At 42.9% G+C, this 243,793-nt stretch overlaps 1 protein-coding gene and 1 long non-coding RNA gene across 5 annotated transcripts; one reads left to right on the forward strand and one right to left on the reverse strand.

Annotated features, from left to right (window-relative positions):
* Positions 1 to 11,935: 11,935 nt before the first annotated feature.
* Positions 11,936 to 242,386, forward strand: TMEM132B (transmembrane protein 132B). Of its 4 annotated transcripts, none has more exons than XM_032705898.1 (9): positions 11,936 to 12,133; positions 75,752 to 76,631; positions 113,367 to 113,507; positions 173,928 to 174,114; positions 205,845 to 205,988; positions 227,448 to 227,653; positions 233,695 to 233,968; positions 235,260 to 235,451; positions 236,664 to 242,386. In XM_032705898.1, exons 1-9 carry the CDS (start codon positions 12,049 to 12,051, stop codon positions 237,816 to 237,818), a joined length of 3,264 nt encoding a protein of 1,087 aa, XP_032561789.1. In that variant the 5' UTR covers positions 11,936 to 12,048; the 3' UTR covers positions 237,819 to 242,386. The 4 variants fall into 4 exon arrangements, with proteins under 4 accessions (XP_032561789.1, XP_032561793.1, XP_032561792.1 ...); XM_032705902.1 differs by lacking the exon at positions 11,936 to 12,133 and adding an exon at positions 17,115 to 17,179; XM_032705901.1 differs by lacking the exon at positions 11,936 to 12,133 and adding an exon at positions 17,116 to 17,186.
* Positions 204,405 to 205,943, reverse strand: LOC116795840. The gene is made up of 3 exons (XR_004360172.1): positions 205,753 to 205,943; positions 205,529 to 205,613; positions 204,405 to 204,777 (listed from the first exon to the last, which is right to left on the reverse strand). It is a non-coding gene; the product is annotated as an uncharacterized LOC116795840 (long non-coding RNA).
* Positions 242,387 to 243,793: the final 1,407 nt, after the last annotated feature.

The raw sequence follows: 243,793 nt of genomic DNA on the forward strand, positions 1-243,793 counted from the left end.
CCTGACCTGCTCTGGTAACCCTTGCTCAGAGACACTGGCTGTGTTGTGCCAGGTGTCAGTGCAGTGCTGGGCCCCCTCCCAGGCCCCTGGGTGCCATGTAAGGGAGAGATGGAAGTTCACAGGTGATGCAGCAGCAATGAACTCTGCATCTCTGCAGGAGAGGTGGCTGGCCATAACACTCTGCATCATCCTTGCCAAAACTCTCTCCTGCCTATGCTGAAGAAGGATCAGACCCTGCCCTGAGCAGCACAAGCCAAAGGCAGCCCTGACCCCGCAGCATGGCTGTGCCAGCAGTTCCAGATGACATGAAAAGACACCTGCAGAAAAAACACCAAACCAAGGCTGATGGAAAGGTGAGGGAACATGGAGAGCATCAAAGACAGCTACAAACCTCCACTGATACTGAGATATGATCACTCCCCATGTGAAACCTGTAATTAGACTGAGAAGAGGACAGCTGCTTCTGACGACATAAAAATATTGAGACATGACTGCAAAAGCAGAGATTTTTCTTCTAATGCAGCTCAAATTAAAATGGGGGAGGGGGAATAGATTTTGATAGCTCATAAAAATATTTCTTTTTTTTTTCCCCCTGAATCAGTTTATCTTAATCTTTGAGAAGTAAAGCAGCTCTGGGAATGGGAAGAAAATTGGGACTACAGTGGTTACAGACAGCAAGTGTGATCAATGCTAAGCTGTTTGATATCTCCAGTGATGATTCTCCTCCTCTCCCACCCTTTGCTCTACTCAGACCACATGTACTTCATCCCTGCCCTGTGCATAGGGCACTTGGCACCACGGGCTCCTGCTGAAAACCAGAACTTGCTTTCAAACTGCAAGGAGCTCTGGAAACCTCCAGACATACAAGAGAAAAGGTTGAGTGCATTACCTCCCTAGTTTAAATTTCTGTCTTTATTCCCTGATGCAAAACCTCAGTTCCCACTGAGTTCTAGATGAAATAATTACTTTCATGTACAAACAGGAGCAAAAGAAGTTTTTAAGCAGTGTGGAGTCTGATGTGAGAATTCTATTAGGTTTCAGTGGGTACCTGCTTGACCTTGTAAATTGAAACTCCAAAAGGTCACTCTGTGTCTTCTCATGGTATTTAATTTTCTGTGCTTCAGCAGCAGGGGGTGAAAGGGAGCTGGAATAGGTTTATTCAAATCTGTGTAGGAACTGAATGAGACAAAAATAACTATTTTTTAAAAATGGCCCTAATCAGGTGCAGAGCATTGCTCTTTCTGTTCTTCCCCACCTCTGTCTTTCTGGCTCCTGAAACAGGTTTGAGTATTGACAGGACAGATCAGCTTGTTGGGGTTTATGAAATCCTCTGTCTCCCCCACATGTTGTTTTTCACTTTTAGGATTATAATGCTGTTTTTAATGGAGACCTTGATTTGTATCATAATGATGAAGTTGGGAATATTATATAATGGCCACTCTGAGCTGCCTCACTAACAGGCTAATTCCTGAATTTAGGATCACTATAAATGCCATGTATGTACATTAAAGGCATTAATGTAATTAATAATAAAGAAAATGCCAGGTTGACATAATTTGGCTTATTACCTATTCCCAAGAACATCAGCTCCTGGAAAGAAGCATTTTGGTGGCAGGGAGTGGCATGATTTACTGCCACCTCCCATTGCCCCCCTCCCAAACCTCCAGTACATTCATTATGCCTCAAATATTCTCACATTGAGGTTTTTTTTCCATTGGTCTAATTATAAACTTCATTATAATTGTTCATTAGTTTTATTTTGTTCAATTAGCTTAACAAGTTGCCAGATGAAATACAAGACTGGCAATTAACTTGATCTAATCGTAATGAGCCACTCAAACTGGGTCACCAAATATGTTCGTTTATGGCACTTCCCCCCCCCCCCCCAGTTGGTGAAAAATAACAAATATTCGGAGCATCTCCTGATCTAAGGAGTGGAAACTTCTCACTAATTTATTAGAGTAGAAAAAGAAAATCAATTGTTCTGCTCCTGGTAGCTCAGCAAGGTGCAGCCCAGGTACCTGGGTTGACCCTGGCTTACCCAGACATGGTCAGCAGCTGACTGGGGCCACTGGTACCTCTTTGAGCCCTTGTCCTGCTGAATAAAATGAGGTGCTTGAGCTTCCAGGAGGGAGGTCAGCTCTGACCTAATGTCTGTTTATCTCCTCAGATCCCAGAGAATTCCATGTTATAGTGGTTTGTGGCGGAAGGGACCTTGAAAGATCATCTAAATCGCACCTGGCTGGTGCTCCAAGGGACAGTGACAACAGTGCTGTGCCCTGGTGGAAGCTGAAAGGTGAAACTGTGCTGCCTAGAGAGGGGAAAAGCCCAGTGTGAGCTGAGCTGCTCCTTTTGGTGAAGGGTCTTGGGACGCTTTGGGCAGCCCAAGAACTTGGTTTGAGCCACTCTGGTAGGATGGTTTTGGCCACGTTCAGCCCTGTACAGCAGTTGGTTTTGCTGTGAGCTTTGGATAACCCTAGCTTTCTTTTTTTTTTTTTTTTTTTTTTTTTTTTTTTTTTTTTTTTTTTTGCCAGACTTCCCTTTTGCCACGCAGTGCTCGGATCTGCTCCTGTTAAGTAGCTGCTTAGCAGCAGCTCCTGGCTTGTATGGTCCAGTGGATTTACAGCAACCTCTCTTGGAAGATAATCTGGGCAGGAGCGATTATTTGGTATGAATAATTCCTCCAGCATGCTAGGCACATGACATCTAAATCACAACTAAATTGCAGGGATGAGCAGCATAGTGGTGGCTCCTTAGCAAACTTAGGTGGTGGCATTTAGAGGACTCAGCCTCGGACTTGGATTTCTCTGGGATCTTGTCCTGCAGCTGACCGACAAAAACACGATGAAATATTTAAACCAGCACAGAGAATACAACTACCTCTAAGTAATTCATAAAACACTGCTGTGATGGGAAGAGCAAGGGCTGATGAAGCCGTGTGCCAGTCCGAATCCATACCTCTTCCCTGGAAAACGTTGTCTACCAAGCCCATCCCTGACAGACAGATGAGTTCGGCAGTCTATTAGTGCAATCTCTTAAAATTTCAGGCAGGGACTTTGTTCCATGCAAGAAGGGGGAGAGGAGGGACTCGTCCTCGCGGAAAGACAAATCCCCCACCTCAGCGCACCGACAGCCGCTCTTTGCTCCGCAAATCCCCTTTGATGCGGCGCTGTCTCTTGGCTCTGTCTCTAATTATCCGCGCTGCCAGCTGGGACGCGGCGGTGTCAGCGCTCCGCTCGCTCAGCGGGCTCAGATTAAAGACGCCGACGGCGCAGAACGGGAGAAAATTCACACCTCTGCCTTTCACGCCACAGACAGCTCCATCAGCTCTTCAAACGCCATCCAAAGGCATTGTTTGGCTTAATGAACGCACCCGGAGGTAGCGGCTGCATCTGGGGCTGCTGCACAAACGCGCGCTCCCTTCCAGAGCATCCTCAGGGAGTTTTTCGCTCCAGCCTCCATGCCCCGACCTGACCCTGTGCTGCACCGGGAAAGCCTGAGGGCTTTAATGAGCGGAGGGACGCAGGAGCATCCGCTATGCCATGGGATGTCCCCTGCCTGCATGGAACAGGTGACAGCAGGCACAAGGGAACAATTCCAGAAGCTGGGATGTGTCCGTGTGCCTCCCCCCGGTACTTGTGGGCTGTGATCCAACAAGCGCCAGCAGGACCCGTCTGCCCAGTGCCAGGAGAGGGCTGCACTTGAATAAGTCCTGTTAAGAACATCTCTATTCTTAATTCACTTTGCTCACTTTATATTAGTTTTATTCCTGCTGGGTTTAAATCAGGCAGGGGCAGATGTAAACAGGCTTTTAATAAGCTGCTGAAATCGCGAAAGGGCTGCGTGACACGTGGCTTTGCATTTGATTCAAGTAGTTACAGTCATAATATCCATTAATTTTTGTAGTGCTCCTGGGGGCAAAAGTCTCTCCTGTTCATTAGAGACACCTGAATTTCTAAGGATCCCGGTGTTCGACACAGCCTGCTTGGCACTCATGCTGTGAAAAAATCCCCTTGTTTACACAGCTGATGGCCTGGGGTGGGGACGGTCCTGGCACCGGGGCCACCTCCCCTGCGTTTTATTTAAGGCTCTGAAATGCTCCTGCTTCGAGATCCCAGAGCTCTGCTGAGAGGCGAAGGGTGGGCGGAATGCTTAAAAAAAAAAAAAAAAAGCCACATATATTCCAGGCAAAAATTTTCTCAGTATAAATGTTGAGGCAAAGCAGCGTCACAGATGACAGGTCTTCAAAGCCGAAGCACGAGCTGCGCTCGGGGAGGGAGGAAACCAGGCAGATCCCTCTGCCTTGATTAGCGAGGCTTTCCAGGCGGCGGCTCGCTCCCTTTCTGTCTCCGGGCTGCCTTTGAAACAACCTCTTTGACGGCTTCAGGCATTTCTTAGTTTAGCTGAGAATGAGCGAACATAAGAGAAGAAATCTGTAAGAATGACAGGGCCTGCGTGTGTCTTTTATATGCATTTCTGGAGCACAAAGACTGTTTTAATGAGCCGGCACATGGCTTTGTGTGACTCCTGTTTTTAGCAACTCCGCGGTGATGGAGCTACCTGAGAAGCTTCCCGGCTGTGGCCTTCATGGAAAATGCTCGATTTTTTGGGGTTGGTTTTGTTTTCTATGGAAAACCAGGTCTTGACTGATTGAGGAGTGCAGGGGCAGGAGCATCTGCTGGTCCCAATGGCACGAGGTGTTGAGGGCTGATCTTTCCTTACCCTTCTCCAGAGCAGCTCCTCCAGGCACTGCTGTGTCCCTCCTGTGCCCACAGAGTTTGCCCTATGCCCTGCAGTGGGTGCAATATCCCTCTGCTTTTAAGCATCACTCCTTTGCTTTGCAGGGAGAACTGGAAGCAGGTATGGGTGCCCAGGCTGAGGCCAGAGGAGGACTGCATGGTACCAGCATCTCCATTCGGGTCCATGTGGCCTTTGTGGGTGTGGACAGACCCAAAAATATTAATTAAAAGCTCCTCTCTGTAACGTTCCAGGCAGCACGGCTCTGAGCAGGAGAGCTGAGACATCCCTGCAATCTGCACTTTGGCAGCTGCTGGGAGAAAGAGCAGAGGGTTTCTCAGAAAGAGCAGAATCAGTGCTTGTCTTTGCAACCCGGCCATGGCTCCAAGTGCTAAATGAAGGACATATGATGGAGCAGCCACAGGCCCCAGGTTCACCAGAGGTACTGGGTATTTTATTCATTCAAAGGCATCAGAAAATGATGCAACCAAAACATGGTATGAGATCATTTCTCTTTATTTTGACAAAGCTGAGAGAGTAACTTGGGTTCCTTGTAATTATGCAAATAACAGCATCTACATGGCATGTGACTGATTTTCTTCGTACACAATTATTTCCTTAAAGAATACTTTTTACGACTGGATATTAGGAAAAATAAAGAATAATCAAAGAATGCTTTATGATATCAATTTCTGAAGGGCCTTGGGCTCCCGTTGTTTTCCTGAAGATATTAAATGGGCTTGTGAGAAGTAAGATCACACGTTTAGAAATGTGTGCTGGCTGGAGAAGTGAGTTGCAGAGTTCTGCAGCACGTGCTGTGCTACTGACTGCATGTTCCACGATGGAGCCATGGCCAGTACCCATGTGCCAGGCCAGTATATGCAGCACTTCTTAAAAAACTGGTCCCTGGCACAGGTTCAGCCACGCTGGAAGCCCTCCTGCACTCCCTCCCAGCTTCTGAGCTTGCAGAGTCACAGGAGCAAACTCCATTCCCTGCCACAAATATATAAGCCATTTCTTTGGGTCTGCTTCTGCCTTCTCCCTCTCTGGTGCTTCACAACCAGAGGAAGAGAGGAGACATTGAGAGTGGGCTGTGGACCAGGTGCACAAGCCCCCTCTCCTTTGCAGGTGGCTCATGGTGGTGTCAGGGGTCACTGCCTCGGGCAGGGGGCTCGGCTGGATGCTCACAGCAGCGAGTAGTTGGCAGACACTGTGCATTTCCAGCTGGCATGAGGACATGGGTTCTGCCAAGCATCCCCCACCTACTGCATACAGGTGTTTGAAATTACACAGGCAGAAATCAGTCAGTCTCCTCCTCAGGCCTATCTTAAACCAATTTAATTAAACACAGGTAAAGGAGGGAGCAGAAATTATGGCAATTCATCACCTTTTAGTCTCTGCAGGTGCTTGGCTGCAGCGGGGCACCACAATTCTAGCTGCTCTGCACTTTTCCTCCTGGGAGCGATTAACCTGCTCCCTTCTGGCGAGCGTAGCCCTCTACTCCTCTGGGAAGAGGCTTTAAGGATAATGAGTGAGAAGATGATTAAAAGCAGAAAAAAAAAAAAAAAGAAAAAGCCAAACCATTCTGATTCAGTTCCTGCCTTGCTCACAGGTTTCCTGCCTGACGCTGAGTGAATCACTTACCTCGGTGATTCACGCCGGCCCCTCGCTGCCAGGGGAACAGCGGCTCCTCCTCGATGGGTCCCTTTGGTTTCTCCCTCTGTGGATGATGCCGGGGACCAGAGAGGGGCAGATCCCCCGCGGACCCCACTTTGTGCATCGGGGGTGCCACACCACAAGCTGTAGTGTGGTTCCTACAGAGGGGCAAGGGCAGCTCGTGGGGCTCGGGCAGCCCTAAATAGTGGTGCTGATGTGCTGCCCCATTTGTAAAGCAGGAATTGCCATGATTTCTCTGCTCAGATGCTCGGGGTAGAGTGTAACAACCCACAGAGCAGGTACAGGGCACAACATCCCAAGGCTGGGCTGCCGGTGGTAACTTCCATCCCGGCCACTACCAGCGACACATCAGCCTCCATCCGAGAGCCTGAGGATTCATTACCCCAGTGTTTTCCAACACTGCAAAATGGATGCAATTAAATTTTTGCAAAATCTGGGCTTCCTCTGACCTGGAGCTAACACTCTTTCTTGCAGCTTGCAAGCAAGCAGTCGGCAGACATGGTCTGACGGGACAGCATCTCTTAATGATGCTCTAGATGGAACGGGCTTCCTGAGGGGCCAGATGGACTCACTGGCAGAGTTTCTGGCTACTCACTCTCCACACACAGCAGAGTTAAATCTCAAGCTCCACACGAGTTATAGGTCAAGGTGCCATCGTTTGTACACAAGCTCTGACGATTTAAAGGAGGGAATGCTAAAATAGGAACAACTCCATCTTGGTCCTGTCAAAGCCTCTTCCCACCCATTGTGCAGAGATTTTCAGTAGTGGCAAATCCATCAGCTAAAGTAGCTGTTTCTTCACATTTCTGCCCTGCCCATTAGGGCACTCCCACAGGCACAGCCACAGAGCCAGGCTCATCATCTTCCAAGGACTGTACCACAGGTTGTGACACCAGAGCTCCCTGTGCCACAGATGGGACCTGGGTTTACTGCCTTTTCCCAGACCTGCTCACGTGTGTCCTGGTCTTACAGGTACCTGATACCCTGAGGAATGCAGCCTCTCTGATTGCACAGTGCACTAGGGGTCAGGACTTGTCCAGCTGGGAAGTGTTTTGCTTTCCTATAATCTCCTTCTTTGTACTTAAAACTAAATAACTAACTCAGGTCGATTTCCAAAACATACAAAAGCAAAATATTTCCATTCAAAAGCACCAAAAATATTTAGATTTTACCATTTTCTTCCCCCAGCCAAAGCTGTTTGCGGAGTTTGACCTGGTTTTGTGAGTTGCTTTAGTGAGCCCCAAAACTGCAGTTTTAGGACAAATCAGGGTTGGTTTTTCTGGAATCACTGAACTGTTTTTAGGTCTGGCAGCTTTTATTATAAAAGCTGATCTGACAAGCTTGGCCACAGTACGAAGTGATAAAGGTACGAAGTGATAAAAGCTTTCAAATACTGTAAGACACCTCAAAGGGTAATTAAAGTAATTATTTCCCATCATTATTAAACACTGGTGGAGGGAAAACCAGGTTAAGAAAATATTCAGCTCCTGCTCTCCATTATCAGATACTGCTCTGATTCTGATGGTAATTTTGCAGACCCTTTGCTGCAGTTCCTCCTTCCCCTGCTCCCAAGTCCAGGTGTGGACAGGAGTGAAAACCCATGGGCTGGTTCTCCAGCCTGGAGTAGGTGTCCCCTGAGGGTTTCACCCCAGAAGGGTGGCAGAACTCCTGTGCTGGCTGTTTGGATGAGACAGAGCGGGATGGGGAGGTCCTGCTGCCCAGCAGTGGGAGGGAGGCAAAGGAAGGATGGATCCCCAGCATTTCAGGAAGGAGTTTGTTTTTCACCCTATTTTGAGTATATGATGACCCTTAGAGTCAAATTTAGCCCAAGTAATAACATTTCTGCTGTCCTGTGTGCTGTACAGAGCCTTGGGGTTACTCAGGCTCCTTATTCCCTCCAGGAAATCCAGCTCAGGATCTGGCCTCCATCCTTACCTCCCCTTAACTCCCAGCTGGGTTTTTGCCTCCTAATGCCTAAAGACATCTTTAAAATTCCCATCCTTACTGTTTCTCTAGGAGCATTCTTGAAACCTTCTATCTCCTGACATTTGAGTGATCTAAAACCCAACAGCTTTCCATAATGCTGCAGAAGACTTTCAAGTCTTTCATAACACAGGTTGCCTCTGTGTGCAAAGTCACGCCGGCACAAAGAAAGTGCAGCAACATCCCACCGGAATAACTTAAAAGAAAATCTCCTTTGGGAAAAGAATTATTTTGAGGATCACATATGGGAGACACAGATTATGGCACCACGGGCGGCTCGGCTGTCTCGGTGGCATCTCCTCACGTCCCTTTTGATGCTCTCACACCAGAAGGAAGACAGGGAGAGACAAGGCATGCTGTAAACCAGCTAAGGAGCTTGGAAATGGCTCAGCAGTGATATGGAAACCAGAAGCTCCAATGAACTGTGCAAACTCAGTCGAGGAGCACTTATTGTCCTGTCGCTTTGATGAGGAAGCTGTGCTTCATCAGCTGTAGCTGTTTATTATTTTGTTGATTAATCTGCAATTCTTCCTCACGCTTTTTGCATCTCCCAATAATCCCCTTCTGTTTTTTCACGCCTCCTCTTTTAACCTCAGTGAGGGAAATTAATCCTGGTTGCCCCTGTAGTTTGTGATCAGCTGGCTCTCCAACAAGTTTGCTCCCCCCACTCCCCAGAACACCTGTCATAGAGCAGCTTCTCCACTGTGGGCTCACCCTGCAAGGCATTTTCTGAGCTGGAAAATCCCTAATTCTGATGCTCTTTCCCTGTGACAACTTGTGTTTCACCTGTTAATTTGTACACAGTCCCTGGTGTGCAGCCCCAAAGCCTCAGAAGTGTTTATTACTGTTTGTATTTGGTTTTGTTATGGTTTGTTTCTTGCAACACAAAGAAAGCTGTTGGAAGGAGAAAGGGCAATGCCAGAGCAACTATCTTAGAGTCTGTAGGCACCACCCAACACTTGTTTCCACTCCATTTTTACCGGAATATTACCTTTCATTAAAAGGCAGTAAAAGCATTAAAGCATTTTGCAGGGGAGGCAGAAGAGTTTATTGCTTTATTAGGCTGAGAGGCACATAATGGATCACTACAGCCTTACTATCCATCTTAAGCACAAGTTTGGGAGGGTGTTAACCAGACTAGTCCTGCATGGAAAGAATGGGATTGGGGATGAGCACCTCTCAGCCAATGCACCTGGATCTCTGAAAGTGGGATCACTTCCCTGTCAGCAGTTTGGCAGTCTGGAAAATTTCTCACTTTGGATTTTCTTTCACATGTTGGATAAAAAATCCTACTTAAAAAATGTGCAGCAATGACGGAATAAAGTCTAAATGCTTCCTAAAGCTTCCACAAAGGTGAGGTGTGTGCAGGATTTGGGCTGATGAGGGGGACAGGACAAGGTGCTGGTCCGGGGTACCCCAACAGGGGGTCAGTGCTGGGTTTGAGCTGCACAAGGGAGTTGCCTTCTATCACACTGTGCCCCTGTAAACCCCCTGAGCTGCTGCCCCCAGGGAGCACAGCTGAGCCACAGGGCAGAGCTCATGGACACCTTTGGGATGCTCTGGGTGCACACCCCTTTGCACATTTCTTTCATAGTGGCACAAGACCCACAGTGACCCATCCCAGTCAGGGGCGGCCCATGGCAAACCCAACATCCCCCCACACTCCCCAAGAAAGAAATGGGATGTCTAAAGCAGCTAATTCCCTTATTTTGGATCACCAGATTTCCACTAGCAACTAAATATTCTGGTGGTATTTTATTAGATCAGGTACCAAGAGCAGACAGTAAAATGCTTCTCATTACTGCTTTTTGGGCATTTTACATACTTGTTTATTAGTTTTACCTTCTTAGAGGAAACCAAATCTTTGGGTCCTCTTGGATTTTGTTTTTTCTCCGCCTGTGGGGGTCCAGTTCCTCCAGCCTGAGGTTGATTCCTGTGTGCTTTCATGCTGATGTACATTTCCCTACATGGGAGATAAGCATTTATTCACGTTCGTGTTTGTGTGGAGTGGTAAAATATTAGAGTTAAATTTTTTATGACATTCCTAGGAGTGGTTATGGAGCAAACAAGATTACAGCAAGTACTACAGAAGCACTTGTTTATGCAGGGAGGGAAAAAAATCAAACTCGGAGACTTGTTTGCAGAACTGCTGGAGAGCCCAGGGGATGGGTTTAGTTTTCCCTCTCTTTTTGTTTCTCTACCTCACTGGTTTTACTGCAATCACTGTAACAACTCCCAGCAATTAGGGATGAGTGGATTTTGAGTGGATTTCTGGTTCTAACAGTGGGATGTGTTTACATTCCAGGGAAGGGAACACGGGCAGCGCTTGTCTCTATTGGCAAAGTGCCACCCAGGGTGATCCCGCTGGGAAGGGGTGTGTGAGAGGCTCCCCTGGGTGTGCTGCTGGTGCTGCCCGCACTGCCCTGGCCACCCTCCTCACTCCCACTGCACACTTCTTGGGATGTCCTTTGCATAGCCCTTGGGACACCCTTCACACATCCCCCGGGGTGCCCTCACATCCCTTGGGACTTCTTTTGCACAGCCCTTGGAACACCCTTTGCACACCCCCACGCCCCTTGGGATGCTATTTGCACACCCCTTGGGACAACCTCACATCCTCCGGGATGTCTTTTGCACAGTCCTCAGGACTCCCTTTTCACACCCCTTGGATGCCATTTGTACACACCTTGGGATGCCCTCACGCCCCTTGGGACACCCTCACGCCCCCTGGGATACCCTTTGCACGCTCCTTGGGACTCCCTTTGCACAGCTCCTGGGATGCCCTCACATTCCTCGAGGTGCCCTTTGCACACCCCTCGGGACACTCTCACACCCCCTGAGACGCTCTCACACCCCTCGGGACACTCCCACACCCCCTGAGATGCTCTCACGCCCCCAGGACAGCTTTCGCACACCCCTGGGATGCCCCGCGCTCCCCCCGCTCCCGTTCCCGCACCGCGCCCGCAGCGGCCCCGCGCAGTGACGGCGGCGGCCGCCAGGGGGGGCCCGCGCTCTTCCCGACGCCCGCGGCTGCCGAGAGACTCCCCCCGACCCCAACCCCAACTCCGACCCCAATCCCGACCCCAACCCCGACCCCGCACCTCCCCCGCCGCCGCCCCGGGCTGCGGGACCGGCCCCGAGGCGCTCCCAGCCCACCTCGGGAGAAACTCCCGCGGGCCGCCGGCATCGGGCGGGGGGAGTGGGGGTGGCGAGAAAAGGGCTATACGGGGCTCCCCTTTTTGCTGCTCCCGCGAGGCGCTGCGGGGCACCTGCGGGGCTGTCCCCTCATCCCGCCCTGACCCTGCTCAGGTGAGCCCGGCGGCACCGCCCCCGCCCGCCCGCCCGCGCCGCCGCAGCCCCCGGCACCGCGCCCGCTGCCCCGGGGGAGCCGCCGCTGCTGCTGCCGCTGCTGCTGCCGCGGGCGGGGGCGGCGCCGGTGCCCCCCCGGGGCGGGGATGCGGCGGGGGCGGCCGTGAGCGCGGGGCCGGCGGGGAGAGGGGACACCCCCCTCCCCACGCTCGGCGGGCGCCGGCCCCGCCGCCGGACGGAGCAGGAGCGGGCGGGAGCGGGGGGAGTGGTTACGGGCTCCGGCGCGACACCCCCGGCCCCCCCCGCCCCGCTCAGCCGCCCCTCTCCAAATAAATCAGCACCATGACTACTTCTGGGCATGGAACAAAGAGGATGCTCTCCCGGGGCCCCGCGCTGCTCCTGGCGCCGCTGCTGCTCCTGTGCCGAGGTAACCCCTGGTCCCGCCGCCGCGACCCCGGCACCGTGGTTATGTTTGTGGTTTGTTCTTTTTTACCCCCCTTGTTTATTTTTTGTTTATTTTTAAACACTTATTTTATTCCCCCCCTCCTCCTCCGTTTTTATTTACGGTTGTTTTCCCCATCCCTCCCTCCGCAGGGTCCGTCCGCAGCGCTGCGGGTGGGACGCACTCCGAGCCCCATCTCTGGGGCGCACAAAGTTTTCCCCATCCAGCTCCGCCGCCGCAGCCCCCCCGCTGCCTCCCCGTGTGTCCCCCCGCCCCTCCCCACGCGTGTCGCGGGTTCCCGGCCTCCTGCGCAGGGGCTGCCCCGCGGCTTCAGCGGCTGCCAGCGGGTCGCTGCCGACTTGGGGGGGGGCGGGGGGGAGAAAGGAAAAGTTTGGGCTTGCCGCAGCGCTTGAGGGACGGAGAAGGGTCGCGGGGTTTGGGGTTTTCCACAGCGCGGCCGACCCCCCCTCCTCGTCCTTTCTGACTATCCACGGGCGCTGGTGGGGGGAAGGATGTGCAGGAGTTAAATCCCTTCGGTAACAAAATACTTGTGCCACCTTTCTTCCGCCTTATTCCGAGGGGAACGGGTTTCCGTGGGCTGGCAGGAGAGGGGTCAGGCCCTTGGGTGGGCTCAGGTGGGATTCCCTTATCGCAGCCAGCTGCGAGGCAGGGAGCGCGGCTGGGAGCTGCTCTCCCTCTGTTCTTTTCTTTTTTTTATCCCCCCCTAGCTGTACTCGGGAGCAGCCTTTCGGGTCCCACTTGTGGGTGTTTGCCGGGGAAGGGCTCACCCCCAGGCTGGCAGAGCCAGACCGGTGCCCCTGGGAAAGTCTTTAGCAGGACTTTTCTCTGGGGACGTTCTTCTCTGCTTGCTCCCGTGAGCTCCCTGGCAGATGTTGTTCCTAATAAATAGGGGTTGTTAAAAGCTAATTAATTAAGGTGCATCCGTGCTGAAGTTGCTCGGGGATTCGTTTGCTTTTACTGCTGCTCGGGACGGTGCACACGTTCGGCCGTAGCGTGGAGCCTGGACTGCTGGGGAAACTTCACGGGGGTTTTAAGAGTGTGCCTAAATGCAAGGATTTTAGGTGAAGAGGGAGTGATCCATGGGAGGGGTAATAGCAGCAACTGTAGTTCCTGGGGAGGGCACAAGAATGCATTGAGGTAGGAACGGTGTTTTAGGAAAGGTCTCTACAGGGGCAGTAGGAATAATTTGCTAGGAAGGAAACATCAGCCTTGATGATGTCCATCAGAGATGATGGACAGAAGGGGGTCCTTGCTCTGCTCACCCTAAAATGTGCTGCTTGCCCCTGCCCTCCAGCTCCCTCCTCTGCTGGGGAGTGCACAGCCACGGGGGCACTTGGAAATCCTGTTCAGCACAACATGGCAACTGGGGTGCCGAGTATGGGGTGCAAGACTTTGGGGGGCAGGGCATGGAAAGTGAGGTGCAGGTTTTGGGGAGTGCGGCACTGAGCACAGGACACAGGGCATAAGCACTGCCCTGCAGAATGATGGCTTTCTGTTGCCAGTGTGATGCCCTGTACTCGTGCACCTCTCTTTTTATTTGATGAGAGAGTTAGGAACAGCGAAGGAACAAGTTTTCCTTCTTTTTTTTTTTTTCCTTTTTTTTTCTTTTTTTTTTTTCTTTTTTATTTATTGCTTAGCCACACTAATGATAATCTTTCCCCTGATATTCTCTCCTCCTGTGTGGGTAGCTACCATGGTGAGGTTGGGCTGTGGGTGTAATTCTTCCAGCGCTCTGAGTGCTTAAACATATGGAAACCCACTTTGAAACAGTTTGTGGCTGCAAACCTACCGACGTACCCATCCCTCTCCGCCGCTCTGAATCCTCCCTGCACAATGTGCGCTTTAGGAACTCGCAGTGCGCTCTCAGCTCAAGCTGCGAATAACGAATCCGCTCCCCGCCTGCGCCTCTCTCGGCTGCAGCATCCCTCTGCTTTCGTAGCGGAGCTCTGCCCCTGCCCTGTCCCACCCCTGGCGTGGACCGCAGCAACGTCTGTGTGTGGAGAGGGGGTTTGGAATGTGGGGAAACCTCTTCCGAAAGAGGCGAGCGGTGGCAGAGCCCGGGAACGCCTCCCTCCGGGGCTGTGCTGGGCTTCCTGCGGCTCGCTGCGATCCAGCTCCGCTTTCTCCTCTGGATTACAGGGGTTAACGAACCGCATCTTGGTTTGGGTTGTTGCAGACGGGAGAGACACCTGCATGAGTCATGCCGCGGTGCTGCCATCCCTGCAAAGCTCCTGGCTCACACAGACGGTCGCGTTGGGCTCTTGCCATTTTTCTCTATTTATTTGCCTTTGCTCCCTCCCTTCCCCCCTCGCCGGGGCCGGCTCTGGGCAGGCTGCGTTTCGGGGACCGGAGATGCACCAGGCTAAGTTTCTCCAGCCGCTTCAAAGCGGGTGGCATTTGTTCGCCTGTCAGGCAGGTCCCCTAAATAGCTTTGCGAAGGTCCAATTAAGAGATCACTCTCCTGCCCCTGGTCTCTGGCGGCCCGGCTGCTGGCGCGCACGGCTGCGAGCAGAGGGTGTGCGTGTGTGCTTGGCAGCCGAAGGCCGCTCACGCTGAGCCCGAGGATGTCTCTCGCTGGCAGCAGGCCCCCGTTTGTTGCTGGCATCTAGGCAGGGTTTTGGCCGCCTTCCTCGCTGGCGGCGGCGGCGGAGCTGTCTCCGAGGTTGTATGAATAGGTATCCTGTGAGTGGCATTGGATGAGTTACCTGAATATTTTGTTTTCGTGCCTGGTGCTGTTCTCCCCCGGCTCGCTCCCCCTGCCTTGCACCCCGGAGCAGGTGTGGGAATGCGGGGATGGGGCGTGCAGAGCTTATTGAACAGGCTCCTTCAGCCCCTGTAGGATGCGCCTGGGCTGCTGTCATCTGAGCGTGAGGAAGGATCTGCGAATTGCTTTTAGACTCTGGCTCCAGGGAGGTGTGGGTGGAGAGACATTATGCTTATTTTATTATGTGTCCCTGTATCACTCTACATAATATGGAGGCACTTTTTATTCAGAGGCTCTTTAGGAAGAGAAATGAAAGACCTGTATTATCTACCGTACAATAGATTTGCAGAACTGTTGAAATGTGGGTTATTGTCCTCAGATTAGTGCAGATCTCAACATTCTATGCAGTGGCTGTTCAAAATGATGTGATTTGGGGGCCAGTGGGGTACGGGAAGAAGTCTGAAATATACTGCATCTTGCTCCAGCATCCATTAGAGCAATATATTTCAGATACTCTGATTTTACTTCCCATCAGTGTAAATCTAGAGCAGCTCCTCTGAAGTCAGTGAAGGTACTCTGGATTTATGCATTGTTGCTGTGATCAGCATTGGGCTCTCTGGGAATGCAGGAGGCAACTGTGTGACTTGCCCTGCACAGCATTTTTCACTTCAACATCTCCTGTCACCAATGCTGCAGCCTCTTTTTCGTATTTGAAATGGGGAAGTCCACATCACTGACTGGTTTTGGGTTTTGACTATTTTCTTGGATTTGTGAGGCTTGGTCACAGAACTCCATTCACTGACACCTGACTCTTTGGCTGATCAATGGAGTCTCCTGAGGTTTGAATGTCAAAATAGTTACATTAAAAAAAAAATCAATGAAGTGCAATTAATTTGGTGTATTTTATTGCTGGGAATGATAGGCACTCCCAGCCCTATTATCTCCACGTTTAAAGCAGCTTAGCGTGGCGAGGAAGGTACGAGCCCCGGAGCAGCTGTACGAGGTCAGAGCAGAGGCTGGCTGAGGCTGGGACAGGGTTTGTGCCTCGGGAAGGATTTTTGGATCAAGGATGCATTCCTGAGCCAGAGATAGCTCCACTTATTTAACTGCTGTGATGGGTTTGCAGTCATGGATTTGGTCGCTCTTTGAGCCCGGGCAGATGTTTGGTGTGCACAGTCTCTGGGCAAGGACTCCCTTGTTTCAAAGCACCTGGGGAGAAGAGTCTGTGCACCAGGACCATGGCAGAGGGATCTGAGTTACCTGGGGCCTTAGGGTATGTAGGGTTTTTCCATTTCCCATTGATGGGATGGAGATTCCACCCTGCTGACCCCACGCTGAATGGGAGTCCTCCTTCTCTTCTCTGTAGCTCCTCAGAAATGTGCTTTGCAGCCAGGCTGCTCAGGAGATCCGTGCTGGCTGTGTCCCAGCAGGGTCCCTCTGCTGAAGGATGGGGGAAGCAAAGGGTGTCGTTACTCAGAGCACTGGGTTATGGCAACTCAAGTGCTGCTTGTCCTGACCTCGGTGGTTGATGCTGGTGTGAAGCAGTTTTGCTGTGATGGAGAGGTGGCTTCACCAAGCCATGTCTCTCGCTCGTGCAGGTGCCTGCAAACCTGTGCTCTCTCCCAGAGGTGTGACTTGGTAACAAAGGGGAGGTGACAGCCTCCTACATCCTGCATGAAGCAAGCAAAACTAAGGTCTTCTGGCCTTAATAAACCTCCCAGTGAATGAGAAGCCATCCCACTGAAGTAAATACTGTCAGCTCAACAAATTTAATTCACAGAGCTGGGTTTCCCCTTCCCTCCCCACCTAAATATAACTAATGTTTGTTAATGGCAAGCGGTGACTTGGTTTGCTGGCACAGCATTAGCTCTTACCCCTGTCAGTGGCTCAGCTGATGTGCTGGCACGTGGTGCTTTCCCGACTACGGCTGTCAGATCCTCTCGCACTGACGTGCCACGGAGGCTGGGGAGTGTGAGTTACCGTGTGCTGCTCTAGATGTCGTGGAAGATGCTTCGATTTCGTGCTGTCGGGAGTTTCCCAGCTGGCATTTCAGGGGAAGCTGTTCCCACGTGAGGACGGGCAGGCAGAAGTTACAAGCAAAGAGGTCCCTGGAGATAACTTAGGGGAGGGGATGGGGATTGCCCAGTGTCTGGCTTTCCCTGGGTGTTCCCATTCCCCTCTGTGATGTAGAGTGCTGCAATGGGGATATAAAGCAAGGGCTGCTTGGAGTGTGTGGGGTGGGTAAATTCAGTGTGGAAGGACTTCACTGTTTGTGCAGTAGCCTGCATGATGGACTTGAGTCTCAGGTGCAATGTAAATACTAATGTTTCTTCCACACTATCCAAAAATTCTCTTGCAGCACACTCTGAGCTTTTCTTTGTTTACATAAATGTGTTTGTTTCTGACAGCATTTAGAAAGCTTCATGAATTTATGATGTGCTCCAGATTCAAGCACACTTTCTTTTTTCCTTTTCTCTTTTTTTCCCTTTTTTGTTTCCCACCCACCACCAAAACCACTCTTTCTTTCCAAATTTTGGTGATGAAATGGCAAGAGGCATGCACCTCTCAGCAGGCTAAAGTAACCACTCTGGGCAGCTTATGGCTTAAATCTGGAGAGTAACATCATTGAGAGGCAATGTAAACATTCCATCTTTCATGGAAGTGAGTTTGTTCAAGTTCAAAAGCAGCTCAGCCTCCTCACTTGATCAATTTGCCTGTCACAGGAGATGATTTTGAAAGTGACGATTACATCCTGTCTTGTCTCTTGCAACTTCAGGCAAAGGAGTGAAAATGAAGTGCAGCATTTGATTTTTAACTCCGTTTATTCTGATTTCTTTGGTGGTGGTGGTAGTCAGGGGCGAAGCAAAAGGGTGCCCTGAGGGGTGAGGGATAGCCAGGAACAGAGGGGTTTCCACGGGGCTGCCGTCTGCTGAGTAAACTAATTGGAATCTGCATGTAAACCAGCTCTGCTCATCTCACCGTGCCTGCACCAGCTGGCCCTCAGGAGCTGCTCTGCCCCATCGCTCCCCTGCAGTGGAGGAGGAGACCTGCAGGGGCAGGAGGATGGGCTTTTGGTGATAAAGGTGGTAAATCTCTGGAGAGGGTTCTCAGGGCTCTGTGGTTGTGTGTCCTCCTGCCCCGGGGAATGGTGCTGCCATCCAGTGAAAGGCTCTGCAGGAGCCAGAGCGCTGGTTGTGAGGAAAGGGGTGGTGTGAAACCACCCCTTTTAGGCAGTTCTAGCTTGACATCAGTGACAGTGCAACAGAGCTGCCCCGGGTGGGAAGAAATGATGGAAAAATCCCACTGATGCAATTCAGACTGGGGCTAAATGGAGAAGCAGGGACGAAATTCCTTATTCTGGCCAGGCCAAGGGGTTCAGGGGGCTTGAGAGATGGTGTTTCCACTGTGACCAGCCCACTGGATGGCGTGGGAAGTGATGCCTCTGGCCAAGCAAGTGTCCCCATCCCAAGCCAGTTATCCACACGGGGGTAACAGGTGCCCTAAATACACAGTGCTGGCAGAGTTTGGTAAATCAGCCTGGGGAAGAAAAAGATTTCTGCTAGAGAAGGGGAAAATGTCATCCTCATTGCCCCAGAAATAAAATCCTTTAGAAGGTTAAATGAGAGGTGAAGTTATCTTTGTTTTTTGTTTTTTTTTTTTTTTTTTGTTTTGCTTGTATAGAAACATTTCAAAAACAGATGGCATAGCAGAGATTTATTTCCCGTTAAGTGCAGAGGGCTGGTGCACAGGACCTTATCTGCTTGTGGGCCCTGTAATAAACCTGCCAGCAGGTGATTTAAATCCAGTTTTTCTGATTGGGAGAGTAGTGGAAGGAACAGGGTTTATGTTACTTAGGAATTTTATGGGCAATGTTAGATTTTTAAGATGCAGAAATGATCAGGGCATGGCTCTGTAGCACCAGAGATGTTCATTTCTTTCATAAATGATCTTCACCTAGTCAGAAAACTGAACCATTTTCCATTATTTAGCAGCTGAGCTGCCAGAGCCAGCTGTTTGCATGAGTGACAGACGCAGCTACTTTATATCTCAGTTTAGGAGCTGTTGTCAATTAGCCACAGCTTTTGCTTAGCAGCAAGACCTTTGCCACAACGGGGAGGGAGGGCTGTTTAATGGATGCTGCAGCTCTGGAAACAAAACATTTATGCTGCAGCTCAAAAAAAAGGATGAAACTCACAAGGAAAAAAGACAGAGGCCGTGCACCCTAAAAGGGAACCCTGGAGCAGATGGAGCAGGTTTCTATGCAACGAGCAGTAATTAGAAACTCGGCAAATAGTCAGTAGCTGCTGGCTGGTTTTTGGTACCTGGATTTTTGATTGAAAGAGTAGCAAATCAGAGATGAGTTTTGGAAGGAGCTGGTCTGGATGTCTGCATGGGGCAAGTCCCTGGCCAGTGTGAGCACCTGGTCTGGTGAGAGACAACAGCTGCCCACCCACGGTGCCTCTGCCCCTGATTCCATGGGGCTACAGCAGTCTGGAGTGTCACTGGTGGTTTTGAAAAGCACTTAAGAGAGCTGGGGGTAGAGGGGACCAATAACACAAAGTCTAACTATCTTTCACTGAGAGCAAAAAGGATACAGCACACGCCTGCACCGTGAATCAGGCGTTGAAAAGGTTGCAGCAGAGGTGCCCAGAGAGGAAGGTAAGCTCTCTGGAAGCAGCAGAGCTCTGTCAGGGCAACTCAAAGGCCAGTGTGCCTCAGCCATCCCCAAATCATGGGAATTAGAGCTGGAAAAATTGGTGAATGAGCTGCCTTTCCCATCTCCGATGGCTGTTGGGTACAGTCTGTTCCTGAGCGTGGCTGGTTTTCAGGGATGCAGCAGGACTTCTGCTGCTTCCTTTGGCAGAGCTCTTCACAGCCCATTAGACCTCTCCTCTATCTGCCTACTTTCTTCTCTGCTTCATCCCATCATTTATTGGATAACCTGAATCCCCAATTTTCCATCCCTATCATCCATCCAAAACCACAGCCAGGCAAATCTATTAAACAGGGACAAATGGTTAAGCAGAGAGCGGTAAATGCTCTGAAGAAGGAGCTGGGCTTGGCATGTAAATACATTTACAGCTGGAGGTTATTTGGAGAAGAAAGGGCAAGGACTTGAAATGCACGTGGTGATGAGCCATAGATTATGCTCTGAAAACACTTGGAAAGCAGTTACAGTCCCACTATCTCATTCATCTCCCACTAAGACATTCTGCTCCAAGGTGTTTGGAAATAATGGAGTAGCTTAGTTACTAACAAGATTAAATCCTCATCTCTGACAGCTATGAGAATTAATATACAAAGGTTTCCTTTTTTTTTCTTTCTTTTAATGCAGCTCAGTTATTCATTTCCTCTCTTTCACTTAGGAGTAGTCCACTGAAAGTTATTAGTATTGGTGCAAAAAAGGCTTAACTCCATTAAAGGTGAGAAACAAAGAAGAGAAAAACACAAGCTAGCATGAATTTTATTAGAGTTGAGCCATTTCTTTTTTCCTTTTCAAATATGAATAATTCATCATTCTTTCACCTGTAGATCTCAAAGGGCTTTAGAGAAGAGGGTGGGCACCATCAAAGACATGGTCTGTCCTCTCCATCATTGCCATGAGGGGCCCTGGGGCAGCAGGAAGGAGAACAGAGGTGTTGGGTGAAGCTGAGCTCTGGGGTTATTTTTTGATGACAGCTGACTTTTTATGTTGCTGCTCTTTGAGGAGTGAGGCTCTCTTTGGGTGGGAGCCTGCTGAGGTGGTGTGGCCAGTTGGTTGGCCCTGGGGTGCTGAACCCTGCTTTGGCACCATGTCTCAGCCCTGGCTTGTTTTGGTGTTTGAGCTGCTTGACATCTCCAAGCCCCATCCTGAGTTGTGCTGAGCCCTGCGGATGAGTGTCAGGGCTCTCTTGGGTGCCCCAGAGTTGGTATCATGAGGCTGAGTGCCATGGGTTATGTGAGGGAAGGGCTGAATTAACACTTGGTTCTTCTGCTGTGTTTGATTTGCACCAGCCTGTTAAAACTGTTATGGGAAGTCATAAGTAGAAATGGGGAGATGGAGTTTATGTTCTCTATTGCTAAATCAAAGACAACTCTACAAAGCAGAGCCCAGGTGACAGTGCTCAGCCCTCACCTCCCTGGCATGACAGAGCTGGGCAGCCCATGGGCACTGGGGACATCTTTTCAGGGACTGCACTGAGGAGCTGTTCTTCAGATATATCCCTTTACAACCCAAATATCCATCTTCTGCACCTTATTTCACTTATTATAGTGTCATAATGAGATTGCTGGTGTCTACTGTAAGCCCTGGGGGATGCAGAGCTTTGACAAGTATCAGCTCCTGGATACAGCTTCAGCTATGTCTTATCAAAGCATCCTGCTCATCCAGAGTTAGTGTCTTCTCCCCTTTCTCTTGAAAGCATATGGCAGCCCAACAAATTGAGTGCATTAGAAGGCTTTATTGCATTTAGCCAATTAAAAAAAAGGGAAGGTCAAAGAGAAGTCATTGCTTTGGTTCCAGCAGCAACCAGCAAACTTTTAGACGTTTTCCCAAACTGCCCTAGGCCCTCTTTCCTCACAGCTCACCTGCAATGACAGTCCCACCTTGCCTTCCTGTGCCAGTGGTGCCAATAAAGACAAGTCCAAGTGTGTGTCAGCAGCCTGGCTCCCCATGTCCCCTGGGCAAATGCCCCAGCTGTGGTTTCCAGCACTGAGCCCATCCAAGACGAGCAGTTTCCTTTTGTCACGGCTGCAAAACCCTCATCCCTCCCCTGTGCCTGTGGTCTATTGTGTTAAAAGAGCCGCTGATAAATTCCAGCTCTCGTGGCTGATGCTCAGCCCCAGCTGAAGGCTGGGTGGGGAGGGGAGAGGGTTTGCAGCTGGACAGGCTGAATCAATCCTGTATTGCTGCAGTTTCAGCTGCTACATGGACTTGTGTCCGAGGTGATGATCGTGGTGGGACAGTGGCCAGCAAAGGGCTGAGAGCAGGAGCAGCTCCAGCTCTAATGTGTATCCATCAAAATGCTTCCCTGTTAGGTGTGGAGAGTCTGGGAATTGCTGTTTCAGGCTTCAGTCTGTGGGACTTCATCATCTGAGTTATTATCTCCAAAACACAGTTATCTTCCCTGAATGGCAGTCTCCTATTGAAAATGATGTCTTTCAGCAGGGCACTTGCATTTATTTACCGCGCAGCTTCTCCCATTAGTGTAATCATTACTCCTTGGACTGGGTTTGAATTCAGAGCATCCCACTGTGGTACTTAAAGAATTAATTAAAGCGATGAAAGAATTCCTCTAAAGACTTCTATGAATTGGTCTGGTTGAAGTGTTTTAGCTTTGCTTCAATTGGTGCAGCGCTTGTCAAAGGATTGTGAGAAAATGCATGGGTCAGTGATTTAGATGAGGCAAATTACGTTAGAAAAATTGATTTGATTTAGAAAGTGAGCTTTCAGATCACAGGGAATTGCCTGCTTCTTTCTCTGCCGTGCTGATTCTCCCTGAAGATGAGCAGAGGCAGATAATTCAGGGTTAAAGTAAGTGGTTGTTGTAAAAGGTTTGTCAGAGAGCGGAGGAGAGATGGGCTGACACATATCTTTAGATAAACGATTATTGACCCATATATTGCTATCTGTGCATCAGCAGGAGTTACAGACGGATGAGGACGCTTATACACACTCACAGGCAGTTCACAGGCTTGCTAAAGAACTGAATCCTTGTTTTTAGGTTTAGGTTTGGTTTTTTTCCCCCCTCAGAAATGGCTTTTCCACACAGCACATCTTCAGAGCTGGCACGGATCTGGGAACGGGTGCTGTGTGGCTGCTTTAGCCAGCCCCGTGCCTGCCTTGCCTGGCTCTGTGCTTAGTCATTCCTGGGGCTGGCAGTTTGCTTTTCCTGGGGTTTTTCACTTCCTCGGATCAAACTGAGTGTTTCCTCCTTCTGTCCCTTGTCCTTGTCTTAAAGGGGCTGCGGCCCCTGGGCTGCAGTAGGATGATGCCCAACAGTGGGCACGTCAGGCACTGTCCCCTCAGAGGACTGATTACTAAAAAGCGCCTTCTGAATGAGCAGTTCCCTTCCCTGAATGCTGAGACGTTTCTTTTGAGTTCTTCTCCCGACCAGCTGTGTTTTGCCTGTGAGAATGATGGGTTGCAAGTGCAGTGACTGCTGTCCAGGGACCCAAATTGTTCACAACTGTTCGTGAGCCGCTTTGAATGGGCTCGATGTATTTGTCAGGGAAGAAGGGATGAAGCTTGGCAGTGTTTCAGTTTTCACTTTGTAAAATTTCTCCTTTAAAGAATAGTTAAGGAGATGACTTTTGCCTAGCAGTGCTTTTTGTTTCTTTCTCACCTCGCAGAAGCTTTTAAATTCCAGATTGGTTGCTGGAATGCTGGAGAGACCTCATTTTTGGTGTGGCTTGTGCTGGTGGCATTTCTCTCCATATCATCACCACCAGCTCCCTTGGCATGAAAATCCAGGTGTGGGGCTCTGGTGTGCCTCTGCTATTCTCTCTCCCCCAGGGTGGGCACGAGAGAGGTGCAGGGCTCGTGTGGTACCGACATGGTGGGGTCCAACCTTTGGCTCAGAGAGTGTGTGCACATTCCTGTGCCGTGCAGAGAGCCCCTTCCATACTCCAGCCTCAGGCTGGGAAGCGAGATGACAAGTGCAGGGAGAGAAATGATGCTGGAGAGTGCTGGAACGGAGCCTCCCGCCAGCAACTGAATTCAACGCTGCAAAAAGAAGTTGCAAAAGTAGCAATCCATCTGTCCACTTAGTGGGAGAAGCCTAAGATCATTTCACAGTAATCAGCCCCCTGGTGTTCAAAAAAAAACCCAACCAAAAATACTGCAGGTTTTTGCTTTAATATGGGTAACATTGTGGCAAAATCTGAAGCACATTAATGTGCTCAGAGGCTGTGTTGGTTTTTTTCACCCCTCTTTTTGACAAGTAGGAGCTCTATCAAGTTAAAAAATAATATAAGGCAACAATAGGTTGCTTTTCCTTTTTTAGATACCATGTTTCTGCTGTACATTTCAGAGGACTTCTGTCCTCCCTGAAACTCTCTGGGTAATTACCAGCAGAGTTATTGGCAGGTGGATGTTTTTCTGCAGGGACAGTCGGACAGTGAGCAATGTCATCATCACGTACCTCATGGTAACACATTGTCAAGCTGATGCATTAGGCAGGTGCATTGCCCTGCTATGGCTGCTTGGCCGTATCAGTGTCTCCCTTAAAAGCCACAACATCCAGGGATTTTAATTTGGTTGTAAAAACTTGCTCTAGACACTACGAAGTTCAGGAGTGTTTGTGGGTTTTTTTAAAGTTTTGTTTGTTTGTTTGTTTTTGGTTTTTCTTTGTAATCTCATTTTATTTTTCCTTTCCCCTTAACTGAAAGGACCGAGAGGAAACAGGCTCCAAAGGCACCACTTGATTCTTGCTTATGTAAATTGACAAGCACTGAGTTGGAGGAAGATTGTAGAGGTTTCTGCCCCCGCGTATGGAAATGTTCATTCAGATTAAAAGAGGGGTTACAAACGGTGGGGTTTGAGCATGCCAAGCTCAGTGCCATGGGCTTGGCCTGGTGTTTGGGGGTGGTTGGGGCTGCAGTGAGCAGAGCTGGATGCTGAGCACACAAGTGAGACGCGGTGGGACTTTGCTGTGGGACCAGAGTCGCTGAATTGCAGCAGACGCTTTGCTGCCGCACAACAATTTGTAATTAAAACACAACTTGACATCCTGATTAGATTAAGCGGTTAAATTCATTCGCGATTTTTTTTTCCCCCTGCATTGTGTAATTAACAACATATGACGCTTATATTAGCTCAGTTAAAAGTCATAATGTTTAATTTGCACATCAAAGCCTCGCCATGAATCAACTGGTTCAGCGCACCGGAGCGAGCTCAGTTGTGATGTGGTTGTGGGAAGTGCCCACATGAACATGTCTGTGCCTGCTCCCAGGGCACGATGGTAGTGGCATGATGGATGCTCCAGTGCAGTGGTTCCTGGTGTTTCAGTCCTTCTGTGAGTCAGCAGTGTCCATGTGCCTTGAGTTGCTCAATAAATGATAGTGTGACACTTGCCAGGACGTGGCCGTTCCTTTCTTGCTTCTCAGTCGGGGTGATGCATCCCAAAGCACCCCTCTGACCAGGCACCTGCAGCACTAGAGGTCATGATGTCAAGGTTACTGGTGGTTCTTGTTGTTGCCTGTGTCTAAAGTTGGCCAAATTCTAATTGTTTTTACCCAGGTTAATCTTTGATTGTCATGAGTTTGGCCTGAAGGCTTTGTAAGTCAGACTGGGGTTCTGACTAGTAAAGAACGTTGTTCCAGCAAGCCAAAACCAACAAGAAAACTACTATAAGCTAATTATAACAAATGTCTTCTTTCTTTCTTATCTAGTCATAATATTGTCTTTCTTTCCACCTTCTGCTGAGCTGTGAAAATATTCTGCAAAATGATATTTTTGAGTTGATGGAAAAGTACACCCCTGTCAACAATATTTTTCTACTGTTCATCAGAGACAGGCTTCATAACAGAAGTGATCTGTGCTGGAAAAGTACATCAGCTGCAAACACTTTATTCAAAGTCTTCTCAAATAGCAGGGAGGGTTTTTGAGTTCCTGCTCTAGCTGAAGATGAAATGCAGAATGTGGCTTCTTATATTTCAGAGACATGAACGGGGCAGGTCGTAATAATGTATTGCCATTTTCACAAAAGATGGATTTTATATTAAAGGTTCTGGTGGAAAAAGGTCTGAGAGTGTTAAAATATTTATATATTGTTTGGGTTAGTCTATGAGGGTGCCATCTCCTTCCCTGGAGCACTGTGGGGGTCACGGACATGTGAGTGGAAAATGAGCTCCCACCTTTTGTGGTCCATGTCCATGTCTGTGTGTACATGTACACACGTGCACTGATGTTAAATTGGTGGGGTGTTAAATGTTTCACTTTTCCAACCATCAATTTCAATTGAATTTCATAAGCCATTAAAGTTCTCCTCTGCTTTCTTTGCTGTTCCAGTTATGTGAGCTCCAGCCATTTAGCTGTGGGTCCTGAGGCATGATTGCTCTGTGGAGCAGCAAAAGTAAATTGGTTCCTGATGTAAAATCTTTTTTATATATATATATATATATATAATTTTTTTTGATCTCTCAAACTCACTCTGAGTGATGTTACAGTGTTGGGCTGATGATGTGAATCTTCAAGCTTGGCTTTTTCTAGTCCAGTTCTGGATCCCCCCCCGACAGCATCTCTTTTAAAAAGCTTTTGTACCTGGCTTGAATGGCAAAGTCTTATGTGTAGAAGAAGATTTCTTTTGTTGCTCATATATTTATCTTTAGAATCATGGTGGAAAGATTGGACTGGGGTTTTGGGTTTTCTCCCTGTAGAAATGTTTATGAGAATGATAGTTATTTGGATCAAAGGAGATCTTCTGGCAGTCCTCTGACTTTGATTCAGTACTGGCAGTGCGACAAATAATGAAAAAGCAATCATTTCCCCTTCTCCCACTTTTATTCTCAGGATAAATGAATGGTTAAGATCTTTGTGCTCCAAAATAATTGCTCATGGCTCTTACAGAAAAAATAAAAATCCATAACATTCACCCTTTAAATAGATGATTTGATCTTCTCTGTTGGTTTGTGTTTTGCACAATTGAGTGTCTTTTGCTGCCAGTCTGGGGCTAAACTGGACAAAGTTGATAATGGAGGCTTTTGTAGGTTGGAAAACTGGATAAGTAATTCTACTGCTTTGGAAAGCAGTTCCTGTGGTGGGAGCTGAGTAGCAGGGATGCAGCAGGGCCACGCTGCCATGGTCCACTGGTAGAACTGTTCTGCACAGCATAAAGCTAAAGCATTTGCCAAAATATCAAATGACTGGAAAAAAAGAGTAATTTTAATTTTCTATGTGATTTTAAAGTAGCTCAAGCATCTTCTACAGTGGGTGTGAGTGACTGCTGAGACCTGCTGGGCAGTTCACGGCTGCTGGTTCCTCCTCCAGCTGCCTGGGGGCTGATGAACAGAGGGAGGTGCCCACCAGTGCTTTGCCAGGACTTTTCTTTTTCCTTTGTTTCCTTGCTTTTATGGCAGTGGATGTAGGGATGACCTGCCATATTTTACATCTTTCCTCCCCCAGCAGCCAAATGGTGCTGTGCAAACAGCCTTGGGGCTGCTCAGGGGGACTGTGCACTCCACCTTCTTGGAGCATTAACCCACCATCGTTTCCAGCAAAGCCAGGCATAAAATATTAGGCTGGGCCTGTACTCCTTATTTGGGGATAACTGCAGCGGTTTCATTACTTTTTTTTTATCTTTTTTAAATCCTGCTAATTGGTGCTCTCAGCCTCAGCTCCAGTTTAATGAAAGCTGCTGCCTGAGAATCATTGCAAACAGTTATGGAAATGCATTTAAATGCTTAAATCTGTTGTATTTTTTTTTTTTTCTTTATGGGCTTATTACTTCAAAAAGGATAAATATGCCCTGCATCCCTGCCTACCCAGGACTGCTCTCTCAGCTGGGCTCTGGGCACCTCTGCAGCAGAGATGGGGGGACAGGAGGTCAGTACAAATGTGATGAGGAAGGCCAGTGCTGCTGCAGCCGTTGTGCTGAGGGAGCACCATTTTCGGTCTGTTTGCTCTGTGCTCCAGATGGGGCCTTTGGATGCTGGGGATGAGGACTGATAGAGCATCCAGCTTCCCTCCTGCCCAGGGGAGGAGAGCATCCCTCCTCCTTTGACCTGCCCAGCACAAGCATCTCAAGCCACTGGCCCCATTCATCTGGACAGACCTGCTATAACTGGGTGCCAGTGCCACGGCTGCACCACTCACATCTGTCTGTCCATCAGTCAGTGAATGTCCCTCTGTTCCTCATGGTGAGGACTCTGCCTTTGCCCAGAGACAGAAAATGTTTAAGCTGTGTCTGTGCTAAAAAGTAAAGGAAAACAGTCACATAGTGGGTTTTCCCATCATGGCTCTTGGCTGTGGCCATATGTTCTCCAGGTTTGGAGATGCATGAGCCATTCCTGGTGGGTCCTGGGCTGGATTTGGACGTGGGCTTGTGGTTTTTCTTGAGGCAGAGAAACACCATTCAGTTGGATGTACACTCTCACAAGCCAGGCCAATTAATTGTGCTCTGGGCATTGAGCCAGTGATGGTAGGAAGCAGTGAGGAATAGGCCAGGCTGTTACTTACTTCTCTAAATAGAGAATTTTGGGAGGTCAGGAGCTGCCACAGTGGGTGTGCCTCTCGAATGGTTTGCAGCTTGTTTCTGTTGGTGAGACACGGCAAAGGTGCTGCTTCCACGAAGCATTCCCTGAGGATAATGTGTGAAGTTGGTTGAAATGCCTCTTTAACAGCTGGAGTTCCACCAAATTTATTCTGCTGTTATTAAGTTGTGAGACCTCAGGGTGGTGACTCTGTGCCCTTGAGACAGCGTGGTTTGGGATTTCTTTTTTTGTTTGCTTTGTTTTTGTTTTTTGGAAAGCCCAATCTGGTGCCCCGTGCCAGCCAGTGGTGCCCAGAGGTTGTCACCCTGTGGTGGCCTTGCCTCAGCTCATCCAAAATGAGCTACAGGTCCTTGAACAGGTGTGTGGATCTCTGTTAGTTGTTGGCAGCTTTAATCAGAAAAGCCGGATCAAGCATCAGCTTATCCTTTTATCCCAGGAGGTGGTTGCTTTGGGCTGATGATGAGGGAGATGACCTATGTTGTCCCTCACCATTTGTCTGCAACCTTTCACTGGTAGTAAATGCAAAATCCTTCCTATGGTGTTGGGAGGACCTTTGGGGATCACGGATTCCCACCACACCCACACCCCCCTGCTACTTTTTTTTAAGGCTGGACTATATCCTTCTTTGTGAGAGAGCCCATTCATCCAGAAGCCTTCCAGGCAGGGATTTTCATGGTTCTGTGGGGATGTTTTTCTGCATTTTTGTCTGCAGGAAAAAAAAAAGTGATTCTGAGCACTGCTGGTGAGAGGGGGCATCCAAGTAGAAATGCAAACCTCTCTAAAAAAAAGAATTAAAACCCCTGCTTTGTTTGTGTGGAGGTTTAATTGTCCAAGCTGCGTCAGTCGTTTCACATGACTCCAAGTACATGGTACTTCAAGACCAAGAGGGTGCCCAGGGCCTCCCAGAAATGGCTGTGAGAGTAAAATAAGTGCTTGTGTTTAAAGAACAACATGGGGTATTGTTTATTTGTGCTCCTAATTAGAGGGAGATGCAAGTGCTCTGATTCCCATATTTTAAGAGCAACATTGAGCCAGTGTGATGGACAGGGAAGATGAGAAGAGACTGCTACAAGCCAAAAGCAGCAAACTCATGAAGCAGAGCTGGAGACAGCTTTAAAACTATGAACATAATTGCCTGAGGAGTCTGCCAAGGAACCAGATGCTGTAAAAGAATAACTTCCATGTCTTGGCATCTGTCTGTGATCCAGGGAGAGGAGGAGGAGCAGGGGAACTACATGGAGGAATGGGGAACGGTTGCTCCAGCTGCAAAAAGGGGACCTTTGAAGAAATTTGTTTCATGCTGACATTTTTCTATGGAGGAGAGTGAACTTGTTGTAAAGAGGAGAGGTGAGGGTCAATGTGCTTGTCTTGTGGGCTGTTTGACCTTATCCTGTGTGTTTGATGTCAGTGTTAGAAGGTTGTTTGGCTGCTTGGGTGCTGTAGCAGCTTAAGCAGGTGGTGATAAATGAAGATGTGACTGGGCTGAATTTTGAACCTTTTGGGACCCATTTGTGCCCAGAACCCTACAGAGTGCTCAGTTTTCTGTGCATGGACAAGCTCAGTTAATTTTTAAAATAAGTGGCTACATGTGACTTGTCTGAGGTCAAGTCACTCTTGGCAGTGCTCTAGTTTAGAAAGCCATACTGGAAAGTTTCTATTATTTTTCTCCCCAATTTAGTTTTTCAATGGCTATTAAAGTAATTGCAGTCCTAGAAAAGGTGAACAGCTGGGTTTGACATAAGCACTATGTGAACAATATCCATCATTTACATGGTATAAAACCTCTGCCACACAACGTATTCCTGAGGCTGCATCGTAAGGGAAAAATAAAAAGCCTTTATGGGAAGGGGAGCAGAAAATCAGCTAGGGTCCTCATGCATTGAGTACATGGGGATAACAGCAGCAGTCATGCAGTCTCCTTTCTGCTTGTGCTTGAACCAAACACCCCAGAAAAGTGATGATAATAATAGTACTGCTCATGGGGCATCTTCAGAGCCATACAAGTGGTGCTGCCCAGTGTGCATAAACATAAGGTGCTTCTCCCAGCTGGGAAATAAAGGCAGGGAGCAGTGATTAGAGGGTTTAGGGGAAGTTCATGTGATTTCAGGCAAGGGTAGTGCTGTTTTTAAACCAGGGAGAGGAAGGAGGTCTTTGTTCATGAGTTAGACTTTTTTTTGCCATTTTAACAGCCTTATGTTTTCTACTCTTATTTGGCTTTAGTCAGTGGAGAAGACATTTAACATGCTTCTTGGGTGCACAGGGATGAGATGGAGGTGGGAGTGGGATGAAGGGCTTGGGACTGGGGGGGGGCATCACTGGCATCCCAGGGAGCCTGGCAGGGAGCAGGGTGGAAACTGGAAGTGACTGGGAGTGAATTCAGCCCCTGCCTCTGCGTGCTTCTGCCAGCCTCCTGCACGTGTGTCCTTGTTTGTAAGCAGCTGTGGTTATTTTGCCTCAAAATAACAAAGCTTTTTTTTTTTTTTTTTTTTTTTTTTTGCAAGCAGGGGTTGGGGGAGAGGCCTCTGTGTTGCTGCAGCTTGGGGACACAGCCATGTGCAAGTCAGAGAGCCACATCATGTTGAGTTCTGAATGACTCTGCTTATTAATATAATAAACCAGAGGAACACACTGTCATGACAGTCTCTGCAGTGAGAATCCAGGGGGTTATTTCAAGCAAAGCACATTAAATCTTTCTGTCTCCTGAAAATTGCACCCTGGAGGTATGGGCTGGAGGGTAGGAACATTTAACAAGGGCTTGCAGGAGGTTTTATGCATATTGTGGTCTCCAGAGCAGTGCTTTGCTGTCTGAGGTTTTATATCTTTCCATCACTATAGTTAAGTTCCTCAGACATGATAAGAAGGAAAGCATTCTCTCTCTCTTTTATTTTTTTCCCCCTTCATTCCTGAGTTTCAAAATGAAGTTTTCTCTGCTATAGCCCTGATACAAGACCTTTTCTTCAGATGCACTATATGAAAACACGCTGTCATCCTCTTTGAAAGCTGTGAAATGTGTGCATGTATATGTATATTCTATATATACACACACACTATAGAGAGATACATGTGTGTATGTATAGATATTTTTTTCTCCCTCTCAGATGAAATAGACTTTTCTCCTGTCTTTAAACTAAAACTGAGTGTTTGTTAGGTGATGGAAGATAAAATTCTCACCAGGGACCCTTATGGGCTCACAGATCTATCTACTGTGATTGCAAGGGCAATAACACTCCTCTCTCTCGCCCCTGATGCCAGGGTTTTGGTCACTGAGTGCCTGGATAGGTTCACCAAGCCCTTGGAGAAGACCTGACATGGGGTTAGTTAATGGCAACAGCCCATCTGCCTCCCTGAGAGCACAGGAACTCTCTGATCCCACAGAGACACCTCTGTGGCTCCAAATGGCCCCACCCTTGGTGCTGCCCGCTGTGGACAGGGCTTTCCAGGAGGCTCCAGTCCCTGCCAGGGAGGGAGATGAAAACAAAAAAGGCGAGTTTCTTGGAGACAGCAAGTTGAGGGGAGTCCCTGCAGGTTCCTCTGAAGTATTTTGCATCATCCCTGTGCCAAACACTGAGCGTGTCGGGCTGGTCCAGGTTCCTTTGCCCTGAAGTGGAGGTGGAGCAGCCCAGAGCAGGGGATGTGATGGTCCCCCCTTTGCCAGCCTCTGGTAAAAAAAGGGGCCCACATCTTCCTGTATTTCCTAGGTGTTGGCTTGATGCACAGGTAGCCTTCTCTTTTCTTTTTCTAATCATGGAGAGGGTTCAACACATTGTCTGAAATACCTCTTTTGCCTCGACAGGGGGGTTCCTTGAGGCAGTAATTGACTCTTTCTTTCAGCAGTGGCGTTTTACCTGGGAAAGCAGCCAGTCAGTATTTTCAGCACAGTAGAATTCTGCCTTGCATTAAAAAGAGGTGGTTCCAGATCCTCCTTTTTTTCCCCCCCCACCCCTTATGATGATGTAATTTTACTTTGTGCCCTCTCTACCGTTCCGTCCATGGTCACTCCAGCTCCTTCTTGGAAAAACTTCCATTGGGCGGGCACTTATTTAGTTTCATAGAAACAGCACCTGCAGGACCAACAGGTGAATAATCTGGAGTCCTCAGCTGTACCATGTCAGGCAGCTGAAATCTCCTTTAAGTGACCTCAAAATGAAGGCTGAATTACTGCTGAGGTTTTTTTTCTTTTCAGTGAGGAATCACAGAATAAATGTGTGATAACACTGAAGGTAAATTGAAAGTGGAGGAGATGCTGGATACTGGCAAGAAATCTAAATAGACCAGGAGAGAAGGATTTCCAAAGCAGAAACAAACTGTTCTTTGTTCTTAGTTTTTCATGCCAATTTAACGTATTCATGAAAATTGCCTCAATTTAACTTCAGGGGAGAAAAGAAGCTACAGGGATGGTGTAGCTGAAAAGCCGCATCCTGTTTTAGTAAGTTTGCTGTACTTTAGATTTTCACCTAGAGGGTGGCTTTTTTTTCTTTTTAATGATACTTTCCACCAGCAGTTCTCCACACCTGCTTCTTTTTAAAAAGCACTCTGCAAGCTGCAGGAAAAAGATGCTAAGAACAGTTATCCTTGTTCCATGGGTAGAAGGAACTGGCAGGGATGTGCAGTAACTTTGGACCCTGCCAGGAACAGAGGTGAGCCTTTAGCTCCTGCATCCTGTACAGCACTGCACACCCCTACCTGGGAATCATCCTGCAGCATCCGACTGGAGCAGGAGGTGTGGGGCTGAGCTGATCATCCTGCTTGACTCAACCTCATTTTATGTTCCTGCCCTTGGGTACAGGCAATGAAAACAGTGGTGAATATTTTGGATTATATACACTTTGTATAGCTAAAGGCATGAAACCTTGATAAACTTGGCTACTTGTCTGGCCTCTCTTGCCAGTTAAGCAATCTGGGTTGAATATCTCCCCCTGCTCTGGGCATTGGTTTTCCCCTCTAGCATTTTCTCTTTCCTCTTCTTTTCTCCATTGTTAATGTGCCCACATCCAGGTGGGATTTAAGAAGCACTCACTTGGCTTTACGTGAACTGGCAAGTTCCGCTCAGATCATCGAGGTACATAAAAATGCACTAGGAGAAACCACTGCTTCCTTTGCAAGGTCATGCAACCACCCAGCAAACCAGTGTGAGTCCCTGCCCTCTCTCCAGGACAGGCTTTCTTGGGCCCACAGGGATGGGAGATCTCTTAGCACCTGGAGTGAGATACCTTGTTAATATAGCAGCAGCACCTCTGCCTATCTACCTCCAGCAGCTACACAAAGTGACCACATAGGCACAAGCCTGACTTTTTTTTTTTCCAGGAGGTTTTGATGCTTGAAATGCAGTGACAGTGTTTCCCTCCTGGTACCTGGAAGAACATGATCCTCTGCAATAAATTATCAACGCTACCTTGCCTTCTGCTTAGGAAAGGGCTTCAAGGTATTTTATTGTGCAATTTGTGCTGTGCCTCTTTCGTGTACAAGGGGGAGACAGTAGTTTCTGGGTCTACTATATCCTCCTCTACATTTAAAAAATAAAAGGCCTTAGGAAAAAGAATAATACGCTGTCAAATTTTCATAGTTTCCTTTGCACAGTGTGGCCTTGTTGGGGTGATCATGATACCAACAGGCAGAGATCCTGCAGCGTGCTTAGGCAGAGGCATCAAAGTTTTCAGGGTATGGGTTGTAGATTTTAAGGACTTGCAGCCCAAAGGCATTTCTTTTCCATCTTTGCAAATGTTTCTGATGCTGTATAAATACTGTCTCCGAGGTTTACCAGCAGCTAACACTATCACATGCTTTCATCTAAAGCAAAATCAGAGCGCCTCTTTTATATCTCTAAGAGAATTATGGAAGTCTTTGCAGCATTGCAAACAAATGGAGATTGACAGTTATTAGCTGATGATCTAAATGCTCTGACAGGGTTTGGTGCAGAGGGATTTTCAGTGATTGACTCAGAGACATCCCTTGTGTGTGCTCCACAGGGATGCTGCATCCACCCTGCCATTGCTGACCGTTTACTTGATCCCCACTGGGGATTTCTGTGTACTGGGCAGTGAAGGTGCTGATACTGAGCAAAGTGGGCAAGTTGCCCACCAGAAACCTGCTGCTTGCACAGGTGCTCAAAAGGGCCCTGAGATGCCCTTTTTTTTGCCCCCACAGCCTTTTTTGGGGTTATTTGGGAGCAATATAGAAACTGCAGGATTATGTTGTGCACATTGCAGGTCACTTTCAGCAATTATCAGAAGGAATTTAGCACCTAATGTATGTCTAACAAATCTGAATTAAGTCTTTAATTGAAGGACTTAATGTGTAGAGTAACCAAAAAATTAAACCCCCTGTTCTCTTGCTATTGCTCAGGTGTGCAGTATCTCTCCTGTGTGAGGCAGATTATATAGCTTATTTTATCTAAGTATAAGCAGCATCTGCTGGATAAGGCTTCAGGCAGCTTCTGTCCCATCTGCACATCCCAGAGCACTGCTCCAGAGCCCTGCCTGCCATGTCCAGTTATGGCATTGCAGCCCTTAAATACGATGGTTTTCATTTGTCACAGCTGTCAGTGATTCAAATCAATCTCTGGTGTCGTTAATCCATCCTGACTGGAGATCCCAGCAAAATGGTTTAGTAGTTGGGAAAAGTTTACGCTCTGGTGATACTTTGCAACAGAAGGAGGGGCAAACCCATTGTCGTGACTGTGCCCAAGCTCTCCAATTCCCAGGGCAGCTTTCTTTTTGCGTTTCTTTCTGGGCACAGTAAGCTTTGCACTGAAGTCACTGGGATGCCAGCAGGGGAAGCAAGACATTGCCTGGATCAACCAGCACCCCCCTGCTTCCTGTAATGCTACGGAGAGCTGGGAGTTAAATTTTCTTAAATCACACAGAAAAGGCAGAGCACTTATTTTGCATGCGGTTATTCCTCCTGCTTCTCCTCGCCGGTATTTGGGTTGCTGTTGAAATCTCTCTCCTCCCTGTGTGTAGGAGCAGCGGCGGGATGGGCAGGCACGGGTTACATTGCTAAGCAACCCCACCGGAGCGCCGCGCACCCTGCGCCGTCCCTGCCACACACCCATTCCCACTGCCTGCTGCCTCGGCGCTGTGCTTGCTGGATTTTGATCTTGCAGACCCGTCGATATCATTGATTAGGGGAGATTGCAGTGACGGTGAAGTTAAGCAGGAAACGGCACTGCCTGTTGCTGGTGGGAGGCTGTGGCACAGGAATGTTGTTTGCGGGGAAATGATGCTCGTGGCTATTGATTGGCAAACACTTTGCATTGCATTGGATGTCAGTCTAGTTAGGTCATAAATTTATGGATGTCATTCTGCATTTGCCACAACTTTCCTGCTCTCTGTGTCGTTTTTTTTGGGAGAGTTTGACTAAAATGGCAACGTGATCTGCTATGAACAAAATGGAGATATGGGAATAAAATCCTACTTTTATCATTTGCATTTATTCTACATCTCGAAGAGGAGTGTTTAGCATACCTCTGCTTTCTAATTTTACTTCTTAACATGGTTTGAAGCCCAGGGACACTCATTATATGTCAATATAATGATATCGGTAAAATGTTGGTATTTGGGAATGGTTGTCAGACAACTTTCATTTTCCATGCACAAGCGCACAGTAAACACACACATTTATTTAATACTTTGGAGACAATTTTAGTCTTTCAAATATATGCTGGGTAATTGAAAACAAATGTTAGCTTCTCTTTAATAGTGCTTCACAGTAGTCACAGTGCGGTGTGACCGAGTTTTCATTTTAGTATCCTTCAGAGACATTTGAAGTATGTGGCTTCTTAAATCTGAGCTGACTTAGAGCATGGGAATTTCTCTCTGTAAAGTGCATTATTGCAGTGGTTTGAGGAGAGTCTGCTGTGTTTGTCCCTCCAGGTCGTGCCTGACCTGTTCAAACTGGATGCCCTCTTTGCAGCTGACCGACTTTCTGGGCTGAAATTTGGTAAAAACTTTTGTAGTGTGGGGGCTCTTGTGTGGCACCTTGCAGCTGGGAGGCAGTTGCTTCACGTGGCCTTGGGGTGTTGTGACCTGTGGCACCGCGGGGTCTGGTCATTCAGGGCTTTTCATGGTCCAGATCCAACCCGGTGGGTGCTGCATCCGTGTTTGTGTTGTGCGAGCAGCGAGGGCGGCAGGGAGGAGCTGACCTGCATTTGGAGCAGGGCTGGAGCTGCTGTGTCAGCAGTGATCCTGTACACCGTGTCCCCAGGGGCCACCAGGCTCCAGGTGGATGCTCAGCAGTTTTGCTGTGGGGACAGGACTCCAGAGGCAGCTTGGCTTGGCTCTGCAGGAAGATCCATCCCTGGGTCACTGCTGTGTGGCTTTTCAGAGGTAACCAAAAGAGAGCAATGAATGCTTTTGCCCCCCTCTGCATGTTGAGTTTGGGCTGGTGATGCTGAGGAGGAGCGGGCCACATGTGGGATGTGTCTTGTCTAACAATTAGTCATCCTAAAAAGGGTGTTTTGGTTCTCTGTTTAATTGCTGCAGAGGAGTGGGCTGCCTCAGAGGTAATTTGTCCTGCCTTCACCCGGGTGTCTGCACGCAGGGGAGCGGGATCCCTGGTCCTGCCGGGTGGAGAGGGGCAGGTGTGGGCACAGCTGTGGGTTGATCTGGATGGGGTTTTCCAGACTTCAACTGGATGGGGTTTTCCACCCCAAACGTGCCGACAGCCCTTGAATCAGTAAGTATCCTCTTTCCCAGCCATGTCTCTGTGGGGACGTGTCTGAGGTGGGAAGGGACCCTCAATCTCCCAGTGCCCTGTAACCACTGTGGGAAGAGGGGCCACCACACTCGTCTCTGAAGTACAGAGAGTTTGCTTTCAGCAGAATAAACCACTGCTGAAGAATGGAGCTAATGAAGAGATTTGAAGTGCATTTATCCTTTGAAAAGTGAGCCTAAATATAGTTCTGTGGAGTTTCAATATCTCTCCAAGACATTTAGATCAAATGTACCCATTTTGAGACTTCTGTATTTTTTCCTTTTTTTGTCTGTAAACCCTCCCCTGGGAATTTAAATTCTATTTGAGCTCCTTTGGACCCGTGAATCACTTCCAGACAGAAAGGCACTGCGGTGCAACTGGAACATGTGTAATTATGTTCATGTTCAGCAAAGCAGAGCCCACGTCACCCCCCTCCTATTGTATCACTTCTGGTGTTGTTTTGGGAATAGTAATGACAGTAGTAGTAGTAGTAGTAATAATAATAATAATACAACAGCTACCATGAAAGCTGGGGGACCTGACTCAATGCATGCAGGTAAGAGAGGCTGGGGAAGCAGCAGTCCTTCCCAAGTGCTCCCCTGGCCAGTCTTTACGGTCCTCAGCTTTTTTTTTGGATGAACTGGAAGCATGATCAAGCAGTGACTTCTTTTGTGAGACAGCTGTATCCAGAAAGGCCATTCTCGTACACTGAATGAAAATGGAAATTCTTCTCTAAACATCCACATTCATTTGAAAAACAGTTAAGAAATGAAAACTGTCAAGACCTGAGACTGAGAGTCCATCTGGGACCCTGAAAGAGCTCAATTTTCCCTTTGCTGATCTGGGCCAGGTATATAAATGTGATTGGCAAAACAGCAGCAGAGGTGCCTGGGCTCATTTCTGTTTGCATCCATCCACTAGAGACTTCTTTCTAAGGATTTGCTAGGCTCCTGAATTGTCATCTTATCATAAAAAGATGATAAAATTGCCCTGTGCTGCCAATTCTCCCTAAATCTGCACCAGAATCAGAAAATTCTTTTGCCTGCCACGGTGAAGTCCGAAAACCAGTTTAACTTATGCCTTGCCATGCACACTTTTGAAGAGAAGTGCTGAAGATTTGTTCTGTTTGTTCATTAAGTAAAACTAGCAGAGAAAAGGTCTCATTCAAATGCGTTATTTTCTGAGAGTGACATATGCTGTTGACTCACACAAATATGTCTCCTCTGGAGAGTCCCTTGTGTGAGAAATCTCAGAGCACTTTGTCTTCAGTCCTTAATGAGATTTTTTTTTTTTCCTTCAGCAGAGCTATTAAAAACTCTGATCTTAATTCTCAAAAAATGCAAAAGATGTCAAATTATACAAATCCAATATTTGATATGTTAATAACCAAAGAGGCTGTAAGAGGGGGAGCGAAAACATAACCTGAGGTAATGCATTGTCTTCCTGGTGGTGTTTTTCCCCTGGTTGCTGTTTATTACTATCCTTGTTACCTTGGTAGCAGTTTCTGATGTATCCCTAGATAATAACATGCACACAGTAATATGACAAATGTATGGTATATTGGAGCACGTAGAGTATGTGCAGGTGAAATGAGGTGTATTTCTTTTTTTTTCTTTTTCCTTCTGGTCTTCTTGAGGCCATAAAGTCCTCAGAAATAATTTGCTGACTTTCCTTATGCCGTCACAAGGGTGGTGTTTCTGTAACACCCCCAGGGATTACCTTTGAGGGCTGTGTCCTGCTTCAGGGTGCAACACTTGTTGGTCCTGGTTTTAGGAGCAGAATTGGCATTTTCCTTTTTATTTCAGCTGACAAGTAGCAGGTGTTGTGGCATGTGGCAATTATGTTTTTCTTCCTTTATCCTCTAGATCAGGAAAAAAATATCTCTAAGGTGGTATGTGCTCGAGTCTTTACCTTGCAGGATGTGTATGAAATGGATGACTCGGAAATCTCAAGTTTTGTCCTGCTTTTGGTCAGTCTTTTGAAAGATACTCTTAGTTGCCAGCTCTGATGGTTTTAATACTTTATTTCAGCAAAAAGTAAGTGTTTTCTCCTTGGATGAATGTGTGGTGCCAGGCCCTGGATGGAGGGATGGAATGGGTCTTGCTCAGCTGGATTTATCTTGGTGGGGTCTAAATGAAGCTGAAGGGTTTCAAATGCTGACCCGCATCAGTTGTTCTTCCCATGGAGATAGTGGCCTTCTCTTAGCAGAGGGAATTGCCCTGTCAGCCAGGCAGTTCAGAGCTATCTTAGGCAGTGGTGTCAGGCCTGTTCCACACCGGGTCAGTTCGGTGTCACAGTGATGGTTTTGAAGGTTCCAGTTGTATTTATGGTGCTCTCCTAAATTGAGCAGAAAGTACTTAGAGCACGTAAATGGCAAAGGGCATAACAAAAGCCAAAATCCATGGACAGGGTTAAGTAATGAAGTTGGTGCTTTTTCCACAGGCAGGATTTTCCACATTGTGCCTCCACCCTGACTTGGATTCCTCTGGTTGCACGTCTCTGTTCTGCCACCTGTATATTTCTCATGTTACCCAACTTATTCCCATGACAGTGAGCAGGAGTTTGAGTCAAGGAAAAATGCATTGAGAAGATTGCCTTCTGGGATTGGTTAGGAATTAGTGGCTCTTTTGGGAGCTTTAAGAGTTAGCTTCCTTTAAAAAAATTTTGTATAAAAAATTGGGGTTTGCGGTGCAAAGTTTTATGGGAAGCAGAGAAAATAATAAATCTGACAGGGTCTGCCCAGGGATGTCTTCTTTCTCTGCACCCAGATGTGGCAAAGTTTAGCTGCTGGCATCTCTTGGAATGAGTGCATAAGGACTAGATCTTCAAAAGCTTGTCTAACTCTTTAGGAGTCAAGCTCAGTCCTGCAGGATGCTGCTTTTCTTTACTTTACTGCCAGAGGATCCATGCAATGACTTCGTGAATGCTCAAATGCTCAATGCCTGACTTTAACCAGAGTTTTTCAGCCTGATATTTTCCCCTATTGAAGTCTGCTCCCGTCGTAGCTGAGAGGGAAAAGCAAAGTGTTCCCAGCTTCTGGCTTTTTTTCTGAGCTCGAGGGCATGGCCGTGCTGGGGTGGATGTTTAAGCGAAAACCAGCTGTTTTCTGCGAGTTGCAGTGGATGGGAAGTCTTTGGGCACTTGATTTCAAGACATTTTAGTTTGCTGCTCTTCTGGAGTTATGAAATACTGTAGAGATGCTGACAAATTAATGACTTGGAAAACAAGCTTTCATAATGAAAATATCAGAGTTTGGAGACCTGCTTGGTGGCTCTTGGGAGTCCAGTGTTCTTTTCCATTGATTATGGAGGTGCTGGAATGGCTAATTTTGAGCTTTCCTCTGCAGTATTTTGTGACATGTTATATACTTGGCAGAACAAATCAAGTCACTGCCTTTACTATCTGCTTGTGCAACGTGTAACTTTTGGAACCGGAGGGCAGCGTTTGAAATTTGCACAGAAATTGGAATTTAGCTGTGAGGATTTGAGACACTTATTTTGCTTGGATTATGTTCCTGTTTATCAGCATCAGGAGGTATTTGAGAGACCTAAAAATTGAATTCTAGGTTTTGCATTAAAAATAAAAAAAAAAAAGTTAGAATGAGTTTCTCTTTGTGGAAGTTGGATATTGAGTATAGATCTGACTCTCCTGTGTCTGCAGAAAGAGGATAAAGGATAAACCAAGCTTATTCTTAAAAGGCACATAATAAAAAAAGAAATAAGACTTAAAAAAGTCTATTGGACTGCTTTGAATCAACAATACTGAAGTGGGAACTTCAGAAACTTTTTAGAACAGATTGTGCTTGCTTTCTTTTATCTCTGTAAAAGCTAAAACTTAAAAAAAAAAGGAAAAAGTAGCCACTAATGAAAACACTGAGGCAACTGTTAACTATCATTTTTGATTAAACCATCTAGTGAGGAGCCTGTGGGAGTTGGCTTGAAAAAGGATATTATTATTACATTGCTTTATAGCAATACCAATTTTTAACCACAGAATCTGTTCTTTAGGCATTAAGTACTGGGAAGAGCAAAGGAAGTGAAGATTCTGAATTACATAAAGCTGATGAAAATACATTTATAGGATGATCTTTCTCTGCTGGTGAGAGAGTAAATGCTAATTTACTCTTGCTGTCTAAACTGAGCTGGAGTAACAGGCACACCTATGGTGAATGTTATGACCTTTGTCTAGTGCTGCTGTGCTCCCTCCCAGAGCTGGTAGCATTTTGTGGATCAACAAAGTACTTTCCATTTTCATGAAGACTTTTAAACTCCTCTCTTGAATATATGATTCACTTTGGAGATGTGTAGTTGTCTAACAGAGCAATGGCTGCTGCAGTTAGTAATGTATTTTGAGATCTTTGAGATTGGACGATGCTATCAAACTCTATGATGTCTGTTATTTTAATTTTATGTTCTGCTCTATACAGTCCTGAAGCCAAATATATCTTCTATTCTGCTAGAGGGAACTGGCTTCTTTTTAAGATTTTACAGGCTGTTTCTGTTGTGCAGTGGAATTCAAATTAGGAATTATTCTGTTCTGTTCAGAAAAGAAAATCTGATGTTGAGGTGGAAAGCCAAGCAAGGTTCAGTGGCAATAAAACCGTGAGGGAACTGAGTCCATGGCAGTTAGACAGCTGCTGGAAGGTCCTTTGCATACGGATCATAGCTGGGATTTTCATTCTGGGTCTTAAAGAACACAGCCCCCTTTCATGTAATGTAGTGTTCCTTCTAAACAGAAAGGTTCCTCTTTAGTCCTCCTTCCATGTCATTCTTGGGGAACAAAACAGTTTAGTCTCAGCTTTGCAAAGAAAAATAAGGGGGGCTCCTGTTCTGTGCTCAGAGAACTGGTGTTCGATCACAACCTTCAGGGATGATTGATATGTGCCTGACCATGATGCATTGATCCATACTGATCTTGGAAAACTGATGAGGGGCCCAGGCTCGAGTGGTCCATCTACATGGAATCAGATGCAGCCTTATCTCAGTTTAATTGATTATTGAAGGCTGTTCTGGCTTGCAAGCCAGAATGAGCTCTTATTAGATTTGGCCTTTAATGGCAGCCCAGTTACCTGAGGATGGAACTGCAATGTTACAGCTCCTGAATGTTTACTGGCTCCTCCTTTCCCTCCTTAATGCTGCTCAAGGTGACTGCCAAATCCACAGGCTTTCCTAATGAAATGTAGAAACTGCATAAATCTTTTTTTTTTTTTTTTCTCCTATCTGTTCTTTTTATCTCCTATAATTGTTCCCCTTAGGATTGGCTGCATGATATCAAAGAAGATTTTCTTGTGCAGTTAGTTTCCAAATGGCATATTCTGCCTGTGCATCAGTCTTGTGCTGTGGAGGCAGGTGGCTGTGGGCCAGGAAAGACCTTGGCACTGCTCCTGGAGGGCTCTTTTGGAGGCCTTGGTGGTGAGGACATGTGCCATGTGCCAGGTCTGCCTCCCTTCCCCATGACTACATGTGCTTGGGCATTTACGGGTGACTGTTCACCTCCCCATCTTCCCTTGGAAGTGCTGATGCATTCCCATAATAAAGTTCAATAAGACATTTAAGCACCTAAGTCCCATTACAGCCTGCAGGCCTTCAGCAAACCTGGTTGGGTGAAGCCAAGCTTAAAATATTGGACCACCCCAACGCTGGTTCCTCGGTGTTGCATCACTGCTCGTGCAGCAAGGTGGGTTCTGGGTGTGAGGTTTGCTGGTCGTTTTGCTGCTTAAAAATTGAAGTAGGTCTGTGCAACTCGGACAAGCCTTTCTGGGCTTCTGACTTGTGTAGGTTTAGTTGCAAATTCAGTGTGGATGAACCAAACACAGAAACAGCTGAACGAATTTAGCTGGATCAAATTTTCGAGGAGGCTGACAGAAAGAGGCATCTGCTTGAGTAAGGATAACGGAGCTGTTCTGCTGTTTTGAATAGGTTTCATATGCCTGCAAGCTCTGGACTTTTTTGGTTTTGTTGAATATATCCTACCTGGTGTAAAGCAATCTGGCCTTGTTTTAATAAATGCTGCAGAGCTCTGTACTGTAGCTCCACAGCAACATACGAAAACTGGGAAAAAACATTCTTGGCTTTCAGCAAGCCTGCAGAGAGGCTGAGTTGCTATGGGTTGTGTTCTTGCATGCGCCACTACAAAATTAAAATACCAAGGAGTAAAAAAACTAACCAACAACAGCTATTCCAACCTTATTCCTGTCTTGTTCTGCTAAGTTACAGTAGTGATAACTAGAAAAGTTCTTTTCAACTGTCTTCCTGTGTTCCATTCAGAAAAGAAAAGCTAATAGTGTTGCTTTTTAAAGAGTTTTTTACACCGTGGATGTTCTCCTGCGCTGATCTTAAGTTTGGACTGCCAACCATGGGAAATAATATTTATTTAATAAGCCACCACCATCATGAAATCCCTTTGGACTTAAGGAAAAGATGTGTAGAATAGAAATTAAATGTAGCAGAGGTAAACAGAAATTTAATAAGGTTCTATAGGAATTCCTGTACAAACCTAAGGAGTTTAATAGAAAAGGGGTTATTTTAAGAGATTATTTTTAATCATCCTCTGGAACTCAAGAGCACGTTTTTAATTAAATTATATAGGATGGGTAGGAAAAAAAAATAAGGAAAGATGACTAATTTTCTATTAACCTTTATTCAACTTTTTCATAAAATGAATTAAGTTAATGACTCATTTCTGCTTGTGTTGTCTTGGTGAAAGCTCATATTTACAAAGTTTAAACTGTCTCTAGTAGTTCCGGTCAGTTCTGTCCTTCCACCCCTCACTGAATAGGAAGATGAACCTATAGAAAACATGATGCTAAGCCCTGCTGACCCTTTGATTTATTGTGGGACCGTGAGGGTTTTTACCATTTATTTATTTATTTTTTTTAATTCTGATTTGTGTGATTGTCCTGAGAAAGAGGAGAGTCCTGAATTCCAGGTTCCTCCAGACTGGTTCGAAATGGGTAACTAAAAGAACCACCTCGGTTCTGGCCATCACCATGTGGAGCCATATGGACCCTCTGGCTTTTTTTTTTTTTTTTTTTTCCTCCTTTTATAACCTTGTTGGATTTGATTCTCTGTACTGCTTTAATAACTGTAAAATGCAATAATTAAAGAAAACTTGAGAAAGTCATCAACCTTCTGGACACTGGTAATTTTTTGCTAGGCTTGGTAACGATTGCACTCACATGGGCCATTGGTCTCTTAAATGAAATTTCATCCCGTGCTTTGAAAAACACTTGACGTTTCCTTTAATACGAGAGAAACCAACCCACAGATACCCCCTTGAAAATGGCTTCATTAATTAATCCCATGAGGCTCATCAATGTTGCTGGTGTCTCCATTAGTTACATGCAGAAATAAAGACAAATGGCTCTTGTTAACAGTCCCAGGAATGCATAAATCTTGCTTGTTTATGGAAGAAGGCAGCACAAGGAGACATTGTGTTACGAGGCTTTTTGTTTGATTTACGGCGTGTTGCCTTCCTCTGCGGTCACGGATTTAGGGCAGAAGTGTGTGGATGGGTGCAGTGCCCTACCAAATGCACCTCATCTGATCTCACACAGGTGACACTGTGGAAATGTTGGTTGGAAGGATCTTCTGGAGGTTTCCAGCCTCCTGCTTGGAGGACAGTTGCCTACATGAGCAGTGGTTTTGCTCATGTGAGATGAGCCCCAAAGCCCCTTCCCCTGGAATGGGGGTTCATCCTCTCCCTGGCACCTGTTCCTGTGCTGTCTCTGAGGAAATACCTTCCTGACCATCAGACTAAGTCTTCCAAACTTGTAGCTGTTGCTGCAGTTTCCCTGACAGATCCCCTTTTGGGAATCACTTCATCTGATCTTTATTGCATTCAAATTGAACTGGTTCTGCTCCCTCTGGTCCTTGCTGACCCGTTATCACCTTCCCTTCTGCCTGCTGAGGCTCCCCCAGTCCAACAGGGTGAACAGTACATCATTTCCTGAAAATATCTTGGTTTTCAGCTGTCACAGCTCTCTTTGCCCTTCCATTACAGCCCTGCTCATCTTTTATTGCTTGTCTTATGTGAGAGCACCATTCTCCTCGTTGGGGAGGAGCTGCCTGGGGGTGCTCACGATGTCTGTGTTCATCATCTTACCAGAAGGCTGGACTTTTCTAAAAGGGTACAGAAGGATACCTTTGAAAATCAGTTTGCAGCTCTGTCTCAGAAAATTTTGGCTTAATTTTTCTCTGTGACTGAGCAGTGCTTCATGGAATCAGAACTCCTGGAAATCAGCGGTGCAGTGGGAGGGAACTGTGGCTGCTCCAATTGTCGCTCGTTCCTCAGACAGTGCAGGAAGGAATTTCCTCTTAATTTTGAAGTAGAGGAACAACCACTCTGTGTAGCTTGTTTTAACAGTTCATGTAATTAATTCTGCTCTTTTAGCTGGGGTTGCTATTTTTGTCAACCCTGGACTTGCGTACTGCTGTAGTTACAGCTCTGGGGCAGACCTCCTGTTCCTCCCAGTCCCGAGTGTGAGGTAGAGCTCTAATTATATTTACAGTTAATTCACAGTTCAACGAGCGGAGCTTGGGGCCAGTTTCACAAGTGCTTCGCTTTGTTACCAAACTGCTAATAAATATGGGGAGCCTTTGATAGTGAACACAGGCAGCAAAATCTTAACAAGGGTGGGAACTTGTGCGTTATAAACTCCATGCTACAGCAGCCGATGAAAAGCAGAGCCCTGCAGAAGGAGCACACAGGATATCGCAGCACATCCATCACAAAGATGTTGTTTTTACTGAATCACGGTTTAATTGGCGTGTAGGCTTCGCTGCTCCCTTTTGAATGTTTAATGGTTACTGAGGTGTTTAGATGAAGGAGAGCAGGAGATAGTCTTGTGTTTTAAGTTATTAGGCTGTGATCAGGAGATGTGTGTTAAGTCCTGCACAGTGGCTGGGCTCTGAATTTCAGCGGATGCTTCATCTGTGCGTGTCTCAATTCTGCAGTCACAAAGCAGAGATAATGTTTGCAAGATTAGGCTGCCATCCTAAGTCCTGCCTGGCTGCCTCCAAGTCAGACAGAGGGGACTCCTGCAGCTGACAGCTCCAGCTGCCTTCTCTCCCCCTGCCTGGCCCAGGGCAGCCCAGCTGGCTGGGCCACCACGAAGCTTCTGCCTTCCCGTGCCAGGCAGGCACCACACGGGCAGTGCTGGCAATAGCTGGGGTGGGCAGCAGGGCTGGGGGTGCCACCAACCCTCCCTCCAAGTTGTTCTGTTGGAACATGTTAAGCCAGCTCCACAGCTGAAACCTTCCTGGTAAGGTAAGCCCTGTGCTCTATTTGCCTCAGGATCTATGTTAGTTCCATCCCTGAGCTGTCCCTGAGCTTCTCTGCTGTGAGACAGTGGCTCTGGGGGGAGGAATACCCCATAGTCTCTCCCTTCCTTCCCTCTTGCCATCCATTCATGAAAGCTCCCCAGTTGGAATCTGATTCTATGCAACCTTTTTCAGAGCAAACTGTAGGAACAAGGAATAACAGGAGAAGAGGTGGTTTGGATGATGGAAGACTTCTGTGCACATTTGTCTTACCTACTGACTTAGCTTTTACTCCAGCACCCCCATCTCTGAGGACTGAGGCTTCTTGCTTCTCATGTCTCCCCAAAGGTCTTGGTACATTTCTCTGTTAGTTTTCTCTTTTTGAAGCTCAGCAGTTGGAGCTGATGGGATTTCAGACCAAGCAATGCCAGCCTTGCCCATCAGTGGGAGCATTCTCAGGGTGCTGAAGCTGGGGTTAACTGTGAGATTTTGTAGCAAACACCACAGCTGAGGTCAGGTCACCAGACCAGTTCATTTTGTTATAGAAATATGCACCAGTGAGGAGGAGGAAGGGTATGGTGTAGCCTGGCATTTAGAAAAATCGTGAATCATTGATTTGTCCCACTGGGATAGTGGATATATAACGTGGCATTGTTATGCCTTGCTTTCCTCCCAAGGATAGGCTGTGCATCGATTGGAAACTCATCTGTATTTTCAAATGTCTTAGCCAGGCTGTAGGTGTTGAAGAGTTTTTCAGTGAGTACAACAAAATGTCAAAGTTATTTTCTGCATTAAGCCCTCTCCCTCTACTAAAAATTCCCTCCTGCCTTGACTCTGTGGTATGGATATCGATGTTTATATTTTGACTTTGTTTATAGGATACTGGGCCAGATCAAAGGGAGAAATTGGACATAGGCAGTAGGCAAAAGCTGCCCATTAAGAGATATGGAAGTCGTGCAGCTTTTCTGCAGCAGAGTTATGCAGAAGGCTAAAGCCCTGTAGGAACTTATTGCTCCCCAATCCTCTCCTGACTGCTTAGAGTGAGCACGAAATTTAGGTCAAATTGTGCAAAAAGTGAAGAAGAGCACCCTCTGTCCCTGCTTTTTGCCTTCTCTGCTGAGTTTCATTCTCATACACGTCCCATGGCTGTTTGGCATTTCCTGGGAATCTGAAAGTAGTGTGTCCATGTGCAGGAGGTCTGTGTGTCCCTGCTCACCTGCCCTGTGGTGATGGGGCTGGTGTTATCCACTGTGCAGAACTGAACACCATGCAGTTTTCCTGCATTTCGGGGTTATTTGTGTCCCTCACTAAAATACCAGCTTACTTTGCTTGATCAAATGCCAGGATTGAGTGGCAGGGAGGCACAAAAAATGAACTCACCTTACACAAAATTGTTACTCTGTGTTTACATTTCCATGCTGCTTGCCAGCCATAGTTTCCCTACTAGGCTTTATCCAGGTATTATCTATTGTATTTATTTAGGGTTTGGATTTGAAGCAGGGTTTGAATGCCATTGCCCTGTATGTGCTGACAGAGGAAGAGCAAATGCCTCAGGTGCACTGATGTCCCATTTCTGAAAGCACTGGCCATGGATGTGTCCACCTGTGAGTTACTGCAGTGGAGGAGAGGGCAGAGCCGAAGCTGGAGCAGCTGCTGGTGAAGCTCTCCATCTGCAGACAGCTGGTGGGGCTGGTTGACATGTGTTACGTCCCCATGGACCAGCTCTAAGCAGCTGTCATGGGAAAGAGTGACCTTTTTTTCCTCTCTTTCCTTTTTTATTTTTACTTTTCCCTTACTTTTCTTCCTCTGTCCTGCTCTAGAAACAGATCATTGTAAGTCACTAAAAGGATGGGACTGGTATCAAGCTGTACCTGCCATATCACTAATTATAATTAGCCATTACAGAGGGAATTATATTGGGAAGGCAAGCTCTGAGCCATTGAGTCCTCACTATTATTTAAACTCTTCTGGTGTCTATTTTGCTCTTGAGAGTCAGAGTTGAGCTCTTAAATCACTTTGAATCCTTTTGGACAGAACAGTTGCTGAAGCCGGGGGCTTTTTTACAAACCTTGTATTTGTGAGGTTTCCCTGTGATGCACAGAGGCATTTGTAGGGTTGTAGCTTATATGTTTTAATGGAAGAGACATGGCAGTGATTAATAACTTGGTCAGCCCACGCTGGCCCTTCCACTTCTAAGGCAGCAGAAGATGGAAAATGCTGTGCAGAGAAACGTATCTCCTCTTGGGATGCCAGGCTGGGAATGCCTGGTGAGGCTGGACAGAATACCATGTAAATAGTACAATAATGCTGCTTAACTGAGGGGTTTATGTAACTACAAACAAAAGTTTTGGAGTTGCATAAGAGCCTTTATAAAACCTGAGACTGTGAGTTCTTCCCAGACTTGAAAGGTTTAAGCACACAGTGGAGCTCTTTAATAAGCTCAGGTCCTTAATTGTGGAGCGCCAGGACCGTCCTCATGTTGTGAGTGTGGAGCTGTGAGTTGTTGCAGGTTGTGTACAGTGACAGTGACCACGTGTTGAGAGTGCTGGAGGTGCTCGAGGTCATGTGCTCCTCAGCAAGGATTCAGTTTAACATCCCCTGGTCTGAAAAGGTGCTGGACCAGACCTGCCCCTGTGCAAATTCACATCGGTATTGTCGCGGGGGAGAGTTTTGCGTCAGAACTCCTGAGAACGTGGATAATATGAGGGATTATGGCCTCTATCAGTGGGTAGCAATTAAGGGGTGTCAAGATCATTAATGCATAATTATTCTTAATCTTTCTACTGCTGTATGTACTTAACAAACTAATACAGAGGCAGGGATCCGTGCCCTCGCTTTGACACTTCAGATAATAAGAGGCCAGCAATAAACTTGTTCACTGCATACTTCTGTTTTTTCCTTGTAAGTAAATTCTGAGCTCAAACAATTAAAAATTACCTTGAAATTTATTCCTGTTAGAAATCACACCGAGACTGATGAGACTACAAAAGGAAATGCAGGGCTGGCTCTTGGGCTCTGGTCTGCAATAATTGTTTGCCTCTGAGTTGCTGATTGAAGTGCAAGGTGGGTATTTGAAAGGAAATACAGAACTTTTAAATTTTTTGCTCATGTTTGTGAGCATTCCTGACTTAGCAAATCACCAGGAAACTGGCTAAAAAGAAGCGATTTCTTAGCAAATGAATTGTTAATTATTGAGCTCCTATGTATTCCTGTAATTTTAAAATCATGTTGGCAATGGATCAAAAGAACATGTGGTGCCACAGTGTTAGAGTATTTTTATTTATATCTGATTCACAATTGTCTCCATGGCAATGTGAGAGATGAAGGCAGAGGAAAGAAATGAGTTATCACATTATTAAATGACCCAGTGGAAAAAAAATTAAGGCATGTTAAGGATTAATTTTACATTATAGAGCTGCCTAGCAAGCCATTATCATTATAGTTAAGGATTTGTTAGCATTTCTATTATAAACATGTTTTTGAAGTGTTTATTACTGTTTCAATTTGCATTAGGCTGCAACTTTGCATACAGGTTCTCTGAAAAATGAAATCTAATTTTAAAATGCTCCAAGTAGACCAGTTTATTAATTTTAGAATATTTCAGTGCTCTGTGTCTTGTAGAGAGAGCTATTTCTCCATTCTAATGACTAAATAATGGCTTTTTTCCCTTCCAAAAAGGAACCCCATCCCCTCAGTTGGAGAAGCAGCCTTTACTAGTGTTTTTTTAGTGGAATTTGGGGCAAATCAGTGGATTTTTTTGGAGGTGAACACAGCCCAGCTTTTTGCAAATTGAGCTGTTTTCTGCTCTGCTTTTGTCAGAAGTATTGTCAGTAGATGTATGACTGAAACGGAACAAACAGCTGGTAAAATTCTCTTAGAGAGCAGAGGTTTTGTTTGTTTTGTGTGGGTTGGGAGTTGTTTGTTTTTTTTTTTTTTTTTTGCCCCTTGGCAGAAGGGGGGGAAATGCTTTTCATTACAGCACACAGTTTATGCAAAGTCCCCCTGCTCTCGGTGGATTATTGCATAATGCACGATAGCATTTTCAAGCTTGGCTAGCTGTGATTAGGAAGCTAAATGGGGGGGAAAAAAGCAACAATTTTTGTTCTAAAGCCAAAGCATATTTGTGTCTTCCACCAACCAGGGTGCTGGTCCTGAGTGCTGGCAGGGAAAGGCCAGAGGTGCTGGGGGCCGCAGGGAAAGGCCAGAGGTGCTGGGGGCCAGGCTCTCTGAGGACACTGTGAGTGACCCCACGTGTGCCTCTGATGGAGGCGACACCTCCCTGTCAGCTGCAATTTGAGGTGTTTTCAGCAGGATCTTGGGGGCTTCAGGTGCCCCAGAGATCTGTCTGCAGCATCACAGTGAGAGCATCAGGTGTGCAAGCAAGGTGGGAGTTTAATGGTAGAAACAGAATAGTAAAACTGGTACCAGTGTGTAAAACAGAGGGAAAAGAGGAATCAGGGCTTTATGGACCAGCCTGTTTATCCTGAATTCCCAGAAAAATCTATGAGGCTCTGCAGGGCTGGCTCCTGTCCATCTGAGTTCAATATTTTCATTATCAATCTGGATAATGGAATGGAGAATATGTTTGTTAAGCTGACAGGTGATATAAAGTCGGGAGAGGCTACACATTCTTGGGGAAGAAAAACCAGAGCGCTTTCTTAAAATAATCTGGACAGATTGAAATGGTGATCTGGAAAAAGGGATGAAAGGGTCAAGTGATAGCCTGGGGCAAGAATTGCAGCATTTGGCAAATAGCAGGCTGGGCAGCACTTGAGGCAAAGGATTGGGGGTTACAGTAGAGTATCAGCAGCACAAAAATCAGCATGACATGGAATGATAAAAAAGCTCTCTGCAGGACTGTGTGCAGGGGAGGCACATGATGTGATGCTACTGCTCCAGCAGCCCTGAGGAGGGTTTGGTGGATGTGGGGCCCAGTGTGACCACTGGTGACCTGTCTGGAAGAGAGGGAACATCTTCCCATCGTATTTGAAATCTGAAAGCAATTCAGGTGGGTTAGAGGCCTTGGTGTGAGAAGACCCTGGGAGGAGTGTTTCTTCTCCTAGGAGATGCACTGTGTAGTCTGGGAACACAGAACCACTAAACCTGGCTTTATAGTTCCTCCAGAAGCTGTGGTGTCCAGCTGGGTTGTTTATGCAGAAGAAAGGATCAGTAATACACAGGTTTTCTGCAGCTCACCCGTTTTCTTGCACATGTCTCTCTTCTGAGCACTGACCTAACTTGACTCTTCTTAGCTTTCATTCAACTTTAATTTTAGAAGAAGTTATTAACAGGGTAGCAGCACTGAGCAGGTTGGAGCTAGCTGAATTCCCTCTCTGAAATGCTACTTTACTTGATTAAGTCCAATGACATCTTTGCATTCAGCTAACTAGCTCTCTGCAGGTGATAGAATAACTAATCAGAGTAAAAACATCAAATGACATGAAATATAGACTGTAAACACCATTCTAATTAGCAGCTTTATGGGACTATGTCAGTGAATGATCGTGGAAGAGATTTCTTGTTTTCCATCTTGAGAATATTTGGGGTATTAGTTATGGCTGAATGCTTGCTTGTGTCTTCCTAGCTGGGATTTAGGGTATTTTAATCCTGGTTCTCTGTGCAGTCCCTGCCTATTAGGAAGAGCTGAAAGCTGTCCTTGGCTTCACATTGACCTCTGTTTTTGCCTTTGTCAAATAAAGTTGAAGAAGGTGGCCTGGTTTGGGGCCCTGCAGCCCCCAGCACCTGGGTACAGGTGCCCAGTGTAGCAGTTTAATGGGTTATATTTTGAGCACAGTTGTTTCTTCCTCTCTCTTTGGAGCCAGCTCAGCCCTGCTCTGCTTCTGGAGCCAGCAGCCTTTGTCTTGGAAGTTCATCAAAGGTGATATTCAGTAATTAACTTTCCAGCCTGGAAAAACAAACAGAGTTTCTTGACTGCAGAATTACTGACTGTTATGTAAGCAAAAACATTTTTATACAAAATACCCAAACACTTTACATTTATATCTCTCTCTCTCTCTGTATTCATGTAGACAGAGAACAGGTGGCTGTGGCTGCACCCTGCCTTTGATAGCTGATGGCTCCTGAGCTGTTGAGGGTGTGGCACCTCTGAGAAAGTGGTGTGTCAAACCTGGCAATCACCTATGTGGTGTCCAAAAATGATTCCTCGTGTTGGTGCCCAGATATTTGGGTCGAGTCAGCCCACGTGGGGCAGTGGGAGGAGGGCACTGGGGGGCTTTCACGTTGCTGTCAGGGCTGTGGAGTGCTCAGGGAGGAGCTGTGGTGTGGCTGATTGCTGGAGAGGTGGTAGAGCAGGGGGCTGGTTTTTTTAAAAGCCTTTCAGTAAGATGGAGAGGAGGAATGATTTCCATGACAACAATTCAATTAGGGAGAGAAATGATGGCTCTTGGAGAGGGAATCTGAAGGGAAGGTGTCGCTGCTGTGAACCTGGAGGGGGACTTGGGGGAGAGCAGGGAGCTAAGTACAATCAAAACATTAAAACACAAAAGCGTGATTATTGTTTGAGAATCAGCACTTTCAAAAGGAAATAAATGATGGGAAGAGTGATGTGAAGTAAGCCCTTGGTGAGGAGGTGGAGCACTGGCAGGGAAGGAGGAGGTCAGACTCCTGCCAACTGGTACCTGAGTGTGGGAGGGGAGCAGGTATGGGAGGTGACCACACATCCTGAGGAGCCTCTTGGCTTCATTCCAGTGCTTTGGTGTTTTCTCCATATGTGTAAGTGAAACCATCTTCTCTGTTTCAATGGACATGACAGGGCTGGAGTCCATGTCTGAGTGTGGGCTTCTCCTGTTGCCTTGAAATCCTGTAGCTGTGTGTGTGCCTTGCAGGTCCCAGCAGTCTGGGTGCCCCTGCAAGCTGCTCCAAAGTCAGTCTCCAACTACTTTCTTTTCTTTTGTCAATCTTCATGAGCTGATTTTCTTCCTAAATCCTTGAAACCCAGCTCCCTTTCATGCTAACTAGAAAAGACTTAGCATCTTGAAATTGCTTGGACCTTGATTATGGTTATTCTTTCTTTTCAGACACTATAATTTTGGGCAATAGGTGGACCAGTCGATTTGGTTCTGGCACTAACACTGTTGAGTGTGAAAAGTTTGCTTGGCCTTGAGGAGCCCATCCTAAGACAATAATGATAAACAAAAAACCCCAAAGCAAAATGTGAATAATATCTAAACTAAACTTTGCAAAAATGACGTTCATTGAGCAATTTGAATTCCATGCAGTGAGAGCAAGCTTGAAAGACACTTGGATGCATTTTCCAGCCGTAAACCAAACAGGTTGTCAACTTGAAAGGTACTTGGTTATTGCTGATAAAAGACGTGGCCAGTAAAAGGCAGGAAGATACGCTGGGAATAAATAACCGAGTCTATAAACAGTCGGTTTTTGTTATATGTCTCTGTAATGCAGTGTTTTTGCAGACAGGTGTACTGAAATTTCAACTTATCAGATTAAAACAAACAAACAAAAAAGGTAAATAAATTCTGCTTGGGATGGGCGAGGTGGTGTTGTGCAGGGTAATTGCTCTCCTCCAAGAGCACTGTGGGTGTATGTGAGCATGAAGTATTGCCATGCTCAGAGCAGCCCCAAGCTGCAGAGGGGCTGTGCTGGATCTGACCAGGTGCCTGCAGTGCCTGTGGGGTTGAGACTCTCCCCAGAGACTCTCTGCCACTGGGGACACCACTACCAGCACTGGGACCAGGGCAGCAGTGATGGGTCTGAGGTGGTGCTGGTGGGGTGTAGGTGTACACAGACCCTCCTTTGCAGGGGTGCTGTGGCCGTGTGGCTGTGCCTGTGTGACCTGGTGATGGACAGTGTATCTCAGGCAGCACTAATGGAGGAGCAGAGTCCCCTTGTGCTTCAGATAAGCCCAGACATCAGCACTGCTTATAATTAGCACTGCTACCCCCACGCTCCGCCTCAGGAGCCGGCTGTCAGCAGCTTTTATCTCTGACGGTCATTAATTGTTTGGGCTGGAACAATCCATGGGCGTAGAGACTGCCACTGAATTATGGATTATGAATCCTTCACCACAGATTTTATCTGTGGTGCCAAGGAAATAGGTGCAGCCCACGCTGCCTCGGTGATCTCTGCTTGCCTTTCCTTGTTCTCTGGGGTCCCACCTTGGCACTCCTGATTTGCAGGAGAGACAGAGGCACCGTTGGAAGTGAAATGCAGAACAGCTGTGATTTGAGCTCATGCTGTTGTGTAGTGGATGTAAACAGAGGAGCTTGAGACACCCCAAATCATGGCTTTGGGTTGGTGGATGAAATTTTAGGCTTTTGCCTTGTCCCAGCTGTGGAGTTGACCCCTGGTGCTCCCATCCCCAGAGTGGTTGTACAGGGAACTCCAATTCTTGAATTTTTTGATTGCTGACTTATGTAACCATAAAGCTGTGGGGGGGTTTTGGAACGTCTTTGGTTTTTAAATGTCACCTTGTGCAAAATAACTATGCTGCCTTAACTGAGGAGGAAACACTGCCCTGTGATAGAGTGAAAGCCCTGGACTGATGTAGGTTTTTCAGTGCAGTGACTGCACACGATGGTGTCTGCCATCCATTTGCACTTTGGCATGATCCAGCAGTGTCTGAAATGAATGCCAGAAGGAGAAGTCAGCACATGGTTCTCCTCTTTTATTTTTAACTGATATTTACATACAAGGAGGATTTCACAGTCCCCTCTGTCGCAGCCTTGCAGAAATAATCTGCTCTGTAGTGTGTTGTTTTTGGAGGGCTGCAGAGGAACCATGAAGCCACATATCCCTGTGGAGGAGTTGGTAACCAGAAAAGCTGTGCAGGTTCTTGCATGTGGGACATGAAACAAGTGTCTTCCTGATTCGTAGTTCAAACATTTTGGGGTAGAGCAGGAAGGGAGGAGAGGAGAACTAGATGATTAATGTTCAAAATCATCTTAAATATTGACAGGAAAAGCAAGATCATGAGATGGTGCATGAGGCATTGGGAATGACTGATGAAGCACTTGGGCCAATATATCCTGCTTTTCTTTTTTCAAGAAATGATTTAGCTTCTGTTTTCTGACCTCTTTGGATATTAACAACCATCCATCTCACTGACTCCCGCTCTGTTGCTGTTCTGATTTTAGTCCCAGGTCAAAAAGTCCCAATAACCCTGACAAGAGTGAAGGCAGAAGGTCAGAATTCACTCATGCACTCTCACATTTCCAACATACAGCTTAGCTGTGTTTTTCCAGGTGGGTTTGTTAAAAGGTGGATATGCTTTAAAAACACGCAAAATACTGAAGCCCCAGTTTAATTGCTGGTTACAGATGCTGCTTTTGATCCAAGCTAAACTTCTGAGCCAAGCTGAAGTTCTTACAGAGAAGAGTTTGTGAAATTCTAAAGAGGAGGAAATCAGCATTAAAATAGCATTTGTAGAGAATCTTAAGCAAAATTTGCACTTTTCAGTAAAGGCCTTTGCATCATAAATTACCAACATCTGTCCTCCTATTCTATATGTTATTTCCTCTCCAAATCCCCTCCAGAATCTGCCATTTTTCAGAAGTATTCTTGGATACATTGAACTGTGGCTGAAGATGCTTCATAAAATATGCATAAGCACTTGTCACTCGGATAATGCTTCTCAATACTTGCCACTTTGCTGTATTTTAACAAATTAACCCTCCAAACATGACTGATTCCCATGGTGAATATGGGCCAGTATCAGGATGAGACTATATTGGACCCAGGAAATCCTGTTGTAAAGTGTGTTCAGTTGTGAGAAGCTGCTGCTTTTTTTGTACAATACACTGTGGTGATTGGTAAGATCTGAGAAATTCAGAGTATGGCTTACAGATAAGCTCCAATATAGCCAGATTTTAGAGGGATGACATAAAGTAGGATAACCTGTCATCTTCCCCACTGCTGAGATGCTGCTGATGTCTCAGAGGGCAGGTTAACTCTCTTGCTTGTTTCAGATGCAGAGTTTGCTTGACTGTTCGTAGAGAAATAGGACTGGGAGGGCACATGAAGGGTCATCTACTCCATGCCCACGTCCCAAGGAAAGCTCACATTTACCTGTGAAATTCCTTGCAGATAGGCTGTTCTTATGGACTCCCAGTGATTAATACCTTCTCATGATCCCATGTTTCACTGTTCAGTGGATAATATTGAAGAATAAAGTCCAATCCTGGAAAGCTTCTAAGTGTGAATGAAAACATTTAAAAATCAATATTGTGCTTTACAAGGAGAAAATAGATGTGTGATAACACTGGAGAGAGATACCAGGCAGATTTAATGCCTGATCCAGAAGTCCTTACTCAAGCAGAAGTTTTATTTTACTCCCAAATTCTTTTATTTCTGCTTTACTGACTTAATGGCCACATGCATGTGTCAGTGGCACATCCCATGCTTTGGGGCCATGCTGAGGCTGCCTTTGGGATGGACTGACTGGCATTTGGGCTATTTGTTATGAAACCACCAGCGAGTGTCCCCTGCTGTGAGTATTTGAGCAGGATGGAAGTTGGCATCATCCTGGGGGTGAGCAGGACAGAGACTGTGCATCCTCAGTCCCTGCAGGGATGGTTTTCTCGGTGACCACTGAATCCCTGCGTTTCCTTATACCCTCAGGTGTGGCCAGGCTTTGCTTGCATCTGTTCTCCAGGTGGAAATAGCTTAGAGGTGTCTTTGTGCTTCCCTGATTGTTTGACCATGCTGGACTAAACAGACATGATCAGGAATTACCAGGCAGGAGGGAGAAGCCGGCTCTGAGCTTTTGGAAAACGTGTTGCAACTCCTGTGAATCTCAGAAAACGTGAAGTGTGTAACGTATGCGACACCAGTCACTGAAAGGTCAGCTGGCTTCATGCACATTAGTAACGTGCATAAAAAATTAATGAGGCTCACTAATTAGTTTGTTGTGGTGGAATTTTTTTTTTTAACAAGACACAATTGATTTTCAGTTTATGCTAAAAACATAATGAAGTGCGCTGAAGGCTGGTCTTCGCAAATTTCTGGTTCTCATTGATAAAATGACAAGATTTGAAGCTGTTGTGGGATGAGCTGTTGGAGGCAGCACAGGCACCGGCCCAGCCCTGGGAATTGCATGGATTCAACCTTCCCTGCCCCCCCTTCCCCACTGCTGCTCCCATTGCCCGAGCTCCCCCATGCCTGCGCTGTACCCCGGTACTGCCAGGAGCCCAGACTTCCTGGGACTTAATTTCCTGCTATCGTGGGATATCTTTATATTTAGAAGGTGAAGATCGGCTTATTTGCTTTACAGGTTTCGTAAGGCTTCTTGCTTTAGGAAAATTAACTAGTTTGGGTCTTTGTTGCAAGCTGTGTATATGCTGGAAACATTGTGATTAAACACTGTGGAAAGAGTAAGATAAGGCTGTTGATTAGTTCAAATTGTATTTTTTTTTCTTTTTTTTTACCCCTGCACTTAGAAGAAACAGTAGACATTTTTGTTTTTATTGCAATCATGTAATTAACTGCATGAATAAATATACTGCATTTCTGAAAACTAATATTCTGGAAAAAAAACCCACATGGCAAACATGTTCTGTTTAAAATATTATAATCTGTGATGAATCCTGCAGTTGATGATGTCCAGACAACAGGCCTCTAAGGCAGGAGGGTTACATGGAAAACAGGATGAGCTCTAGATCTGTACTGGTGCAGATAAGCTGGTTGAGATAAAACCTACTTGCAGTCCATGTCAGGGGTCCAGCTAAACACCTACACTGCTCCTGGTGTGGAGACACAAACCCCAATAAATTCAGACATGAACCAAGAAGAAGAGGAAGAATGTTGCCTTTTCTGGGCTATCCTCCATTTCACTGCAGATACCCTCAGTTTCTCTACACGCTCCCTGGGGAGCTCCCTGGCATGTGGACCTTGCATTCCCATCTGTTCTTTCCAGGTGTGTTCAACAGCCCGGTGTCCTTGGAGCTTGGGGTGAGGGGGACACACAGGATCTTTCCATGTGCAACCTCGTGCCACAGTCAAATGTGGTTATGTAAAAAGTGCTCTAATTTTTCTGAGAAATGATGTGCCAGGAGAGCGTTGTGGAGCCTCTATCTCTATTAATCCTTTATACTGCAGTTTTTCTTCTCCATAACTGACTTGAAACATGTTGAGAATTCCTTTGGTTGCAGACTTTGGGAAGCCTCGAGGGCTGCCCAGCAGACAGATGCATTTTTCTTGCTGAGTTCCAGGAAGACTCGTGCAGCATCCTTGCTCTTCAAAGCAGGTTGCTGACAAGCAGTCAAAGTGCCACACTATGACGGGTGGTCACTGCTGAGGTTAAACCTGAGTTTTGTTGTGATCTTGCATTAGCAACTTTGATTGACAAGTTCCCCCTCTTGAACTAATTCACTCTCCATCTTCATGTTTCTGTCTGCCCAGCCTTGAACTGAAGGCTATGAGGGTGATATCAAAAGGGAGGTTCATTTATAGTCTGGTGCCTAAAAATATCTGGCTCTAAGTTTCATCTAAAATTCAGTAGAGATGATGAGTTCAAAGGGTGTGTTTGAAAGGTAAGGGCTAGGATTTTTGCTTTTTATTAAGTCTTTATTTCTCCTCTCTTTGTTTGGTTTTCTGAAGCTTGCAGTAGATTTTTATACTTTTTATAAAGTAGTGTCTCTCGGAAGGGACTCTTGGCATATGGGGTCTGGTGACAGAATTTTTCATATCAGGTGGCAAAGGATGCTGGTCTGAACCCCACTGCACAGAGCAGTATTTTCTTGTGTTTGCAGTGCTTACACATTTTCTGTATGAGTAAGAGTAGCAGAGCATTCCTTGAAGATTAGCCAGGAATAGATCAGGAATAGGCTGCCTTTGGGAGGCTGTGCTTCCTGTTGATTAATTTAGCATCCCACCGTGGTGATCCGAAGGTACTTGGTGTGTGTGAGATCATGGGTGAGTAAAGATGGCAAAATAAGCTCTTTTGCCAACAAATGAATTTGCAGTAAGGGATGCATCCGGGGCTGTTGTTCCATATCCAGCATTCGTATGTGGAGGCAGAAGTGCCTGTGGCTTGGTTCGTCAGCCTTGTTCCCAAACCCTCACAACAGGGCAACTGAGGCATCCAACTCCTTACCCTGAATCAGGCAGTGCTTGTGCCTGAGGACTGAACACAGCATGGTCCCTGTGTCCTGATGGGACAGGGTGCCCTCTCCTCTTGTTGTCCCCATGCCTCATTTCTCACTCTGGATGAGTCCTGTGCTTGTTCCTCAAGTAGGAAGCAGGTGATGCAGTCAGGCTTCTTGCCATGAGATCCAAGTCTACCAGAACAAGGCTGGTGAGGTTGGCAGAGGACAGTCTCCACCCAACTGGTATGACATTTGTCATCAGTCAGATGTTGATTTTTATGCTCAGGCAGATGTTGAGGCCAGCAGATAAATATGCTGCCTGAGAAGTTATCTAAATAAATTTTCCAGATCAAGGCACTGTGCAGGAGAGGAATCAAGAATAATTAATCTCAGAGTGCCTGGGAGAAGCAGCTGTTCTACCAAAGCAGAGGGAGAAGCAAAGGTAGAAAGGGAGGCGAGGACGGCCCCGGGTAAACTGGTATGAATTGTGCAGCCTCTGGGGGAGAATGCTGTGCTGATGGGACCTTCAAAGCAGGAAGGTCTGACTCCAGTGTGTTAAGGGCAAGACATCCTCATCCCAGGGAGGACAGAAAGGTTTCAAAGGGGCTTTTAGCTTTTGGGACCAATGATTGATGGCTTGGATTTTTTTAATGGAAATAGTGAGTTGTCAGCCTTTATATAGTCAAGCTTCTTTCCTGCTCCTGCCACCTCCTCTTTGCTCACTGCTTTTCCTGTCTTACTCTCCTGGACAGTTGCCTCCTGCTTTTCCTTGGGACTGTTTTTCCTGTCTGCTGCTGTCTCTTTTCTCTCTGTGCTGATTCACAAGGCCAAACCTGTCAGCCTTGAAGAGTATATGCGTTCAGGCTCTGTGTTGTGCCTCTCCTGCTCCTGACACATTCCCCCATGACAAACTTCCCGCTCATCTGGGCACTGTGGACTTGGTCTTCACCTTTGGGTGCCTAAAAGGAGTGGACCCCTTCCTTGGCATCCAAGTCAAACCCAACTCAATTAGCAGAAGTGGGAATCATCTGCATTTCCTTTAGTCTCAGTGGGAGCTGCAGGTGTTCAGGCCCTTTTGAATGCAAACAGCTTTTAAATGTGTGCAGAAGTGTTGCATTTAATTTGGTTTTTAAGTACTGGCATTTGAAATTTCTGATCTGGCTGCTGTGTTTGTCAGTAGAAATAAATATAACTGGGAACCTGGATGGGACCAATTTTCCAATGAGCTTGAAGGGTATCTGGCTTTATGGATCCCAGCCTCCTGGCATGGCCTGTGTCAGTCACTGAAGGCTTGTTAATTCTGAGAACCAATCTTGAGCAAAATCCTAGACTAATATTTGTCTGCTTCTCTTTAAAGATTCAACATCCAGTGTTGCGTTAGTAGATTCCTGGCATTTGCTTCTGATATATATTTGAAATGCTGGTGTTACAAATGAGCTCTGATCCAGAGTGCTCATCCTGCAGGTGAAAGTTTTACCTCATAAATTCATTATTTTTCAGATCATTATAAAAATCAGGTTTTTTACCATTTTTTTTGGAATATTTATTTAACAGCTGATCCAGATTTTCATTTCTGATCCCTTGTGGGTGTTGTCCATATTTTAGTTCACATACTACAATGTGGTCCCTATCCAGCTCTGAAGGAAAATATAGGACCAATTTCAATGACAATCTACAGTTGTACCAACATGTCCCAAAGCCTGGGGAAACCTGTCCATTAAAAAATAATGGAGTAGGAAGTCCTGGCATAAAGTAAAGCCTTGAGTGAAATTCCACAGCTTCATGGACTGTTAATTCTTTATTAGGTTTTCCTAAGACTGAGATAAAAGGCATTTTATCTTTTTTAGAGTTTGCATTAACATGTCATTGAGTTTTATAGATACATTGATCTTCATTTGGCTAATCGAGAAAGGGTAATAGAAATGTGTGTTAAATGCTAGAGCAAAGATAACTTCATAACACTTCAATTTTTTTGTTATTTTTATTTATTAAGTTTTCTTCAGATACAGAACTGTGGTCAGTGTCAAGTTGTGAAATTCAGCTCCTTGTATATTTTTATTGGTTGTCTTGTCTAGTGTTTTTTTCTAATTTTTTTTTCGCTGCTGTTGCTTTCTAGCTAATTTGACAGTAAAGTTGATGTGTCTTCACTAAAAACTAGCGAAGAGAATTGACAGGATTTTTAAAAAACACTGTCTGATGGATTCTTGCCTCTCTTGGCTACCCAAGAGGCTTCTTTTTACAGTGTATTCCAGTCTGAGATGGAGCAATGAAGTGTGTCTTTGGATTCAGAGAAAAGACCTGAATCTGACTGATGTCAGTAGGTTTTTTTGCTGCTATTGCCCATGAACAAAGATTAAGGTCTGCAGATTTCCAGAAAAATGTACCATGCTTAGGACATGGTGGTGCCACAACGGAGGTGGCACATGGAGCATCTGGGAAGACAAAGACAATTCTTTATCCTCTTACCCTAACAGTGAAATCTCAACTTGGTGGAAGTTGGAGGGGTTTTGGCAAGTCAGGGATTTGTCTCTGCTCTTTGGGTCAGCAGCCCTTGCTCATTATCACTGCCTCATGTGGCTCAGGAGGCTGCATCTTCCACCGAGGGTTTAATTGTGCCTGTCTTGAGAGAAATGAATCCCCCTCACCAGACTCACTATGTGCATTTACTGAGGAAGTCTCTATGGATAAAACCTTATTAACAGCTGTTGTTATTAATGAAGATTGTGCAGTGGTTGGTGTATTAGCCCTGTGTGTGGAGGCATGTGAAAGGAAAACAAAACAAGAAATTAATTTTTGGATTCTCTGTGTTGAAACTATACATCCTTCACCAGTCCTGCGTGTGCATAACGTAGGGCCAAGGGAAAGAAGAGGTTGACTGTGTTTCTATGCTGCTGGAGAGAGCCCAGGCCCAGGCTGGGTGCTTGTTCCCAGCCTCATCAGATCTCAAGGCATCCTGAGTGCTTGTTCCCAGCCTCATCAGATCTCAAGGCATCCTGACAAATAGGGAACGAATGAAGCACTGGATTAAGTCCCCTGTGCAGCGCTGTGTGACGATGACCTTCCCTGCTCGTTAGCTCTGAGCTGAGAAATCTTCTTCTCCTGCTGCTGAAAGGACTGCAAGGACTTCACTCACACTGAAAGGGCACAGGTTGGTTGGTTTCAGAGATGGTCCCCTTCATACCAAGGATTTATTCCATCCTTTCCTTGCCAACCAGTGTTGCCAAGCCAAAGCGTCAGAGCAGTTTAGATCTTACTCACACATCTCATCTTCAGCTCCCACTCTTGCAGCCTCTAGCAAATGCTTATTTTAGCACCAGCTGGCTCTGATCCCTTTGAACTCTCTGATATGAGATTAAATGTTAATTTATTACATATCATTATAGGATTATATGTTATCTCTCGGATAATGGAATCCAAATGTTAGAATAGCATGTTTGAGATTTAGTGCTTGCACACATTTTCCTCCACTCAGGAAACAAGAACAGATGAAGGTGGAAGACTGAACAAGAGGTGAATTAATCTGTCTGATCACAGCTAGCCAAGAGCTCAAGCCCTAAAAGAGTACAGCCAGAGATTCATACTCTTTTTATAGAGTTCAGAAGAAGAGGAGAAGAAATTGACTGCATTTTCTAAAAAATAAAAAAAAGTATGAAGAAATTGTTATCTGCTTTGGGTGTTCTATGGGCTAAATCCCATGGATAAATTATGCAGTGTGAATTATGTGCTTGGCTCTGGATATAAATGCCAGACAAAGCAGAGTGCTGAAGTGGCCTGGATGCTGAGTTTCTGCAGAATTTTATTCTCTAGGCTGTGGATAGGTGAGCAGTACTGGATGTAATAAGATATGACTTGAACTTGAATTGACTCAAACTTGAACTGCACTTGTGATGTTTCTGTGAAAAGGTTTATAGGAGATGCCACTAAGCAGAAGGTAAACATGGCTCTTGTGCTGCTCCCTGTCACTGCCCAAGACAGCAGCTTTGAATGGGCAGATGCTGACGCTGGTGGAGCTGCATCCTCAGCATTCCCAGATGCTGTGCCGTGCCCATGCTCACTGGGCTGAGAGAGCGATGCCCTGTGACTCTCAGTTTTATAATTGCCCTGTCATTGCAAAAAGAATTAGATGCAACTTTTTGCCTTCTCAGGGAATCTCAAATGTGATCTAATTTACTCTTCTTGACTCTTTGAGAGTTTGAAAATGCTGTCAGCTAATGCTCATTATCTTTTACTGTGTTAATACGTTAACACAAGTGAACCACACAGCAAGTGTGACCTCATCCAAATTTGGTTTTTGCTCAAGAGTTTTTGGTCTTTGCCTGTAAGTTAATAATTGTCTGTGAGCAAGGTAACTGTGTTTGGTGCCTCACAGCATGAAAACCATAATAAGGTTTCACTTTCTTTACACACAAATATTTTGACAAGATCTCCTTGAACTGCCTCCTCCAGAGCTACTGGGAATTTTCATTGTTCTTAGAAAATCAAACTCTCTGTTGACAATTAGCAATTCAGAGAAACAAACACCCAGGAAGTCCTGGGTGAGGCTGCAGGCTCCTTCCCCTCTCCCCAAGAGGAGCTGTTCTCCACGTGTGAATGACAAGCTGTGGCCTTTGATCGCTGTAGTAAGAGAAAAGCAGCACCGAGGGATGGTTATTTCGTCCATTCTGACAGCACCCGCCGTAAATTTGTAAAATATGTCAAATGTGTATTCATAAAGTAAAATAATGCATTCAAGTGTGGAAAAATTATGCTTTGTTCTGATACCGGGATGTGCTTGAGCAGGACTGTTTCAATAAGCAAGGGAGCAGGGGAGGAGGTCAGCAGTCACCCTAGGAATGCAAAGCTCTCTCACTCTGTAACAAATTAATGGAGTTGCTCGAGGCTGTTGTCATTCCAAAAATAAAATGTTGAATTAAGTAAAGGAATCTGAGAGAAAACAGAAACTTTTGTTCTGGGTATTTTGGGTGGGGGGGAAAAAATGGGAGCTGTCATTAGTAGAAAGGAAGGATTTGTGTTTTCATGTGCTGTTCCTTGAGAGGCAGATATGAATTGATGACTTAATGATGTCTGACCTGCAGAATAAGGCCTGTGTGGTTGCTCCTGTGGGAGCCAGAGAACATGTATTGTTCTGGGAGTCTGGTTAGTGTAATGTAATATTGGTTGCTGGTGAGAGCAATGCAAAGTGCAGATTGAAGACTGGGTTCAGAGAAAAAAGGCACAAATATCTCTGAACTAATAGTGGTGAATCTGTAAAGCCATGGAGCTTTTTCTGAAGCAGCTAAAAGGCTGCATGACCCCACAGATCTCTGTCTTGGAACTTTGTGGCTTGTGCTTAAATTTCCCAGTGGGAAAACTCCCTGATTTAGTGAGGCTGCGCACACTTGAGATGATATCTGTGTGTGCGTGTTTGCAGGATGGGGACACAAATCTTGCTGGAGGCAACAGCCTGCACCTCTAGAGTTCTGAGGGGAGACCTAAGTGAAAGTCGACTGGTTTCCACAGACCTAAACACTGCAAAGATTTAACTCTTTAACTATCTACATTGCTAACAGTGCCCAAAATCAGCATGGCTAGTCAGAGTCACTGCCCAGGTGAGAGATCCAGCAATAATGGGGTGTGAAAGGTGAATTTCTCCCAGTGCTCAGGCAGAGCTGTGGGGCTGGTGCCCCACCCAGATTTTGCTCTGCTCACCTCCCCATCCTGTTTTGGTTTATCGTGGTCCCCAGCAGGGCCACGCGTGGCATATACTCTTCCTGGGATTACAGTCACAGTGGGATATGGATGTGTGCTGGTGAGAGAGAGGATTTTCTCTGCATTCAAGACATATCTGTGTTCTTAATAACTTTACAGGGGTTTTATTGTAAGCTGCTTTTGTGGTTTCACGGGGCTGTTCGGGCCCATCAGTTTGGAGCTCGTTTCCTCCGAGAGCTTCGAAACAACAGGATGGGCAATCCAGTGAAAGCCCATTGCTCTGGAGAAAGGCTTTGGATCAACCATCCTGATGTTTGGCGAAGCCTTTGGAGAACCTCCTGCCAGCATTTTAACGTCGTGTAATTTTTGGCTCAGGCAAGGAATTTTTCAGTATCTCCAAAGACAGATGCTTCCATGGGGAGAACCAGAAGTGCTATAAAATGATCTACCTGTATAACCTGTGCGTGCAGGAATGTAGAAAGTCTACAGTATGTAGAACTTCTAGTTCCTTTGCTTTGTTTTGTGCTTAATTGTAATACTCGAGGCCACTGACTGCAGTCACAAGCTGGGGTTTGTAAAGAGAAACACAGCCAAGATCTCAGTCCTCCAGGAGCTGAGGGAGGGATCAACCCACACTGGGGCAGAAATTATTGCTTAGAGTAAAAATGGACAATGCTGAAGCAGATTTAGGGAAGGATGAAATGGCTCCTTATTTTTTTGGATGAAATTTGCTCCTTAAAATGGGAGCGCAAGCAATGCAGTCAGCACTGTGTTTCTCTGTATTGTTTTAATGGTGAACTCAGTCTGGGAGTGATGGCAACCTGCATTAGTGATTTGTGGAGCAAAATGGTAATTTGGGAAGTGCAGTTGAGAGAGATTTTCTGGTTTCTGGAAGGCAGCTGTGCTCTGGTGTCACGGGATGCCATTTATACCAGTGCCCCTTGTTCCATGCCTGCTTCCTTTTGAGGTGCCATTTGCTGGGGTGTGAGGGCATTTACCCCACTCCTTTACTGCTGTGCCACTGAGGAACTTTGTGAGAGATGGGGATGCACTTTGCTGTTCAACCTTAGCTGCTTAGATCAATATCTGCAGCAGGAGAGTGATTTTAATAAAAGGACTCTCTCTCAGCTTTCCTATCTCCATGACAGATAGACCCCAGCTAACATAAATCCTGGCCTTTCTCCTGTCAGTCTCTTGGCTTTGTGTGACTTGTAGGTGTTTTGACACTGAATACAAATATTTCAGAGTTGGCTAATGGTTTAGAGCATATATTTAAAAGATTTACTTTTGCAATCACCTGGTGCCTTTAGTGAATGTGTTTGCCTTGTAAAGCTTCCCTGTTGTTTGGAGAATATATCCACACACTCCCATACATGTATTCATTTTCTGTTGTTTATGAAATATCACTGAAGGAAAATGACTTTTGCTTTGGATAACAGCTTAGGGAGCCCTCTCCTAACTGCTTTTTTTGCAATGAGAATCTACAGTGGCCATGACAAACCTTATTTATCAGGTTCCAGGAGGGATGCACAGGGGTTTGCAGTGCTGGCAGCTGGAAGTGCCAACTCTGCACCGGGGTAAGGAACAATGCCAGGACCAGTGCCATGTGATGGGGAGCTGGGTGAGAGGTCCAGCAGCTCTGCTGGGGCCCCTGGGACTGTTCCCCTGCTTAGCTTCACCTGGGTTGGCTGTGCCTCTTGACTACTCCTATAGCAAAGTTGTGCTGCCTGGGAGTGTGAATCAGCCTTCCTGAGTCGGTGCTGCCTTGTTTTTCGGGGTTGATTTTGGCATCTCTACCTCCAGCCAAGAGGTGTCTGGAGGGCAGAAAAAGGATTTAGGGAACCTTAATGCTGATCATGCTGGGGGGAAGCACCTTGGGGTGGGCTGTGGTTTTCATGGTTTGTGTTCATGGGTTGTGCAAAACCCGTGTGTGAGCATTGCTTTAGCAACTGTTTCTCCCCTCCAGGTAACCAGAACAGAAACTCTCCATGGTTAATCAAGTGTTTTTAAACTTCAGTTTAGCTTGCAATAGTAGCTGTGTCATTTAGTTCTTCCAACTGATGAATTTGTGACCTTTAGCCACTGTACTAATGCCTCTAATTGTAAGTGGCAGGACAATTTCCCTGCTGCTGTTGTATAAGAGATGCAGAGAAACTTGCCAAGAGCAGCCTGTGACTTTTAACCGTGTTATCAACACCCCTGATTGAAACTAAAATTGCAAGGTAGGCCAGTGATCAGCCCAGTGGAGCAACCTGAGCAACTGCAACAGCCACATTAAATGAGAAACTCTTTGGGGACTTCCTTTCCTGGGCACCCTCCCTGCTCTGCAGCCTGGGCTTTGTCAGTGTCTGCACCAAGGTGGCCTTGGCTGTGCCGAGTGTGATCTGCAGGAAATCCCCCTTCTAGCACTCTGGGAATTAGTCTGGGCAGGAAAACCTTAGTTCTGCAAATACCTATATTAGTTCTGTCAGAGGAAGCAGGAGCTCGAGACTCCAAGGAGAAACCCTGTGAGTGTCTCATCCCATTTCTGCTCGGCCCTTGGAGAGGGAATGTTCAGTGTCCCTGTGCTCTCTTTGTGCTCATGCTTTTCCTCTGTAGATTCACCCTCAGTCTTTGTTCTGTGTCCTTCATCCATTGAAAAGATCCTCTTCTCCTTAATGGAAAGAATATTTTACACCCAGGAGATTTGGGCAAGAACTCCCTGGCCCTGTGAGCCTGTGGACATCTGCCTTGGGAACACCATTGTCCTGTGGTTTGTACAGTCCATGGATGGGACCATGTGGTGCCTCTGTGTGACATTCAGGTAGTACTACAGGGATATATATATATATTATCTAACTTCTAGCTTTTCCTGTCAGACACGTTTGAATAAATGGTTTTAACAACAAAGATTTTGGCCAGAAACACACGTGTGAGAGTGAGGAGGAGATGAGTAAATAGAATCCGTGATGACATAAAGATTTTACGGGGTGTGGGGATGGGCACATTACTCACAGCTGGTGAAACCATCCCACTATGTTTCAAGAAAAGCTATTGTAGGGATGTTTAGAGAGTTTTAAAATTTGTTTTATTGTGACTGTTTTTTCTATTACTTCAGCCCATAAAATCAGGTGCCTTAGTTATCATGTTTACCACTGTACAGGGTTCAGAGGGAGCAATAAAAGCCTCTAAAACTTACCTGAAATAGCCTTCCTACACTTACAGATGCCACAGGTTTAATGTCCTGTATCTCAGATCCTTCCAGGCTTTGACGTGATGGCAGCTTTTGGAGGAAAAGGGATCTTCTCCCTGGTGGAATAAAATTTCCACTGTGTAACCTATTTAGGTGCTGGATCTTTGGATTAGAAGCTATGACAAGTTTGACTGTAACAGCCAGTGTTAATGTTTCAGGGGGATTTGCATTCCTCAGGTTTGAACAGCATAATTTTGAGTAATTTCATATTTGGGCAGAAATTGTTCTCAAAAAGAAATGGCAGTGCTGGAGCAGCAGAAGGGTGTTTTGTCCAGGAAGTTGAACCCTCTTGAGAGGTGAATTTAAGTTGTTATAGTGATGTGGCATTATAGACATACTTATATTTCATCCTAAAAATTTTTGTTTGTTTCAGGCTGTGTCACCTTTAAGGTGACTTCAGTCTTTGGAAATAAAAATACAACTTGGAGAACCATTCAGCTGTAATGATAATGGTTCAGCTGCAGCTTTGTACTTGATAAAATCTTCTATACAGGCAAATCCAATGTCTGCATGGGCTCTCACGAAATTCAGAGGAGGAGGCGGCTCAGTAGCTTTACTGCTTGGCTTGCATGCTGTTCCCTGGTTAGGATAAATATATGGTCTATTTTGATAAACAAGCTGGAACTCCTCTTTCCCAGTAATAACATTGTTAACAATCATCTTCCCAGAGAACAGCAAATAATGAGGTAGTGGCTTAGCCACACAATTCCTCATCCTTTTATAAAAGGATGAAAAAGGATAAATCTCTAATCTGCTGGTTACAGTGCTGCTATAAGGGTTTTAATTTTCAACTAAGTAAAACATGAGGGTAAACTTTGTGTATTTGTTTGATGGGTTTACTTTACCCCATCTTGTTTGCTTGCATGTCCTTGTGTAATGTTGCGCCATCCTGTTTTGCAGTTGCTTTAGGAGTCACCTCTGATGCGTTGTCAGCGAGGGAGAGCAAATTAAGAATGACCATACCAGGTCAGAGCACAGATCCTCCTGGCCCAGCAGCCCGTTTCTGATAGCAGCCAAAAGCACATATTCTGTAGGAAAGAGTAAGATCAGGCAATCACAGACAGTGCTTCCCCTAAACATGCTCTCAGCAGCCCGTGGCAGAGGTCCTGTCTCTGATTCAGGAAGCTGATGCTGATTCAGGGAGCACAGTGAGGAGCGTTCTCTCTGGAATCCAGCACTTCTCCTGCTTTCCTTGCCAGGCTAATGGCAATTTTGAGCCTTTTTGTTTTACTCCAGTTTTCCAAACTTTTGCTGATAGAGAACCCTGAATTAATCTTCAGGCCTTTTGGGTATTGGATTACACTCTGCCTCAGTCCTTTCTGTGACAGCAGTGCTGGAACTGGCATGGGATGCTAATCCTGCTGTACCTATTCACTCAGTCGTAGAGGAAAATGTATGAAAACAAATTGCTAGTCCAAGCTAAATTTAGATTTATTCAGTTGGAGTTAATTATAATCTTTATTTAGTCCCAAGCGATGCCTTCTTATCATACACTTATTATAGCTGAGAAAATTAATTTTTATTCTACCATAAAGGTGAATGTAATAATCTGGGTTCAGGGAAGGGATTACTTTAATAAGATTTATAGACAGCCTTTCAGACAGTACGGTTTTATTACTATCTGTAGGTGGCCTTGCTGCACATATGTCTTTCAGTATGGGTGACTCTGCAAAATGCATGCAAGCTAAAAACTGTGGTAAGCACCAGCTCAGAAACTTCCCCATCCAACTTAATCTTCTGGCAATGGTAAGCAGGCATAGCACTTGACTTGCCTTGGAACACAAAAATACAATTTATTACTGAACTTGTGGCCTGATCGGGGGGTTCATTCATATGCATGGTTTAATTTTGCACTTAAAAATGCATTTTAGTAGACAAAAGATTTATGAGGCCAGAGATGTTGCTTGCTTTAAAGCTTTTTGAAAGCAGCGTGATGGGCAAACATAGGCATGTGGTGTGGGAGGAGAAGCTTTAGTGAAGAGTGAGCCAACAGATCTGATGGGGCAGGACTGCTCTGGCCATGGTCACCTAAACCTGCCACATGCAGGTCTCCACTGGCCACCTTTAGCGGTCGAGTTATTGGACAGAAGGAGGCTCCTCTCGAGGGTGACTTATCATCCTACAGATGTAGATGTCTAGGAGAGGATGAATGAATTCTGGAGGGACCTTGATTTGGTGAAAGAAGAGGCTGGAGGGTGGCTGGGCTTTGATACCCATCTGAAATGAGATGGGCCGACTCCCACGGAGGGTGGCAAAAACGTGCAGCTGCAGTGAAGCCTAAGTAACAGCAGCTTGACTCAGATATTTGGAGATAAGTATGTGAGACATTGTCCCAAGCCTGCAAAAGTTAATTAACCACTCTTCAGTTTGAGATGTTCGGATTAAGTGGACTTCTCTTTTTTTTTTTTTTTAATTGCATCCTTTTTCTTGTCTTTCAAAACAAGCTGCTGGACCAGCAGTGTTTTGCAAAGTGAATCTCTTGTCTCCACAAGTGTGTAATCAAGATTGAATGTAAGGACTGTAAACTGGTTGCAAATCCTTACATCAAATTGGAATAAGAGGAAGAGAGAATGAGAAAAGCTTGAAAGGATCCTATCATCTTTTCTCACTCTACAGTTTTTTTTTATATGTTGACAGCTTCTGGGCTGACTTTAATGTTAAAAAAGTATTGTGAACTCTTCTTAACTCTTTCTTGCAGTATCATTTATATCTTCAAATTATTCTGTTACAGTTGAAAACATTTTTTTGTTGTTATGGTTCTTTTTCTGTGTCGGTGTGGTTCACTGGGTAACTGCCTCAAGTACTAAAGGAGTAAGGCTTGGTTTTGAATGGCAGGTGATGGAATTTTTCTTAGTTTAGTTAGATGATGGAAGTTTACCCCTCAAGGGCACTATGGAGGCTTTTTCTCCTCCTTTTCCTCATGAATGTAAAACTGAGGAGATGAGTCACAGGATGGACTCTGAATGTGGGAAGTAAACAGTGACATCCTCCTTTCATGGTTATTTCATTAAATTTTGAATGAGTCAGGGAGAGCACGAGGCGGGTGTTCATCTAGGCTCCTTAAATCCTCACACAACCCAAACTTAGCCTACTCACAGTGCTCAAATGATGTCTAAACTCGTGGTAGACTTCCACACTGTAATCATCCTCCTCATTTTCCTGCTGCCGGGATTAGGAGTCAGAGTTTCCCCAGCTGTAGCCAGGTTTTTCACCTGGAAAAACATCTCATGGCTGGGGCCCCTGCACAGCATCAGGTCTTACCCATTGCCTGTATGAGAGAAAGTGACCTACACAGCTGGCCCGTAATTAATTATTCTCCTATGGTTTATAAGTTCCAGAATAGCTTTCCTTGTGTAGACACCCTATTCTGGGATACAGTGTGTTTTTATTCCAGGCTAATGCCTGCAATTCCAGAACAAAATAATTATTATGAATAGAACCATTTTTATAGTGGAATAATGTACATGTGTAGTTTGATCTTTATGGTCTTCAGTAAAGGCTGGTGGGAAGGGCTGGTGATTTTTCTCCTATACAGACAAGCCATTGATTGCCTCTATGAGTCATGGATAACATCATAGTACTTACTGGCACCACATTACTTGAAATTATTCCTCTTTTACAAAGAGGAGTGTCTGTATGATCTCGCTCTGCAATTCTGATGATGCTGCAGGAAAGATGAATTTTAACATTTTCACAGTTTTTCCACAGGTGCAGGATTGGCTTCTTGTTTGTTTTCAGAGAAAAAGGATATTGAAAAACTGGCAATTTTAAACACTTGTTGTTCCTTGCACCTCCAGCTTCAGAATTACTGAGGGCTTATGGAGGACTTGGCTCTTGTTAAGTAGTTTGCTAAGTAGAGAGAAAATTTAAATGTGAAATTTGGATTTATGCTCTAACAGGAGCTACTATCCTTTTTAATAACAAAATGATGATTTTAGAAGACTTTCCTCTTACCACAGCTTAACATATATATTGTTTTTAATGCTGACCTGCCGCTGCCACCACTGTCTTCTAGCAGGATACTTGTTTTGCTTCCTATTAAAAAGTATGAAATCTAAGAAATGTAGCTTCAGTGAAATCTTGAGTTACATGAATGGCAGGTTTTTACTGCACAGTGTGCCCTGCAGCTGTGGCTTTGTGTCTGCCTCAGTCCTGTGCTGCTTTTTGTGGCAGAAGTCCAGGGTCAAGTGAGATTAAAACCAAAAGCAATTAATAATTTTATGATTAAATAAAAAAAAATAAATCAAGACATCAGAAAAACAGCCTTGGTTGAGGTCTGAACTGGTTAGGGTAAGGACCAGGAAAGGGCCTCTCTTATGCACAGCATCATATGCTTGGTTTTGTGTGTGGTGTCTTCCTCTCTCTCTGCTCCTGAGAAACATCAGAAGGGTGTTTTCTTTCTGTCTCTACTCTCAAACCTAGCAGGATGAGCTGGGCTCTAAGCATATTGCCCAACTCTGGAGAGAAGAATTTTTGGCATAAAATTGCAGTGATGAGATTTTCAAAGCTGACCTGTTGCTCTAGGGGTCTGGGTATTTGGCTAATCTGAATGAATATCTTAACAGGGGCAAAGCACCTGCAGAAAGACTGTTACAAGTTAAAAGTTGGTTCAGAAATTCAAGGTAAATATCTCAAGTCACATCCAACACTGTGTTATTGCCACACATCTCTCCTCAGTGTCCCCAATGTCCCAGTAGGCTGAGCAAAACAGACTGTTCTGCCTCTGAGATAGCACTGGGCTCTGGGGATCCTCATTTGATTGCCATTTACCTTTTCTTCAACTCTTGCTCTCTTTGTACATAATCAAGACTAACCCACATTCTGGTTTAATGTTCTGCCCTCTTTGATCTTGCTGAAGTTCTCATTGAAGGAGCAGGTGATTGATTCATTGCATTGTTGCGCACCAGAAAGCTGCAAATGTGTCCTGTTTCTGATCGTTGCTCTAAGGAGATTGATGCTGTGGTGCTGATGTGCTGAATTAAAAAGGTGGGGTGTTGGCCTGCCATCATATGAAGAATTTCTTTTTAGATGTTCTTACAGCGTCATAAAATGCTGCTAAATTCAGATATCATATTTTGTTGCAGGCTGGTTCTAGGACAAAGCCCAGCCCTGTCTACTGCTGTTTATGGCTTCCCATATAAGTTTTTGGACAAAATTTGTATCTCATTTTGCTTGAGTTACAGCAGGATGATATCCTAGTCCTCACACCAGTTCTGAGAAGAGGCACTGACTGCTACCTCTATAATGACATGGAGGAAAGGGAAAAACATACCTTTTAAACTTCCTGTGAATCATTTCTTGAGAGAGATAAAATATCTGCATAAAGTGTGTGTGGGAGTCCTATAATGTAAACACAAATGTATTTAAGCCTTGTCTTGTTTTTGGCTCCTCTTTAGGTGCAGGAACTATGTCATTATTTAAGTCTTCTCTGCAACCTGGTGTGTCTTGAGAGAGGGCAGGTTTTAGCTCTTCCCCCAGAAATCAGTGTGCTCTTGCTGCTCTCTGTCCTTTGCTCATCTGTACGACTGCACAATTTTTACAACAAATGCAACTTCTCAAAAGTGTTACTTTGAAATCTAGTTCAATTTATTTACAATTAATCCAGGAAGGGGCTTGTCTGCATCTGACTTTTTAGCAAAAAAACAATGCCCTCCCTTCCCTTGCTGCCTCAGCTTTCCCGAGTTGTGCAATTGCACAACAAACCACACTGTGTCAAGGTGCTCTATAAACCTGGAGACTTCTGTTCTAGAACTAGTGTGCATCTTCTCTTTTCTCCTGCTATGAGCAGGATGAGGTTTGACCCACACTGTGTTTCCAAGTACGTTTGTTACTCAGTGCTGAGGTAAAAGCATTGGGGGTCCCACAGAGCAGCACAGCAAGTGGTAGTGGGGCATTTCCTGATCCCTGCTGAACAGTGGTCACCAGGTTCTGCTTTTTGCCTCTATCCCTGTTGCAGGTTGCTGTGGGTTCCTTGCCTTGTGCAGAGGAAGGTGTGGGCTGGCCTGGTGTGTTGGGAGAGATGGGCTGATGTTTATGCATCAGTGCAAGGCAGAGGACAGCCAGGTGGGACGACTGCTTGGCAGCTGCTCTGCATCTGCATTTGCCAGTGGAGCTGAGAGGAAACCCTGATCTGATCCCCATGTGCAGTAGTGAGAGAGGAGACTGTTTGATATTGTTTCCTGCCGAGAATTTTTTTTTTGATACTTTTGTATATTTTTGCATATTTACTCACTCCTGCAAAGAATATTCCAATGGTTGAAGACAAATCTTGGCACAAGGAAATATACAGCAAAAGTAAAGGCAAAAGTGTAGCAATGAAATGAGAAGCATTTAAACAAGTGTAGATAATATCAAACCGTTGAAAAATAAATGACCAGAATTTCAGCTGAGAACAAGAGTGGGGCGAAGTCAAATGGATGGGATTTACCCTGGAATCCGTCTTTGATAAATGGGTAGGCTTTAAAAATACACAACCCGAAAAAAAGAGCTTAAATATTAGAGCTTTTATCTCTGCTAAATTGTGGCTGCGAGTATCTGAGTCATCTGGCTGGAACAGGTGTAATTGTTTGTGCGGTTGTCGCGTTGTGTATCTGCTCTGCCCAGTGCTGACAAACAGTGGAATCACAGCTAAGCTTCAGCGAGAGACAACGAGAGTTTTGACCTTAGGATCTGTCATTGTGCCTCTGTTATCTCTCTGCATTATGGAACTGCTTCATTTCAATTCATTGGGTTTCTGTTTATTTCCTCTGTGGCAGTCCCAGGAGCTTGGATTCACCGGCTTTTTGTTGGAGCATATGAATTGTTAGTTTGAAAGACCCACTGTTTCTCGTAGAATTGCAGCCCAGGTTGAATATATCTCACTATTAATTAGAGATTGGCCCGAACCAAAGACGTCTATTTGATCCCTCCCTCCCTCTGGAATCTTTTCTTTCCTGAGAAAAATTGCTCAGCGCTGGCTGGAGGATTGACCATTGTGTTGTAGAGAAAACTTTTGTGGTTTCCAAATGTGTTTCATTCTCCTCAGGAATTAAACAAAAAAATCCTTCTAAGCATCTGCAAACCTGCTGTATGTAAAGGATTTCTCCTTCTCTCAAGTTCACTCTTGTCTATAAATCCATCCCACGGAGACCCCTGTGAAACCCTATATATTTTAATGTGAAAAATTTTGGTTTCAAGAACACAAAGCTTTTATCAGTTTTCCACCAACCTCCAAACTGCTGACCTGGCAGAATGAATTGGGAGCGATGCAGATTTGCTACCCCCCATTGCATGGTGTGTTAGTGACATTAGGCTAAAGAAAACGTTCAGTTTTACTGCTTAAAATGTTGTTTTACTCCCTACTGATATTTAATATGCCAGTTTTTAAGGCATATTGAAACATGGGTGAGAAAAAGCTGAAAGTTTAATCTGACAATAAAAGAAAAAAACACGAAGAAGTAAAAAGTTTTGGAACTTAGATTGGGATCTGGCCAATCAATCCCCTCCTTGTTGTATCCAGAACTTGATTAATGGCTTTCAAGTATGTATCAGACTGGGGCAGGTGGAAGAGGAGCTGTACAGCTGATGCAGTGGGATGTTTTCAGTGTATGAGCTTTGAACCAAAAGTGTTATTCCGTGGTACCTGTGTCGGATTGTTTTGTAATTGTAGTGAGCAGTATTGATCTCTGGTAATACATTGCTTTTGAGAAAAACTGAGGGGCACGCTAAGCAAACATTTGAGCTGTCTTTCTGTTTCCTTTTATCTTTGGCCTGCAGTGGTGGAGAGCCGAGGAGGGATCATGGACAGCATACAGAGATTCTCAAACCTGCCAACGTATCTCCCCGCGAGCTCCCACATCTGCAATGCTGATGTTTTCTTCTTCCTCAAAGAAGCCAACCAGGATATCATGAGGAACTCCAGTTTGCAGTCTAGGGTGGATTCATTCTTTATATACAAAGCCAAACAGCCACCTGTCCTAAATGCCACGTATGGACCCTTTTCTGTTGAACAGCCTGTTCCCTTGGACCTCATGCTGACTTCTGCATCTTTTGGTTTCACAAATAAATTCACTTTTAATTGGAAATTAAAATCTCACATAATCAACAGCTCAATCTATTCCAATAAACCCAAAATACAAACCTTGTTCTATATCGCGGGGAAGGACTGGGATGACTACAATTCTGAGGAGATGTTGCCTTGTGTGAAGATGTTTGCTTTCCTGGAGTCTAGAGAAGTTGTGGCCAGCTGCAGATTGACAGGCCTTCTAGGATTATGTGTTGCAGAGCTGGAATTGTCTCCTAGCTGGTTCAGCTCTCCTCCACCCATGGTTTCAGAGGAAACAGCCTCTCTGGAAGGGATTACTGTGGAGCTCTTCTATAAGATTTATACAGTGGATGGGGAATGTTCTCCAGAGGATGAAAAGTGGGAAAACAATATCCATGCAGGTGAAGATAACGAACACCAAGCTTTGTCAGCTATGGAGAGGATTGGTAGCATCGTTGTTTACCCAAATCAAGACCAATTAAAACAGTCTTCACTAAGGCTTGATGAAAATATCGTTATTCGCTTACCACTGAACCCGGTCAGAGAAGGTGACATTGTGACCTTTCATGTTTGCCTGGCTGATGACTCACTAGCAGACCAGTTTGTATTAAGGTAAGAGAATTTTTAAAGTGCTTTATGCTAAGCAGTCTACAAACAGAGGCAAATCACTGTTGGGTGTAATTTCTTTGGTTATATTCAGTGTTTTCCTGAGAGAACTTTGGCATTTCCTCTCCAGCGGGGGAAAACTATAAATTCTCTGTGTGGACGATACGTTTTGGAACATGGACATTGATTTTAAAGTATGAGCTATAAATGCTTGTTTGATTATTTCTTATTTTAATTCTATTTGCTTCTAGTGGTAATTTTGCCTCTTGAATTATCCCTCTGTAAGTCAGTCAGGGGAACTGCTGTAATCTGTTTTGCTAAACAGTTTGCAGGAGGGTTTTCAATTTCTGTGGTGAAACTTACTCTGCTTTTATCAATTTTATTACCATCTTTCCAAAGTACATTGGATACATCTTGCACAGGTCATATCTGGTGAGGAACTATTTTGTTGCACTGTACAGAGGGGAGCTGAGAGGTGAGAAAATGAGATGTGCCTCAGCTTGTGTAGGAATCCTTTGGCAGAGCCAGGATTTGGGGCCAAACTGTACAAGTAGTCTTCAGTTATCCTGTCAGACCAGCCTACCCTACTTCCTCAAGCTTTTGACTGCTTGTTTTGTGGCCCATTTTTGTTTTAACTTTGGGGACTTTCTGTTGACCTTTACTTGTGAATCTGCCTGTAATAGGAAAATTCAGGCATTTCTAACCACCCTGAGGGTTAGTGCTGAATATTTGCTATGTCCTTAGCTGTCAGACTGTGGGTTCAGAGCTCCACAGAGACCAAATTCAGAGAGAAATGTGAGCCAAACTGGGGGAATAAGAGGGCCAAAAGGCAATTGAGAAGTGTCATCTGCTGTGAGAATGTGAGACTTCCCTTGGGAAAGAAGGAGTTGCAGCCCATGCAAAGAAACCTCAGAGCAGATTTGTGCCTTGCTTCTGAGTTTCTGATCCGAGAACGATGGGAGCAGAACATGACAGAAGTGCACTTTGGGGACAGATGTTGAGAAAACAGACAGCAAACCTTATGCAGCACTTTCACATCATTCAACATCTGTGAAATAGCACATGAATATTAATAAACTTACAGATTGCTGCGTGAATTGGGACAAGTGGTTCATAGTGCAGTGCTACTGATGGGGGGAGGAATGTGTGAGAAATATAATGGGGTTTAACCAGACTTTAAAAGGTTTGGATCAGATTTAAACACAACTTAGTCTTGCTTTTACCTGGATTTACTGGTTTTTCTTCGTTAAATATGGATTTGGCCAGCATCCACTGTCAGAAGATGGACCAACCTCATGGAGCAGTTGGTTTTCAGCAGTTGTGTATTGATTGTCTGTGCTATAGCAGAGAGATTATAGAATTTGCCTAAGGCTCTGCAAGGATTTAACATCAGCTCTTAATTCTCAGTTTTTTGTTCCCTTTGCCACACCACAGATAAAATTCCCAAGGTATTAGAGACAACCTAAGATGAGGATGTTTTCTTTCCATTGGAATTTCTAAAATAGCATTTGCCTTGTACTAAATGGTACAAGGGTAGAGTTTTGATATTTCTGCTGGCCAGGAAATAATCAAAGACTTCTTGCAGAGACAGTTTTGAAATGTTGTCTTCCAAAAGCAAAATAGGTCCTGGAAGCTCTGAGCACAGTGCCTAACCTGGGGTTTCAGGGAAGCAGAAAATGAGGGAGTGGAGAACTTCCAAACTGGGGAGCCCCAGGATGAGACACAAAGCCTGGCTACTGCCAAGACCCTCATCTCCTCCCACAGCCCCCTGTGGCTTGCATGGCTCCAGCTGTCAGGTGTTCTCCCAACACACAACGTGCATCCTGGTGCTCCCGAGCTGCTGGGAAAGCAGTCAGGTTTCCATGGGGATTTCCTTCTTTGAAAGTACAGAATCGGTTTATCTCCAGGAAGTGTTTCTGTTACAATAAATCAGCATGTTTTACATGCCTAGAAATATTTCCTTGGAAAAGTCCAGCCTGTCTGGGCTTTGATTTGGCTCTGCTTGCATTGTGCTTTTCATCAGAGAAACTGCAAAGTATTTTTATTTAACCTTCAGTTGAATGCTGAAAGTAAGAGGCAAAAGGCAATTCTGCTGATGGTTGGCCTGTCCTTCAGGATGGAAGGAGCACTGGCAACTGTTGCTGTGATTGTTTCAAATGACATACGTGGGGCCCATGGGGAGATTATCCAGCTGAAGTTTACATAGTGGGCAGGGAATTATGCTGAGGGAAATACAAGCATTATACTTCCTGCATCTAATTTATGTAGTTTCCCCTCACCAGCTTTCCCTGGTTTTCAGCTCAGTGTCCATAAAAACCCAGAAGGTTTTTATATACGTAGAATTTCTGCATGTTTATAGCCAGAGAAAAATACATTGAAGTGAATGTTTGCCTTGGGAAATATATTTTTGCCTAATATAACTGATTGTTTTTAATCATATCTGTTATAAGTGTAGCTGGGTGAATTGCAGTCTGGCTCATATGAGATGATAGATCAAAATCAAGTCATTCTCAGCACAGCGTTTGATGCCAGCCTTGAGCTCTGACAGTATGCAAAGGAACAGATATGCTCAATTTTATGCACTTCTTTACTATTTCATGCTGTGTTGTGTAGTATTTTATTTCATGTTGGATTTTGTTCTAGTAAAACTGACTTCAGTTCTCATACGAGAGCTGATTCTTCATTGTTTTGGTAAAATTTGGGATTCTTAGCCAAGCTTGGAAACCAAAAAACAATTGGAAACAGTTCCTTGATTCAGCAGGGTGCTGTGTTGAAAGATGCTCACTTGTTAGACCCCCTTCCTCCCAGCAGTGTTACTTATGGGGTGATGCTGCAGCTCGTTTGTGAAGCTCCAGCTATCACTTCCAGTCGCTTCCATCAGTCCAAACTGGTTTTGCTGGGCTCTTGGCTGTTTGTTTTCATTTAATAACTAGAATTTCAGATGGAATGGAGGTTTGGTGGTGCTCTGGTCTGGGGAATTTGTTTCTCTTCATACTGCAACCCAGCTGGCGTGGCTTGGTGTAAGTGTCAAGGGGCAGAATTTGGAGACTAAGTGTGCATTTAGTGCTTTTGCTGTGCCTGACAGTCATGCTGCTCACTTTTTTGACAGATGATCTATACATGTCTGCAATGAAATTCTTATGGCGCTGGAGATTATTTTGTGGCCTTGCTGGTCTGATCTGTACTGTAAAATGTACCATCTGTGAAGATAAATTTTGCCCATTATGTTTGGTGGGTTGTCACTAAGCAGAGTTTAGCTGTAAAGGTAGGTGAAATGGGTTATGTTGCCATGATTAAACTCTTTTATGGGCTACCTACTTAAAACAAAAATAATAAAAAAATATGAAGGACAGCTTTGAGATTCCAGCAGGACTCCTACATGCTTCAGTGTCACAACGTGCTCCAGCGTCAAAAATATTCAGGCACTTTTTGTCCTTTGAGGCACTGGAGTATTTCTGTTACCTTCCTCACTGACAAACTTAGATGAAATGCAGTAAATGAGGGAAGATGGAAGTCATGACTGCAGAAGGGGTAACACCAATTTCTGTGCTAATTGCTAAATGGAAGAAGTCTCCTGATACACATGGAGGAGTTACAAAAGAGACAGGAGAAAACAATTCCTGCTCAACTGGAAGAACAGAAATCTCATCTAATAGCATTGGGAATGGCTTCTATTTCTTCTGTGGTGTTTGTTATTATTTAACTCCATCTTGAGACTCAAAGGGTGTATTTAAAAGAAAAATGGGAGTCAATTTGTACAGCAGAAAAATGTTTAAAGGAATAAATGGACAATTGCCCTTTGGTTATAGGGAAGAAATGAGGACAGTCTTTAGAAATAAACCATGGATTTTTGTCCTGTTTTCCAAGTCTCCCCATTTAAAGTGTCGGCGAGGATGTGCTGGTAATGAAGGCTGAGCACTAACAGCAAATAGTCGAGTGACAGACAAAAAGTGGGTTTGTTGGCATTCCTTACACATCCCTAACACGAATGACCCATCCTTCTTTTCTGCTGGATCAGAATAGAAGTAGAGATTAGAGATAATCCAGGAATATCAGTAAGGGGCTGAAACCAGGTAATGAATCCCCCCGGTAGGGAAATGAAAGCGGCTGTGGTCAGGATGTGGTCCTGTGTCTGCAGGGCCCTGCAAAGAAACCTTGCTGTCACTCGGTGCCTAGGCAACCTCAGGGAGAAGGATTATCTGCTCCTCCCTGCCATGGCTCCACACAGTGCAGGGCAAAGATTGCTTTTTGATTTTTGGGATGAACCAGTACAAGGTGTAATGCCTGCCGGTTGACTTCTCCTGATTATTCTCATTGGGAAAAATGATATTAAGGATTTATATTAATAAACATATATCCATATGGAGGGGGTTATGTCTCCTGCTAAGGAGTAAAAATTGCACAGGCCATTAAAACTGACTTACGAGGCTTCTGCGTTAATAATGAAAGATCTGTAGAAGTCTGAGCAGTCGTCTAGAAGGCCAGAAAAAGATCATTAAGAGGATGTCTCCTGCCAATAGCTGCCAAGAGCAAACAAGGGGAAGAAAACAGAAGGTTTTGGATCTGGAAATGCATAGAAAATGAGAGCATACAGACTGTGGGGAATGCAGCCTGGCTGCCTGTGAGAAGGAGGCTCCGTGAGACCTTCTTTGCTTCTAAACCAAGCTGGTAGGAATGGGGAAGAACTATTACTGGAGATTATTACTGGGGATTATTACTGGCAAGAGAAATAAATGATTAACTGAATCGTCATTTTAGGGTGAAAATTCAGCAGAAGTCAAAGTGTTGAGAAAGGAAAAAAATTTACTTCTGAAATCAGAAATGCTGGTTCAGATTTAGAAATAATCACAGAGTTAAAGCATTATTGGTGGCTTGGGCATATTTGGTTTTTACCCAAAGATTTTAATAAACCCAAGATGACTGTTGAAATTTGTTATTTCTCTTTTTTCTCTCAATATATATTGAACTAAATGTAGGTATTAAATAATGATATGCAATATTAAGAAAAAAAACCAAGCACTGCAAAGTCTGGAAATGCCAAAGAGGTCTGTGCAGCCTTAGTTCAGTCCCCAAATATATCTGCATTATAACGTATTCCTCAAAGACAAATTCACACTATTTTTTTCCAGATCTACTGCTTCATTTGATGCATACATTGTCTTCCTCCCACTATTTTCTTTTCTTTTTGTCACTCAATGGGAAAGGGAGTAACATCCTTTCAGGACACTCCCACGAAGCCTGGGGGAGCTGTCACCAGAATTTTTTTTAGCTTGAGTAAACCATTTCTATAAATTCCCTTTCAGAAAGGGCTGAACCATTCTCTTATTTTCCTTATTTCTGTTCGAGGCAGGCGCGTGGCCCAGAAAAATTGGCTTTAGCTGACGAAAGCCTGGCATGATGGTATGGAGTCACACATTTCACAAGGATGCTGTATGAAGGAGTTAGACCTGGATGTCTGTTGGCTGAAGGGAAGAAGGCATCCTCCCTGGGAGCTGCTGGCAGTGCATGAATCTGCTGCACCCACGTGCACAAGCCAACCTGCCCTGGCAGTAGCTGTGCCATGCTGGCAGGTTTTCTCTCCTTTTCATGTGCCTTAAGATAACCTCCTCTGCCCTAGCCACACTGGAGAGGGAGCAGAAAAGAAACCACCCCCTTGTACAGCCTCAAAGCCATTTAAAAATTACAAAAAACCAGCTCCTTCCTGGAGCTTGAGCACTCCTAAAAGCTTAAAAACCAATGGATCTCCGACAGTGAATAAATGACCCAGTGAATCCTGAAAGACCCTGAAAGACTGCAGTCAATAAAACTTTTTAATGGAATTTGAGATAAAGGTCAACTATCTGCCACAATAATCAGCCGTCCATGATCACTCTTCACAGGAATAAACCAGGCAGAGCAGCAGCCCCACATGACAGTGAGAAGCCCTGCTAGTTGTTGGATATTGGCTTTGAAGCACTTCCAGATGGGGTTGCAGTGTCGTGGTGATAAATCACTGATTTTTTTTTTTTATTTTTAATTGGGATGTTTCCTGATGGGAACTTCTGCTGCCCTGCAGAAGGGCTCCTGAACACGATGCTTTGTCCAGAAACAGAGTTCCTGTGGTGTTACAAAGCTGGTGATAAGGTGAAGGAGGATGAGGCTGTGGTGCTGAGTCTGGGTGAGTGTGGCAAGTGTCCCTGCTGTTTACTCCTTCCCTTGTCCTCCACAGCCTTGGCTTAGGATTCTCTTCTCTCACAGGAGTGGGGAAATGTTCCTAAGAGTTGGACCTCTCCAACTCTTAAAAATAAAAATACAGAATTAGATTAACTAACAATATTTAGTCTTCATTTCACCAGTGTTTTTCACTGAGAAGGTGAAACCTTAGTTATTTTTAATTTTGATAGTTTGGAAATGTTTCATATGTATGGTGGGGGAACACTTAGTACAGCTGGAATGAAACAAGGATCCACTTCTGATTGGAAAAGATGTTTGGTTTGCCTTGAAACTTTAGTTTTTCTTCTATTCAAGTCCTGCCAGCACCTCAACTTTCTCATTCATCTGCCCATCTGCATCTATGAGCACTAAGGATGTGGCAGTGTTACGTAAATTAATTTGCTGTATCTCATATTCAGAACCCTGAAGTGGAAAAAGGAGTTAGTTGTGTTGATTTTGGCCTGGTTGGTGCATGAGCAGGTGTCTTGTCTTCGCACTACAAGTGGGTACACGGTGCTGTGTGCAACTGGTGGCATCTTGACACATTGGATTGTTTTGCATGTGTGTGACAAATAAGGTTTGTAATAGGAGGCCTGACAACCTCTTGCCGTGTTAGCAGACATTGCTGTGCTCTGCAAACAGAGATGATGTGAAAAGCGCTTCCCATGGATCTGGAAGGTGCCAATACGCCGTGTGGCTTGACACAAACTCAGCCTTGTTGATGGTAATGGAAAGAGATTTTACATTTTTAAATGGTTCGGGTTCTACAAGCTTGTTCCCAGGCTGATCCCCATCTCTGAAAGCACTGACATGACAGCTCCTGCTAATTAACTCCAGGCAGCTCCTGCAGAACTCAGCGCTTGCTCCGGGGCCGGGTGTGGATCTGCAGAGCACTGTCAGCAGATGTGGCAGGGCTGCACTGAGAGCAGGGACTTCAAATACTTGTGATGCTGAGCGGGCCTGGGATGGGGATTTTGGAGGAAACCATCACTAAAAGGGCACCCTTGGTTCGTTGTGATGTGGAGGTGTGCTGGGTGTGATCCCTCCTGGGAGAGGAGCTGCCTCAAAGGGGCTGCCGAAGGTTCAGCCTCTACTCTTCTCCAGAACTTTCTTTTGCTGGGGGCTATCCTGTCTTATCCCTGCTGTGATTAACGTTGGTGCAGATAAGAAAGGGGAAGGGAAAGGCACTGAAGATGGAATTAGGAGTTTTTTTGCCTGTGAGCACCCGGCTCTGAGTTCAGTTACCTCTGTTAATGAACACGAAACTGCCTTGAGCTGACAAAACTGCTTAAATACACAGTATCACAAAGGGCAATTTAAAGAAGACAACTGCGAGATAAACACTTTCTTCATCCGTTTCTTTTATTTTTTACCTTGTACTCAGGTTGGAAGCACAGGTCAGAAAAGGTTCCTGATTTTGAGTGATCATTTCAAGTTTGGGGGCATGCTGTGGCTCTTTGCAAACTGTGTCGCCTCGTAAGCAAGTCCCTGGCAGGGAGCTTGGGGGGGAGTCTTTGTTTTGGACAATATGCTGAGTAGTTCCTGCTTTGTACTGCCAGACAATGATGGCATTGATCAGTTCTTGTACAGCTCTTCATTAGCTGGCAGTGCAGTAAATCACAGTCTTGTTTAAACAAGTCAGACACAACAGTGATTCGGTCGTTTATGCAGTTAGTTCTCCTTCTATTCATTACGTTCAGTGTAATGAATAGTATTAAAAGTAGAAAAATGTGTCTACTTTGAAATTCCCTTTTTTCCCAAGATGTTTGGGGCTGTGCATTGCTGTAATTTTATCCTGGTAAAAACCAGATTACTATCTCATGAAGCTGTTGAAGTATTGCTTTGAGCGAGCACATTGATCTCAATTTCTTCATATTCCTGCTGATGCAACAGAGAGTTGCTTTTGTCCTTGTGTTTACCCACGAGTTTTTGCATGGTCTGATAGAAGAAGGCCAGTGTGATGGTTTGCTGACAGCTTTGGGGAGGAAGGACTTTCAGAAAGAGCAGGAGACAGAATATTGCAAAAAAATTGTCAACATATCTTCTTGTTTTGGGTGCTCCTCCTGCTCCCCACGTGATTTATGTCAATAAAGGACCTGTAAGGAATGGTTTTGGACAAGGCAGAGCAGGGAGCTGTGCTGTGTGTGAGGTATTTAATGCCTCCAATGGCTGCCACGTCTGCCTTGGACTCTTCACTCAGCCAGGGTATAAAAGAAATCATATTAACAAAGTTATTGGATCCCAGATGAATCAAAAGAGCTACAGGAGAAGAAAACAGTGACAAATGAGTCTGCCATCCTGAGGCACAGCAAATGGTGCTTACAGCTAAAGCTATTTCACTTCTTGCACCGCTCGCTGCCAGCCCTCCGGCGCTGCGTGGGCAGCGGGGAGCGAGGCGGTGCCAGGACGGGGATGCCTCGTGCTGGCAGAGCTGCCAAAAGCCCCCGTGTGGTGGGACCAGTCTTGATTCAACTCTCTGTATGAGCTTTCCTGAGACCGGGGAGCAGATCCCGAGTGGTGGGGTTCACTTCTCATCTCCCCCCAGCTCTCAGTCTGCCACCCAAAAGCCCCCTGCCCTAAGCAGCGCTGGGTGTCAGTGCCCTGCATGCAGCAGCGTTTCATCCTGTGTTGGGAGTTACACACAACTCAGTAACAGGAGAACGACTCTAAAATATATTCTCCTTAGGATCCCTGCAGAGATGCTGTGGGTATTCCCAGCAGAGGAGGAATTGGTCTGAGCAGCAGTATTTCCAGGGGTGTCCCAATGAGGAGGGTGCTCCTGGGAGGGCCATATTCAAGCAGCCCCATGTTTGCGGGACAAAGCTGTCACCTTTGTCACTCTGAGCCATCAGGCATGGCTCCAGCAGATCTCCCTCTGCTCCTGTCATGCTTTCCTTTAAATTGCTTGCTAAGACCAAAATATGCCTTCCTCTCTCCACAACATCCTTTTGAAAATTTTCCTGCCAAGGGAACTTTCTCAGTTGCTTTTATTCTCGCTGTGTGGCCCAAGCTTTTGTGGCATTAATGAAGGAGTCCTCAAATGCATTTTCACTAAATCCCCATCTCTAATTGTGCTGGTCCTAGAAGACAGCAAGTGGGAAAGGCAGAGAGCAGAAGTGTGGGATAGGCAATGCCTTGTTCATGGGCTTTCTAAGCATCTGCTCAAGTTAATGAGGGTCTGCTCAAGAAATGTGCCAAGTGGCCACAGGAAGCACATGGATGAACTCTTTGATGCAGATCCCTTGTGGAAGATAGTGATAAAATGCACCAAGTGATGCTTGAGGACAGTCTGAAAAGTTAGTCCCATCCTGGGAGGTGGCAGAGGAGGAGGGAGAAGTGGTAGCAGACTGTGAGAATCTGGATCAGGATCCAAATGCATTGTGAGTATTGGATCTGGGAGTTTGGCTTTGGCCCATCTCTAATTCAATTTGCCTGGCCAGAGTCTTCTCTCTCTTACACAGAAAAGAGGGGTGATTTAATTGACTTCCATAGAGTTGCTTAGGATTTGTGCCAGTAAAACTATTTGAATTTGGTTGTGTGCAAGACACGTGTGGGGCCAGTGTTCTGGCTTCCTATTTCTCTGGGAAATTTGTTAGGGGCTGTAGTAACCCTGAGTGGGTGGGTGGACAGGACCCAGATGGATAGGGAATGGTCATGTTTTGAGTACTGTTTTTAATGACACACAGTAACACTATTAGTACATTCTTAATTATTGCATTTCCTGCTGTTATCTCCGTAATGTGGCATAAGTACCTATGCTCTTCAGCTAAGATGACTTTTGACTCACTTGCCAAAGCTAATAACCCTTTAAAAATAATTTAAACGCTTTCAGAAGTATTTCCCTGATGCTCTTGGGACCAGTAGTCCTCGATTTGCCATAGAGCAGATACAGAATGAATAGCAGTGCTGTGGACTCCCTCTAACAGCGACCTTATGTGAGATGTAGTGATTACAGCAATTAAATCCTCTTTGCCAAGGCAACCAGGGCTTTATTTTGAACTGAAGTTAGATTTTTTTTTTTCCCCCGAATGAATCTCTTCTGCATGCATTATTCATTTTTCTTTGGAACATTTAGCCTGTACGAGTTCCACGAGCTCAAATTCGGTATTATTATTTATTAATTATTGCATTGAGGTAAGGTCTAGGACAATCTGCCTCTAGGGGTCAGAGAGCACAGGGTTCCCCTGTGCAGCCACAAGCAGAGCAAGGCCATAACCTTTCTCTCAAGGTGAAGGCTGAAGACTTTACTGCATTTGTAGAAGAACTTGTGAAGAGTTTGCATTCACTTTTTACTTGACCCTAAAACCCCTTTCAAGGAAGTTTGTGGCATTTTGGTCCACTGAATGCTCAGGCCAGTATAGTTTTGACCATACTATTAAAATTATTTACTTAAGTGTTTGAAAAAAGTTGGTTGTGTCAGCTCAGGCTTTTTAAGTCCAACTACGTTTGGGTGAGTTGAACGTGGAATTTCTTGTCACTGAGGCTCTTTCTTGGAGAAGGGAAGGTCAGTGATCAGCAGTTATGGTTAAGATGCAACATTTTCTATAACCGCTCTGGAAATTCTGGCTTAGGGTGGTTTTTGGAATCTTTTTTTTTTTTTAAAGAAGAAAAAGTGTTAAAGAAGTGTCAGTAACCCTTCCTTTGAATGTGTTACACTCTTATTTTAAGATTGAGTTCATTGTCTCTTTCTGCTGTTATATAAATAGCCTCTTGATTGACAAGAAAACTAAAATGATTCTGTTTAAATCTGTACTGCTCTCCTAAGAAATCTACATTCATTATTCCTGGGATGACTGAAAGATTTACAATAGTTTATAATCTGGTATCATTTCATTCTTCTTCTTGGTGTTATTAATCACCTTGTCATAAAACGTCAGGAGAACTTTGTTCAACTTGCATGATTTGGGCTGAGAAAGCCATACTTTAATATTAATGTTTTGTAGGAAATTGGGTAGATATCTTTGCATTCTGGGAACCATAAAATGGATGAATGATGTCCTTTGACTAGATATTAGATGCTTACAGGCTGCTGAAGCATGGTTGAAAGAAACCTGCAGCTGTACCACCCTGGGAAGAAAAATGACTGTGCAGGGCAGATCTGGTTCAGGTCAATATTTGGTTGTAGGCATCTGCAGTCACAGGTACCAGGGAGGCTGGTGTTTGTGGTTGATCCTTCTCTGTGTTAGTGCTGGACTTCCATCCTGGTGTGTCTCATTGGGCGACATGAAACCCAGGTCCCAATTATTTGATCATTTGAAGATTCTGGGTTGCATTTCATAAGCCTGGAGGCAGTCAACCAAGATCCTGGCTGGGTTTCAGCTTCAGTAATTACAACTTGCCAGCTCAGATTTTCTCTGCCTCTTAAATCACATCCGCTATTTTTCACTTCCTTTACTAAACTGCTGTGTCCCCTGTGCTGTTGTTGATGATAATAGTTCTAATGCTTCTCCTATTTCTGTAACGTTATTTTATCTGTAATGTCTCACAGTGTTGGTACAAGAAACGTCTGTCATTGCTTTCGTTTTACAAATTACTATTTTTATTGCTCACGTTCCAGTGATATACCTCAAAGAGTAGGTGCTTTTCAAAAGGAGGAAGGCAATGCCCCTTCTACCCCCAGTCTGTTATTTTTCAGTGAGGACTGGGGGGCTGATGGGATGCTCCTGCCTTGTTCTTTGAGTCTGTTACCAGGGCAGACGTATTTGGGATGGCCCAAAGGGTACCCTACACAAGGGTGGTGAGTTGGTGGGCAGGGAGCTGCCACCCTGTGGGTGCCCCCTGTGCTGCCCCCCAAGTGGTGATGCTCAGTCCACTTTCCCAGGGGCTTTGCCCCTCCACCTGTCCCTTAGAGGCCCCGGCTTTTCCCAGCTCACCTGTATCCCCTCCATCCCAGCATCCCCACAGGAGTGCAGGGCAATGCACAGGCTCGGATCTGTGTTCAGGCCAGGAGAGGGCAGAGTGGACTTGTGTCTGAGGCAGAAAACCCCGACAAAAGTCAACAGCCCGTCGGGAGGGGAATAATTTTGAGCAAGAATGTGGCTTGGTGCTAGTTCTGGTGCCCCAGCTGGAATGGGAAGCTGCCTGAGGGCTGTGATCCTCTGTAATGGACCCAATGCATCACCTCACCTCAAAAATGCCTCTGTGGGGGGATATTTAGCAACTTGTTACCCCCAGTGTGCAACTCCCCTGCAAAGGGCAGAGACATGGCAGCCTGCAGGGCTTCTGCAGGTATTATTTCTTACTGAGGAAGAGCAGGTCTCTTCTGGGGTGTCCTCCACACATCCCTGGGATGCACCCAGGCTGTGGGCTCACATAGGCAATTTGCCACCTGAAATTGAAATGCATGTAACATGGGTTTATAGGTTTTTCTTCACCCCCACCCCGCCCCTTTCTGAAAGCTGTTACATTTTTTCTCTTTATGAATGCACTGTGCCCCTTGTATGTGCTGGATGTTGCAAATGAGCTTCATAAAGCAAATTTCCCCGCTGGTCTGAAGGTTAAGAAGCTGTAAGTGAGCTTGTCTCTTTGCAGAACAACTTTCTTTTTGGGCTTGAAAAACAATGGAAATGTAGTTAATGTTCAGCCTGACAGAGTCTTAGCAAACGTATTAAGGGCTTCATTTAATAAAATCATATTTCACTTTCATAGACAAGAAGCAGAATAGAGTTGAGTCTTTTTTAATGAATAAAGTCCGTAGTAAGGCACTTACAGTCTTACTTTATGTGAGACTCATTCTCGATTTTTTTTTTATTATTATTATTTTAGGAGCCAGGAAGATTTAGTGCAGCATTTTCTACATTTTGTCGTGCTTCCTTTAGAACAGAATGGAAAGGGAAATGTATCTTAATGTTAAACAGACATGAAACAAAAATGTGGTTTTTCCCCAAAGAAAAGTTGAACATTTACAAGAAAAATGTTCTTCACGACAATTTCAATTCTGTTAAAAACACATTTACTGTCAGAAAATAATGGTGCTGGATGAGCTCTAATAATAAACCAATTTGTGTACCACGGGAGTGGACTTTTTCAGCCTTTTGTTGTAAGTCATGCTGGAAGGGCTGCCACTGGGCTACAAGAGCACAGATATTTTCACACTGGGATTTGTGTCTGCTTGATTTATGTGAGTAACTCCATTGAAGTACCACTGGGAAAAAATTCATCATGTGACTTCTTATTAAAACATTGCTTTTTTTTACTCCCCTCGGTGATGTTTGAGCAGCTCCGTGTTATTTTTCTCTCAGATTTCTCTTTTTTATTTCTCTTTTCTTAAGTGCTCTCTCTGCACAGTGCCTCGATTGTACCACACACAGAGCAAGCGACAGCAAACTCCTCATTTCTGGGTAACTGGCCTGCTGCAGCTCACAAATGCCATTAATGGGCTGGGTGGGAGATGCATTCCTGGAGCTCTGGGGTTGCACAGCGCTCCCCTTTCCTTCAGTGATCTGATTTGTCGAGATCAGCAGGTGCACCAAAGCATGCAAATCTAAAATTTGCTTTGAGGAAAATTGAGCGGCGTTTTTTTCCCCTGAAACGAGCTGTTCCTCTGAACATCGCTGCCAGCTCGCTTGCTTGTGAGAGTATTTGCAGAAATGGGATGCAAAAGTGGTACAAATGCAGCCAAATTGAATACATTTACAGATGTAAAAGGCTGGGCTTTTTTTAGGCTTGTGAATCTCTTTGGGGCGAGGACTGTCACTTTGTGTAGATTTATAGTGTCTTGTGTAATAGGTCCCTAAACACATTGGCCTTCAGGTGCCACTGCAGCCTGGTGGGTTCAGTGCTGGTGACAGTGACAATGCTGGTCCCACCCAGCTTCCAGACCTGCAGGTTTCTATGATCGTGCAGGTACCTTTTATCCTCTCTGGGCCACAGTCAGTCATGCTTGATAGCGGTGTGAAAATTGGATTTGTCAACTAGTAATCCCTCAGTGATCGATAATTAGTTGTAATTATGCGCTGTTTAAGTGCTGTGGAGAGAAAATTGAAGTTTGTGGCCGGAGCAGGAAATGAAGAATGGCAGGTACACCAAGCTGTTTGGCATAAAGGAAGTTCAGTTTAAGAACTGAACTCACATGAAGAATGGTGAGTCAAACTGCCTTCTACAGCCAGACCAGGTCACACAGCTGGAGGGGCAATAGTGTTTAGGCTAAGCAGGCTAAAATAGTCCTTAGTGAGCATGCTGCCCATAAAACATCATGACTTGGACAACAAGGAGGTTTGCTTTTTATTTGTGTCTCCCACAGATGTGCCCAGTGTGAAATGCCATGAATAAGCTGTTATTTGTGTGAAAGTATCCTTTGAAACGTCTTTGTTTATAATCAGAGCTCATTCCCCCACCCTGTTTTGAATTTTTGCCCAGTATATGTGCTGAGAGAGGCTGGAGTCCCTGCTTGAGTGTTCACTCATGGGACTGTGCCATCCTTTGCACGCTCTCTGAAAAGGTGCAGCTTAGACATATGGTTTGGTTTCAGATGGAAGAGGAAAGGTCTTCCTTCTTTTTGCTTTCTTCTCTGTTCCAAAGAGCACAACAGACCAGGTTTCCAGATGGGCGGGAATGTTATTCCACCTGTTTCCGAAAATCTGGTTGCGTCTGGCCTGGGATTTCTGTACCAACTTTGCAGATAAATCTGTCACTGGTAATTCTTCTCAGTCAAAGAACCAGAGAGGCTCTGTGTTTCTTTATAGTATACCCATGGGTGATTTCTACTGCCTCGTATGCCTGATTGTCATTCTCTAAATAGACATGCAAAATGAAACTGTTTAACTGCAGGAGGTGGGAGTGAACTAGCTGGAGTAGACCTATTACCCAGTGGTATGTGAGAAAGAGCCAGCAAAATTTATGGTTTCTGAAGGAGCAGTATATTTTTAAGCTTCTTGTATTCCTACACTTCACAGCTCAGATTAGCAGATTGTTGACAGCTCCATGATATATTTGCTGTCACCTGGCTGGAGTCCGAAGCAAGTGATAAATTTTTAGTTTGAATGAGCCTGTGTGACATGCAATGACAGATATATTTTTTGTTACTACAAGTATGTAGCGTGTCCTATGGTTGGGGATTTTGGTGCTATTCTTGGTGTGGCCGTGAGTGATTTGCTTGCTTTCCTTGTGCTTCTGTTTCACCATCCAAGAAAAGGTGGAGAAAATGACACTTTTCTCACTTGCTGTGATGGCTCATTCTTTTTTTTTTTTTTTTGCGATGTTAGAGCCTGACAGAGGCTCGTATCATCATCTTTGGGTTCAGTAAAGCCCATCTGCTGGCAGGAGGGAGGAAGAAAAAGAAAAGAATCCAACATTTCCAGTTGCTGTTGCTGAATTTCATGTATCTTGGGTATATGTCACATGGATTTACATTCAAAAACTTGGAGTGTTTTCAGAGTGATAATACTATATTCTGGGAAGATTCACCTCCCAAAATACACATTCAGGGTGGGAGAAGGGACAGTGTGAATCAGTTTTGTCTTCACATGACTGAACACCTAGAGGAACTGAATTTACAGATTTTGATTGCAGGTAAAACCACAGTGCTGTATATTGGTGAGCTCTATTCAAACAAAGAAGAAAGATAAATGCTAGTTTATTGGATTCTCTCATCTTTATAGTTTCTGGTGACTAAATTTATCTCAACAAATTCAAATCTCTCTTCCCCAGGCCTTTTAAAAGGTCTCACATATATCAACATTAATAGGATGTAGCTGTGTTGAAGCTGGTATTCTGCTGCTTGAGAAACATCTGAGGTGAACTAGCTTTGCTTGCAGTGAGAGAAGGAAGAGAGGTACAGTGTTACACCTCAAGTTTTCTGCCTGCTGGGGGAGCTGGAGTTGGCGATGGACTGTGACGGAGACTTTGTCATCTGTGATCAGTGAGGTGTCACACACAATGTTCAAAACCACTGCCAAGTGTAGCTGAGCACTGGGAGATCTGTTTAGGCTAGAAATTGTCTTTCTTTTGTAAAATCAGCTTTTACTAGCTTCAACAACAGGAAGTTTGAAAAGAAAGTAATTATTATATTCCCTGGAATAGGAACATTGAATCTTCTCGCTGAAGACTTTTCAGAAATACATGCCCACTAATTGCTCTTCACTTGAAGGATAAAAGCAGTGGTTTCCAGGCCAGGTAATGCATGTCTGATGTGACTTCTGGAAAGAAGCAAACAGGGAAAAGAAATTCTCTGAGAAGGCTGCTTGGTCTGCTGGGGAAGAGAATGGACAGAGTGCAACACTGCAGTGCAAGGGCATTTGCCAGGAATTCTACTCAGGCATGGAGCACGGGGCTGTGGGGCACTGGGAAGTTGTCCCTTCCCTCCAGCTCCAGGTGGAGCAGGGACCTGCTCCTCAGGGCACACAGAGCATATGTGCGCAGATGGACTCGTGCAGGGCCCCATTAGCTTGTGCTGTGTGCCCTGAGTGGCTGGCGTGGCACGGGGAGCTTGGCAAAGGGTCATGTCAGTGGAAAGCAGTGCCCTGTCAGGGAATTTCACAGTACATGCACATGCAGCCTCCATGGGTCAGGCCTGATTAATGGATTTGGCCAGAAAACCAAAGGGAGCAGCCAGTTTGGGAAGCGGCACTGCTGTCTGTGTGCCCTCCAAACTGCCAGGGAGGGAGCAGCAGCAAACTTACCAAGTGGGTAAAATAAGCTTTGCATGTACAGGAGGCATATGTGTAAAGAAGCAAAGCCCCACCTCTGCTGTGCTGTGTGTTTGTACTGTTCTGGAGAAAGGCTCAAACTGTACCTAGAAATAGGTCTTTCTGAACTTGAGAGCAGTTTCATGATAGAACATGGCAAACAAAACCCCATGAATATACATCATTCAAATACCTGCTTTAAACTTCATGTTGTATGGATTTATATTTCCTAGACATTCTTCTTGAGGTTTTAAACCCTGGATGCTTCCAGAGAGCAAGAGATTTGGTGCCAGCAGTCCATCATGTTATAGGACCTGTATCTTTCTACGTACCTTGGAGTGAAGGGTAGCACAATTCATGGATTACAGGAATTAATATGGTTTCTTTTATGTGTAATTATGGAAGACAAATGTATTTAAAACAAAAGAACTATCCAGGTCCATAAACCCATTTTACTTTGAAACAGATGGTAGAGGCAGAGGCATCAAGAGACACGGAAGCAGGCTTTTTCCATTTCAAGGAAACATTTGTTTTTGTCCAGGCAGAGCAAGGGATTAAGCCTGGGCAAAAAAGGTTGAAGGTTTTGTCTACTCAGCAATACTTTGAGAGGGGCCACATATGGAGCTGGCATCTTCTGCTTTTAGTGTAGCTGTATTTCCTGGGCAGACAAGGGTAGATGTCCAGCCCTGATGCACCTCTGCCCCCATGACACTTCTCTGCTGCCTGCTTCTTGTTCAGCTGCCCACATGTCCTCCTCCAACAAGGGCAGAGACACTGTTCAAAGCACCTCCAAAACTCTGATGTGCTTAGACATCAAAAATGGGAGGTGCACCTCTCTTGCTATGGAGTCCTGGTGATCGCTCGCCTTAGGGGGGAGAGCATATGTACAGCAAATGGACACTTACATAACCCTATTAGCTTATACTGTGTGATTTCAACTGTTGGTTTGCCACAGGGAGCTGGAGGAGAGGAATTAGGTAATATAAATAGAAAGATGACATCCTCAAAAAGAGTGCCATTCAGCACATATTGCTGGCCGGCCTCGTGGTTCGGAGCCGATAAGCAAATTTGGCCTGAATCCTGTTGCAGCATTTTGTGATGGCACCAGCGTAGCAGAATTGGCAATATCAGCAGAGGTGGACGCTGTGGATGTGATCCCTGCCATCCACTGCCCGCAGCGCTGACTGCAGGAGTCTGCCTCTCAGTGGCAGAAACCTGGGGCCAAATTAATTGTGATTAATTTTGATTACAGACCATTCCCTTTGAAGTGACTCTCAAGATGAATTTGTCCCATGAGTGCTTTAAAGGGCAAGTTGCTCAGAAGTGCTTCTGCTAATGCATCCTCCAGGTTTATTTCAAATATCCTGCTTTTTTCTTTTCGTTCAGCAATTGGTTCCTGGTACAAATACAGACACTATACATTAATTCCCTATAGGGCTTCTATGCCATATTTTTAGGCTTTTGAGTGGCATTGTGGAAAACATGAAAGCATTATGGTAATGATCAAGGCCAATTCTTGTCTTCTTTATTCAGATATCAATTAAGGAAAAGAAAAATCTGTGATGCTTAATCATGCAGAAATCCTGCTAAGAGCTCATTTAAGGGAGGGTTTGAGTGGGGACCTCAAGATTTGGCCCCTAGTGCATGATGAATTTTAACAACGGCGAGGTAGTGATTAGGTGGAAGAATGTGAGTGTAAGTGGTTGAAGTGCTGGAATGAAAAAAGAGTTAACAGCATTGTCTACTCAACACCACAAGGAGCTGTTGCATATTATTACATTTAAAGAAAAGGAAAGTACAATGAATGCACTTTTAAGCCAATTCCTCCCACCGTTCTTTTCATTTGTTTGGGAATATTCTGTGGGACTGACCGAAGGCTTTGTCTGGTGTAGCAGTAGCCTCTCAGCTCCCTAATAGCAGTGAAGGAAGTATCGAACAGCACCTTTTCTTACTTATTTACTCATAAAAAGGAGTGTTTACAGAAAGCTGTGCTGTGACCCATGTTTTAAGGAAAACCACCCGTGCTTCACTCCTTTCAGTCTTCTGAAAGCTCACGTGATGAGAAGCACTTCTCACCATGAGCAAACTGCCAAATGCATTTGAAATGGAAAATTTCTGATTGAAATGGGCATCTTGGAGCTTCCAGCTGCTGGCGACTGTATGGCAAAACAATGGCGACGTTTGCAATTGCTCTGCAAAAGCTGCTTATCCAACAATCAGGACAGCTTTAAATATTTATTTGAGACTGGTTGGTTTTAAGTATTGAAGAACACTGCTTTTTGTCACACACACTCTTTGTCTAATTAAAACAGGGTGATGACAGGCGGGGATCCTGTTTACCCACATCAGGAGTGCTGAAGGTAGGTCATTTCCCTGCAGAGAGGAAGAGGAATTTGGAAATGCTTGGGTTCACTTGGAAACAGAATTTTGAAGACTTTTCTAAATAAACGTGAAAATTTCAGATGAGGGATCAAGAGCAGAGGAAAACTTCCCAGGTTTTTTTCCATTCATAGGTAGAGATTGAGAGCAGCAGGAAGCTCTGAGGCTGGGGCACTGGCCAAGGACTCAAACTTGAATTGGGTTGGTTTTCTGTGTCATTTTTCCCCATTTTCAGCTAAGATAGATGCTGACTTCCAGCTATGCTGCCTCCTGTGTTCTCTGTTCACCTTTGAGGTCTGTGGTTGGATAGTTTGTGCTCGGGGGATCTTTTGGTGTGTGGAAGGGATGAGGGAGAGCTTTGCTCTTCACGTGGTCTCCTGCTCCTCTTCCACAGCTTGTTCATGAGTCTACAGCAAAACCTTTTCTGACTCTATAGCTGTGTGACTCAAGTGCAGGACACTGGTGTGGCTGCAGCCAGCTGCCGTGTCATGGGCTGATGGCAACTGGGAAGAGAGGAGCTGTCCATCTCTGTGTCCCAGAAAGTGCTGTATGTAGGTAGAGAGGCTCTTTGGTGCAGAAAGTCCTCTTGACAACTAGGAAATGTAATTTTGAAATTTATCCTTACAAGTCCTTCTGACAGCTGTTCCTATTAGGAACTCAATCAGTACAGCATTGTGAATTCAGTCAAGTTTTCCCTTGACATGCTATGAATGTATTAAGTGATGAAATGTCATAGAATCAAAGCAAATTTGCACTTATTCCAGAAAGAAATCTGAATATGTAACTGTTGTAGTGGTGATGGGGTAAGCAGAGATTTGCATTCCTTTTGGAGCATAATGGAAATTCTGAGTAGTTGGACTGACCTCCCAGCTAATGTAGTGGTAATCCTGCCATAGCCAAATTGTTTCTCATTTCTAACCGTTTTTGGCCAAGTTTGAATCCCAGTGTTTCTGTCTGGTTGGCTCTAGTTTGCAACTGAATGATTTAAATGAATAAAGATTCAACTCTCTTGTTGTATTCCCATGTACTCTTTGCAGAATTCTCTTCCTGAGCTGTAGGAAGTGATCGGGGATGAAAGGGGGACTTCTGGCAACCAGCAAATCTTTTATTTAAGCAAACTGCCTCTTGTCTTGAGTCACCTTGAAGAAAGTAGCTTTTCAGTAAACAAAGGGGAAAATCTACTTAGTACATTTTCGGTGATGAGACTGTAGCTTGTAGCAGGCTCTGCCACTAATCTGTCTGATGGAGGAATGGGCACCTCCTAAGAAGCTGCGGCCCAAAATTAATTTCGGCAAATGTATTCGCTCTTTGAAGAAACACTACTAAGGGTGTGAAAGCTGTTGGGAAGCTTGTCCAGCTGAGGAAGAAGAGCTGAGACGTGGTGTGGGTTGGACGTGCGGTGGGTTGAGTGTACTGGGGGGGGGATGTCGTGGCTGAGCTGGCACTGCTTGTCCTGCTGTGGGACCTGTGGGACCATGCACCGGGGTCACGGGGTGGGCACGGAGCTGAAACGCTGCCTCTCTTCAAGTCCTCCCTGGCTGGGAGATGACAAACCCATTATCCTCTCCAAGCACTGAGGTCTTCTGGCTGCTGAGCCATCAATAACACACACCGTCGTTTCCCAGACAAAGCTTTCCTGTTCCTTGGGTTTTGTGACACGTCCGCATCCGTCGCTGCCGCTCCACCGCACGTCACCGGCTGTGTGAGCCTTTCACAACACATCGCTCTGCAATGAGTGTCAAAAAGCTGCTCAGAGGCATTGAGGTCTCTCCTTGCTTTGTTTCAAGCCTGAAAACCTTGAGATTTTTTTCCACGTTTTTGTTCAAGCTGAAGAAAACTTCCACTGGAAGGAAGAATCTCGGGATTTGGTTTTACAATCTAAACGCAGCCGATTTTGCCACATCAATGGTTTATCTGAGTGAGGGCTGCAACATTGTCTCCTTTTAGGGGCTCTTGTCTCCCTTGTTCTCCCTCCCCCTCTGCACTGTGCAGTGCATTTGGAGCCTTCCGAGGCCATTTCCAAAGTGTTGTGATTCATTGGTAATTACTCTGCTTTGAATCTATTGTTAGTTTACTTTTCATATAAGTCCCCAGCTTTAAAACCTGCTCTTCAACTTTTATTTCATTCAAGTTTATATTGGTCTTGGAAAAAAAAAATATAATCTTGTGCACTTTTATTGTCTTTTAGCATCTGCTTCATTATTCGTTATATTTCAATAGTTATTTATTCCAATGAAGGAATATAAATGTTGGAACATTCTGCAGAAAGTCAAATGAACTGCCAGCAGTAAATACCATTTTTGATCAGTTTATTCATTTTTCTTTCTGCTTGCAAATTGCTTGTAAATATGCCTCCATTTGTACAACTTTGGTTGCTATTTGAAATTATTCTGCGAAGAGAGATTACTTGAGTTGTTTCACACTAGGCGGGCTTGCAGGATTTCATCTGATCAACTATAAGCTTGGTGTTATTTATTTTTAAGAGTAACCCTTCTGTTTGTGCAGTGTGGTTTGGCAGGCAGCATGGGCTGTCCCGATGCATTGGCTTGCAAGCTTTCTCTCTACATCAGCTTTTAACTAATTTGTAGGAGTTAAATAAATATCAATGACTGTGCTATTTTGTTCCTAACTTTGATACATTTCCAGCCCTTTGTCCTTGTGTTTGATTCAAGTTGTTGGTCTGCATTCAGATTCCAATTAGTTTTTCCTGAAGTATTTTCTAGCAATTCTTAATGGGTATGACCTGCCCTGTCCATTTGTTAGCCTGCTCTTTATAAAAAGTCTTTAACATAGCACTCTTTAAAGCATCTGCAACCCACCAAAACCTAAAAACCCTTCTGCTACGAATTTCCCATCAAATTTCTTTGCTCCACAGAGCAGAACTGACTTATCCGCGAGTTCTTAAGGTCGACAAAATTGTTCCTCGTGAGACATTCAGTGAAAATGAAATCTAAAATCAATGGTCATCTGCTGAAACAGCACCTTTCTAGACATTTAAGGTTTGAGCTTATTGGTACTTCATGACTGGCATCTTTGTGTGATGGTCATGGGGAATTCAAGGAGTCACAGCGTAATTTCTCCCCTTATGCAATGCTTTACGTGGCTACGTAAAAGTAATCTTGCATCAAGTGTCATGTTCAGCGTAAATCAAGAACGTGGAGGAGGCTGCACTTTTAAACCTGTGGCAGGAAATCACATTAAATTCAGTGTAATTACATTGTTCTAGAAATGTGATTATGTGTTTCAACTACCAGCCTCCCACTAAATTACTTCAGATCAGTCTCAATCTGTGGAATGAAATCTGCCTGATTTAGATGTAAAAAATGCAATAAATATGAGGAAGTGCATTTTGCATTTATATTTTATGCCCACCTGTGACTGTTTATTACCTTCTCCAAATCTAGCCTTCCCCAATCTCACCTGCTGCATGCAGGGAAATTGAACCCTGACTTCCCTTAATATCATGATTTAGTCTTTCCAGCACCTCGTGTATGTCATTAGCTACTTAATTTCATATAAAACTGCAGAGAGATCTTAACTGCAGAAATATTCTGTAAAGAGAGGGTTTCCCCAAGTGAAAAGAAGCTAAAATGTTCTCAGGACTAAGTAAAAACTTGAATGTAATGGTACTGCTTTTAGAACAGGTTTCACTGTTCTAAAAGGTAAAAAAGAGGGATAATATTGGTATTTCTGATGAATGAGCTTTAGACTATAACTTGCAGGTCCACTTTTTGAAGCCCACTGCTGTGCTGGCAGACAGAGTGTTATACCTGAGAATAGTTGAGCCTGAAGTTGATTGAGGATGATGGCTTGACAGTGAAGATTCAAGTGAGGAAGGCAACACTGCCAGGAAGGAAGAGAGCACTTTCTCAACTCCACTTAAAAAGACTTCATCCATATATATAGTGATTTTCTGAATGGTGCCTTTGTAATTTGAGCTCTTCATTAGCAAATCAGATCATTTATAGCCTAACTATCAAATTAGAAAACCATCTCAGCCCAGTAACATACTGTCTTGGCGTTTAATATCCACAAGCTATTGACGTAATTGATAACAAGGTTTTGTATCAGCAATTACTGGCATGGAAGATATTGTCGCTTTAATGCCCCGATATTTGACTCTAGGATGAGGTCAGATATAGTGACAGTAATTGCTGGGGGAAATAATTACAACCACAATCACACAGGCATCGACAAACACCACCTTTGCAGGAGACTGATCTGAAAGCTGAGCTCTAACCTGATGTTAATGTTGCAATTGGAAAACAATTGCAATTTGTAGGTGCAAAATTGTGTCCGTAAAATTACCAGGCAGGTTGCTTTGCTTGTGCTTCTTTATCCCTTGGATCTTCTGTAGGAGTAAGCAGAGTTACCCAGTTGTTGGATCAGGCTGCATTTCTCAGCCTTTAGTCCCAACAGCATCTCCTGTGTTCGGAGCATCACCAGGATGGGTGACTCTTTGAAAGTGGAGAGTTTGATTTATGAATAAATCTTCTCCAACTGTCTCTTTAATTTAAGTACCAGGTAACTTTAAGCCTCCCTCCCCCACCTCCTTTCCATACTAAGTCTCAGTGAATGGGTTTTCCCCTTAGTTTTAATGGGTCTTTGAATATCTGAGCAGTACAGTCAAAAGAACCGTGAAAATAAAGGTTTCACAGCTGTAGAAACTACTCAGATGTTCCATGAAGATGAAGTAGGGAAGGAAATAATTAATCTTTCTGTCTTTTTCAAGATGTGTTAAGATCAGACCAGGTCATTTTCTCTGAAGAGCTGGGGAGGAGCTCAGGGGGAAAAGGGCTTGTCTCCAGAAATTAATCTCCTGGTCTTCAGGATTAGGCTCTTGAAATATGTCTGAAAGTGACTGCTGTAACAGAACAAGGAACATTTATTCCGTCTTGGTGCATTTTATAAACCATTTCAAGTACGATTAAGCTCCCCCTCCCCCAGCTGTTTCCAGGTATTCATGGGCACATGATGAGTGATATTATTTCATGAATATACTATCTTTTTGGTTTTCACTGCTTTATCAGATTTTTCATGACCTGAGAGATACATTTTTCTGCTGGAGTGAACAAGAAGGCTGGGCTGATGTGGCTGCATGCAGGGCTTTCTCCAGCCCTACTGTCAAGCCTGGAGAGCAGAGCTGTCCTGCCTGTCCCCATGTCCCCAGCTGTGGAGGAAATCTGCTCCTCTGGACACCCTGGGAGGGGAAGACTCCAGAGAGACAGTTCTTTCCTTCCAGGCACAGGGAAGAAGAGCCACAAAGACACTTGTTTTACTTGTCCCCTTGAAGCAAGAGAGGAGCGGCTGCTGTTTTCCTGCTCAAGCATAACTAGTCATAATTAGTTTAGCCCTGGGTTACTGGTCCTTTGCTGTATGAGCTCAAGAGGGAGGGTGTGTGGGTGTGTATGTGTGTGTGTTTCTCATAGTTAAGAATTCTGGTGTAAAACCATGCTGGCATCATCCTCGCTCCAGTCACAGCCATTTTTTGACCAGCCCCAGATTTCCCAGCAGATGTTAAATGTTCTTAACATGTGAAGACGATTTTGACCCCAGATGCCAAGCTGTGAGACCATCATATGGCACCACAGAGCTGAGGGCACAGTGTGCTGCCCCTCATTAATATGACTCAACAGCTGATTTCCTTTGCTGAAGGTTTGGAATCCCCCCTAAGCACAGCAGATTCCCTCGCTGAATTAGATCGTCTTTCTGTGGTTTGAGCCTCTATATCAGAACAATTTCAGTATTCAATCCTCTAAACAAGGCTCGTTAATCACAAATTCATGACTAACAGGGTTAGGGACTAGTTACAACTGGAAAAGTGGAACAGGAATGGGAAGTGCTTAATGCTCAGTTGGATACAGTGTCTCACTGTGAGTGTTTTTCACTGAAAAGCCTTGAATGCACTGTAATGGATTTTAGCTGGTTTTATAGGTAGTTGATTCTGTGCCCCCCAACTCCTCCCAGTGGGAAAGCCTGATTTTGGAGTGTTTGTTATGGCAAACACAGTGTATTTGAAATGCTTTGGAAGTCTGAGAGACTTCTTAGTAGCCAGCACTTAGGCTTCTCTAGTCTTCATAAAACATGAATTGTTTCTCCTCCCCCTTTTTTGATCATGACCTTTTGCAGAGATGATTTTTCATCTGGTTTCTGAGGATGTATAGGAGCTTGAATCTTGGAGTGGTCAAGGAAACAGGCTAACCAAAATCAAAACTGTGAGAGTGGCTCATTGGTATCCTCTCAGTGCTGTGAGCTGTCCCTTGTTATTTGTCTTACTGAAGTTCCTTGGGGCAGTGTTGGGTGTTGGAGCCTCTTGTGCTACTGCCTGTAAGAATCAGCTCCTGGTGAAGGACCTTTTTTCAGTCCTTCACTGTTGACATGCTCCTGAGTGAATGTTGTTTGGCCCCAGACTACTGAAGCAGCTCATTTAGCAAGGATGTTGTGACTGAGCCACAGTGGAGGATCTGCTGTCTTTACAGGGGGAATGTTGGTTTTGCAGGTGAAACCAGAACACAGAAGTCCTAGTGGCAAACAGAGCAGCTGGTAAAGGAAAAGTGCTAAAGGATAAAGTACTGGTGTTAGGAAGGAAAGGGAAAGCTGTAGAGGGAATGATGCTATCACCTCTACTGATTTAGGAAGTGACCTGACCCTCTCTACCTCTGTGCTCTTCTGCACATACAGAAAAAACAGGAGCACCTTCCTTTGCCACTTAGGTCAGATGCCTCCAGTTTTGATTATGGCCTTTTTGTCCTGTTATGCCCCCAACTTTTTGTTACATGCACAGTACCAGGACCTAGGTTTTTGTTAGGCATTAACGATCTGGAAGTGGATTTGCTCCCCTGAAATCTGCAAATGTTTTAAAAAGAAGTCAGAAGCGCAGTGTGCAGCTGCCTTTCACCCTGTTTATTGTTGTGCCAGACCTGTCTGCCCACATGTTACATCATTTTGGAATCCATCCTGAAGCAGGCTGCTGTCTGTGACTGGTTTTCAGCCCTGAAAACACTAGAGTTTAATTTAAAAGTCACTGTAGGGATTAAAGAATCCTTCCCCAATCCTGCTGGTCCTGGGTGAGCAATTCCTTTTGACAGGCAAGTAAAATGCCATTAGTTTCTTGCATTACCCTCAATCACTGTGGTAAACGGCAAGTAATTTTTGTGGGGTGGCTGCTAAATTTTCCTGACAGCTTTGCAAGGCTGGATAAGCTTTCTAAGCTGCATCAGCACTGTGAACAACAGTCTTTGGAGGGCTGGATCCTCCTGACCTCTTTGCCCATCTCAGGCTCTGGGGCTGCTGGAGTCTTTCTGTGAGGCATCAGCTTGCGGGATGATATTTTGGCCAGATCTGAAGAACAAAAGCCTGGACTTGGAGCTTCAGGTCATCCAGAGGGGAAAAATTGTCTCCTCATCTTCATAGTTAGAAATATTGCAGGCAAATCCAGGCAGACAGTGCTTTGGCACCATCCAGTTGTGGGGCTTTCTCTGGACTTTATTGCAGTAGATTATGGACCCAGCTGTGCTCGGAGGAGAGGCAAAGCTTGGGACTTGCAAAATCCCTGCCAAATCTGCAGAGATCCAAAGGGGGATTCAAAGAGTCATTGGTGAAAGTTCAGCCTACTGCAGAGAGTCTTCAAAAAGCTCCTGAGAAGCAGCACCTGAAGAAACCAAACTGGGCTGCCAAAGGTAGAAGCCTGTTGGCACAGGGGCCAAAGGGCTGATTAAGGCTACTTGAGCACCAGAGTGAAGAGCTGATTCTTGAAGAGAGTCTTGGAAAATTGTGGTCAGCAGCTAGAAAAGGAATCTTACAGTAAAAAAATCAGAATTAAGGGGAAAAAAAAGGGAAAAAGAGTCTTTGATGTTTTATCCCAGCTGGAGGGCTGGTTCTCGTCAGAATTCGTACATTATTAGCCTGCTTGGTGGTCACTGGTGCCTGGAGTACAAACCACATAATCATAATGCTCACTAAAGTTTTCACTAGCAGCAGGAAAATGCTTTTTTTTGCTGTAATATATGATGCCACCTTTTCAAGAAAAGTACTGGTCTGAGCTATGCTGGAAATTGAATTCTGTCTTGTGGAAAGGGAGATTATTTGCCGAGGTTTCCTTATTCACCGTCCTAGCACATTCTGCTCAAGGTAAAGGTGCACTCCAGGATGATTGATTGGCAAGCACGAGAGGACTGCTGTTCCATGTGACAGGGATATGAAGAACGATATTTTTATTTTTTGACAGTGAAGGGGAATTGGCATTACTAGCAATATTCAGCAATGTACTCTGCAGCCCCAGTTAGCTCTGCATATTTTATGGCATCCATTTTCTTTCTTCGATTAAACAACATAAAACCCCATAAAATAATCCAATAAAAACAACAACTACTAGTTCCGGCAAAGTTCTTGTGGCCTTTTTAATTTTGGGAGATTTTTCATTGCTGTGGTTTTTTTTTACTCTTCCCTCTAACTCTGTCCCTTGTGCTCAGGTCGGTGTCTCCTTGCCACAGCCTGGGTGGAGGTCCTGGAAACAACCTCTTTTGTGCTGCTTCTTTATGCAGAATGCTGAGCAAGCATGGAAAAATGTACCATAGGTCCCTTAAAGACCACAAACAGTCCAACAAATACAACAAACTCCAGGGTTGACTGTAATACTCTGCAGCAACCCAGGAAAGTTCCGATTCCAAGTTATTTATATTATGTCTGGTAAAAGATAATTATTTATAATAGTGCAAATTGTATTTAATAAACTTTTTCCTTAGAGGAAATGTATGAGTCTCCAGAGTGGTGAGCAAATTCAGCCACAGTGATGTTTTAAAAGGTGTAAACCCCCACTCAATGTTGACCAAGACAATGCCATGGAGCTCATTACCTGCTTTTACAGGGAGAGAGGTGGAAAGTTTTTACTTTGTTGTTGCTTAGGTGCTTCCAGAAACCATGACCTTCAGGTTTTTTTTTTTTTTTTAATTTATTTCATTTTATTTGTAGAGGTAGAAAAATGACCTCTTTATAACAATTCTTTGTCTCCCAGGAGGCCTGAACCCTATTCAGGCTGCAGATGCTTTTGCTGTGCTGATTCCTGAAAGGAACCTTTCAATAAAAGGAAATCTGTGAGTAGCTTTGTCTTTGCAGGAGGAAACCTCTGACATACTTTGATTTTTTTCATTATGGTTTCCAAAGCTGTGTTTCTGCATGGTTGCAAGAATCCCAAGTTCAAATACTTTGGACACCTTCAGGCTTGGTAATGCATATTCTCCTGTACTTCTGGGCTTTAAGGAGGAGTTTCATTTATCAGAGCATTGCACTGGTTTCAAGGCAAAGGACATGGTCTGAGTGTTTTAGATCTTTCAGAGTAAGGTTGAAGAGACTGAAGGGGATTTGATTTTTGTTCTGTAGATATGTGTTACAGAAAACCACTCCAGTGTTTTATTTCTTCTCTCTGCAGAGGAGTTAAACCACAAATTGTGTTGGAGAAAAGAGGGCACGCAGTTCAGCTCTTGGAGATGTCCTGAGCTCTTTGAGTAATCATCAACACACCATAAACTCAGTTAACTCAATGGAGGCAGTGGAATAAAGGAAAATATCTCTGCTCTGTCAGGGGATGGAGAGGTGTGAGCTGCTTGTACATCCTAATGAGAAAGGGATGTTATGAGTTATTTGAATGTTATGAGTTGTAAGGATCATTTAGGCTTGGAAAAAGACCTGCTGTCTCCTCCTGAACAATAGTAGTAGTGGTTAGTTCATGTTTATTGGATACTTTGAATGTGTAAAATGTCGAATGAGTTTTCAAACTTGTGTATTTATTTGCATATTATGGGCAATGTTTCCTGCCCTCCAGGCAGGCAAAGGACAGAGGACCCGCTCCTCTTCCATGCTGGTATAGCAGGAGTCTCTGGGGCTATCAGGCCTTTTTTCCTTCTGTGAAGGGTTTGTTGGAATTTAAGAGCTTTCATCACAATCTAGACCCACATTTGCTTATACTATAATTAAAGTAGTTTGTATGTCAAAGGCACAACGATGTTTTCAGGTAGACTCCCATAAATTTTGACTTTGAGCTTTATTAAGAAAATACCAATTGCTACAGAACTCTGTGACCTGCAGTTTTAAGTACTACTGAGAAATCACAGAAATATACTGAAATGCAGTATTTGTACAATTTTTAAGGATACGAATACACGGTGTCTCCATAGAAATAGTAAGGTTTTTTTGGACAAATTTCCATACAAAGTTGAGTAAACATCCTTATTCCCATTTTGAAGTTGCCCAGACAGTTAAATGGTTAATAACATGTCTTTAGTCAATAGATTTGGACCTGATGTCTCCTGCTCCAGTGCCTGGCAACTATTTTTCTCCCAGAGGGACAAAATTCCACTGTTGTCATAATTCAAAGAAAACAGTGCTCACTGTGGGAGACAGCATTTTCATTTCATGTTACATAAAGACTTCAGAACCTCTCAGGTTTCCATAGCAGTGTTGGAAACCCATATAAAACAGGTCTGGTTTGTGACAGGAATAAATAAGAATAAAAATTAATAGCTTTAATTTCAAGCCAATAAGTGTGTCTTTCTACTGTTTTTCTAAGCTCTATTTGCTTACCCAAAAGAGAGAGAGCAGACTGAAAAATGGAGTTTCTGCTGAAATGTGAAGATGAAATCTTAAAATGTCTTCTCTCCTTTAAAAAAAATGACAAAAATTGGGAATTTTCCATTGGATATGGAAATATAACATGATGTTTGTCTGCTTTGAAGTTGACCACATCCTTTTTGCTGATTTTATAGTCTTATGTCTTGAAAATGTTTCTGAGACACCTTCCCTTTCAAAAAAAATTCCTAAAGGGGGGCATCTCTTCTGACCTTCCTTCATAGATGTGAAATTTAACATTTCAGTGTTAAACAAGTGCTTTAAAATTCATCAATCTGGTGATCTAGAACAGCTGAGGAACTCTCCTAAAATGTTTATACAATCTTAGGAGAAGTGGGGGTCTCTTGAGGGAAGCTGCTGCACTTTTTTTGGAGAAGTTTTATGTACAGTTTGATGAAAAGAAGGAGGAAGAATTTTTTGTAAAATACTCTCCCCATCATCATCTCCTGTTTTTCATCCTGTCTTGTTTTGATCATGCTTCTGTAAAAGCTTCCTCAAAATCATAAGCCATCATACTCAAGGAGAGGTTGTGTTAATTTGTCTTCCCTAATAGTTAATTTATCACATGGAAAGCGCTTTACTGTCAGAATCCAAATTAAAATCCTGTTTACTCTTTTCATTATTCAAAATCCAATATGCTAGTGAGCTTGATGGTTAACATATTTTGAAACATTTGATGAGCTGTAGAAAAAAAAATAAAAAGGTTGATAGCTTCACCTTTTTGGGCAGAAGAGTGGTAATTGTATCATTCTAAATCTTTAGCATTGATCCCCTCATGATTTCGAAGGGTTCTCTGTTCTCTGAGTTGTTGGACTTTTTTCATATCAGCCCCCACATCTGTTGAGCAACTTCCCTCCTGCTTTGCACCACGCTGGTCACTGAACCTGATTTGTCTGCTTTGTCCTACCCAGTGCTTTGACATTGACTTTTTTCCTTGAGCGTGTGTTGGATCGAGATATTCTGATGTACGACAGTAATAACTGCTTTCATAGAAGCTGCATCCCCAAATGTTTGGCAGGGTTAAGTAAGACAGCTACAAAAGGTTGCATAAAAATAACTGCTGCAGGGAGGAAGTGAGGTATGCCAGAGGGAGGGAAAGGCAAATCTCCCGGGGTGGTGTCAAGATGAGAGAGTGCTGAGGGGATGAGGTACAGAAAGGGCATTTCCATGGAGTGCAAGGTGGCTGGGAAAGCTCTGACCCTGCAGTGGAGAGGTGTTCGGGGGGAAACGGGGCCAAGGCAGGCAGAGCACAGTACACCCCTGGCTTGTTTTGGAAACACATTTGGGCCAATTATGCATTGATTGTGCAATGAAGGGTCAGTCACTGGGGTAGTTTTTAGCATGGATGAAATCTGGAGGTCAAATCAGTTGACTCTGGAAGTTGCTGCCTCTGTCTCTTAAGTACTGAGTTATCTTTATTCTCAAGGGCAAACATGCTCTTTTTTTGTCCCACTGTTGAGTTCCCATGTTATTTCCCTGGTAATACCTATTGCCACTGGTTTTATATCAGGGCCACATTAAGTTTTTACCTGCTGGTACCATTAGTCAAACCTTTTTATTTGGGATTTCCTTTTATCTGGTGCCTTGCAGTGGACCTCTGTTCCAAATTGCTGTCTGCCTGCCATCTACCTACACCTCTACACAGGGCTGTAGGCTGCTTGTTTTACATGTCATTTGTGCTTCTACACTTGTTACCTTTTGGAGAGGGTTTGGATCTTTGCAGGGTCTCTATGTATCTTGATGTGTATTTTATGTACTTGTAAAGATAGCTTTACTTATAATGACATTAATATGGAATTGTAGAAGCAAACACAGCTGGCCTAGTGCTGCTATTTTAAGGAGAATTTGATGGGGAAGTAGTTTGAACATAAGCATGTGACAGGTCTTTTAAAATATAAAAAAACTCCAAAGAACTTAAGTTCTTGGAAAAATACTTTAGAAAATAAACACTTGCTTAGGTGTGAAGATTTAGGGCCTGATCCCCCGGAGCTGTTGTAAATCTGACTTCCATAAGAGGTGGGGCAGTGCAGGATTCCTGTTTCACACATACTTCAATCCCACAGCAGCAAAAAGGACACTGGTACATGGGCTGGTCTTTCATGGCCATTTCCTATACAGAAACACTGCCCATCTCACCCACACCCCAGAAATCCCCAGATGCTGTGCCTGAATTCAGTGATTATTTTAATTTATAATGCTTGGTTTAATGTATCCTAAACCGCATGTATTTTAACTAGAAACTCCCCAGGGTCCTCGTTCAGAACTAATTGCTTGCTGTTTGTGCAATTCTTCAAATATGTAAAATGCTCTGTGAGGGCTTGGAATTACTCAGCTCTGCTCTGGTTTGGTCCTAAAGATGGGTAGGGGTGTCTAGCTGAAGTGCAAGCCTGAGAATCGGGATGTATAGGCCCTCATTCTGGCTCTGCAGAGACAGTATAATTTTGGGCAAGTTGACTAAAGTGGCCTACAGCTTGGATTTCCTGTAGGGGAAGGATAATGATTTTATTTTTAATTGGGCTAAAAATGCAGTTGAAGGGCTGACTACAGAAATGGTTGGAAATTACAAATGAAATTTATCATTGCTGTTATTATTAGTACGTCATTGAGAGTGAATTTAGCTCAGATCATGTTTTCCCCCATAATAGAGTATGGGGGGGATAAGAAGATTTCTAAAATAGCTCTGAAAAAGTCTTTTTTCCCATAATTTTGAGCATTTCCCATCTGCTGTGAGCACATTCCTCTTTTATTTCCTAAATATCTTTTCCTTCTGTTTCTATTTTAAAGTTCCTTTTGCCAAGATTTTACTTCCCAGTCATTGCTGCCAGGAGTGGAGTGGGGTGTGTGGCAAGCAAGCATTTACCTTTCAGATTTTGCAGTTAATTGACTGGCAGGCCATGGAAGTCCCTGCACCACTTCCACTGAGTGCTCGGTGCTTTAATCCCTCTTGCAGCCCTTAAGTTGCTTTCCAGCTCTGGTGATTACTGGTACCTTCTCCTTTCCTTCTGTTGTAATAACTGAGAGGAGAGGTTTGGAGTGGCTGAATTCATGGGGTCAACATACATTTCAGGCTGGGATTGCATTTTAAAATAGTTCCTGGCTGTCCCAAGTTGGCAGGCTGGGAATGCTTCTGCTTGCCCACTGCATTCAGTCTATCATGTTTCTGTCTTTATATTCTACAGTAAATGGAGGACATACTGTTCAGGGGAAAAAGTCCTGCCAGGGCTACCAAATGTACTTTGCAGTCTACATTGAAAGCAGCTCCCTCTGTTCTGCCTTTGGAGCTGGAGAAGGGGCTACATTCCCTCCTGAAGCAGTTTTATTGGTTTTCTACTCTGGGCAGCTTTGGAACTTCTCCCCTCCAGCTCCCTCCTCTTGAGATCTGATGGGGAAAGCATCATGAAGGGCAGTGCTGGAGGGTGTCACATTTCTGGGGGACCTCCTTCACCCCTAAAGAAGGGATATCATGAATAAATAGGCCCTGTTGCAGGGTAACTTCTGCTGAGCTCATTCAGTAATCCTCTGTCTCGCATCTCTACTAATTGCATTATCAAAATGCCATGTACATTGTAATGTCTTAAAGCTTTTTTAACAGGACAGTTTTCTGTCTGAAAATTCTGCTTTTTAGAAAGCAAGTGTTTCATGGAAATGAAATGTCAGTTTTGCCAAATTTCCAATTGACTGTCATCTTTTGTTCCTTTTTCCCTTCCCCCCCCTCCCCATTTCACAATTATCCTTTATAAAAAGAAGGAATTAAGCCATTTTAGTGGTAACAGTTACTTCTTGGGTCATGCTTCTGTGAAAGACTTCAATTCCACGTTTTCAAGCCCAGAGACGGCAGAATTTTTGTCAGCTGGCAGATTAAAGGACATCAGATTTTTCTCAGGCAATTCCATTTGTCCTTACAGCTCCCTTTGAGCTGGAAGAGCAACACTTCCCAGCATTTTATGTGTGGGGAAGGGAGGTATAACAAAACCAAATAATCCACCCAAGCTTATAATTGGAGCCTGGCATGGAGTGGTGCCCACACACGTGCCATTCACCATCCTTTATCCAAGTCATGTTAGCTCTGCTAGGAATTTCTTACACTTTTGCAAAGCCTCAGTCCCCAAAACTTACAACGATTTCTGTGCCTGTGGAGTTTGGGGGCAGATTTAAAGATATGAATCACTTATCTGAGGAACAGTAGGCTCAAACCTCCCATATGTAGGCTGGTTTAATTTGAATTTCTTGACTTTTCCTAAGTGAGAAACTGAATGTAGCTTCTTCCTTCTTTCAACCTTCCTGGCTCTGCTGATATCCAAAAATGCAAAATGACATCTTGTCTCAGCCCACCAGAGCAGATGCATTGCAAGGGATTAGACTGGAATTTTTCCTAAAATGCAGCATTCTGAGACGTTTTTGGAAAATGTAGCTGGAGAACAGAGGGTTCGATGTTCACTTGATGCTAACCCAGCAAGGCAGGAGATATGCAGCAAGTGAAAGCTGTAGGCACAGCCCACAGCCAGCATGGCCAAAAACCAGAAGGCCTCTTGTTGAGGGACAGAGCCCTGAAGGTGAAGCAAAGTGGTGGGTCAAGAGGACAGGCACCAACAGAGTCTCATCTGATGTCCAGGCAGGGAAAAACCATCTGATAGCTGCATTCAGACACAGGAGAACAAACAGCAAAGCTCCTGGCTGAGGAAAGTGGACACAGCTGAGGGGTTGAGCTGAGAGGAGAGTCATTGTTTTGGGGTGCAGTGTCTGGAAGAGATTGGAACAACTGGAGTTGTGGATAGACGTGGATATTTGAGGCTCTTGCATCCTTACCCCCACTCTATGTGTGAGGACCACTGATGGAGGTAAATAGGAGCAGCAGCTTCATCTTCCATGAGAAAGGAGCTGCACAGGGGTCCTGAATGCTTATCCCTGCTCAGGTGTGCAGGGAACTGTGTCATGTTGCTCTTCATCCTCGTTGGGATACACCAACCCTAGACTTGGTTCAGAATAGACGTAAGTAAATGCTGCAGAGTGAAGATATCTGTAGTGCAAAAGCTGTGTAGGAGGACATAACAAGCTTCTGACAGATGGAAAAAGGCTGATGAATCCTGAAATCATGGGTGAGATCCAGCTGTCCTGGTGTGTGTGTGTCCCCAGCATCTCCTGACCTTCAATTAACCTTTAATTAATCAGGATTTGACCTGGGCGGAAAACCAGGTTAGAGATTTCCAGACATGTTGTCAAGAAAAAACATGGAAACTTGAGGGGACAGGGAGGTAAATTTGTTAAAAAAAATACAATTTTGGCTGAGAAAGAAAAATTTTTAAAAGTGCTTAATGGGTTTTTTTTTCTTCTTCTTCTTATTTTTCTATTTTGGCCCTAATGATTTTTTTTCAAGAATGGTTGACTAGGTCTAATGAAAAGAATTATTGAATCCATTGCTGAGGGCCTAATTCTCTGTCTCATGGCAATTACAAGTCAGTCTGAAATGAAGCCATGCAGGTGTCTTGCAGGAATTATTTGGTCCAGTGTAATTACTACAGCATAAATGAATGTTCCTCTGAAAAAAAAGAAGAGGAGATGATAGGAAAGGGGCCCATCAGCTTTGAGGTGTGTTGTGTGGAGATATGAGTGCCTGTGGAAAAGCATGAAGGAGACAGAAAAATATCAAGTAAAATTCTGTCTTTACAGGGAATATTTTTCATCAGGTTGGTTATGCCAGGCACGGATTTGACCCATCAAGTCAGTAAAGCCTTACAGGCAGAAATAAGGGTATCATAAAAGCAGGATGAATTAATTCTTTCCCAGGGGAAAAGACCACCCATTGAGTCCTGAAGTTACTTTGATCCAAATCCATGAACTCAGCTAGAACTTAAAGGAAATTCTTAATAGTGTAACACGAGCACCAAGTGGCCACGAGGCATCAGGGCAAATCCATCACAATTCACTGTTAAGTAACGCTTCAGGTCTCAGCAGAGCTGTTTCATTCCACCATACAACTAAGAGGTCCCTCTTGGCTTTGCTTTTAATTAATTAAGTCACAGTAGTGGCAATCGTGGCTCTGCAGCAGTTGCTTTCTGCTTAATTGTACTCCAGGCGTATTTGCAGCACTCCTGTCAAACTCCCAGGCTTGTTTCAGGAGTCAAGCTGCACAAATGAAGTCCCTGCTATTAAAAGCAGTTTGTTTCCTATTCTTTGGCAATCTGTTCCTAGTGCTGAGCCCTGCTGGAGCATGGACTTCTTGTTTTTTTGGCAATTTTTTTTTAAGCCAAAAAATGGTGACATTTACCAGCTACCAAACTGATTTCAGACTCTAGCCGTGCTCAGGAAATCAAGGTTCTCCATGTCAGCATCAGATTATTTGTAGCAGCAAGAGTTTGATATGCCCAGTTTGATAGATCCTGATGCAATGGCATGAATATTTTCATCCCTCAGTCCTAGATCTGGAATAACTTATTCCTTTTCACTGCTTCCAGCATTATGGTTTTTGATCAGTGAAACACATTTTTTTCATGCAGACTGCCCTAATATTAGAAGACACCTTGCTCCCAAAGGTTTGCAGGCAGGAGGATGTATTTTATATCACAGTCCTTTTATTCTCCATCTTAAACTGCAGGACAGACACAGCAAATTAAATCAAGTTATGCTTAGTCACATCTGCTTCATTTGTATCAGGCTGGTGCCACTGAAGTAGAAACTGTTCTTAACCTCTCCACATTGCTCAAGTTGGAAGTTGACTGGCTTTGCACATAATGAAACTCATACTTCATCTCTTTAAAATGATTGGACCTGTTTTATCTTTTTAAAGCAGAGTGACTTGTGGTCACAACGTATCAGTGTGTTATTGACGGGAGAGGGAGCATTTCCCTTCAGCTCCCTCGTTCACCTCTCTGGGTTTGTTTGTGGGAGATCTGTGACTAAAGCAGTCCCTGTTGTCCCCCAACAGAATCAGGACGGCCCCAGGTGTGAAGATCACGGACATCAGAGTGAGTGATGCTGACCAGTGGGGGGTCCAGGAGGAGACGGACAGCGCGAGGACCACGGCCACCGTCACCTGTGTGCACAACGACCCCGGAGCAGAGGACAGGTGAGACACCACGGCCTTTCCTGCAGTAACCCTTGCTGAAGTGCTGTGAGGGACATGCCAAAGCTTCTTTAATGAGCCGTATTGCCCTTATTAGCAGTATTTTTTTCCTCCTGAGCCTCCTTGGAAAAGCTGTATGTGACCTGATGAGAGCTTTTCCCTTTTGTTTCACTTCTGAGCTCCGGATGTAGATTATCTAATTAAATTGGAGGCAGCCTGCAAGTCCTTAGCTCACATCTGCTTTTCGTGAACCTTCAGGGCAGCAGAATTCCTGCTGCCAAAGGGCCAACAGGAAAAATTGAACTCAAATGGAGAAATATGAAGAACAATTGAAAACAATATAGGGCGATGCTGTTTTCTTTATTTGAAAATCTATGAAAGTCACAGCTATTCAGTTTTATTCATTATTGCTGCAAAACACCTGAGTGTCTATGAACTCTCCTGAATGCTGTGTACTTTGTTATGGTAATGCTCCCACAAGCTGTATCAAAGGTAAGGAGAAATTTACATTGTTAGTCAGAATTATGTATTTTACAAAACGAGCAATTTCTCTCCATTATCATGCAGTTAAAGTACACCGTGCATAAATTTAGCTAGAAATTGTATAATAATTAGGAAATCACAAAACTTCATGTCGAAATTTTTATTTGTGGAGTCTTTTGCATCCATCCTTTTTTCTCTGAAAACTCCTGTGAGGGAGAAAAATGGTTGCTAGCAACTGTTTAGATCTGGGAAGATTGTTGTCAGAGTTTTGCAGTGCAAAGAGAGTTTCTACTCTTCTTAGTTTCTGCAGCTGCATTTGAGGAGCAAACAAATCCCGCCCAGCCCTGGGTACCTGCCATAAAAGTGTTGGGGGGAAAGCTACTTAATGTGAGTTGACTTTTTAGCAACAGGCAGTGCAGTAGGCACTGCTGAGGTGAGAGTCCTCTTGGATGTGTAGAACAGGCCTGATGAATAGCAAGGAAAAGTGCCTGTTTCTCTCCAGTGCCGATGCAGAGTGGAGGCGACCGAGTGGGACGCAGACATTTGCCTTGTAAACCCGTGAAGTGAGGGGAGGTGATTCCCCACTCTGGTGAAGTGCTACAGAGCATTCTGGCATGAATTCCAGGCAAGGCTTTCAGTTCATCAGCTCTTTCATGCACTTCTTCTCAATAAAAAAAAAAAAGAAAAAAAGAAAAAAAGAAAAAAAGAAAAAGCTCGGTGGGGGAAGACCCCTCCAGTTTCCTAAGCGCATTCGTCAGTCGTAATTCTGAGGTTGTGATGCAGGAAATTCTAGCCACCTTCCATCCTTATTTTCCTGGGGATTCCTAGGCTACTGTACTGATAAAACAGAGCTCTGGCAGCTGGATTTGGCACTGTATATTTTGTCTCAAAATCCTTTGCCTTTTGGCAAGAAGTCCCAACTCCTCCAAAAGATGCTGAAGAAGCCAGTGAGTCCCTTTGGTGGGGTAAGAGCTCAGCCACAGGGGCAGTGGCCTGGAGGGGATCTTTATGCTTGTCCTGGAGCTGCTCAGTGGCACACAGAGGCTCCAGCAGTGAAGGCTCAGCTGGAATTGGCTCTGGGGGATGATCAGGGTGGCTGAGCAGTGTCTGATCTCTGCTGAACTTTGCAGTGGGGATTTTTTCTCTAACAACTGTGACCTCTGTTCTGTCTGGAGCAAGGTGGAGAGCCATCAATTTGAAAGTGAAATGCTGAGGTTAAAGGAAAACTTCAGATCATTTGGTGTTACAGAAATTGAAATGAGACAACTATTTTTAAAGTTGGACAAAAAAATAACGTGAATGCTGAAGCTTATTGCCTTCTATGTGGTTTCACTAATCCATGAAATTATACCTGTCACAGTAACTTAGTTTTTATTAAAACTGAGTTTTGCTTTGTGTTGAACTGTTAAATTGCACAAAAGCAATGAATCTCAAGTTAATTAATACTTTGACCCTTTCCTTTGTGAGATTAGTTTAATATTTTTGGATTAATTAAAGTATGCAAATAGAAACTGCTGAAAGATCATTTCCAGATTTGCAAATATTGTAGTACTTAGAGTAAATATTTAACTTTGATCTCTACTTTAATTTGCCTTTTTGGTCATAATGGTGGCCCTCCTGTTCCTTTTGAAGGATGTTAAGTGTTTATGTGGAAATTCTGCTGTCTCATTTAAATGAGCAGAGACCTGAGCTTGCTCCTGTTAAGGTCAACGTGGCAAAACTGTCACTAGACCCGATTCATCTGTTCCTCCTTTTAGTAATTCAAGGAGCTTCCTTAAAGGCAGTTTATGTATGAGAGCGCAGGATCAATCTCTCTGGTTGCAGAGCAGAGGCTGTTAGTAAACAGAATCGTATCTACCTCGGGGGAGATGGGTTTTTCTCTCTTGGAAGTCATTTCAGTGCTGCTGACTTGCCCAGCGTTGTGCTGGTAGCAGAGCAGTGGGTGAGCCAGGACTGAGCCTGGCTTAGCTTTTTTCTGAGTAAGAGTTGGCCACGTTTGTGGTGGCTTTGAGCCTCCCTTGGGCTCTGTGAAGAGGGGCAGCTCCAGGAGCTCCGGTGAAACCGAGAAACTCCAGCAAGTCACAGCTGGGTTTGTGAAATCCCTGACTGTCCCTACTGCCCCCCCCCCATGCAAGGCTGTTCTCCCCTGCCTTGCACTTGGGTTGTGCTTTCTTCCTCAGTGTGCAACTCTGATAAGAGCCACCAACAGACACTACCTGCCAGGAGAACAGTGGCTCTGGGCTGTGACACGTTCCTAATCCAGTCTGCATTCCTTTTAGCCACTGTTATCAGCTGGAGCATTTTCAAATTTGCTTACTTTTCTAATCTTTCTCTCTCTCCCCTCTGCAGTGTTATCGCTATCCTGAGTTTTTCATCTCCATTTCTCACATTTCCCTACGCAAATTGAGTGTCCATTAAAATGCTTTAAATTAAGACCTTTCCTCCTTTCATGCAGAGTGCATCATGCCTATTCTGTGCATTACTTGAAGAAAAAATTCCTTATCACAGTGTTTCAGGCAGTTTACATTATATTCTATTAAAAATCCATTTTGTCCGAGGTTGTCACAATTCATAGATTAAAGCTTTCCAGAGTGTGTTTTGTTAGGAATACATTCATAAATTCGCCTCTTTAGTAGTCCCATAAGCTTGTATTTAAAACCTCTTTTTGATAATGTAGTTGAACAAAGAGTATAAGAAGAAGAGATTTATTTTAAATACACACACACACAAGTATGCCCACATCTATTCTGATTTGTGTGGAGGCTTGTTTTGCCCTTACTGCTGCCATCTCAAAGGACTTTTTTGGTAGCTTGTTGAATGAGGAGATTGATTGTTGCCATCTACATCTCTTCTCCCTCATGTTGTCTCCTTGGGGCAGAACTCTGTGAATTTTGGTGGGGTTAGTTGAAGCAGCAGCATGGTTTGTTGCAAAAAGTTTCTGCTTCAAGCACAAATAGTCCTGCATTATGTCTGCAGTGCTTCCATTCCATAGGAAAGAATCTTTATGGATTTCTGCATTGAGTTCAGATGCATCTTGCAAGGAGTGAGGAAGGGGCTGGTGGGCTAAGCAGCAAATAGGGTGTTTTCAGCCCTCAGTGCAGAACAGCTGAGTTTGTGAAGGGCTGGGATCTTACCCTGTGCTGTAGGGCTATATATTGAATTATTGCAAAAAATACTTTTGAACCACAAGGCTAAAATTTGGGAGTCTACCAGGCACAAATCCTTTGTGGTTTCCAGAAAACTGATCCTACTTTTGTAAAGACCATGCAGGCTTTTCTCACTGTATTTGCCAAAAGATGGATAGAGCCTTGCAATTCTTGTGTCCTTTGCTCCTGAGAGTTCTCTGGAAGCATCTCAGGAAATGCCACAAATTAACCTGCAGTGGGACTGGGGCAAGAGGGCTCGAAAACATGCCCTGAGAGCCTGATCCATCTTTGCAAGCTACAATACCCCATAACTGAGTACTGATACCCTGAGGAATGGGATTTCTGGACCTTTGCCAGAGTGATTTAGCACTTTATCAGATTAGGTTATTTCAAGTAATTGCTGAGCAGGAGCTGAGTTTCCATGGTCTCATTTGAAAGGCCCCACAATACCACGTATTTCATGGTCATGGTGTTTGATGTCTCCTTGATGGAAAGCCGAAGAAAAAAACTTAATGTGACCTGACCCTTGGTTCAGGACAGATGAGATGGCAAGAACACAACAACTTAGGTCAGAGAGTTGCAGCTCAGCTCTGAAAGAGAGCAGAGAAAGAGATAATTTTCCTTACTCAGGAACACGGTCATTAAATTGTATTGGATTATTATCAGGTAAGGAGAGTCTGATCCTCTGACAAACCAGTATTTTAATCAGAAGGGTTATATTTATGCTAACTAGCAAAGTTAATAAAATTGATTTTACCTGCGGTGTTGAGTACAGTGTTATTGAGACCAAACTGGTTCTTCTCACCTAGGGATTATTTTATCTTCATGTCTATAATACAGCTTCCATCTCTCAGGATATCCATCACTGCATAAATTAAACTTGCATGAGGGGCACTCAGAATGCAGAAGTAAGGAGAGTGAAATCTTCAGAAGGCTTTTTTTCAAGTGCCCTCAGAAGTATTTATTCTGTCACCTGAAAATTTATATATTTTTTTTTTTAATTGATACAGACCAGCTCAGCTCTGGCATTTTACATCATCTGTCTTTAAACTTGAATGAAAAATTAGGATTCTATAATGATCATTCCATTTCTTTACTGTTTTAAGAGGTGTTTACAGAGTTCAAATTATTTAAATTATTTTATGAAACTGTAATTGTAATGTCTAAAACAGAAAAAACAGTTATTTTATGTATTTATAGGTAGGTTTTAAAATAATTCACTTCTTTTTCTGTGCTTGCCCTACATATTCCACTCCCCACTTTACCGAGGGCAATAAGCACTTACTCCACCTGGAAGCCCGGGGTGCTCTGAGGCTTCCTGGCAGTCCTCAGCACTATCTCTGCCAGATTGGAGCTCTCTCTCACAGCTTTTTGGAGGTGTTTCCGCACTGAATTCCCCACCACTCTGCTCCAGAATGACACACTTGAGTCCTGTGTTGCCTCCAAGCTCACACGCCATCAAGCAGTGGTAGTGTGGTGCATATTCCCACTGTCTCCAAAGCAGAGCCTGCTGTGGTCCAGGGGGTTTGATGTGCAGGGGAGACCTCACTGGCACTGAGCTCTGCTCTGTGGGGACCAGTGACAGGACCTGAGGGAATGGCCTGAAGTTTGTCAGGGAAGGTTTAGTTTGGATATTGGAAAAAGGTTCTTCCCCCAGAGGGTGGTTGGGCACTGACCAGGCTCCCCAGGGCAGTGGGCACAGGATCAAGACTGACAGAGCTCAGGGAGTGTTTGGATGATCCTCTCAGGCACAGGGTGTGACTCTTGGGGATGGTCCCTGTGCAGGGCTGAGGGTTGGACTCAATGATCCTTTTTGTCCCTTCCACCTCAGCAGATTGTGTGATTCTGTTATTTGCTGCAGTGACTTGGTCCTGTGGAGGATCTGGTGTGGTTGTATCCAAAGTGTCAGTTCAGCACAGGGCACGCTGGTGCTGGAATGAGGAGTTTGGTTGCTTCTGTAAGATAAATAAGCCTATAAAGATGGGTGGCTGTAGCACACAGCAGTGTGCTGTTAACCACACTGGGGAAGGCATCAGGCCATGCACTGAAACACTCACTGATGTGTTTATTGCCAGAGGAACTCGCCTGGCCCCAGGACACTGAGTGTGTAAAGTGCCATCAGCAGCAGCAGTTGTCTGACAGAAGATCAATTGCATGTGTTGCTTTACACAAAAGAGCAGTAACTGGGAAAGACAGACAGCCTTGCTCTGCCTTATTTTAGGCCATGCAAAGGCTGTGGGCTGGATGCCATGAGGTTCCCATAGTACTACAAAGTGAATGAGCAAGAGGAGCAGAGGGAGCAAAGAAACACACGAAGATGTGTAAAGCAGACAGGAAAGAATAGAGAACAGCTGAGGGAAAAAATCTGGGGAGATGGGAAAGGAAAGCCAATGCTGTCATCCCCTACCAGACTAGTCTGGTGAAGTGATCAGACTTCCTTAGGGCCTCTTTCCACTGTTAAAGCTGTATTTCTATGAAGGCAGCTAATTTAAAAAGAAAGGTTTTGAATTAAAAACCAGAGGTGCTTAGGGTGTAGGCAGAAGCCATAGATTCTGTGGTGCAGTGGTTCTGGGTGTTTCTCTCCTATTCTTATGCACTTGCTGCTTTCCTTAGGTCAGAGGTGTCATGGGCAAAGAAATGTGCTTTGAATGTAGAGTGCCTATGGCCTAAAGGTCCTGCAGGAGTTCATTCCCTGGCCTTTGGCCAGCCCTCAAGACAGCACTGTCTCTTGAGCCATTGATGAAGAGGATTTTATCTTTAATGTACCAGTTTTCAGGCTGTGACCTCTATTATGAATGATGGAGTCTGTTCTGCTTTGTATGAAGGGTGTTCCAGTGAGAAGCATCCACACACATTTTCGAACATAAGTGACTCTATTGAGTCACAAAGAAAACTTGAGTTAGAAGAATTTTAACTAACCTTTATTCTTTACATCCATGCTTTTTGTATGAAAGAACCCAGGCCTGCTTGGAAATGTTCCTCTTAGATAAAAGCACTGACACCTCACAGTAGCTTACAGAGGACATAAAAATAATAGACAAATTGCAGTGGTACAAGGGACAACTTATTGTAGAAAGCTGTGGTGCAAGGATCAAATATAATTTCTGGAGGATCTTTTATTCTTTTTTTTTTTTTTGTTCAGGACCAAGAACAATGAAATTGTCTGTCCATCTCCTGTTGGGAGGCTAATAACCTGGAAACCCCATTAATTCTCTCCTGGCCAGCCAGCTCTTTTGGATGGCTGTTTCTGCCTCTTTCTTAGTTGGGTTCACTGCTGTTCAAGTACAAACTCCAGTAGAGATGGGTCAGAGGCAGTACTGACTGGTAGACCAGATAATTGCTTCCTGGCCCCAGTTCACCAGTCGAGGAAGGTTCTGACTTATTCACTCCTCTTGTTCCATCCTTGCTGGTGTGGTACCTGTGTTATGGCACAAGGGTCTCTTTTTGAACAAATTCATATTTGGTAGATGGAAAAACCTGTTGTGCAGTGCAGCAGGGAGCCCCAACAAAGTCAATATACTGTTGTCTGGAAAATTTGGAGAATGAGGAACATCTTGTTGGAAGAACTCAATTCAGTGGGGGAAGATGATACGATACAGAGACATGAGTATTACTTAGAAAATCAATGCTTGAGAAAGGTATTTTAACTTGCCAAACAGACAGAAAGCTTTATGTAAATCCAGAGAAATATGCAGAAAATTCCTTCTGACAGCATTTGCTTAATGGACTTACGGTGAATTAGAAAAATATTTTTTTATTTTATAAAAATTGCATCTTGCTTAGAAGGTTTGGTTATGCCTCAGAAAATGTGTCTACCTACCCTGCTGGGTAGAATGGCCTCTGATGGTAAACTGTGTAGAGTAGGTGTGATATTCCATGAGAAGGTTCAAACTTGAGTTATGTGTAGCATGTCTTGGTGAGTAAGGGCCGGAGGAATTAAAGACTCAGACTGAGGGAAAGAAAAAATTCTTTGAGGAAAAATTCTTGAGGACATGCTGAGAGGTAGCAAGTCCTTTGTTGCATCCCACCTTCTACCTTTTTGGTAGCAATGGAAAGAAAACTATAAGAAATAGATTTATCGTGAGAGAAGTAACATACATGTCTGAACCCCTGGTGATGTTCATTCACAATGTTGATCTTTCCCTCAAAAAGGCAAATTCTGATTTCTTGATCACCTTTCTGATAGATAAGGCAGTTGCCAACTGTGTTTGTGGCTGAAGATTTTCTTTCAGAAGTCTGTTTCTAACTTCTAGAAGTGGTTATTCAGGCAGTATTTTAGTTTAGAATTTAAGCCCTTTCAAGTTTTGATTTCCTTTTTCTGTATTGCCAGTTTAGGTGGTATAAGGAAAATGGAAGGTATTATTTAATACCTTATTGTTTAATATTTGGTAGATAACGTGGGGTTAAAGAGCAGAAAAAAAAAAAATCAGTGGAACTCCTGATCCTTTGGTCTCTTCCTTGGGGTGCAACAACGAACATGTGAAGAAGTGGCTTAAATAAACTCTTCACAAGTGTGATCCAAAGCCTATTCTGAGTGACATGTCTTTTGAAAGATGAGCCAAATAATTCTGAAAAGAGTCTTGTTTTTTAATTTGACCTAATTACCTTCGTTTTGGGTATATCGTTCCTAGATGTGAATCTTAATATTGATGTAACAGTTGGGAAAGTTTAATTTCAGGCTAGGGTAGTCTGCATAATTAGGACTGCAAGAACGTGGCAGGGAGACTGGGAGCAAATTTCAAATGCATGCAGATGAGTGAATGACTGTTCAAATCATTCTTCATCCATTGGAGCTTGCATGCTTTTTCCACGTTGGATGCCAAAGGGAATGATGACATATTCAGGAGTCAATGGGCTTCTCCAAGTCTCTGCTGGTTTCCTGTCTGCTGTTTCCTGTGTGGTGTGTTTTGATGTGGATGGTTGCACGTGAGTTACCTCAGGAGGTCAATGACAAAAGTCTCTACTGCTCTGGAGGATTTCTAAAGCTTTACAGACCTGTGTGTGCACATTGCAGCTGTGCTTAATTGATAACTAAGTCTGAGTGATAAAGTCCAAGTAACCATGGCTGCTGAACTCATCACTCTCATAACAGATGTCCTGACTGAAGGAACAGAAGTGATCGTGTGTTGGATTTTGGGGGTTTGTTTCTATAATTTAATCACCTTTTTCTTTTCCCTCGATGACTCAAAGGAGCCTTCTCTTTGGTCTTAGTATCCAGGAAACACAATTCTTAGTGCAGTTCATCTTATAAATGCAGGATCTGCACCTGTTTAGGTATCTGTGCAGCACCTTTAGGCATCTCACACCACCTCAGTGCTGGGAAAGCTTCAGTGAGCCTTCTGGAGATAACAGAGGGAGGGAGGAGACATGATCAAAATTACTATGCTACAAAAGCATTGCCTGATTCTTCTGTAAATATTGTACTTATTTATATAGACCCAGATTAGAAACCTATTCGTTGGGCAAACTGAAGTCTAGACTCAGAAGAGCACCTTTATGTAGGGTGCCACTTAAGTACGTACTTGGTTTTGAGTACCTACCTTGTTTCTGTGGATGGCAGGTATAATGATAAAGGAGGTACTCAGAGTCTGCAATTAGAGGCACCAATATGTGGAAAATATAAGACTTGATGGTGAGCCATGTTATATATAATGACAGGCATTAGTGTGTCACACCTGAAAATACTGTGGAAACCAGAAACTGGAATTTTCTGTAGCGCAGAAACCTCTCTGGGTGTGTTGAAAGTGTTGCTAAGGAATTTATTTTTGGCAACTGTACACTGAGATTTAAGTACCATAATTGGATTGTTCTTCGATATAATAGGACTGGAAAAGATTATTGAATGAATGTGAAATTGGGGAGCTGGTATTTGAGGTATATTTAATTCCCTCTTTTACCAGTTTCTGAGCTTGACTTGTAGCAGAGCCTACTGCACACATTTGAATTCCATTCATGACGTGTTGACTTGCTTACTTAATAGCCAGTGCATTAAAGTACAAAAGCTAACAACTCGTTTATTAGGCATTTAGCCAAAATTTAAACTCGTTTTATTGTTAGGAGGTGCTGTTGCTAGACAAGCAAATATTAAGTTTGTTACTTTGATTTATTTGAATCATCTCTGCCAAATACGTTATAAAACATCCCAGCATTAACTTTGCATAAATTATTTTTTGCTTTAGTTGGAATTTTTCACTCATTTTGCCATTGATATGCCTCACCTGTGTATATAACTTAAGAAGTTGTAAACTTTTTATGTTTATATTTTTATGCTTAACTTAAAAAGCTATAAACTCTTGTAAAAAAAAAGTAAAAATTTGCTGATGCTTCTGCCAGTGTCAGCACGTGATTTTTATTTGGTTTTTTTTAAAACCTCACTGTTTATTTGAGAAGAACATTAAGTTGCAGTTAAGCTAAGAGCCTTTGCACATTCATTAGTTTGATGAATCTTTAAACTGGGACTTGGGGCACTTTTGCAGGATCCTGATGCTTTGGGGTTTCCGAAGGATAACCTTGTAGAGGTTATACCATTCCAGAGGCCAGTACAGAAAGACCAGAGAGAAAAAAGCCTTCCAGAGAGCACTGGTAATTGGGAAAGCTCTGTGGAAGAGGCAAATACTGGAGAGCCCACTGGACCACTGTAACTTTGCTGTTGGAGGGAACAGTTTGCATCAGGACTGTTTACCAGCTTGTCTCATGAGGTCTGTAACAGGAAAATAGTTATGTCCCCTCATCACTTGGCTGAAAATGCAGGACACCATTTTATTATAAACTTGAACATACTGTCTTTGGGAACTTGCACTCAGGCACTTGGAAGCTGGACGTGTTTGTTCTTTCTGTAGGAGTTGGCCTGTGCAGATTTTCCCAGGACACTTGTTAAGGGGTTTGCTGTGAAATATTGCAGTCATTAAGGCAAATTGCTAAAGCTTTAGCGAAAAAGCTTTCCTTAAAACCAACTGCCAATAGCTTGATCTCACAAAAATGCCTTCTTTTTTTTTTTTTTGTTGGTATAATTAATGAACTGGTTTGATTCTGCTGGAGTTGTTGGACTCACTGGGCTCAAAAGCTTGGCATGTACAGCTCTCATTAAGAGCTTTGTTTCTGGGAGTTGTTCTTCTGCATGTGTTGTCTGGGTGCTGTATTTTTTGGTTCTTAGCCTGTGCCTGGATTGTGAGCAGCCCTGAGCTGAGGATGGGCAAACACAGACCCTCCTGATGTCTGCTTGTTGTGTTAGGTTGGGATGAGACAGAGGCTTGGCTCCCCCAAGGAAATATCCCTGCTCCTGACAGCCAGGAAGGTGCTACCCTACATCACCCACGGGCTTCACACGTTTCAGTTCATCAGCCAAGGGACTGATCAGCATTGCACAAGCAAAAAGAATTATTTTGTCTTTTCTCTTGGGAGTTTTCAGTGCAGAGATTTAACCATAGAATTATTGACCTTGGCAGTGAGGTATTTGGATATATGGATTCCTATTTTCCTTCTCTCTTGGACAGTTTTTGTCCATGCTGATTTTCTAAATCTGTGACTGGTGTATCTTTTTGTTAGACAAGCACTTCTTCTTAATAGTGTACCAGTTAATTTCTCTAGTGACAAGAGGAAGAAATAAGTTATTCCTCCTTTAAAAAGAGTGATTTAAGTAGGGCATAATGAATGCAAAATGCTGTCATTAAAAATCAGCAGATAAGCTGATGGTTCATCTGTCATTGCCAAGCCTTGCCATAAAGGAAAAGTAGATCATTTTTTTAAAAAACAAAACTGGTAATGATGAATATGGAACCTGCTGACTGTGAATGCCTTAATAATGAAAACTGTTATTTAGTCAGTCGACAACACCTTGCAACTTGCTGTACAGCAACACCTCGTAGGAGAAAATTACCTCTTTCATACTGAACATTTTTATTTGATTGCCAATTGTCATCCTGTTATTGTTATGAACTGTTTATTAATCAACACCACAGGGATCCAGAAAGTTTTTTCCATCTCTGGCATGTGCCTTAGGAACTGAATCCATGTGCAGGACTCTCTCTTCAAGTCTCAGTAGACTCGTATTTGGTTCAGGGACAGGTTTTCAGGGAGCTCATTACAGAGCCTCAGCTGACATTCACAAAGCCAAATAGCAGCTGTCCTCTCTGTTTTGTATGCCTTTATTTAGTTGTTTGTTTTTTTTTAAATGGGAGGCTCTGCTCCTCTGCAATGTGTCCAGTAATCAAGATATGAGACTGAGACTTGTTTGGAATTCAGTAACATTGAAAACTTGACACTTATTTGCTTGCATGAAATAGGACCTGACTGTCCCAGCCCAGCATCTGATTTAGGCTGATTTAGTGTTCTGTTCCTCACTACACACCCCAGAACATTTATTTTTCTCATTCATTACATGGAGACAGGGAAGGAGAAGTTCGAGCCCTCGTCTCAGTATATGCTCCATCCCACAGAAGCATTTCTAATGACTGTGTCTGAAGCATTGAGCTGCCTTTGAGAAGCTATTTGCTGCTCCACAATTAGCTCAACTTTTCCAGTTGCTCATGTTTTGCATATATTGTTGCCCCGAGCCAGGTGAGCATATGCATGTTCTGAAAAAACTGTGGTGCAAAGGAAAAAAGTGTCAAATACATTCTTAGAAGCTGAAAATGAGAGCAGATGTCTGTTGATTTGGAGATGCCCAGGCATTTGTATCTTTATTCTTTGCATGAGTGTTGAAAACCACTGTATGGCTCCTTTCTCTGCATTTTACAGAACAAATTCTCTGATCTTTTTTTTTTCTTTCATATATAATAACAACAAATACTCTAAAGAGCAGGAGAACTGGAGGGGTGGGAGAAGGAATAGAATGGAACCAGCTGAATGGAACAAGAAGTCGATCACCTGCAGTGGGGCAATTTGTGGGTTTGCCTGTTGTGATGCCGTGAATTGGCGAAGCCTTTGGTTTGGCGTCAGTTGGTCCTTTAGTTTCTCTTTTTTGATGAGGGGATGTCTGCTGGACTTCTTTCCCTCTACCTCTTCCTCCACCCCGAAGCTCCAGCAGTGATCAACAGAAGTGATGTGGTTATGTGAGCTGTAATTCTGTTTCAGCCATGATTATATGTCAGTCTGCTGCACACCGTAAGTGGTACTTCTGGATTCCTGCTGTGAGCAGTTGATTAGATTCTAGTACCTTTTATGCTATATATAAGGATTTTTTTTTTTTTAACAAAGCACAGTAACAACACAAAAGCCCCAGTTTATATTTTATTCTTTTTTTCTCCCCCACTAGTAACTCATGCTTAAATACAAAACTAAAATGTTTTTTGGCGTGCCTGACCTTCCTTAACCCAATCTGTCCTCCCATTCCAAATAAAATTAAATTTAAAGGTTCCTATTGGCCCTAAATTGTAGGATAAGCCTTTAACCTAGGTAGAAATTTTCTACAAAATGTGAATCTTAAGCTGAATTTTGTACTCACTCTGACAAAATGAATGCTAACTGCAAGTTTATTTGTAGTCCCACTTGTTACATTTTTCATTGTCAGCACAAGCTTTATTCCTCCAAATATATTATTGAATGAAAGAAAGAAGCTATTCTTTTATCTTTTACTGCTGATGCCTGTAATTCATCCTGTTCATTTTCTGCTGTTTTCTTTGTATGGTTCCTCTCTGGGTTATGTAGCACAGAAAAACTTAATTGCCTAAGTCTGATGTACTTTTCTATTCCTGGCAACAGTGTAGGTTGCTGAACCATTATGTGGGAGATGCCTTCTGGAATATGAAGTGTGTGTTGCAGTTGGGATATGGCAGGGTTAGGGCCCAGTCCAGGAGGAGCCTTTTAATTGGTTTTTGGAAATTTTCTACAGTGCTGCCAATGATATTATTATTTCCTGAGTGGTTTTTGCAAGTGGAAAGTTTCCTTTCTGAAGGTCTCGGGCTACAAGGCTTTCTTACTGTTTATGTGGCCATTTGATTTTGAGAGATCAGGAGTGAACTCCCTGAATTTATGTACCAGCAGCTGATGTTTGACAAAAGTCAGGAAACAACTCTTCATCTGAAGATGTGAGGACAGACCCATTACTCTTCATACTAATCAACTCTGATTTTTTGCTGTTCAAAGCTTTATTCAGTCGTTAATATTTGCAAATAATGTTTGGTGCTAAAATAGTGGATAACACTGGGGACAGATTGTGTCCCAAAAGGCCAGGGCAGCTTACATTTACTCATTTGCACATACTGTACTTTATTTTGTTTATTTTCTTTTAAAGAGAGCTTTAATTGGGTCTCTGGATGAACACTCATGTTCCCTTCTCTCTGAGTGCAAAGTAGTACCTTGTATAATGAAGGCTGTGGAAAAGTCCAGGCTCTGGGGTTGATCAGGATCAACTTATTCCCTGGTCTGCACCTGGATAACCTGTTAAACTTCTTTGTAGGTTTTTAAAATGCTGTAGAGGAATGACCCCTGTGAAACATGGGCTCTTTTTGTATTACATAAACAGAGTTAATTTCAGCTTTAGCTTTACCTGTTTACCATAAAATACTGGGACAATGCTGGTGTTCTGATGTGCGGAGGAGTTTTATTAAGTAGTGATGATGATGCATATTGACAAGTCACATTTTTTATCATTTCTTTTCAAATATTTACATTCTAAGTCCCAGACTTTGAAGAAGGATTGCACTTGCATTTGAATGTAAAAGTAAGATTCTTCTTGTTGTGACTGATGAAAAATCTTGAAAATTTCATGAGACTCAAAAGATGGGAAAGCAAAGAAAGAACATGTAAGAGCTTTAGGAATCCTTAGGATGAGCTCCTGCATGTGCAGGATCTGATAGGTGTTGTTTGTGTGTTGGGATGCAGAGGGTGGCTGCTTTTGGAGCCCCTGCCCCAGGACCACCCTGGTGAAGGGGAGCTTCCACATTTCCAGGCATAAGTTATCTGTCTTCTGAAAGTGGTCCTTGGATTTCCTGTCTTGGCGATTAATTAATGATGGAGCAGACAGTAATTTTAAGATTAGCATTGTCAGTCTACCTGTTAATACCCCATGCACACTGAGGACCCTGCCCTGATAATTAGTATTTCTGTGGTTTCACTAATCACTTGAACTGGGAACTAGGCCAAAACTAACAGAGGAGACTTCCAGTACAATAAATTGTTTTAATTTTGTGATCTGATCTTATGCATGGCTCAGTGTTTCTGAAGGCAAGGGTAGAACAAAATCTCATTTTGCATGATAACATATGCAAATCAGAACTTTTTGGTCCCAGATGAAGCTTCACTTCTATTGACATGGTGCTAGGAAAATGCTGCTAAGAATAAAAAGCCACTAAAACTTTATTTTGCTGATAATATTCTATTATTGCTTTGTAAGCTACTTTATCCATAGGGCAAAATCTGCCAGAGAGATAAGAGATCCCATAATTCCTGTTTGCTTGTATCATTCCCTTTATGATTTATAGACTTCTGTAGATGTTTGTGGCATTTTGCAGACATATAAAAGATTGACATGTTCTTGCCTCAAAGAACTTAAAAATTCTGCAGTTTAGCAGCACTCAGCAGTTCCTCCTGTTTGAATTTTACTTTTAATGGCACTGTATAAAATCACTATTATACAGCCACCAAATGAAATGGCATTTTATTTTTAGTTACAAATGCGATGTTTTTAAAATGTTTGCTGTAGGTCCTAGACTATCTAGGGATGGGCTGGGAGGCTCTGTTCACAGTCATCTCCTCGGCTCTTTACCTGATTGCATATTAAACCTTTTCCCACCACTGACTGGAAAAAATGGAATGTCATTTCATTACCAGTATTTGAAACCTCGCTTTGCTACTTGACACATCTTTACCTTCTGCATTATGTCCTTACATCCTAAAATTTGAGTAAAGTTCCACCTTTATACATGCAATTTTAGGATTTCCAGGCACTCATATAAAATAAAATCCTTCTATATCCTGCCCAGGTAATTTAACAGAATTATATATATAAACATAGCATTAAAAGCAATTTTCTGAGCCTCATGATTGCACTGATTTTTTGTCACACACACCTGCATGTACTGACTTGCTGTATTCTGTCACTCATAGTAAACTCTGTCTCACAGCGTAATGTGACAGATGCTAATGAACATGAGACATCACCAGTTTCCATAGCAGAGATACTTGGAAAGGGCTTTCACCTTATTGCATGCTTTGAAAATTAATTTTATTGAAAATAAAGTAAGATTCCGTGGGGTCTAAGGGGCTGTACACTTGACCCTAAGCATAAATGAAATTCACTTCAATTTTATGGCTCGCTTTGATGAATTCCAGCCTAAAAGACTTTTGAGCAGCAGACTGGTGGGAGGCTGGAATTATTCAGAGAGGTTTTGTTCCTGAGGAGGTGAGTGAAAAAGCTCCTGCTAATTTCAGTGGGAACTCGAGTAAGCTGCAGTGCTGTCGTCCAGTTACATTTTCTCAGTGCGAGGCCACAGCAGGAGTGGTTTTGTCTGGATTCTTGGGTATAACACTCAGAGGGTTGCAAGGTCAAAACTATGCAAGTTTGTCAGACACCCTGCCTTTCCCTTTGAACAGAAGCTCAGCAGAGAGCACGGTGTAACAGAATTTAGGAAATACACAGTTTCAAAGACAGCAAACTTTCTTAAGGACTTTGGGCGAGGAAGGACTGAGCCAATGGTTCTGCTGTCAGCCCTGAGGTGCAGTGTTACACACGTGCAAATATTCTCACATGGAAGCACGAGGGTAGAGATTGGTATAACAACTGTCTTCTAATTCCCTGATACATGCTTTTTTATTCCATGCTTGCTGTGGGAGATGAGTTGGTGTGCACCGTGCTGGGTGAACAGCGGCTCAAATCTCTGTGCATCCACAGCTCTGTGTTTCCTTTGCTCCAGTTTCCTCGGTTCTTTGACATCTCCTGTTGCCTGCAATGGATAATCATGCTCTGGTGTGAATGTTTTGTGCTTTCCTGGGGAGCACCTTCCTTGTAGGCTGTTCTCTTTCTCAGTGCAGTGAGCTGATCTGGCTGTCACAGGCTTTTTCACCCCATCTCTACGCTGGTGAAACACCTTTTGACCCCGGTGGCAACTCAGGACTGCCCAGCTGTGTTTAGTTGGGGAAGAAACAGTTGTAATCGAGTTTAGTAAACTTTTTGCTACTTGTCACATGCTTTAACCAGCAGCAGGGCAAGGTGAGGAGGGCAGGGTGCAACTGAAGGGAAGAGGTTGAAAATTCAGAGAACAGGAGGCCCTGCTCATACAGGCTCCTTAAAGCCTCCCATGGACGGCAGTTGTTCCTGGCTCTTGCCCCAGGGATTTGGGAAGAAGCACCAGGAAGCACAGAGGAGGTTTGTGAGGAGGGGCTCCTGCAGGGCACTGAGGTGGGCACTGCCACGCTCCCCTGTGTCATCCTGGGGCATCTCACTCAAGACCACTATGGTGTGAACCAGATCAGCGTCTCTCTGACATGCACAAATGTTTTATCAGTTATGCTTTAAACTACAGGGGTTGTCGGCATTTCGGTCACACGCTCTGCTGGGGTGAGTTAATATCCTTCCTGACTGAGTACATTGCCTAGAGGGACCATTTGGTGTGTAACACTCTGGTTGAGAGAGCGATACCCGGCGCCGAGTGGCGCGGGATAAAAGACTAATGTGAGCTGTGTTAAATGGTGTCTTGGGCTTTCCTGGGTCCCTATTCATAAAACACAACAAAGTGGCGACAAGTATAAACCTTGTCAGCTAAAGGATCTGCTGGGAATAGCAGAGAGTACTTAGTGACTAAAACAAATCAAATTTTGAAATCCTCCCTTCCAAAGGAAAGCACAGAGGGGATTTAACTGCGGTGAACAAGTGTGTTTGCAGTAAAATGGCAGCAGGAGTGGGGCGGGGGAGAGGAGGCTCTGGGATTAGCTCTGCTGTGCCAGGGTAGGGCGCTCTCTGATGGGGTTGGTGTGTGGCTCCAGGAGGGCACTTGGTGGGCCTCGAGGGACAGGGATAGAAGGGCTGCCTGGCAGGTGTGGGTGACCACCCTGAGCAGTGAACCCAGGGCCAGGGTTATGGCTGTGCCCTCAGCCCGTGCCGTGGCAGTGGCAGTCAGAGCAGCAGCTCCTTTCCAAACCCCTTCTGGATGGTAGGGCCCTGCCTGCTCAGCACAGGGTCCTACTGCACACGGTTAAGTACACGTTGTGCACTGCTACCCTATTTCAGTCTGGGAAGATTCCTTTTTAATTGTAATTAGGCCGCCGTTGTGTTCGTGGCGTGTTTCCATATGGGAATTGTTCCTGATAGAAGCTGTTCCAGGAGTTTGGCTGCTTGCCTGGTGCTGGGGGGCTGGTCTTCAGCTCTCTGCTAAACCAGATGCTCCCTCTGTGACCCTGGCCAAGTTGCTTAGGCTCTCTATGCCTCAGTTTTTAATCATAAAATGGGAATATTGACAACTGCTTCTCTCACAAGGGACTTAGAAACACAGTAATCAGAGAGAGTTGAACCCTCACAGAGCATTGGGAGGAATGGTACATATTCCTCAGGCAAGCAGACAACAGCACCCATGTGTTTGACTCTGGCTTGGACCATGTCCTCAGATGAAGGAGACATGCACCAGTTGTGAGTGTTGTTTTCAGTTCCCCAGCAAAGCTTTAACTGAACCTGAAGTCTCTGATAGGCATAGAAAGAGAAGCAATCAAGAGAACATGAAATAAACACTCTCCTTCTCTGACTAAAAGTGCAGATAAACTTCCTTGGGATTTTTAGTAATGTTTGTACCTAAATCTTGTTGAAGTTTGCAGCAGTATGACAGAAAATTCTGCTAGGCCCTTAGTGGTTATGTTTTCAGATCACTTATTTCATTCATTTCGCCCTTTAGTAAAGTACTGTTTATTTCCTTGCAGTGTTGCCTTGTGAGCCTCAGTTGCAGCACCGTTAGTCACCCTTGGAACTTGACTGAAGAGCCTCTCAGTGCCCTCTGGCAGTGGTTGGTTTGCCCAGCACAGCCTGGTCATTGGTATCCTTGTGCTTTGGAGATGGAACATGTGCTGTGCAGGCTGGGACACTGAAGTCCTGCCAGGAACAGGCCCTTTCTTTGGTGCATCCTTACTTGTATCACCAAGTAGCCCAGAATATTGTGCTGAAAGACAATTTGTGTCTTGCTTTGCTTTATCTTTTTCCTCTTTCATTTCTTCACTGAACTACAGCATTGTATCCCCTAAGGACAGGACAGGGCCCTTGCTCTATTATATGGAAAGTTATTGAAAACTTGTAGGAAATTAGGTTCCCTTTCACCATTCTCTACTATTGCATTAACTTGTTCAGAGAGCTCCAGCAGGTAACTGAGTTTTCTCCAGCAGAGACTCTGCTGCCTCGAGCCTATCATGTTAATCTCCCTTAATTAGATCCTTCATCCCATTCTAAGGAACAGATGGGAGGCTCAGGGCTGTGAAATACTTGGGATCTCCTGAGACACCTGAGGAGCAGCCCTCCGAGGTCTTCCACCCCTTCACAATCCCAGTCATCCCCATTGAGGCTTTTCTGTGCAAGGGCAGTGTGGGTGTCCTCTCTGCTGCCTGTGGAGTGCTGCAGGCTCATGTTGCCCTTACAGTGTTCCCCTCCCTCCCGCTGCCTCCATCCATCCCCCTGCACCTCAGCAGCCCTATGGAAGTGGTGAGGTGAGCTGCCTCTCTTTCCTACAAGGATTTCTGATTTTATAATGGATTTTGGCTTATCAGGAGCACATCCCATGTCTTATTTAACCTCCTGCTTTGTTACCAGGATGGACATCATCTTTCCACATGGCTTTGTGAAACTGTTTATGTCCATGTCCTTTCTCTCAAAACTACAGTTGCACATCACAGCCTCAGTGGGTGATGTAAGATCTTTCTCATGTAACTCATACAGTGCACTGATACTCAGTGGTGCTCCTGTTTTCTACTAATGTCCTAATATCTACTAAGACCAAGTGTTGAAATCATCTCTCTCATTGTTTTAGCAGTGTCAGTGGCTTACAGGACTGTAGCCTTGTGCTATATGGGATATTCACAAGCCTGTGAAAGGCAGAAAGCAGCAAACCAGGTCTCGTTGGATACACTGTATGGCAATGCATAGCCCACATTATTGATTAGAAATCCGATTACCACTGCATGTCCTGAGCTTTTCTACGTGCTTCTTTGGGACAGTATTGGAGTATTCAGCCAGAAGTTCATAGCAAGGTCCATCCATAATCTAAGCTAGATACAGCACAGCTGCTGAAAAGGGGATGCTGACAAGAGAAGGAAGCTGGAACACAAGAATCTGGCCCCTTTTCTCCTGGATATTGTAAAAGAAGATGAACTGCTGTGTGCTCGTGGTGACAGTTATTTTTTGTCATTATTGTAACTGGTTTACTTCCTTGGCTTGTCAGCCAAAGATGTGCTAGTCAGCAGTCAACCCTGTCTTTGGATCGATACCTGGGAGGAGCTGTAGTTCCTCTGATAGAAACCCTGTTTTACAAGGCTTTTTTTGTTTATTCCCTTAATTCCTTCCTTCACTGGTCTAAGCCTTTGGTCCAGTTCCACAGATGCCAAAGAGTTTTAAGGGAAACACCTGCATGCTTGGATTTTAGTCCAGAACAGAATTTCACAACCATCACTTGGAAATGGGAGATGGTGCAGTCAGTAAGCTCAGCCTGTGAAGACTGGGTATGTGAAGGATGAGGAAGAAGCTGTGAGTGAAAACCCTTATGGAATGTTTTTGATCTGTTCTGTTTGCTGGATCTTGGAATACAGACAAGCCCATTAAAATGAGACCTTAAAACAAGCCACAGGTTTTGGTATATGTACAAGTTTGTCAAGACCCAAAGCAGAGAGCTGCAAGATTTAAAGCAAGTATCCTTCTGAAATTATAGTTTGGAACAGGGAGCTCCATGCCAATCGATGGGAGTCTGCTTTTGTTATGGTCCCCAAAACCACGAGGCTGACTCATGCTATTACAGTGATGCACAGTGTTGTCAAGGTAATGGATTTGGGCACTTGGCAAATACAGGAAGGGTGTAAAAGGCAAGGAGATGTTCTGCTGCCTTCTAGGAGCAAGCTTCATATTAAGAATTTCTTTTTTTACGGCTGAGAGAGGGAATACTCAATTTTGTTGTGGAAGTGAGAATTTTATGCCCCGGCCTATTGCTGTTGTTGTGCACATCACCCATGGGAATGCTGTTCTTTCCTATATGTAGCAAGGTCTGTGAACTTTTGCTGCCTTCCCTCCTCCTGCTGGTGCCTAAGAAGCTTCTGTCCACAGGGCTTAGGTGGAAATTAGAAAGGGGGAGAAAAGGGAAGAGAGTAGAGATATCATGTATATTTTAGTTCCTTAGGGAAGAGCTTGTCTGCAAAGGAATTTTTGGGCTGAGTTATGAAGAGACTGAGGTAAGGAGTGAGCCTCTAAGGACCATATTTGCAACCTATCAAAGCCTTTTTTCCTTTTTTTTTTTTTTTTAATAATAGCAGCAACATTTTAAAGCACTGTTTAAAGATGAGCTTGAAAAGATCAACCAAAAAGGCAAGAGAAGTGGGATTTCTCTTATAAAAACTTTGCTATCCAGTCAGCTTGCTTAATTGAACTTTGATGAAAAGAGAAACTGAGAGGAGGAGGGGGAAAAAAAAAGGAGAAAGTAGCTACCTGTTAAAAATTATCAAGATGAGGGATTGCTGTCTGTAAAGCTTCTTAAGACAAATCCTTCCTTACATAACTCTTTGTCTTTCTTTCACTAACTTTAATGAAATCAGAGGCTGACGGGAAAAGTGAAATGTCTGCACTAATGAGATAATCTGACTTATAAAGACCAATAAGGCAAAGGATGCATTAAGTGTTTGAATAATAGAGCTTAAGACTTGTCTGGAGCAGTGGATGCTTTGTGGGAATGTGATGTGGGAGCTGTCAGGGACTCAGGGAGCAGTGGTGAGTGTGTGTTCCCGTGTGTGCCAAAGGGTGTTCACCTGCAGGCTGGAAGGAGAGCTCTCCAGATGACCAGGTTTGCCTACTCTGTAGCCTTCTTTTTTTCTCCTAAAAGAGACAAAGATTGGCAAGGGATAGGAGACGCAGAGAAAGGGAAAGGTAGTCCAGCAAAGGAATGTTGTGGGTTTTGGGGACTAATATATATGGATATGAATTGCTAAGAGTAAGTGCCTTGTTTATCCAAACTCGATGTGTGTCCCGCTTCTGAAGGTCCTAATCTAACCCCCAGCCAAGACAGTGGGAAACCTTCCTCTGATTTCTTGGTTTTTTTTGGATCAAGCCTTTGGTGGTAGAAATCTGGAATCACACTTTGATACAGGCCACGACTAGGTGGAAAGGAATTGTGAGGAGAGCCTGTGCCCATGTTTAACTGCGAGCTTGCAGTTATCAGGAGCATCATGATACCTGCTTATGAACAAAATCCAATATTTTTTTTTTATGTGGTACCAGCAGCATACACACAGATTCTCTAATAGCCTCTGGTTTTGCCTGAGGTGAGAGGTAGCTGGGGCTGGCATTTGTAGATTTATCTTGTGAGAGGTGGACTTTCTGCAGCTCGAACTGAAGGAACTAACTTACAGTTTGAAATGTCAACCTTTTCCAAGAGTGTTTAGGATTCACAAGCACTTTTATACTGTAAAACCCTTTTGTGTTACATTTTAGGAATGGAGATGCAGCCACTTCAGTCCAACAGCAGTTGTGCCTGTTGATGATGAGGCTCTGGAACACTCACTGCAGCCTGAGGAACAGTCAAACAACCACTACTAAATCAGGACTTGCAAATGGGATAGTGCAGCCTGTGGTAGTTAGTAAATGGCCTAGGTCACCTCCAGTTCTACTTTGTACTTTCTGGTGTATTAGGAAATCTCAATTTAGAGTGTCCTAATCTATGTTAGAAGTGACAATATTTTACTTATCAAATGACAACAAACAATGAAGTTGGATTGTACATGTAACAATTCACTGAGGTTAAATGAACTGCTCCTTACAAATAATATGGTGGTAGGCATTTAATCATCCCAATCTAACTGTAAGATATAGCGACAATCCTTTTGTTTCAGTAAATTAAATGCCAACAGGGAATGCAAAAGGGAGTGAGGCTCCATGAGAAACATGGCACAGTACATTAAAAATCAACTATGGAGAAAGGTGATTCATTAAAGTAAATGCCAACCTTGAAAGAAAGACTCTAACAACCTATTACTGTAAAACAAATAATAGCTTAGATGTGGTCTTTTGCCATCCCATATTCTGTTATTTCTCTTTTGTTAAGGAATACAGAGATCTGACAGCAATGATGGAAAAGCTTGTGCATGGAAAATTTGGATTGATTGGACAGTGACAGCATTTGTCAGCTTAAGTAAAGATATTCAAAGTCAACACGCTACCTGAAGAGGTAATATTTTGGTGTATAGGAATCACTCTGAGCTCAAAATTTAACCAGTGATGCCAAATCTTGGATATGTTGCTAATTAGCTCTGCAGAGCTGCAGGGATCCACTAAGATTAATAGCAGTTGTAGAAAGCTATAGATTTTATATGACGTCTTTCTCTTGTCAATGTTACTTGTGCAGGAAGTCTACTTCTGTTTACTTTAAGATTTGAACTTTCAGGTGAAAATAGTTTCTCTGGGCAAAAAAATAAATCCTTCAGCTCTTTGCTAATGTTGGAGTATCAGCTTCAAAATGTGTTTCCTAAGAGAAATGATGGTACCCCATAATATCTACACAGAAATATCTTACAGTTCAGTGTCTTTTATTTTGAAGGATCTCCAAATCCTTTACAAACTCTGATTGACATTTCCTTCTCTGATCTGCAAAGTGCCTTTTACTGTGTTCTCTATAGCATTCAGCATGTATTGATGTTGATTTACCATGAAGACTGAAAGGGCTGTGCTGTATGTATGGGCTGGGTCTCTACTTCCTCTGCCTAGCATATATATTTGATATATAGATATTTGAACACGTAATATATATTTTTATATAGATATCTGAGTACATAATATGTATTTATAAAGCATCTTGGTTTCACCAGGACAGCACAGAGGGGTGGTAATGTGGTCCTTTCATTCATCATGTACTCTCAGCTGTGTTGAAAAGCAGCCTGTCTTTAATAATGGGTAGAAAACTCCATGGTAATCTGGTTGTCACTGCAAGTCCTTGGGAAGCAGAGTGACAGCAGGCCAGGAACGCAGCGGATACAGCTCGGCAGAGTCAGCGGAAGCCGCGGGAATGCCGTTGACTTGTGTTCATTTGGGTTGTCCTGTTGGGCTAATCAACAAAACATCTCACTGCTGCCTGAGATTCTGGCCCAGTGTCACACTTTCCAAACCATACTGGGTTAATACAGAGTTTTAAAGGCAGGGGTTTGTTATATATCTGTATGTATGCATAACCCCCAGCTTCGAAGAGCTTTTCTTATGAATCTCTGTTGTGAGGGAGTGAAATGTAATCTCTTGTCCTGGGCAAGTAGATACAAAGTGCTGATTTGGCTACTAGCAAATATGAGGAGTCTCTCAGCAAAAACTAATATCCTGTGGAAAGATTTTTTTTTCTTTCTCTCTTGGGTCTGTTTTCCCTATCTTTGATGCCTTTGTTTCATCACCTTTACTATTACTATATGTAACATATAGTCACAGGTTTTCCAAGGCAAGGGAATATTAATTCATGGTCATGTAAGAGAGCTTTTTCCTGTTCCATCCTGGGCATGCAGAGCATCACGAGGAGTCCATCCTGGCTCTTGGCTGAAAGGGACTGTGGGAATGGCCAATGAGAAGGGAAAAAAAAGTCTGTGCTTTGTTGCCAGCAGACAGACCTTTCCTTTCTGCCACTGGGAGGAGCATGAAAACAAGAGAAACCACATCTTCCTCAGAAGCAGAACGCTGCAATTCCCAGGCTGGAAGGACTCAAGTTGATACCTGGGTGAATTTTCCTACTGATATGTGGCAATTAGTGGTCTCATCTTTTGGGATGTCAGCGAATACAATTTTTTTCACTTGAATACTGAGATTATTGGGGCACTGTGCTTTTGATTCCCCTTCCCAGCCTTATAAACCCTATAAGGATGCTGGATGTTTGTGCAATTAAAAATGGACCAGTTGCCACTTTGTGCAGTCCCAGTCCTGTTACAGCTACTGGGCTGGGATGAAGGTGCCAGCCCTGCTTTACTTCTGGAGCTTCCAGAACAGAGATGTGCCCCCTCAGCATGACCTAAAATCTTCAGGGATAGAGGGGGTGTTGAACAATTAATTAATTAATTTTTTAAAAAAATTTTATTACCAGTTGCTCTTTTTTCTCCATCTTCAGTTAAATTAGCTGGTCAGGTATAAGCAGATTGTAGGAAACTGGATGTTCTCCAACTGGCTGTTGCCATCCTGCAGTCTGAGAGATTAGGGTAGAGGCTCTGCCCATAACAGGAGTGCTTGATGCTCCAAGTGACTGTAGTCCTGCTGTGCTAAAATTTAAGTTTCTGGGCAAAAAAAAAAGTCAAATGGTAGTATGTGCATGAATCCAGACCCTTTTTGGTGAGTAGGGGAAACACTACCTTTCCCACCCTGTGAAATAAACCCATTCAGAGGATTTAAGACTTGCCTGGAAGGTCTGAAGTTTTGGTGGCTGCCTTGGATACGGATGCACACGTGTGTGAGGCAGTGCAGGGACTGGTATTCCCCACGTGGAACACAGCAGGGTAAAATGTCAGTGCAGTCCCTTTGATGTTCAGAACAGTGACAGGGCAGCACTATGGGAGTACAGTCCCATAAAATGGAGGTTTAGGAACGACAGCAAGGGTTTTTGCCTGATGCTACAAATTCACAATAAAGCTCAGGGGCACGGTGTAATTATTTACTTTGCTAAATAACACAGAGGAGCTGTGGTTTAATTACAGTAGTTTAGCTATGCAATAGAATTGCAGAGACTGAGGCTTCAGTGCATTGCATTAATGAGCATTGCTATCGGTTACTTCTAATATTGGATAATGTTTCTTTTGTTTTAAATCATCCTTTTCAAATGAGTTCCATGCAGATGAGAAGGAACCTTTCCAAAGTATCACAATGGATTGTTTTTGTTTCTAAAAGACACAACCCAACAAGGCACTTGATACTACAATTACACTCAGTAAAGCCAGATGCATTTGGCTCTGCTCTTTTTGTCATTGACATCCCTTTTGTGCTAGCTTTTGATGAAATTTAAGCAAAAAGGATATAACTGGGCATCTTCAAGATGGCAAGAGTCTGTATTTCTCAATCCTATCATCAATCCAATCAACTTTCATTTAAAGAAGATTGGAGAAGCGAATAATGCACATTAAATAATAGCTTTTCCTGAACATTTAGGGCATGCTAATTAATAAATAGCTCATTACAACTTCAAGGCCAAATTTTATTTTTATTGAAGTCAATGGCCCAGCTCCTTCAACTGAACAAGAATAGTGTTGGCCATTGCTGTGTAGTGTCCCAGAAAAATAGATCCTTTCTCCATTGTTACTAAAGCCTCCTCTTTTCTAGCCTTTTCTCTGTCTGGTCTGTCCCACCTGCTTTAAGATGATCTTTCTCCCCACAGTTGCAAGCCTAAATTTTTCTAAATTCTGGATGTAAGTGGTATCTTCAGCCAGCCAGTTCTTCAAATAAACTCTACAATAAATTAAATTTGAACTACAGGTAAAAAATATGTCTAAAATACTGTTGCTTTTAATATCAGTTACATATCCCGTGATTTCCTCTGTGATGAGAGGAAGGAACCTTCTGTAGTGGAAGGGGCAGAGGGGTTGGAATGAGATGATCCTTAAGGTCCCTTCGAACCCAAACTGTTCTGTGATTCTTTGAATCTGTTTTTTTATTCATGTGCTTGGTGCTGTTTCTCAGTTTGTTTAGTTGTGACCCATTCTCTCTTTTTCATGCCCTCATCAAACTTTGAAGCAATGACAATATGGAGCATGGACAGTGTGTGTTGAGAGCAGTTATGAGCTGGGCAGGACGTGGAAGTGAAGGATGTCTGCATTTCTTGATCGAGTTGGCTGCCTGGGAGATGTAGGGCCTGGGGAGTGATGAGGGGAAACTATTCCTTGTTCTTATTTTTGGAGATTTTTGTGTTTATTTTTTGTAGGCTTTTCAGTGGCTCCCAGAGGAACAGTTTATATATTTCTCATAGGTGTCATACTGAGCTGGACTGGAGGAGTGTTTGGAAGAGAGAAGGGAATATGGTCAGTGCTTGCAATTTGCACCCGACAGGCTCTTCATTTCATTTTAGTTATGGATGCTGATCTAAGCTGTGCATCTCAGCTATGCATAGTAAATTCATAGTTAGACAAAACACACTTTCCTTTCCCTGCTTTATACCTCTGAAGAGATGGGATGCTTTTCACAGACAAACTGATAAAATACTTGAAGTACTTTGTGTCGAGCAAGGTTGTATTGACATGGAAATTTAGGTTGTTCAGTGATACAGCTGTCCAGGCTTAGCTTAGTTTCATGTATTAGAAGCTGGTATTCTTCAAACTGTCAATTTTGGGGGTGGATGAGTGACTAAAACAGATGTATTAATGTCTAGCAGTTGAAGTACTGTTGCCTGTGGTTATACAGACTAGCGTAGCATCTTGCCAAGATTCAGAAAATAAATGGAAGAAGTGCAAAAAAGGGGAATGCTGTGAACACCAGGAAAAGCTTTGGTGTTTCCTCTCAGGAGGAAAAGGAAATGAAAGACTGGTTTAGTGCTAATTTTTGCTCTCAGAGGTAAAAGTAAGACTGTACTACTTAAAGGTACAAAGGAAGCCGGCACTTTATTCTCAGAAATGTGGCTGTAAGTCCCCAGGTTGTGGCCCAATTGTGGTTTGGGGAATCACATTTTGGAGATGAAAATTTCCCTTGCTGTTTCAGTTATCTGAAGCCATTGATTGTTAAAGGTTATGAAGTTAATTTTCATTTCAAAACACAAGCGAATGACACTAAATAGCTTCTTTATGTTTTTGCTATTTTACTTGTGAAATTTGGCATGGAAAGAGCATGGCAGGCTCTTGGGAACTACTCTGGTAGAGTGGGAGCTAGAGAGAGGGAGGAAGTTCTCTAAGTCTCATTTCCGTGCTTTTTTTGGTTTGTTTGCTTTGTTCTAAAGCAGTCTCATCCATTCTCAATTATCTGTAGTTATTTGTGGAACTGAACAAAAATTTATTTATTTACTGAAAAAAGTGAATTATTCTGCCAACCAAAACTTGTTATATGTTTATACCATTTAGGCTATAAATAAGGATAAATGTTTGATCCGTGTTTTTTCTAGACCTTGGAAAAATAGATGAGTTGTTGTTTGTTTTGGTTTGCTTTGTTGTTGTTGTTGTTTTTTTTTTCCTTTAATATCCTTGTTTGGAGTTGTTGTTTTCTTTTAAAATATTCTTGCTGTGGCTTTCGGAAGATGTATGCTCTGACCTTGCAAGAATGATAAAAAATTTTTAATTTCGCTCGGTCCGATCTGAAGAAATACTGCAACTTCTTTCTTTCTCAGATTCAATCACATTTAAAAAAAAATCAATTCTTTGTACAGCTCTCTGTGTTAGGGACATTTACGGATCTGTCTTCAGAGAACTGAGCTTAGGAGCCATCTAGGTAAGACAACAAGGGCACGACAGTAAATTGAGTGCTGGTATTTCTGTCAGGTTTGCCCGAAGAAATGCCAAGGGCTGTGTACAAGGAAACCTTGTGCAGGCAGGAAGGACGTCTGAACTCGCTCTGGCTCGGAAGCAAATACAAGCAACAGCAGGACTGAAAATGCAAACAGCTTTCAGACAAGCCTAAAGAAAACTGCAGCAGCAGCAGTGGAACCATCCTGTTTGTCACCAGGACCCCGCTGTATCTCCTGTTCCTGTGACCAGCACGCTGCACGTTCGGAGCTGCAGAAGTGGTGATCCAGAAAATTCATAAATATAATAAGCTCAGACAGCAGCAGCAGAGTTAGAGAAGCCTCGTGCCACAATCTCCTGCTTCCCGCTGTTAGAGACGTGTAGCCAGAGCATTGTTGATCTGCCTGGTACAATCAAAGATGTTTGCATGCTGCACTGAACATATGCTCTAGGTACTCTCCACAGGGGCTGGCAGATTGCTTCCTCTGTGAAATCATTTGTGTTGCTGCGGCTGCTATTCTCCTGCCCAAACGCAGGGCTTGGAACCAACACAGTAATTTCCAGTTCTGCTCTAAGTATTCCTGATGCTGGGACTCTCAGAGGACTGCACAGATACTATTTCTGGGACAGCCCTGAGAAAAACCCAGAGATACAGAGAAGCCAGAAAGGTTTTTTCATTATTTTGGGCTAGAATTTCAAGAGTATGACTTAAAAATTCAACCTTGCTCTGGTTGGGCTTAAAACCCAAGTTCTCCCCTAAAACTACTCTTGATGCTGAAGATAACCCTCTTTATTTAGCAGCTCTGTGTGTGATATATGAGCAGTTTATGAAGTGTGCTCTTTGATAACAACCTGATGAAAAATCCTGCCTTATATAAATAGTGTATGAACTTGGGGGGCCATTTTGCCTTTATTAGATGTGCGTGGGCTGCTCAGATCTACAACATGCACTCTGTGATCCCAGCAGGGCTCAGAGGTCTCTCACTGTAGGAGGTTGGGCCCAGAGAGGGGAAGGACAGAAGAAGGAGCAAGGAGAAATTGTCTGTTCAGTTCCTCACCACTCTATTGTACAGCAGAATGACAGACTTTATGTTTACACTGCCGAGGTGTTAATCCACTTTCTGTATTGACAGTCCTCCTTTCCTTTCAGCAGAAACAACTCAATATTTTAGTCTCCTTTTTCTTCCCACTTCTTTTTTTTTCCAGCGGCCATATGGACATTTTGGCTTTGAGTTGAAGCAGAGGACACTCTACAGTGCAAATAAACAAACTTTGCATATGGGCTGCTGCTTTGTTTCGGCAGCTAATGTCTGTTCAACTGTGAGCAGAAATCTGTCTAAAGAGGATAGGAGAGAGAAAAATAGCTGGTTAGACAAAAGTTCCAACCTCAGAAAATTCTTGAGGAACTTTTTAAGAAGAGGAATGGAACAGGTGCCAGAACAACGAAAGAAATGGAGTAGGTGCCAAAAGAACAAAGGAATGATCCTAAATGACATTGTGTTATTAGGAGAAAATCACCCTCTGGATCCGTGCAGGCGACGATGGATGGGAAGTGTACACGACATTGATCACTGCACATTGTGTTTCCCCAGCCTGTCTGTTCCCTACCAGGAGGGTGTACTACAGGATTCTTAAGCAGATTCTGCTTACCTGTGAGAGGCACCAATTTCACCTACCCTGAGATCCTTTCCCAGTCATTTGGCAGCATGAAAGGATCTCTGTCTGGCTCAGAATCAGCCCCAAGATCTTTGTTAAGCTCCTTTTCCTTTCCTATCCAGCACTGAGCCAGAATCAGGATGTGTTATTCTTTCCTTTGTCGAGTGTCAGTACCTCTTGGAACCCTGGGGTTGGTCTCCGATCCCAGCTCACTGGAAATGCTAAGGGAGCTTCAAAGGCACGGAGCCCTTGAACAGCCAGGCATGTTAGGGAATGCTGCATCCTACCTGGATGAAACAGGTTGGCAGCAGGAGCTGAAATCAGATGAAATGGCAGGAGGTCAAACCCTTGGCCTCCCTCTCAAACAAACCTCTCATCTTATTCTGAATGTTGAAGTTTTTCTCAGGTAGTTGTGGGTTTGCTTTTTTTTTTTGGTCTTTTTAAAAGTTATTTGTATTTTTCTGTTTCTTTTGGAGGCCTAACCAGTAATGATCCCAAAGATCACCAGGCACTGTTTCTGCTGGAAACAGGAACTAGGTCTCCCAGGACATTATGTTTAGAGGTTGATTTTCTAGGTCGTGAGTCAGTTCCTTTTCAAACAGACACTGCTATGTCTTCTGGGAGTGACTAAAGGATATCTTTTAATTCATATCATTGGGATATATTGTAAATATTCTAGGAAGTTAGGGGCAAATTCTTGGGTACTGTGCTGAATGAATGTCCACCACAGAATGTACCACAGAAAATGAATGTCTAACACATCCAGAACGTGCCAAATCTGGCTTCTCTTGTCAGATTTCTGCTTTGGCCAACTCTGGGCACAGCACTGCCACTTATCACAGAAAACTGAAAAATAATCTGTTGCATTTTAAGCAAATCCAGACCTTCAGATTGTGGCTCTCATTCAAGTGAAAGGCACAATTATCTCCTCTATTAAATATGCTAATGAAGCCAAAATGAGGTTGGGTGGGGGTGAAGTCATTGTTTGATTTTAATGAAACATATTTTCTTTTTGCATTTTATTTTAATGAGAGATGTCCCATTAAGCTTAATACAGTCAAACTTCTGATAAAGGCCCTTATCAAAAAACATGCCATAGGAAAATAAATTAACTTAATTGTGGCAGCCAAACAAAATGGACCATTTTCTTGGGTTGGAAGCAAAAAGGGAATATGATCTAATAACACCACACTTATTAGTATTTCTGATATGTAAATTAAAAGCATTAAGTGAATAGCAAGATGATCCATAGCTTCTCTAGATAGAGTAATAAATGTGAGCCAGTTTTTTTTTTAACACAGAAAACTGGTATAATTAGAAGACTGTTAACAATTTTTTTAGCTGCGTGAAATGAACAAGCCACAGGAGACCAGTTTGTCATAATAATTAAAGTTCAGAAATAGTTTTATATTACCATAAGTGAGATTTGATAGATATCTTTTTAATTTGCTGTAAATAGCTACTTCTTGTTTTGTTTTTCTTTTTTTTTTTAAGAACCCCTTTTTTTTTTTTTAAATTTTAATAGAAATATGTCTCATCTTTGGGTGATGGTGAAATAGAATTTCAGATGCTCCATAGTCTGTTATTTGCCAAGGGCATATATTAAATATCTTCCTAATGTGAGGAACATATGGGTTACCACTTCACAGGAGCAAACAGACACAACAATTTCTCTCTCATGCAGAGTACACACTGAGCATGATCATTGGATATTTCTGAATTTCAGAATTTCTTTCATTTCCCAATGCGTTCTTTACAGTAAAAGCTTGTGATGTTTTGAGGACAAATTAATGACAAGGAAATGATATCTGGGCTAGGCAGGCTTTGTACTCTTTGGAATTTAATGCCATGTACCGTGCCTACTCTTGGGTGTGGTGGCAGGATCTGCACAGTGCAGTGGGCAAATAGGGCCTGTGTGATCCTTCTGGCTGGTGCAGGGCCTGCCCTGAAAGTGGAAAGTAACTTTGTGCAGTGCCCATGGGAACACCAGAGGCAAGAGTGCTCTTCAATCCTAAAATAAGTGGCTTTCTTCACCCCTGACTCTTAAACCTATCTCCGCTTGTGTTCTTTGGGCTTATTCAGTCCTGTCTTGACATATTCAGTCCTAAATCCTTTCTTGATATATTTGCATGCTCCCTTTAGTTGCTCCTGCATGGATGATTTAAGGCCAGCAAATAACTTTTTCACAGAGTATGCAAGTGTCTTCTCCAATAAATAAACACCACATCTTACATCAGTGGGCACCTTGGGACTTGTTTAACAATTCCACTCCTGTTTAGTTCAGATGGGATGGAAACAAGGTCCAATTGTGCTGTACATTTCAGAGGCCTGCTGTTTCAATGCAGGACTGATTTTCCACTTTATTTGTAATGGACAATAGGACATCACTGTGTTGGTAGCGAAGAAAACAAGAAACCATTGTAATCTGCTTTAGCTTGTGGCTCTTCTGCTCTATATAGATCTCCTGCAGAGTTTATGTAACTTAGTTATGTAGTGCAAGTAGTGCAAGAGGCCAAACCTGGAGTTAAAAGGATTCCTCCCCAGTCAATCAGAGCAGCTGGTGGGTGCTGTGAACCCATAGCTATTGCCTATTCCTAAACATCGACATTCCATTTATTTTGGCTTTCAATCTTCATTTAAAAAATAGATATCTGTGTCAAGAATGCTGTTTTCTCAGTAATGCCCAGGGACACAGATCCGGAACCGAGCGTTGCAGGCCACAGAAATGGAAGTGGTGAGCAATCCTTCTTTGTGACACTCACAGCTCTTCAAAGATGTGAGCTGGGGAACAACCATTCCCGAGGAGCCAGGTCTCAGCAGTGTCTATTTGCCCTGCTGTGGGAGGGAGAGCAAAGAACAGCAGAGAGGCACCATAAAGAAGAGAGGCGAGTTAGTATTGATCAGGAAATGGGCATCTGGAGAAAAGGGTAAATTCAGGAGTCAAAGAAATTATTACTGGCAATGAGAAACTTCATCTGAATGTATTGATTTATCTGTAGAACACAAATAAGCTGGCAGCTTTGATTTCATGAAGCACTTTAAATGTGTTATGCTTGCTTTTTCCTAATTCCCAGAAGAGGAGTTAAGAACTGGTCTGGGTTAAAATTATAGGGAAAAGTTGAAGTGATCTGGATTAAATTCCTAGATCTGTTGTGGACTTGAATACTACGCTGAGTACATAACTAAATTATTGCTTTACAATGAGGGTAACAGGCCTTCTCTGAGATAAAGGGCTGGTATGATAGGAACTGAAGATGTGCTTTCCAGGCTGATACAAGAAAATTGACATAAACATTGAGAAAAATCCCACAAGTTGACTTAATAATCCCTGTCCTCAGTGAGGTAAAGGCAGGAACTCAAGCAAATGTTTGTGGTGAAGTCCCCTCCACTTAGTGCAATGACATTTGTGCTATAAGTTTAGGATGTGTCAATGTTATAGCACTTGCTATAAAAACAGCTGTAAAAACTTGCTTTACGTTAAAACTCCTCAGAGCAACCTGCTGCTCGGGAGGCAGGAGGCCTTGTTTTCTGTTCTAAGCTTCGTGAAGAGAAAAAGCAAGGAGATGGAGTGGCAGCCTTTGCTGTGCTCCAGGATGATTTCTGGGTGTATTGTAACCACTGTGCTTTAGAGTGATGAAACGTGGTGCTGCAGAGCTGCTGCTGCTGCCTGACCCTGGGTTTTTTCTGGAGGGGAAAAGGACCTCCACTCTCCCAGCTGTAGAGAAGGAGTTGTCTGTGTGGGGACTTGAGGACTGAATCTTTGAGAGAGCACAGGGATTTCCATATGCTCCACAGGGCCAGGTTTTCCAAGGGGACTCAGCACAGTTGTGTTATAGGTTTAGATTTTTTCAAAGGAAATTCACAGGCACCACATTGAGTGATTTTTCTTGAAAGCCCAGCTCTGATAATGAGTGCCAGGCTCAATTTCCTGGTAGACCTCCTGTTACTGTTTAATGATGCTGCTACCTGGTTCAGAGGATGATTGTGAGATTAAATTTCTTTTTTTCATAAAGACTTGGAAGTGTGGGGATGACAGCTGTTCTACAGCCACAGTTGATGGGATTAAGAAGATACTTTATTGATAAGGATGCATTTGGAAGGGTAACAATTTGCTTCTGAGCTCCCGTACAAACTAGCTTTAATTTTCATCTGCCATCTTGAGGCACACTAGGGAGGAGAGTAAATTCTCACAGTCAGACTGGAAAAAGCATTCCTGTAATTCTTATTTAGTACCACTTCCTATTAGTCCCAGCCTCTCATCAGCTATACTCGGATGATAATTTATGTTTTAATGGGCAGAGCACTTTGCTGCCCACAGGGTTCTAAACCAAGCCAGAATTTATGTCCTGTGCCTCTGAAATACCATATATTTATTTCCCTGGCACTCAGGGTTGGTGGAGTTGAATCCTTAAAGTGCACAGATCTGTCCCTGTGCTTTGTTAAGAGGGAACCTCAAATGTGGTTTTCATTTGAAACCAGATGCAAGAGAAAGCCGTTTAGTCCTGTGGTGAGGATGGAGGAGCAATCATGGAGGGAAGGGCTGTCATAGGGTGGTTTTACATTGGCTTAGCTGTTAATTTATTCTTTCCTGCAGGGGCAGCCTTCTGGTTTTCCTTATAGAGGGCAGGGAATTGCTACTTGTGGCCCTCCTGGTGGCACTGGCTTGGACCAGCTGTGAGCTGTGCTGAGGCACTGGCCCCTGCTTGCCCTTTGCTGTTGCATTGCAAGGAGTCCTGGGATCATTCTTTTTCAGCAGAAAGTAGCAGAAGGGCTTTCCAATCAAATAGGAATATTATGTGTATTTAAAGCTATTTATATTTGTGCAGGCCATAATCCTGTGAGAGGCAGAGGCAGTGGGAGACAGCCCTGTGCAGTGCTGAAACAGTGTGAGAGTTAGGGAGGAAGAACGTATGGCCTGTTCCATCTCCTGTTTTTTCAGGCCTGTAGCATTCCAGCCCTCTCCATCATGTTGATTTAGAGCAGCCAAACAACATTTGGGGCTGGCCAGGGAGTTGATGCAATTCTCAGAGCACATTTAGGCATCGATTTCTCTTCCCACCTGTTTTAGGGCTCAGCAAGCCCTGCTGGCAGATTGGGGAAAGCTAGAAGTGTGCCTTTGACCTGCCAGTTTGCTTCTCTCTGTCCTGAGGGGAACAGAAAAGTTAATTTATTGACTATCCTAAAATCTGGAGAGGTTTTTGCTTTCCCTCCAGCAAAGAGGTGTTTGGGGGATTCTCATTTTTAATGCTGAAATTATCAGTTTTGCTTGGAGGATTGGGAAGGTGAACCATGTGCAGGCTGATGTTATCAGGGAGGAGTTTGACAGTGACTGCAGTGATACCAGTCCTTGACAAGCTGTGATGTGTGCCAGTCAGAACTTGGAGCTCTGCAGTTAAAATTGTTTCTCAATCATCTGCAGGTCTCCATTTCCTGAATCTCCAATTATATTAAGTCTCAATTAAAACTTTCAGCTCAGGCTGTCTGACCACTACTGCTTTCAGTAAATCTTCTGCTGGTTCCTAACTAGTAAGCTCCACTTGGCATTTAATTTAAATATGTTTCAGCTGAATTTCTTTGCTCTAGGTGTGAAATGGGATTCTTTTATTTAACTTACAAAGATAAGTTATATAAAATCAACTGTGGCAACTTTGTTCCATTTATTAGGCAAGAAACTTCTGCAAGCATTAGAAATCCTGTCGGGCATTTGGTGACAAGAAATATATGTGTGTGTGTGTGTGTGTGTGTGTGTGTGTATTACATGAAATAATTACTGTTTGTAATGCAAAAGACTGGTTTAATCTAAAAGAGTACACAGATTTTTTTCTTGAAAACATCCTACAGCTAAAAAATAGATGAAATTTAAGAGGTTGGAAAGAAAAATTAAAAAAAACAAAACAGAAAAAGAAGTCAAAAAGGAGAAGAACTACAGTGGTAACAAAAAATAAACGTATCATTGGAATTGGTATTTACAGCGGGTAGTGCTTCCAAACCCTTGGAGAGGTGAGGAATTATAAATGGCAAGTGCTGTAGAAACAAAAATATAATCCCTACTGCTAGGCTTTTGTGAACTTGGTGTGAGGCAGAATGCAAGGAGGGGACGAAGCAGGCAAATGGGAAGAGAAAAGGTGTAGGGTTGCCAGGAAAACAGAAATTACAGCTTGCCACTGACAAGTATCAGCAGGGGCTGAATTGCAGTCATCACAACTTGAACATTTCAAAAGCCTTGCAGAAAATATGGTGTTTTGTTGTTCTTCAAAACAAAGAAGTGCTGATGTTCAGAGGAGGAGGTGCTCTAAAGGCTGACTGAAGCGTCGACAGACTGGACTAGTTCTCCAAATCTGAATTTGGTGCCGTCTCTTGGTGGCATCATTTATGTGCTGTGATGTGTAGCAGAAAACACAAGTTCCACTGTGTTAGAGGCCCTTCTGGTACCCTGAGGACTGCTTGGAGTATCCCCGCTTCTCATGGTCTGCTACCAATTTGCAATCATGTGTAACGAGGTTTTGTTTTTACTCGTCTGCCTTGGCGGTGCCCACTGGGGGCAGCCGGCGCTGCCGATGGGATTGACAGGGCTCTGTCACAGTCACTCCTGTGCTGTAGAGGATGTTGACTGATCCTCTCTCACAGACAGGGCGTCCTGGGAGATGCTTGAATTGGGTAGTATGGTTCTCATTACTTTGTTACAGGCATTTCAGCCACTGAACATCTCATTACTGTCAGCAGCTCCTGAGATTATCTATTTAAAACTCAGTAGTTTTGTAGATAATATTTTAACACATGCAAACATTTTTCTGGCTTTGCCCGGACTCACATCCCCAGTGTTTGCTTTGTATTTCACCTTTCAGTGAAACCAGTAACAAGGTTTAAATAAGGAATATTAATATTAATTGAGTTCAAACTGAAAAAGGGGAAAATTAGGTAAGATATACAGAAGGAGTTCTTTACTCTGAGAATAGTGAGGGACTGGAACAGACTGACCAGAGAAGTTGGGGATGCCCCATCCCTGACAGTGTTCAAAGCCAGGTTGGATGGGGCTTGGAGCAACGTGGTCCAGTGGAAGGTGTCCCTGCCCATGGCAGGAGATTTGGAACTAGAGGGTCTTTAACCCTCTAAACCAAACCATTCTATGATTCCATGAATTCTGGGAAGAATGTTTTGCATCCCAGCGGAAGAACAGCTGCTTTGTGTTTTACTGGCCCAAAGGCAGGGATCAGTTGCCTTGACTTGCTGTGCCACCGTGTGACTTTCATACAGATATGGGATGTGGGGAATGAGTCAATTGAAAGCTTGTGGCTAGTTTGCTGTGGTTTTTTTCCTGCAGAGAAAATTTGGGAGATTGTTTGTGCATAAATGATTGTTAGACCACTCATTAACACACAGACCTCCCCAGCTAAAGCACTGGAGTGCATGATTCATCCTTGGCTCTCCCTGCACCTGATGCTGCAGCTGAGCTCAGGCAGCCGCTGGCTCTGGGGTGAAGGGAGGATATGATCACCCTTCACCAAAGACACACTGTAATAGTGGCTGACCAGCACAGGGATTTAATGAACTTGGCCTTTTTCTAAGAGCTTGTGTCCTTGTGCCCTCTTCCCGGCGAGTCCTGTCTACCTTAGGAGCTGTGCTGGCTTGACAGTAATCTCTCCTTCCCTGAAGGGGCTGTGTTTTGATCTCATTATTGATGAGGTCTGGGTTGCTCCTCAGACTCCTCTTTGGGGTTGGATGCTGAGTCTGACCTGTCCCGTGTGTGCCACTGTGCTCAACATAGGTGCTTTGTAGTTGGAGTTAAAAGGGAGTCAAACCTTTTCTTTCCTGAGACAGGATCATGTCCTTTTCATTATGAAAGCATTTTACATTTATTTAATCACAGCTGCCTGAAGGAATTTCTCTGAGCATTCAATACACATTATTGTTAAGAAGCTGTTAAAGTGGTTTCATTCATGTACGTTCGTTTATGTTATATCACAACAGAACATCCACTTCTCTCCAAAATTACATTGTGCTGAGCACTGGAATTCCTTTCCTTCACTGGGTTGAAGGCTTATTCGGTCAGAGTGTGGTTACAGGTTTCATCATATTTGGCAGTCATTGTTCCTCCAGGTTTGCAGTATGAGATTGGAGATACCTGTCTCTTTTAAACTGTATCAGCTTATTTTAGCAACAGGCATCTTCCCTTTTGGATCCTCCAGCTGTTTGCAAGACACATTGCTTGTTGTCAAGCCAATATTGTGTTAGCCTTGCTGTGTGTGCACAATTGCAAAAATTAAAGACTTTAGTTTTTGAACAGGTAGAAAATCTTTTTCTGCAGGAGATACTGGTGGCAGGACACAGGCCCTCACTGAGATCAGCTCAGATTTGCCTGTTTGGAGGGGTGGCTGGTGGACCCAGGTCCACACATGCTGATAGAGAGGGTTCTGGGTGAAGAAAGCCAAAGCTACTCCATTTCCTTAGATGCAAGAGCCCTTTAGTTCTCCATCCTTACTCGAGGTCCAGTGGCAGTTGTTGATTTAGCTGAAATTGTCAGGTTACTGACTGAAATGCTCCCATGTCATAAAAGAACATGTTACTATGTCTTTTGCAGCCACAGAAAGGACTGACATTGGAGTTCTTTCCAAATTTGAAAGAAAGTACAATTTTTAACCATTTAATTTCCAAGTACCATAATTTCAATTTACCTTAATGGATATTTTTATAATAGTATGTATCTAATATTATTTACAGAACTTTACCTAGTTTCCTCAACTGAATTTAGGTAAGCTGCACCGCCATCAACATATGGGATATTTAGTTATAAAATTAAGGATGCAGAAGGTAATTTCAATTAAGAGAAAAGATAAAAATTAGCAGCTAGGAAGGCAACATCTGTGTTCTTCTGCAGGAAAGGGAAAATATCCACTGGGATGAAGATACCCATCTCAATGAGAATGAGTCAGGTCTGGAGAAATTTTAACACTGTGAGAGGTGAATAGGGAAATTACTGCCTTTTCCAAGAAAGGATTGGTGACATCACTGGAAACTGGTAGCTGGCAGGTCCAAAGTGAAAGGAGGTTCTGGTTCACCAGCTGCACGGCCTGGGGAAGGCCTTGCCAGAGAATGTTGTAGATTAGAAAAGTTTATGTGGGTTTGGAAAGGGAAGGGGCATCTTCACAAAATAAAAATCCATTCAGTAATAATAAAATTCCCTTTTTTTCCCTTCTTCTTCTTTTTATTTTTTTTCCCCAAAGTCCCTGTGATGTTGGCTGCTGCTGGCTGGCTGAGGGCTTGGGGAGTGTATACATGCTTTTCCTGACCTGACACTCCCCCTTAGACATCCTCCTCCAGCAATCTTTGGGATCCTAGTAGGGCAGAGATGTGCCTGTTATCTGACTCAACTCATAACCAGAACAGTTGCACCAGCACAAAGCCTGTGTTAAAGACAAGCCTGAGGTAAAAGGGTTAGTCCCTCTTCTTTCCTCTGCACAGCACGGGCTGTTTCTTAATTTATTTTGAGATGGTGAGATGAGCTGGGACTGGGCAGGGATGTGACCTGCTGAACCCACAGTGTTTCTTGTTTTCAGAGCCTCCAAAAGGAAGGAGCAGCTCAGCAAATGTGAGAGTTTGCTCTGTGTGGGATGTTTCCTCCTCTTCCTTGCCTGGTAGAGTAATGGTTATTTATAGTGTGCAGGTCCCTGGCCTGCATGTGGACATTTGGCTGCAGATTCAGGTCTCGTCTAATATGTCCCTTAGCTAAAAGCCATCTGATAAACTGCTGACACAGGATTTGTTGTTCAGTTTTCCTAAGGCAAAGCTCCTGTCTAATTCTGAAGCAGAACTAGAGGTGGTGTGTGCATCCTTTCCTAGAAGGAAAGTTTAAACCTTTCTAGTACATTGTTAAGGGAAGGTGTAGGCTGCAGGCATGGAAACGCAGAGCATCCAAACGATGGCTTGTTGTAAAGCACTCAGTGTGTGAAGCAGAGATGATGCACTTGAGAGCAGCTGCTCATCTCCATCCCCTGCATGGCAGGTTGCTGAGGAGAGGAGCAGGGGTCGGCCTGCCTTTATTTTTGGTTACAGCACACTGCAATCACATCATTCCTGTTTCCGACACACCTCTGTGGGGCCTTGCTCTTCCACCTGCCACCTGGGAAAACAATCTGTCAGCTCACGTGGCTGCCATGACTGTCACTTCAAGCTGATCCATTTTCCCCGTTAACCCTCTACATTACACCCTCTTCCACAGCCTCACTGCAATTCTCTGCTCTTTTCCCTGCGAGTTCGATCAGCAGATGTTGTGCCATCCACTGCAAACCTCCCTTTGCTTCCAGGGTATCTTAGTCACTTAAGACTGAGTTAAGTAGAAGTGAAGGACAGAGAAGCAGGAGAAGGAAGAGGAGGAGGAAGAAATAGATGGTCACTGGTGTTGCTGAACACTGTTGTCCATGAAAATCTCAAACTGGCAACCACAAAGCGTGGTGGTGCCAGGCTGCAGCTGTCCTGACACGGGCTTCAGGCTTTCCATTTACTGTGAAGCTGCACTTGCAGCAGTCAAAGCTTAACACTAACCCACAGGGACCATGTGCCTCATCCTCAGCAGGGAGAGGCTGGGCCAGAGCCAGTCTTCCTACCCCTCTGCCTACTAGTTCTTCATTCTGTAATTCTTTTCCCAAGTAAGTCCCTCCAGTAGTCAAATTATTTTTCTAGATTGTCTGGCTTTTACCACTGATAACCCCAGTAAAACGTTCTCCTCATAGTCCTGCTTGAGTCAGGAAAGAAATTCTTACAGTCCTGCCCGGTCAAACATTTCCTATTTTTGGTGCAATCTTTGCACCAGCTGTTTTTGCAGACACAATCTACTGGAAAATCATGTTTCATCCTTGGTGTTATCTGAATCTGTTGATTTGGTTTTGGGCTGCTTTCCTAGAGAGATGAGGTGGAGATGTGTGTGTAGATGTGTGTGCGTCCTGTTTTTAACGAAATTTGATGAAGTTTTCAAAGACACTGAATTCCTGTGCATTTCATGAAATAGAGGTGTTAGACAGAGAAGAGAGTCTGTATTAGTAATCCCTCAGACAGAAAAGCTACAGCATCATCTCTGGGCCTGTTGGACAGCGGAGAACCCACCAAGGAGAGCACTGTTATGAAAAGCCAGGAAATGTCTCACTTAGACTCTGTTAGATCCCAGTCTGAAGCTCAGTTTCATTAGTTCTGCTGCTCCCTGGACCTCTTGACTTTATTGTGGCGTATTTGTACCACTTTATTTTTATTTTTCCACACAGATGGTTATTTAGTGCCTATTTAGGTTATCTCTCTAGATGCTTTTTGCTGATTCTTTGCCCTGGCTAATGTTTGCTTTTCCTTTGAATTTAATACTGCACATTTAATATTAGACATTTTTACAGTGGGAAAGAAAGAGCCATGCTAAAATATGTTACTGATCTAACACTAGGCCTGTTTTGTGTTTTGGTTTGTTTTTTTTCCCCCCCAGAAATGGAGCAGGTTTTTAGATACTGGGTTTGTAAACTGAGCTTGATTATGCAGTTTATTAAGGGTCTTCTACTTAAATAATTACATACTAAATGTCCTAACAGCTCATGTTTTCTCATTATTTCAGTTTGTTTCCCTTTGCAGAGTTCAGAAGGGTTTTTATTTCAACTGAGTAACAAGCATGTGTCTACTTTTTCTATTACAAACCAAACAAAAAGAAGTGGCAGTTTCCCAGACTGTATCTGTTTTATAAGACTGTTTATATAGATCTATATTTCAAACAAAAGGGATGATGGTCTATATCTCACCTGTGACCTACACCTGCAAACCACATAAAATCATTGCTGAATGGAACTCTAAATAAGTTACATTCATTCTTCAGCAAAGATTTTTGCTCTGTGCTGTATAAGAGGTGACAAACCAAGACATAACAGTGAGTTATTCAACCTAATTTCTTGAGCTGGATGTACAATTTGTGGCTAAAGCTTTGTTTTACTTCTGCTTGTTTTGTTCACAGGCTGTTTGGGGTTTGACCATGTTACTCGTAATTTGAAAGTATCTGCCAAATAACTTTCACAAATGTTCTGTAGATTTGTGTGCAAATAAGATACTTTGAGGTTTTTTTACTGTATAGAATCACAGAATGGTTTGGGTTGAAAGGGACCTTAAAGATGTCATTTAGTCCAAATCCCCTGCCATGGGCAGGGACACCCTCCCCTAGACCAGGTTGCTCAGAGCTCTGTCCAACCTGATCTTGAATACTACAACATGGTATAAAGATACATATAAAAAACATGATGAGTTCCAGAGAAAACGCCATGAAAATGTGCTATTTGTAATGCAGGCAGATAAATTTACTCTGGCAAAGCTGTCCTAAATTTTTAATTCATGAGTTTGTTAAAATAGTGAAAGGAAATTATCCTTTTAATTATAACAAAACAGTTTCCTGATTGCTATGGCAATAGTTAAATGTATTTCCCATAAATTTATTATGGTGATTGCAATGACTGTTAGCTTTAAATTATTTTTTCCTTTTTTTTTTTTTTAAATTATAAAGCATATGATTTTTTTCCTCCCAAGGTTAAAGACCAGAAGTAAAGTTGCAGGGAGGAAACATGTTATATGTGAGAGAAAAAGTGTCATTATGCTACTGATCATAGTGCTGATGGTTCAGTTGGTGGTAATTGCTCAGCTGCTTCAGAACTGGAACAATGATCCAGGTGGATCAAGGACAACTTCCACATAAATCAGAAAATGATGGCCCTCCTGACTGGTTCTCATCTCTGTAGGTCTCTAGTATTCTTCACAGAAACACTGCTATTAGTTCCCATGTCTGATTTGATTGAGTACACTCTGCCTCCCTAAACTTTTTTGTGTGCTCTGTGGGATATGATCCACTTCATTCTGAATTTATGTAGAACTAACAAGAAATACAGGATATCTTAGCTTTTCTGCAAGTGTTTAGCAGGAGGATATTAATGCAAATAATATTTCAGGTCAATTTGCTCTGAATTGGAGTATTTCATTTTATCAGACTGGTCTGGAATGTGCCAGCTGAAATCCATTCAGGGAAACCATTAAAAAGCTTGCTCCCAGCAGGACACTGCCGTTCTTGCTTTCTGTTTTCTCATCTGGATCAATAATTCTAGATGGAAAAACCTTTCCCATTGGCTCTCTGGGTCACCTCAGAGACTGTAAGAGACTGAGCTGTGGTGAGTCCATCAGCTGGAGGGTGAGAGAGGTTTGGGGGTCTGGCCAGGGGTCTCTGCAGAGAGGCTGATGTGCTCTATAGGGCAGAAGCATCCCTTTCCTCTCTGGTCTGGGACACTGACACTGAGAGGAGCTGATATGTTCTTGTAGCACAGGGGCCACCACAAGTGTGTGTGGCTGCTGCCCAGCAGGAGCAGGATCCGACCTGCTCTGTCGTGTGAGTGGGATTTCAGAGGGTATAACTGAACAGGGACTTAATAGAAAGGAAATAACATTATGCACATCTTCAAAAATGGGAGTAGGATCAGGCCTTACCATATTACCCTGATTTATGGAAAACCTCTGTACCTGCAGGCCTTTGGAGCAGGTGGCCTTGGTTGTTTTTCTTGGCAGCTAGGGACGTGAGTGCATCCATAGAGACCAGGAACAAAGCATGGGAATCGTTCTGAAGAGATTATTTATGCATTTACCTTCATCAAAAGCAAAACCACTTCATTAAGCACCCAGGGAATGCAAAAGTGAGGGGAAAAGTGGCTTTCTTGATGAGATAAACACAGTACCAGTTACTCATTATGCATAAAATAATAGCACATACCACACGTTCCAGGGGTTTCAGGCTGGAAGATGTGTCACCATTGCCATGTTCCTCTTGTTTCCCATGTATTCATCTAAAAGGTACTGATTCAGCCACTGTAATTGGGTTGTTATACACTTAAAAAAAAAAAAAAGAGCACCCAAAATCTGCAGCAAAACCCTTCAAACTTTTACACTGAAAGCTCTGCTGTGTGCTTGTATGTGTTTCCATTTGAATATGAATTGGAAGAAGGGGAACTTGAATTTTCAGTTCTCTGATGTGTAGATGAATAGGTAAGTGAAGAAAGAAGAGTAAATAAAAAAACCTCTAGGTAAAATAAAAGGCACACAATAAGCCTCGGTTTTGTGCACCGCTCTGGAAGCAGAACCATCTGTCCTTTTGCCTCAGACACCTTCCCTTTTATTCATATAGTCCTCTCAGTTTTAAATTAAAAGAAAAAAAAAAGAGAAGACTTTTTAGGGATACCTCATTATCTGTATTTTGTTTATGGAAACAACTCCCAATGCAACTTGATGTTTACTTTATTGCCTGGTGTCTGTGCGGGGGCTGGATGGGGAGGAAAGCCCTTTGGATACATTTTGCAGTTTGCTGTTTTAATTAGAGCATTGTCATCTCTTGGCTGTTTGCAGATCTCCAAAGAAGTGTTGTGACCTGCTGGGTTATTCACTAGACATTTGTACGATTGATCTTCTTGTAGCTTTTTCCTATTGTGATTGTTTCATTTCTGGAAGCGGGTTTGCAATTGGGCTTTGGGTGCTTGGTAAATAGGACTTGAAGCGGAGAGAGGAGCACATGGTGCTTTGCCCAAGTGGATGCTTTGTCTTTCCATGCCACCCTTGCTTCCAGCTGCCCAAGCACGACCTGGGCAGGCTGTGGCCAGGGATTTAGGCTCTGTGTCTCTGCTTCATGCTGGGGACCTTGGCCTGGTGCTCTGGGGGGCTGACCTGGAGTTGAAGCTCCCGTGTCCCATACAGACTGTGGCACTTGTATGGACATGGATCCCTCTTTTTTTCTGAAAGGAGAGAGTGGAGGGGATTTGTTCTCCAAGAATTGAAAGGGCATTTTGGAGCAATGCCACCAAATTCAACATTGTGGCTCACAAGGTGCTGCTTTCCACTCACAGGGAATTGTTTAGGGGAAAGTGATAGAGAGGTAAAGTCTGGGAGACAAAGGAAGATAATGAGGAGAAGGAACTCCAAGAAAACGAAACTTCAACCTTAGTCTGGTTCTACAAAGACCTTTGTGTTCTCAGTCCCATGAGCCAAATGCAGACAGTTGTGCAGACCAGTATTGAAGGTAGTTTAAAACCAATGTCACTTCAAGTGCTGTGTGAGGGGAAAGGAGCCTTTATCTTGTTTGTTCTGCTTTGTAGGTCTCCTTGGAACAATTGTGTTTTATCTTTAGTATTGAAAATTGTTTTATTTTAAATTAATTTAAAGTAGCAGCTCCTGCATTCACTCACAAGTGGTGAAAGTTCCCAGTATTAGGTCAGCTTGATGGAAATAGGTGTTAGTAAAATGCTCTACAGACTGCCTTTGAACCTGCTTCCTGATTTTAAAGGTTTTTCTGCCTTTTTTTTTTTTTTTTTTTGCATTGCCTCTGCTGAAAATGATATGCAGAAGTACAAGTCTTGCAGCTAAAGCTGATAATCTACACCTACCTCCTACAGCCTGCTTTGTTTATATGGTGCCCTGGTGAGAAGTATTTTTAAGGGTTGGGGTTCTGAAGGCAGAAGGTTTGAATAAAAAGGGATACTGGAAAGTACAGATTTTTTAAAGAAATAGATGCCTAGTCTCTTTTCCCTCTGATTCATCACTTTAAAGAGTTTTCCCTTGATTTTTGAAATCTCACATTCTTTTCATCAGTTCTTCCCACTCTCCTCTGAAGCTTCAGTTTATCAGAATTCCAGACTTTCTCGTTTGTTCCGTGCTCCTATGCTGAAGATGTCATTGTTTCACCCCAAGATAAATAACATGGAATTACTTTATTCTTCAAAAGAAACAGACTTACACACGTGCAGTGTTGGTGTCAGTGCCTCCAGTTGAACTGGGTAAAGCTCATTAACCTGATGTTCCCGTGTTAAAAGCAATTTAAAAGCAAATATAACTTGGAAACCTCAGAGTGCTGTTTAATACTGTGTTGTGAGAAACATGGTAGAGGTTGCTTTCCTCTTGTAACCCAGTTTCAATATTCAGCTTAGGAACAGAGGAAAATACCCTCAAGGGTTTTTTTGTCTTTCAGAAGTAGTTTTTGAAAATGGAGACTTACTTTAAAAAAAAAATGCCTCCTGCTCTTCAGACCAAATCTATGTCAAAAGCTGAATTTGACCCATGGCACAAGATTTAGGTGCTGTGAGCAGCTTCACAAAGCAGGTAAAAACCCCATGATTGTTTATATGTCTTATTATCCATGTTAATTGCACTAATAATAAAAATAATTAGGAAGTGAACTTGTAAAGATTATCCTAAATTCTGATACAAATTGAGATTACCGTTGATCCTTCACCCTGTTCAGTTTATGCAGTTTCTGTGTGTTTCTGGGGCCACATTAGATCATAGAATAGCCTGGATTGGAATTCTAATGGTATCTTGTTTTTCTTAAATTTATCTTGTAAAGGCAGAAGTAAATTTCAAACTTGACATTGTAGCCAGAATTTTTTATGTTTTGATTTTTTATTTTTTAAATTTATGGTCCTACTCAAGAAGTGGATTAGATTTAGATGCAAACAGATCTTCGTCTTCTGCCCACTGAAAGGAAATATAAAGCTCAATGGACTTCAGAGTTAAACTTCTTGAGTGGTCCTGCCCTGTGCATTGAGTATCTACTTGAGGGAGGCATATTCTGGTCAAGTAACTGGTAGATCTTAACTGTGTTCAGTGTTCTGACACCAAGAAGCTGTATAATGGTGCTGAACTGGGAGGCCAGTATTATAATCCAATAAAGGGGGCTCAGAACATGAGACTTGAATGTGCTCTGCAAGAAACCTCCCAGGGAAAGAAGGATGTGGCAGTAGAGGGGTCGTGGCTTGGAGCTGGTCACCAGTGGCTGGTGCAGAGATGCCCAGGGAGCAGGCAGCCAGCTGGGGGGGGGCATGGAGGGATCTACCTGGGGACCACCAGGTGTGGGACAGGGTTTGCTGCAGCTCAGGAGGTCTCTAGGTTAGCTGGGAACAAGTGTGGAGGACCTGCCTGCAGTGACACCATGCTCCAGGAGGAGAACTGTGTACAGGCCTTTCTGTTTCTCTTCCATTTGATCTATTTGCTTGGAGTTTTTCCTGTTTAATAAGTTACATATTCGAGGTTTATGATGATGAAATCTGGCTTTATTTGAGTTGCGAAGGCTTTTGGTCTTCTTTAGGGAGCTCATTATGAAGAAAAATCATAGGCAGTGGATGTCAAAGCTCTGGCTGACCCAGGAGCTTATTATACCTGGTTTAAAAAAAAGTGAAAAAGTGGTCACAGTGTGAGCTCTCCCTCCTCGTTTTGCAGGGGTTGCACAGAAACTGGAATTTCCTTCCAGCATAGAGAATGATCCTGCCTCTTTGGGCATATGCATCCTGAGCTGTTCCTTCATGATGGCTTTATGTTCCCTCTCTCCAGAGGCACTGGGGCATTATGGTTTTCCTTCCAGTGGGAAGAGCTGAACAGAGCTCCTTCAAATATCTTGCGGTAAATCCTTTAGTAAATAAATCCTAAGCGAACCTCAACACCTAATTTTCCCTCTGTGGGTGGAACGTGAGAACAAGAGCAATGAAAGCTGAGAAACAAATGAATTTCATTCTTCAAACAGTATTATTTGCAGGGCTGTGGGGTGTTTTGCACTCTGTCTCCCTGCCTGGTGCAGATTAGCTGGGAAACACAAACTGACTGGTTGAGGACCACGCAGGAGGATGCCAGGATCTGCACAGCCACTTCTGTGGTGCAATCTCTCTGACAATTAATTTACTATAGGGCTTACCCCTTGGGGTCTCTTAATTCCCATCATCCTTTTTCATCCAGCACAAAGTGTTGGACTGCTCAGCCAGGACTCCAGGTTTGCTTTACAATGGGTTTGTACTGAAGTGTTTTATGTCCTGTTCTACACTCAGGTTGCCCTTTGGATTATTTTTTTCTCCCTCCTAATCTACATTCAGTAAACATCTTCAAGTTGCTCTGTCCTGCTATATAGCAAAGATAAATGATTTTGGAATATGAATTCTCCCAGTTCAGCTGACTGTCCAGAATAAAATTATAAACACAGGAGATAAGATTAATAAAAGGACCAAACTGCTGGGTGGATATTCCCATTACTGCACACAAGCTAGACAACATCCTCCTCCACCAGTTTCCTAGTTTGATAAATGCCTTGAGCTGATTTAAAAATGTATAGGTTATTTTTAACCATGGTAGCAGAACCATCTGTATTGTATCTGATGAAGTTCTGTGATAGAGCAAATTGATTTATTCTATCTCCTTACAAGTTATACTAAGCTTTATGTTATAAATAAACTGGTTTGAAGTACATGATGTCATTGAGCTTGAAAGTCTCTAGATAAATTTGTACTTAAAGGGTTTGTGCCTTCTGTATGAATTTGAATTGGTGCAGATTGTTAAATCTCGTTTCTGTCTCTGTCTTGTGGACTACAAGATCTCTGGGGTCATGACTGTCTTTATAGTTGTGTTTGTATGAAATACACAGAGGGCCCAAAACAAGCCTGGTGCTCTCATACATTACAGTGATTAAAAATAAGAGCAATCCAAAAAAAAGAACTGTGCATTCAATGGTAGGATTTTCAGAAGCACTGCAAGGAACTGTGTACCTAAATCCTACCCATTGCTGGTATAACATACAGAGAATTAATGAGAAGCTCAATTCACTTGAGGTACAAACAGTCCTGGCTATAGCAGGGATGTGCCCTATGCCGTGGCCAGTCTGGACTGAGGTCAGATTTGAGATTTCTGATTCCATTCCAGGGCATGAGAGAGGCTTCTGTGGGCAAAGACTGGCATTTCCCTTTGCCTTGCTCTGAGGTCACTGGGTCTTCTCTGAAAGTCCATGGGAAAGGTACCTTTAGTGGTAAGAAGAGGGAATTAATCAAGTGCTGTGAAGAATACACTTATTGTTAGATGAGTGCTACAGAACCAGCAAAAATCGTGGCTGAAATACAGCAGAACTTCTGAAGGAGGGGGACTGGAATCACTGTCCCTGTGTTTAAGGATAGGTTTTGAGAGACCAGCATTGAAGATAGGATGATGCCTGATGAGTGCCATGTATGGTGCAGACTTAGGTGTAATTAAAAAGAAAATGAGCAATGCTCTAATTGAGATCTGAAGATTAAAAGTTAAAAGCTCAGTATCCTCTATTACTTACTGTCAGATAGGGATTTATGTTGCATATGTGTAACAAACCATTGCATTTTAAAGATGAAACCATAAAAAAGTTGCTGTAATTTAAAAGCAGCCAATTTACTAGGAGTACAGTTTGCAGCTATGTCACTTGCTAATCAGTCTGTTAAACATAATAGCCATTCTTGTCTGGAGGCAGTTAATCATGTTGTGAATGCACTTATCAGTGTGTATTAGAAATACAATACAAGACTTTCCAACAGAGGAATGGATGCAATTACTGCAATCAGTATACATTTAGCTACAGTCTTATACCATGTTTTTCTTTCCCATTTTTTTTTCCCTTTTAAATAGTGCAGCAGTGAGAGATTTTTCTCTTAGAAAAATATAAAGGACGCACTTGAAAGTGTTGTTAAATTCCACAGATGCGCTCAAAAGCGACCTGTCCATCTCCAGGAGAGGTGGCTGCTGGCTGCTGAATCCTTCCTGGACCCAGCAGTGTTGGAAGCTGCTGGCTTTGAGTGTTGTGGTGATGGTTTTCAAGGTCTTTGAGCATTTTCCCTGATGGGCTGGGAGTCTGTGGTGGCATTTGTTAGGTGGTGGGGAGCTGGAGTTGCTGCATTTGAATTAGACTAAAGGAGCTCAGCATATGGATGAACTCTTTTTTTCTTTTTCTTTTTTTCTTTTTTTTTTCCCTGTGCTTTTCTACATCTAAATCAGTAGCGATGAGGGATCTCAAAGTTTTTGAAAGGCGATATTGAAAAAGCATGAAAGCTAATTGCTTCCAGCATGACTACCCACCAGCAATGGGTGTAAATACAGCTGTCCAAAGAATGCCAGGACTCGACAAAAACTAAGGATTTCAGCTAAACAATTTTCCAGGGCCGAGCATATTCTTGTATGGGGAGGAAGGGAGTTGTGAGGGGGGCAGGAGAAGGGAAGAGATTATGAAATCCTGAAGAGATTCAGGGAAGAGAGGAATAGGAATAGAAAGAGAATATTTTTTCTTAATTCTGCTTTATGTTAACCCATTATGTTAGGGATATTTTATGCATTTTAGTATGATTTGCAGTGCTTGCAGGAACCTGCCTTCTTTTTCTGGAAATCCTTTTATCTGTCTCTTCATCCTTTGTGACAGCTGGTATTTTTGCTTAGGTAACATTTTTAATTGTAGCAAGGAAAATGAAAAAACAAATCAATCCCCAAATTATGTGACTACTATAGTGGGTAATAAGGGAGTCTAACACCCTCTCCATCACACCAGTATTTTTGCTACTGTTGTGTTTGGGTCATACATTGCTCAGACTCACCGATGAAAATGTCCTCGGTGAGATGTCCTTGGGATCCTTCCCAGTGTGTCTGGACTGGCTCACACTGGTCAGCAGCTCAGCTTGGATGCTCAGCCCCACTCCATCACAGATTGTTGCTGAGAAAACTCATTGAAATGAAGTTCTGGTATCATGTTTTGTCTTTTATCATCTAAACAAAGGAGTGGGGCAGGCGGGATGGAACACCACTTCTCCCCTCTCCATTTCTAGTTATTCCTTTTCAGAGCCTAAATGACTTAATCTCATCTATTACTCACTTGTGCATGCACTCATTTACTCGTGGTATGACCTTGGCTCTGAGCAATATTCCAGCTGCCCCCTATTAGCTGTAGCTGCCTTGGAATTTGTCACGTGTTGGGAAATCATTGTCTTGCAAGTGTGACAGAGTCTTGATTGCCCTTTGGAAAGGTGACCTGGAGATGTTACAGGGTGACTGTTGTGTTGACCTTACTTTCATGGTATTAAAATGTAATTGTGGGGTGATTTTTAAAAAGAGAAATATTAAATCCACCCCTCTGTATTTTGTTATTTGGAGTTATCTTCGCATGTCTAGGGATATTTGGATTCATTTTTGGAACAAAATCAGCCTTTTAATGGGGTGACTTGGATTAGAACTGGTTGTTTCTCTCCTGCTTTTAGTTTTGATATGAAGATCAGGACTTCATGCTGATCTCAACCAGCAAAGAATGGAGATACATAGAATTACTGCAGATGGCTCTTTCTGTTCATACACTGAATGCAGACCCTGATCCACCCTGTGTTTGCTCAGCTGGATGAATTAATCTTGTTTATTAATTAAAACTTGAGAAACTGATGTGTCTGTGCCAGTCTCACTGTCATGTTTTTACTCTCTGTTCAGTGGGTATCGACAGTGAGGGGAAACGTTTAACTCTTTTTTAAAACATAATGATCAGCCTTTAAAATAAAACAATTTCATGCACACCATGTGTCTCTCAGGGAAGTGGGGAGAGAGGAGGTCCCGTTTGTGTTAATGTTAATGGGCTACCTTGCTCCCTGCTTTGAGGATGTTGCCATGGCCATTTATTTCTTAGCACAAGTGTGAATTAGGCACAGGGCAGCCTGCACATTATCTCTCCATCTCAGAGTACATTGGATTCAAAGAAAGCTAGGTCTACTTCTTTAGATGCTTAATCTTGTTTACATCCGAAGAGAAGGTAGGGGGAATGAAATAATTCTTACCATGTCTCTATTTTGATCTTTATTTCATGCAGGTAGCATTACAGTAGGTTCCACAGCAGACTTATGAGTTCTGTGCAGTCTTAGCAAGTTGTAGAAATTAAAAAAACCTCGACTGTTTTTAAATGTCCCATTGTCTTTGCTGTCTGCTTGGCATTCTGTTATTTACTTATTTACACTCTCTGCCCGTTAAGCAAAGGATTAAGTTAAAAAGGTGTTGACTTAGCTTTTCAAATCCTCAAGAGGAGAGCACCATTTGTCACTTTTATGTATCCTCCAGCACATTAGGTATATTCATGTCAGAGTCTGCAACTTGTCTGCCCTTTCCTTTCATTCATAAATTCAGTGCATGGGGAATTTGCATTTCTAGATCCCCTTTGGTTGATTTTTCTCCCCAGGGAGATCCAGCTGTCATCCTCAATTGTAATTCTGAGATCAAAAGAGCAACTGGATTGCAAGGAACTTTCTCCTAGGTCTAGCTGTGTTTTTCTTTTCTTTTCTCATGGACTTGTACACGGAAGGGTCTGATCATGTAATTCTGATGTCAGGCATATAAAAATCATGAAGTGTTTAAAATGACAAAGAAACGTGTTATTGGAAATGTGTTTTGAGCCATTAGGGTTCCTCTAGGTCACTTACCCAAGCTCTTATCTAGGAAGATGAGGAAGCTGCATACGTTATTTGTAAATATAAAATTCAAAAATTACATAGTTTTGTATGTTCAGGAGCTGCCACATAGAGTCACTCTTCCTGATGCAATACATTTGGAAGACGTACAAATAAATTAAACTGTTGCATGTCTTCCATTTAATGGTTGGCAGGAGAAGAGAAAGACTCTGAATGAAGCACCTTCAGCTGTGCTGAGCTGGTGGCCAGTAACCCAGTGTGGGGATAGTGGAGGAGCTGAATTGAGTGGCCTTTTTCTTCTGCTTCATTACCTGCAGGAAACTCGTGTATGTGGCTGTTCTGTGGTGACATTACAGACAGCCCAGAGTCTGTCCCATCCCACTGCAGTGAGTCACCAAGGATTTCCAGCAGTAGCTTTTGGGGTATGTTTCCTATTTCCACCATCGAGCCTCTGGATGCCCCTGACCATCCTCTCTGTTTTCTGTGAGGTCAAGTGAAATGTTTGCTGCATTGACTTCACACCCAGGTTGGCTGAAGTTACCTGTGCCTTGGGTTGTTCAGCTGCAGCACAGAGCTGTGCTACAGGCTCCCAGAGTTGTGCTCTTGTTCTATTAAAGGTCTCTTGAGAGTCTGTGCAATGAGGGTCTTTGTATGTGAGTTCCTGCACTGCAAAGAACTTCTTGTACCACTGAATTTATCTTGAATTTTCAGTCGCTGGTCCTTTAAAAATCCATCTCTGCTTTATAATATATTTCAGCTGCTTGCACAGCAATGTTGAAAATAGACCGTGTGATTATGGTATGTAAATATGTAAGAATTTCTGAATAGTTAAAGAAAAATTATAAGCACCATTTGGGCTGTTGATACTTATTAACTGGATAGGTTTCAGCATGTCTTTCATCATAAAATCATTCTTATTTTTTAAACAACAATAACTCCCTCTATATTTGCATCCAGCATCAGCTAAACTCTGGCCCCAGTTTCCTACTGGATGTGTTTGTTGTGTTCCCCAGCAAGATGCTTCCTCCTGGCAGAGAAGCTTTATTTTAAGAAATACCCAGCACAGCAATAAAGAAGTTCTAAATAGTAGTCAGAAAAACATTCCAGTGCAATCAAAATGCTTTTTTAAACCCCAAAAGACTGCGTGCAGTTTCAAAAGGGGAGAGTCATGAGAAAGGTACAAATGGAGTCCCAGTGCCAGCAATAGATGTTACCAATGGAACTCACCAATTACACACATACTGGATTCGGTCCTAAAAGTTGTTTTGTTAAAGGTTGACTAAAATAGCATCTAAGGGCTCTTTTACCAGAAGCATTTTTGTACACTGTCACAAGGGTGCAAGCAAATAAAAATAATTGAAGCAATTGTCTCAGTTGTCTCCAGGGCTGTCATGATGATGTTGATAAAATCAAATAAAGTGGAAGTTATTGCAAGTTGTTAGTGAGCAGCACAGTTGTGAATTGGCAGTGGAGGAAGCTGAAGAGCTTAAAAGGTTTGCTCATTATCTGGATTTATTGTTTTCAGTTGTAGGAAAATGTTGGCTAAGCAAAATAACATGAGTAATATCTGGTCTTGGTGGTGTGTTTTGAACAAAAATATTTTCTTCTTGTTTTTATGGCTTTTACTGGATTATTAAAATGTGCTGTGTCAATCCATACATTCTTAACGGATTGAGCAGCTTGGGTTTATCCTCTGTAGCCATTTTCTTTGCCCATGCATCTGTGAAAAACATGAATTTACAACAGTGAAAGAAAAACAAGATCAGGCACCAAGAAATGTTTTGGAAAAAATCTGTATTTGGTGTAAAGTAAACTGGACAACAGAGCAAGTTCTCTGTTAGACAGCAGAGTAAATGGTAAATTGTGACTTTGAAATGCATCATGAGAGGAAAACAAGCAAACTTTTTCCATCCCTGCAGACTTAATTTCCACCTACCATCCATCCTGTCTTTGTCTGGGGCTCCTACCCTGCCCTTCTGTGCTGTGCCATGGAAGAGGAGTGAGCAGGGTGTTTTTCCAGTGTTTGTGCCTGCCTTGTGCCCCAGCTGTCTGGGCCTACCTTGTGCCCCAGCTGCCTGGTTTCTCTCAGCAGGACAAAAACCTCTGGGGGCAGCACAGCAAGGGGCAGTGGCACTGTGTCATCTGAACATTTGCACATGGATGCCAAAGCTTGCAGAAATACTCAGGACATCCCTGGCTTTTAGGGATGTTCATCCACACTGCAACACTCGACAGGGATACCTGCTCTCATTTCTGCAGGGCTCCAACCAGGCCCATCTCCAGTGCTCCTCAGGATGAGACCCTTCCTCAGCAAACCACCCTGGGAGAACAGTGTGAGCAGGCTCTTCCAACCTCAAATACATCTTTGTGTCCTTGCAGCCCCATGAAAATGGTGCTGGGAGAACAGGACTTAGGTCTGAACATCCATTATCCAGTCAGACCTTGTATGTAAGACCATTTCACCTCAGTAAGGTGGTGTAAGGATGTTGTGGGTGCTCAAAGATACCCTGGTTTTAAAGGTGTCAGCTGCTCCCTGTCCCTGTTACCCAGTGCCCTGTGCAGGAAAGCAGCTCTCAGCAGGGCAGAAGGGCTGTCAGTATGCAAATCTTCATAATTCAGAAGCTGCATGCTGCCCTGTTAGTAGGTATTTGCTTTCATTTCCTTCATCTTAGGCTGCTGGGATCTTAATTTCCTTAGGGGGAAAAGGTCAGGACCTTTAATCTGGATCTTTTCCTCCAGAGGTCCTGGCCATCTGTTGCTTCATTTGACTTCAGCAGGAAATTAGGGTCTTGAGCATTTTCCAATGAGTTGTTGAAAAGCCTCCTTCTGTAAGTGTTTGCTTTTCAATAAACTGTACTTATGAAATTAATCCTCTTGAGATTGAAGGAGTGAGACCTTTTTTACTGAAATATTTTATAAACTAATGTATCTTGGTAATGTAAGGTCTCTAAACTCTCATTGAATTTGGTAACAGTTTAATTCTTATTGAATTTGGTTACAATTTGTCGGAGAAAGAATTGACCATTGTTAACCTTGAAAAGATTCTGGAGCAACATGATACCAAACATTTGATTATTTTCAATTACCTCATGTCTGCTCCATTTTTTTAGAGTTTTGTTTACACTGCTGTGGGCCTCATAAACAAATTGCCATTTATTGAAAACATTACTTTATGAATGAATGAAACTCATGATTTCCTGTAATAGCCAACTGCACTAATAGAAGTGTCTGACTTTTATCACCTAAATTGTTGATGACCTGGCAGTGTGAGTCAAAAACCCCTCCATGTACCTGTGGCACTGCAGTGTCCTGCTTTATCATCCTTCATTGTGGCATCTTTCATTCTCTCTCAAATACATAGGGCAGGGCCATCAGGTTGGCTAGCAATGGAAATATTTCATAATATGAATAATAGGCATTTGTTTGTTGAAGTGAAATACTGACCATTTGGACTGTTATGCTGTCATGACATCCATCCCTGAGTATTATTCCAGTACTTAATTCAATAATTCTATGTTTGGTTTAGACAAAAATGAAATTAAATTCATTATTATTTCGATGTCAGGTGATTTTGTAGTACTTGTTAAAACCTCTCACATCAGAGCTATATTGGATCTTCACAGTGATCTATTATTTTGTGGGAAAAAAACCCCCCTATGAATTTCAATAGAAATACTTAATGAGGTAATGAACTGTGGAATCCTGGAATGGTTTGGGTTGGAAGGGATCTTAAAAACTGTCCAGTCCCACCCCGTGCCATGGGCAGGGACACTAGCCCAGGTTGCTCCAAGCCCTGTCCAACCTGGCCTTGCACACTTCCAGGGATGGGGCAGCCACAGCTTTTCTGGGCAACCTGTGCCAGGGCCTCACCACCCTCACAGGGAGGAATTTCTTCCTTATATCTAATCTTAACTTACCCTCTTTCAGTTTAAAGCCGTTTCCCCCTGTCTTTGTTAAAAGTTCCTCTCCAGTTTTCCAGCTGCCCACCTGGATGTGTCCATTGGAAAGCTCTGGGGCTTAGCAACACGTTCCTGTCCTGATAACTCTCTATTCTGGTGTAGGTTGGAACTGGGGTTGGCTTTATTTGGCATGGATTTACCATTCTGTGCTAAAACTCTCCTCCAGCTGGGGTCACAACCATGCCCACTGACTGCTGGGTGTGGAATGAGAACTGGGGATGTTACAAAGCTCGGGTGGGCTGTTGGAAACCTGGTTTGAATGCATCAGATGGATATGAGGGCAGACAATAGGAAATTGGGCAGAAATCTCAAGATTTCAGAGGTTCTTCTACCGCCTATGGGATGCAGCATTGTGAGACTACACAGATAGGATTATAAATCACAATTTGAAGAAGAGGACCTACTTACTGGAGTTTGTGAGAGGAAATAAATCCAAAAAGACCCATGGGGTTTTTTTTTTCCTTTTCTCACCAGAGAGAAAAATGTGTAATGAATGTCTCATGTCTGAAACACTGGGCTGGATTCATCAAAGGGAGTTAGTAATTACCAAATTGAGAGAATCATGAAGCGCTTTTCTAAATTTGAAAGGCTCATCAAGAATAGATCAGGAGCAGGCAAAATTAATAGTTATGAACTCATTTCCATAGAAATGGACTTATTAGCAAGCATGCCAGCTGCCTAAAATTATAAGGTCTTTTCCTTGTGCTTGCAGGAAATAATCTTTTTTTATAAAAGTAATTTTGACTTTTTATTTTTTATTGCTCCTCTAAACTAGGGTTTGGCAAAATCCTAAACCGGGAAAAAACTTCACTGGACAATGGAAATATTTAACTAAAAAGAGAGGAAAGATGTGGAAAGGAGAAGTGATTTGTAGTCCTTAGATTCCATCAGACTCTTCCCAAGAGTACAAACTTATTTAAGAGAAAAATGAAATAGGTCTCCAGAAAAAGTTGAAAAATCTTGATAGGATAAAATTTGGTTTAACAGGATTTAATGGCTGATAACAGCATGAGTTACAGTCCTTGTCTTCTCTGCTTGTGGATTTTCCCACTGGTAGCATTTTGTCTTCACCAGGCAGTTGCAGATTGACAGATCAGACTAAAAGCTGAAGATTTGCCATGGCAGGGTGGAACAACTGCTTTTAAAAGGGGTTATAGTGTAATGCTGCATAGCCAGGAGAGAAATTTAGATACAGGTGTTGGGACGTGAATTCATCAGCTAATGGAGCTGACATAAGTAAATGCTAACCTTTGGGGTCTTGATTATGGTTTAATTTATCTCTGGTTTTACGTTAGCAACCTCCATCAATTTAAGTGGAAAAAGGCAGTGGTCTCCCACACGGTATTATAGAGGATGGTTAATAAAGTGCAAGAATTATGAATGTAATACCAATCTTTCTACTAGGAAAGAAGCCTCTGTGGGATAAGAGATGCAGCAGCCAGTAGGCAGGCACTGGTCTGAGCACGAAAGAAATTCACTTTTCAGGTTTTATCATGTGGTTTTGCTGTAGCTGTAACCTGGGAAGGAACTTAGAACATAGAGGGTGGATTAGTCCGTGGGGCACTTGGTGTCCCAGATACTGCAACACTTGGCATTGCTTGAAGGCTGAATCTCTGTCCTAAAGAGGACAAAAGGGACACCATAATTTCAGAGAAAATTCATTCACCTGCTGTTTAAAAGGTAACTGGAAACCTGCTGGTGAATAAAAGAGTCCAGAAAGCTGAATGCTGGTTTTCTAGAGCTGTACACTCAGTGAAGAAACTCTGTAGGTGAAAAATGGATAGGGACAGCAAATCCATCTCTTTTAGCAGAAGTTGAAACTGGAAGTGGATCCTTCTTTGATCAGTATTAATATGTCATGCTACAGCATTTGCTTCTGACACAAAGCAGAAAAATGTTTGACAAGCCACACTGTTTTTCCAGGTGATGATAAGGATTCTCTTTGGAACCAGGATGAGGACTGGGAAGTGAGCTTTGCTTTAGTTCATATGTTAATACAGTTAGATCTGAGGAAGGTTTGTATATGTGAGTTGTTGCTCTTTCGTAGATGCAGAGAGACTCCTTGCTAACCCAGCAGTGGTAACCATGTCTGCCTTTAAACGGAAGGTCTGTCTTGTGCAGCTCTACAGCCGTGCTCAGGCTGCAGTGAAGATCTCTGCATGTTTACAAGCACTGGAGCTGTTTTACTCCCTGTTATATATTCATCTTGCTGTATAGTCGAGACCCACACATGCTCCTCTTAGGGAGATTTGAGTCCCAGCCTGTCTTAAAAACATAAAACCACTACTGTTGTTTCTTTTTGGATGTGTAAAAGGGAAAACAGGAAAGCAGTAAATTGAAGGCATGATGGGCTGAACTCAAAGAAGTGCCAGTCATTGGGACTGGAATGGAATTTATTCATGTGGAATGGATTTATCACTGCAGACTAACTGGGTGTATTATTTAATTGGTGTATCTAAACTAAAATCTCCATTGGTGTTTTTGTTCTGAGTTTGAAACCATTCATGGGTGTTTTTGTGAATGGCAACTATTGACTTGAACAGACTGAAGCTAAATTGCAGACCTAAACATACCTTGGCAGGCCCAATATCTAGATCCATAGTTAGTGTAAAGCTCATATCTGAATTTTATATCTGTGTTGTGAGTGAATTAATTTTATGTAATTTAGATAAAACAAACTGCTGGAAGTGATATGCCAAAAACTATGAAGTTGAGAACTCCATTGTGGTGCCCACAGTGGTTATGTTTTTTAACAGAAATGGTTTAATTACATCCTTATTATTGTGTAATAAAATTTATCTTAAAAGGTTATTGCTGGTTGTCTGATTGGCCACCCAAAAGATGACTTAATAGCTTTTAGTTTTGCCTGGAGGTGGATATTATCTTCTGTCAGCATGGAAAATATTTATCCTCCAGGCATTGAAGCATATGTTTGCGTTGTTTGTTGTCAGAAAAAAACCATGAAAATCAATAATTCCTGTTCAGATTTTTTTTCCTTTACAATGAGCCATCAAAAACATATGGCAAACCCAGATTCTGCCTCTGTGCAGTTGGGAAGAGGATAAGGATGTTTAAAGTCTTTGTTCTCTGTAGCAGCAGGATAAAACTTTCTGTGACACACAGCTCTTGGAGTCACTGCTTTAGGGAAAGGGCACACCATGGGACAGGACAGAGGGTGAAGGTGCAGAGGTGGGTGGTTACTGAGGGAATCCTGCAGGCACGGGGAACATCCCTGGGAGGGGAACAAGATCCTCCTGCTCACAGTGAGAGCGCATTCAAGTTGTTACAGAGTGGCCTAACATACAGCAAATCCACATTTTCACCAATTTATGAGCACATACCCCAAAACTTCAGCACTATTGGGAACATCAGTTGTCTCTCCAATGATCTGAGGAAGCAGCTGGGTCTGCACTCAAGTTCCCTGCCTCTCCACCCCCTCTCCGTGTTTTGTGACCTCCATTGTGACCTCCACACTGCAGGTGTCTGTCTGGAAAATTGGGGCTGGAGCTTGTGTGCTGATTTGTAAAATACCTTAAGTTTTGTGGAAGCAAAGTGCTGGATGAGCGGAGGTCTATCTTCTAAACAGATCCCTGCTGTGGATATGCCAAGTGCTGTTGGTTAAATCTTGGTGTTTGCTTCTCTGTAACACGAAGATAAGATCTTTCTTTCTAACCTGAGGATTAATTATTAATATTTACGTAGTGTTGGACCTGAGGAGAGTGTTAAGTGTCGTTGTTAAGAAAAGAAGCAGAAGTAATTTTTAAATTCATTTCTCAATGCCATGCATTTACATGCATTTCTTTACTTTTAAACTTATATTTCCAGATGAGAAATATGTAATGATTGGCATATAATTACAAGTCTGCACCACTGACGAGTACAGTGTTGTCCTGAATTGAAAATAAGGATAGTCTATGCCTCATTTATTGTCATGGATAATTTCGCAAATGCATTTTTTTCACTGAGATAAAGGCAAGTTTGGGTTTGAAAGACTTTTTCTCCCTCACAAGAGCTCATTTTTGACACAATATGAGGTATGGCCGAGCATTCTTGTTGCGCAGCATCAAAATTATAATAATGGTGTATTAAATAATTTAGCACCATCTGTGCAATGCTTTTCCCAGGGTTCGTGGCTTATTCTGTAAGTTCATTGTGATTATAAAGAATGAATGCCTGAATTTAATGGGAAAAATGCCTCCATTTCAGGAAACTAAAAGATATAGTTTCACCCTATCTAGAAAATGTAGCAGTTGCCCAGTGTGTAGTTTTATTTAGGTTTCTTGCAGTGTCTTCAAATCCGTATGTTGCATTTAATGGTAAACTGTTTGGTGAGTAAAAGATAAAGGTAAATCTTTTTATGGGGAATTATTGTTACTTTTTTTTTTTTTTTTTCCCCAGAGCAAACATGTCCTCCTACGAGATCCTGCAGATGGACTTTGAGGTTGACAACACCAGCAGCCTGGCAGGGGCCCAGCAGATCACCTGGCAGGTGGAATACCCCCGGGATGACTCCGTGAGCGAGCTGATGGTCTCCGAGATCTTCGTCAGCCGAACGATGTTTGTAGGAATCGTTCCTCTTGCCATGGTAAGAACCTGCTGCTCCTCCTTTTTTGTTTGTTTTGCTCGGTGTTTCCGTTGATCCTCGTTAGTATTCCAGGGAATGTGAGCCTTTTTATTATGAGCCACTTCCTATGCACCTGCTGCAAGTGATTTAAATGCAAAAAATGCATTTCAATAATATTTTATTTACCTGATATGCCAGAATGGCTCCTTGGAAACCATTTGGGTCTTTTGTGAAAATCCTTTACTGTTTGTGGATTATTGGCCTGGTACATGGTAATGGCTCCTCTGGAGCCGTTGTCTTCTGGTGTATTAATGTGACTGCCATGCCTGTGCTCTGAGGGTAAATGTTGTAATTAGTTGGGACATTTTCAATGAAATAAATTAGCATGCATGTATGAGAAACTTCATTGCTAAACCAAACAACTGGACTGTTTTCTGCTGTGCTTTTCCCCAAAAGAGCCAAATAGTCTAGTGAACTACAAAGTGTCAATTTAATAAAAGGTCTGGTTTGAGTTACATAGAGAGGATCAAATGCTTTCTGGAGATGTAGCTGTTGGACATGTTTTCCAGGCAGGTTTAAGGTGTGCGTGTGCAGAAAGCTTGAGGCTGATGATTTATTTAAAAAATGTAAATATATCCTGATAAAATCAAAGGCACCTTTTCTAGCAGGGACCTTTGACCTGTGTTTGGGCCTGGTGGACTTTTTACTACTAGAGCTTTACACATGAACAGGGATGTCAGTGGGGATATTTGGGTGTAAAACTAGAGAAACAGCCAGAGAGTCAGGATGTTACACCAGTTACCTCAAAAACACTCTGGTATTTTTTTGCTTACTTTCTCATGAACATTTACCCTTCCTTTCTGAGTTGGTCTGTGCTAATTTTCTTTCTGTTACACCATACACACAACAAATATTGGCATTTTCCTCTGCATGACCACTGGCATGACCAGAAGAAAGGTAAGATGCTTGTAAAGGAAACAAGACTCCAAATGATTTTAATTTACAGTTCCTACTGCCAAAGGCTGCACTTTCTGGCAGCCCGGTGATAGAGGAGAAATTATGTGCAGAAAAGTCAATAGAGAATTTTCTTCTGCTCCCTCTCTTTTTGAAGCATGTAGGAGATGAAACAAAACTCTAATTGTGTGGGTAGAATATAATCAAGTAGTAATAGTGAATCAGATGTAATAACGAGAGAATGTGGTGCAGGAACATCTTGCACTTAGCACCGTGGTTTGAGGTGGATAGCAAGGAGTTTGTGCCATGCAGAGCACCGTGGGTATAAAAGAAAAGCAAATGCATCCCAGAAGCTCACTGTGAATGTTGGATCAGAGCTTTACTGCTCTCTCTGCCAGGGATTTGCCAGGGTTTTACTTCATCTCTTTGCAGTTATGGCAGCTGTTGGCCACTTCAGCTGTCTCTGATTGTTCTTGGACAAAATCTGGGCCTGAACCTGAATTCAGAGTGGAGTTGATCTAATCTCTGTTAACGCTTTGTCGTTGTAAACTAACTGTGGAGTAAAGGAGAAAGTGGGTTTTTTTGGTGAATTTATGACCTTAATCCTTAAACGGGTCTCTCATTAGGCTGTCACTTTGTGGTTGCAGGTGAGCATCCCTGACTGACTTGGCCCAGGACTCAGTGGAGAATTGATCCCAGCAATGGCAGGGACTTTTATTGTCATTTCTTTCCCTGTGTTTGCCAGTTTGCAGCTCTGCTTCATTTAGAAGTCATCAACTGTTGTTCTGTTGCCAGAACTGCAGGTTCTGGCACTGCATTGCCCTATCAGGAGCAAAAAACAATCACTCTGCACATCATCCTTTGTAGTTCAGAGAAGAACATTCCTGAGAGTTCCAGTCTGAACTAAACGTATTTTAATGTTCGTTCCTCTTGAAGATTTGCCTGGTTCATTGGTAAGACAGCTCCCTCTGAGTGCACTTGTGCTGTGAAGCAAAGTTTGGTCATCTCCTGGACCTTGACCCCTCAAAATAGCACCACAGAGGGGTTCAGGAATGAGTGTTTCCATGCCTTCACCATTGCACTGAACATAAATTACTCGCTGTTCCTTGTCAGTGTATCCACTCTTTCATTGTAAACACTGAATATTTATGGATGAAAACATGGAGTTTCTTTGAGAGTTTAGGGTTTGAGCAAAACCTTTAGTGCCTTATTTGCAGGAGTGAATGTTTTGATGGGATTACCAAACCCTTGTGATATCTCAGTGGTAATGGCACCAGCACTTACATGAAGAAGTGTCATGCACAGTGTCATGAGGAAGAAAAAATTCCAGTAGGAAGATGGATGTGGATTCAGTAAGAACTTAGTGGAAAAATTAGCTGTGAAATCCTGCTAAAGAAAACCAAACTTTAATTTTGTCTTTCTGTAGGCAACTTTGGTTTTTTTAATGAAAAGACATCCTATTCCATGTACTTTGGAGTATTACTGGTTTGTTGCTGCAGTTGATCATGACTTTATGTTTGTTTTTCATGCTACTTTCTTAAACAAAGAGGAGAAAATTGAAAGAGCACTCAGAGAATTTATCCTATCATTGCACTGTGTTGACTGGAGATAGTGATGGGGATATTTTTCTCATTCTATCTCGTTTTTTTTTAGTAGATAAAAATATTGGAGACTGCATAGTAACCTTTGAATAATAGCCTGATGAAAAGGGCTGATTTTTTGCCTTAGTGAGTTCATAGAAGCTTTTAACATCAAAACTAGTGTTGTTAACATGTACATTTGGTACCAAGCTTGAAAAGCATTCTTTTGCTTTTTTTGCTTTTTGTTTTCTCTAAGTGAAAATGAAACCGATTTTTGCACATTACGTGGCAAAAAAATTGCTCCTTATTAGCCAACAGTCTTGCTTTAGTGAACTGATGTTGCATATTAGTTACATCAGTTTGGCAGTGCATTAACAAGCAGAGTTTTGGGATTGAAGGAAAGGGAAGAAGGACAGAAGGAAACAGGGCCAGGGAGAGTCTACAGGTGAAATCCTGGCCAGGGTAGGATTTCAGTGCTCCATGCCTGCTCTTAGCCTGCTCCTGAGGTGGGGTTATCCCACATAACTTGGTCAAAGAACATGATGGTAAACTGCAGTGCCTGTAAACTGTGACTAAAAAGGAACCCTGATAGGGACATTAGAAGGAATCTGGAATCTTGTTAGAATGTGAGAAAAGTGGAAGCAAACCCAACTGTTCTTGATAATTGTAAAATGTTGTGGGTTTCTTGAAGCATTTTATATATTTTTTGGAGAAGGACCAGAATAAAATCTTGGAATATTGGGAATTCCTCCCAAACTGTCCATTTTAATTTGAATGATCCTCTATATAATAAATCTCATTGGCCAGACGTAATAAATCTTTACGGCCAAATTCAGTGCATTCAGAATATATAAATAAATAAAACATTTGCACTAATGAGAGAAAATAAAACAACATTTCATATTGAAAGAGAACCTGCTTTCTGCATCATCTCACAGTTCTCCCCAGATCCTTGAGCTCCCTCTAATTGAAACATCCAGTTTCAGCAACTGCACAGGGCCAGGCAGTTGGGATTTCCTGGGAAACTACACCCAGATGGAACCAGCACACTCCAGTAACTGAGGATTTGCTTTCTGAAAGTCTTATCTCTACTCCTGGATGAGCAATATAGACTCTGCAAGTGGGGAGGTGCACAGAGAGGATGCCGTGGGAATGCAGACCATCCCTGGGAGACCTGGCAAAGGAAAAATATCAAGATAGAATCACAATTGCATTCAGCCTGAACCTCTCGGGAGCTGGTTTGGATGCCAGCTGTGCTACCCCCACTGCTGCAGGAAGGGCAGGCTGGCTGTGTGGAGTTGTGCTTGTGGCCCTGCTTCTGAATCAGATGCCAGCTGAGACACTTTAGTCCTATAGCATTTATTCTAGGGGAAGATAGTGGGAAATGCTCTCGTTAAGCTGTGCTGTCATTTCCCTCATTCCCAGCTGCTGAGAGGAGTGTGGAGAAGGAAGTGACCCTGCCTGCCTACAGCCCAAGCCACGTGGGACAGCACGTTGCTTTTGCTTGGTGAATGTTTTGAAAGGGGAAAGGACATAAGAGGGGAGAGTGTACCTTTCAGCAAATGCCCCCTACAAAAAGCCCCAGTTTCTGTTCAGTCCAAGTGTGGCCTCAGTGCCTCCTTGCAGGTGACCAGAGCACCAGCCCAGAATCAATTCCGAGTGGGAAGCACTTCTTGTCTCACTGGCACCGTTTCCAGCCTTTCCAGCCTCAGGTGTGATCTGATCCCAGATGGTGTTGCTGTGTGCGTTTTACACCATTTTGGAAACAGATTGTTTGTTTTGTCTGGTGTTCAGTGTGGCTTATGCTGAGATGATCAGACGAGATTCTGTGCCTTATGTACCTGTCCTACCTGGCCCTTGTTTTATAGCTGATCTCCCAGAATAGCCTGGAAGGGGTTTTTTTCTGTAGACAAGCCTAGACTGGGAAATTCACCCCTTCTGAGCATGAAAGATGGATATATGCATAATTGTCCTCTGCTGTAGCTGTACAGGTATAAAAATACGTATATATATATATGTATCGAGACAAGGTGTCATAAGATACCCACCTATAAGTACATAGGGAAATGTATGATTCTTTATTTTCAGACTGCTGTAGAAGTGGTCAGTGAAATTTTAAGTTCCTTGGACAACAGGCTGAGAAAACACAAAGCTCAAAACGTAAAAACCTCTGAAATCCTTCGGAGCGCTGCTGTTTTAATCCCAAAAGCTGTGCAGCTGGAACTGTGTTAGGAGGGACAGTGGTTTTGAAAATATATGAAAACCATCTATGTGTGTGCATTCCTCTGTAAGTACAGCTTTGCAAGCCATTCTAAATTCATTTTCTGTGAACTGTGACACATAGAATCTGTGAAGATGCATCGTCCTGTAATTGCTAGAGCATTTTCTGGTAGTTGAAAAGGATTGGATGGGCCTGCTTACATAGGTGAAATAAATAAATGCTAATTCCTAAAACTCCATGCAAATTAACAAATGAGTTTTTCCTTAAGTACTCTATTATTATTTAGTATTTATGTAATCTTTTATATTTTCAGAACACTTTACGGAAATTAATTAATCATACCCGAATAAACCAAGCTTGATGAGAATGGAAAATTAAATGGAAATTAAGTCAATCTTAGTTGGTTTTACCTGTTTCTGAATGATTTATAAGTCACTTTTCATACTCCTAAACGTACATTTTAAAACACTTACAAAATCGTGCAGTGCTATTGCTTATTATCCCTAAAAACTATTTTGGTTAGAAAAGAGGTAGGATTTATAGCACCAAGAACTAATGACAGCAGGGATGAGTGGCTTTGAAGAATGTAAATGCTGTTTTATCACCTAAGCTGTGCATAGCTGTTTAAGCCGATTTAATTCAGGTAAAAATGCATGGCTGTGAGGATTACTCCCTTAGTTTGAAGCCTATTTAGAAGTTGGAATATTTGACTCCTGGAGGTTTCTTTGGAGGAGGCTGGAAGGAATGCTTAGTTATATCCAAGTTTTTGTCATAACCTTTAAAGATAAAGAATGGTTGAGAAATTTTAGGTCTCGAAAACGAATGAGTCCGATGAGTGCTGAGCAGTTTGGGGATCCACGCAGGGTTCTGCCCTGAGCATTTACTGCACCTTCCCCCTATGAGCTACAAACGTGTCCCTGAGCACCTTCAGGGATCTGGCCCTGGCTGTTCAGTTTAACATTCCACGATGCACTGTCAGGAGGAGGTGTCAGCTGCTTTGCTCCTGGGAAGGCTTATCTTGTTTTCTTGTTGGCGATAAGTGTCTCTGATAATTGATTGTTCCAACAGCTGGTGCACAGACTAACACGTGGAACTAATGTCCCCCAAAGTAGAAAGGTGATCCTTTTCCATCAAATGGAGTAGAATAACAGATCAAGGTGAGGAAAGCACACCTGAAGCTCTTTTTGGTTCCATTGTTTGTTGTGCTACTGAATATCAGGAAAAGAATCTGCCTTCTGCTGTTACAATTACTAAATATAAACACTGCAGGTGATTATTTTAAAATAAGGTTTATGACATTGGAATAGGATGCGAGTTGTGAATCTGATTGTAGTCTGATGCATGAGAAGGGGTGTTTTAGGCATCCAGCAGGTCCATCAGAACATTGTTAAGTTGGATCTAAACTAAACAATTTGATTTGTCTTAATATAATAATTAATAATATATAATAATTAGCATATTATTATATATTATCTATAATATATATACTATATAACTATATATTACATATATAACTATATATGTGATATATAACTATATATCACATATATAACTATATATTGTTAAATATTAGCAATATATAATAATTAATATAATAATCTTGAAAAGTAGAAGTGTATGTCCTGCAAATTGTAAAAACTGATAGCACAGATAAAGCTGTTCTATCCAGTGGTGATACAATTCTCAGTTATCTGTCTTGATCTAAGCAGACATAATCTGCAATTTCCATAGTTATGGGAAGTTTCTGGTAGCAAAGGCAGTGGAGTCTGACACTCCTGGGGTGCAAGAAATAAACACTTCACCAGCTTTGAGCCTGTCATCCAGGTTTCTGTCACAAATAAACGTGATTTGATTAATCTGTTATCTAACTAACAGTTGGGGAAACATAAAAAGATAAAAAAAGAAAAAGGAAAAATCCAGGTCTTTTAGAGAGTTTCTAGGCAACCAGGAACTTAGTCAAAGTAAAGAACAAGACATTGAAGAGATGGATTTTAACTGGTTTTTATAAGAAGGCTCCAGCTGAGGCTGACGGCTCGTGGAACAATAGGTTTAATAATAGACGAATATCTGGCATTCTCTTCTTATCTAGGAAAATGATGGCTTGGTCTATGACTGGCAGCACTGGTCTTTTAGATATACGTGCTGCAAATCCTTTCTTGTGTAGTAATGGCATTGTAATTCCCAGACTGTCATTATTCTAAAGTGTTTTTCAAATGCAACAATCAATATTTCACCAGGGCTCCGGGCCCCTCAGCCTGAAACATTTCTGTGTAGCCTACAAGTATTTAATCTCTGTCTTCAGAAATCTTGTTTCTTCCCCCCCAAAAAACGTAAGCTGTTGGTTGACTAATGGTTTACTAATGTTGTGAATCACTTACACAGATGGCTGTATATACTCTGATGAGGTTTCTTCTAAATGGGAGGCTGAATAATCTCTGGTTGCTGCTGGCAAACGTACAGACAAGAACCCATGGACAAATTGTCCTTAAAGGTGCCCATTGCTATAACTCAGGCTGAAAGAGGATTTCTGAGTGCAACACTTTACAGATTTGTTTTAGAAAAAGCAGGAACACAAGGTGAGGGTTTTTATTGTTTCCTTTCCTTTTTGTTTAGTGTACTGCTAGCTTTGGCTGCTGAGTATCCATGGATAGGAGGGTAAATCCAGTCCAGGATTAATGTCACCAAATCCCCATTTGCAGAGGAAATGGCACAGTGTCTTATTCATGGAGAATCCATGGCATGTTCTGATAGATCATTCCCAGTGTGGGCTGCATGCTTCCTAGCCTAAAAGTTAAATTAAAAACATCAAACAGACTTGTGGGAAGATTTTCCAAAACCGATTGACTACATAGAAAACCCACTCTAAAATATTTGATTTGGTCTTCTCTGAACAGCAGAGCCAGGGCTGGGGTGCCTGGACTGTGCTGGGGGTGTTGTCACGTGCCATGGCACAATCTCCAGACAGATCCAGGTGCATCCCTGTCCAGCCATGGGCTGCAGAGCTTCTCTGGGCTCAGCGATGCCTGTGTGACCTCCTGGTCAAACAGTCATTCCGAAGTTTAGAAATCCTGTTTCCTGGGGCTGCTTCTCTTGGTTTGTGCCTCCTGTCTGTGGGTCTGCTGAGATTCCATCCCGTCCCATTATTCAGATTTTGCTGTGGTTTCGTTTGTGGTGATCCTCGTTGCCCTTCCTTGGGGAAAAGATTTCTTCTGTGCGTTCATTTTAATTCAGCACAAGTTAAAAGGTGTCTGAAGCACTGGGAATTTGAGTGTCCATGTTCCTATATAGAACATGGTTGAATTCAACTATCAAAAAGGGGCTGTTTAAAAGTAGAAAAAACCCCAAACCTTTAAAGAATTTATTTTTTTTTACAGAAAATGTGTTTTGCTAATGGAGATACAGCTTATATTCAGACAGCAATTAAAGGAGCACATTCACTCCAAGGAGGAAGCTGACCCAGACTTAAAAAGCAGCTTATCTTCCCCTTAAAGTAAAATAGAAAATATCAAGCTTTAGCAGCCTTTTTTCTTTGCTTTCTCTGGAGTCAGTTAAAAAAACAAACAGAAACACCTAATCCTGAAGTGTCAAGAATGTCAAGAATAGGATCAGTCATTTCCAGCAAACTCAGATGATTTACATATTGTTTAGAAGTTGGTTAAATGCATTTATATGCAAAATTGTCCCCTACATGTTTATCCATTGCACTTAATGCATATTTCTTACTTGAAATCACTTTGACCTTTGGCCTTCCAGTTCCCTTTAGGTTACACAGTGCCTCTCTGTTCTACTTTTCATACAAAGGGACCTGCCCAGAACATGATTTTGTCATTCACCATTTCACAGAAAAAATATTTAAATATAAATTCAATCTGGTGTAGATCTTCATCCCAGAAATAGCAGGGATTATCAGCATTGTTTTTAAATAAACCTGGAATCTATGGCTCCCAAATCACAGATTTCAGTGTGAATTTTAACATTGATTAATGGCAGCAGGATGGAAGCCTTGAGCTTTCCTAAAACCCCACACTAGAAGGATTGATTTTAAACTCAGAGCAAATTAACTACTGTGGAGAGAGCACAGAATAAGAAAAAAGAGATTCTTCTGTTGTGTTACTATATTTCCCATGCCCATACTGAATGTTTTATGTCTTTGTAGCAGAGATATTATCTTGTGCAATTATTACCATCTTCAAATTAATTGTCATAGACAATTAAATGGTTTTGTTTTGTAAGGCTGTTCTGACAACCACAGGGTGAATTTTATGGAGAAAGATGAAATTTTAAGGCATTTCTTGAAACACATCAGCCAAAACACAAAGCACTGAAGATTTTATTAAGTTTGATCCAGGGGAAGATTCCTGACTCTGAAACATGCTGAAAGAGAAATGTGTGGAGAGCTCATGTCACGAGGAATGGCCACAGGGGCTTTGTCTGACTGAACAAAGCCCAGGGATTTCAACACACTGTGAAGAGACATTCTGAAAAGGGACTTTGGAATGATCAAAGCAGTTTAACAGCAGAAGAACATGTTTGCTTGTAGAATTGAGGTGTTTGATTAAACTTGATTAAATGATAGAATCCTGGAATGGTTTGGGTTGGAAGGGACCTTGAAGATCACCTTGTCCCATCCTCCTGCCACGGGCAGGGACACCTCCCACTAGCCCAGGTTGCTCCAAGCCCCGTCCAACCTGGCCTTGGACACTTCCAGGGATGGGGCAGCCACAGCTTCTCTGGGCAACCTGTGCCATGGCCTCCCCATCCTCACAGGGAAGAATTTCTTCCTAATTTCTACCCTCTGACAGTTTGAAGCCATTCCTCCTTGTCCTGTCACTCCAGGCCCTTGTCCGAAGTCCCTCTCCAGCACTCTTGGAGCCCCTTTAGGCACTGGAAGGGGCTCTCAGGTCTCCCCAGAAGGTTCTCTTCTCCAGGTGACCCCCCCCAGCTCTCCCAGCCTGGCTCCAGAGCAGAGGGGCTCCAGCCCTTGGAGCATCTTCATGACCTCCCTCTGGACTCATTCCATCAGGACCATGTTGGGGGCCCCAGAGATGGATGCAGTTCCAGGTGGGATCTCACAAAAGCAAAGCAGAGAGGCAGAATTACCTCCCATGGCCTGTTGCCCACGCTGCTTCTCATGCACCCAGGGTATACACAATAATGTACAAATATTTAATTTGAGGAAAAAAAAGTGCCTTTTTTTTTTTTTAAGTGAAAATGTCCCATTCTGAATATGGCAGAGTAGGATCATTTTGATAACATCAGCATTCTTTCTCAGTGTTCTTCCAAAAATGAAATTCTGAACAATTTCGTGAAGTGTTTCATTTTTAACTGGACTGTGTTTTCCAAAGGATATCACATTTTTTCTCTTTCAATCTAATTCTGGGCATGAGGTTCTGGAATGGCTCAATGTGAACCATTATCCCTTTTTTCCTCTGCTCAGTTAAACATCCTCTACCATTTAATTTTGAGAGTGAAAAAGAATGAAACTAAAGGAAAATTTGCTATTGGTGGGACAAAAATAATGGCATTTTGAATGTTTCCATGAAAGCAATGTGACATGACAAATTTTAAGAAGCTCTGTGAATACTATTAATATTTATGATGCACTCAAGAAAACAGCTATTGTGTGCCACATCCATCAAAGATAAGAATTGTATTCAACTGTGTTGGATGATAAACATTGAATGACAATAGCTGGAGATTATATGAGGGTTTTCATACTCATGCTTTATGCCTGCTTGAGTAAAGCACCGTGTTACTCCACTGTGAACCAGTAATTTTCTTTCATGAAATTAGATACACTTGCTGATACTCGTTACAGCCATAGTCCAAAATATTAATGAATATGCAGGAGTGCTGGTGCCAAGTGCTTCAGAGATCCTGTTGCAAGCCACTCAGGATCAAGTCCTAAAGGCAGCATTTTCCGCTAATCCTCCTCTTGGATGTCACTCCAAAACTTACCAAATTGCAGTGATTTGACCACATATTGCTGGTTGGTTGCAGTTTGGATGAATGGAAGAGATTACCCCGTGGAATGAAGGCCCTTCCAGCATAGCAGGCTGGCTTTTTTACATCCCATATTTCTCCTTGAGAAAATTCCCCAGCACAGGGGAAGGGGGCAGGATTTCCTGTGCTGTGGGAATGCCTGCACTGATCCCACACTGGCATCTGCCTTTAGATAACGTGCCCCAGAGTGTCCTAAGTGTGGCATTGCTTTTCTTCTTTGTCATCGCTGTAGAATGCAGTTTTGGAACTAATTCATGATCACCCAGGCAAGCAACTGCTGGGGAGAGATAAAGGGGACTTCTCTGCCCCCTCTTGCTCTCCAGCAGTGCACGTCCCCTCCCTGTGCCTTGTGGCCATTCCTGGCAGGCTCCATGGCCCCCTCCTCCTGCTCCATGCTGGGGCTGCTCTGTGATTAATCCCACTGATGTGAGGCTGTGTGCAGTGCCACTTCCATCTTCTTCCTGCCCTGCCTTCTTGTTAAAAGTGCAGTGCTCTGGAGATGGTTCTCTCTGAAGATCAGGCTGATGATGCCTGAATTCTGCACCTCACAGCCCCATTTTTGGAAAGAGACTGTAATTCAGAATTGATTGATGAATTCCTGGAGCATCTCTGGTCAGGTGTTTCTAAATAAGGTTGTATTTGGAAGAGGTAACATGCTGACCATATATCAAGGGTAGGAGGACATCCAGGTATTCCTGCAGCCAGAGTGAGCTCAGGTCTCTTTGATCCATGTGGAGGGTTACTATTCTTAGAAAGCCCTCTCCAAGGACGCACAGGCACTAAATTCTTGTTAGAAGTGAGTGGTTCCAGTAATAAATGTGCAGAGGGAAATGGTTAGAGGTGCTCTTTCCCTGAGCTGTGTGGCTGGGCAGCCTCTGGGGGGCTGTTGGGACACCTCTGCTCTGTTAGGTTTGCTGCTTCTGATGGAAAGTGTCCTGATGGGAGTTCAGTGCAGGCTGATGGAGGGATCCCTTGACAGAGGATCGATCAAGAGTGGTGGGACCTCCTGCAGGCACAGGGAACCTCCTGACAGGGTGGCTGCCAGAGGGATAAGCTGAGCCTGCCTGAAGTGATTTTGTGAGCAGTACAGACCACTAGCAGGACCCAGACCAAGGAAACACTGTGCTGGAGGGAGCTACAGAGCTTTCACTTTGTCTACCTAAAATGAGACTCTTCTTGTTCCTTAACAATTACCCAATAATTTGGCTCATCTGTAATTTTTTCCAGCGTGCTCATTCTGGTTTTATTGCCAATTAACTTAGCATTCTAGTCTTGGTCTACAGCTGATTGGCCAGTAATTTGAACCAAAACCCTCATCAAAAGGGCATCATTTGTAAAACAGAGAAGAAATCTCCGAGATACTCAAATTACTGTTAATTAAATCAGCACATGAATATAATGGGCACACATGAACAAAATTATGTTTGTTTTTGAGCTGTTCTGCTAGCTGGAGACTAAGTCTTATTAGGAGTATTTAGTAGTCAGCCTGTATTTATAAGATGTACAGCAAGCTGAGTCCTTTCTGCATTAATTAATTTTGAATTGTGTATGTATATACTGTATTTCTTATGTACATGCTGCAGTGAAAGCTTTCCTTTTTAAACAGTCATTTGTGTTTTACACAACTTAGGTGTCACTGACCTTAATGTAGTTACTTCTGATTTACGTGACCTCAATATCAGTTAGGCTTAGGAATTATTTTACATGTAATTTCTATTTTTTTAATTAAATTGAAATGGCATCATAAAGATGGAGCAGAGCAGCAATCAGAGAGCTTTAGAAGTTGTAATGTAGCATATAAGCAGCTATTGTGTAGGAATAAATGTCTTCCAAAGGTGCCTCAGCTTTACTGAAAATGCTAAGCTGCAGTTTTATTAATATAATCAAGATACTCTAACGTGCTGCTTTGGGACAGCCCTGTAATATTCTGCGGTGCTCAATTCTGAAGTTTGAGAACTAGCAGCTTCCCAGGTCTGCCTCCTGTGGAGTTGGAAGGCCAAGCTGCATTTTGTGCTGGTTGGCACTTTTTTGGGAGCTCCTTCAAGATCAGTCTGAGGCAGAAGAGAGCAGCTCGTGGGGGTGGCAGGGGGAGGCGTCAGCACTGGTGAGGGCAGGGAGGAGCAGGCATTGCAAATTCCTGGTTTTTCAGGGGGAATAAATGCATTCCCTGCTGTGGCTGGGGAAGAAATGGGTCCAGTGAATTTCATGGGGTGAAAAGTTGGCGTCATGCAGAAGTGTGTGAACAAGAACAGGGAGACACTAATCAAGTTTTGAATAATCTTTGGGACCTTCGAATTCTGGCTTGGTATGTGCATTGAAATGGCAATGGCTCTCATCATCCCAGCTTGCTTTCCACAGCTTCTGGGAATACCACTGCCCAAAACCTCAGTGTTGTGGGACCAGTGCTGGCTGGTGCTTGGGAGAGAGCCCAAACCTGCTCTTCTCAATCCCTGCAGAGAAAGTACCTTGCCCTGACCTATACACCGATCACAGCCAGCCTTTGCAGCTGCTGCTTGTGCAGTGTCCCCTCAGGGTTGTCGTAAAGAGCGGGAGGAAAAGGGGTAGAGAATATAATCCCAAAATCACACTTCATTCATCCCCATTCCTGCACACGTCCTTTCTCCTCCCGTTGTTTCCTTGTGGTCAGGAGCAAGTGAATTCCTGTGGTGTTGGCTTGGCCCTGTGAAAGAGGAGGAGCCACAAGAATTTAGTTTGATAGTAAAAAAATGCAGGACCATTTGGACACTGCAACACCCTACTGTGCCAAGCATGGGTTAACAGCCTTGATGTACTTCATGTTGCTGGAGATTTAAGTAACAAAACCAGAGCATTTGATCTCTGTCTCTCATTAGTGTGTCATTTCTTCTTTATAGAGTATGGATATCAAAATGTATTTGATCTGCTGCAGAGTTAAAACCCCTCATTGTTTCAGGCTCCATTTTGAAGCTCACCAATGATGAGCAAATTTCAAAGGGAAAAGCGTGCTATTAAATTCTGTCTCAGAATAGGGAGCTGGAATGGTTATTTAGTTTCTTGCCTCTAGGTTTGCCAGCTCAAATCTAACTTTGCCGATAGAGATCAGAAGAAATGTTTGCAACGTAATATTATCTGGTTTCTAGGGACCAGCAATTTACATTAAAAGCAAAACTCCAGCCCTCTGAAGTGTGATAGCCCCACGATGGTGAAGTACTGGGAGTCATTTGTAGAATTTGAGCCTCCTGGATTTCTGGAAGTTAGTAAGACACCAGGAGCTGCAGACAGTGACTTCCTGGGATGTTTAGATGGACCTGGCTGTTTAACTCTATTAACCAGGATCTCTTACAGAGAAATAAAGGTATTTTCAGTGAGTTTCCAGTGAGTTGTGTGTATCTAAGTCAGTCCAGTTACGCTGACAAGAGGATGGAGCACAGTGGCCCAGAAACATGTGCACAGAACAATAACAGCATTCATAAAGATTCATATTTATCAGTTATTTTCAGTTGTATATTTGCTATTTATCATTTAGAATTAGTTATTGCTTATAAGTTGCATAAGTTTTCTTAATTATGTAACTTATTTAACAAAATGAGCATCAAACTGTTTGGTTTTTTTGGTTTTTTTTGGTAAGAGCACTTTAGTGTTGTTGCTAGTTCCATGATGATCTGCTCAAGAAAAGGGGAACAACAATCCCAATGGTCTCCATAGCTAATATCCTATAATATGAATTTCAGTCCACAAGTAAGAATGGTTTGTTTGGTGGAAAAATGCTCGGGCTAGGAATTATTCACAGAAAATAATTCTGATAAATGAGCACATTTTCAAGTTTTCCATGGTCATGATCAATTTACAAAGAGGAAAAGGAATGCAAAATTAATCAAATAAATTATTCATTATATTCACTCAACTATAGCTAACAGTGAATTGTCTAGACAGTAATTACTAATTTTTAACCTATGCATGTTCACATAACACTATTATGTGAATAGGTTCAGTATACAGTGGCTTGAGATAATAGTAATGGATGTAAGTCAACTAGCAGGTGATTTTAATTGGGAAATTATATTGGATTTTTCTATTGAACTTCCATAAAACATTACATAAATATTGAATCTTCTCGGTGTTTTTTCTCCAGTTGAAAATATAGGCACACAGAGTTCTGTGCTAATTTGATCAGTGCATAAGCAAATATTTTTTTTTTTTAATTCTGCAGTTAAATTCTCCAGAAAACCATTATGTTCAGAATACAGCAAGAATCTACAAGGAGTCTGATGCAGTAACAATGTTTTCTATTCCAGCAATGACTTTCCACTAACAAGTTTGAATGGCTCCTTAAGGAGGGTTTGTGTCTGTGAGCTGATTCAGATTCCTGACAGCACAGGGAACAAACCTCAGCCCTTCTATGACAAAAAAATCAAGACTTTGGGGGGATTCCCTTTGTTTCCCAGGTGATGCAAAAGCGCAGTGAGTGATCTCAGCTCTGCTCAGCCACCAGCTCTCTGGGGGATGTGGTTGCTGGGGTTTGCTGGGTGAAGCTGGTGCTTGAAGAAGGACCTCAGACCAGTCCTGGGAAGGTACCTGGCCACAGGTGTTGGGCAGCTGAGGGTTCTGCAGGTCTGTCAGCACTTGGCAGTCACCCAGGTCTGTGCTACCAAAGGACACTTTTATGGGTTTGACAGTGAAGAAAACAGGTTTTCTTTTTTTTTTTTTTTCCCCCCAGAAACCTCTAATACAGTCAATTAGAAAAGAGTTAGGTGGAAAATAAAGCAGAAAGATCATAACCTCAAATGGATGTGTTATGGAAGCTTGTGTGCCCTGTGGACTAATTGCAGGTTGGTAGTTTTGTGGTGCTCAGTTGCTCTGAGGTGATTGGAAACTGTCATTTATAAAGCTCTTCCATCTCACTTCGGGTAACTTGCCTTGGGAGACAAATAGCAGGAAACCCACACAAACAGTTGGATATGATGGAAAAACTAGGACATTGTAAAAGAATATTTGCATAAAGTGTTGGTTTTGTGTATGTCAGCTACGTCCTTTGGGATATGGCTTATAGACAGGTGCATTAAAAACTAACCACGTATAGCTTCCATTAACCCTAATGCAAGCTCTGATTCTGACTTCCTGTGTGCTTAATGTTATCTTAATGCATTTTGATTTGATATTTAATTGCAGTAATTTAATTAATGGTTCTGTAAATAAAAAGGCTAAGTTGTGCCCTCCTACACACACAGATATGCACAGCAAGCAACTCTAGTGGCTCCTGTGAGACTTGAATTTATGTGTCTTAGAGCAGAATTTAACCCTAAGGGTGTATGATAAAATGCCCAAATCCCAAAATAACACTGTAATGGTGTTTGCATTGGAAATGTTACAGCATTAGTTCAAGCTTACAGGAGGAGAGTGGCATTTAGAAACCTAGCCTACAGATTTCTCCCTAATACTTGTCAATGGGATAGGTCCCAGAATTGCTTCCTTGTATAGCTGGATTACATTTAAAATACTTTACAAAGACTTAGTTATTAATAAAACTGTTACTAATTGGATAACTTGATATTAAAATTGTTACAGAATCCTATTGACCCAATGGGTTATTTGGAAGTAAGGGCTTATTGGTGTTTATGACCCTGCTATTGATGTGCCTATAACTGTCTCAAATATATGCTGCTCGTATCTGTTGCACACCTAAAATGTCTATTAAATATTGATTAATCTCCCTTATAAACCATTTATAAATAGAAGCATGTAGTATAAATGTAACCCAAAATCAAAGCTACATGGTGTGCAAGTTAATAGTAGCAATGTTGAAAAGTTAGGAAGTGCATGAATCAAGGGAATTAGATTCATAAACTCTTTTCTCAGTACAGGACAGTGGAGTTCCCATTGAAGTCAGGGATTGCCCAGAGCATGTATTGAAGAATTTCCTCTTTTTAAAGTTTTAAACTTTTTTTCTGTTTATAAATAAGAGGTGACATAATGCAACTTCACATCTGCCAAGTTAGCTCAATTCTTTTTCCAGAGTAGGCCTGTGCAAACTGCAGCTCCAAATAGTTATGCAAAGGAGAAGGAAGATCATGTATTCACATATGGAAAAGAGGTCCACATTCCTGGGTGTTACTGCTGTGAAATGCATAGGTGTTCTGCTGATGTTAATGGCATTCTCTTGTATTCTCTATACCATAAATCACAGACAGCTGCTTCTAAATCAACCCCTAAACTGAACTGAATTCCGTAAAAGCAGCGTTCCATTTCAGCACAATTGCCTGCTGTTAAGCTTGTAGGTAAATCACATTTATGCCCCTTCAAATCCATAACTGGTAAAAGTGACATCTGAGTAAGACCCTTTGCCTGAGTTTGCCTTGCCCCAAGTTTGAATTGTCATGTAACTTAGTGCAAATACCCCTGACGTGTACTTGACAAGTAGGTTTTATTTTGGAAATGACACTTGACCCCTAAGGATAGACCAGATTCTGTTGCCATTAACAGGATATTTAGATAGGCAAGAGCCAACTCTGGTCCAAAGTTTGATGTACTCTGAAAACCTACAAAGCAGTGTGAGAATGACAGGTTCCAGCTCCCTGGCAGTAAGGACAATCAGCAGGCCCTTCGTATGCAAAGGGGAAAATCAGATAGATGGAAACAACAGTAAACCGACAATGGTTCAAAGTGCTTTCTTTCAAAACATCTCTTGCAATTTCCAGCTGCCTCCCTTCTTTGTCACATCTCACTTCTCAGATAAACAGCAGGATTAGTCAGACACACACTTTGCAGTTTTCACTCATCACTCAGTGTCTGTACCTGACCCCCCCCGGCTCTTAAAAGCCCAACAATTAAGCAAATTCCAAAGAGGATTACAACTGAGAATCAGAGGGTATAAATGTGATTTAGCACGGAGTGCTGAGCATGGCAAATCATTTCTGTGCCTAGACCCTACTTGTTCTGAAATGAGTTTCATTTAGAAGCATGGAATGGATTCAGCTGTGGTCCAGTGCCAGGCATCAGGTGCAGCCGTGCAGTTCCTGCAGATCAGCTCTTGCCAGGCTGGCCAAGGCTGTAGGACCTTTCCTGAAGACAAAGTGCCATCATTTTTATCAGCTTCTTAGTCCTGGGAGGGAATACAGAGACGTGCATGTGCAAACCAAGCTCCCAAGTCATTTCCTTCTCTTTGGAAGCTTGGCTGAAGGCAGTGTACTGTAGAAGGAAAGCACGAGGACATTGCAAAGTAGACTTAGGGTTCTTTGTTTGTGTGGCTGGAGGAGACAGAGAACCTGATGCAAAAAGTTTCCAAAATGTGTGATCAAAGTGTACAATATAAGGGAATAATTTCTTGAGTGTTTTCCTGCTGTGAATTACTCTGTGAGAAGTTTGTCTCAGGCTTTCACTCCTCCAGAAGCTGTGGAGTGTTTCATTGATAAATGAAGATGTTTCTCACATCCAGAAGGAATATTAATAGCATGCACGTGTGTGTTTGCATGTGTCTGTGTATTGAGTTGCCTTGGAAACAAGGAGAGAAAGGACCATGAACCAGGACATGCTTTTCATTTAAGGAACACTTGTGCTACTGTAAAAGCACATACAAAAATAATCAAATTCATTCATCCATTCTGTGAGGATCTTGCTACAAAGAGCAGCCTGCAGCCTGAGTGTGTGGATGCTGTGTAAAGATGACAGAAAGCCACTTGACTTTGGTTCTGAACATATTGTTGATAACAAATGAGTTGACATTGGTGAAGTTGCTAATAAGGTGGCAAAAAAAAAAATGTGTGCAAGTTATACAAACCCTTGGCGATGCTCCAGGTGTACATTAAAGTCACTAAGATATGAAACAGGCCCAGAGTGTTCACACTGCAAAACAAAGTGGGCAATTTTACCTTATGTATAAGAACAGCTGTTTCAGCATATTGGCCTCAAAGACAGTATGTTGAAACAGCTGTCCAAGTGTTTTGGAGGTTAATCTTCTCAATTAATCATTGTGTATTTTCTTCAAATTGTAATAATGTTTGTACTGTCCCTTGTGGGCACATGAACAAAATATTAAATATAAAGTTTTAGTCATCAGTGAAATGCCTGTCAGGACACCTTATGTGAAAAGAAACTCTAACTGCAAAGTGACTCTGGGTCTTTAAGGGATGATGCAGATGCTGATCTCAGCAGCCAAATTCTGGTGGTTTTTTAAACATAAATTTCAGAGTAGAATCACTGGCAAGATTGGTCTGTGAGACACAAAACTCTTAGACTTTTGTATGAAGTTCTGTGAAATAATTGAATAAGGACACTTTTTTTTTTTTTTGGCTGGTGGTTCCAAGTCATGTGTGAGCTTCCACCCTGAGTAACCTGCCAGCTGCAGTTTCCTGGGGTCCAACCAAAACTCCTGAGGCTGCAGCCTGGAGTGCAAAGCAGCTCAACCATTTTGGTCTCCTGTAAATGGCCGAGAGCTCTCAGGGTACAGCTTCCTGGCACCTGGTGCCTTTGGCACCTTCCTTGCTCTGGTGCCTTTGGACCTGGAATGCTCAGGATGGGGTACAGAGTGGCCTGTGCTTCCCTTGCAGCAGCTGGAATTTGTGTGTCAATCCCCTTCCTGTGGTGCTGCAGAGGCGAGGACAAGATGCCACACAATTAACACGGTGTGGTTGTTGTAATACTCAAAAATAATCTTCAGTGAAACTTTGCCCTGGAGAGGGGTGTGTTCTCAGGTGTGCTGTGCTCTGAAAATCACACCCACATGAAAAGGCTACTTCTCCACCTCAGCTGAATTAACTTTGCATTGTTTTATGAATTAAATCCCAGAACCTTGCACACTTTCTGCGTATTCACTGCCATCGAGTTGCAGACAGCCACTGTCAGAAAAATCCTCTGGCAATCCATTTGACCGGAAATAAATAAAAATCTAAACATAATTTCCAACCTTTCTAAATATCACTGCACAAGTAAAAATAGCAAAATCTTTATATATCATATCCCAGTCCACCTTTCACGTCAGTGTTTCTTTCAGTCAAATGTAAGGTTTCTGGTTTTGTTTATCCCAAGAGACTATGCAGAATAAGAGGGAAGAGTTATCCCAAAAGTTGGTGAAGTACAGACTACAGCAGCTATGCACAGCTATGCTTAATGGAGTCTGAAGTCTTTTCCTCTGCACTAATCTTCCCAGATTCCAGGTTTATTCCCCTCTGGACTGAACAGCAGTGCATGCTAGGATGAGGCTTTTTAGATTGAAACTCTGTTTTTGAGATGCTTGTCCAAGAAAGGAGAAAAAACAAACCAAACCATAAATGGTGCTGCAGAGAAGGGTTGGCTGCCTCCTGAGATGCTCCTGCTTGACACATCTGGGGTTGAGTCTGTCTCAGGCTGTTGTTGTTTCTCAGCCTCATCAGTGACACAGCCTGACACGGCCTGGCCAGGAAGCATCATCTCCTCTCCCAGTCCTGTCACAACCTGTCATTAGGAAGAAGTAAAGTTGCAGTTTCATTCCAGGTTGTTCTCCATTATAGCCCTTGTCACGGTGCATTGGATATGTGTACCAGAGTTAATTACAACACTACTGGGAGAAAAATCCCAAACTAAATCAACAACAACTTGCATGATTGCCTTCATTAACAAAGAGGAAGAAAACCAGCATTAAAATGTTGGGTACCTCAGCATTTGACAGTGTAACTGGTGGGCAGGAAGCTGAGCATCAGTGTCATTTAACAAAAAAAGGAAGAAAAATATATAGAAAGGTGTATTTAATGTAGTTACTGTGGTAGGTGTATTTAATGTAGTTACCGTGGTCTTGTGGCTTCAGTAGCTGGGCTCTGGTTGACCACTTTGTATCATATTGGCCATGAAAAAAACAAACATCTGTCCTTCAAAACTAACTTGCAGTAACACAAGAGAAACCTTTTGATCACCTTTCTTTTTTTTGCTTTTTGTTAGAGTGGCCTTCTGGCAATAATTTTTGAGCTTTTGGAAAATTCTTGCATCATAGCAAAGGAACAAAGATGTATGGAAACACAGTCATTGTTTCAAGATCTAGTTTATGCATTGTCAGATCATTCCTGTTGCCTAGAAAGAGTTTAAAATGCTGTAGTTTAAATGAGATACTTTGCTCACTAATTTCTTCATGTGCATTTTCTTAATCCCAGACCCCGGTTCAGGTTTTGTAGGTGAACATGCTCACCTGGGTTTTGCATTTGTACCTTCCTGTCGTGGATTTAAACATAAACATGCTACAGCTGGGACAAGACCATAGATTTTATTCCAAAAGTGTTGTCCATCAAAAGCCTGAGAAGAGCTGGTTGAGGCTGTGCTGGGAGGGGACAATCCAGTTCTGGGTCCTCAGCTCACTGCCAGGTCACAACACACGCAGAGCTGGACTGCCTTTGCTGTGTTACTGTGTGTGTTCTTACCAAGTAGGTGTGAAGTGTTAGTGGTCTTTGAATAAAAGAGATTGTCATTTGATTCAGGTAAGACCCTCCCTTTTTGGAGGAACACTTTGAAAACAAAGTGTAGGAAGTACTGGCCCACATCTGTGGCATTTGAGCACCAAGGAGGTGAATGAAGTGTCACTGGGAGGGGAGAATGTGGCTGAACACTTCAAGGTGTAAAAAAAGGAGGAAAAAAGCCAAAATTATAATGGAAGGTGAGGAGAACTTGCTCTTTTCTGTGTGGTAATTGTGCAGGGGTGCTTTCAACTGAAAGCACTTTGGAGCTGGAATTTCGTGTCGTGTTTAGGAAGGCCTTTAAGTGCAATGCTTTTCCCGTCTTTGTCAATTCCTTGCTAAAATGATGTGTCAAAATGCCAGAGAACCGTGTCTTTTCCTCTGTAAAAAGCATCTTCCCTTGTATTCATCTGTCCATTTAGCAGGAGCAATGACTGGGCACTGAGGGGGCCCCATCAGCTGCAGGACAAGAAAGGATATGGCACTAGACCTGGCCTTCCTCCCACCTTCCAGCAGTAAACAATTTGAAATTGGTACTGCAAAAGAAGAAATAAATGTATTATCAATTGAAAATCTACCCCTTTTTAGAGGAAAGGTAAAGAATGAATGGTCAACACAGCCAGTTTTAAGGCAGATAAATTTCCTTCATGGAGTTCAATAGCAAATATTCATTCCATTTGAACAGTCCAGTTGTGGTGATCTGATTGCTCTTTGCAACTGAGTCAGGCTGTGTAATTTTAAATAAAAATAGCAGCAAATAGGGGGACGTTTTCCTCGAGTTAGATCTTGTAGATCAGTCCTTCAGCACGAATTGGGTAATTCTCTTTTCTCTCTGTTGCTGTTCCTAGTTTATCTTTCTGAAAAATCAGTATTTTTCCCATTTCTCATAATGTAACAGGTTCTAAAGAAATAGATTGTGAAGTTTGAATAATGTCTTAATGACTTCTAAAGGCTAATTATGAAGACAATGCTTTGGAAGTAAAGATAGAAGTCTTTTTTTACTTTCCTTCTTGCCTTCAGTGTCTTTTGTTGAGATGGAAAACCAAATCAGCCACTACCTCATATAGTTTACAAACAGTTTAAACTGAAAAAATTTAAAACTACTTTGGAGACCCTGCCTGGGCTGAGTTTGGTGGAGAGGGGTAAGAACAAGAGACCATTGTTAAAATTCTTTCTCAAGGAAACGTGCTGTGATTTTGATATATACTTGCACTCATAGAATAATAAGTGGAACACTTTTTCTGTTTCCAGAGTACTTCTATCAAAACCCAATAACACTGTCACTTTACATTCCTGAGAAACATTAATGTCATCCCCCTTGCCTGCTACTGTCTTGCCCCATTTCCAACCACCCGTGAGGTGGCATTGGGAGCCCTCTCCAAGTGGAAAAGTTTGCAACAGTTTCATGTTAAGAGATATTCTGTGTTTTTTCTCTTGAGTGCAGTTGGCTGTTGCTGGGATTACAGTATATGCTAATATGCCATTATCATTTTCCACCTAAGAAGGCTGACAAGTAATAATGTATTTCTTCCTTTCCTTTTATCTGTTCCTGGTTGCTGTGTTTGTAGCCCTCTATATTTCTTTGCAGCCACTGATACCTGTTTTACTGCACAGCTGCATTTCAGTGAACAAGCCAATAAAATCACCATTTGAGAAGTTGCAGGCTCAGCGTTTACTTGTTATGCAAAAAGGCCATTTAGTAGGAAAGATTTGGAAATTAGTATTTAAACTGTACAGAACCAACAGCCTGAAGACAGCAAGTTTTGGGTGTAACCACAGAACACGTGGACATGGGGAATATGGATTTGGTTTGTTGATCTGTCACTGGCCTGGTGGGATTTCTGCTGCCTCTGTTATTTGAGCTGTATAATGAAGGTTACTGTCCTGTTGTCTTTGGCAGAGCTCAGAACTGTTTTTGAAGCATTGTGTAAAGGCTAGATGCTATAAGGAGTAATTTAAACAAATCATTCAATATGTAATTTTTAGAACAGATGAAAGAGAGGGGAAAAGATGAAAAATTAAATAGTTTGATGCTGATTTCACAGGACTTTTACATTTGTGTAACTACATGGTCTTTATTATAATTACTACCTCCAGTCAGTCTTTTTTTTTTTTTTTCCTTCTCACAGATTCTTAAAACATTCTTTAGTTTGAGAGACTGTGTTTCCTAAAAGCTGATGGACTGTGGAAAAATATTGATGTTCTGACAGCAGTGGCTCAGCTTTTGAAACACAGATGATATTGTCCTAGTCTGCAGGAAATAAATACACTGCACAAGAGTTCACTGAGAAATTCAATCACGGAAACAAAAAAGGGATTTCATTCTGAACTTGAATAAAATAGAGGTAGTTCTTTATAACAGTTGAGCAGAAAAAGAAATAATCAGACACAGAGGCATGTCAGAACAAGGCAGCACGTCACACAAGGTGAACAGACTGACAAATTAAAATGAAGAACAAAATTCAAGCCAAGAAGGAGAGGAAGGAAGTAAAAACCTCCAGTAGTTCTTAGATCAGTCAGAAAACTCTCAAAAACTCACTTCAGATAAATCAGTGTTCTGATTTGAAAAAAATCCCAGTTTTTAATTTTAGTTTTTTCGAAAGAAAATATTCTCAAAGGTGTCTTCTTTATACTTTTTGATTTTTGTCAAGAAACTTTTCTTTTTTTTTTCTCCTAGTCAAAAAAGTTTTTCCCAGGCAGTTCTACACATGGACAGGAGACATCTTCTCTAGTGTTTGTTTAAGTAGGAACTAAATGTTGAAGACTTGAAAGGCAGCACTTCATTCCAGTGGAGTGGCAGTGCAAGGATGAGCAATGTACAGTTGATGGATGCTCCCAAAATCGGTGAATAAGACACCAGAAATCTCTGAAAGCTCTGAGTGTGCAAGGGTAGTAAAGGCTGATGCCTGGACTGGTTACAGATGTGTTCTCCTTTTTATTTTGCCCGCATCAAATACAGCAGTAGGCAATTTTATGAAGTGGAGTAGATAAAAGGCACAGGTGTTTTTGTCAGTCTGTGTCACTGTGGGGAACATGCAGGGGTGTAAAAATTGTTGGGAGTACTGTTACCTCCTAGGAGTAAAGGAGCCAACAGTAGTGTATAGGTACTAATTGTTTATAATTTTGAAAGCAGGAGGGGATAGAGATTCTGTCTCCCAATTCTAGAAATCAAGTATAAAGAGACATCTGAGCCCTTTAGTTGGCAATGGAGAGAGATAAATCTTCCAAAGTGTCACTTGCCCTGTCCTAAGACATGAACTGGCAGAGAATGAATCACTCACTGCAGGCACTTTGGGGGGGAGAAGAGAGAAGAGCCTGTCTGAGGAGAGCACACGGTGGGAAACACTCTGCTCCCACAGCTGCCTGAAAAGCCTGTTCTGCAGCAATATGTGTGTGCTTTACATCCCAGAGCAGGCCAATGCAAGCCTGTGAAATTACTTAAATAGGTAAAATAAGTAAGTGCAGTAGTCTGGTCCTGACAGATAAGACAGCCCGTCTTCAAGAAAGAAAAAAAAAAAAAAAAAGTAATTCTTTGGGTAAGGCTTGGGTCTTCCCTGTCAGATCCATGTTCTTCAGAAAATTAAATCCTCCTTTTGCAGGACAATGAATGTGAGCATCTCATAGATCTCTATTCCACTTTAAACTCCATAATGCCCTTCAGAGGTTTAGTTAATATGCATCTTGCTCTGTCCAGGACTTACACCAGTGTTTGAACTGTGCTGAGGGAGAAGATATAAAATCTAGTTCTTCTGAGCCCCCTGTACAGTGAATGCCAGACAACTGCCCTCTATCAGGGGATCTCAGAGGACTTTGCACCATGTTATGGTCACTTTTCCATGGATCTTTTTCTGCTTACAAATAGGTTCTCTTAAGCCATAGCCACTCTGAATGGCTTAACAAGTCACCGTGTCTGAAGCAGAGAGTGAACCCACACTCCCCTCTTGTTGATGCTCCTGCAGCATGTTGGGAAGAGGTGTAGACACTCTGTAATTAATTTGTGCATTCTTCTATAGCATTAAACAGCTGTTATTACAGAAGGACGTGGATTTCTGCCCAGGTAGTGCTCATGGTAGAAGATGAGCACACAGACTGTGGCTGTAAACTCACGTGATGTGCAACCTTATGTTTCGGTGTCTGTAGTCTTGTGCCTGTGGAACTGAACCCTCCCTTCCCTCCAGCTCACTCTGAAAAAAATTGCCTTGTCTAGTAAAAGAATTAGAGAAGTGCCTGAAAGAAACTTTTCAAAGTGGCCGTTCCCAGTGTTGTTAAATATTATTAAACCTGTGGGGCAAAGCTACAGAGCCAGGAAATGATATCTTTGACGACTGTTGGTACTCAAGCGGATCTGTTCCATAAACTAGGCAAAGCATGGCCTCCCTAGATTCCTCTGTGGAAAAAAAAAAAGCCTTTGAGGGGTGTTTATATTAATTATTTCATGGCCATTTGAAAACAGTCATTAGTGCATCAGTTTGAACTGAGGGTCACTGCTCTTGAGCAGACAACTCTACACATTTTGTGTTCACTTGCATACGGGGGGATATTGTTTGATTTCAGTTGGAGGTGACCCACAATTTTACTAAGTCAGAATGCGATTAGGTTTTTCTGGAACAAAAACGGAAAAACCCAGTATCTTTAAATGAACTGTGGAGTTTTAAATATGTTTTATAATGGTTATCAGTCATTCACTGTTGAGAAGAACTGGATCAAGTCTGTCAGATGAATGTTGAGACACTGCACAGATTTCTAAATACAGTGTAAACTCTAGCATGAATCACTGGCAGAGTTCACCAAACTTTTGGTCCTGTAATTCTTGGTGTACTAAAAGTCCTGAAACATGGCTCAGGAGCTCTTGGTGTCTGTTCTCTGTGCAGACAACTAAAATCAGGTGCATAATAGTCGCTCTCCAGCTCCTTCTACCTCAGGTATGCACTTCAGAGCAATGGTGTCACAATGTCTAATGCAGCAGGTTTGGTGAATAAACTCTACTGGGATATAATGTGCTGAAGGGAAATAGCAGGAGCCCAGTCTCAGGAAAGGTCTTTTGCTCATGCAGAAGGCACTGGTACTTAGCTGAGACAGTGGAGACTGCCTGGCAGGTTGCAATTACTTCTGCCAAGTGCACCAGGCTGTGTTCTGAACCTTTGCTTAATGGGGGCAGATCTGTTCTGAGTTATCAAAAATAAAATAAAACTGCCTCAGGTCACAGATATGACAGTATCTGTGAGTCTAATCAGGTTTCACCTTCAGCAGCAGGTTTTGCTTATTCATCCTACATAAACCTCAAAATGAGCTGAATTTCCTTCATAAAAAAACCCACAAAATGGAATAAATCTCAGCTTTTAGTTTGCATGAACTCCAAGACAGAGTTACCACTTCAGCTGACTGCGTGTGCCAGGTATACTCTGTTAAGAGCTTCCTTCAGTGTATCTGCGGCAAAAAGACAAGTTATGAAATAAGATTCCACTTTGGAGTCTCTGGATCATGCTTTTTTGTGCTACAGCAAATTGGTTTTGCAGCACACACCAATACACATCTAGAATAATATTCAATTAGGCTCATGGTTGCTGCTTACATTGTTGGGTAAGAACCAGTGATTGGGAACCTCTGTGTATGGTTCAATCTGCATTAATTAATTTCTCCTGCAGAATATATGCACCTGCCTGTTCTTCCTTTGGGATCCCCATATGAAATAAAGCTATTATGCAGGTAAACAAAGGAGATAAAGGATGACCTTTAACTTTGACACAATAGCATGAAGTATTTGTGATTTGCCATCTGTCACAACTGATCCCTTCTAACAGTGATATGCTGAGCAAGAGGCTGAAAGGAGGAAACAGCCAGAGAAAGAAAAATGTTGTAGGGGAGTGGGAACAACCTTCTGGCTTGTCAGGGCAGGGGGACCCATGCTGACACCTGAAAACTTGGTAAAGAGTTGATTCTGCAAGTGGCTCCATGGAAATGATGATGCAAGGAAGTACCCCTTTATTAGGAGAGAGGAAGAAAAGGAAAAGAGGAAGGAAAAAGGGTCAAAGAACAGCATCAGTTCTTTGCAAGATTGTTTAGGTTTTCTATTGTTTCATACACACGTAATCTCAGTTGTTTGTTCTCACCATTGGGTGACAAAATGGTATATCTTACCTGCTATAATGGAAAATATAGATAGCTTTCTCACAGCCATGCTTCATTAATATGTATGGAAAACCTAAAATGGTATTCAGCCATGAGGTGGGGAAAGTACAGAATTGCTTTGGATTACAATAATTTCAGCAAAGCACCTAATTTATATATTAAGCTTGCTTAATGGATTTGTATTGCCTTGCTCTTTGATCTGAAGAAAAAGGTGGTGAATAATTTATCAAATAAAAAAGCCTCCCCTAGCCCAGCCCACAATCTGCCCTGTAATTTACATTTTTTTTAAGAGATGCCATTTCCAGGCAGAAGAACTGGTTCCTAAAGTTTCCTTCTAATATTACAAATGTATTTTTGTGAGGTACACTCTGGGGAAAGACATAATAATGAAGGAATGCAATTCTACAGACAAATGTTCCAGCTCTCTGCCTTCTTCACTAAAGACAGTCATTTCAGCTAAATGCCAAAAGGCATTTAGCTGCACCATTTGTCAGTGGAATAGGGCTGGCTTTAGGTTTCCCTCCTGATTTACAATTGAGTGTTTATTGGGTTTACTGTACTGTAGCAGGTTTTGTTAACCTCTTAAAAAAACACGACCAGCTCGTGCATTAATCACAAGGATGATACATGTCACAGCAAACTGGGTTGGTGTGGGACCTCTGTGCCTCGCCAGACTTTGTGGGAAGGATGCCGGCTGCTCCCTGAGGGGCAGGAATCATGCACTGCTGGCTTTGGGCTGGGGTCTAGGTAACTTGTGTTCAGCTCCTGGCTCTTGAGATGCTTTCTTGTGAGATGTGTGATCTGTTTCTCCGTGCCTTTATTTTGCAGCCAAAAGAGGGGGTAAAAGCTGCATCATGTTGGTTTATGGGAGGTGGGTGAGCTGCTCCAGAGTCACCTGTCTAAGGAGGATTTAGGTCACCAGGGTGTTGTTTAAAGTGTGATTATTGGAACTTCATGCCTGGAGTTCCTCAGTTGATATGTACTTATCAGAGTCATTCCTCAGTAATCCCTGCTTCTGGTCACATCCACAGGTAACAGCAGTGTTTGCAGTCACAGCTCTATCAAGACTTTTGACACATCTGCCGTTCACATTTCCCCCCATTTGTCCGAAGCAACCAGTTGTCAAACATTTACTATGGCTGTGTGCAGCCTTTATTCATATTTAAATAAAGCCATTATCCTGGCCTACAGTTTCAGTGGTTTTCAGCTCTTCCTCTTGAGTATTTCTCTCAGTAGTGCCATCTAATCAGCTTTAGGTTTTAATTAAACAGCTGTCATTTGCTTCCTAGTTCTGTTGCGACCTGATGTTGTATTAAATTTTAATTTAGCCTCGCCTGCATAAGAAGTAGATTCCTTCAGACAACAAAGAAATGCTATTAGCAGGTTACAGTTGTAATTAAGAAGAGCTCTGCTGAAGTGCTTATGCATTCAGGTACCAAGAAAGAGCACATTATTATTATTCATGGATGGAGCCTGTGATATGAGTGTGTAGCTTCCACCCAGGCTGCTGAGTTGAAGGTTTTGGTCAAGATCTGGCAGCTGAAACCTTCAACAATAGAAATGGGGAAGGATTCCCAGTTTTCCACCTGGGACCTTGAAGTTCCAGAGTTGGAGTTTTGTGCTGGTGGTCCCTGGTTGTAGTTCCTGATGTTTCACTTATGCTGTGCCACGTGGGAGGACATACCTGTGTAAATCCCCTCCCTACATTTGAGATGCTGTTAGTAATGACCAGCACAGGTATCTAAAGTTCAGTAACTTTTTTTCCTGCAGTAAACCCTACCATGGAAATACAGACCAAGCCTAACAGAATTTAGATGAAATGCTGTTACTTGTTGAAGATGCACTAAAAAGTCTGTTTATAAATCTAAGGGACAGTCAATTAGTTCATATTTCTTCCTCAGAGGAAATATATTTTTTCAGTCTCTAAATAGCTGGCTCTTAAAAAGGTCTTTACAGCCTATTATATTTGTGTAACACTCACTCCAGGCATCAGGGATCTGAAATATTGATTTCTATAGTGGAATTGCTTGCAGTGAAGTGCAGTTTTTGTGAGGCAGCATCAGCTAATTAGCACGGTGGGTTCCTGTACACACTGGGAAACGGAGAAGGTTCAGAACAGTTCTTGTGCTGGTACTCATCTCATGCTCATCTTCACAGGGAGTTATAAAAGGAATGCAAATGTCTTTATAAACTTTGCATTATCCTTCAGCACATCAAAGTCAGACTTCAGCTTTGGTAGCTAAACAGCACTTAGGGTTCAAAGGAGGCAGAGATTTTTTATCCTTTGTCACACGTGCTGGTCAACATGTGGGTGACAGGACAAACAGCACAAAAACCAAAGGAGAAGTTGGTTCAGGCCTGTTGAGAACCTGGTTCCAAGTCCAATGACTTGGTAGGGCTTTGGACCAGACCGTAATTGCATACAAGTGCTGCCTGCCTGACCTGGAGGAGTTTCTGTGCTAACAGAGTGTGTTTGGAAGTGGCATTAGTCATGTGTTCATTGTTTGTGACCTTGGGCAAAATAGTGTTTCCCCAGATGCCCTGAAGACAACTGTTTGTTGTTGGAAAATGGCTTAGAAATAACATACTGGCAAACTGGTCCTTGGGACCCTTTTGACACAGGACCACCAGGTCTTCATCAAATATATGGTATGTGTTGATATTGGATTGATGGCTTAGGATATATGGAATATTTGCAGTTGGTTTGGTGAAATCTAACTATCTCTTCTCTGACATGCTTGTGGATGAATTACCCTCAGTTTCTCTTTGTCTGTCTTATACAACCTTTTTCCACCTGAGGTGCATCTAAGTGTTTTCTTTCACCTGGCGATGCATTTTCTTCTTAGCCCTTTTCAGATCTGTCTTTGCAAAGGTTTTACAGTCGTTCTTTCACACTTCCACTTCTGTCACATACTTCTCTCTTTCCCAGTGTCCCTCTCTCATGGATGGCAGCTGGTTATAAATGAGCCCATTCAGCATAAACAAAAACTAGACAGTCATTTACTGCGTGAAACATCTGGTTTGTGCCTGGCAGAGAACAGAACAAAGAGGGTATATTTATTTCATGAGGTATTATTCAGAAAAGCATCTTTTTTTTCAGGATGACTCTTAAATCACATTGAAGTCTAAGTGTCGGGTTGAGCACGTCCTCTTAGTGCTGTTCTGATCAGAAATGGACTCGAGTGTGTGCTTCAATGCTTTTCTGGAACATGGCTGCCCATAAACCTCTGGTAGACTCTGTTAGTTAGCTGGCACTAGTGTTATTAGTACTTCAGCTCATTTAATTCAGGGCGCTTTTTGTAGAAGTTTCTGAATATTGATTAATAATACATCTTAGTTGCAAGTATTTATTGGTCTTCTCCAGCTGTCCTTAGCTTGTGGTCAATGCCCATTATTCTCCATCAATCTAGCAGCAGAGCAAATGATAGTGAATATATCTCCCTGTGCAAGCTGCCATCAAATTTTTCACTAAAATCCATTTCTTCTTCCACCAATTCTAATAATGGAATTTAAAGTTAGATTAGTTTGAAGCAACTTTTTTTTTTCTCCCCCCTCAACTGGCAAGCAATTAGTTTTATGGAAGTTGAAAAATGAAAAGTGGATTGATTCAAAGCAGTATTTCCTATTGCAGGATTTTCGAGACGGCCGGAATGAATCTCTGTGAAATCCCAGATCATTCCTTGCCCAGCATGTGTGTCAAGTTTGGGGCTGGCAGTAAGCACTGCTTATGCAGAGACAAGCTGCTCCCCTCCAGTCTGCATACCTGCTTACACAAGGCAGGGACCTCTGAAGCAACTCATTTGGAGTAATTAATCAAACTGCAGCCATACTGAGACACAGAGGAAGGCTGTGTTAATGGAGTCATTAGAGTGCCAGCACTGTGAATTCATCAGGACTAGAGATAAATGTGGTAAAACATCTCTAGGTGGGATTTTGATGGGGAAAGATTAAAAAAAAAAACCTGTGTATGGAGGCATAGTTTTTCTCCTCATGTATTTTATGTTTCAAAAAGGGAAACTGGTCAACTCACAACACTGTCAGCTGGAACAGTGAGGAAGAAATGCTGTTATTGTAATGCTTGATTATCACCTCCCAAATAACTGGTATGATTTGGGGCAAAGGGGTGGGAGGAGTCGCTGACACCCTGGAGATCCTACCCGAGTAGTGCTGTGGTTCTCCTGAGCTGCAGACAGGCCTTTGTGCCTCATTGCACCACAGATTTCATTGCCACTGCAGCCAAACCTGTAGATGAGCTCAAAAAGAAGAAATCCATGTTTGTCAAAACCAAAACTTGACTGTCCACAGGCAACTTTTGGCTTCGAAAGTTGCTAAACCGTTGACTGCAGGGAGATCGAAGGGCATGTGCAAGGGAGGGTCCCACCTCTGAGCCTGTCCCCATCAGAGGCAGGGTTGGTTCATTCTCATGGTTTTGTGCTTCTCTGACACCCATCCTCCCTTTGTCTGTGCATGCAGGACACAGAGGTCCTCAACACGGCCATTCTGACGGGCAGAATGGTGTCAGTTCCAGTCAAGGTCGTTGCCGTGCAGGAGGACGGGTCCGTGGTGGACGTTTCAGACTCTGTCGAGTGCAAATCAGCTGATGAAGATGTCATAAAGGTAAGGCACCATCTGAGGTGGAGGACGGAGTTCTCACCCTTTTCTCCTCCACCACCACCATACTGGGACCTGGCCCACATTTGGGATTTTCCATCAGGCAGTTGTTTTACAGGGATGGCTGTTTCTGTGGTGGGCAGTGGTACCTACCCCCTGTGCACTGGGGAGGGTCTCCAGAGGTCAGCACATTTCAACAGACTGATGCAGAGTTGTTTGAGCAGTTCTGTTCCACATGGAAGAAAGGGCCAGGGATACTAAAAGAGCTGTCCCAGTCTTTCTTTGCTGGCCAGTCAGTGCTGATGAGAAGGAGCGTGTAGCTGATATATTGCATTTAGGAAAGATCAACTCTTTCCAAAGGGCTCTTTGTTCTTGTGTGGATTTGCTGCATCCATTATTTCCCAGCAATAATGTAGTGTTTTGTAACAGCATACAGGGTGATTTCCTCCATGTTTCTGGCTGTATCACCTGTTTCCAGTCAGGAGTTTCTTATAATTAAAGATACTGAACGGTGCCAAAATCTGGAGAAGCATGACAGAGAATAGAAAATAACAACCACATTGCAAAAGTTCTTAAAACGAGAGCTGGGAGCTTTTAAACAATATTGTGGTTTGTTTGTTTCTTTGGGTGTTTGTAAGTGTTATTTTCAGCTGGTTCTGCCTCCCTGACATTGAGATGAAAATAGCATTAATGGACTTTATCATGACACTGACTGCCCGACTTCTGACACCATTGCATGGCTTTCAGCTTTTAGCTCATTATTATTTCTAGGCATAAAATAGGTACTTTTGAATATCTTTAATAGGTTAACTTGTTTTATTATGTGGTATGGGAGTGTCCTTGTTTTAAATGAACTTAAGAATTGACTACAGTGAGTTCTGTATGGGATGAGGGGTTTTTTGGTATTATTTATGGGTTCTATATTTTTCCTTCTATATCAGATAGGGAAAGAAAAAATCCCATTTTCTTTTTCTGGAAACCAAATTTCTTTGAAGATCCTTACCAGATGAACATGGATGAATATCTTTCTTTATGACTAACATAATTAGTTGTCAAATAAACAAACTGTCTTGATAAATGTTGTTATTCTTTTTTTTGCTGGGTGGCACATAGCTATTATCTGACTAGTGGCTATTATTTATCAGTTGATAAATATGAACAGTGACTTGTTCATATTATAAACTCAAGCAACAAGTTATATATCATCAAGATATTACTGAGACTATCTTTTCTTTTCACTTCAGAAAAACAGATCCAGATCTAAAAGATGGTGTATGGGGACTTTTGTTTCTATTGATTGAGTTTGTAGTATTTCTAGGACTTGCTGTAGTTAGAGAATACCTCTCTGGGCTGAACCAGATAGGAAAAGGTCAGGAAAAATACTCCCATTCCTCTTTGATTAGTAGAATTAATATCTGCAGATTGTGGAGAGATGCTGCATTTCAGAGCACTGCCTCTTTAAAGCCCATTTTGGTCAATCAGCAGTTGTCCTTATGGGTATCCTGTCAAGGCTGGACATAAAATTGTTCTGGTTCCCAAATTTAACAGGTCCGCTACAGCTGGCGACTAAATAAGTCTTGACACGACCTCTGTGAGCAGAGACAAGATTTCCAGTTGCAGTTGTGGATTTATGCACTTTAATACAGCAAAGCTCTTGCCCTTTGACCATCTTTCCTTTTCTCTTTTTCAAAACCTTGTCCATCTCGGTGGAATTAGATCTGTTCCAAAGCACCCTCAGGCTGGTGAGTGTCTTCCCATTCCTGGATAGAGCAGACCAAAACATAGGCCTGCACAGGTTTCATAAGATTTGCACAATAAATTTGCCAGGTTTTTTTGGTAGTGACTAAGTTGGTATAAATCAGGTCTTTATTTGACTGCTTTGTGAAATTATTTGGGCATCAAACCCCCGGCAGTGGAGAATGTCTCTGGGACCCTTTCCCAGACCTGGTACCTGTCTCTCTGATATTTTGACTTAATGAACAAAAACAAGAGGTCTGATTGTGGTCTTCATTGACTAGATATTGCCTCATCCTGGTGATATAAAATGGGAGTAATGTTATTTTTCTGAAAATTGCAGCATACTTTTAATGGATTTCAGTCACAAATTACTGAGAGGTGCTCTCAGACTGAATGCTGTTCAGGCATAATTTTTTAACTGCAAATATATGTATTGGTTGCAAGATTGAATCCATAACAATTAATTAGCTGAGTTAAAATTTAGTACAGGGTTCATGTGCCTATATTTTTTCAGAAAAATGCATATTCCATTTACAAGCCCCTTTGGTAAAGTCAGTATTGACTTTGCTTCTGAATTGGTGCTGCCTTTTCTATATAGGTTGTACTGCTAAACCCTCTAATCAGAGTTGTCAGGCATTTTGGATCTAATTACCCAATCTTAAGCTTCTTTTCACTGTTAATTCTGCTTTTATTGTTTCTTTGTAATTGGAGAGATATTCATATTCTTTTGGGCAGAATAGAGTGTTGCATTCTTAACCTTTTATTCCTGTTTAATAGCTAATGATTTAATAGACAATTAATGAGACAATTCTTTGATCACTGCTCTAACATCATTATTTTCAATTAAGACAAAATGAATTGAAGCTAGTTTAAATAAAAACAGGCTTTGGCCCAGGCTATTAGGAATTTATACAACACGTGCTTCTCTTAGCAGCTACCTTGGTACCACATTGATACTGCTCAGAGATGGTCAAATAGATATGTGAGGTACAAGTGATTTATTTGTAGGCAAGAGATGTGAATCATTCCTGTTCTAAACCATATATTCCCTCAGCCTAACAGTTTAATGGCTTCCCAACAAGACAATATTTCAGTCCAGTTTTTTCAAGGCCCACTAATTAGCGATAAATATAATAAAACACACCTAGTTCCTTTTTGACCTTGCATTTTCCAGCCTTAGCATGATGTGATCCTGAAAGGAATCTCACAGGTGAATTTGCTTAAGTTCATCTACAATCCCTGGTCCCTACAACTGCTGATCCCTGCAGCTGGGCATAGGTCATAATACTGACCAACCATTCCACTGGAACCAGCTTCCCTCTAAAATATTTTGATGGAAATATCACTGTAAGTCGATGAAACTCTTGCGCTTATTCCATTATTGAAATTTAATGGTGTTGGCATTTGAGGGAAAAGATTGGCTTTATGATTAAGGCACTGAAATGCTTCTCAGCATTAATTTCCATATCTCTTGCTGATTTGCTGTGTGACTATGGGTAAATCACTCATTCCCCTTGGAATCTCACTTCTTTATCTGCTAACAAGGCAGAGAAATACATCCTTTTCCCAGCTTTAACCTGCATTATACCATTTCTGAAGCTTCTGTTGACTCTGAATGGACAAAAACCTTATCCCCACTAAGAGTCCCATTAACTTCAGTGGTCTTCTGCCACAGACTCACTGGAAGGACTTCTCTCCCAGTGTTCTGCTTTTCCTGCAAAACATAAACAAATAAATTGGGTTGCAAAGCTGAAAAGAAAGAAGTGGTAGAAACTCGACTGAAGTCGACTACCAAAGGTTTATTACAGAAGGAATTATAACCTGAGAGGCTCTGGCACAATCAGTCTTTAGTCAGAAGCTCCAAGCAAGATTGATGCACTCCTTTTTCCTCCCTGTAAAAGTGCCTTTAAAAGCCTGAACTGTAGTAATTTCACATGAAGGAAAATTCTGAAAACATTGTAGTTCCATGGTAGTCGTAAACATCACCATCAACATCAAGTGAAGAAGTTCTAATGAGGACAACTTCTTAGTCCAAATGTTTATCTCAGTAGTGTTCAAATGAAAGTGAGACAGCTGTCCAATTAATTCATTCTTAGATTAGTCATATTTTCATGTCCTTTGCAAGTCACTCAAAAAGTGACTGATCATTCCAATTAATCTCTGCAGTCATTCAAACGGCTTCCATGGAGTTACACTGTGGACTAATTTAGCCTAATTTTTTTTTGGTAGCAGAAAGGGCCCTCAGTTGAACAGAAGGGAAGTCACAGGGCCCCGTCCTGCCCATTTCTGCCCACACATGAAGTGCAACAGAAACAGGCTCACTGTGCCCAGGCAGAGCCAAACACTGAGAGCCACAGTGTTCAATAATATCCCATGAACTCCATCTGTGCTAGAATGCACTTTTCTTGTTACCTTGCTAGAGGAAAGCTCTTCAGTGAATTATTTTTCACCTTTTCATAATTTCCTGTCTAATTATAATGAAAATAAAATTCAGACCATTCCTGCCCCCTACTTTTCTAACACAAACCTTATCTTGAACTCTATAATTCATGGTAAAACAAGAGAAGACCTAATTTTCCTGGCAGTAGCCAGCCAGGCTTTATCTAAATGTGCAGTAAAAACAGTTTAACAAAGGCAGGAAAGGTAATAGCTGAAATAGATTGAATCTGCAGAGGGCTCTTCCCTCTTCCAGACAAAAAGCAGATGAGCACTGAGGACCTCATTCAACAGCCCTGGGCACAGTGATCTCCAACTCCAGCACAATAACTGCTACAAGGAACCATGGGGAAAACACAAATAGGGAAATGGATGGATAATGCACTTCTCCAGTTTAGATGATACTGAATTTTTGGGAACAATTCCTTGCTGCAGACTCACAGCACACTCTTAGGACAATTTATGGAAAGAAGTGCCTGCCTGGAGTTGTTAAAAACAACTATTTGTGCAGCAGCTTTGAAAACAAAGCTAGAGCTTGTAATTTGCAAGTTCTGCAGCTGCTTTGCCATTAAAGTATGTGATCAAGAATGTAATGGACTTGTACATAAAGTAGAGCTAATCTTTGTTCTCCATCTATCATATCTTTGAGTACCTATCACTGTATTACCTAAGAGCTTTATTTTGTGGTCACTCACACAGAAATGAGCTCCCACCAGGAGTCCAAACTCTTTCTGGAAGCAGTGCAAATCCTCTCTACTTGTTTATATGATGGATTTACTTTGGTGCCACTTGGTTTGTTGCACAATTCATTTTGAACCAGACCTTATTTTTTTAAGTGATTTTTTTCTTCAGTGCTGGTGAATGGTTCAAGGTTGACAGCCCTGGAGGCTTAACCTCTCCATCTTGCCCCAGAGCAGGGGACAGGTTTGGGCTGTGGCAGCAGCTGTGCAGATAGAAAGCTTTTGAAGTGCAAGTGTTTAATTCGGTGAGTCCATCTCCCTGTTCATGCTGTGCTTTTAATCTCACCTGATTAGTACCAGTGGGTCAGTGTCATCAGCTCCATGAAATCAGCAGTTAACAACCACAAGTCACTGTCAGCTTCATCCCCATCTGTCTTTGGGAGCTGGGAGGTAACGGGCTCTGCAGTCCATTACAAAGCCCCTGAAATGACTCCTCCCCTGATGCCTGGCAGAGGCAAGAGGTTTGTGGCAGGGAAGCATTCCTCTGAATGGAAGGAGTACTCAGGAGGTAAGGAGCTTGCTTAGGACTGAAAAGTTCTGGTTTACCTCTCTGCCTTACTCCAGACCTCCTCCAAGAAGCTGCTGTCTCTGTCTCAGTAGTGATGGCAGGGATGCTTCTGTCCTAGTAGGATTTATTGGCAAGAAACAGTTCTCCTGACTTAACATGTCTTTTGTATCTGTAGACAGATAAGCCTAAGTTAGAGCAATAATGAGTTATCATTGAGCTGCTTGCAATCCATTAAACTTATAAATTAGAGTTTCTTACAATTTCTAGTTATTTTGGCCAAAAAACCCACTCTCTCTGTCCCCATACAAAGTTCATCTTTATGAGTCATAAGAGGTGAGCAGGAGAGTACATCAGATACCTCTACAATATGTCAAGTGTTGAATTAAGGATTTTGCTTTTTGTTGATGTATCAGAGGTTCTGACATACAGGTCACCAGATTCTGCTAATTAGTTTTCTAGCTTGACAAAGTATGATCAGAACAAAGTACCATAGCCACTTACTGCATATTAAAGATTTATCTTGAAAAGCACTCTAGTTACTCAGCAACAGGTTGAAATCTATATTGTTTTAGGATGGTGCCAAGCTAAAACTTTGGGTCTAGAATCATATTTGCACACAAACCAGCTCCGTGTATGGCAATAATGATGCCAACGAGGCAGCCTCACAAAATCACATATTGGAGAATTAATATTCTGTATACAGTACACATTGTACACAGTTTATAGCAAAATATATGTGTGTGCCTTCCTGAAGCTATTTTTAAACACACACGGTCTTCAAAGCCAGCTTGAGAAAACAGTGTTTTGTCTGGGAGAAGGATCCGTTAAGAACAGACCACGGCGACATGTGCAATTACACAGATTTCGGCAGAGATGCTTATGGTGTCTTCCAAGGCACCAGCTGCTACTTCAGAGGAAGAAAACAATTCTATGGCTTAGCATTTGGCTGCTCTGAGAGCAGAAATGCAAAGGGCATGGATCCCAGTCCTGGGAAACAATCATTAGCTGAACCACAGTATTGCTCAGGATAAACTCTGAATATTTTATACTAAGAAATGCACAGAGTAAACAACTCACTCCAGGCTCAACAAAAGCAAATGCAGCAATAAGTAGCTGTTGTTGAGAGAAAATGACAAACTTTTGGAGGCTTTTTCTCCAAATATTGTAGGAAATAAACTCTGCTTTATAAACTTTAATGCAGCTGGCCATTTAAATATTCTAACTGTGGCTGCATGAACCTCATGGATTCTGAGGCTTTTATACCTCTTGAACTATCATTCTGGCTGGGCAAATTAATTCAGGTTCCCATTGTCATCAAAACTCCTGGGGGCAAAATGTGCTCTCAGCTAAAGTCATGAGAGTGTGTGACAGGCAGTGGAGTGACGGAGGTGTTACAGAGGGCAAAATTTGCTCCATGTGAAAGTTAAAACAGCCATTAACTGTCAGCTACAGGATGAGAGAAAAGTCTTTACCTGCCACCCTCGTCCCTGATGTGGTGGTTGAGAGAGGTGGGAGTGGGCAGCACATGCATTCTGGATGGCAGAGCATCACATTTTAACCCAACAGTAGTGCTTTGGGCACCAAAAATATATGTTAAAATGTACATACAGCGCTGAATATTTCAAGCCACAGGTGGCTTTAGTTCTAGAGAACTTTGTTGGAGGCAGCTGGGCACTGAAGGGCACACGTGGCAACCAAACCTTTGTGTTCCCCTCGCTCCGTGGGACACAGTTGGATTTTGAATGCAGGTTGAGTGTGTGTTTTTTGTGGTCTAACTTATCTGCACCTGTGTTTTAGTAATGTGTTCTGAGATGCATTCCCTTGAGATACATAATTGGAGTCGAAGATGGAGACGATGAGGCTGACATGCCATCATCATTTTGAAGCACAGTTAATTTATTTGACAGAAGCACCTACTGTTGACAGTAACCAGCTCTCTTTATCCTCTCTGGGAGAAGGCAGGGTTTTTCTTGCTATGTTTTTAATTATTAATGTTTTTGCATTCTCATTATATGGAATAGGAAATCAGAATAAAAACTAGTTTGATGTTCTTCACAGGAACAGAAACAAGAGGAGAAATGACATGTAGTTTGGCAGATCTGTACCTTTGTGCTTCAGGATTGGGGTGTATCTGGGATTTTGAGGGGAATGGGGAAAATCCAGCCTTAAAGAATTGTAGATAAATGCTGGATTATTGAATCAGACAGCTCATTAAATAAGGATGAAAGAACAAAATGAAGTTATAAATGGATTTCTTTTTCCATTTGCATGAAGTATGGAAGAATCACACTGGGATGTGGTTTTTCTCTTCTTCCGATTCATTATGCACTCTAGTGAGAGGGTCCCTCAGCTTCAGCAGGAACAGTGACTTCAGGGTTAAATAAATGGCTGGATTTAGCATTTTGTTTTGTGTTGTCAGTTCTTAAGGTCTGATTTATACTAATGTCACTGTGCCATGACATTCACTCCCACATCAAAGGCTTCCTGGAATTGCTGGAGTTGTTTTTGTGAGTAGAGTCAGGCTATTAAAACACAGTCCAGGTACATATTTAAAAATATAAAAAGTGTCAAACAGGGATGAAAACTTTAAAGTTTGCATTTGTTCAACAGGAAGTGAAAACTAAGTCCATCACCTCCACATTTTACAGCTCCTCAGTGGGGCAGATTTGGAACTGTGTCAAAGTCAGACTATGCTATAGAGAGGTGTATGTGTGTCCCTGTGTATAAAGCTTATGTGATACTCATGACAGACATTGGAATGCTCACTCCTGTTCTGTTTCTGCTCCCATAATAATTCTGCCCCATTTACTGAGTGAGAGTGAAGACTACTCGTGTCAGAAGCATTGCAGGGTATGGCCTCCCAACAATGTAAAATACATTTTAGCAGCATTCTGTCAGCAGATAATGAACCCTGCAGCTCCTTCAGGGGGAATTTCAGCCTGTTCCTGCTCGGGAGCACTGGTGATGTCCTGCAGGCTGAGCAACAGAGTCCTGCCCTGGGCTGGAGGGTCAAACCTCCCTCAAACATGAGCCTGGATCCAAAATCTGTGAGCCGGAGGAAAGGATGTATCGTAATAAGGAGAGGAATAAGGAGCAGAGAGGCATGAACTCTTGCAAGGGTCAGGAAGAGGCTGTAAAATGGTTGCATACCTCATTGAAAAAGATTTGGGTGTTTATTTGAGTTGTGTGCATTGACTGTTTGTGGAGTGCTGGCAGTGTACTCAACCCTGCACAGGAGTGGTGTGGACACAGTGCCCACCCTGCAGCTCTCACAGCTGAGCAAGAGTTACACAGGGCTTGCTACAATATAGACATTCTGGGAGGTAATCCTTTACTGAGTTACTTGTGCAAACATCCAGTGCAGCCCAGCAGGGCGGAGGGGAACGGCATCACCCGGGGAGCAGAGATGGAGATTGCCCGGCAGGACTGCCGGCAAGGGGAGTCCTTTGTTTGAGAGGCATTGTCTGAAAAGATAAGTTCCTAGCAGGAAATGCTATCTCCTATTTATATACTTTATTTATTTGCTCTTTTCCAATTGCTGTTTCTGAGATTGCTGTTTGGATTTAATTTGCAGTCCCTCTCCAGTGGCTCCCAGCTTTTCTTCTGAAAACATAAGAGAAAATCCTTAAGACACACAGTTCTTCCTCAGATCTCTTACATTCAAAATTATCCACTGCAGAGCAAAATTAATGTATGCCCTTCCTTATTGTTTTCCTTCTTAATTCATTTCTTTCCATAAAGGCTCAGCAAGCACCAATTTTCCAAGTGAGTTTTTAATCGCTTGAGCTCAGCATGATTACTGTCTTCCAATCTAGTTGCCATTTGATGCAATCAGTTTTTCAGAATACAATCATTTCAGGTTTTTTTTTTCCCCAAAACTGAGTGTTATATGGCCAGCTGATAACACTTGGCTGCAAAGAAACATAAAATACTTATAGTTCTGTGTGAAAATATAACGTGTGATTGCGAGGTCCTCCCCAGCCAAGTGCATGAAGGTGATGTGAAACACTTTTGTAAGATGGGGCACAAAGAAATTTATTATTCCAATGCTAAGAGCACAGGCTGGAGAGGCAGTGAGGGAAGGAAGGGGAAGATGGGAACGTAGCGTGCTGAAGTATTTCTTACTGCTGGAGTGTTTGCTTTGAAAGAGCCTTTCAAGAGTATACGTTGCCAGGGGAGATTTTTCTCTCCACATCTTTTATTGCCACCCCACAAATAAAAGATTTCAATACACCCATACTGGAAATCTGCAGACTTAAATAGTCTCTGCCACACAGGAGCTGGAGACTTTTAGATTTCCCCAACCTGCAGTGAGTTTAGCATGAGAGATTATCAGTGTAAAATGAGAAAATCCTTCCTTGGAGTCAATGCTTCGTTGCTGTGTTTTTAAGCACATTTTGTGCGCTATAAATGCCAAGCAAACATTTTCAAAATTACTGAGTGAAGAACTCGGGAGCTGAGTACAAAAAACGAGGGCAAAGTAACACTGAAGCAAATAAAGGGTAGAAGGGAAACGGCGGCTGCAAATATGGGGCTGCATTCTTAGAGCAAACTGCCAGAGTTGTGTCTCCTCCACAGCTCCTTGCAGCCCATCCTGCAGCACCCCCACAGTTAACCTGCTCCTGCAGAGCACCAGGGACGGCTTTTTGTCTCTTTATGAGAGGCAACAGTGGGAGGAAACCACAGGGGTGCAGCTGGATCCTAAATAATTGCACTTAACCATGGTGAGATGGGGAAGGTCCAGCCAGCACTGTTACAGTGGAGAGCTGAGATACTGGGAGGCTTCTCTTTTGTGCTGTTTATTGAATAAGGCAAATGCCCATGGTGTATGGATGTTTCCCAGTATTTGCTGTGGATACCATGCCACTAGAACTATTTAAGTTACAGCTTGTTTGTTTTTTATGATGTTGTCGGTGAGTGTGGTTTTCTAAATTCTAGTAGACAGCCATTTGCTAAGATCTTCTGTTCTTACAAACTTGACAATGTGGCTTGTTTAATCACCTTATGTTATTATTGATATTTTCATATTGTGTAACTAATTTTGCTGAGGAAAAATATATTACTGCCTACTTTGATCTCCTTAATTCTTGTAAAAAGATGGTTCCAGCTTTGGCGCATTTAAAGTATACACAGATGGTTTTGTACAGGAGCATCACTTCTTGGAGAAGGTTGATGACCTTGTCTGAGTCCGTGGGTCAGGGTGAGAAAAGATGCTGTTTAGTGAGGCTGCTGCTGCCTGTCTTTTGAATTATTTTTCTGTCTGTCACAGGGAGTTCAGCAAGCTCAGGGAAAAGCCTGAGGTACCTGAAAATGAAGGTGATTCTAAATAAAGAAGGCTAGGATGAGACTGACAGGCAAGAATAGAACTAAGGGAAAAAACATAAGGTATCCTGAAAAGCAGAAATCTGGCTGGAGCAGCTCATCCCTTCCCAATTCCATAACTCAGTGCAGGATGTTGGTGCAATCTTTCCTAAACCCTTGGCTGTGGCTACAGCCACTGTGTGTGTGCTGCTCTCTGGGAAGACAGAGGAGATGCCCATGAGTGCAATCTGTCATAACTGGGGTGGCTTTTTTACCTCATGAGAAGTGAACCCTTTGTACCAAACCTTTTCCATGGCTTCTGAAGTCTCTGGAAGTGCCACTGACAAGCGGGCGAGGTGCAACAGCAAAGTACAAGTGTGTTTTCTAGATAGCAGCCTGTTAAGCAGCACAGGCAGCCAGGAGTGAGTTTTTGGTTATTCTAGTTTGAATAAAATATTTGCTGCATAATCCCCTTGAAGCTGAGTGCATAGCTAGAGATGAAGTGGACTGTGGATTGGCAGAGCAGAACACATCTGCATGAGAATGGCCCTTAATGTTGAATCAATAAGTGCAGATGCCCTGCACTGAACATGAGTTCCCTGAGAACTGGTGACCTTCACCAGCTGCAGGGGCTGTCGTGTTGGGCAACAAGGAAGGCAGCAAAGTGGTAAAATCCAAACATCTCACTACCACAAAGAAGGGTGCTCTCTCAAGTTAAATCAATAGGCCTGCATCTATGACCTGCATAAAACACGAGACTTAATAGAGTTCTTTCAGTGAACAGAAGCTGATAGCTTTGGTAGCTACAAACTGAACTTCAGAGACGCCTGCTGGAGGGGATGTCATGCTATAAAGATGAGATTATTGGCAGGCAGAAATTATTGCCTTAAAACTCATGAGCTTTTCCCTCCTTGAAAGTCTGGAGGTATTTACAGTTAAGAACTCTGTCAGTGGTGAGAACCCTTGTCTCTTTTTTCTTGTTACCCTTTAGCAAACAGAAAATAAAGTGGACATATGGTGCTCCCTGGTACTTGCCACACTGACCAAAGTGATTTTGATGGAAAGACTCTTTTGGCTTTGTCAAAGATTGGTGCATGCACAGGAACATGTTCCATGGGGATGTGGGGATCCCCCTCTCTTAAGCCCCCTTTGAAAGTCTTTCTGTGTGGAGAATAGAACAGATAGGGGAAGACATATAGCTAGAAGCTGTAAGAGCTTAGAGGGACAAAAATAAAAGGAGAGCTGAAAAGGGGAAACAGAAAGAAATACACTAAAGGGAAGAATATGAAATCTATCACAGAATAAGGTGAATGGACAGAAAAAAATCAATGGTTATTGGCATGCCCTTCCAATGGCAAAGGCTTTTAAACAAATCTGTATTTCCTGAGGCCCTTGCCAGAGGCTTTTAGGGAAGATATCTGGGTGATTAGGCAGATGTGGCATCATTAAAGGAGTAATGATCCAGACAAGCAACCTGTCCTGGTTTGCTCATCCTTTGTTACAGTGCTGGTTGAATTACTTCCTGTTAAGGCCATAATACACCTGTAGGCTTTGTGGTTAGGAAAGAGAACTCATAACTTCTAGGAAAAGAGCCAGATTCGTATGTTTTCTGATTCCAGGGATATGTTTTTATTTTGTACATAGCTTTTACATATACTTCTCTTGTGATGAAGTGAACTGGTCTAATTTTAAGAGAAGATACGAACCTTTTTCCACTGCTCCCAGGTTTTTATGTTCTCTCACTCTGGCATGTTTTTCTGTATCTACACAGCCCTAAGGGAAGATGTCAAAAAACAAACTAAAAGAGAAAAATCCCAAATTACAACAGAAGACTTATGGCAGCACTCTGCAGTTTGTCACTTATCTTTCATGCATGAGTTGGAACGGTTGTTTTTGTCCAGATTCGATGGGGAAACAGAAGAACTTTACAGATCTGTCTTGGCATTCAGACAGAGTTCATCCAAGTCCATGCACTGGGGCTGTAGATGGGAGAAGGACTGATGGATAGGAAGAACAACTCATTTGTAGCTGGATTTTAACAGGCTCTTATTTGGTGAGAAAGAAGCCCAGTCCCCCCGTGTCGTATGGATTTCGAAGCGAAGATGATGCACAGTGAAGGAGTCAGGTAGCTCTGCACTGATTTTTCTGGTAATTCAATCTCTGCCTTTAAGTGAAAGCCAATAGCAAAGTATTGATTTTCATAGGTCATGGTTTCTGAAGAGCTCTGTGAAAAAAGGTAAATCTTGTGTCATCCCAAATGTAGGCACTTTGACATTTGTTCTCACTGTGACTCGCAGGTTCTGAAAAGTTCTCCTCAAAAGGGAAAGCTCTGTGGTCTGTTATGTGTTTTGCAGACCCTTGTAGCCCTTGGGTCTGCAGCCCCCAACAGAACCTTTCTGCTGTGATGTCTGGGAGCTTTGGACAAGCCAACCCAAATCTTCCTAGTGCAGGGCCACCTGCACACAAGCCACACACGACCTCCTGAGCCACACACGGTGTGTCCTCAGGGCTCCTCTTCTGTTTTGATGGGCTTTGATGGGCTGTGTCCTTGTAAAAAAAGGATTATGACAGTTAATTCTCTTTGTAAAATACATGGAGATGACTAGCAGAGAACCTCTAGAGAAGCATAAACACTGTTCCATGACTTGGGGCAGGCATGTGTCACGTGGAGCTGAACTGATGAATTTGGATAGCAGTGTGTAGGGAAAGATGTAATCCTGGGCAATGCCATTTCCTTAACACTGTCCTTTGCCCACGGTGGAAGACACTTAAAGGTCAAAAGCTCCAGCACATTAATGAAAGAGGAAATAAAGGTGGGAGGGGTTAACAGATGTCAGTGTCCCCTTACTCCTGCTGGCCCTTTAGGTGGAGAACACATCGGTGCATGTCAGTGAGAAAACATTTCCATCTTCAGTGCAGCGTATTCACTGCTATCAGTGCAGTAGCCAAACATTTGTGTTACAATTGCACCAGGCATTTGTAATTATGCACATATAATTACATATATAATTATAAATATATGTAATTATAAATAATTATTTGAAATTATTAGAATATTCTGCTCCTCAGAGGCCAGGATGTGTTTCCTTCACCCTTGTTGGAGTTTGGATTTACTGACACAATAGAAGTCTAAGAAAAGACAGCAAAGGAGCTGAGGTCACCCTGAGCATTGTCCCCAAATGGGGCTGTTCTTGTAGGATTTGTTATGTTCCACTCACTGATCCTTCCTTTATCAGAAGGAAAATTCCCTCCTCTACTGCTCCAGGTGGAGGACACAGAGGCAGCTGATCAGATCAGATTTTCATTCTTGTCATTCTGGAGCTCACTGTAACCCCCCTGTGACACAGAACCAGTGCAGATGTGGTCCCTGTGGGAGTGACACAAGGGGGCTTTGCCCCAGGGCACCATCTGGCTTGGTTGCCTCTGATCCCACAGAGGTTGTTCCCTTTACCCTTAAGCTTCCCTTGTTTCCACCTTGGATTTCTCCTCCTCTGGTCTGGCAAGAAACCACAGCTCAGAGTAGGAAGACCTCTAGGTGTAGAGCATCAGAGACAGTGGGTTATAGAGTCCAGACCCTCCCAGACCCTTTACTGAATAGGGAGCTCTCTCCTAATGCTGATCATCTGTGCCACTGTATATTAGATCAATAAAACAGTCCAGTATAGTCCAGTCTTGTGAGACTGGAGAAGGAAAGTAATTTTTTAGGTAAAGCCTCTTGACATCTTCCCCAAATAATTTTATTGAAGCACTTGGCTGAATGGATGCAGTTTGAGGGCTGCTTTTGTTGGCTGTGTTGGCTGTCTGAATGTCCCTTTTTTCCTTTTTTTACTAATTAATGAATTATTTGTTGCTCAGAGACTAAAAACTAGCTGGGAAGACTTATGAATGTTGATGCAGTAATGTCTAGGCATAGGACCAGAGTTTTCTTTAAAAAATGAAAGTGTATTACTGTGCATTTAAGAGCTCTTTTTGGATTTTTTTCTGTTTTCCTATTGATCCTTTAGGATAAGGATGGTGTATCCTTGTATTATTGGGACAAGATTAAAGGCTAGATTAGTGTGGCAAATATTCATGACTTAAGACATTACTCTTAATACTGTTAAGCTCACAAGCTTTATTGCTTGTCTGTCTAGTCTTTTTCTGGGCTTTACAGTGCTGTTGTAGTTGCCATATATTCACATTGCATTCACAGGGAAGGGGGGCAGCTGTCCCCCAGGGGGAGAAGCAGCACACAGGGCTCCTTTGCTCTGTGGAGTAGCCCAGGAGCAGCACAAGGACTTCACAGGCACTGACTCTGTTGTGATCATCCTCCTCTTTGCTCCACAGCATTTCTGTGCAGCTGGGAAGGGCTGAGCTGCCAGTGTCCTACACGGGTTCTGTGCACACTTAGTGTCCTGGAGCTTTTTGCACACTGTGTCGTAGCAAATATAAAATATTTGCGGAGGTGAGGAAATGTGGAGTTGATTTGCATTCTCCAGGAAGGTTGAGAAACCAACAGGAGCAGAAGAGTGTTTTATATGTATATATAACTGTAGCTTCAGCAGTTACAACTGGTCTGCTGGTGTTTTTTTCAAGTACACAGTCTTTAGAAACTTCTATTTCCCCTGTTAGAATTTCATTGGAAAAAATGGAAGGATACGGAATACATGAAATTGAATGAATATGCATGTAATTGTTCCTTTTTCTTTAATTTCATGGAGCCTTAGATCTTAAATTTCAGTCACAGGGATTAGAGCCATGAATCATGAACACTAAGTTTACTTAGTACATAGCAAATTACTTTTAAAGCCCATTATTTTACAAAAACCGTTACATCTGATGTTACATCTGCCTGAATATTTCCCTTCTTACTTTTCTCACCAATGTACAAATGATTCTGTCAGCCTGTAACCCCATTTGTGTGAGCAATTCAAGTGGGGGGAAAAACAGAGCTGGGGGAAAAAACCCCACCTTAGCTTATAGTTCAAACATATGTGTTATTTTCACCTAATTAACAGTTTTTACAGAGCAGGTTCAGTGTTTGCAATTAGAGTCGGTGCAAGAAAGAGCTGGTACCATATGCTGGGGTTTCACCAGATAAACAACTCCTAAGCCCTTCTGGGATACCAGCTGATGAATATGAAGAGTGTGGATGTTTACTTAAACTAACAAGTGTTGGTAATGCCTAATCTGCAGAAGTGTAAGGATCAAATACTTAAGCAAAAGCCACCTCAGACAAGCATGTGCTTAAAATTTGTGCTGGTGAGAGATCCTTTATCTCAGCGCAGAGTATGAAGATGTCTGTCTAGAGATAAGCATGCCTGTCTGGGAAGGATGTTGGCCCAGGAGAGGCACTGCATCATGGTGACAAGGCAAACAGAAGCCATGCTGATTTGCATACTAGATTGCTTAAAAGAAACAGAAACTCGTGGAGCAAGAATGGGACTGGCACGATTTTGATCACAAATGGACAAGGAAGCAGGAGATCCTGCTCTGAGTTCCTCTCCATGTTTTCTCATTATCAACAAAAGTAGTAGTTGAATGCAAAAAACCCCAAAGTATTCCTGAAGCTTCCCCCCACAAACAAACTGTGCTGATTGAAATGAGCTTGAACCACATGAAATAAGTTTCATGTGCACCTGCTCTTCTGCATCCTGGCAGTGGAACTTCTGCTCCATCAAGAGATAATTGCAGTTTGTCCAAACAACTTGAAATATGACATACCTCTTAAAAAACACTGCCTAAAATTCTCCATTCCAAGCTTGTGTCACAGTTGGCTGTCATTGCATTACAATAGACAGTTAAGTCCTCACATCCTTGAAAGCTCCTGGTCTGAGGCCAGTAAATCAGTAGAAAGTCTCTCATTGATTTCAGTAAGGGTTGGATCAAACCTAAAAAGACATGCTCTATCCCCTACCAGTTCCATCCCATTTGTCTTCCACACATCAAAGTAGAGTACCATCTGCTTTCCCAACCAGCTGTAGAAATGCCTGTGCTAAGACCAACAGCAACACAGCCACCACTATAATTTAGTTATTGGTATCACGCATCATTTCTTCTTGTGCAGGTGAGGTGACATTCGTGGTGGACCAACCACTGAACCAGGTACTGTGAGCAAAGATATTCTCTTATCTTCCAAAGACACCAGAATCCATATGGCCATGGATTTGACCTAATGAAGATGATCTCTCTTTCTCAATCTGCACATGGCAATGATAAATGAATGGGGAGAGCAGAAACGGTAACTTTTAATTCCGATAGAATTCCTCAGCTTGCATTTTTAGTAGAAAAAGTGCAATTAAAAGCACAGCTGATGGGTAAAGGATGGAGCAGAGAACATTTTGGCAGCCCCCATGTACTGCTATTAGCTGCCTCCCAATTGCTTCCAGTATTCTCCCTCCATAATCAATAAGAATGAGACGCCAGAGTGGCTGCCCTTGTGAGCAGCTGCACCACCACTGTGGGTGCACAGCAGTTACTACTGACCCTGAACTCAGGCTGAGCAGTGGGCTGGAGTTTGAAAGCAGCCTCCTTTGGTCCTCCCCTTTCAACCTGTGCATCCACCAAACCTGTCATCTCCAGCAGGAACGCCCCTGCACGGCACGTGGGAAAGCAAATGAGAGCAGCTGCTCTGCACCTGGGACTGAAATCCTGGCAGATCTCATGTGTTGCTTAATAATTTTGCATAGATCAACAGTTTTTGAATAGTGCACACTTCATTCTGTACAGCAGGTTTTTAAACTCTCATTGTACATTCATGGATCATTGCACCTTTTCTAAGCCACAGCAATTGTCTACATTGTTAAACCAAAATGTTAATGTCTTCCATGCTGTCCTTCCCTCTAGTTCACTGCATTTCAATGGGGGTTAAATGGTAAAAACACTCTAAAACTTCAAATATCCATTCACATCATTACAAGCTATACCTACTCTCATCTCTCTCCTCTCTCCATTTCCTGCTTCTCTTCATCAGTAGTGTTAAATCTACAGAGAAAATGAGCAGGGCCTTCTTCAATAAAACAATAGGGTATCACTAACTCTGTGGTGTTAATTGCTGCTGAGCTGCTATTGAAATGGTCTCATGTTGTCCACGTGGAGCTCTGTGCATCTGTGTAATTGGTAATCCCCTCCACGAGCCTACTGCTCAGACCCTCATGGTTTTCTGGTCTCTTGAACACATGGCACCTCAGTATATTATCTGTTTTTCCAAATCTGTGCTTTCCTGGACAAAGGGGTTTCCTTTCAATCTTGCTTCTAACTCCTCGTCATTCCGTGTCAGACCTGAGTATAAATTACAGTTTGTATTTTGTACACAAGAACTGTGACTGTCTCCTGTTACATCCCTCTCATTCGGCCTCCTTACAAAGCTGAGGGTGAGGTATGAGCTTTGGAATTGAACCTGCATGCAAAGATGAACCACAAGCAGGCATTTAGTTGTTTTCTTGTCAGTTCTCTGTTTTACCTGTTGACCCAAAGGATATATAAACTTTTGCTGACCTGAACATCCAATAGTTTCCCACTTACTCTTTTGGACTGGTAGCTTTTTGTTCTGGATTAGTCTAAAATGAGGAGGCTGTGACAGACTGTACAGGGCAAATTGTGCTTTTTACAATTACTTGTGGGGATTGGAGCCAACCACCTGCTTCAAAGCCCGGAGAGGTTAATTGCAGCTCTCTTTGCCTTGACCTGCATACTGGAGCACATCAGGGCCATCCTGCCCTCCTGCTTGCAGACTGTCTCAAACAGCACTTTCTGGTTCTGTCAGGCAGTTGACAATAGATGGTGACAGACTGTTTTAAACAGGCTTGTTCTGTGCATTTTAGATGAGAGGGTGGCATTCTCGTTCTACTCACTGTGTAATGTTTGCAGGAGAGACTTAACAGCCGTTTTCCTCTTTGTTCCCTCAGAACCAGCAGCTCAAAAGAATTCTCTGTGTTAAGTCACCTGCTAATGCAGCTCTGCCCATGTTTCCCTGCTGTGGCAGAACTTGCCCCATGGCAAACCTGTGCATTTTCTGATGTAAACAGGGATGCCCTCTCCAAACCCCAGCAGCAGGTCATACAAGTTCCCCTTCCAGCAGCATCACGAGCCACTTCTGGCAGTCAGAGTGTGGCTAGAAAAGTATGGAGGGGACTTTAAAGGAGAGAAAGTGAAGGGCAACATTTGTTATAGGCTATTGGCCAGAGAATACAGCTGGCACCGAGTCCCCAAAGCTCAGAGTGTGTTTCTCAATCCCTCTTTGCTTTGGAGCATCAGAGTGCTGTTAGCATGAAATCACAGCTCCCCTGTGAGACCTGGAGGAAATCAGTGTTCTTTCCTCAGTGTGCAGCAGGTCCCAAGTGAAATAGGAGTACTGGACATTTTCTAGACACGCTCAAGGTTCTCATTTCCTTCAGCTGAACCAAATTTATGTTCAGGTAGCAGCGGCTCTAAGGTTAGAGAATAAAACATGGCAGTAGTTAAATATGTGTGAGTGCAATAGAGGCTTCCTCTTTGAGCTTTAGTCTAGCCTGCTTTATCATGGAATTCAGGTGGATTCAGTTGGCTGCAGTTGTTTTCATCCTTACTTGTACAAACTTAATTTTCCTTTAAATTATCTGGTTTGCTTGTACCTAGTAGAGTAAACCCAAATTCCAGATAGAGAACTGACAAAATAGTGTCTCTCTTCAAGTTTTCCAACCTGGGTTGGATTATTTTCTGGAATATACACTTAATATACACTTAAGTGAATCAAGAGCTCTGAATGCTACACAGGACCACTGGGTGAACTATAGCATAATTATGTATACTGATTTGTACTTACCTCTTGGTCAGTATATAAATGACCAAATGTCTCTGTCTAGACATATAATCTGTGAAATTTGTAAGCCTAGACTTATATTTTTATAGGTACAATTAATGCCCATCTTTCAGTTCCCTAATTTAGCACCTTTCTTGCCTGCTGTAAAGAAGACAAGAATATTTGAAGCAGCAAGAAGAGAATCTGAAATATTAGCTGTTGTCTTGTCAGATATTAGTTATTCCCCTGATCCGGTCTTGATGTTTATCCCTCCCTCTTTGAGTTTTCTTAATTATTTCTGTCTTGTATTAATTCTCACAAACTCCCTAGATGTAGGCTTTATGGTTTAGAATCTCAACTGCTCATTCAATTAATGGGCTTGCTTAATGTGCTTAAACTTTCCAGAGACACTTGTGACACATTACAAGGGGGGAAAAAAGATTCTGAATATGCTCCATCTCATTTGTGGTACTCCTGAGCCTGGAGTCCATTTTAAGCTCTATATCAGATTATTTAGATTTATTATTTTTTTATATTCCTGTACTCATTAAGCATTTACATGGAAGGAGTATTCTCTCCAGAAGAGTGACTTAGTTTCCTTTGCCCCTTCCCTCACCACCTGATTTAGCCCCTTTGTGAAGAAGCAATTGATTGTAGTTTCAGTACACGGAGTAGGATCTGAGAAGCTGACTTGAAAATGGCAAATGTGGAAGTGCAGCTCTTTTCTTTTATATATGAGTATTGCATATTTTTTGAGCAAAACAAAATGGCTGCTAGAGATTTTCTGTAATTTTTCTTGGCTCAGTAACCCCCAATTCCTGCTAATATCTGAAAAGATTTGAGGTAGGTGTGCAGAGGAAAGCCAGCCTGTGTTTCAGCATATTCCCCACTGAAGTCTACATGAGTTCTCTCAGTAACTCCAGGAAACCAGAATTTAAACACTGGCTTAGCCAGGATCCCTGTGGATCCCAGTCCCAGTGCATTGTACAGCCTGACACAGAACAGTCCTGACAAGAGAATAAAGTCCATTTCAGTAACACAACTGCATCTCATGAGCTGTGGGTTTAAAAGATTAAAACCACAGTACATGGACTCCATTAGAAACCATCCCCTCTCTCTCTCCCCAGCAGAATGTAAACCTGTATATAGATACCAGTACATGTACATGTGCATGTATATACATATATACGAGCACGCTGTACATGAATCTAAATGTGTGTATGTATATATAATCTGAAAGTATACACACATTCATAAATATATTAGGAAATCCTACCTCATGGAGAAGGAGTCTCGTCTTTCCAGGGTGCAGGTTAAAGGTGTTGCCACCTCATGTTCTTTGTATAAATAAGATCTGTGCTCAGGACCTTCATTTTGTGCCAGGGGATCCCTGAAACCAAGAGGGCAGATGAGTTGCAGTATAGAGCCCACATGCTTGTTTTAGCAGTGATTTCATAGAAAGACACAAAACAACTATGAATACATTTTGTTAAAACAATTACTGAGAAGTTCTAAAAGTTAATGCTCCTGCTGCACTTCTGCTCATGAGCCATACGGGGATCTTTGTCTTTCAGCATTACAGTGCTCAAGGAAAAGGGAAAGGATTCTGGTTTATGGTTCTGAGTCAGTCTTTTTCTTACTAACATATGGCCCCATTTTTTTCCTGGTTCTTTAAGCAAGTTGTAAACATAAACGTTGATGCACATGGAGTTTGATTCACGAAGAGTTTAATTTGCCTAGTATAAAAGATTCACACAGGTTATATAACATCATTAAATTATTTTTGTAGTTTGAGTAGTATTCTTTGAGGAAAGCAGAACTCTTTCCCTGGGGTCCATTTATCACTGTTTGCTCCTAATTAGAAAACTGAAAATGCAATATGCATGACTTACATTTTCAGTGTTGTCTTTGGACTGATGTATCATTCCTTGTGCTTCCTCAGGAACTTTTATTCATTTCCTAATTTTTTTTATTTTTTTTTTAAGGTTTCTGACAGCTGTGACTCCATCTTCGTTAATGGCAAGGAAATGAAAAGCAAAGTGGATACTATTGTTAACTTCACTTATCAGCATTTTACCACCCAATTAGAAGTGACGGTCTGGGTTCCAAGGCTCCCGCTGCAGATAGAGATCTCTGATACAGAGCTTAGCCAGATCAAAGGCTGGAGGATACCTGTCACCTCCAATAAAAGGTATGCTTTCAGTATTAACTCAGTCCAGACACGTGCCTCTGATTTTAGAACACAACGATTTTTAGAGTACTTCTCAGAATCTAAAATCTCCTGTTTGCCACTAGCTTTACAGTCTGCCTTTAGCCTTCATTAAAACATCCAACAATGATATCAGTAGGTTACATTTTATCCTGATCTATACAGTTTAAAAGTCCGTGGCTTTGCCTGGAGCGTTAATCAATTCCACACAATCTCAGGGAATCGTATCACACATTCCAATGTGCAAAGCTGGGGAAAAGGACCTGGAACTCTCCCATTGGTATGTAACATCACTTGTGTGTGTGTGTGTGTGTGTGTGTGTGTGTGATGTTCAGCACTGCCAGTACTCAAGTTTCTGTCTATGGTGATGAATAATAGGGCCAAGGAGGGAGTCAGGTGATGGGGGTTGGACAAGATGATCACTAAAGGGCTCTTCCAACCCAAACCATTCTGTGATTCTTTGGATAGTTATTCAGTCTCTGTGCAGATGCACTCTACAGCAGACCTGGCTGAAGCATTTTATTTAGCAGATCTGAATTAAGTAAAAAACAATTTACTCTCCTATTGACAACCATGTTCTGATGAATGGATTCTACCAGGAAAAAGTGGATAGGGAAAAAGAAGGGAGAAGGGGGCAGGGATTTTGAGCTCTGTGCCCATCATTCCCTCTTGAAAATACCCACTCTAGAATAACCATCATTTGGACAATTTGCAAGATTAAGAACTTCCAGGAACACTGCTATATTGCTGAATTTCAGGCGAAGTTGAAAAACATTACTGAAGAACAAGGTATGACACCAGCTCAGATTTATATTACAGTGAAAAAGCCTTTCTGGCAGCAGTAACTGCAGTGCTAAACACTGTGGCAGTTCTAGCTAAAGCACTCGATTGCCCAGGAGAACATCTCAGCTATTGCAGAGCCTTAAAGAGACCAAACAGGACAGCAGGGGAATAGAATTGCCCAACACTTTATGTGGGTATAAAACTAAGGGCAATAGGACACAATTTGCAGGATATTCAGATAATGAGCTCCAGAGAATGGGACTGACTTACCTCTTGATATGTGGATATTTTTTTTGGCTGTGACAGAAGAGGTGATGAAGATCTGGCACAAGAGAAATAAGTGTGTTTGCTTCAGTGATAAAGGCAGCGTTGCCCTTTGTGGCAGGCAGAGCTGTGCTAGGTGAGGAATGAATGGATGCCAACTGCTTTAAGTTCCACTGAGCTTACCTGCTTCTGCCTGTAATGTGCCTGGTGCTGCACCACTCCCGTAGGCACAGGTCCTGCTAAAACCAGTGGGGATTTTGCAGAGTAAACAGCTGCAGGATTAGGCTGTTGGTGTTTATTACAGCAGTAAACGTTGAGCAGCAAGCTCGGTGAGTGAGACATTCAGCTGTGGCTGAGAGTCGTGGACATTCTGAAGTTAAATCCATTACACACCATGCTGGAAATTTACCCCCTGGTTCTGATTTATTTGGCCAGCTGAAATAAAGATAATGGTCTGAGAGTCTGCTCTGTTTGCAACCTGGCAAGCTGTGCAAAGTTTTGATGCAGAGCACTTGCTGCTGCTCGGGTTGCATCTGAACTGCTGGCACATCTTCAGCAGGCATTTTCCATGGAGGGAAAGCATGGACACCATGTCATTCCCCAGAACTGCAGCTGGTAGGTCATGGCATTGTGTGTCAGCAGTCCACACCCGTGTGAACGGGAAAGGTTTCAACTGGAAATTAATTATCTCTTGTTTTATTGACCATTCATGTGGATTTCTTTAACTTTGCAGGGTATTCTAAATCAATAGTCAGTCTAGGACTAGAATTAGTTGTGCTCAGTTTGACATTTACTTTGTACATAAGGTTTTTACATTTCCTTTATTTTTAGATTTGGATGGCTTTTTATCTGAGATTTAGTGGCTTTTCATGTTGGTTCTTTTTTATTATTACTATTTTCCTCTTTATTTTTTAATCTGCTTATTCCACCATCTCATCCACGTTTCCCAATATCCTAAACATGGGGGAGTTTTTTGATGAGTTTTTAAGTGGTGACCTGAAGCACACAAGACATTTGGACTACAGGAAGGAGCTGCAGGTTGTTTTCCTGAACCCTCATTCCAGAACAGAGCCAGAAGACCACATTCACTTATTCTGAGCAATGGTGCAGCCTGGAATTCTTCAGAGTGCCTGCCTGGTCTGCCTAATACAGTGTTAGTGCTGCAGAGTAAAGATGATGCCTTATGTGATACCTGAGTAGGTTTGAAAGAGAGCAAGCAGAGTGCTTTTGTCTTTGGAAAAAACCCCAAAATCCAAGCATTTCCCAGCAGGTGGAAGCCATAGCATCACGTTGCTCCACACTTCATTTTCATGTAAGACCCAGTATTTGGAGTTTGCATGAGGTTTTTGATATCTATCCTTGAAGGAAACCCATGGATTCTTTCAGAAGACCCTGCCAACAGGCTTAGGCAGTCTTAAACTTAGGTTCAGTCACACAGAGCCCACAGGTCAACTGAAACTGTACCACCGTCCTCAGGTGTGGTCATGGAAGGACAGCAGGGTGGCTTCTTTGTTCCTCACCTCACACAGACAGAACTATCTTCTGTTCTCCTCCTGTTCGCCAGGGTTGGTGTCCTCACACCACTGCTTGTCTTCTCAGCAAGAACTAAACATTGCTAGAAAGTCATTCATCAGTATACAGAGGTAAAATTTTGGAGCATTTTTTTTTAGGGATTGTGCAGAGACACTTCAGCAACCTCCAAACTTCCCTGGCTCCCCGAGGCCTCGTTCCCACACACACAGAGTGTGGCTGTGCTGGTTCAGTTGTCTGAGGGGGTGAGCCAGATGGCAAAATAGAACTGGGTTTACAGTAATCTTTTAAACGTTTTTATTGGTGCTGTTGACAAAAGAAACGCTTGTGAAACTCCTGCCTCAGCATGGTTGTTCTTCATCTGAATATAGCTGCTTCTGGTTCAGACCTGAGACAGTGTTTATATGCCCCAAATCACATCTGTTCTTTCCAGTCATGTTTGTTGATCCAATAAAATGTATTGCTTCTCCCTATAAACCTTGTCATGTTTGTAATTGTAAAATACCTGTGATTAAAGACATGTTTTCTTATCTAACTCCTTGAGTAATTTCCACAAAGCAATGAATAAGACAGGGTCTTCACAAAAATTTTACAAATGCCCCACGCACAGTTCAGTTTGAACTGTGTTGGTTTTCAGCTGGTCTGAACTGCTGTAATAGCAGGAACTTGCTAGAGGAACAGAAAGGAAAAAACAGGCTGTTTTAATGCCAGAAACTAGAAAAAGCCCCTCGTCGCCCCTATGTAAGAGCTGTAATACAATTTACCAGATCGGTCTGCAAATATGTGGCAAATCTTTATTATTATCAAGAGGAGAACTTGATCTATGGTGAGTGCTACTGCAGATATGAAGAGCCTCCCTTGACAGATGAAAGTTGGCTCCACGGATCATCTCATGACTAATGCATGGTGCTTGAACCAGCATGGGCTGACAGAACTACTGCAGTGGGCTGCAAAAACCCACAGCCTCAGCAAACAATAGGTGTATATTTAAATTAAAGTCAAATATTAGAGTGTAGAAGAGGTCCAGGCAGACTCTGCTAGTCTAACAAGAACATTTATTTTGATTCCTCGTGCATCTGCAAAATAATTACCTTCGTCTTGAAGTTCCTGCACTAGCTCTGTGCACACATATTTACATGGGATGAGCGGCTCCAACTTGCATTAATAGGGATTGCAGGGCTGAAGTCTCCCAGAACAAGCTGGAAATTTAATTTCAGTACATATTTGCAACTGGGATAGCACATTGTTTTTGGGAGGGTCCCAGGGAGGCTGATATCACAGAGTGTGACTTCAGATGTGCTTCACTATCAGGCACAGGGGTCACTGGGCTGTGTCCGGCTCTTCTTTGGTCCTGTCTGGTACTCAAGACAAAAGCAATAAAAGTTTGCCTGAGTTAAAAGCAGGAAAAAATAAACTGCTTCAGTTAAACCCCTGTGTGAGTGCTGCCCCTCAGAAGAAAAGCCATACTTTAAGGTGAATTAAGTGAAACTGGATCCAAACCATTCCATTTGTGAGTAACAGCATCTGCACAAAGCTGGAGCACGCTGTAAATTCACTCCTTTAGTTAATTGACTTTAATGTCCTATGGAGATAAGGCCTCAGAGATTTTTGTTAATAGGTAGACTGTATTTTCAAGATCTGTAAAAACACCAAATTGCATTTCTCCTTGAACTGTGAGTGGAGTTATGTGCAGCTTATTTCTGTAGCTTTCACTAAATCAACTTCTAGTGGTTTGCATTTTGTATCCTAAAGAGATTTTTTTTTTTCATTTAGGGGTGTTCCAAATGTTTTTTAAATACATGACTCTTTTTAATGAGTATTTCAAATTCCAAACCAGCAAAACTGATTTCTTTAGGGTTTTTTTAACAGAAAACTAACATCTGGCCCGAGAATGTGATGCCTGGTTTGAGAGTGGAGCAAATTAAGAGAGACATACTTAAAGTGCTCACAGGCAGTGTCTATAATGTCGAGTTGACAGATCAGTGATTAGATCAGTGCTACCAGGCACCCTTGTAACAGGGCTGCTGGTTTAACTCAGCTCTCTGGCAAAGCCTTTCTCTGTGTGAAGTGTAAATTAAATATAATTCTGGCAACCTCGGTTCACTCCAGAAAAGCCAAAAAAGCAAGAAGCAAAGTAGAAGAATTCTGAGAGATATTCCTATTGCTGGACACTATTGTTTTACGTACACAAAACCAAAGGCCATTTACTTGAGGCTGAATATATATACTCAGCTAACAAGTGATGCATTGAAAATGTATTCCCAGCATATTAGATTCTGTAACATTGGGACTTTCTGTCATTTTGAAGAGCACAAGGGCTTTTCTTTGATACATTTTCAGTTTACTGTTTGCCAACTTCGTCTTAAAACAATTTATAACACAAGCAATTCTCTTTTATAATAGTTTTTCATAGCTGTTATTTCAAAGGAGAAGATAAAGGAGCACAATAAACACAAAACTACCTCCCAAAATACTCTGGAAAATAAGAGACTTACCCTGTATTTCCCACCCTTGCTATAGAGCCTTCAGGCCCAACAGGAAAAGGAGAAAGGAAAATTATTTCTAAGCAATGAATCCGCAGCATGGGAGCATAGTGAATAAAGGTGTGACCACCTACTGCTTAATACCTGACCTGGAAGAGATAAGAGAATTCATGCATTTGTCCAAAGAATGAACAATAGCAAAAAAAAAAATAAAAAAATGATGGTAAACTGGGTCTTAAAGCAGACGAAATTCTGTGGGGTGTGACAGCACTGCTGTCATGTACAAATCACCCTGATGCCTTCTCTGAGGTTTATGGAAAGCTGTTATACTGTCACAGGTTATATTTTGCAAGAAGGACAGATAGAAAATGTTAAAAGAAGTGTGTCTAATGGTGCAGTTGTTTCTGTGGGGTGAGTGCTGGTCTCAACCACTCTGGCACAGTGTTACCTGAGTAACCAATGTCCTGAGAGGGAACCTAAGTGCCCAGTTTGGTTTTTTGGAAGCCCCATGTGATCATTACATGACTAAACATACCAGACATTTGCATGAACTGTATGAGATTTAAGATAAAATCATAATATATTTCTCAAATGCAGAGGGCTTAATGAACCTATAAGACAGACGTGGGAAGAGGTGGGGTGGCATTGCCTCATAAGGGAACCCCAGAGCTGTTACAATAAATTTGGAGAGATGACATACTTTCAAATTGCTGGGAAGTCCCACTCAAACAAAGAATTCACTAGAAGAAGTGACAGTAGCTTTTAAATTGAACAGCACAAAAAAAAGCTCTATGAGCATCTCACCAAGATTTAGTAACCGACACATCCAAAACCCGGTTTCCTGTTTCCCACACAGCAGCAGATGATAACATTAATCTAATTGAGAACACCCTGCAGCTGAAGCTCTGCAGTGTTGTAGGGAGCTCATGGCAATGCAGATAATGACCATGGATCTATTTACAGGCCCACCCGTGACAGTGAGGAAGAAGAAGATGATGAGAAGAAAGGCAAAGGTTGTACCCTCCAGTACCAACATGCCACGGTGCGAGTTCTTACCCAGTTTGTAGCCGAATCCTCGGAGTTTGGAGGCCACCTGACCTACATGCTGGGCTCTGAGTGGCAGTTTGACATCACTGACCTTGTGGCTGATTTCATGAAGGTGGAAGAGCCCAAGGTTGCTAAACTTCAAGATGGGCGAGTTCTGGTTGGTCGTGAGCAAGGCATCACCACGGTCCAGGTACAGCCTGAGGTGTATCTGCAGCCTCTGTGTTGAGAGTTCTGGGTGCTCACACACAAGAGCTGCTTAGCTTAGAAAAGCAATTGATCTCAGAAAAAAAAAAGAAAAAAGCTTAAAAAAATGGACATGCTAAACATAAAAGGAAGTTTGAATGGGTTTTCGTTGTGGCTATTTGTCCATAAAATACCTTTAAGTGATGCTTTTGAAGAGACTTATCTTTATTAGTGTAACTGGCAACACAGTGAGATTTTCTGACCAGTGAAACAGGTTATATGATGCACACAGCTAGCTTCTTTTAACTTAAGTGGGGCCATGTAAATATAACTGTTAGGAAATTGTGCCAAAAATCTACATGCATCTTTATATACTTGGAAAAATTAGTCCCTAGATATTTGCCAAATGGATCACAAAATGTGGACACAAAAATAATCTTCAGACACCTTTCAGAGTGTTCCTGTTCACCACCTGTCTCTCTTTCTAACTTCACTCACATTTCTTAATCAGAATAAAGGAACACAAGATTTGGGCTCTTCTTAGTAACAGCAAACATCTGTAATGTTCTGTTCCCACTGTTTCCTCTGCAGTCAACACAAAGAAACAGGTACTTTTAGGGCTCAGCTCCTTTCAGCCTAAAACAAATGTCACAAAGAGGTCAAGGGACTTATACCCTTAAGTATTTTGGGTTGGAACCAGGTGATTCTGGCATCACTATAAAGGTATCTGTCTCTTTCTGAGCATGTTAGAAAGAAAGTCTTAGAGGAACTGGCAGGAGTACTTTGACGTTGAAAAATGCAGGCAGACACCCAGTGGGGTTTTCAAAGTTCTTTTGCAAATCTCACTTTGATTTCATTCAGGTTCTCTGTCCCTAGAAAGGCAACAGGCCAAGTCCCTATCAGCCAGGCTTTGTACACTTATTTATCCCCCTGCTGAGTTTCAGTGTTAATCAGTGTCTTACACTCTGCCCTGTGCTGCACTGTGTTCACAGGGAGTTTTACAGACCACACAAAAATGACTTTTTTTTTGAAAAGCAAGTCCATTTAATTTATTCTATACTCCATTGTTGAGACAAAGCTGCAATTTTGAAGTTATTTGTTGCTTTATTAAATTATTTTTTAGATAAAGTAATTTAGCAGCAAATGACTGTAATGTCTTGGGGGAAACATCAGTTCTAGCTTACACACGGATGTGACAAACCCAAGATTTATCTGAAATGTTGTGCTGATTAGAGGCTAATCTTGCTCTACAACAGTTAGTTGCTATTTCATGCAAGGTGTTTGCTTTCTCTTTCAAGGTTCTGTCCCCTCTTTCGGATTCCATCTTGGCAGAGAAGACAGTGATAGTTTTAGATGACCGGGTAACCATTACAGATCTAGGAGTACAACTAGTTTCAGGCTTGTCTGTGTCCTTGCAAATCAGCAAAGGAAATAAGAGAGCAATCGTTTCTACCACCTCTGCCTATGATATCCTTCACACTCCAAAACAGGTATGGTCCAAAGTAGTATATAGAATTAACTAATGTGTTTACTGTGCTTTGTCAGAAGCGAGGGAAAAGTTACTTGCTGTAAATTTTAGAGAGCACATGCAATGTATGGCTGTGAAAAGCAGTCACTTCACATAGTAAAGGCTGTTTATCTTCCTGACCCACTCCTATGGTGCAAACACCTGTACAGAATGACCATTAAACTCTTCAGAACTAGTTTGGAGACCTTCACAGCACAGAAAAAGTGATGGATGTGTCCAGGCATGCAAAATGCCACAGAAAGCATGCATGGGTCACTCAAGACAGTTTAGTTGTGCAAACAGAGGTGAAAATCCCAGTCCTTAATAGTCTCACAAAGTCAGCTCAGCCAAAAGAACCTTTGGCTGCAGGTACAGAAGTTTTCATGACCTGCATTGCTTAAATCTGATCAGTTTGTGAGGGATTAAACAGCTTTCAGTGAAACCACGGAATAAATTCCACATGTCTTTTTTTATAGAATTGAGGTTTTACATCAGTAGCAAAAGCGTAACTGTATTTTTTGCACTACCAATTTGTAGTGGGAAGACAAATTGTTTCGATCAAAACATCCTTGAAAATTGTGGTTTTGTGAGTTTCTGTTGTTCCCAGAAAAGACTACGATCACTTTTGCATAGTACACATCTTGTATATTTGAAAGCATGACAAAAAGTATAAAATATTGTACTGAGATGTGTTCTTAACCTCATTTGTTTGATGGGCTGGATGGGATCACTGGTCTCACATAACAGCTCTGCATGTTGTATTCCACATGGCACTGGAACTGCAGAGTTAGAGATGTTCCCCATTATAGGTCCTTTATGAAATTAATTAACCGGGACATTGGAAATATGATTATTTGCATCGTGAGGTCCTGGCATTCAAAAGAGACTTCTCACTTCAGACTGAAAAACAGAATTGTCAATTTTCTTTGTCAGCACCTTATATTAAATTTAGATGACTGTTTCTTTGGTAGTTCCTGAAGATGAGATAAATGCCTCAGTGGTCTAGAGAGCACAAATCTGCAAAAGAAATGAGAAGCGCTGTAGACATTTTCATTTTCTTCTAAAAAAACTGAAATAACAAAAAATCCCAAAGTTAAACTCTGTGTTTATTTTGGCAGTACCGAACGGACTTAAACAACTGAGCATCTGATATGTTCTCTCTCTCACATTTTTTTCCTCATCCTTTTCCCCCCAGGAAGCCATAGTCAGTGCTTGGATTCTGTTCAGTGATGGGTCAGTGACACCGTTAGATATCTATGACTCCAAGGACTTCTCCATCACCATCACTTCTCTGGATGAGATGGTCGTGTCTTCACACCAAAACCTTCAGTCCAACTGGCCTGTTGTGGTGGCAGAAGGGGACGGGCAAGGACCTCTGATTAAGATTGAAATGGTCATCAGTGAGCCCTGCCAGAAGACTAAGAGGAAGAGCATTTTGGCTGTTGGGAAAGGAAGTGTCAAAGTGAAGTTTGGTCAAAAAGATTCTGACCAAAAAGGAGGCACTAATGACATTGATGATGTGGAGAGGGATTTTAAAAGCCATGCAAGCAATTCTATAGAGAAAGCTGCAGAACAAGATAGGACAGCACAAGAATGGTCCAAAAACCACGAGGACATGTTCAGTCATGAGGACAATGCAAACAAAAGCACAACTTTCATGTCTCCCATTGATCAGGAGTCCCTGGAGGATGGGCAGCTCCAAAATAACCCAACTGCCTTCACAGGTTTCCCTACACAAGTAGAAATACCAGGAGAAAACAATCCCAGCGATCTCTCATTGACTTCAAGAGGATTAACAGATTTGGAGATTGGCATGTACGCACTGCTGTGTGTTTTCTGCTTAGCAATCTTGGTCTTTTTGATTAACTGTGTGGCATTTGCTTGGAAGTACAGGCATAAAAGGTTTGCTGTGAGTGAGCAAGGCAACATCCCCCATTCCCATGACTGGGTCTGGCTCGGAAATGAGGTTGAACTGCTGGAAAACACAGTGGACATTTCACTCCCGTCGGAGGAGTGCACTACCATGATTGACAGAGGAATGCAGTTTGAAGAAAGCAACTTCCTCCTTAATGGGAGTTCTCAGAAGACTCTTCATAATCATATCCTCAGATCTTCTGAGTACCTTTGTGAAAAAGAAGTTAAAAGTGAACCTATAAATCCTTCTGGGCCAAAGCAGAAGAGAGTAAAGTTCACTTCCTATACAACAATACTGCCCGAGGATGGAGGCCCCTACACCAACTCAATTCTATTTGACAGTGATGATAATATTAAATGGGTATGCCAAGATATGAATCTTGGTGATTCCAAGGAACTTAGGGACTATATGGAAAGACTGCAAGACAATATGTAAAACTACTTTCTTATGTTTGTAATCACCTTTATGCCTTCTGTTTATGGATGGTGGAGCAGTCAGACCAGTCAGCAATAGGAACAAGACAGTCCGACCTTGGAGTTACTGAGATGATAACCTGATATCAGTGAGCAGGTACAAGAGGCTGGCTGAGTTAATCCTGTTTCACCACAAACCAGGATGTGCCCCTAAAACAGCTACCTGTAGGTGTTGGAGGTGTCCCACACGATGGCTGTTTTTGTATACTGCCTGGTACTAGCAAAACGCTAATACAACTACGCTCAGACTCAGAGGAGACTTCATTTGTTTGTCATCTCTCATGATAAATGGTAAATCGGAAAAGGAAGGGATGTTTGTTGGCATTGATTTTTCTAGTCGTCGTCCTTTGTAAAGCACAGTGGACATTTCTTGCTTACAGCCTGAAACGAGGCTTACAGAAAAAGGGATCGGAATGAATCTAATTTTATTGCCTATGTGCAATGCAGCCAAGAAGTCTTATTATTTTTTACAGATATAAACCCCCCCATGTGGTTAATTTCATCTTCTATTGTTTATGAATTTCATTTGACTTAGGGAACATTAAATATTTTCTTTGAAGGGGTTTGTTTTCTTTTTTGTTGTACCAAAGTGTAGTACAGTAATATTTATAATGATTTGAGTTTTCTATTCATCTGCATCAGCCCCTAGAGATACCTCCTTCATCACTGATTATCTTTCTCCTTTCCATATGGGTATATGGGTCGTTAGTATTTGAAATATAGAAAGGTATTAGAACTCTTACTGGGAAAGGGTTGTATCTTCTTACAGGGAACTGTAAATATAATAATAAACCCTGGAAAATAAAAATCAAGGAGTAGCCCTGGGTTCACTTTTGTCATTGCTAATATGAAACAGTAACCTGCAACAAAACAGCACATACTTCAAAGGGAAATGCTTTGCTGAAACAGCAGCTTGGTTGACAATACACATTATCTGAATGAGAAAGTCAAATGTGGTATTGAAATGCATGGAATAGGAAGGAAGCTTCCTAGGAAATAAGCAAAGCTTGGATCCACTGTTACTCTGTACTAGTTAATACACTGGTGGTAGAGATTAGCAGGACAGAGAAGTTCATGCTCAACAGCTAATGCCCCAGACCTTGTCTAAAACATCTCTGGCCATAAAGCCATTAAAGAACAAAACTTTACACCATGTTTCATTAAAAGCAAAGAAAGAAAGAAAGAAAAGACACACTGGGCACACTGGGACTGTGGTCACGCAAGTGACTTAGCAATTTTAACAAGGGAAACATGCCAAGGATTCAAAGCTGCCATTTCATATGCATTATATGTATTTTTTTTACTGAAAGGGTGACTGAAATATGTTGGAAGTTACAATTAGGAAAAAAATAATCTACAGAATAATTAAAAAACCCAATAAAGCACATGTTCTTGTGACGGGTCATGTGCAATAAACACAAGATCCAAATTACAACTGCCTTCCCTACTATAGCTCCCACCTCTAGATCAAAGCAGCATTTGAATTTCTAATTCAGTCATGATATTAGAACAAACCAGACAACTTAACTATGGGAAACTCTGCACTTGGATCTTAAACTGGAAACATGTTTAAGGTAACTACTGGAAAATACAAGAATTTTAACGTTGAGACTAGAGAGTGAGGACATCAGGCTTATATAAGTGATTAGAGACTTATGTTTGCTGGCAGTGAACTGCATAGGGAGGGGATGGCATCTGTTATAATCTAATTTTAAGGAAAGAAAATAATAGAGCACAGACATGCTTCTGTTTCATAAGGGATGCGTCAAATGAACTCTTGGGTTGTTTAACAAATGTTCTCTTCCCTTTAAATCCTCCAGACCTCATAAGGAAATACGAATTCCTACAGTGATCCTTATGACTAACAACATAAAAATCCCCTTTTAGAAGTTAACTTCTCTTCCCAACATTTTAATTTTGTATTTGGCCCAACCATGGGGCAGGACCGAAAAAATAATTTCCTATTGTTTGCACAATATAGTACAAATTGACCACAACTAAATTTAATCTGAAAATCAGAGGAACCAGCTTGCTGATAGTAGCTGCAGAGGGCAAACAGCACAGCTGTTTCCTGACTGCATATCCCTCAGGTTAGCAGTGATCTCCCAGCAGTGTACAGGGCTGCCTGACCTGTTTCTGCTCTGCGGCCCCTGCTCTGCTGAGGGCACCAGCAGCTGCTGAATTCGGTCCCTGCTCGGTGCCACAGAAGTTCACTGAGTGCCAAGGGACTCACAGGTGTCCTTGGCTGCTCCTCTGACTCAGCCACAGGTAACAGAAGTCAACAACTTTACTTGTTCAGAAAATTTCCCTTCCAGAGCTATGGCTCGAAAGACAGAGGGTCCCTGAGTCCGGGTTTTCTCTGCTGTCACACTGGGGTGTCCCTGGGCTTGTACCTGAGGTCTAATCCCCGGTGGTCCACGGTGCCTGCACGTGGCTCTGCATTCAGGCTGCACCCTGGCAGAAGGACAAAGGCCAGACCCATGTGCAGTATGGGCATTGCTGGAAGCCACCAAAGGACACCTCAGGCCTTTTCAGCATTTACTTGCCACAGGCTCCCAAACCCCTGTGCTCCCGGTGTCTGACTGAGCACATCCTAAAGCACACTGTGGGGCAGGACGTGACAGGTAACTGGGCTCTGTGTTCTGTTGGCATTGAGTGGTGAAGTTCTAGTTCAGTACAGCATCTGTCAGCAGGGTTGTGAAGTTCTTCAGTGAAGTTCTTGGGTGCCTCAGTGGCTGAATTCAGGGTGTTTTTGGAGTCAAATCTTTTTCAGACATAGGTATCATACGATCCCAAAGTTAAATGACAATTACAGCCCATCAGAAAGGAGTACAGCCACTACTGGTGATCAGTTAAACACTGGAATTGGATACAGCTGACCAGAAAAAGACCCATCCCCAAATCTTAAAAAAAAAACCTGCAGGTTCATAAACCTCTCTTTTTATGTTGTTACATGAAAGTTCTTCCACAGAAAAATGGCAATACAAAAAAAGAAAACAAGTGGGAAGAGAGAATTCTATTCTCAGTAAAACTGGTATAACATCAATGAAGTGGAGTTATTTTGGATTTATCCTGGCTTGAGCGCTTATGCTGCATCTCAAGAAATCAAAAGCAAAAAAATTTATATGAATATATTTGATGCAAAATAGTTCTGAGTCGATCAGTTCTTTTTAAAATTAAATATCTCAAATTTTAATTTCAAAATGATGGCATACTTTTAGCAAATTTAATTTAAAATTATTTTAAAACCCCCACAATTTTCCCATTCACCTAAATATTTTTCAATTACACTGTTAAATAAAATATTCATGGAGTATCTAATATTCCACTTTGCTGTTAAATGAACAGCATTTACACATTGATAAAAGAGTCTCTGCTTTTGAGAGAACAAAGCAATGGTAGCCAAATGATCAAAAGGCACAAAAATGTATGCATTTAAGTATGTATGCAGGAAAGTAGAATTGTCAAAAAAATAGAAACTATACTGTCAGATAAACTATAATTATGCTTCAGTAGGTGCCTAGGAAAGCAATACTTGTAATTTAATACCAAACAAACATCTTACCTTACTTATGGCACGTATAGAGAAGACTGTGAATGACTTTCCTTGCCTGCTCTAAAGGAAAGACAGTGTGTAGTATGAATATATGTACCAGGAGACATCCAGGAACAGTCCTGGAAGCAATGGATTAATGGAATCTGAGGAGTTTGCAAACGTTAAAAATAAAGCTGATGCCAGACCCTCAACTCCTGCAGTCAGAGCTGAGTGACACGTGGCAGCTGAGCCCTGGCATGCAGAGAACAGAGAAGCAAGAGCTGGCAGTTCTCATTTGTGGAGAACTTTTCCTTTCATTTGACCATCACACCCAGCCCAGCTCCTTGGGGCCTGTCTGCGCCTTCCTTCTCATTGAAGTAAGAACTTAGGAACCACTGCCCTGCTCTCCTCTTGCTGTAGAACACACAGATTATTGTTTTGAGCTGCTGTTTCTTAATTCATATTGAGGAATGTACAAGAAGATCTTACAGCCATACGACACAGTACAAAGAGTCCATTATACAATGGAAAAAACCCTTGTATTTCAAGGTAGAAAACCCTATGAATGAAATACCAATTTTTCATAGCAGATATGCTCTTTTATGAAGTATAAATCATGTGCACTACATTGAAATACACTATAGTGTATTGTGAAATGCATACATTAATTGCTGAATCTATAACACTGAATATGTATATACATCACACCCAAGATATTTATACAATATAATAAGTCTTAGATGTATAACATAATGAATTCTGTACAAAATAAACAGTAAGTTAAGACAATGAAAGACAACTTTTATATCTGTGTAATTTGTATGCTCTTTAAGTTGTTCAAGCTTCAGTTTTCATCTTTAAATGTACCCTTTAAAAAAACTACTTACTTTCCGTAGGCAGATATCTGAAATAAAGACTTCAGTCTTCAGAAAAGAAGCAAATGAAAGACTGAAAGAAATGGATTTTGCTGGAGAAATAAACATAATGTTCATGTGTTGTTTTTTTTTTTTAAACTGACTAAGCCATTTTGTGTTTATACTGGTCAGGGTGATCTACTGGTTGGGTTGAGGGTGATGTGCCCCTGCCAGGTGAACAGTAAACCAGCAGAATCACCAGTGTATGGATTGCTCCTGTGAGTCCTTGCTCAGAGCAACACAGATGACTGGATTATACAGTCCAAGGGTTTGACCCCAAGTTCCCTACAAAGGGTGCTCCAGCCCTGTTGCTGAGGTGAGTGATCCTTTCCCAGCACCAAATGTGAAGAGCAGAGGAAGATACTAAATGACCAGTGTCTTGCAAAGAACAGTAGAACACATTTGGATTTACAGGGAAGTGTAACCAACTAATTCTGTCCCTTTAACTCTCCAGTGTGAATCATCACAGCTCAGATATTTGATTCAGTCTTCTGAATTCTCTCATGTTCCCATTAGAATCAAAGAGACTCAAAATTATTAAGTGACCACTGACCTCATCATAAGAGCAGCAGAAAAGTAGCTTGCTAATGCCAAAAAAGGAAATTTGAGCCTCAGTTTTTAGCTTTTGCTCAGGGTCTTGGAGATGGTGGCAGAGCCAGAAACACAGACCCCCCCTGAAACCTCACAGGGTAATTGGGACTCCTGCAGCCAGTACAGCACTGAAGATCAGCACTCAGGAGGTACCTCCATCATCCTTTTCCTGCTTTCAACTGGACCACGTTTGAGATGTGGCTGTAGAAACTCACTGCAAAGGTAGGGGCTGCCTTTGTCCTGATGGGAGCAATTCAACATCACCTGAATGATTCACTGATCACTATTGCAATTTCCAGTGCACTGAAATGTGTTTTTATATAAAGTCAACTGGATGAATGGATTGAAAAGTGTGATTTAGGAAGTTCCTCAGAGAACCTAAACTTTAACGTGCTTCAGGCACAAATTCCAGTTGGTCACCACTTAGTATTCTCAAGAGTAAAATAAGAAATATTTTTTGTAAATGACACTTTTTTCTTTTTGTGCTGGCAGTTCTGGTTGGCCCCTGTTTGACCATTACTATGACATGCTTCCCCTTAGCAGCATCTTACTAAAGAAATGCCAGTGGCTCTATTCACACTGCAGTGCTCTACTCGGTATAACTAAAGGTAGCAGACTACAGGATTTTACAGAAAAATAGTCTTCATAGTTGTATTTTACACAGACACACAGACACACAGACACACACACACTGAACTGTTCAAAACACCTGCCATAGGGGTAAATTTTAGCTGCCAATGTGTGTGTGCTGTGAAACCAAAAATAATTACCTGCATTCATTTGGGAAAGAAACGGACCAATAAATACAACCGGGTTTTTTCTTCCAAAAAAAGGGAGCCCTCAGAATTTGGCAGGGAAGAGGCCTGCATAGTGGCATTTGTCACAAATTAAATAGGC

This window comes from Chiroxiphia lanceolata, chromosome 18, assembly GCF_009829145.1.
Source record: "Chiroxiphia lanceolata isolate bChiLan1 chromosome 18, bChiLan1.pri, whole genome shotgun sequence".
NCBI lineage: Eukaryota > Metazoa > Chordata > Aves > Passeriformes > Pipridae > Chiroxiphia > Chiroxiphia lanceolata.

Bases quoted from the DNA above. Each gene is read 5' to 3' on its own strand.
- TMEM132B (XM_032705898.1), top strand. From the start codon at position 12,049: ATGACTACTTCTGGGCATGGAACAAAGAGGATGCTCTCCCGGGGCCCC. The intron at 12,134-75,751 runs GTAACCCCTGGT...TTTGGCCTGCAG, and splicing joins GCTGCTGCTCCTGTGCCGAG to TGGTGGAGAGCCGAGGAGGG. The intron at 174,115-205,844 runs GTAAGAACCTGC...CTGTGCATGCAG, and splicing joins GAATCGTTCCTCTTGCCATG to GACACAGAGGTCCTCAACAC.